General features: G+C 39.7%; 5 protein-coding genes and 1 long non-coding RNA gene across 6 annotated transcripts; 3 read left to right on the top strand and 3 right to left on the bottom strand.

Moving 5' to 3' along the window:
- The first annotated feature begins 91,012 nt into the window (after positions 1-91,012).
- On the top strand, positions 91,013-169,149 carry LOC131239472 (agamous-like MADS-box protein MADS4). The gene is made up of 8 exons (XM_058237190.1): positions 91,013-91,296; positions 116,741-116,819; positions 128,159-128,220; positions 146,573-146,672; positions 166,852-166,893; positions 166,990-167,031; positions 167,669-167,808; positions 168,713-169,149. Exons 1-8 carry the CDS (start codon positions 91,112-91,114, stop codon positions 168,789-168,791), a joined length of 729 nt encoding a protein of 242 aa, XP_058093173.1. The 5' UTR covers positions 91,013-91,111; the 3' UTR covers positions 168,792-169,149.
- Positions 169,150-171,984: 2,835 nt separating this feature from the next.
- On the bottom strand, positions 171,985-179,407 carry LOC131239471 (uncharacterized). The gene is made up of 4 exons (XR_009168239.1): positions 179,255-179,407; positions 175,750-175,866; positions 175,022-175,176; positions 171,985-172,899 (listed from the first exon to the last, which is right to left on the bottom strand). It is a non-coding gene; the product is annotated as an uncharacterized LOC131239471 (long non-coding RNA).
- A 16,407-nt stretch (positions 179,408-195,814) lies between these two features.
- Positions 195,815-203,048, top strand: LOC131239470 (uncharacterized). Its single transcript, XM_058237189.1, has 2 exons — positions 195,815-196,338; positions 202,168-203,048. The coding sequence occupies exons 1-2, from the start codon at positions 195,843-195,845 to the stop codon at positions 202,197-202,199; spliced, it is 528 nt and encodes a 175-aa protein (XP_058093172.1). The 5' UTR covers positions 195,815-195,842; the 3' UTR covers positions 202,200-203,048.
- Positions 203,049-212,657: 9,609 nt separating this feature from the next.
- On the bottom strand, positions 212,658-213,161 carry LOC131239469 (uncharacterized). The gene has a single exon (XM_058237187.1). It carries the CDS (start codon positions 213,052-213,054, stop codon positions 212,845-212,847), a length of 210 nt encoding a protein of 69 aa, XP_058093170.1. The 5' UTR covers positions 213,055-213,161; the 3' UTR covers positions 212,658-212,844.
- Positions 213,162-233,886: 20,725 nt separating this feature from the next.
- On the top strand, positions 233,887-234,467 carry LOC131241420 (uncharacterized). The gene has a single exon (XM_058240220.1). It carries the CDS (start codon positions 234,081-234,083, stop codon positions 234,291-234,293), a length of 213 nt encoding a protein of 70 aa, XP_058096203.1. The 5' UTR covers positions 233,887-234,080; the 3' UTR covers positions 234,294-234,467.
- A 39,867-nt stretch (positions 234,468-274,334) lies between these two features.
- Positions 274,335-287,416, bottom strand: LOC131238801 (uncharacterized). The gene is made up of 2 exons (XM_058236398.1): positions 287,190-287,416; positions 274,335-274,850 (listed from the first exon to the last, which is right to left on the bottom strand). Exons 1-2 carry the CDS (start codon positions 287,392-287,394, stop codon positions 274,459-274,461), a joined length of 597 nt encoding a protein of 198 aa, XP_058092381.1. The 5' UTR covers positions 287,395-287,416; the 3' UTR covers positions 274,335-274,458.
- Positions 287,417-288,358: the final 942 nt, after the last annotated feature.

Below are 288,358 nucleotides of genomic sequence, written 5' to 3'. Positions count from 1 at the left end.
AACATCCGTAGGATAGAACACGTGTACATATGAAGTTGGGACTTTTCGAGTCAGCTAAAATGATTTGAGCCCAGGCCCATCTGAGAAACTGATGAGGCGAACCTTGCCCGTTCCAAATGCATGGACTGGCTCATCTGATCAGTGTGATTTTTCACAGTGGCCCATGAATTTGTGCTCTGGACTTAATAGACAGTTCAGATCGATAGATTGGACTGTCCAAATGATCAGATGCAACTAGGAGCACAATAACAAAAAGTGCTCTCACAGCAGTAGAGTGATAGTGAGAGCACTATAAATTAGTGCTCCTAGTTGCATCTTGGACAGTCCAATCGTTCTGTACCCTCCATTAAGTTTAAATCACATTTCATAGGTCACTATGCAAAATCACACTGATCTGATGATCTAAACCGTCCATTTGGCATCAGTTTTCCAAGCCATGAATGGGGTGGTTGCTATTGCCTAATAAAAGGTGATTCGTTAGAGTGATAAGCAATCCATGATGGTCTCCAAGAAATAAAGATCAAATTGTCGTTTAGAACTATTTTTGTGTAAATAATCTTAACTGGTCGTCCATTTTTCGGGCAGTGATCAAATGATTAATATTTGTGGGATACGTGTGATGTTTTTAAGGTTGCCCATTAAATGCATGTTGGACTAAAGGTGTCATTTTGGAGAATGAATTGGAATATATCTTGAAAATTATCATGGGATTCATATCATGTGAATTGGAATCACTAATTGCATTCCACAGCATGCAATATCTACTGTAATCCTATCCAATAATTTAATTGGAATTAATAAATTGTGTTTGGCAGTTTGTATTTGGAGGAGAGATAGTGCAAGAGATGACTTTAACTTATAAATTGGTGTTAATTGAAATTCATGTGAAATGAAATTACATGATTTTGTTTTGATTTAAAAAGAAAAGAAAAAGAAAAAAAGTGCTGTTTAGTGCATTAATTAGAAGTGAATTGGATTCCAATTCAAATCAAATTCATTTTCATAAATGCACTGGGTGCTAAGCTAAGCCATAAGACTCTATTTACATACCATGCATGTGTCAAAGTGACACTTGTGTGCAATCTAATCCATTATCTCATGGACGATTGGGTACTGCCCATTTCATACTGAGATAGGCATAGTGTAAGATCCGACCCAAGTTCGCATATGTGCATGTGTGTGTGAGTATGCATTTCATTTCTTGTATTCCCGCGGTCCTACCGGTCGAATTCCGGTGACCCGCGACCTTCGGATTGTGTTTGCGGTAATTCTTGAGTCCGGTCATGTAGACCCGACTTGGATCGAGCCGAGACCTATGCCATCTTATCCGCTTCGTCGTTGCGGTTCCAATGCGGGGTCTTGTGCGTCCATCTGACGTATAGATCATAATATGTAGGCTTTTCATTTCTAGCCTTTGATTATAATCATGTGGCCCACCGATTGTGGAGGGCACGTTTTTCAAGATGGCCACCCACTTTTATGGAAATTCCAACACACACCACCCACACACTACTTAAACCCCATCCTCTACACCACCCACTACCTACACACTACCCATCCCTACCCCAAGCCTATGAGTCTATGAGCATTGTTTATATCACCCTAGTTTCATGATGGATTTGCCTATCCTAGGAGAGAGAACTCACGATGACTCTCTCTCTCTCTCTCTCTCTCTCTCTCTCTCTCTTCTAGCAATTTCTCTTCTCTCCCTCTCATTTCTCTGTACTTTCTTCTCTCTCTTCTCCTAGCAACACCTCCACATGTCCCCACATTCTCCTTCAATCCAAACCCTTTCCCTCTAATCCTCTCCCATCTAACCTTCAACAATCCATCTCACCCATTGAAACATGTTCCCTGGAGAATGAAGAGTAGATTGATGTAACTTTGGAGTAGGATCCATTAAGGTGGGTGCTTCTTCTTCTTCCCTTTCTCTCTTTTCTTTTGCTATATACATGGAAGCATATAGGACCCACCAATCCATAGTGGAGGTCTTACATGGCTCCTAGGATAGAGGCCATGGGCCTAGATCTTACTCATTTCTTCCATGGTGGGCTAATCTCCATGGACCCACTATAATATACTTTCTCTTCATTCTAGTATCTCATAAGCCATTTAGGTCTTTGCATGTATAGTAGGGAAAGGTGTCCCCACCCTCCAGTAACTTTTCTTGATGAATAATAGCTTGCATGTAACATATGTACATGTGGATGGCATGGATTGTAGTATGGAAGGTCCATTAATGGCGGGACCTTCCACCAATGGCCGGATCGTTCTCCTTCTCTCTCCCCTTCTCTCCTTTTTCTTCTATTTATTTCTGATGTGGTGTGGCCCACTAAGAAGGTCAGTAACATCTCAGATCCATCAGGGAGATGGGACATCCAAGCTCACCTTGTTGGACGTCGAGGCCCACCATGTATGCATGGGTTGTGTGGCCTCCAAACTTGAATTTTCATGGAGATTTTAATGCACTAATGTATCTGAAATTTTTCTAACCCATTAAGGTGGATCCCACTCAATGGATTAGGGTATTAAACCCTTGGATTTATTTATATGGGATGAAATATGGACAACATATGTTGCTGTCCATAATTTAGACCCAGTTGGAACATGACTATTGAGCTAATATTTGGATCTGTTTACATGCCCTTTTCTCCTAATTTTTCTTAGAAATTTTGCAGTGCATGGACCCCACTTTGATGTGGAATGGGGCCCACACCATTTCCCCATAATTGAGACCCATGGGATGGGCCAAAGTGGGCTAACTGTCCAGAAATTTCTAGACAGTTTGGCAACACTATAAGTTGGGAATGAGCATTTTTACCTGAGTTTCTAGAATAAGTGGGCCACCCTAGTAGACCCCACTTGTTGTCCAGATGTAGGACCACCTTTTTTCCAATTTTCCAAGGGTTTGGGTGGGTCCAGGTCCACCCCATGTGGTCCCAAACATAGGGACAGTCACATTTCCAGCAACATTTTTTTAACAATACATTTCTTCAGAAATACCTATCTATTCATAAAGTGCAGGAGTTAAATAAAATATTTTTATTATCCTAAAAATTCTAAAATTTTGCAGGGGGGTGTCCCACCCATGCTAGGACCTGCCTGCAAAATTTTAACACCAATGGACCCCATTTGGGCATCTAAAAGGGTGGGCCAACATACTAGACTGCTAGAAATTTCTGCTGTGCAGTCCAATAGTATAGTCCCATGAAAAACAAAGTTTTAAAAATACTTTATAAGAAGGTGGGCTATATTTCTGGGTCCTACCTTGTTGTAGGCTTGATGAGGGACCTTAGGTACAAATTTCAGGAATTTTGGAGGCCCAGAACCCACCCATTGGATGGCCCAATTCAACACAGTTATATTCCAAAAATATTCCACCCTAGACAGATTGTATTCTTTAAATTAATTAAAACACTTCTGGGTATCCTAAAATCATGAAAATTTACAGAAAGGTGGTACACCTATTATGAGACCCACATACCAATTTTTTAGGCTAGTGTATTCCTATGCACATCGTGGAAAGGGCCGGACTGGCCCACCATATTGGGATGTCCAGGTCTATCCGATTTTTTGGACAGACTGTCTTATTTAAATTAATTAAAATAATTCTATTTATCCAAAAATCATGACATTTTTTGTAAGTATGACCCACCTATGGAAGGACCACCCTGCAAATTTTCAGGGCCAACGGGCCCCTGTACTAACCGTGGTACGACCTGCAATTTATGTCAGTTTTGGGCCAAATACCCAGGCCCGTAGGACTAACCACCATGGGACGCCTCTACCTTGGGCTGTTGCTGGGCCTGTATTCTAGCAGCATGGCCCACTTCTAGTATGTGTTATGCTTTCCCCTCTCATCTGGTGGGACCAACAGTGACGTGTGTGGGTCATCAGAAAATAAATACTATAAATCAATTTATTGTTGGACTCCAACAAACCCAGAAATCAAGTGGGCTGGAAATTCAGCAATGGGCCCAATGTTGCCGCCCCATAAATGTCTGTTTTGGGGCAGTACGGCCCACTAAATTTGGAGAAGATTTAAGTCAGTTATCTTACAATTTTAATTTTATTTTTGGGCTTAATTAGTGCATGATTAAAGGCCCATTCCAATTGGATTCTTCTCGGGCTAGTCTTCTAGTTAATGGGCCTTATAGCCTTGGTTGGGCTGAAACTTTTGATAGGCCCATTGTCCCTTGGGTCCTATATTTACCTCGCCATTGTGATGAGTCTTATGGGCCAAATACTTAAGTAGTTGGGCCCTTGCTTGCCCATTATAATAAATCTATACTTGGGCCGAGATGTGAGGCCCAACTTACTTGTGTTAAATATAAGGATTTCCCATATGTTAGGAAAATGGGCTGTCCATTGGGCTCACCACAATGAGTGAACCCATGATCCTTATGGTTGGGCTCAAACTTTACTTGAGGGCTCACTTCATGGCTTATGATTTGGGCTTGAGGTATGGCTCACTAGACTATACATTGCTTAGACTTTAGATCTCTTATCATATGCGTAGCGGGCTACTTTTTTGAGACCCAATTGAGGTTAGATGTTCTCCTTGGTGGCCCTAATGTAGGCCCATAGGGCCTTTATAGGTGTTTAACGACCCAGCTTGGGTTGGTTAGGACCGTCCCTCTTTAGGGCCATAGCTCTCTCTTAGCATGTGGGCCATCCCAAATTAGTGGGCCCCCACTAGAGGATTTCTCTTCTTCTTAGAATACCTGTCTACGTGCCTAGACCTTGACCCTCCTTAGGATGGAGGATTCCATAATTTTCACAGGTAGCCCACTTACATTTCGTGACCCATATGCATCATCTGTATGAATTGATTGCATTGTGTGGTGGTCATTGAGGGATGGAGTTTATCCCCTCATGCACATTGTGTGCCTGCGGCTAGTACATGATTTGTGTGTGACTCATGCATTGCCATTGCATTTCATGATGATACCGCCCTTGCTTCATTAGGGCCTTGCCTTCACAGGGACGTTCGTGGATGGTCGTATGTGTGGACACCGAAAATATTATTTGAGCATACCGGGTGCACAGGATGCCCATGGGTGAAAATTTTAAAACTTCCATGGTACTAAGGATCTGCTTCAACGTCGTGACCAAGTTGAATATATGAGCACACGAGAGCCTTATACAGTTATACCACACTCCCACTTTCATGTAGTCAGTTGGATAGGGGTGTGGCCTTACCTGCTTGGTGTGAGGAGGCATTGCTAGGCTGAGTCCGACCAGCTTGTAAATGGGTCCGCTACCATCGGGCCTTGCTGGTGAATGGCTGTCCACAGACGGGTAGTGAGGTCTCTTACGCTCGTTTAACTGTGTGGGGTCTGTAGAGCGGCAGTCATTCAGTAGTGTATTGGACCTCAGTGATTTTCTTATGATTGGAAATGTACTTGATATGTGGTTTGGATATGAGCACTGGCATTACTTGCATCACATTAGAATTGGAAAACAAGTTTGATGTTTTATTTAAACCAACCTGATTTAAATGATTTTAAACCCGCAAGTATACGAATCAGATGTAGATATGGTACGTATTACGAGATCGTTCCCACGAGGACTGGTTGTCACAATTCAAAATTAAAGACTCTTCTTAACTAATCCAACAAATATTTGAGATAGTAATTGAGTAAACTAAACAAAAATCAATGGAAAAATAACTGAGAATAATGAGAAAATTTCAATCAAGGAGAAGACTAGGACTTTCGAATCCACCTCTAACTATCATAAACCTTGTTCTACCTGTTGATTCTCCCTAATTCAGATTGATATCAAAATAAATAAAGCGCACTCTATGTCCTTGGTCGGGCACACAGAATGTATAATTCCTTAAAGCATATGGATCATATCTTTCCATCCATGGTCGGCATGAAGAGATGTAGATTCCTGTTTCTTCCTCTATAGGAACCTGTTCATGGTCAGACACAAGCACCTAGAATAATATTTCAAATAACATCCATAACTAGACTTTGGTTGAGCTCTTAGAATGGAAGAGTACGAAAATTCCAATCAAGTACACTAGAGAAAGAAACAAATCAATCAAGTTAAGATTAAATCAACAAACAAGGATCATTCAAGTTGGAGGCTTCATCTCACCCTAGCTAAGAAATTTAGCTATCCATTGATGAAAGGAAAACATCCTTCTCTCTTTTCTTCTCTTTTTCTTCTCTTTTGTTCTCTTTTTCTTCTCTTTTCTTCTCTTTCTCTTCTCTGGATCTTTTCTCTTGGCTCTCCTCCCCTCTTGTCTACGTTTTTCATCTCTTTTAAAGGCGGAGTGGAACTGGAATGGAAAAAATCGGGTTTGGAAAGTCATTATATGCGCAATAAAGCCCTTTCGCAAAGAAACTGCACTGCATAAGTCCCTCATTCTTTGCACTTTATCAGTAAAATCAACGTCTCTTGGAAGTTTTTTGGCTGGCCCGGCCTACATGATGAACGGATCGGATCTTCCATCCGATCGACGAGGGTGGGCCACAACCGCCTGGAAGTTCGCGGACTTGCATAAGCCTTCGCACGTCCGGCGAGTGATGCTCGGTGGGCCCCACATAAATTTTCCAGGGATCCAAGCAATCCATTGGATGCAAGACGAAATTTCGGTTAGATATGGATGGTTTTGAACATCCATTGACGCGACCCATAGAAGGAATTACAATAAAATCAATTTTGAACGTCACAAGACAGTCCACTTGTGGCTCACACGTGTGCACGTATGGGCACAAAATGTAAACATGGTTTTGTAGTTATCGAATCCTTCCACACGATGAACGGCTTGGATCCGACGTACGTGCCATGGGTGGGCCCCACAGAGGTCCGCAAAAATGGACTGCGCCTGAAACGGAAGCTTCCGTTTTTGAAAAGAAGTAGCGGGTCAGCGCTGTTGACCGACGTGATTCGTTCGGTACACTTCGGGTCATGTGTATACTATGTACACACGATGTATATATGGGGTCCACTATGATGCTATCGAGAAATCCAATCCTTCGTCCATCCTATTTCTCATCTTATTTAAACCGTCTATAGTCAACTTTGAAGTATATCCAGTTGTAGGTGGGCCTAAAATTGGAGATTAATGGGCTGATGTGTCTGTTGGCCTACTTCTTGAGATATCCAATGGTTGAAATTTAATATGTATAGTTTATTTATGGCCTCTAGGTCATGTATGAAGTTTCGAGTCAATCGGATGGCGGAAACCATGTGATCTTGCATACAGACACTCTTTACCGTGAACGGCTTAATTTCCTCGGATCCTTGGCATGTGAATTCTTCATCTTAGTTCTCTGGAGTGCATCCCTACTTGAGTGTCAAATCCATGCTTGTAGTACTCTTTTTCCATCAACGCTCCCGATTTCATCCTGCAACATATAATTAAAATATTCAATTAAGCATTATCATGTACGTAAAATCATGCAATAATTAGGGTCCGATATGTAATATTCGACCCTTATCCCCTTCATGCATTGTCTTGGTATGACGTCTAGTACTCATTGCATAGTATTCATGATAAGCCTTGGTAAGACTAGTGATATTCTCATTGAGCATGTTCTTTCCTTGTATCTCCTGCTATTCTTCTGTGCACCATTGACACACACTTTCACCACCCTCTAAGCTTCTATAAGCTTATGCACGATTGATACGTGCAGGTGATCCTAGATAGGCGTCGTAGAGGCAGAGCGTGGGATAGAGTTGAGCTTGAGGACTCGAGTGTTGCTGATTTCTCTCTCTTTTCCTCTTATCTGATGTATGTCCTTTTGGGCCTGATGTAAACTTGTAAAAGTTCAAATTCTTAGTGAATTTTGTGATGTGTGCCCTTTGTTATTCTCAGATATACTTGCTGTGATCTTGGGTATGCTCGTATTGGAATGATTATACTGTTATGAGAATCCTCCTTGTAGGATCCCAGGATCGGAACCTGTCTCAGGAGCCGAGAATGGGGTACTATAGAGGCTGTTGCGGCCAGAACTGGCCATCGGGTTCCTTGTGAGTCTTGTTACCAAGTCTGGGGCGTGACACATAGGCATAACTTGGTGAGACTTGATTGAATGCCACACGGATGTGATGGCCCTATCTCTAACCATAGTCAATTGTCTAATCAAATCTCACCACATCATTCTTGTGCCAAGTTCTAATAGTAGTTTATTGTCCAATCAAATATCACTATATCATTCTTGTGCCAAGCTCAATAAAGGTAAGGGCAATGCCTAATTTGAGTCCTCATCTCATAAGTGCAATCATTTAAATACCCCTCTTTGAGAGAAGCAACTCATTACTTAGATTTATTGGTCGATTGGTACTTGAACTGATCCAGTACTGGTCCGGGTCCCTAGAAACAACAGGCCTGGTTAAGACATGTATGGGTAATATAAAACCCCACCCTTTGGCAGCCCAATCAACCCCTTATCCATCTGATAAATGGGCCCATAGTTTTAAGTCCAAATTCAGCCATTCAAATTATAAGCTCTCCCCAAAATAACATATTGGCCACAACCTTAAGGCCTAATCTATATACCCAAGCTCAACACCTATCTGAAAACTGATTTAAGGGTCGGGATCCTTGTGATATGGGCCACCTAGGTTTTGTATTGGGTTGGTTTTATTATTTTTTTATTATTATTATTTTAATTGTACGGTAAACATGAGAAGAATCACCTGATAAATGATTGGAATATCATATATGTTAGGGATTGCGCGGAAGCAAACTCAAATTCAGTCATACGAGACAAAATTAAACGCAAACAAAAGCACGCAGAGAACACATGAATTTTACTTGAAAAAACCGTCGTGGGAAAAAAAGCATAATATAAAGCGACAAGCGATCCACCATGAAATGATATTATAAGAGATGGATGGACTTACCAATTCGAGCAATCCTAAAATCCATTCTCAAAATCCTACCTTTGCTCTAGAACACTTTATGAACGTCTTAACATTCACTTAGTGTAACACCTTAAAAATCGGGGGTCGTGCATACGCTCGACTCCCGAGTTCCCGGGGTCACTTATAATCGGTTTTCATTAATATGCGATTAATAAAGGTTTAAAGGCTATTGAAGACCAGTCGATGACATTGAAGCCACCTTCGATGGTATCTTGTAGCAACTCCAAAATTATCTAACAAGTAACTAGGATTTTTATAGATTTTTTCAATGGCATTGAATGGTCTGTTGATGGCATCGACAAACCCTTGATCTCAGTCAAATTAAAGACATCAGATGACAATCTCCACTATAAAATTATTTATGATGCTCTATTGCTCTACCATGTCATCACCATCAGTATTTGCCTAGTTTCATTGTTGCTTCTTGTGGACACTCAATCTTCATTAAGCCTTCGTCAATCCTAGAGAAGTCGCACTAAATTTCAACTTCTCTGTAGGAACCACTTTCGTAAGCATGTTGGTCGGGTTTATGCTTGTATGAATATTTTCTAAAGTTACACCGCCTTTCTATAATATATGTCGATTAAAATAATGACGAATATCAATATGTTTAGTACATGAGTGATAAACAGAGTTCTTTACTAAATTGATTGCTTTTTAACTGTCACAATTAACTAGCACGACCTTATTTTGAAGCCCAAGTGATTTATCATCCCTCTTAACCAAACACCTTCTTTAAATGACTCCGTCACCGCCATATACACAACTTCGGTTGTGGAAAGAGTAAACACATACTAAAGCTTGGACATCCAACTGATCACCCCACCTACTAACACAAATGAGTAGCCGAAAGTTGACATTTTATTGTTCATATTTCTTGTATAATCGGCATCCACATGGGCTACTAATTTGTCCTCTGACTTTTTAAATGTCAAGATGTAGTTCATTGCACCTCGTATATACTGAAGTAATCATTTTATTACTTCCTAATGTTTTCTATCGAGGTTACTCATGTATCTACTCACAACACTCACAACATGTGAAATATCCGGTCTCATAGAAACGATAGCATACATCAAATTGCCAACGACGCTCGAATAAGGCACACAAGACATTGTCATCCATAGGATATAATTCAGAAGATAGCCTAAGGTGAGTAGCATGGGGTGTGCTAACCGATTTCGTCTTGTTTATAATGAACTCTATCAATACCTTCTCAATGTATTCTTCCTGCGATAAGCGTAGCCTGCTCCTTTGTCTGTCTTTATATGTATCTATGTCGAGAAGCTTCTTTGCAGCTCTCAGATTTTTCATTTAGAATGTCCATGACAACCGAGTCTTCAACGTATCAAGATCAGACATGCTATAAATGACAATAAGCATGTCATCTATGTACAATACTAGTACAATGAACTGTCCATCATTCAATGTCTTTTAATAGACATAATGATCATATTCACTTTTGCAAAATCGTTGACCTAACATGAAAGTATCAAGCCTTTTTGTACCATTAGTTAGGTGATTATTTCAGGTCGTATAACGACCTCCTCAACTTACAAACTTTATTTTCTATCCCTTTTACTTCGAACCATTTTGGTTACTTCATGTAAATCTTCTCCTCTAACTCCTCATGTAGGAAAGTAGTTTTTACATATATCTGTTCAAATTTTGGGTTGTATTGGGCAACCAACGCTAATATAAATTTGATAGACACCTGCTTGACAACGGGCGTGAAAATTTTGCTGAAGTTGAGACCCTTATTCTGCACATACCATTTCGTAACCAATCTTCCCTTATATATATAATTCTTCTTCTTGTAGATTCACATGCAATTGATCACTTTATGTTATATTGGAAGCTCCATCATCTCCCATGTCTCATTCATATATAGAGAGTCTAGCTTGTCATATATGATCGTTATCCACTTCTTAACATCTGGGTTATCCAGTGCTTCTTGGAAGGTTGATTGATCATCCTCATTCATGATGAGGGCAAATGCAACGTTTGAGTCATCTCTATAAATGGCCGGCAAGTTATGATCTATCGGTAGATTCCTTTTAAGAAGTGACTGCTCCACCTACCTTGTACCTATGCCTACGACTCAGGCTCACTTGTGTATCAACTTTTCAATGTCGACATCGATGACCACTGATTTATCCGATTTCTTGTGTTCTTCCTTTTGGAACACAATATCGGCATCAAACCTAACATCTCTGCTAATTATATTTTTTGAGTGACTTAATTATACAACTCGTATCCCTTCACTCCATCATTATAGTTAAAAAAAAGTGCACATCTTCACCCCTTTGGTTTATCTTATTTCTCCCAACTGATGGTACATGAGAGTAAGAATCGTAATTTTTTTTTTTTAAAAAAAAAACCCTGCAACTGTGAGTGAGTAGTCGACATCATGACCACTCCACACTTCTTTTTAAATCTTATAGTCTATCAGTATAAACGGGGATCGATTCACTACGTAACAAATCGTGTTAATGGCCTCAGTATATAGCCCTTTGCCCAATCTAGCAATACTCGACATTTTTTAGGCTCTCTTTAAGGGAGTTTGATTCATTCATTTAGCTACATCATTTTGTTCAGTGTATGTCTGACTGTATTGTGCCTTATAATACCCTCGTATTTGTGAAACTAATTAAATTTCTTTAAAGTGAATTCACATCCCTTATATGTTGTTAAAACCTTCAGTTTCTGCCATGTTTACTTCTCAACCATTGCCTTTTACACTTTGAATGTGGTGAATGCATCGAATTTATTTTTCTGGAAATAAACTCACACTTTCCTGGAGTAGTTATTTATGAATGAGATAAAAATGATGACCCCATATGTCTGAATGTGCATACTCTAGTATACCCTTAAAAGTATGCTTTTCAGTTTTAAAAGTTAGCCGCGATTGTTTACCATATATACAATTCTTACATATATAAAAATTAACACTTTTAAATATATCAATAAGAGAATGATCAGAAAGTTCCTTTATACTGTGTTCGCTCATGTGGCCTAGACATGCATTATTCTACAAACATGTCGATGTGGACTCCACTACAAACGTTGCATCTTCACCCGATATGGTATTCCTAATCAACTTGTAAAGGTTACCACTCCGTCAAGCTTTCATTACTACGAGTGTCCCTTTAGAAACTTCAAGGATCTAATCAAAACCTTTAAACTTACACCCAAATGCCTCCAATGCCCCAAGAGAGATCGGGTTCTTCCTGAGGTCCAAAACGTGTCTCACCTCTGGTAAGATACGTTCCCCCCATCGAACATTTTTGTCCACACCGAACCAACACTAACAACCTTACATGTAATGTTATTGTCCATAAACATGTGTCTATCATCACACTCGTTGTAATTGATGAACCAATCTCACTGAAAAGTCATGTGGTATGAGGCCCCTATGTCCAAAACCCACTCGTTGCTAAGATATCCAGATTTAGGTACGGTGAGAACATCACTACTATCAACTTCCTCGTTGGATTTCACGATGTTGGCTTCCTTCGGCGTATTATTAAACTTTTCTCCCTTATGTGCCTTAGGATTTTGATAATGCTTCTTCATATGCTTTGTCATTCCATAATTCCAACACTTCTTATTGTCATTTCCTTTTGATTTAGATTTATACAAAAAATTCTCATTATCTTGTTTAAAATTTCTTTCCCTAGCAACCAATACATTTGTAGAAGTATCCTCACCACTATATTTCCTTCTAAACTTCTTCTTATGAAGGGTTGGAATGATATTTTCAACATTGATGATATCCCTACCATGGATTAGTGTGTTTACGAGATTCTCGTAAAATACTGGAATCGAATTCAATACAATTAAGACTTAATCTTCTTTTTTGATCTTAACATCCGTATTCGTCAGTTTATACAGCAATTCACTAAATGTGCCCATGTGTTTAGTGATATCATATCCATCTGTCATTTTATGACTGTAGAACTGTTTCTTAATATATAGACGACCAAGCAGGGATTTCTTCATATACAAAATATCAAGTTTCGTCCATACCCCTACGATGGTCTTTTGATCTAAGACATTGTACAGAACGTTCTTTATTAGACACAATTGGATCGAGGTCGTAGACCTTTCATCAAGGTTACCCCACTCTTCATCACTCATAAATGTAGAACGCTTTTCCTTGCCAAGGATAGCTTATTGTAATTCTTATTAAATTAAAAGGTCACTTATCTTAACCTTATATAGTTCAAAGTTATTTTTACTAGTGAACTTCTTCGTTTCATATTTAATGTTAAACCCTTTCGTTGACTTGTTTCAAGTTAGAACTTGAAACTCCAACATTAGATCTAATACCACTTGTTGGGGATCGTGCGAAAGTAAACCCAAATTCAATCAAATGAGGCGAAATTAAATACAAACAAAAAGCATGCAGAGAACACATGAATTTTACGTAGTAAAACTCTCATGGGAAAAAATCATGGCATAAAGCGACAAGCAATCAAGTATGAAACAATATTATTAGAAATTGATGAATTTACTGATCCAAGGAACCTCAAAATCCCTTCTCAAAACCCTAACTTTGTTTTGGAACACATTATAAATATCTTAACATTCTCTTAAAATGCTTTAATCCTAATTACATTCGGTATATATACTATCACAACCGAAATTAGAAACAAATCGCACGCTTATGTAATTCCGCACGTGCCATCAATGGAACCTGCGATGACATCGAAAACCATCGAAAATCATCAAAAACCAATCAATGACATCAAAGTCACCTTTGATGGTATCATGTAGCAACTTCAAAACTACTCAATGAGCAATTTTTATTATTTTATTTTATTTTTTTTGAAATTTCTCATCGCGTGGACTATTAATAGCATCCTCGCATCCTTGATCTCAAATTGAGGACATTGGATAATAATACACATAACGCTCTAGATACGGCAGAGATCAGGTTGTACCATCGTCTGCGTACTACAGGTGCTGTAGAGGATTCCATGCCCTCTCTGCCCAACAGCAACCGGCCATGAAACTCAGCACGGCATGTTTATGATTATTGGTATGGTAGTCTGAGGGAGCAACTAAAACTGTCATCCATAATACCTCAACGGTACACTGGAGCGTACCGCTCATTGATCAAAACCATTCATTCAGATCACAGGTATATGGACGGCCTATACAGTGGAAATATCCACACCATTCATACAATCTAACCAGATAATTAATGGAAATCTGCCTCATTAGATATCCAACCGGTGGGATTCTTGGAACGGTGGGCCATCTACGATAAGTAGCAGAACGAACAGCTTAGATGAGGGCCACACGGGTTTTATGATCCGCGGACTATAATTGGGCACCTTGCAGTTACCCGTCCCTTTCCAAAGTAATGAGAGATATCCCATGCATTTACTGTGATGGTTACCAATAGCATAACTTCACCATCGGTGAACCTCTACCAAATAATTATTAAAAGTGGGCCCCACATGCTGGACATGGTGTGATAAAGAAGAAACTGTACGGTACAACACCATGCCCTTTCATAATATACAACAGTTTCCCATTTTGCCGAGTGGGCCCGAAGTTGGGTAATCTAGACCATTGGTCTTTTATGTCTCACCACAGATGGACCATGCTTCAGAAATTTCTTCAAGATTAAGACCATCTCAGCCTTTCAATTTATGGACTAAAAATAGATGGTTAAGAAGACACATACTGAAACTACACTCTTTCAAGTGAAAAAAACATTCCAATATCAGTCGATAGGATCTTTCAATCGAACCTTTAGGGGGCATGGTTTATCAATGGTATGACGCGACAGACCAATGGTATAGATTACGGACCCATGGGACCACTTGTGCGAATTTAAATACGTATATATTGTGAAAAGAGGCGTCCTACCATAGATGGTCCATTTCTCACCTAACATCTGATGAACATTGGCTGTTTCGCTAATATTGAATGGTCGCACGCATTCAAACAAACGAATGGTAGTAACTGCCATATGTCTGAGCTATTTGGGGCCCACCTATCTGTGTACGTTGAATCCAAAACATGGATCGTTGTGCTCACCGTACAACCCAAGAGTCATCCAGATCAAAAACTTAGGTGGGACACACCACAGGAAGCAATGTAGAATCTGGCCTAAAGCTTATATCTTCACATGGCATGGCCCACCTGAGTTTTGGTTCATCTTTCATACTGTACAGTCTCTGTCCTTGATTCTATTATGAGTGTCACCTACCCTAATGTCCTCATTATTTTCTTTGTCGTGGACCACCTCTTTTACGAATCATGGTACATGTAGTTGCATTTAATGGCTTATTTGGGAACTTGTATTTAGAATGAATTAGAATCCAAATCATAATTATCAAATAAAACCCTTGCCTTAATGACTTTTAATTAGAATTGAATGAAATATAAAAAAGTGTGAAGTTTTGAGGATATTTATAAAAAAATCTAAATTTGATTAAGTGAATTAGTTTTAATATCTTAAATATTAGACAAAACGGTTGAAATAAACTCATTGAAATATTTACTTTGATAAAAAAAATAATAATAATAACATTAAGGAAGTTTCAAGCCTCATGTGAGCTAGAAGTGACTCATCAGTGTTTTTTTAGATGCGGATGATTATTGTTTGGATAGTTTGGATCATTTTATTACTATGATTTTAATAATGTAAGCGATAATTAGATTGTTTTGAAGTATTATTAGCATATTACTGGACGGTAGATTAATAGCCTACAATACCTTTGCTGCTAGTGCGGCACTTCTGGCCACATTAATTTCACATTAAATCAATGAACACTGTGTGAAACAAATATTTCAAAACACACTAAAAATAGCTTTTTGCGTAAATGCTAACAAAATCAAAAGTACATTAATTTACACTCAACCTTTGCATACACCAAAATATAAGGGCCCGTTTGGCTGGTCGGATTGGAAGGGATTGGATGGTATTGGAAGGGATTGGAAGTCAAATCCCGGGATTGGCCTAGCGTGCCAAACAGAGTCGGTGATCCGACCTCAATCCCATATATCTCAAGACAATCCGCTGACAACACCATCATTACATTTAAATCCCATCAAATCCACCCTAATCCTTCAAATTTGCTTGGGACGTGTTTGGTTTGAGGGATTAGAAGGGATGAGAAGGTTTAATACCGGGATTAGCTGGGCGCGCCAAACAGACTGGATATAGCAATCCAGGGATATATCAATCCCATGGATCTCCAGACAATCCACCGACAACACCATAATTACCTAGAAATCCATGCCATCCACCCTAATACCATCCAATCCCTTCCAATCCACCCAGCCAAACGGGCCCTAAAGGACACCTGAAGAATGGGTTGAATGGGACTACACAAACGCAAGCCCAAGCCTTTCACAACCGTAATGTATGGTAATTATCATGTGTCGGAACATAAAGTCCTAGAAATAGGTGGTGCATGGGCGCGAATTGGGTACTACCCCCACCAGGACCTAGTTGGAGATGGATGCCCGTGGAGCCCGTGCTCTATGGGACCACCGCGGTGTATATGTTTTATCAATTTATGCTGTTGATCGCAGTATCCATTTTGAAATATCATTTTACGCCATGAACCAAAAAGTGAGGTAGACTCAAGGCTCAATAAGAGAAAAAAGCAAAAGTCGTCACCTTCTTGCGGCTAAAGAAGTTTTCGAACAAGATGATAATTATGTTTTCTCTTTGTGCATGTCTTCATGACCTTATAAATAAATTAGATGGAAAATAAACATTAGAAGTTTTCAACAGTATCCGTTTAATCCTCATTGCTTTCCATGTTGTGGTTCACTTGAGCCTTTGATCTCGCTCTTTTCGAGCTTATGCCCTAGAATAACAGGTTACAATAGATGGATGGTGTAGATAAAACATATACATAATGATGGGCCATAGAGCTGTTTCTAGTTAGGTTGGAAACGGATTGGCTACTCTCCCTGCCACCCGCCAATGGCTGGTGGTCGGTGCTCTGTGGCCCCACCATGATGTATGTTTTTTTAATCTATTTTTCTAGAGATCATTTTATAGTATGAGACCAAAAATGAAGTATATCTCAATCTCAAGTAGACCACATTACATTACAGGAAATAATGTTGAATGAGCGTCGACCATTACAAACCTTTTGGAGGCCATAAAAGTTTTTGATCAAGCTGATATTTGTTTTTTTGCCCTTCATCTTGGCCTGTATGATCTAATCAATAGATTAGATGTCAAATAAACAGTACATTGGGCATTAGGAGGATTTTAATGGTGGATATCCAATCACTATTGTTTTCCTGTGGTGTGGTCCACCTGATATTTATATCCACATCTTAAAATGACATGCAAAAATGTATAAACGGAGTGGATGAAACACATACATCATTGTGGAGCCCACATAGGACCACCACCCACCGGGCTGGTGGCATAGCCAATCCGTTTCCAGTTAGGTCCTGGTGGAGGCAGTACCCAATCACTACTGAAGTTGGCCCACTGCAATTACGTGAAAGCACGTGAGATGCAGATCCAACGCTCTTCAAATCGCTCTCAATGGCGGAGCTTGCTTTTCTACATCACGAATGTACACGCTTTTCATCCACCTGCCTCGGTGTTTTGGGAGGCTCCAGGCAGAGATCAGGTGGGTTCCATCACCTAGGCCTCAAAATCTATATGTAACTGTCAGATACCCTAGCTGTCTATATTGAATTCCGTCCGTTAATGAACTTCAAATAATCGTGTGTGGTTCGTTTACACGCCGGCCAAATTGTTTGAGACCATGATGATGAACGTCTTGGATCTTGCATACGTGTGACACGTATCCAAGTGTGAGACAAGACAACTCCGCACGCAACGGTCAAAAAATCACGTGGTGGACATGTTCTCCAACAAGCGCAGCGCTATGATCCCCGGATAAGCCAAAATTACGCGTGATACACGTTCCAGACCTTACAGCATTTGGTTAACCTTGATAAAATCTGGACACTTGTCATTTAATGTCCATTATGAGCCGTTCGAAATCCATTGGACGCGGAAAAGCCTTTTGGCTGAAAGTTCCCGCGCTGGGAACCAGGTATGTTTTTGAGAAATTATCCCCGTCCATTCATTTTTTTATTTTATTTTAGGACATGATGTCAAAAATGAACCGTATCCAATGCTCAAGTAAGCCGTAATAAAGGAAAAGATGGTTAGGAAAATTCCTACCATTGAAACTTTCCTAGGTTTTACAGTGATGTTTATACGTCATCTATACCGTTAATAACGTAATTACAACTGGATGAACTGAAAACAAAAATATTAGCATGATTCAAAACTTCCATGGCCCCATGAATATTTCAACTGTATATGTTCAATTATCACATTTTCAGTCCAGCATTGGATACTGTTTATTTTTGCATCATGTCCTAAAATGAAATCGATGGACTTTCTCACAAACATTGACATCCATTTGAAATGGACGCCGGTTTACTGCGAAAGCCTTTTGCAAGAAGTTAATGCGCTAGACATGGTAACGGATTGGCCACTCTCCCTGCCCCCAGCCATTGGCTGGTGGTTGGTGCTCCGTGGGCCCACCATGATTTATGTGTTTCGATCATTTTATAGCATGAAAGAAAAATGAGGTATATCTCAATCTCAAGTGGACCACATTACACAGTGTTGAATGAACGTTGACCATTAAAAACGTTTTGGGGACAATAAAAGTTTTGGATCAAGCCGATATTTATTATTTCCCTTCATCCGGTCTTTATGACCTAATCAGATTGGATGTCAAATAAACAGGAGCCTTATGAGGATTTTAATGGTGGATATCCAATCATAGTGGTGTGGTCCACCTAAGATTTGTGTATGTTATGAATCGGAATGGATGAAACACATACATCATGGTGGGCCCACAAAGGACCGGGGATGGTGGAAACCATCATGATGTTTGTGAGAAATCCATACCAGCCATCTGTTTTTTGAGCTCATTTTAGGGTATTAAACACAATTTGTGCAGGATCCAAGACTCAAGTGGGCTGTACTGAAGGAAAATGTAGTTACATGACATTCATACCGTTCATAAGGTCATTCCTATTGGGATGAACTAAAAACACAAATATTAGTATGATTCAAAACTTATGTGGTACCACGAATATTTCAACTGTGTAGGTTTAATCATCACGTTTTCGGCTCACTTGAGTACTGGATCTGGCCTATTTTTGTCATTATTCTAAAAATGATCTCACAAAACGGACAGACGGTGCGGATTTCTCAAAAACATCAAGGTTGCCCCACTAGGTTTCAAGTGCAAAAACTTGCTGCCAAAGGCTTTCCCAGTAAATCCGCGTACGATATTTATGAGATATAGATGTACTTTGTTGGGCCCACCTAATGAATTGTCTGGATTTTCCATAGGGTTCTTCCGACCCTCCATTGTACTTGACCAAGGACGGAAGATTCAACCGTCCATAAGGGACGCGGTTTTCCTGCTAAAGCCTTTCACACGAAGTTTATGCACTGGAGTGGGGCTACAGTGTTTGGGAGAAATCCACCCGTTCATTCGTTTTGCGTCTTATTATGGGACATGTGAATGAAAATGAGGCGAATACAAAACTCAAGTAAGCCATGTGAGAGGAAAAACTGGGAAAAGAGTTTCCTACCGTTGAAACCTTCAGGGCCTCATCAAACCATTTATGAGGTTATTTCCACGGGATGAAGTGAAATCATGAAAATCTTAGCCTGATATAAAACTTTTATGGCCGTAAAATTTATTTAACAGTAGACACTAAATCCTCACTATTTCCTCTCGTGCAGCCACTTGAGTTTTCAATCCACCGCATTTTAAGTCGCAAAACAGATGAACAGTGTGGGTTTCTCACGAACATCGCAATGGACTTTCATGGCAATTATATATATATATATATAGAGAGAGAGAGAGAGAGAGAGAGTCATGCTCACCAGCACACCTTTGCACACGTATCATGGGTGTCTAATCTGAACGGTCCATGTGATGTGGAATCCCATGAAACCTCATGTGACAAATTTTCATCCTGATTTAAAATTCTGATGGGCCATAGCCAAGAGAAATGCAAATCAAGGGAGGAAACTGTTTTCATTTTTTATGGCCCATCAAAGTTTTAGATCAAAGTAAAACTTGGCCCTGGGAGGTTTCACGAGGTGCTGCTTCACATGAACGGTTCAGATTTTGGATTGGATCCACATTAGGTATGGTAGGTTCTCAAAAAAGTTCGCACCAGTTCCCTACAAACTGGTGCGCAGGTGAGCATTTCCATATATATATATATATATATATATATATATATATATATATATATATATATATAACCCTACCCCCATAAGGAAGTGGATGCCAAGACTTAAGTGTTGAAACCAAGTATTTTCACTCAGTCTGCCGCTTGAGCAATAGATGAGGGTGTTCAGCAAGTAGTTACAAAGAAAGACCATGCAACCAAAAAGCTCTGTGGAGCCCACCGTGATGTGCCTGTGGATGCGGATTGTGCAGTGAGGAGCTCACCCCACGATAGCGCGTGGTGGATTCTATGTGGGGCCCACCGTGATGTATGCGTCTTATCTACATCATTCATCCATTTTTTTTTCCGGATCCGGTTATGAATCCAAAATTGACGCATATCCGAAGCTCAAGTTGAACAAATATAACTTCATTGAAAGTTCTGTGGCCCCAAGAAGTTTCCTGGTGTGTGGTCCAGATGAGCTTTGGATATGCTTAAATTTTGGTATCATACCTACAATGAGCTGGAAAAAATGGATGCATGGTGTGGATAATCCGTGAGCCCCACAGATTATCCACTTGGTGTGGTGCTCACTAAATAATCTTCGTCCTTAAAAATCATTTCCGCCGGTTTACTACAGGACGTGATTCGAAATAAGGTCGCATACAAAAATTAAGTGGGCCACACACAGAAAAAGTAGATGTGAGAACGCCTACCAGTGGAACCTTCTTGGGCCCACGGGCCCACGGAAGTTTCCAAGCAGGCAGACAATGGGGAAGCGGATCGCGTGGTGTGCCACACACCACCCACGTCGGTGGTGTGTTGACGTCATTAAGTTCCATGCGCCCCACCATGATGTATGCAGCGGTTACCCGTAAAGCAGCAGGGAAAATGATTGTCCACTATCATATTTATTTGCTATCCAGTTCATAAGGTTACACAGACATGGATGAGGATTAAAAACAAATATCGAATTGATCCAAAACTAATGTGACCCCCCGATAAGTTTTCAATGGTAGACATTCAATCACCACTGATTTTTGTGGTGTGGTCTATTCGAGATCTAGATCTGGTTCAATTTTGGGCTCAAGCTCTAAACCAATCTCTCCAAATGAACAGACAGTTTAGATATAACACATGCATCATAGTGGGGCCCACCGAACTTGGTCACGTCAACACACCATCAACCTCGGTCAATCCGCTTCCGACAATTGGTGGTGGAAATCATTTTATAAAAGGATTGGATGACATATATACATTACGGTTAGAGCTGGGCATCGAGATTCCCAGTCGGACCGAGTTAGGGCTGATCCGAATCGATCTGGTTTTGAAATAGGCTTGACCCGAATTCGAACCAACTTGATATCGGGTCCAGTATGCTTGACCCGATCTGAGTCCAGGTTTGGCTTGGACTAATCCGGACCAAGTCCAACCCAATCACAAGTATTGAGTCGGGTCGAGTCGACACCGAGTTGAGTCGGGTGCAGCGGATATTCACAGGCTGAAATCACTACTCAAAGCTTAAATTCACTTGCCAAAATTGCAACCTTTCCATTGGCTACACGGCATCTCAGATCTCGAGTCATGTTTTTGATCGAGTCGAGTTAGTACCGAGTTGGATTCCAGGTCGAGTTGAGTCGAGTTACTAGGTGACTCAAACTCGACTCGGTTTGACTCATCCACTCAGTTTGGATCAAGTTAGATCTAAACGAGTCGAACGAGTCTAGTCGTCCCATGCCCAGCTCTAATCATGGTAGTTGGCTCTGTAAGGTTTTGGTGGGCATCACATTCTCACTCTTACCTATGGTGTGGCCCACCTGAGTTTTGAAACGGCCTGAGTTTTAGGCTCACATTGTAACATCAGCTGTTGAAAATGATGAACGGAGTGGATGCCATACAGACTACACGGTGGGCCCAAAGAGCTTTCTTTTACACAGCCTCCCAAATCTGCATCAATGATACAGTAGAGTCGGAAGAACAGGACCGTGGTAAAGCCATCTCTTGGCAATTCATGTGGCAGGTTGATTTTGTGATCTGGTCCATCCGTATAGTTGGCTTGTAACGCCCCGGATTTCGTAACCCGAGTTTGGTACTTGTTTTCAGAAATCTCAAGTGTTAACTTTCAAGGATAGCTAGCCCACATTTCACGATAATAAATTTTTTTAAAAAAGTTTTCTTTTATAAGTGAGCAATTGACGCAGGGGAGGACGTGAGGTCGAGCACCGTCTTCTAAATAATTCTAAATAAATTCAAAATATTAACCGAATCCTGTTTTAGATTTCTAACTCAATTTTTATTTTATTTTTTTATTTTATTTAATTAACTAAATATTACTTAATAACCGGGGGTGGTACTCCCACGTAGGATTTGCTGCAGCACCGTTCGTTTAAACTACTCATGATTTGGTGCCATAACTAAATTAAGTAAAAAAGCAAAAATAGAAATAAATTTTACACTAATGCGGGCTAACCGCGATGGGAAGGTCAAAATTGAGAACATTGATGAATATTGGGCATTAAAACTTGCCGGATGAGTTCACAAATAAAACTGAAATGTAAGACATTTCAGCCGTTTTCTTCAAATATGAGGGTAATGTATTTTTCTACAACCCGCCTATAAAAATGGGAAAGAAATTAGAATCAAACTACAACTCAAACTCCCTTCATCTAGATTGGTGGGCTACTAGTTCCAAAAATATAGAATAATGTCTGTCTCATTGGGCTTAGTCCATCGCGGGAATCGGACTTGGGTACTATCCAGAACGGCTGTGAGAAATGCAAATACTCTAAAGGAAGGAGTTGGAACTAGTGAATTGAGTCGCACTCTTAGTAAAGTTGAGGATTCGGCCGTCGATTTGTAAAATTTACCCATGGAGTAAGGATTTCCTATCATATCCGTATAGTCGCGGCCCGATGACTATCGCTTCACCAAACCGTCGACACATCTTAATGGCCTATGTTCATACGTATCATCTAAGCTCTTTTCATGTTATCAATATATATACCCTATAGGGGCCCTAGATCTTGAAAAGATCCTCCCATAATAGCCCTGGGGCCATTTCCACCAAATCTGACATTATAAAAGGGCCTCATTTGGGCTCTCTCTCCCTATACGATTTTACCCTAGAGAAGGAAAGAGAGAAGAGAGAAAAATGAGAAGAGAAAGAGGAGAAAGGAGGAGAGAGAGAGAGAGAGGAAGAAGAGAGTGAAGGAGGGTGTTGTTGATGGTGGGGCCCAAGGAAGCCCAACCTTATAACTCCCTACCTCTTCTTCAAGGAAAAGCTCTCCACCACAACCACACCATTCATTCCATGATCGTCTAGGTAAGATCATTCATCTTTTCTTCTTGAAACCCTTGAGTGGAGAAGAGATTGGCATGGATTCTAACATACAAATGCTTGCTTTAGGGATTTCGGCCATTCAACCCCAAAAATCCATCTTCCTAGGTCGTCTTCCAAGCCTTCAACAATCCGGAGGTGCGGACTATTGATCTTAGGTGGCCTAGCACCAATTCTAGTATGAGATTAATGATTTTGATTGCTTGGATGCCATATTAGGAGAACTAGAGGAACCCTAGGAATTGTATGTTTGTTGCAATAATATGAAATTGTAGGTTAACTCTTATGATGATTGTTCTTGTCTCTCACATGATTTTGTGTATGGATTATTATATGTTCATGCCATGTTTGATTTTCCTATGTGTTGTTGCTTCATAGGATGTATGATTCATTACCCTTGTGCATGTGATTTCTTAAGTTGGAGGAAGTGTTAACTTCCTCACCAAACCACACCACACACATATTTTATGATGTTAATAGTTTGCTGAAGATTTGAATTGTATGTTGAGCAACATGAGAACATTGTGTTGAATATGCTTGATGTAGTTGGCATGCTATGAGTCTCTATTTCTATCCTTGGGTTGGTCAGAATTTGAGAAGTGACGGTAGTCCCATCGGTTGGATTAATGCGTTTGGGCGGGTGTGTGCGGGTGGCGTATGACTACATGTTTTTGTGCGGATCACTTCGTCGCGTCGACCAACCTTGGGCCTTTTTCACACTTGATAGAACCAACACCCTCAACCGTTGGCCATAAAACCCACTTGAAATTTGGTCCACAGCCTCGTCGTCGGCCTATGTTGGGGTACCGCGCCTCCCGATCGAGCGATCCCTTTCTCAATCGCAACGAAAGCCGCGGGAACCTCACGCATTGGGGGTCTTGGCCTCGTAACCCGTTTAGGGCGTCAGATTATCAAATCTGCTGGATGAATGGACCGAACTAATCACACGGCTAACATGATCATTGCATTGCAATAGTTAGGATGTGATCGTAAGATGGTGTCACACGAGGGAGCGTTGTGGTGATGGCATCATGTCATGTTGCATACATGTGCATTAATACGATCTTAGATGTTTGTGATTGTCTGCTTTTCATTAAGATCATGTTAAATTGATACTGTGAATGACTCACCCAATATACTCCCAAAATGGGACAGGACATAATAATGAAAGAAAACTATAATATGGAATCGTAAGAACATTTTGATCTCTTTTCATTTCAATAGACTAGTCTTGACTGTGATTCGTGTTCCTACGCATTTAAACTTGATTTAAGTGCATATTAACGAAACCGGTTATAAGGAGTCGAGTGTATGCACGACCCCGATTTTCAAGGTGTTATACATCATCTGAATATGGTTTGATAACATCAATAACTATCCCAGTGAGGTATACCTTGCAAGATTACCAAGCATCACAATAGTCAATAATGAAATTTAAATAAACTTCAGAGAATACAATAGCCAACGTAAACTTCATAAGTAAAATACAAGAATGAACAACTTATGTTTCATAAGTGACATATAGGAGGATACCACCTACAATTCAGAAGAAGGTACAAATTGTATTTTCAATTATAATTCAATGAAATATAATATCTAAATTACAATTCACCACTTACAAATATAATACCAACCAACACATCCAAATAACAATTTGGAGTATAACATAAAGAGATACAATTCACTCTTCATTAATATAACTCAAACCACCATAATATTCAATCGCCAATTTGATCTTGATTAATGCATGAATGTATGAATGTAATGAGCCCGGGGATGGATCCTTACTCTTGCTCGGGTGGTAGACTCTCAGGAGTTTCAACACTCGGTCAAGAGTTTGAGTATCCATTGGTGGTGAAATTTCACAACAGCGTGAGTGTGTGTGTGTGTGTGTGTGTGTGTGTGTGTGTGTTAAAAAAAGAAATCAGTCCGAGGATGCATATCCAGCTAAACAAATGAATGGACCTTTCAAACAGTTGGCTCATTCATACAAGATATCAGGTCTTTCAAATAGTCGACCCATTTCAAATGCAAAAAAGGTCGTTCGAATAGTACACTGATCTTTCAAACAGTCGACTAGGTACTCGATAACGCCCACTTGCCATGTATGCATGGTTAATCCAATCATTATTAGTCCAATTTACAAACGTCGTATCAAAGAAGCTCAAATGTCACTATTGGGGGGAGGGGGCAACCCAGCAAAAGCCGACAGCTCCGGCATACTGTCCTATGCTACCATTCCCGGCTCATGAGACTTAAACAAGTAAAATTATAAAATATTCAATTGATTAAAACAATATTGGTAAAATAAAGAATTCAAGGTATTCTTTTTATAAGCATCTTTACAACATGTAGACATTACCATCACCAATCCATATATACTTTCAATAAAGAGTTCTCCAAACAAGCCACATTGGCATTAAGTCTTTCAAGGACACTATCAAATAATACAGTCCATAAGCCATAAAAATACAAATAATCCATGAGATAGTATGTCTACAACCACATAACATTTAGTTCATTCATAATTGGCCACTAGCTCAAAAAACTCTAATATGCATATCCACTAACATATAACATTAAATTCCAATTACAACTTAACACAAGCAAGTGTTAGCCAAACTATAATTAATTCAATATACATCATCAAGTGTCAAACTAATATATAATCAATTCAATATACATCATCAAGCAAATACTCATATAAGTACTCATCGAACTAGACTAGAGCAAATAATTTTATAGTCAAATAAATCACAACTCCTAACAATACTATGGTTGAATAGCATGGTAAGTTCTTTTTTTTTTTTTTTTTGCTTTTTCATATCAACAATTAAAAGCTTCTAGTAAGTTCTCTTTTTAATTTTAATTTTAATTTTTTTAATTCCTTCTACTCATTGTAGGTATATTAAGATGAATAATCACTTGGTTGAATAGCATGCTTTTAGTCGCATTGTCGCCTGAAAGATATTAGCAGACCTTCTTACTAAGTTACTTTCATGTAATTCTTTGATGACTCCTAACAATACTATGGTGCCCTAGGTTTCAAGTTGTGGGTTATTTTTTAACTGCTTGGCCTACTTAGACTTGTTGGACATTTAGTACATTTTATTTATAATTATCAAATATTATGAGTGAGTATGTGTGGATGTGATTGTACCATAATCTTTTATTGCATGTGATGTCCCCACTATCAGTCCACACATCACTGTTAGCCACCCTTACTAGGGAATTGATACCAAGACCTCGGTGTTGAAATGAGGTATCTTTCACTCAGTCTACCACTTGAGCTATGGATTAGGGTGTCATTATTCTTGATTAGTTAATCTCATGGAAATGTTATCAATTATCATTGATATAAAAGTTGATCAAATTTTTAAAAGGAAATTCGTTTTATTGATAATTGTGCAAGTAATGATGTTATTGATTTGATTACTAAATAATAATTGGTAGAAGACAAGTTATTAGAGGTGCAATTACTGTATTGTCAATGGTTCACTCTAGATTTCGTGCATGTTATCTCCTAAGAAGGGTTGAAAGTTTTAGAGGTTGCCTTGTCTCGATGAAATGGATAGATGGATGGGTAAATAGATTTCTATATATTTAGAGTGGGGGAATTGATATATCTCATTATAATGGAAGAAATGAGTAATTCTCATGATAAGATTTTCTTATAAGATTTTATTTGGTTTTTCAATTACAACAGAACAGTTGTAAATGAGTAATGATTGTTCACTCTAATAATTATATGATGACATCACTTTCATTGGGCTACAATTATGATTTTACTATAATAAAGATGATAATTTTATAAATTGAAAATGTAATGATTACAATTTACTTTATTTATTTTATTTACAAGTATATTTGACTCTCGATTTATAACCTAAAATTTTTATTTGTTATTTGACTTTCGATTTAAGACAAAATTTTTGTTTTAACAAACACTTGCAAATAATAATGATGACTCATTTACTTTACATTTCACAGGAAATTAAAATATCAAACAAGCCCTAAATATAAGTATATTGGCTTATTTACCAATTAGACCAACAATCCTAACCTTATTTATCTTATTAGGGAAGAAAGAGAATTCCATCTCCTTCCTCTCCTATAATAGAAAGATCTGATCTGTTGATTTGAAAACCTAAGGGTGTGTCTAGTACTCTTTTACTGTGTTGAGTTTCAACACATTTAGTTGTCTTTCTTTCATCTCCTTGGTGATCTGACAGCGGATTACGAGATTTCTAGTCATGCACATGGGATAACATCTATTTAAATTTAATTTATGAATATCACTAATTTCACTTATGTTTTTGTCATTCCCTACATTTCATACGATCTTGGACTACAAAAAAGATCATGCATACATGAAATTTATGTATTCAGACCACTCGAAATCCAATATGAGTAGATTAATTTTCGCTTACATGGGAGAAAAATAATACACCTATTAAAGAAACCAATACATTTATGATAAATATTTAATATATTTTTTTATATAAATTATTAAAATTGATTTATTTCGAAAACCTTTTTAGAATCTAACAGCTCACGAAAATAGCCCGAGCACTCTTAATAAAGGACGGTATAAAACTTTGATACTCTGGCAGAGTGTGATGCATGATATACAAGCATTCTAAATTACTTAAGACTATAGGAAGAATGGACATGTATTGAGAGTTAAAAATGAAAAATATCTAACAGTCCTGTTTTAACAAAAAAAGCATCCATAAATCAAACGATAGAGTTATTCAGCCAAATTATTTTTGGGATTGGGATTAAGAACTGGTTCCAGAAGTGCCTGTAATGTATATAAATTTCTGACTGCCCTGCGTATGAAGTGTTGTGTTTGTCCAGAGTATCAAATAATTTCCTTAACTAGTAAATATAAAGAGAAATAAGAGGGGAAAGCAACAATCAATCATAAGCACCTGAGAGTTCTTTAATGCAATGCATGCACAGAGCTCACGATCGAAGACGGTTAGTGTACACGTTCTCCTTAGGCAACATGGTACACATCTGCAACAGATCTGGGCCACTCATCAAGTGGGGTCCACAATGAACGTGCCACGTGTCCAGTTATTATTTACATGGTGGCGACGGACAGGGATTGTCCCTAGCCCAACCCCCTGAGTCTTCACCCTGCCTCTGGCCCTAATCGGGCTGAAAAGGTGCGGACCCCATGAGGCTTGGTTGGGGTCGGTTGGCCCCGTAAGGAGAAGATCTAAATAATCAAAGGTTGAAAACTATCAAATTCCTCCACCTGCAACCAAAGCTTTTATATTAATGGTTTGGATCATTTCAACATGTACGGCGAGTATCTTTAAACCATTCATTCTTTTTTATAATGTAACGCACTAGATGATTGGACTGGGTCATTCATCATTAGCCCAGGCCTAAGAGCCACGTCATATTAAAAAAAAAAAGAAAAAGAAAAAGAAAAAACTCAGATAGGTCCCACCATAGACAATCGTGCCTAAAACCTTTAAATTCACATGGTGTGGTGGCCTGATATTTTGGATCTCCATTCATCCTGACCAAATAAATCTTCTCAATGGATTGGATTGCATATATAAAACATGGTGGGCTTCACAGACAACCTTGATGGTTTTAAATGGTGGGTCCCATTTCAATTGTTCCCTGAAAATTTCCAGAAAAAAAAAAAACCCAATTTGAAGTGATTATTGATTAGTTTTTATTTATTTATTTATTTTAATGTATTGAGTGTAAATAGAATGGAATACACAAAAGATGGTTTGAATCAAATCTCTAACGGGGAAACTAAAAAAGAATATAATAAAAAGTAAATCACTGTATTAGTACACACATGAGCTTTGGAACGGCATGATTTGGGATGCTAAGGAAAAAACATGAGCGGGTGCATGTACTCGAATTCGGTAGTGACGCCTCCAGCACCGAAGTTGGTATTATCCGGTGTTGGAAAAGCTCTGTGGGCTCCATCATGATGTATATGTCTTATCACACTACAAGAAATATATGTATCAGCGGCGCATGACCAGTGGCGGCCACAACAAACTGCCAGTGTACATGTAAAATCAGTGGCGTTTTTATGTGGCCGCCAGTGTATAGAAAAGCCACCGCCACTGAATTTTGAAATAAAAAAAAAGAGGGCATTTTTTCCCCCCACTTCCCCAAATCGCCCCATCCCCAAATCGATCGCGCGCGCCATTTCTCTCCCAAAACCCTTCTTCCCTCCTCTCCCAAATCGCGCCTCTTTTAGTCCACAATAACCGACTGAAAGTCTCTCTCTCTCTCTCCAACGTCTCTCAATCTCCCTCTTTTAGTCCACCAACCGACTGGAAGTCTCTCTCTCTCTCTCTCTCTCTCTCTCTCTCTCTCTCTCTCTCTCTCTCTCCAACGTCTCTCGATCTCCCTTTTCCACTCCGGTCTCTCTTGATATGGCTTCCATTTCCATTGCTTGTTGAAGATGCTTATCTCTCGGCCGTTTCCCGGTGAGAAGGCCTACAAGAGGAAGAAGCACCAGAAACAGCTGCAATAGTAGCTCCTCTTCTCCAACAGCCGTAGCCGTCCATCCATTTTGCGAGCTCATATTAAGGTATGAGCCAAAATATGAGATAGATCCAAATATTAAGTGGACCCACCACATGAAACAGTGGAGATTGAACGCCCACCGTGAAAAACTTCCTAAGGCCTATTGTAATGCATACTTTCCGTCTAACCCATTGATTAGGTCACACAGAACTAACCGGTGTTGGAAAAGCTCTGTTGGCCCACCACAATGTATGTGTCTTATCAATGCCGTCCATCCATTTTGCTAGCTCAGCCGAAAAAATGAGGCAGATCCAAATCTCAAGTGAACCCCACTACAGAAACAGTGGTGATTAAACACCGGCCATTAAAAACTTCCAAGGACCTATTGTAATGCGTGCTTTCCATCCAACCCATTGATTAGGTCATTCAGAACTAACAGGCGTTGGAAAAGCTCTGTGGACCCCACCATAACGAATGTGTCTTATTGATGCCATCCATCCATTTTGGAGCTCATATTAGTGCATGAGCCATCAAATGAGTCAGATCCAAATCTGGTGGACCAATTGAACACCTACCATTAAAAACTTCATAGGGCCCATTGTAATGCTTACTTTCCATCCAACCCATTGATTAGGTCACACAGTACTAAGTGAATGGAAAAATACAAATATCAGCTTCATCCAAAACTTTTATTGCCAGCTTTCAAAAAGTTTTTAATGGTAACCATTCAGTCACCATTGTTTCCTATGACGTGGTCCACCTGAGAGTTGGATCTACCTCACTTTCAGTATCATGCCCTAATATGATATCTAAAAATGGATGAATAGAATGAATAAAACACATCCATCATGGTGGGGCTCACAATGCTTTTTCCAACACCACCGACTACTACCGAGCTCAGTACTGAAGGGGTGACTACGGAATCCGAGTCCGGGGAGCACATGATGGATAGATATATGGATGTCATATAAACACATAACCGTGGGGCCCATAGCATTGTAGGATAAGCTTAACCGACAAAGCGTTGTAGTGGGTCTCCAACAAAAAAATCTCCGAGTATATAAGTGGTGGACAACATAAGAACCTGGTCAGTCCACTATAGATGAGCCACCTTACATCGATCAGGGCTAAACTAAGGAGTTAGCCATCCTGGTTCCTTGGCAAAGAGAACCAAGCAATGTGGCCACCTGAATGAACGGCTGGGAATCACTGAAAGTGGGAAGTTCTCCGAAAAGTCAAGTAAATGTCATGGTAATCGATGGTGCACCATAATAGGAAAGTCATCTTTGGGAGTATGCCATGTGATCTCTTAAAAGCACTCAGGAAACAAAATCCAGATTTTTTTGGGAAAGTGACTTTTATCTCCCACTTGCTCCTCCTTTAGTGGCTTATCTTATAATGGCATGAGGTTTGCATGATGAGATACGTTGGGACTCTAGCCATGGATTTGAGCCTTTTTCAATGATTCAAATTGTTTATTTGATAGGACTTTTATTGAATCTTGATGTGAAATAAAAATCTCATGTACAAAATATTTCAACTATTAATTGTATAAAGTTATATTTGTTGGGTCTCAAAGTTGAAAATAATATAGATTATAAAAAAAAAATTTAAAAATGAAAATAAAAGAATTAAAATATATGAAATCTTGGAAAATTAACTTTTAGAGTTTTGATCAACCTCCAGGATACAATGACTATAATCCAAGAACAACATAACTTTAAATAGCATTTCCCTTAAAATTACTAATGAGACAAGAATTTCATGGCTTAGTTTAGGATTTTGGTTTCCTTCACCAAAATCAATGCTTTCTATATATTAGTTATTCCATGTTGTTCCGATAATATATGATGCCTAATACTCAAGAACTTAGAAATTATACACTTGGTGTGTTGGGGACGCAACAAGCCATGGACTTCTTAGGTACGGAACCAACTTTAAACAAAATCAAACAATGTCATATAGGAAAAAAAATTTAAATTAACAATCACAGAGAACATATAAATTTTATATGGAAAAATCAATACAGGAAAAAATCATGGCACAAAGTGATGAACAATCTACTATTATCAGAAAGTTGCAAAAGATGGGATAACTTTTATATATATATATATATATATATATATATATATATATATATATATATATATATATATATATAATCTAGCTTTCTCCCTCTTAAAACCTTGGCTTAAGCTCTCACATTGTGCTATTTTACCTTAATAGTGTAATTAACATGGTATTTATACACCCCATAAACAATTAGAAACAAAACGCGCAATTACGCGAAAATTGCACAAACTATCGATTGAATCAATTGTAATCGACATTCCATTAATCAAATTGACACATTTGTCAATCGAATAAAAAAGATCCAAAAGTGATTAGAGAGTAAAATTAATTTTTTGATATTTTATCGATCGAATCGACAAGGGTATTGATCGAATTGAAATTTCTTTTTCAGTAATAGATTAAAGGCACTCGATCAACAATTTTCACCATGACTTTAATCTTCCAGCTCCACTACTCTAAGATGTTATCATTATCTCTAATCTCCTTCATAATACCACGATTATCATAGTTTTTCGTGCATACTCCGTCTTTATTCGTTCTCTACTAAGCCTAAAAAATCGAGCAAAACCTGAACTTGTCTGCAAGAACCACTTTCATAAGCATGTCTGCCGGATTCTGACTAGTGTGAATATTCTCAAGAGTAACATCGCCTTCCTCTAACATTTATTAGATAAAATGATGATGAACAATGTGTTGAGTCCGAACATGGTACACTGAGTTCTTAACAAAATTAATCACGCTTTAATTCTCAGAATACACAGGTACAAATTCCTGTTAAAGCCCCAACTCATTCATTATTCTTTTCAATTAAATAACTTCTTTAAATGCTTCTGTGACTGTCATATATTTTATTTCGATTTTGAAAAGAGCAACCACAAATTGAAGCTTCGACATCTAATTAATCGCTTCACCCGCTAACACAAACGAGTAATCAGAAGTCGACCTTTTGTTATCCACATTACCAGCATAATCTACATCCACATAGCCTACAAGTCTCTCCTTAAATTTTTCGAATGTCAAAACGTATTCCCTTATACATCGCATGTAATGAAGTAACCACTTTGCTGCCTCCCAGTGTTGCTTGCCAGGATTTAACTTGTATTTGCTCACAACTTCCACTACATGTGAAATATTCAGTCTATTACAGACCATGACGTACATAAGACTGTCAACCGTGCTTAAGTAGGGCACACAAGACATATACTACTTTTCTTTATCTAACATGAGACATTATTTCAAAGAAATCTAAAAATGAACAGTATAGAGGAGTGCTAACCAATTTTGCCTTTTCAAGTCAAAACTTGACTAAGACCTTCTCAAGATACTCTTCCTAAGACAATCATAGTCTGCTTATTTCCATGTCTCTGTGTAAATGCCTATAATCCTTTTTGCAGCCCATAGATCTTTTATCTTGAATATCTTGGATAACTAAGTCTTTAATATATTAATTTTAGATATTTTATGGCTGGCGATAAACATATCATTAATATATAATATTAGAATAATAAATTCACTATCACTCAGTGATCTGAAGTAGACACGAATAAACTTACTTATGATAAACTGCCGGCTCAACATGAAAGAATCAAACTTCTTGTACCACTACTTAGGCAACTATTTCAAGCCATACAACCTCTTTAACCTACAAATTTTGTTCTTTGTTCACTATACCTCAAACCTTTAAGGTTACTTCATGTAGATTTTCTCTTCTAGTTTTCCATGTAGAAATGTAGTTTTCACATCTAATTATTCTAGTTCCATATTATATCATACAACTAGCGTTAACACAAATATGATATATACTTGCTTAACCACAAGCATGAATATCTCATTGAAACCGACACCTTTCTAAGTGTAACCCTTGCCTATCAAGTTTCTTCTGAAAACTTCACTTACACCCAATCTCTTTCCTCAAAACGGTCAGCTCCACCAGCTCCCATGTTTCATTCTTATATAGAGAGTCTATCTCATTATGCATCATTGATATCCACTTTTCAACATTCATGTCTTTTAATGCTTTATGAAAGGTAGATGGATCATCCTCATCCGTAAGGAGGGCAAACGTAATATTTAAATCATTTCTATATCTCGACGGTACCTTATGATCTCTTGGTAGATTTTTCCTGACAAGTGGTGGCACCAATATCTTTTCCTGTATATCTGTTTGCGGCTTAGTTTCTTCAAGTGTTTCAACACCAATCATTAATTTTTTATGATTCATTGTGCTCATCCTTCTGGAATAAGAAACCTTCATCGAACTTGACTCTTAGCTAAATATGTTCTTATGTGAAATTTGGTCATACAATCTGTTTACTTTCACCCAATCATCATAACCAACAACAGTACACTTTTAACTCTTTAGTCTAACTCATCTCTCTCAACTAACAGTACATAAGAGTAAGTATCACAACAAAATATGAGCAGATCCGAGTAATTTACTTCTTAACTACTTCATACTTCTTCTAAAATTTTACAATTAATTGGTGTAGATAGAGATTGATTAATTAAATAGTAAGCTATGTTTATAGCTCCAGTTCATAACTCCTTGCCCAACCCAGCATTACTCAACAAACTTCGGGCTCTTTCCATAAGAGTCTGATTCATACATTTAATCTACCATTCTGCTATGGTAGATGCCTCACTGTATTGCACTTCACAATCCCTTTATCCTTGCAACACTGATTAAATCTTTAGAAGTAAATTTTCCATCATTGTCTATCTTCAGAATTTTTAACTTTTATCATATCTGTTTTTTAACGATTACCTTGAAAGTATCGAAAACAATAAATTTATATTTTATGAAATAAACCTACACATTTTTAGAGAAGTTGTCAATGAATATGTCAAAGAATAACAACTATTTTCTAGAAACAATCGGCAATAGCCCCTACACATCCAAATGCACATAGCCAAGTTGACCTTTAACAACATGTTTCTTAGTTTTTAAACTCAACCTTGATTATTTTCCATATATGCAATGCTCGCATATATTTAAATAAAAAAATTAAAACTAGAAATTAAACTATGATCAAGAAGTACATTCATACTACGCTTACTCATATGGCCCAAGCGCGCATGCCACACACATGCTGACGTGAAATCCACTATAAATGTTGCAACTCCACTTGAGATACTATTCCCGATTAACCTGTAAAAGTTTTGCACTCCTCTATGCCTTCATAACAATGAGTGACCCTTTAGAAACTTTCAGGACACCTCCGTAGTCAGTGAATTTATATTCGAGTGCCTTAAGAGCTCTCAATAATCAGATTCTTCTTCAAATTTAGAATGTGCCTCACATCTGTCAGATTACGCTATACCATTAAACATTCTAATGTGAACCAAATTAATTGCTATAATCTTACAAGCATGATTATTGCCCACAAGAACCAAGGCACCATTATTATCGATATATGTGGTGAACTAACTTTGAAGAGGACACGTGGTATGATGCTCCGGTATCCAGAATCCACTCGTTATACAAGTGATTGACCTTGGACACAAATAACACGTTACAACTACTCTTCCACTTACTAGATTCTGCTTAATTGGACTCCTTCGGTGAATAATCTGATTTCTCTTTCTTCTGGGTTTAGGGATGTGTATAGTCCTTCTTAATATGTTTCTTCTTGCCACAATTCCAATATTTCAACTTTCCTTTACCCTTCGACTTGGACCTAGATCGCGACTTCTCCTTCTCTCACTCAGACGATATTTCCCTAGCAAGTAGTGCAACCTTAAAAGTACATTCTCCCCAGCCATTCATTCTCAATTGCTTCGACTAAAAGGATGAGATAACGATATTAAGGTCCAAGGTACGTATCTACCATAGCACAAAATATCCACTAGATAATTATAGGAATACAAAGGAGATGTCAACAAAGTTAAGGCCTTGTCTTCTTCGTTGATCTTCACCTTTTAACTTGCCATTTTGGAAATCAGTTTGTTAAAGACATTGATGTGCTTAAAGAGATCTAAACCTTCCACCATCTTCAGATTATACATTTGTCTCTTTATATACATGTGATTGGAGAGCAATTTTGTCATGCACATGCTCTACAACTTCGCCCACAATCTTGCAGTGGTTGTCTCATCAATGATATTGTACAAGACTTCATCGGCCAATCATAATTGGATTGTGTTAATCGTCATCTGATTAAGTTACGCCAATCGCCTTCTTTCATTGATCCAGGATATTTTGCTTTTCGAATGAGTGTATGCTGCAACCCTTGTTGAATTAGTAAAGCTTTCATTTTCAATATTTATAATTCAAAATTATTTTTATCCATGAATTTCTCTGTCTTGAGTTTCAGATTCAATCCCCTCATGTCGTGTCTACATATTCAATTTAAAAACTCAACGTACACTTTGATGCCACTTATTGAGAACGCAATAAGCCCTAACACAACTTGTAAAGCGCGGAAGCAAGCTCAAATAGAATTAAACAATGCAATAGAGAAAGAAAATTCAAGCAACCACAGAGAACAAATAAATTTTATGAGAAAAAATCATTGTGGAAAGAAACCATGACACAAAGTGATGAATAATCACACCTAGATCCATAGCTCACCTGACAGACTGAGTGGAGATACCTCGTTTCAACACTTGAGGTCTTAGTATCGATCCCTAGCGGGGGTGGCTAACATGGATTGTGTGTACTGACATGGGTGTGTACTAACAACCTAACTCAAAAAAAAAATAATAATAATAATAATAAATAAATTGTGATGAATAATCCATTATTATCATAAAGTTACAGGAGATTGAACAACTTATAGATCGAAAACCCTAGCTTTCTCTCTCTCAAAGCTCTTGACTCTCAAGTTCTCACATTGTGCTTCTTAATCTCAATCGCGTAATTAACATGGTATTATTTATACACCTCATGCATAATTAGAAACAAAATGCGCACTTACACATAAATTGTGTGAATTGTCAATTGGATTGTCAACCGGATTGTCAAGGTTATCGATTGAATCGAAAATTCTATTTTAATAACATATTAAAGGCAATCGATCAACATAGTGTACATTAACTCAAATTGTACCAAGTAAATTGTGAACCATTGTCACTAATTCAAAAGTCCCGAAATCTGATTCGCTGAATGATTATAACCCCTCCAGGCATGGACTCCTTTTCATTGAAATAGGAGCATTGGATATTTTTATTTCTAACCATCTAATAAGTGTCCAAAAATCTCATAGGCGAATAATCAATTAAGTATAATTTTTTTATTCATGATACACCTTAATCGGGACCCATAATTTGAATTACTTGTATGCCACATGCAATTTTTAAATTGTTATGTATCATTCACCACACTCTGCAGAGGAACAAAGTTTTTCTAGTTAGTTTAACCTCCACCGTAATTTTAGCAAGTTGGCCCACTATGTTAAATATTCCTGATTTTGAAAATCTTGCCATGTTTTTGAGGAAAATTAATGAAATAATATTATTTTGAGAGATCTTCAAAATATTTAAAAACTTCACCAACTCATTGAGATTCTAGGGCCAAAAAAAAAAAAAAAAAGTACAATAATTCATTTTAAACCTATATATTTAACATTTTAAATTTATTTATTAATTTTTAACAAGAGAATGCTCCAGTGCTCTCACTGCACTATAACTTATAGTGCTCCCAGTTGCAATGGTTCACTTGGACAATTCAATCGATAGATCTAAACCGTCCATTAAGTTCAGAATATATTTCAAAGGCTATCAGACAAAAGATAGCATTAATGTGACGATCTCATCCATCTTTTATTTGGCCTTATTTCTACGGCCATCCTTTTGCAAGGCATTGTATGGGATGGTTACAATTGCATGCCTAAACAAAAGTGTAGTTCTTTATAATCTTAACCGTTGATTAGACGTATTTCGTGTAAGTGACCTTAACCGTCCATATAAATAGCATCGATCAAATGCTTGATGTTTTGTCAAATTGGTGTAATGTTTGCATAAAAACCCATGAAATGTTTGTTGGACCTAATGAACGGTCAAGATCAATTAATCAGACATGAAATGTGTGTTGAACCTAATGAACGGTCTAGATCAATAAATCAGACTAAGCGTCCCAATGCAACTAGGAGCACCATAATCTATAATTTATAGCCGAGAACGTTGTCTCACTATGGTTAGCCCTCAGATGAAATTGTTGTTGAATAACAAATTGCAGCACTCATCTGGACCGTCCATTACGTCAAGGGTACTTGTCATGGGCTACGGTGCAAAAATCACGCAAATAGGATGATCTAGTCCATCCATAAGTTGCCTTATTTTTATTTTTTTTTAGCCGTCAGTTTTCTAAGCCCATACAAGGGACAGGTAAGACTTACAAATATAAGTGATTTATCAAACAACAAACGATCTAAAGTAGGCCCGAACAAGTAGATGGCTTAAATTGTTGGTAAATCTTGTTTTTGTCTAAATGATCGTGACCATCCATTTTAGTGGATATCCACGATGGCTGTAATCCTAAGATCAGTGTTCTTTAGAAAAATAGCCCATTAGTTGTGTACAGAAACCATTTGACGGTTCAGATCAATCAATTGAACTGTCCAAGTGCCCTTACGTAATAAGGATACATCACAGGATCATGATGAAACTTCTAGCGTCCTTTCTGTCGCTCGTTTTGGTATAAACCAAAAGGTCTTTTACATGTGTGCTCGTTTGGACGCGGATTTCCTGCTTTTCTCGGGTTTGATGCCACGAGTTACCCCACTCTGGCAATACGAGTCGGTGAGTTCTGACTCAGTGGTGAACGAGTCTATCGAAGTGGCGGAGTCGGTGTGCCACGCACCACGGACATTCCTGGTGTGTTGACGTCACCGAGTTTTGTGGCCCCACCATGATGTATGTGCTATATCCAAACCTTCCATCCATTTTTCTAGATAAATTTAGGTATCGACCCAAAAATGAGGTACATCCAAAGTTCAAGTGGACCACTCTACATAAAGCATGGGGTATTACATGTCTATCATTGAAAACTTAGGAGTCGTTTGGCAGCATGAATTTGAGGGAATTTCAAATTATGTGGTTGTTTGGCGCCACGAAGTAATTGGGGTTTGAAATCCACTCAAAGAGGGGGTTTGAAATCCACGGTGAGATGTTGAATTACATCTAAATTAATTTCAAGAGTTGCATGTGTAGCATGTGTGTCATTTGACTATTAATCTATTGGACATGTGGCCTACTAATGATTACCCAAAATACTTAGATTATTAATTACATCACTATAATTATTTTAATATGATGATCAGTGCCGCCGTGCAAACATTGTCCATGTAAATCAAGGGTTAAAAATCATTGATTATGTGATTTTGTGCTTATGGCCATTCGAGACTTGGAAATTCATTATTTTCTGGTAAAGTATATATTTCAACAGGCTTATTGCAACCATTGTGTCAAACATTACATATTTTCACTAATTAGTAATATTAAAATTGATTTAGTAGCTAAATTTGAACCCTATGAATATACCGTGCACAACTACTTTTGGATTAGAGTTGATTTGGATCAAGTGTGCGAAACATGATATAAGGATTTTAAACCATGATTGAGGGCCAAAGAAGTTTTAGATCAAGCTAATATTTGTATTTTACCTTCATCAAGGTAGGTGAGACCTTATGAATAGGTTGGATGTCAAATAAACATTATGGTGGGTCTTAGGAATGCTCAACGGTGGGCATCATTGTTCCTGGTGCTTTTTGTAGTGTGGTCCACCTGAACTTTGGGGATGCCTCATTTTTGTACTCATATCCTAAAATGATCTCGCCAAGTGGATGAACGGTTTGGATATAACATATACTTATGGTGGGGCCCACAAAACTTGGCGACGTGAACACACCACCAACTTTGTGGCACACTAGGCAATCCGCTTCCATCATCAACAGGCGAAGAATCTTGGTAGATCCACCGAAGCGGGACCATATTCTTTTTCATGAAAAAATAAAAATAAAAAATTATTACTCTGGCGGAGTGTGATGGATGATACACAGGCACCTAGTGACTACTTAGAAATTGCTTACTTGGTATATAAGTAAATCAAATTAATCTGTCTAAATTATGTTTCCCAGTTTAGATGAATATGAACAAAATATTAAATTCAGTTGACTACCAAATTGATGGGCGTTTATGGACAGTTAAAAATGGAAAAATATCCAATGGTCATGTTCGAAAATCAGTGGCCAGGGCCGTTCCAACAATCAGATGTTGGGGCTGTGATTTGATTATAGTTTTTTTTTTTTTTTTTTTTAAATCCCACAGTTTAGTCGGTTTAACTCCATTAAATGTATGCCACGTGAACAATCGAGTGCCTGCATACGAAGCGTCATACACTGACTGAGTATCAAAAAAACCCCCGCCTATTTTACATCGTCGTCGCTTTCACCCTCACAGTGGGAACTGACTGTTTTGGGACATCGTACATGTGCTCGAACATGCCGTGTTAGATACAGTGCATCAGCACCTCATCTATGTACATGGCATTGAAGTTAGCTGAATCTGCGGCTGCAGACGCGCTGCGTTTTCGTAATATGTGTATTGATTTGAGTCGAGTATCTGCAACTCCCACCGTTGATTGGTCCGTGATTGAAAGAAAGGTTTTGATTAGACGTTCTCAGCCATCTAATAATGAGCCAGTTCTCACTAATTATGGTCCGCTCCTTCTAATTCATGACCGTCGAACCTCCTTGATATATTTTCTTTTGTTTATCCACGCCGTCCATCCATTTTTACAGCTCATTTTAGGCATGAGCCCAAGAATGATGTAGATCCAAGTCTCAGGTAGACCACACGCAGGAAACAGTGGTGATCCATTGAAAACTTCCTAAGGCCCACCATAATGTTTATTGGACATCCGTCCAGATAAAACACATATATCAACTTATGCAAAACCCTTCTCCCTGACAGAAGTTTTAAATGGTCAATCAGCACTTGTTCCTGTTGTATGGTCCACCTGAGATTTGGATATGCTTTACTTCTGGGGCATGCACTAAATTGATTTGGAAAAACGGATGGACGGTGTGGATATGTAATACATATATCAAGGTGGGACCCATGGTCATAGCCTAATTAAATCGGCTCCCCAATTGGAAGGCTAGGATTTTCCAAAAATTGTGGTTGCGGCATAAAGGGTCATGCATTATTTTAGCTACTAAAGCGACCCTCTTGATCTTGTTCTTGCATGCCGTGTGCATGGAAATGACTTCGTGGACCATCCTTGACTGTGGAACCCCCCGTGATGTACTTGCATTACATCGACACCGTCCATCTGTTTTGGCAGCTCATTTAGGGCATGATCCTAAAATTGAATCAGATCCAGATCTTAGGTGGGCCACACCACAGAAAATAGTGAGGATTGAGAATTAAAAACTTCTCGTGAACCATAAAAGTTTTTGATCAACCTGATATTTGTGTGGTCCGATCATCCAGGTACCTTGACCTTATCACCAGGTTGGATGGCAAATAAACATTTCAACAGCCTCTCAGAAGTTTTTCATTGTAGATATTCAATCTCCAAGGATTTCTTATGGTGTGGTCCACCTAAGATTTGAATTTGATTCATTTTTCGGGATCATGGCCTAAAATAAACTGCCAAAATGAATAGACGACATAGATGTAAGGCACCTACATCACCATGGGCCCCATAGTTAGAGATCCACCAACGTGCCCCCTCAAAGTTGGCATATTGCTTGAGACGGGTGGGAACCTAGGTGGGGCCACCATGATGTTAGGAAGAAATCAATCATGTCCATTTATCCATGACAGCGAAGAGTGAGGCGGATTCAAAATTAAAATGAGCTGAATCAAAGGAAACAGTAATTATTAAACATACACCATGAAGCATTTACGGGCCATAAAAGCTTTGGATTAAGCAAATATTTTTATCTTTTCAGTCTATCTTAGTGGGAATGAGCTTATAAAAGGTTTAGATGTCGTATAAACATTATGGTGGACCTAAAGGAGGTTTTAACTGTAAGTGTTTTTCTTCATTTAATTAGATGTGACCTTGTAAACAAGTTGAATGAAAAAAAAAAAGATGACAGCCCGGTTTATAAGAACGTTTTGAGATTGTAGTCCACTTAATCATTAACTCTGCTTTATTTTAACCGTGTGGATTAAACAAGTTGGTGAAATATATCAACACCGGGGATAGAAAAAATCACATACATGATGGTGAGCCCCACGTTTCCTGACGGAGATCAGTAGGAATCCGCTACCAAGACGAACATCCACGTGAATACGTACTTTCTTGTCCGCCACCACAATGCATGCATCCTGTAACCACTTGCAACGTGGCATTGAAAGGAAGGGCTGGGCGTCGGTGGTACAAACTCATTTTATAGCATGATCCAAAAATTTTATAATAATAAAGGCAGATACAAATATTTGGTGAACTACACCAAAAGAGCAGTCATTTAATATGCTCACCGTTGAAAGTTTTGTAGAATCCACCATGATGTTTATGAATAATGATTCTCTATTTGTGTCAAGCAAGAAAATTGTGGTTGTTGCAATCTAATTAAAATGATTGTGTAATGTATTAGATAATGCACGGCTAAGATGGACTAATCTCTATACAGCAAAGTAGAAAAAAAAACAGGAAAGTCGTTGTTTTGGCAAATAGAGGATCCAGACTCAATATTTATTTGCCAACACGGCTTCTCGGTGGATCCCTAGCTGTAAGGGTGGACGGTATGGATGTAAGGATCCATGGAATGGGTGCGATTAGGTGAGACCCTGATCTACGAAGGTGGGTGAGAATCCTAAATGTGGGGCTTACAGTGATGCATGTGCCTTAAATCCGCACCGTTCAACTGTTTTGAAAGCTCATTTTAAAGCATGATCCGAAAATGAAATAAATCCAAATCTTATGTGAGTGTAATGCCTTGAAATTTGGGGGTCGTGCAAACACTCAACCTCTAAGTTCCCGAGTGTCACTTATAATCCAATTTAAATGAGCAGAAATGGAATCGACTGGAATATAAACAACAAGCACCACTAATCTACTGAGATGAAGGCGACTAAGATATACAAGTCTACAAGAAAGATCAAACGGGTCACACAAGGCATCACCTGACAAAATACATATATAAAATGTCCAAAAAATAATGCGCTAAATCCCCTACTCAACGGCCCATAGTCAGCCTGCTCGGTCTACGGTGACCCGTCCATCAGCTGGAAGTAAGAAAGCTTCTCTTCCTTGTCTATACTTACCTTGCTTGGCTCGTAGAGCTCTGCATCACCTGCATCTAATGAAGCGTTTGATTGGTGTTTTAAAACATCATCCTAGAGTGAGAGTGAGTGATCAACTCAGTGGGTGTCATTAGCCATAAGTTACATCAAATATCAATTCTATGATGAATTTAATGAAAAACATACATTCACACATTCGTAACTAATCTTTGTTAATGCATATGCATGAATTATGGTATGATGCATGACCTCACAACAATACTCTCTCGAGCGACTTTGTCTAATGATTACGCATGACCAATACTCCCTCATTGTGACCTTAACTGCCGAGTCGCCAACCTAACTAATGCAATGCAATTGTGAACATATTAGCCAAGTTTTTTCGTTAAATCCGTTCATCCAGTAGGTTGGGAAAACTAGTACACTCTGACGATATCAATGCCCTCATTCGTTTGTGAGGCCATAACCCCTCAATGTAAGAGGCAAAGGCCCCGCGATCTTTGATCCTATCGGGTTCCTCACCCCCAACTGCAAGAATGTGAGGAGTGCTGGAAAGCGAAATTGCTCACGGATCACTACGGGGAGGCTCGTCACCCTAACGTATGCCTACAGCTCGGAGATAGTGTCTCATTCAATCATACTCAGCTCATAAGACTGTGGATCAGTTTCTAGCTGTTGTTAATGGGCGTCAATGGGTGAGGGGTACTCCAAGTTTCAAACAGGCGTGACCAAACATAATTGATAAGCATGGTTGATCAGTCGTTGGACTAGGTCGCCCAAATTCAGGCGAGCACGTAACGCACGACATCTGGTGCAAGCAACCCATGTATTTCCATTACTGTCGCCCATTAGCGTCCACCTAAACCAGTCATCCTAGTCACGGGATGGTCCAACCAATGGGACCACCTTCAAAAATCTCAGTTTACTAACCCAGAAAATGGGTTGTATTCTATATCATTTCAGCTAAGAATTCATCTTAGTACAGATGGAATTATGCCCATTATACATCCAACATAAAATTCAGGATATTACAATGAATGCATCCACTCTTAACAATATAGGTTAGATGTGTGTGCATGTGATGCCGGATTACCTAAGAGACAAGAGACAACACAACATCCATAATGTAGAAAATACAACAGTAAAAATATAATTAACAACATCCATAATACAAAAAATACAGCAGTAAAAATACAATTAACAACATCCATAATGCAAAAAATACAACAGTAAAAAAACAATAATGCACACTACAAGGATGAACATGCAAAGATCATAAGCAATGATGAACATGCAGCACCGATTCCATGCCCAAATAAATTGAAGACCAAACAAACAATAATTTATCAACGCATGCATGTTGGGTTGACTTATCATGTAGGTTCCTAGCTAGTTTTTTTCCTAAATTACTCATGCACATGAATCTAACATCCACAATTATTAAATATATCTTAAAATTGGTACTTGGCTACCTAAGGATAATGGTCCGCACCTATTATCATTTTGGGGGTCCTCGGAGTTGCTCTAGCATCGATGGGTTCCCAAACTCGACGAGCCGGGGCCATGCATTACATGGAGTAGGGGTAAGTTGCATGTTTGTTGCTAGAAACCGGATGAGGATGGATTGGAGCTCAATTTTACCTCAAATTGAACAGAGTTTTGCTCCAATGACAATTGGGTTGGCATTTTTCGGCCAATGGAAGGCGTAGGTGCGGAGGTTTCCAAATCTCAAGTACCACTGACCCACAATCACCTACCCTATCGCCTTTCTCTCTTCTCCCTTCTCTCTCTCTCTCTCAGTTGTTGGAGTTTATGGGAGTGAGAGAGAGGGCTGGATATAAATATCCAGAGATTTATTTCAATTGGCCTGCACTTTGGTAATTGCCTCCAATGGCCCTGTGGGGCCCATTCTGGTTATTGGGGCTACCCTGATGGCCCCCTAGCCATGAAATTTGTAGAATAGGTGCCTCATGGCCTGATGAAGGGCTGCACAAAGTTTGAAGGCAAATGGATGCGGGGTTTTATTGTACAAGTCCGACCTTCAAATGGCCTTGTGGGGTCCATTTCTGGCTGTTGGGGCTGCTCTAATGCCCCTCGGCCATAAAAATTATAGGATAGGTGCCCCATGGCTGGATGAAGGGTCGTGCAAAGTTTGAAGGCAAATGGATGCGGGGTTTTATTGTACGAGTTCGACCTTCAAATGGCCCTGTGAGGTCCATTTTTAGCTATTGGAGCTGCCCTGATGATCCCCTGGCCATCAAATTTATAGTATAGGTGTCCGATGGCCCGATGAAGGGTCATGTAAAGTTTGAAGGCAAACAGATGCAAAATTTTACCATAAGGGGTCGATTTGCGATCAATAGTTACCGTTCCACGATCGGGGTTCATATTTTTGTGGACGGGTGTAGAGAAATATTTTCGGCCTTCAATATAAATTTAAAAGAGATCCGACAGCTGAAATGCCTCATTTTTCTATTTCAAATAAGAGAGACATTGATTTAAAATTTTAATCATTGGGCCAAGGATGGGGTGAGTCGCGCTTAACAAGTGCCGACTGGGTAGTATGGATATTTTATTTCTAAGCGCCCTTTGGGTCCGTAATTCATGTTAAACCACAAGCCCAGCGAGGTTCATGGTCTCCCCAAGTTTTAAATTTTTCTGATCTTCCCTAACCATTGCACGGCCCGCACAAACAGTTGTCAAGTATAATCAGGTGAACCGACTTTACGGCTCGCACTCGGTCCAATTATAATCAAACTTGACCGCATTAATGGGATAACTCGGGTTAATTTGTTGGTGGTATCCCTCACACGAGCGGTCTAATCGAGCGGTCCTGCGGCAGTTCCCACGTGGACGCCTCAGGACACTATTCTGGTTGGGATGGGTGTTACAATGGACTATATATCATAAGAAAAAAAAAGTGATTGAATCTCTACCAATAAAAACTTAATGAGGCCCACTGGAATGTTTATTTCCTCCAACCTATTGATAAAGTCATAAAGATTTAGATGAAGAGACCATAGAAATGTTAGCTTGATCCAGAACTTTTGTGGCCCATGAAAAGTTTTTAATAGGGGTGCACATTGAACATGTAGAACCGTGGAATCGGAACGGAACCGACCAAATTGTCCGGTTTGATCCGGTTTTAGAGTGCATCGGTTCTGGTTCCAGTTCCAAAAATTAAAGAACTGTTTAGTTCGGTTCGGTTACGGTTTGGGGTATGTAGAACCGAACCGTGAAGCTAAACTTGGAACTGAACCATGAAACCGAACTTGGAACCGTGAGTTTACAATATATTTGACTCATAATTTATGGTTTACAATGCACCCTTTGATTGTTTTCATAAATGTATTTTTTCACGCCATATACAATATCTAAACCATTCATCAAATGGATCATAACACGAATGTACATGGACTAAATTATAAAATAAAACATGCAATTGGGCTAGATTATAAAAAGCCTAGAACTGTGGAACTGAATCAGTTTTCATGGTTCGATTCCGGTTCAATTCTAGGGTGCTAAGGGTCCGGTTCCGGTTCCAAAAATCCTAAAACCATAAGGAACAGTTCGGTTCCGATTTCACCCCCGAACTGGACCGGACCGAACCGAACCGTGTGCACCCCTGGTTTTTAATGATTGATTACCACTTTTTCCTAAATCATAGTCTATCTTAAATTTGAATATGCTTTATTTTTTAAATCATGCCTAGCTTTCAATATGGATGGACAACGTGAATGTAGTCATGTACATAACAATGGGCCTCACAGTCAAGGGTCCCACCTACCTTAGTGGATCTAGGGTCTCACCTAATCCGCTCCCCCATTCGAAGCCCGTGTCTAGAGAGAAATTGAAGGATTTATGAGTGATACCCACTAGTTAGGCTCAAAAAAGAACCTTTGACAGGATGCACCCTGAGCATTGGGACTCCAGCTTTTCAATTCGGGTAATCTTTTAGAATTCAGATCCCCTGCTTACCACAAATAATAAAATCTTGTTTGTTGCAATGTGACTGGATTACATCAGCACATACTACATTTAATGTAGTAGTGCCGAAAACTTCAATGATGATATGGACTAATCATAATGTAAAAAAATAAGATATTCCTACTTATGGCAAGCAAAGATCCAAATTCAATCTTCCAATGGTCCAAGCTTCTAATATAACAAACCTAGCTCACTTACAGTTGGAAGTCAACCAACAAAAACTCTAAATTAAATTATTTGAACCATTTGATAATCTTACTATTTTCCTTTGAACATGAAAGGTGACCACACCCTTTGTATTATCCTAGGGTATTAAATATTCAATAAGTAGACCACCATCCAACCTAAGTCCCATCAAATGAACGATTTACATGGCTGCACCATGACGGGCAAATAGGAACTTGTTAAGGAAAAAGCTTTGTGGGTCCCACTATAATGTATGTGTTTTATCTACACCGTTCATTACTTTGCCAGCTAATTTTAAGGTAAGAGCCCGACAATAAATAAGATTCAAATCTCAAGTATACCATATCATGGAAAATAATAAAGATTGAATGCTTATTAGGCCATTGTAATGTTTATCTGCTATCCAGCCTGTTCACAAAAACATAACATCTGACGAAGTAAAAGCACAAATATCAGCTTGATATAGTATTTCTGCGAACCCAGGAAAATTTCAATAGTAGGTGTTCAATCTTCACCCATTTCTATAGTGTGGTACACTTGAGATTTGAATACACCTCATTTTTAGGCTCATGCCCTAAAATAAGCTGGCAAAATGCATGGACAGCATGGATAAAACACATACATTATGATGAGGCCCACAGAGATTTTCCACCAGGTAGCTGGCTGGTGTAGGGGTCACCAGCCAATCAGCGTCCCAGGGACGTACGTGGGCAGCTTGAACAGACAAGCGTCCACTAGTCAGATATTTAGTTGATTAAAAATCAAACTAATTCAGGAATTGTGGTGTAACTACAACATCCTCAGGATTTTAGCCATTTATTTATTTTTTCAAGAATTCCACGTGTGCAATTTAGGTACGTGTACGTACCATCAGTCCATCACCAAGCCAGTGTAGAAAAAAAAATTTTGTTAATTAATTAAATGCAAGAGAGGATGACGGGACCCGCAAGGGACACGACTCCGGTACTAGCTCACCATCATTTCTAAAATTGGGTGAATCCTTCCTCACACGTGGCACACATATGCTGCTATCTAAACCATCCATATTGTGGGGAATATTTTGCATTGATCGCAGACCAAAAATCACATTGGTTGAACAATCCTTCTAACAATTCAATTGGTGGCTGTCAAATGGACGGTCGAAAAAAAGATAATGAGCATTCTGAATTCATCCTGCAAATTCGATCCGTTTGAATTTTAAATTATGGTAGATTAGCAGTTTTGGACGGTGTGGATTACCATACAGCGATGCGTATGAATTCACCACCATTTTAAAGATGGCGGTTAACCATCATAGATGTCAAGCTTTTCTGACCGGAGAGGCCATCAACGGCGAGCATTAGATGGACGTGACATCCTTAAATAGACGTACCAAACGAAGAATTCATGTCCACATGGCAGGCTCAGCTGACGTTGACGGTGTCTTGTCTTGAGAAGAAAAGGAAGCTAAGCCCACACGTGAGTGAAATCGTGGCCGTCCACACTCATTTACAGTCCAATATGGAGCACGTGTGGAAGAACCAAATTCTTTTGGCAGGTAGACCACATGTATCATGTGGCCGAGAGCTTCATTTGTCAGATAGGTCACAGCAAAGACAAATGGATGGCTAGAAAGATTTCCTTTTGTTTCTTATAAATTTCGGGTGAAAGTGACGTGGATTGATTAGTGCCACCAATCTCTGGCCCAATTCCATGATCTGAACCGTTGTTAGGGTTTCGTATCATCACTTGATAAACGGTCCTGATGCGGATGTAAAGAGGCCTGATTGGGCAGTGCGTGCAATTAGGGCTAATGGTTAGATGATCTAGATCCTTGGTTTGGTGCACCCCGTTGTGGACGGGATGCCTCGCAACATCTCTCAGCCTGGAAAATCCTAACCGTTCAACTAGATTCATCCAAGGAGCATTTGCCACCTGGTGACATGAACGATGTATGTGGTGATCCGGGCCGTCAAATCGTGGGCCTCCACGTGGATGGAACATAGCCCATCACGAGTTTGCGGATTGAGCATTCAATGAGATATGTGGGATCATCATCGGAATATCGCTGTGATTAGGCAATCCTAACCATCCAGTTTGGTAGCCATCAAATGGGCAGTTGAAAGATGTCATATTGTCATCAGATGCTTGAGATAATCCAATGGCTTTTGTAGAATGCTCCATTAACCCCATTACAGGAAGTTCTTGCGGTAGAAAGCTAGGTTGGGCCATCATGATGTTTATGAGAAATCCACACCCTCCATTAGTTTTGTTAATAAGAGACTAAAAATGAGTTAGATCCAAAATTAAAAATGAGTTTTGAGATAATCCAATGACTTTTGTAGAATGCTCCAAAAATGTTTGGATGGTAAGAATTCAATCCCAATTGCATTATAGAGTCATTTTTCTTAAGACATTATTTGCCCTTTACTACAAAATAAAGCCCAGTTGCTTGTTTGGGTTACCGGTGAATATTGAAGCCTAGTTTCTTTTTAATCGTTCCACAACGGGCGATGTTGGTGATGATCTCAAACACCTCTTCAACAAATCTGACAGAAAGAGCATATTGAAGTAGGCTTGTGCAATGATAAAGATACAATACAAAAATTAAAAAATATATGACTTGATGAGCAATATAATAATGAATTGTCAAGCAACCACTTTTTCTGAAAGCTTGAGTCATTACAGGACGGTGTATCATTGTATATTACATTAAGAGAGACTTTAACACTCCTCACGGGAATATATTGGGCACGGGTGGAGAGACACTTGTGACATAAATTGCTCACTAGAGCTGGGCATCGAGTCGAGTCGGACCGAGTTATGGTTGACCGGACTCGGTTCGGTTTTGAAATAGGCCTAACCCGAACTTGACTTGACTTGGTACTAAGTCTAGCATGCCTAACTTGATCCGAGTCCAGGTCTGGCCTGGACTAATCCAGACCAAGTCTGACCCAGTCACAAGTACTGAGTCGGGTCGAGTTGGCACCAAGTTGGGTCGGGTGCGGCGGGTATCTATAGGCTAAAATCACAATTCAAAACCTAGATTCACTTGTTAGAATTGCAATCTCTACATCAGCTACACGACATCTTAGATCTGAAATGTCATATATGAGTTTATATATATAAATATATATATATATATATATATATATATATATATATATATATATATATATATATATATATGCACTAGTCGAGTTTCGGATCGAGTCGAGTCAGTACCAAGTTGAATTTCGGGTTGAGTTGAGTTACTGGGTGACTCGAACTCGACTCGGTTTGACTTCAGATTGGATGAAGTCTACTCAATTCGAATCGACTCACCCACTCGATTCGTATTGAGTCAGATATGAACAAGTTGGATGAGTCGAGTTTGCCGAGTCAAGTCGTCTCATGCCCAGCTCTACTGCTCCCTATGGGAGAATATATCACGGAGGAAAATTTGTTGCTCCCAAAATTGGAATACTTGACTTTATGCTATAATCTCATGTCAAAACATCACTTTCTATAAAAGCTTGAGTTATTAGAGGATGGTGTATCAATGTATATAAAGGGAATAATAGATTTAATAAAACACAACCTTGACTCATAGAGACATGTAAGAGACCCTTAGGGAATGTTAGATTCTTTAAATTTCTTACAAATATCATTATTTCCTTTTATTTTGTTTGGTAAGACCTGGAGACCATCCAGTAGAAATAAATTTCTGGATCCATTGTGGTGTAAGTGACTCATCCGCACTGTCCATCCATCCATTTTACAAGAACGTTTTAAGACATGAGCTAAAAAATGGGGCAGATCTGAATCCTGATTGAACCACACCACATAGTAATTTTTTTACTTCTTAGGTTGGGTTTGCTCATAAATTAGTACCTCATTATAAGTTTTGAACCCATTTTGGAAATGATGGTACAGCTTTTGGCAAGAAATGCCATCAACAAACTGACATACTAGGTCCAGCTTTTGGTAAGAAAAATATTTTCAAAGGTTAAAATGGTTAAAATGACCGCTTTATAATATTCTTTTTAAAACTAAATATTAGAAAGATTTTTTTAATTAACTTTTTTAATAATATACTAAAAGAATAGTTTCTCAAATTTGAAAAATACACCCTCTTTTCTATAAATCACCTCAAAACATATTTTTATATGTGAAAATATCCATCACAACTTAAGCAGGCGGGCTACATCATGCATTTCAGATCGATGGCCGTTTCATTTATTTCAGTGGCGGGGCCGTCTTGATATGTCGATCAACTTTAATTTTTCGGAAGTGGATTGAGTAAACTTTGTAGGGCCCTGGTATGTTCTTATCCACACCGTCCATTTGTTTTATCAGTTCATTTTTAGGCACGAGCCCAAAATTGAAGCATGTTCGAAGCTCAAGTGGGCCACACTAAAGGAAACAATGTGAATTGAAAACCTCTTCAGAGCCACAGAAGCTTTGGATCAAGCTGATATTTGTGTTTCCCTTTACTGATGTCCGTGTGACTTTATGAACAAATTGTGTATTCCCTTTGCATATGTGGGTGTGACCTTATTAACAGATTCCATGGCAAATAAATATAATTGTGCCCTAGGAAGGTTTCAATGGTGGACGTCATTATCCCCACTGTGGTCCACATGGGAGTTGGATCTACTTCGATTTTTTTTGGTTCACACTTTAAATCAGCTATAAAAATGGATGGACAACGTGGATACAAGGCCCGTTGGCTCACAATTAGGGATCCATCGACCTCGATCCACGGAAGTTGCGATCCTGGGAGGACGTGTATTGCCAGTTGTCAAGTTCCTATGGTAGGATGGGTTCAGGTCCTTACCTCAGTGGTAGACTCTGAGGAGTTTTAACACGAGGTCTTGGGTTTGATACCCATAGGTGGTGAATTCCCGCTACGGCGTGCATGGGTGTGTGTTGGGTGCATGTGCAAAGAAAACAATATATATATATATATATATATTTGAAATAAGTTCCTATAGTTGGAAGCTAGGTGGGGCATATCATAATCTTTGTTAGAAATCCATACAGTCCATCCATCTTGCCAGATCATGTTAGGTTGAGCACAAAATTAAGGCGGATCCAAAACTTAAGTGGGCCACATGACAAGAAACAGTGGAGATTTAACACCCACTTTTGAAACATTGGTGGCCTATGCAAATTTGGTATCACATTTGTTTACATTCTTTTTTTGGCGCCCTGACATGGGTCAATCACAAGCCGCCATGTGTCAACATTATGCACCTGCAACTAGCGCAAAACATATTCCCACTCGAGAGTATTGTCATTCGCATTTTCTTCGGCGATACACATTTTGCGTTAAATGCGAAGGCACGAGCCCTTATGCTTGCCTTTTGAAGAGAAAATCATCATACGTCACGTATCCGTGATTATTGTACCCATTAATGAGGTAGCATGTCCACCATGTCTATAAAAGACCCGTTGAGAGAACAAATCTTATCATAAATCTGGAGATAATTCGCTTGGTGAGGCCTTCTTTCACAGTCCGTCTAAAATAGGAGATCGTCCTAGAGACATTTAGAAAGACTGTAGCATCCCAGAAGATTTTGAAGATCGGAATATCATACCTATGTCCAAATGAACCCAACTACGGCTTAGACCCAATCGAGAGAGATAGACACATCAGTTCGATTAAGTCTTTCTCCACATACCTTAATCAGAAATAAGAGAATGGGAGAACTATATACAAAATCTAATTTGACCATTCCACAGTCAATTTTGGGAGATCTTGATGTGATTCATCTTATTCCTTCCAACCCTCCAAGCCATCAAAGTGGCAGGATCATGTGGGTGAGTGACCCTGATTTCTTATAGGGGTTTCTTCCAGATCAGCCCATGAGGTTCCTAGAACCCGATTCTATGGCTTATATCCTGAGAAACTTTGGCAGTCCCAGGCCTAATCTTTAGTGAGCTGCAAAGATTTCTCCAAAGGATCATCTACGAGAAGAAGATCCGAAAAGTCAATGAGTCTGAATCTAATTCGAGTCTTTCTTTCCAATCCAAGTCGCTAATTCTAGAGCAATTAAAGGGATTCCCATATCCAAAACAATGACTTAAGCATTAAGGATCCAAAAGCAACTAGGAAACCCTAATGAGGGTTTCACTGCCTTGACAATTTAGAAAATGAACAATAAAAGAACTCATGGCCCTACATCAAACACATCAATTTATCTTTTATTTATGATTCCTTTATCTTTCCTTGCATAGCTTAGCTTAGTTTATAGCTATTGTCTAACAGCTCCCACTACAGTACTTTAAAAGTAGAGTTAGTTTTTCTACAATCTTAATTTGCAGATCATGATCATCGAAGTTACAATTTGGTTGATCACACCCAACTCAATTCGTCTGTTTCGATAGACATATTAGGAACTTATCTCTTTTCATTTTTTGTTTATTCATTTGGTTGTCTCGTAAGTTGTCAGTTGTAATAAACATCATTTCATAGTATTTAATGAAATCGACAACATTCTTCCTGATTTAATTTTGAATGTGTATCTTTGTTCATTTGAAGATTGTTTTGAACTTGAAGTGTTGGTGAAAGAATAAGTCTTTAAGTCGGTAGACTCAAACTAAATAGATCTCATTTGAAAGGATTAGCCTCCTTTCCTCTCTTTAATCGTTTGAACGAAGCGCAATATTAGTGGTCGAGAGGACTCTATATCTTTGATCTTAGTCTCCAATCCGTCCATCTCGGTGGACACTAATAATTCAATCAACCCTTGAGTTAGGTAGACTTTGGCATGCTCGCACATCTTACTCACATACACGTGTGCAAAATCTAGACCCTCGGTCACAGGAGTGGTCCAGTTTGATTGAATTGAGTACAATAATGTTAATATTTTTTATGTTTTGAGTTCATTATAGTGAAAATTGTTAGTGCATCAGTGTGTCAATGACGTGAACTAGGGAGTCTTGAGTTGGTTAAGCCCCCATTGCAAGACACTGAAGACCGTAGACTCGAAGACTTAAAGCATCAAGGCCTGAAGACAACGTGTAAATTGAGGTGCCTTGATAATCCTAGCCCTAAACTGTAATGCCCTGTCCAAAAAGGGAACAGTGTCCTGAGGCACTGACGTGTGAACTGACTCAGGACCGAACAATTCGATCGCACCTGTGGGCTTAAGATGGGTTAATTAACCCAAATTCACTATTTCGTACAATTTAAAATAAATTAAGATCGGGCCGAGCATAGCCTGTAAAGCCAGTCGGGCCGAGCCATATTTGGCGACTGTCCGTACGGGTCGTGTTTCACTCGAGGAAGATCTAAAAATTCCAAAACTTTGTCAGACCTTTGGGTTCGCTGGGCTTGTGGTCCCACGTGGACGCTAGGCCCCAAGGATGCCCAAAAATGGTCGAACAGGGTTGCCCTGTTGGCACTTGCAAACTGCAAGTCGCCTGGCCAAAAGTAATAAAGTTCTGAAATTTAACCAAATAACTGTGCTGCTTGAGTTTACAAATCGGAGCATTTCAGCCATCGGATCTCTTTTAAATTCACACTAAAGGTTGAAAATAATTTTAGGCCCGTGCGTACAAAATCTGTCCGTTGATCATGGAACGGTGACCGTTGATGGTGAATCGGGTCGCTGCAGTAAAATCCCACAACCGTTTACAATTAAACTTCGCCCAACCCTTCATCAGGTCATGAGGCACCTATCCCATGTATCAGATGGGCCAGGGGGCTATTAGGACAGCCCCAACAGCCAGATTTGGGTCCAAAAGGGCCATGGGAAGCATTTCTTAAAACTTAAGGTCAAGTGACATAATTCTGAGCATATATAAGTTCAGCCCTTCTCTCTCAGCCCAGTTTCCAGTAGCTGAGAGAGAGAGAGAGAGAGAGAGAGAGAGAGAGAGAGAGAATAGGAGAGAGAAAAGGGGGGCATTTCACTTGCATATGGCCGCGGTGCCCGGACTTTGTCAATTCCAGCATCCTCTCCCCTCTGCTAGAAATCCTGGTAAATCTCCACCGTTGGAAAAAGAAATTCCAACCCATCTAAGGTAATTTAGGATTTCTCACTCTATTTCCTTGATTTCTACAACATGCATGTAATTCTTGTCCATCCAATGCAATACAGGGCTCCAGCACCTAGAGCTTGCGGACCCGACGTCGCTAGGATCTTCTCAGCAACCTCTGGTTAAGTTTAGGTGAGGACTATTACCTTTAGGTGGCCGGTTATCGTGCTCAGAATAGGTTTAATGAACGTGTTTGATAGTTGTTAGTGCATGTGGCTGAATTTTCCTTTTTATGGTATAACTAGGGTAATGGATAAGGAAATTACTGAAATTATGGGAAGGCATTAAGCCCCAAAACCCCAAATAATCAATTAGTCTAATTTTCATGCCATTGTGAATCTTAACTTGTGGATTTCCCCAAATTGTTGCTAGTTAATTGGGTTTTTTCTTAATTTGGTGTTAATCATGACTAACAGGATTACATGAAGTACTATAAGATGTTATTTGATGCTGATTCTCTGATTTTCTGAAATTTATGATAAACTATGCTTGAATGAGTGCATGGAATGTCTTGGATTGGCTGAATTATGTGATGCATGTAAGCTTGTGGAAGTTATGATAGTACATTATTATATGGCTGCCCACACAATTGCAATAGGTTGGGATATGGTATGTAGAGCATGTAAAATTAAATAGTACTTTGTGTGTGCGGCTGCCCATGTACTGATTTTACTAGGGTTGTGTCTACACATATGAATCATATCCCTGGAATCCATGTTTTGATGTGAACTGCTGCATATTTCCCTATGGATAGGCCAATTACCTGGAATTACCTGGGCGGTCTTTGTTAGACCTATCCTTAAGTGAATCTGGCCCGAATAGTTGAACCGTAAGTTATTGGCCGTACTTGGACTGTACGAGACCATGTTCTTAAGCCAATTAGTTATGGTTCAGCCCGTCGGGTCACATTGACTATTACTTGACTATCCTTGTACGTTAACCTTGTTTGATCATGCCTGTATGAATCTGAAGTGCCCTAAGACCATTGCACCCATTATTAACTATGATTTATAGCCTACAAAGTCTCATGAACCGGGAATGGTGGTATGGGACACTATGCCTGTGCTGTTGGCCTACACTGGGGTAACGAGCCTCCCCATAGTGTCCGTTGAACATTTGGACTTGTGAGTCGGGAATGGTGGTATGGGACAATGTACCCTGCTGTCAACCTGTGTTGGGGTGACGACCTCCCTATAGTGACCGCGAGTGGGACATCTAAGTTTCAAATTTTGATTTCGTCTATGTTATATTTTGTTTAGGATTGACGACCTCAATATAGGGTTAAGGATCGCAAGAGCCACATGGCCACGGCCCTTGAGCCACACGATCGGGTTAGGGCAATAACATCACTAAGGGTATTTTGGTTTCCCCAACCTGCTGGATGAACGAACTTAACTAATCAACTAGACTAACATGTCCCATGGCATTGCATTTATATTGTTGGCGATTATACAGTCGAGGTCACTTTTGAGGAAGTGTTGTTGTTTCATTGCGAAAGTCATATGTTGTCGCTTGAGGGAGTGCTGGTTTTGATAAGGAACATGCATCATATCATAATCATACATTTACATTAAGAACAGTGTTTAGGATTTTATGATGTTTGCCGTTCATTAAATGTATTCTATGCATGATAATTCGATGCCTATTGCTAATGGTACCACTGAGTTGATTACTCACTCCCACTCTAGGACAGTGTTCTAAACACCAACTAGAACCCGATATAAATGCAGGTACCTTGGAGCAGCACGCATTGGATGATGTTGGTGCCGCCGACGACGATGAGAGGGCGTACTACTAGGAGTTTGGCAGGGCATATTAGCGAGATGGATGTCGGTAGAATTGGGCCATAGCCCAGGTCATTTTAGGGATTGATGAGTGTTTGAGGTTAAATCCATAAATAATTGTTAAACTAAATTTATTAAGTTGATACGGTGGATGGAAACTTTTTATGAAACTTTAATTGGTTAGCAGCACTTGGATCTTAATTACCTGATTAGAAATTGAATATGCTTAGATTAATTCATCATTGTTTATTAATACCTGTTAAATGCATGCATTAATGAATCATCGTTGCATACGTGGCACTCGGGAATTCAGGAGTCGAGTTGTTACTTGGCCCTTAAATTTTGGGGCGTTATATAAACCCCTTTAGTCCCGAAACGACCTACCTCTAGATGACCAATTCTTCCATAGAAAAATCTTAGTTTGATCATCCCAATCCTTAGCCTTAAAATGAACATTATAAGTTAGGCTCTTAAATGTTGAGAACGTCTAGAAATTAGAAGAACACAAACAATAGATTTTTGGAGACTGTTGATCGAACGAAGAGATCAATTGATCGATCAAAGGTTCCAATACAAAACGACTGAAATTGCCCAGCAAGCAATTTAGACATTTTTATGAAACTTCGATCGATCGAACTAGTTGTTTTCTGCTCGTTTTATGGTCGTTGCAAATTTGTTTTATATAAAAATGGCATTTGGACCTCATTGCAAATGATTTTTTTATTTTTATTATTATTATTTCTTTTTGTAATGATTTAAAAGCCCTAGTACTGTATTCCACTCCTTCCCATTACTTCTAGGCTCTATCACAATCAGATTCATATCATCTTTGTAGTAATTCATCACTTTAATGGGCATTCTAAGCTCCATCTCAAGAAGAATATGGTATTTTATATTTTCTAAAGACTAGACACCAACTTTTTATGTAAACCCTTTATCTATCATCCTCTAGAATGCCCATCTAATTGAATGCCTAAATTGGAACCAACTAGACTATTAGTTGTAGGAGATTCAACCAACCCACTCTTTCCCATTATCTTCGCACTTCATATGTATATCCTCAAGGTAGCCGATAATTTTAAGCCAAATAAGATCGACATCAAAGTTTGGGGGAGCAAAAGAGAAGCTGATTCAAGTATAGAGAAACATTGATCAAATATCTCAAGAAGGCACATCAATGGGGCTCAATCCAACTAGTAAGAGTTTATATTTGAGTTCATCATATACTATTTGTGTATGATTTAGTATAGAGTTTGAAACTCAAACTCGATTAGGTTCTTGTGTAGGACCATCACCAACACGGGTGTATACGTATTTCACCAACATGGATGTGTACGTGTAAGTTCTTGTGTGGGACCGCATAGGTTATTGGTGTGCCTATAGAAAACCAATTAAGTCTTTGAGGGAGCCACTAATATGAGTGTATGTGTGTTCCACTAACATAGGTTGTACATGTAAGTCTTTGTGTCGGACCGCCAGCGACAAGGGTGCGTACATGTAGGTTTGTGGTGAACCTGTTAAAAACCATAGTAAAGGTTTTTGGTGAACCTATGGAAAATCAATTGAGGTAGTGAAATATGGTACACTTGAGGTTGAGTGCGTCTACCGGGAGTGGAGTAGCCAATAAGTCGAACTACTGTATATCCTTGTGTTTGCGATTTATAAGTGTATGGTATTCTAATTATGCTTGTGAATTAAATTGTTGTATATGAATGCATGATTAAATTGTATGCTAGGAGCTTAACTCATTGCACTCTCACACACTAGATATCTATCTCACCCACATAAACTATTGTGCTCATATAGTTGTATCTTATTTAGTCTATGATTTATGACACATTTAATTGAATTAATTTTTATATAATTTTAGGACATAGCTGTAATTCTTAGCTCTACAAGCTTCCACATGGTATTGTGTTAGATAATCCACATAATTTAAGGAATGACCTTATGAACCAGTTGAATGGCACAACAACGTTAAGGTGGACCCGAGAATGTTTAATTAGTAGGCATTTTCCTCCCAACTTTTTTTTGTCATATGACTCACTTAAGTTTTGGACCATCTTATTATTAGGCTCATATTCTAACATAAGCTAGCAAAATGGATGGATGGGTGGATTTCTCATAAAGATCATGGTGGCCCCACCTAGCTTCTGACCACAGTAATACAACACTATGGTTGGTACTTTGTTGACATGGCAAAGTTATGTGGGCCTCACTCTAATTTATGTGTTATATCCACACCGTGCGTCCATTTTCTCATATCATTTTAAGGCATGAGCCTAGAAATGAGGTGGATCCAAAGCTCAAGTGGAACACATCACCAAAGTAGCTAGTGGGAACAATGGTGGCCACTGTTGAAATCTTCCTAGGTTGTGGGATTGATCCAGAACTTCTATGGCCCACAAGAAGTTTTCAATGGTAAGTGTTTAATCCCCACTATTTCATATGGTGTAGTCCACTTGAGCTATGGATTTGCCACATTTTTTGTGGCTTATATCCTTAAATGATCTAGCAAAATAGATGGTTGTGGATATAAGACATACATCATGGTGAGGATAGAGCTTTGCCACATCAACACAGTACTGACCACAGTATTGTGTTCTACACTACATATCGAGAATGTGGTAGAGCCTGAAAGAATCAAAACGTGGTAGAGATCTATGACTTACTTGTGACCTAGATCTAGTTATGTGGGTGCCTCTTGTGACCTAGATCTAGTTATGTAGGTGGCACCCTGGAGCACGACTTGGCTAGGATCCCAGAATCAGTGATGTGGGTGGGACCCTGACAGTAGGGCCCACCTCAATTTATGCTTTCTATATCCACAGTGTCATCTATTTTTCCAATTTAATTTATGTCCGGTCCCAAAAGTAATAAAGCACATATAAATTTCAAGTAGAACACGCCATAGGAACAAGTGGTTATTGACCATTAAACACTTTTGTGAGCCACAAAAGTTTTTTCAGGTCATTTTAGGGCATTATCCTAATTAAAATGAAGCATATCCAATTATCGGATGGACCTACCATAAGAAACAGTGGTTATTGACCATCCTACCATTAAAAACTTCTTAGGTCATACTTTAATGTTTTGGAAGTTTTTTGTTACCATCCAATCTGTTGCTAAGGTCACATAAGCCTGGATGAGGGGAAAAAACAAATATAAGCTGGATCCAAAACTCTTATTGCCTATTAATGGTCAATCAATACTATTTCCTATGGTATGGTCCACCTGATAATTGGATATGTTTCACTTTTTTCTGATAATGTCATAAAATGATCTGTAAAAACTTATGGACAGTGTGGATACATAATAAATACATCAAGGTGGGCCCCATGGTAACCTAACAATGAGGGCCTCACCGTCTTTGGAGAGGCCATGGTCTCACCTAGGGGTGTACATCGAGTCGAACCCAGTTGAGCTGGCCTTAGCTCGACTCGGCTTGAACACTGGCTGACCTTATCTTGAGCTCGGCTCGGCTTGATCCTCAAGCCTGACTGGCCAGTGCTGCTCAGTTCGGTCAGCAGCTCGGGCCAGCTCGAGCCGAGTTTGAGCCAAATTGAGCCGAATTCGCTATTGAGGCATTTCCACAAACACCTGAACTGCAACTTCAAAAACCCATTGTTTTACAAACAGAGGCAATGGTTTTACAGGTGTTTTATCAAACACCTTTTAAGTAACATAAAAACTAAAAACGAAAAAGGAGAAAAAAGGTATTTGTTTAATGTACATACCTTGCTTGCCACCGGCCAAACCTTCCTTGCCACCAGCCACATTTCATTAAGTCATTTCATCAAACAGTTGGTGAGCAACATCAATGGCAAAGTAACCGAGTCACCAAACTGGTTCGATCTGAGTTCGATTCGAGCTGAATTCGAGCTGGATCCGATCCGAGTCGAGTTAAGCTGGGGCCTGCTCGAACGCATTTTCGAGCTCAAAAAACAGCTCGACTCGACTCAAACTCAGCTTCGAACAGAGTCGAATCGAGCTTTTTCGAGTTGAGTCGAGCGAGCTAATCAAGCTAGCTCGGTTCATGTACACCCCTAGTCTCACCTAATCCACTCTCCGCTCTCCTCAGACAATTGCCTGAAGCAGACATAGATTGAGTCCTAAACCCGCCCATCTCCAGTTGGGAACGGTGAGTGGCCACTGTGATTTATCCATACTGTCCATCCATTTTTTCCATATCATTTTAGGTAGAAGGCCCAAAAATGAGGCAGATCCAAGTATCAAGTGGATCACACCACAGGAAGCAGCGGTGATAATGATTCTCACCATTGAAATTTTTCTAGGGCCCACATTGATGTTTATTTTCCATCCAACCTATCACCCATTTACATAGACGTGGATGAAGATAAGTCACAAATATCAGCTTCATCCCAAACTTCTGTGGCCCACAAGAAGTTTTCAATGGTAAGAGCTTAATACCCATTGTGTAGTCCACTTGACCCCTGAATCTGCCTCATTTTTGGGCTTACAGTCTAAAATGATACAAAAAAATGGATGGACGGTGTGGATAAGACCCATACATAACGGTGGTCACTTAAAGATCCTGGCCGTTCCCGGCTAGAGACAGGCGGGGTAGGACGCAATCCACTTCCGCCGAAAGTGGGAACAGGATTGGCTACTCCCCCTAACACCAGCCTCGTGGCTGGTGGTCGGTGCTTTGTGGGCCCCACCATGATGTATGTGTTTCATCCATTTTTACGGATCATTTTATTGCTTGATCCCAAAAATGAGAGGGATATAAATCTTAGGTGGACCACATCACATGAAAACAATAGTGATTGGATATCAACCATTAAAATCCTCCTAAGGCCCACTATACTGTTTATTTGACATCCAATCTGTTGATTAAGTCATACAGGCACAGATGAAGAAAAAAAACAAAGATCGGCTTGATCCAAAACTTTTATGGCCCCCAAAATGTTTTTAATGGTCGACCCTCATTCAACACTGTTTCCTGTAATGTGGTCTACTTGAGATTTGGATATACCTCATTTTTGGAGTCATGCCGTAAAATGATATGTAAAAATAGATGGATGGCATGGATGAAATACATACATCATGGTGGGGCCCACATAGCACCGATCACGAGCCATTGGCTACTGTCGGGGGAGTAGCCAATCTGTTTCACCTAAAGCGACACAAGATTGGAAACGGATTGGCTACTCCCTCTGCCACCCACCATTGGCTGGTGGTCGGTGCTCTGTGGGCCCTACCATGATGTTTGTGTTTCATCCATGTCGTCCATCTATTTTTATTGATCATTTTATGGTATAAAAGAAAAAAAATGAGGTATATCTAAATCTCAAGTGGACCACATTATAGGAAACAATGTTGAATGAACGTTGACCATTAAAAACATTTTGGGGGCCTTAAAAGTTCTGTATCAAGCTAATAATTATTTTTTCCCCTTCATCTGGCTCTTTACAATGTAATCAACATATTGGATGTCAAATAAACAATATAGTGAGCCTTAGGAGGATTTTAATGGTGGGTGTCCAATCATTATTGTTTCTCTCTTGTGTCATCCACGTAAGATTTATATCCCCATCGTTTTTTGTATCAATCCCTAAAATAATATGTAAAAATGGATGAACGGAATGGATGAAACACATACATCATAGTGGGGCCCACAGAGCACTGACCACCAGCTAGGGCCTGGTGTCAGGGGGAGTAGCCAATCCGTCTCCCACAAGATGGACGCCAGCTGGAAGCGGATTGGCTGGTGTACCCACGTCAGCTATATAGCTGTTGTATCAACGTCAACAAGTTATGTGGGTCTAAACATGCGGTATGTCATATATCCAAACCGTCCATCGATTTGGCGAGCTTGGCATAAGGCTTGAGATGAAAAATAAGATAGATCTAACTACCAAGTGGACCACACTGCAAAAATCAATGGGGGATTGAACATCTACCATTGAAACCCTTTGGGGTCACAGAAGTTTTGGATCCATGTGAAATTTGTTTTTATTCTTCATTTAGGTCTTTGTGACCTTATGAACAGATTGGATGGAAAATAAGCTTTATGTTGGGCCCTACGAATTGTTTAATGGTGAAAATCATTATCTCTGCTGCTATTTATGGTGTGGTCCAGATGATCTTTGGATATGATTCATTTTTTTGGATAATGCTCTAAAATGATCTCTAAAAATAGATGAACGGTGTAGATATAATAAATACTTCACTGTGGGCCATGTAACTTTGATTTCCTTTGAACCGTTCGTACAACTCGGAGCTCGAGGAGCGTCAGTGCTAATCCTCGCACGACACGTACCTACAGCAGCTATATAGCGGGTGTGTGGTACACCAGCCAATCCGCTTCCCATGGCAGCTCACTTCATCGTTTGACACGTAGCAATTTCATTCAATGGTCAAACTCTCATTCGTGAAAACCGGTTTATGTCAGCCGCGTTGGTTTTTATCATGCTGTCCATCACCTACTAATAATGACATTATTAAGTTAAGAAGCAAATCTATGCCGTCCATTTACTTGAATCTGTTATTAGATTACTTCATGAAAGGTACACAGACAACCATCATATTCTTTATGGCATCTTCCAGAAGTTCGTTAGAATCTCATTGTCTTTTTGGCCTGAATCTATCATCTAGCTTGATAACCAACTTTGTGGGGAGAATAGTCCTGATGAACGGTCTCTATTTATCGATCTCGAGATTCGTGATAGATGATAGACGACAAACACTTTTCCTTCTCCATCCAGCTTACGGCAGCCTGATGCATACACAAAACTGACGTGAAGCCATACGACAGGAAAAAAGTGCCGCGGGAAATGCCTACTGTCCTAACCTCACGGGACCACCGATGAAGTTATATGCCATCCAATCCATTCGTAAGGTCACTAAGATATGTGCAAAAAAAAGTTAGGCAGGTACAGGTCTTATGTGGACCACAAAGTGGGGATTGAGTGTCCACCATTAAAAACTACTTCAGAGCCAGAGAAGTTTCGGATCAAGCTGATATTTGTGTTTTCCCTTTATCCATGCATACATGACCTTTTGAATAATTTGGATGGTAAAAAAAAAAAAAAAAAACATCAGGTTAGCCCTTAAAAAGGTTTCAACGGTGGATGCATGTCATTATCACTGCAGCTTCCTTTGGTATTGTCCACTGGAGATGTTTACCTGCTTCATTTTTAGTATCATACCTTCAAATGTTCTGATAAAAGCAATGAACGGCATGGATAAAACACTTACATTACAGTGGGCCCCACGTATCATTACCCGTACCGATTACCGTCCGGGCAGGGTTGGATGCTATCCGCGTCATCTGTTACTTGGGCAAGCGGATTGGCTGGTGTAACTCACACCAGCTGTATAGTTGCTGTATTGATGTCACCAGGGTTTGACAATGAGGTATATGTTATATCCAAACCGTCCATCCATTTGACAAGGTCGTCTTAAGGATTTAAATGAAAAATAAGATATATTTAAAGATTATAATGCAGTGGGGAATTAAATGTCTACCATTGAAACCCTTTTAGGAGACGCAGAAGTCGTGGATCAATATGGTTTTTAATTTTTTTTCCTTTCTGCTATTTGTGGTGGGGTCCAATGATCTTGGATATGATTCATTTTTTTGGATAACGCTCGGAAATGATCTCTAAAAATAGATGAACGGTTTAGATATAATAAATACATCACTTTGGGAACATGTAACTTTGATCCCCTTTGAACCGTTCGTACAACTCTGAGCTCGAGGAGCGTCAGTGCTCATCCTTGCACGACACGTACCTGCAGCTATATGGCTACACCAGCCAATCAACGTCCTAGCATATTGGCTGGTGTGATTCGTGGGTCTAATCATGAGGTATGTGTTATATCTAAACCATCCATTCATTTAGCCAGCTTGTCTTAAGGTTTGGCACGAGAAATATGACAGATATAACTATCAATTGGACTACACTGCAAAGAGCAGTGGGGGATTAAACGTCTACCATTGAAACCCTTTTTGGGGCCATGGAAGTTTTGGACCAATAATAAATCTGTTTTTCCTCTTCATTCAGGTCTTTGTGACCTTATGAATAGATTGGATGGAAAATAGACGTTATGGTGGGCCCTACGAATTGTTTAACGGTGAAAATCATTATATCTGCTGCTATTTGTGGTGTGTTCTAGATGATCTTTCGATATAATTCATTTTTTGTATAATGCTTTAAAATGTTCTCTAAAAACAGATGAACGGTGTAGATATGATAAATACATCACTGTGGGGCCATGTAACATTGATCTCCTTTAAACCGTTCGTACCACTCGGAGCTCGAGAAGCGTTAGTGCTCGTCTTCACAGACACGTACCTGCAGCACCTATATAGCTGGTGTTCCGTACACCAGCCAATCCACTTCCGTTACCTGGGTAACGGGTAAGAGCTAATCTGCTCGCCGTGCGTACGTAAGTTTCTGTAGTCGGAAACTAGGTGGGCCCACCGAGTGTACATATGTTTATCTAGTTGAGAACTAGACGGGGCCTCCGCTTGTATTTGTGAGATATCTTTGTAGATTTCTCGCGAACACCTAGCTTTTAACCGCAGGAACTTCCGAGGTGAATTTGTCGTAATCATCACGGTGGGCCCCACCTAGTTTCCCACTGCAGCCAGGGGATAGCAGGCAATTGGCTTCTTCCTCTCCCGCCAATTTTCTGCATGTATCCTCTCCGGAGTAATGCAGAATTTTAATTAATTGATACGTTCGCAGATACTGTCTTCCACTTGAAACCATCCATTGTGGCGGGCTGACAATGTTTGGCCCATTTTATAAGAACCTGATTGAATAATACCAGCCGTTCAATCACTGCATTGGATAACACATTTATGCAATTTTGTTATGTGGACAATCATTAGCTGGACCGCAAGCAGTATGCAAAAGGAATAAATTTGCTAGATCCAAATGTGAGGCTGTCTTATAAAGGCTCGTTCATGAGCTTGTATGTTGAATGCATTAGAATCTAAATCACAATTACACTAGAATTAAAATAATTTTGATTTTTCAGTGATGTTTAACAGTTTTGTAATTGGAATGCACCGGGATCCAAATCTTATTTGTGGGAGCTTTGTATATGGAATGCATGGGAGTTCTTTAAAACATTTGGAGGACATGAATTTGATTAACTAAATCAACTTTAACATAGCAAATTGATATACATATGTGATATTTAATAGATTAATTGTAATAACTCCATTGAAATATATACTTCGGCAAAAAGTTATTGATCGAGTGTCTTTAATCTGATGCAGGTGCAGTTGGGTCAACCGAGAAATTCATGAGTCGACCGAAGCACACTATGATGTTCTCAGTCGATCGAGGTTTGTTTTGTTTGACTGATAGTCCCAATTAATATATTGGTTAACTGAAAGCTCAGTTGGGTCAACCAACAGAATGTATAAGTGTGTGGAAGTTCTGCATAAGTGTGGGTTTTGTTTCTAATTACGTATGAAAGTCTATATGAGCCTTTGTAATACGGGATTAGGGTTAAAAAACGAGTGCTTAATGCAGAAAGATGATTTTGAATAAAGATCTAGGGTTTCGAATCTCTAAATTTTTCCATCTCTTATAACTTTCTAATCATAATGGATTGTTTGTCGCTTTGTATCATGGTTTTTTTTTTTCCCGTAAGGGTTTTTCCATGTAAAATTCATGTGTTCTCTGTTGTTGCTTGAATTTTCTTTCTCTTTCACATTGTTTGATTCAATCTGAGGTTGCTTCCGTGCCCAGGAAGTCGTGTTAGGGCTTATTGCATTCCCAACAAGTTGTATCAGAGAGAATGTTGGGTTTTCATATTGAATCTGAGACATGACATTGAGGGGGTCGAATGTGAAGTTCAAGACAGAGTAGTTTATGAGTAAAAATAATTTTAAATTATGGAGGTTAAAGATAAAAGCTTTTGAGTTCAGCAAGGGTTGTAATATGCACTCATTGGCAAAGCGAAACAACCTATATCGATGAAGGAAGATGATTGGAATGAACTTAATCAAAGGGTGATAACACAATCCAATTGTGCTTGGTTGATGAAATCCTTTACAATGTCAATAATGAGATGACCACAACATTCCTATGGGCGAAGTTGGAGAGCATTTACATGACAAAGTCGTTTTTAAATTGCTTATATATGAAGAAACAACTTTACAATTTAAAGATGACGGAAGAGTCAGATCTCTCTGAGCACATTAACGTCTTCAACAAACTGGTTTGTAAGATCGACGAAGAAGAAAAAGCCCTAATTTTGTTGATATCTTTTCCGGAGTCCTACGAGTATCAAGTTGATACTCTTTGCTTTTGTAGGGATACCTTGAACATCGATACCATTATCTTAGCCCTTTAGTCGAAGTGGTTGAGAAGGAATAACAAAGGCGAAGGTACCTCTGAGTGAGAGAAGAAGTCATAATTTAGGTCCGAGTCGAAGGACAAAGGCTAGTTGAAGTGGTGGAATTGTGGCAAGATGGGATATATGAAGAATGACTATACAAAACACAAAACCTAGAAGGATGAGAAATAAGATGATTCACCAAAGGAAGCCAATTTAACATAATCCAGTGAAGGGACAAGTGATTGTGACGTGTTATTGGTGTCTAAAGTCAGCCACTTGTATAATGAGTGAATTTTGGATATGGGGAAATTTTACCACATGTGTCCTCACTGGAGTTGGTTTACCATATATAGCGAGTATGATGATGTCTTGGTTCTTATGGCAATAACCATGCCTCTAAGATGATAGGAATTAGTTTAGTTTGCATTAGAATGTTTGGTGGGGGTGGAGTGTAATCTGACTGATGCGAGACACGTTCTAGGCCAGAGTAAGGTTAGTTCGACTAAAACTATCAGGGCAGGGTTACTTCGACCGAAACTGTTAGGACAGTCATTTCTAAAAACTATAGATTCGAGTTTAAGTCAGACCGAAGTTGGCTTTTTTCGCACCAAAGGACTCTCAGGCTGGAGTTGAATGATATGAATTTCAATACTTTTCTTTCTATCCAATTTTAAGCACCTTCGGTGGGATCGAAAGTTGTCTAAAATTGCTATAAACCTAAAAGAAAATGTTCAAATGAATTCTTAAGGCTTTGGATTATCAAACAAGATTTTCCTATTAGGAATGAATCATCTAGAGGTATGTCGTTTTTACCTAAAGGGGTCTAAGGTTAGGATACACCAAGGTACCTCATGTTTATCTATTTCTTCACTCTTTGATGCTCCATGTCTTCATGTCTTCGGTGTTCATTGTCTTCTAATGGAGATTCAACCGACTCACTAACATATATACCCACATAATTGATAAACAAGGTCAACAAATAAGTGCACTAATAATCTCTCCCTTTATCAATTATGTGATTTTATTTATATATATATATATATATATATAAGAAAAGACTAACATAGACCTTGTCACGGTCCATAACAATGACAAACCAAAATAATTCAAATATTATATGTTAATTGAAAATTTTACAACTAAAATATAATAAGACATGTGAACTTGCAATGCTCTCCTATACTTGCTCCCCCTATCCTTATCAATCATTGCATAGAACAAACAAATCCTGTAAAATAAAATTCATTGTTTTAGTGGGACTTGATCTTTCACTAACTTTTTATTAATATTTGATAAAGCACTAATTCCAATAGATATTCTAATAAAAAATATAGCATAAAACAATTCTATAAGTCATAAATTTACCAATAAGGCACATACTAACAGGAGATTAAACAGTGCATATAATCATTATGTAGCATACTTATTATGGTCATTCAAAAGATATATGAATCAAATTAGGAGTGACCAATGATACTCTAAGCTAAAAAGATGTGATATCAAAAGTCAACAACTTTAAAGCTTAAAATATCAATATAAATGAGGTTATAATTTTTGAATTTACCAATTAAGTATAAGATGAGGCTACATCCTTTGATTTTTTTTCCCATGGCTCACCATGAGGCTAGAATCCTCAAATTTTCAATTAGGCTCATAATTGATGCTGAAATCCTCATATTTATCAATTAAGCCCAAAGAGACCTTCTAAGGTAATCTTCTCAAGGAGGTATGATCTCCCAAATCTCTATAGATAGATACTGGTGTAGTCCGTTAAGACATGTGAGTAACTAAACTATTCAACACTTGAGGAGTCTTCTGAAGTAGATTCAGACTCATTCGTATCATCTCATGTTGCCACCATAGCTTTTCTTTTAGATCTTGTTTTCCTTTGGTAATTAAGGGTAAGATGTACAACCCTCACAGTTGTAACATTAGACTAGTTTAGGTTGTTTAGTAGATTTTCCATTTCGTTTCTCAATCGTCTTGTCTCTCTTGTCACAACTCTCCTCTCTACTCAATTAGAGAAATTTTTTAAAATTTCTTTCGAAATCCTTATCATCACTATTACTTTCATATTTAACTATCTTGAGCCTATGTGAATGCCTATGAGATGTTTTGAGGACGACAAGTTTCTTTGCTCTCGAGGGAGTCTTAAGGCATAATTCATATGTTTATAGGGAACTTAAGAGTTCTTATACTTTTTTCTCATCTATATTTTTACACTCTTGTATTGAAGTTATCTTGGTAGTGAATATATCCGGTAGGGATCTAAGTATTTTTCTACATGTACGTTTTTCCAAAATCCTTTATTTAAAACCTCACATGGAGTTATAAATATCATTTAACTTTAAATAAAACTCTATAAAGCATTTAGACTTATCCATTCTAATATTTTTCTAATTAGGTCATTAAGAGCTGAAGCTTTGATCTTTTTACTTTGCTAATTCCCTTGTGGGAGACTTCCAATATGCCACGTGCTTCCTTCCCCATTTCACATGTGCATACACGTTTAGATTCGTCAGAAAAATTACACAGTAAATAACATTGAGAGCTTTGCATCATAGGTATACCGCGCTCTCTCATTGACATTACATTTGAATCTATCTTTAGGAGCGCAAATGGTTCTACCATCAACCATGACTTGTTCCATGGGCGTCATCCATCCTTGTTCAATAATAACAAAAACCATGTGGTCAAGGGATCATAAAAAGGCCCTCTTCCAATCCTTCCAATAGGCGTAGTTAGACCCATCAAACTATGACGGTCGTGTGACAACACACCCCGCTTGGGTAGACATCATTCTTAAGTCCTTTGGGTCAACTCAAGACGGTTAATCCCTTTAAGAGCTACTCACTCTGATACCAATTGAAATTAAACATAGTGGTTTGTCACGGTTTATGCAAGGAAGCTTGGTGGAGCTAAGGAATGAAGGATATGTTCTAGAGGGGGTGATTAGGACTAAATAAAATTTTCACATTCTAAACACAATTATCTACTTAAATTAATATGCAAATTAAAATAAGTAAGACAATTAACTCTAAGGCTTTCAAGACAATAGATGGTCTAATCACATAAACTACAAAAGATATGCTAATGAATCAACTAGTCTATAAATGATAGTGTACATGTATATGTGGAATGTGCTACTTATCAACTCCTGGCATTCATCTAGTCATGCATACATATAATTAAACATTTAATCACATAAACATAATTAAATAAGTGCTCAAAAGAATCTCAGACACAAGTATGTATAGTTATTCGGTTTCCCTACTCTGGTCCTAACGGACATACTCAACCCATAAGTGTATCGAATTTTGAAATTATGTAGAATAGGATACTACAACTATGTGCGAAAGTTTGGTGGAGCTAAGGAATGATAGTTATGTCCTAGTGGGGGTGATTAGGACCAAATAAAAATTATGTCTTTTAAAATATAATTTCTTAATTTAAACTAAAATGCAAATTAACCTAAATAAAGTAATTTAACACTAAGGCTTCTAAGGATGTGGTAATTAAGCAACTAGTATATAAAGATGATAGTGTACATGTGTGTATGAGCTGTATTAACTATTCTAATCCTAACATTCATCTAATCATGCATATATATAATACTAATTAATCACATATGCATAATTAAACATTTCTCAAATGACAATTTCAAACACAAGTATGTACAGTGGTTTGGTTTCCATACTCCACTTCCGGTGGATGCACTCTCTCCTAGAGTGTACCGGTATTCACTATCTTAGAAGTTTTAAATTAAGTTTACCTCCAACATTTATATCCTACACAAGAACTGGCTCCCACAAGAGACTCTATGTGGGTTTTTATATGCTCTCCATGAACCTCGGTCCTACACAAGAACCTACTGATGTACACTCCTGTCAGAGTCTCCTACAAAAGACTTGAGTTAGTTTTGTATAGGCTAACCAACAACTTCGGCCCTAATTCAAGAACATACGTTTAGTCCTACAGGAGGCTCCCATAGAGACTGACATGTATGCACCCGTGTCCGGTGAATTCTGCCCTTGTAACGCTCCGAAAATTGACACCTGAGTACAAAGACTTCGATCCCGAGTTCCCGGGTGTTAACCCAATGAGAATGCACATGTAACCTTATTCAGATTTACATTCATTCCACACATAGATAATCAGAATAATGCAATTCACTTAGCGAATGCAAAGCATGATAGAGACAACAAAAGATTAAGAATAGCAGAGTTAGCAATCAAAAATATAATTTTAATGGTGGTGATCGCCCAAAATGATGATTATATAAGCCACAATATACATTCATAAGATGGTTAAAGTGTAAAGCTTTCAGTTTTCACCCAATTCTCCAAAATATAATAGCGTTGGCACAACCCGATATAAGCCTACCTGTCTGAGGTCTTACTAGTACCTACATCAATGATATGTCTGGTTGGTGTTTTAAAACACCGTCCTAGGTAGGATTGAGTAGCTAACTCAGTGGTTCCATTAGTTCTAAGTTACACATGTTATCGACACAATCAACGTAGTTAATGATAAACAAAAAATCAAACAATTCCTAAATACTCTTGTTAAATGAGCATATGAAGATATGACATGATACATGCCCTTTCCAAACAACACTCCATCACATGCGACTCCGACCACATGGTTTATAAATGACAACACTTCCTCAACATGCAACTTCAATGCATGTTTCGCTACATTCTAATCTAATGCGATGCGATGAATGATTATGTTAGCCGAGTAATTATTAAGTTTAATTTATCCAGCATATTGGTGAAACTAAGATACCGATATTATATTACAAGTCCTTATTCGAATCACGTGGCTCGTTATCGCACGTAGTGACTCCTTACCAGTATCCCTTGATCTAAATTTAGGTGTCACCCATTTATCTTACAAATCAATAATTCCAAAGGTACAGTATGATATATAAATGTATGAGGATCAACTCAGTATGTGTCGTCACCTAAACCGAGTATGATCACTCAGTTTCGAGGTGTGGGCTTATCACATATAACCAAAAATACATAAAAGAAAGGGCTCATTACCCAATTTCATTCACGCCTGAGTCGTTCAAACAGTACTCTGGCATAGAATTATCGGCCGGGTAATTTGACGAGTGTCGTTCGAATAATGATTTATCACCTCCATTAGCGTTCACTGGTCACTATGGGGAGGCTCGTCATCCCAGCATAGGCCGACAACTTAAACACGGTGTCCCATACCACCATGCCTGGTTCATCAGTCTTAGTTGCTCATTGGTCACTACGGGGAGGCTCGTCACCCCAGCATAGGCCGACAACTCAGACACGGTGTCCTATACCATTATACCTGGCTCTTGAGTCTTAGTGGAATTGTATCGCACTAACGGTTATGAATGGACACATCCATTGGGAACGGGGTATCATAGATTCCATTTAGTCGTATTATAGATTATGAACATACATAATCAGTTGGTAGTGAATTAATTTGATTGACCTAAGAGAATCATGACACAACCGGCATTGGGTGCAAGTAACCGGTGTAGTCCAGCTACTGTCAATTGTTCGTGTTCAATCCGGGTCGATCGAACAAGCCTAGGGTGGCCACCCTAACTCGGGCCACCCCTTTGTTTGAGCGATTTACTAACTGACCCAACATTGTAAGCAATCTAAGCATCATTACAAACTTAGCAATTCGTCATGTCGTCAACGTAAATTCAACGACACGACCACATAGGCATTTCATCGAACATGTAAGCATACATAAGATACTACATTCACAAAGGTATTAAGTCAAACATGTAAGCATGCATAAAGTAATACAATCACTTAAGTATTAAATCAAACATATAAGCATCGAAAAAGTAATACATTCCACCATTCAAGCATTTAATCAAACACATGAGCATCCATATCCAACAAATAGCATATATTATAAACAAATCAAATTATTTACATATTAACATGTATAATTTCATCTACAAGCATTTAATCATTAACTAAAGCACTCAAGGGTCGATAAATGATAACCTAGAGATAATAGTCCGCACCTTTAAGAAGGAATCTTCGATTTTAAGCTCCTAGGGTTATGGATTTGGAAAAAATCATAAATTCCTATACACATACCTGTGAGATTCATACAATTCATCATAGAAAAATCTAGTTGAAAAGTAGGATTTGTTTCTTACCTCCCAATCGCGAGTGGGGTGGATTTAACAGAGGAAAACGATCGATGTTAGGGCTTTGATTGGAAGAAACCAATGAAGGGAAGCACCAAAAACTCCCAACTCCTACTCTCACTCTTCTTCTCTTCTTCTTTCTCTTTCTCTCTTTCTCTCCCTTAAAAAATGTAAATTCGTATGGAGAGATGGGATGCCCAAATGAGGCCCTTATATAGTTTCAGAAGTTGTGCAAATAGCCCCAAGGGCTAAGTTTTCATTATATTAGCCATATGAGAAAGTGTTTCTAACCTTTAGGGCCCACTATGGGGTTTACATGTCGATATACCTGAGGATAGTAAGCCCTAATGATGATCTACGTATGGATATGATTGACCCACCATTTAGATGCGTTGATCGACATTTATGATCAGAAATCTATTCAATGGTCACCGATAGTCGATCGGGGCGCGGCTATACGAATATGTATAGGGAAATATCTTTAGTTGGTACCCCAACTTTGGCCATGAATTGACGGTCTGAGAGTTACAACATTGTGAAAGAACAAAGTAACTAGTTTCACTTAAGTTCCAGATTTTAACCTAGGGGATTCACGCGTTTGAAGCACTTAAATTTCAACCCAAGTTGAGTAATTCTGGGCACTATCTTGGTTTACCACCCGCGATGGGCATCAAGCCCAGTGAGACAGACATTATTTTATAGTTCCGGGTTTAACGGGCCACTAACGAGCGGTCTAGAGCTTGTTTGGATAATCAAGGCATTTCTGGAATGAATTGGGTATTTAGATTTTTTGTGTGCAATGATTAGGGTTTGGATTAGATAAGTTTATAGTGTGGCCTATTCGCAATTAGCGAAAATGGTGATCTAATTAAAGTTAGTTTAAGTCGTTAGTTCTTAAGCTGAAGGAGTAACTAGATTGATTTGGTTTGTTAATTAAGATCTAACCACTACTTATCTCAAATTTTAGTAGGTCTTTATTTAGTTGTAATTGTCATGACTAATTAACAATAGGTTGGCTAGATTTAGGATCTGTGTAAGCAAATTATGTGGCTAAACTCGGGGTTTAAGTGATCAGCTGGATTCGTTGGCTTCCTATAGTGATTAATTGAATTTGTGTGGTTCTTTACTGGTACCACTCGTGTATAAATTAACATTGAGTGTTAATGGTCAGTAAGTGATAATATAAATTATTTATATAAAAAAATTCAAGGTTTTTTTGGAAATTCAAAAAAGTGAAAATTCAGGACATTACAGCCCTACACAAGAACCTATTCGAGTTTAGGTCATAAACTCTTACACTTAATACTACACAAGAAAGGATGTATATAGACTTTAACAATTAATAACTTATTTATTAGATTAAGTTCTCTTGCAGCGCCTTCTTAGGTTGCTTGGTCGATGTTTTTCCATGCTTCAATCAGCTCTTTTTTTGCTTCCTCAATCATGATGTCGATGCTTTGCAAAGGCTTCTGCTCTAAGATCAAATCCCTTACTTGTCATGCTCCTTTGAGGTAACCAATGTAATTGGAGTTGGGTGAATCTCTTACAAGTGATGATAGGATTGGATTCCTAATAGGGATTCACATATATGACCATTTTATAGGTTGTTTATATAAATGATATGCCTATTGTGATTAGTTTAAACTCTAGAGAATATGAGATGACAAGTCTTTTAACAAATGGAGCATTTGAATGCTCATAGATTGATAAGCCACTTAGAAGAGGGTATAAATCTCAATGGGTGAGAGACTAGAAGGATTTGGAACTATTAGGACACTCTAGGGTCTGTTTCTCACTCAAAATCATTACTTCCACAAAGATTTGATTGATAGATTTATAGAAAAAAGGTTTCAATGGATCTATAACGGTTAGTCTTCGGTCGAACCGAAAATAGGGTTGTTCCAACCGAAACTGGTAGGGTAGGGTCAGTTCGACTAAAACTATCAAGACATGGTCATTTCTGAAAACTGTAGGTTCGATATTAGATCAGATTGAAGGATTCTCCAGCTGGAGCCGAATTACATGAATTTCAACACTTTTCTTGCAGTCCTTTTTTGAGTACCTTCGATGGGATCGAAGGGGGGCTTCAGTGGGATTGAAAGTTGCTTCAAATTGTTTAAAGCCAAGAAAAACATGTTCAAATGAATTTATAAGGCTTTTGGGATATCAGCAAGAAGCGGTGCCTGTGTATTGTGACGGGGAAAGCACGATCAAGTTGGCAAAGAACTCGGTATACCATTCCTGGACTAAACACATTAATATTTGTCATCATTTTATCTGATAGATTCTAGAGGAATGTGGTGTTACTCTTCAGATATTCACACCCATGAGAATCTAGCATATATGCTTACGATGGTTGTTCTTATAGAGAAGCTCGGGTTTTGCTCGACTTATTTTGGCTTGACAAAGAAGGAATGAAGACGAATTATACATTAGAAGCGACGATGATGATACTACTATGAAGGAGAGTAGAGTTGATGATAGCAACTTGGAGCAATTAGAGGATAAAGCCACGGTGGAAATTGTTGATTGGGCGCCTTTAATTTAGTGCAAGAGCAATTGAGTGAAGACAGAAATTTATGTGTCGACCAAAGCACACTGTGATATTCCCAGTGGACCGAGGTGTTTTCAGTTGACCGATAGTCCCTGTTGATATCTCGGTCGATCGAAAGACCAGTTGGGTCGACCAACAGAATGCGTAAGTGCGGGTTTTGTTTCTAATTACATACAAAAGTCTATACAAGCCTCTGTTATATGGAATTAGGGTTAAGAAACGAGTGCTTAACGCAAAGAGAAGATTTTGAAGGGGGATCTAAGGTTTCAAATATGTAATTTATTCAATCTCTTATAAATTTTTTATTATAGTGGATTATTCGTCGTTTTATGCCACGGTTTTTTCTTGCAAGAGTTTTTTTTACGTAAAATTCATGTGTTCTCTATGGTTGTTTGAATTGTTTTTCTCTTTTATATTGTTTGATTTTGTCTGAGGTTGTTCCCATGCCCGACAAGTTGTATTAGGGCTTATTGCGTTCCCAACAAAAATAGAATGTTCCAAGCCTTGAATAGGTCATAGAAGCAAGGATCACACACAAGCAACTCGTGTGCATTTTAAACTGTCCATTCTTTAGGGGCTGCTGGCCGATTGTTGCCTTTGACATTCACAAGCCACCGTTTATCTGTTTGAAGGGGGAGACTGTTGAGACTCAAATATTGCATAATTTTTCCATTTATATCTTGGTTTTATGAACATAAATCAACTTAATATTCTATTTTACTCATGTATGTGTTGCAAGGTGAATTTAAGAGCTTGGATTGAAAAATGGTGCTAAAAAGTAAGAATTTGATGCTCAAAAATCACTAAGGCAAGGGATGGATCTTAGGAGATCAAGATTGAAGAATTCACATGCCAAAGATCCAAGAAAACTAAACGAGGAATGAAGATAATCGAAGATTTGAAGTGAAGAATCCTGAAATTATTCTGAAAAAGTGTATTATGAAGCTGTGAAGTTTATTTTAGAAAATTGCACAGCAGGAAGTCTGTTTTAAATGAACTATGCTGCGAGAAGTCTATTTTGAGAAAATACGTATATTTGAGGCATTTTCTAGGGTTTTCAACTTTGTACGAAAATTGGAGTTCCCTACTTATAAATAGGGCCTCCTAGGGCATTCTTAAACATCATTCAAAGCATTCAAGAGCAATATTTAGGGTTTTTAAAGAGTTTTTAGTTTTATTAAAGCTTTATAAGTTATTTTTTTTTATCTTAGATCTTTTCTATTTACATTTTTTTTCTTCTTTCTTTTTTGTTGCTTTTTATTTATGCAATTTAATTATGTATTTCTAAGTTTCCTCTAGCCCAAGCTAGAAGGGAAGCACATGGGCTTATTATTTCTTTAAGATTATGATGATTGATTGTTTTAATGATGAGAAGAATGGTGTATGCATGTTATCTATTATTTAGGTTTTGTTTTTTATCCTCTTTTAAGATCCATATGTTTCCATCATATGAGATCCACATTGATGGATAGGCTTACCCTAGATTAATCAGATTTCCTAGATAGGAGATGTTCTCAACCTGTTATATTTCTTTGATATTCATTATCCTATAGATATTGAATACTTAAAATCACTGGCGCTTGAGAATATATGTCAATGGTGCAAATTCATTATTTTTTAATCTTTTATATCATTTATTAAAATATTTAAAGTGTTTTATTTTCCGATTAGGCTAACCATAGTGCTCAGATCCTAGTTGTGTTATCCAAGTCATCATGATTTTGGAACATTAACCTATGTGTGGAACTTTGAAGCTTGGGTGTTTTTTATTCAGTTGAATTACATCTATTCAAAAATCCCAAAATCAAATCATCAGATTAATTTTTATTACTTAGTTTGTTTTGCATTTGATTTTTTTTTTCTTCTCGCAATTCATCTCCCTGTGGGATCGACCCTGTATTCATAGGATATTACTTATGAACCTCTGCACTTGAAGGCAAGCAATCAAAGACATCCAGAGAGCTTTTACATCCACTCTAATTTGTCTCATCCCCAAGTCAGCTGCTCCTGCGTCCTTCGATCACTTTAGGCCAATTAGTCTCTGCAGTTGCATCTACAAAATTTTCTCTAAGGTCATCACATCCAGGTTAGCTACAGTCCTTCCCAAGCTTATCTCCGCAGAACAGGGTGCATTCATCCGAGGCCGGAACATTGCGGAAAATGTTGCTTTAGCCCAGGAGGTCTTCAGGGATCTAAATAGGATGGTACGTGGTGGAAATATTGCCATCAAACTTGACATAGAGAAAGCTTATGACAGGGTCAATTGGTCCATCCTCAAATAGGTTCTTGTTCGTTTTGGTTTCAGTAGGAGATGGGTTGACCTGTTGGAGAAATGTTAGAATAACTGTTGGTTCTTAGTTCTTGTCAACGGGGAGGCAAAAGGGTATTTCAAATCTTTCCGCGGCCTTAGGCAAGGAGACCCGCTGTCCCCGAGCCTATTCATCTTAGCGGCGGAACTTTTTAGCCGGGGTATTAAATCATTATACATTTAGGGCCTCTGTCAGCCCTTCAAACTCAAATCTGGTTGTCCTCTCATCACCCATCTGCTTTATGCGGATGACTCTTTACTATTCAGCAACGGTAGTGCAACTTCCCTTGCTGCTATTAATCACTTCATCCACACGTACCAACAAATTTCTAGCTAGAAAATCAATCTTGCGAAGAGCCAGTTCTTCTGCTCCCCTTAGCTTCCTCCTGGCAGAGTCCGTCAAATTGCAAGTAGGCTGAATATGTCTCAAGCTCCACCTAGAGCTCTCTACCTGGGTGTCCCTATGTCGATTGGCAGACCAGCCAAGGGTGTGTTTAAACCGCGCATTGAGAGAATTGTTGCAAGAGTCAACGGCTGGAATGCCAGAATGTTATCGCAGGCTGGTCACATGGCGCTCATCAAGCACGTTTTAAGGAGTATCCGGTCCACACGATGGCGGCCACACCCATCCCTCTTAAGTATTTGTCAGAGATGGAGAAGTGCTTCGCTGATTTTTTTTGGGCCTGGGCAAATGGCAAAAAGAAGCTCCAGTAGATCCACTGGAGGAGGATTGTCGCCCCAACTAATGAGGGAGGGCTAGGGATAAGACGGCTTCGGGATATGATGATGGCCCTGAGCCTAAAGATGGCTTGGGCTGTCTCCTTTGGTAAAAGCAAGAGTCTCTGGGCGAAATTTCGAGATCCGCTAGCTTCGGACTTTCGGCCTTGGACCATGCCTGCCTCTTCCATGTCCTCCCCGATTTGGAGGAGTATTTAGTCCCTGCTACCCCTCCTAGCTGAGAATGTTAGGTGCCTTATTGGAAGAGGGGACTGTAACATTTGGGATGTCGATTGGATAGGGATGGGTCCCCTACTTGATAGAGACCCTGCCCAGATCCCAGCCCAAGTCCACAACATGAAGGTGGGTGATTTTCTGGGCAGACAAGGCCCGCTGCCTCCCTCCATGCTCTCCTTCTTGCCTCAGGATGTTCTTCTCCACATCTTATAGAGCGGCTTGTGCACAACAGATGTTGAGGAAGTGTGGTTTTGGCTGCTGACCTCCTTAGGGATTTTCTCTGTTAAGTCGGCTTGGGACACAATCCGCATGTGTGGGCTGAGACGGTGCTGGTCGAGGTGGGTGTGGCACCCTCAAATTCCTCCTAAGCTGTCCATTTTTATGTGGAGATTGTTGGCAGGCGCGATTCCAGTCAATGGCAGAGTCCAGAAAAAAGGTGTTTCTTTAGTATCTTGCTGTGAGTGTTGCCCCAGGAATACCATGCGGCCACAATCAGAATCCCTTACCCACCTCTTCATTTCGGGCCAACTAGCTATGGTTGTTTGGGGTCATTTTAGCACCATTTTTGGGATCAGATTGGCCGATCATATCTCCCCGTTAGAAAGGCTGACCCAAAGGTGGGGAACGACCATTGGTGCATCCTTACTGCAAGTTCAGGCCTTAGCTCCTCTATTCCTTTGTTGGGAGAAAGAGAGAGATTATCGTAGAAATTTTGTATTTTAATGTGTATGGTATTGGAGGAAGAACACCCTCTTTATAGTATGATTACAACCTATTGATAGTAAATATGCATAGTTGTAAGAAAGATCTTAGGTGCTAAATATAGGATATTACATAGCTAGAGAGAATATTACATAGCTGGAGATTTACAATCTAATATAACAAGATCACACAATCTTGTAACAGCTCAGATCACTAGCCTTAACTGTAAGGGCTCTTTTCGCTTCACTCACACCCTTAGAGAAGGCAATGGTCCGGCTGATGGCCTTGGTCGGCTAGGGAGCAGTTCTCAAGAAAACAGGTAAATTTATTTTGAAAGTGGTTTAAGGATGACTCATTTGTCCTCGCCAGTTAAGCTGAACAAGTATTTTACCTTGCTGACACCAAGTTAGGCGGCTCTTGGCACGTGCTGTAGAAAATAAAGCCTAGGAACATATTTGACGTTCCCGTACCAGAAGTCAAAGATATCGAGGATGGGGGAAATGAAACGTCTAGGGTTGAACAAGCATATCAAGAAGACGTGTCATCTAGGGATATAGGGACTGATCTAAATGTTGATATTGATGTGGTGCAATTGGAAAGAGATGATGTGCCACCTGATCATGTTGATGCTTCAATAATATATGACATTGTTAGAAATGATAGCGGTTTCATTGATGACGACATTGCAGATAATGAAGAGGAAATACTGATCAGTGATAGTGATGGTGATGAAGAAATAATCCTAAGCGATAGTGATACAGACGACGATTATTAAATGTACACATAATTTACATGTCATTTTTTAATTCAAATCATTTGTGTATTACATGTATACGTGAAAATAAAAAGTCATGATTTATTCCTTTAATTGACTTATTTATAATCCACATTTGCAGTTGAGTCAATTTCAAATCATTTCCTTCTCAAACCGGAGCGTAGCGGAAGCACGCAGCATACTTCATCAGCTGTTACGGATGGACTTTTCGGCCCTATCTTCTTTTGGTAGGGCCAAAGAGATACCCGGTCTGGTCGATGAGTGTAGGGAGGAATATATCGACGCTGACTCAGATGACAAATTAAACAATCTCAGAGAAATTGTGGAGCTGACAAAGGAATATAACCATGAAAAACTTTGTATGGAAGATGTAGTTATGTCACCTGTACATCTGAATGGAGTCCCGAGAGACCAAATTTCTCCTATTGTGACTGACATGTTGGCTGTAATAATGTCAAGTGCTTCACACAACTTGACATACAATTCTGCAGCGTACGATAACTTACCAGGGAGTACTTCGGATAGTTCACCTCAGAGTTGTTTCGTAGTACAATGAAATATGTGTATTTAATATAGAATGACAATGTGTAATGAAATTTTTAAAGGTTATAGATTAATATTTACAATTTTATTATATTCTGCGTGCATTATAGTGTAATGGTCTAATCATATTTTAATCATCTCTCTAAGCATAGGCACAAATGGATTCTACCATCAACACTACTTGTATAATATTTTAGTATATTCCACTTGTATTGACATTGTATAAATTTATAAGTTCATACCTCACACATATCCAGTGATGGCACCAGGTGGGAGATGTCGTTCGCGCACTAGATCTACCCCTTCTACCGGTAATGCGGCGGAGACAACATCACTGTCATATGTTGCATCACAGGCGTCTGATCCCTCAATCGTTCATACACCGAACACTATATGTAAGTCTAGACATATATTTCTTTTAAAGACTTCTGTTGATACAGTAGACTTACATATTTCTTTTGCGACAGAATCGTCGACCAGCAGACGAGGATGTGGACCCACGCGTGGGTTAGTTTTACAGAAACTTACGCGTGAGGGTAGGGTGATAGTAGAGTTCCCACGGGACTGCCTTAGACCTGTTAGGGATAATGCTAGGTTGTTTACATCAGAGATCGGTGTCTTATGTTGATCTCTGATCCCTACCACCACTCCCCGTTAGGCAGACGTGACAGATGATGTGCGGCAGCACATCCGTCAGCGCCTTACGGTAAAATTTAATAAATTAAATTTTGTTTTGTAAAAGTTCATTTACGATTAAGTTATTTTCTTAATAAGTTTATTACCTTAATCCATTATTTACAAAATTACAGGATAAATTTGTCTTGGATTTGAGTATTCCGTACATTTCTCATGCTGTCGACGACATGATCAAGGAGCGGTTTAAGGAGTACCGCAGTGATTTACACCAGCGGTACAAGCGATGCAGGAGCCTCGAGGAGGCCATACTGACCGCACCGCCGCACGTGACCATTGACGATTGGTGGATACTCTGTGAGAGATTTTCGTCTGAGTCTTTTCAGGTAATATTTACATATTTACGATATCTTAAGGTAACAATTAAATTCGCAATTAATAATAATGTATTATGAATAATGTGTTCAGAAGAGGAGCAAAATAAATTCTGCGAACAGGAAAAAGTTGGAAGTGAACCACATAACTGGTTCAAAGTCATTTGTACAACTTCGTCGCGACATGGTAAGAAGTTACTGGTTATTATTATGTTGGTATATTTTTTCATGCATTTATATTAGCTCTATTGTCATTTTGATTGTGCAGCGAAATTCCGTCACTGGCCAGGAGCCCGAACCAGAAGACTTCTATAGAGAGACTCATTGTCGGCAGGCGACGGAATCTTGGGTACATCCTACAGTTAGTGAGAATTGGGTAAAAATCATTACATTGTAAAATTTAATTACGTTGAATTATAATAATGTTATTTGTTATGAAAATTCATATTTTCATTGCAGGCGGCGATGGACGCCATATGCAGTCAGTCCACTCCCGATGGTACTCAGTGGAGTGAGCTAGAGATCCTGAGCGAGGTGCTTGGCACCCATTCTAGATATGTGCGTGGGCTTGGCCATGGTGCCAAGCTCATGACACCCGCTAGAGTTGCATCCAGCCGATCCGTCACTAGCGAGAGCGCCATACGCCGAGCTAATATCGCAGAGAAAAAGGTTCAACATCTACGGGGCGTCGTCGACGAGATCAAAGACTAGCTAGCGAGGCAGAGGGAGGAGCATGAGAGGCAGAAGAAGGAGCATGAGAGGCAGAGGGAGGAGCGGGAGAGGAGGATGAAGGATATGTAGGTGGAGCATAAGCGACGGATGCAGGAGATATTACAGGTTCTCACTGCACGCTTACCCATCGATGCCCCACCACCTCCGCCTTCATCTTTGTGATTTGTCGTAATTTATTTATGATTTATTTTATATACGAATGTTAAACTTATATGTATTTGTGCGTGGATGAATGTAATGTGGATAAGACTATTTGTGTATGTATGGATGTGATTTGTGTTTGGATGGATGTAGTTTGTGTTTGTTTGGAAAAATGGAAATATGAATATAATGAAATATATTGTAACAGGTGTATAACAGGAATTTTTGCAAAAAAAAAAAAAAGAGAGAGAGAGAGAGAGAGACTTTTACCTACGAAAATTTTTGTAGGTAAAAGTTTCATTGACATTTTTACCTACGAATTTTTTCGCAGGTAAAAGGTTTATTCACATTTTATTACCTACGAATCATTTCGTAGGTAAAAGTTTCATCAACAGTTTTACCTACGTCAAATTTCGTAGGTAAAAAATCTTAACACAGCTTGTTCCTATGAAACCTTTCGTAGGTAAAAGTCTTAACACCGTTTGTACCTATGTAAAATTTTGTAGGTAAAAGTATTAACACAATTATTAGCTATGAAAACATTCGTAGGTAAAAGTTTTAACACAGTTTGTACCTACGAAACATGTCGTAGGAAAAGCTTTCCCCATACGCAAACGTTTGTAGGAAAAAGTCTTAACACCGTTTGTACCTACGAATAAATTCGTAGGTAAAAGTTTTAACAAAGTTTATAGCTACGGAAACGTTTGTAGGTAAAGGTCTTAATACAGTTTGTAACTACAAAACATGTCGTAGGTAAAAGTTTTAATAAAGTTTGTAGCTACGAAAATGTTTGTAGGTAAAAGTCTTAACACCGTTTGTACCTACGAAAAAATTCGAAGGTAAAAGTTTTAACAAAGGTTTTAGCTATGAAAACGTTCGTAGGTAAAAGTCTTAACATTTCGTAGGTAAAAGTCTTAACAAAGTTTTTAATTTCGTTGGTAAAAGTCTTACCATTGCCGACGATGACATTTTTTGTCGGTAAAAGTCTTTAGCCACGGCTTTTTACCAATGAATTTACTGACGAAATATTTCGTAGGTAAAACTCTTTGCCTAAGAAATAATATCATTTACCTATGAAAGTTTTCGTAGGTAAAAGTAAAATTTCTTATAGTGAATGTTTACGTTCTGCTCGACCATTCTGTTGAGAAGTGTATAGACAACAATGATGAGAAACTGTTCCATTTTGTTGTAAAAGGGTAAGAAAATATTTATCTTTGTATTCCATAGCATTATCTGAACAAAAAGTTTTAATGGTACAAGAAAATTGAGTATGTACCATTTTGTAAAAATTATGGTAAACATTTGTGAGTTCAAACCGATTTCGTAAAAGATAAATCCAAGTATAACGACTGTAATCATCTATAAAGATAACAAAATACCGAGATCCCCCCTCAATCGGAATCGGGGCGGGACCCCACATATCAGAATGCACTAAGTCAAAAGGTGCAGAAGAAAAAGATTCACTTTTATTAAAGGACAAATGTGTCTGTTTTCCAAGATGACATGAAACACAATCAAATGACTGAAAATTAACTGATCTTAAATGACCCTAAGAGGCCAAGAACTGGACACGTGGAAGTGAGGCATGACCCAATCGGGCATGCCATAAATTGAAAGTGATGGTGACAACAGCCATGGAAGTGGTTATTAAAGAAGAAAGCTGTAGATATGAGAGCTTGAAAAGACTTCCAACTTTACGGGTTGTCCCAAGTAGTTGACCCGTCTGTGAATCCTGTACATCAACACCCTTGTTAGAGAATTTCAGTTCAAGACCTAACTCACATAATTGTCCAACGGAAAGAAGGTTTAAAGAAAACTTAGGAACAAGGTAAGTATCACTAATAGATAAATTAGAGGTAGAAATAGACCCTATATGACTAACAGACATATGAGAACCATTGGCAGTATATATGATAGGATTGGGAGAGATAGTTGTTTTATGGGAGAAGATGGTGAAATCAGATGTCATGTGATTACAACAGGCAGAGTCTATAAACCACTGGGATTTACCTAGGGTGACGGACGTGGCAGTTGAGGATTGGGACAAAACCTGGTGAATTAAGTCCTTCACGTCAGCTGCAGTAAGAGAAGTGGACTAAGGTGGAGTCTCAAGTATAGGAGGATCAGATAAGGCAATCGCAGCTGTCTGTTGGGAAGCTCTTTTCTTCTTAAAATACTGGAACTTGCGGCATTCATCGATGGTATGACCAGTTCGTTTACACCACTTGCAAAAACCAGGCTTGGAGGTGGATTGAGAGGAAGAACGTCCAATAGAAGACTGAGAAGCACCATGAGAAGCAGTGGCCATAACCATGTCAGAAGATTGCATCTGCATAGTGGAACGTCGAGTTTCTTCAGAGATGAGTTCAGCAACTGCAACATCCAATGTTGGAAGTGGCTGACGGTGAAGAAAAGAAGCTCGAGTAGATTCAAAATCATCTTAAAGAGCCATCATAAAGTGCATAAACTTCCTTCGATCAAGCCAAGTGGCAAACGTTTGAATGTCTTTAGAACATTCCAACTTAGGGTCTGCGGTAGATAATTGTTCCCAAAGATGATTAGTTTGAGAATAAAAATCAGCAATAGACTGCCTCGGTCTTGACACATCTGATAAAGTTTAGCTTCCAGTTGAAACTCCAATGAAGCATCATAGGTGCAGTTGTATCTTTTTACTAGAAAGTCTCAAGCAACTTTAGCATTCCCAAGTCGTGGAAGAAGACTATTGATAGATGGAACGGAAGTGTCGATGAACCAAGACAGAATTTTGTAGTGAATACTGTCTCACTCTTCCAGACAAGATGCAAAGGCATCGTCTTTCTCACCGTCTCCCGGCGTAGGTTGAGGGACTGCTGCAGTCATATAACGCCATAGCCGACGTCCTTTTAAAAAGACTTCCATATTCTGAGCCCACAGACTATAATTGGATCCATCTAATATAAGATCAATAGGATGGACAATTGACTCCAGACTTGAGGCAGATAGAGACATTGAAGATAGCGAAAAAAGAACTCCAAACAACTGCTATATATATATCTAAAATTTATAGGCCACAAGAGTGTGGCTCTGATACCATGAAGAAATAAAGAGAAAGAGAGAGATTGTCATAGAAATTCTGTATTTCAATGTGTATTGTATTGGAGGAAGAACACCCTCTTTATAGTATGATTACAACCTATTAATAGTAAATATGCATAGTTGTAAGAAAGATCTTAGGTGCTAAATATAGGATATTACATAGCTAGAGAGAATATTACATATTTGGAGATTTACAATCTAATATAACAAGATCACACAAAGTATGGTAACAAGATCACACAATATTCTAATAGCCCGGATCACTAGCCGTAACTGTAAGGGCTCTTTTCGCTTCACTCACACCCTTAGAGAAGGCAACAGTTCGGCTGATGGGCTTGCTCGGCTAGGGAGCAGTTCTCAAGAAAACAGGTTCTTCCACTCTTCAAGGGATCTTCCTTGTGATATCAGAGGAAGGGCGGTGTTAGATAGAGTAGGGTTGGGCGCCGTCAAGGTGACGGATCATGTATAGTGTTTCTTATACTCTCTCGTCGGGTAGCCCTAATCCCCCCTTTTTGTGCTATTGGGGTGGCCGTTATACATGTACAATCCCCTTTTTGCAATGAATCTTTCCTTTTCTTTTTTCTTTTTTCTTTTTTCTTTTAAAAAAAACAACAAAAAAAAAATGTCTATTTAGATGGCAAATGGACAATTTTGATCATTCTATTAATGTGATTTTAATGTTGGAGCCGATATTTAGATTGTTCTGGCGTATCATAAGCGTGTCATGTTTATAGTGGATTAGTAGCCCAACAACGCCTAGCTTTCTTGCCTTTAAAAATGTAACTAAAAAGGCATTTTCACTTATATTATGTGCTAATCATAGTAAAAACCTGAGATTTCAAAATGCATCAAAAGTGTGTATTTCAAATGTGTTTAATTAATTTACCTCCAAATACACAACACCAAAACGATGGATTTAGAGAATGCCTCTAAATCCTCCCGAATCCCCTCAAATACAACGTGTGAAACTAGTCCCCCCCCCCCCCCCCCCCCCCCTTTTTTTTTTTTTTTTTTAAATGAAGGCGCTAGGCCGAGGGATTTCATTGATGAACTAAACGTACAACCTTTTGGGTAGGCCCAACAAAAAGGATGGTGGCCTCACCTATCATGTGACATAAATTGGACAAGAGGGTTAAAATAACCCTCAAATAAGCGAAAAAACTCTCCAAAAATTTGAGGTGACGGAACGGATATTAGCCCCCAATCACTAACATCTAAGAGCACCAATCCCTGCGTTATCTAAAAGTAAAGCTCTTCTGACTAACCTTGGAACTGGTCCTAATGTAACAAATGTGAGATCTAAGCTTCACATTAAATGACCATAGTTTTAAATCTCATCGCACGAAAATCAGGGCATTTCACCTTAGTGAGCTCGTGCATGTCAAGATAGATGAATGGCTAGAAAAAAAGAAAGAAAGAAAAAGAAATATGCATAATAAGATGTAATCTTTGTTTCGAAACTTATGAAAAGCTCGAATCTCACAAAGGGATTCAATATTTGCATGTGTGCTCCATCATATGTGTATGCTCCACATGCATGTGAAATTAGCACGCCATCAAAGAATGGGGTCCTAATCAGATACGCCACAGGAAGAATGAGGTCTACATGATCAGCTATGTACGTTCTGGTAGGGGATGGATTACGTAGGGATTTCAATAGTCCTGATGATTTATCTAAGGGGTTGTTTGGGAAGTGTGTATTCATATGCATGAAATTTATTGACAATTATCATAAAATCCTGTAAATTAAAATTCTTCAATTGTATTTGGTAGTCTGCAACTGAAATAATTTGAAATCTAACAATTCAACGATTAAAGTCACCAAATTGTTTGACTGCCTTTATTTAAAGGAGAAAGTGAGTGAGAGAGTTGACTTTGATTTGCAAATCCATGGTAAGAGGATTTCATGTGGAATGAAATCATATGATTTCCTGGGACTTCAAAAAAGCGCTTTTTAATGTATTTCACATTTTTTCAAAAGTGTGAAAAAAAAAAGAGTGAAATACATTTTAAAAAAATAAAATTGTATTTCACATTACATACACTCTTCCCAAACATCCTAATTATCATCCATTCACATTCTCAGATTATTTCCTTTTAGACTAGCGACATTAAATGGTATGGAATTACATTAAATGGAATTAACATTATTATTGCACAATTATTATATGTCTAGAAATACTATGGTATTTTCACCATCCAATCTTACATTCGGGATCAAATTCTTCCTTTACGAAATATACCATATTATATAAAGCTTGCAGTTGGTGGGCCATGGAATTGTACTCGACTAACCATATTTTATAGTTGATGCCGGTCACCTGTCGGCATATACAACTTGAATGTCATGAGTAAAGGACACAAATGAATGGATGGCCTGGATAAAACACACCCATCAACATGGGCCCATATATGTAATGGATTTCGAAATTAATACAATCCTTCAGCACCCAAATGGAGTTTGGGTATGCAATTCCATACCATCTAAGCCCATCTAATGCGAATCACCAAACTGCCCCTAATGGGATTAAGCATGCTCTTTATATGTCCAAGATTTGTATATCCTGACCGCTCGATATCTAGCCTTTTCTATGTTCAATAAGAACCGTTGCTGCACTATTACTCTGAACAGTCTATTCGTGGGCCACTATATCCAATGGTTGGAATGTTTCGATCTGCAAGATTTACATAGCATGTGCCATCATCGGTTGGCATATTAGATAAACGTTTGGAATTTCAGATCACAAATGTATTTGATGAGGCCCATGGATGGATGATCTAAACCGCTGATATATGGATCTCACCATGGATGAACGATGTTCCACAGTTTTGCAGATCATGTCTTCGACATTTGGGCTTTTATTCTGTGAATGGGAACCATTGCTCTCTCTCTCTCTCTCTCTCTCTCTCTCTCTCTCTCTCTCTCAACCATGGTAGGTTGCAATATCATATTTCACATGCCTCCCCATACACGATGAGGCCCATCAGTTGAACGATCTGGATCATCGAACCGTGGGCCTTACATACAAGAAATCTTATCTGTCGGGCAACTACACATTCCCGAGTGAGCAGACCCGGAATTCTTCTTAATTCCTCTTGAGTTGCGACAAATCAAAGAGATTAATCGCGTTGAAGTATAATCGTGCCTTGGTTTTAGTATTTATTAATGTCTCTGACAATGATTGATTGTGTCTGAAAACCACACTCACACACGCGGGAGGAGTCAAGCCCATCCACACGGAGGCACACGTACAAAATCATAACTTTCCATTAGGTGGGCCACACCGTTTTGATATTTGGACCTTAAAGTAAAGGTGTTTCACTCCCCCACGTTGATCATAATTAATGTACGAAAAATGGACGGATAGAAATGTTTTTCCCGTCCGTTTGATCTGTAAGCAGTGGGCCATCTGAGTCGTAAAACTGCAGGGTTTTCACAGCGAACAATCTTCACAGCGCGGCCCAGGTGATTGAAAGATCTGATATATCTCACGTGCGATGTAGTAGAATGTGCGCGGAGGTAGTGGATTAGCTGCAGTGGCCCTGACCGTGGGGCCCATCTTAATGATGTATTGTATATCCACTCTGTCAGATCATTTCAGGGCACGATCCCAGAAATGACGCAGATCCAAATATCAGGTGGACCACACAACAGTTAACACTGGTGAATGATCATTAAAAACTTCTCGTGGATCACAAAAGTTTTGGATCAAGCTGATATTTCTTTTTCCTTTTTTCTCTCTTCATCCAGGTCTGTACGACTTAGCAACAGTTTGGATGGTAAATAAACACTACAGTGGGCCGTAAGAAGTTTTTAATGGTGGGCGTTCAATCACCACTGTTTCCTATGGTGTGGTCCACCTGAGTTTTGGATCCGTTTCATTTTTGGTATCATATGCTAAAATGAGCTGAAAAAACGGATGGACGACGTGGATGTACAATACATATATCAATATGGGCCCAACGTTCAGGGCCCCACAGTGTTGGTGAGGCCGGGGCCACGCCTAATGCGATCCCGTGTGAGGATTGCATGGCACCGTACGCGTGCGAGCTTGGAAAACCTCTCGTAAGAAAGTAAGGGTAAAAAAATGGACATCTGGACGAGTGTACGGGTTGATACACAGTCACTGAACAAATGTAGAAGCCAAAATTAGCTAGCTTAAATCAGACCATTAAAATGATGGGACCCGATTTAGATGCGCATTAATATTAAAAATAAAATAAAATTACACTGATTTGAATTATTAGGTGGATGATTGATGTATATGCAATCAACGGTCAAAATTAAATCAATCATCGGTCGAAATTCATCAAAACAAATTTCCACTGATAAGAAGTTAGGATCGTCCATTCAATACAAATTCCGACTATAACCTATATACACAAGGTCTCAAGATTTGGAGAGTTTATTTGAGTTACTGTATTCCACGTGCAGAATTTCTCGGCGCACGCGTATTACGTATCTCACTCCGTCAGAGTATCGACTAAATCCTCGAAAGAACAAGACATTAGGGCGTAAAAGGTGGAGGTTTCAGTTCCTTATAGTTTCAGACCATCTCTCCTTTCTCTTCACTATAAATACGGTCCCAAGCTGTCAAAATCCAACTGTCTCTCTCTCTCTCTCTCGTATCCGATCAACTGTTGAAAAATGGGGAGAGGAAGGGTAGAACTGAAGCGGATCGAGAACAAAATCAACAGGCAAGTAACCTTCGCCAAACGCAGAAACGGGCTTCTCAAGAAAGCCTACGAGCTCTCTGTTCTCTGCGATGCTGAGGTTGCTCTCATCATCTTCTCCAACAGAGGCAAGCTGTACGAGTTCTGCAGCACCTCCAGGTATAGAAAAAATCATTTGAACAAAGATAGAGATGTTTTTTTTTTTTTTTTTTTTCAATTTTCTCATACGCTCTAAAAGCAGAAACAGAAACGATTTCAATCCGTTCTCTGGATTTAGATCTCAAGCTAAGAAGGAAAGAAATATCGGATCCGTGTAGAGATGGATTTCCTGCCGTATTTATTGCTGGATGTATTATTTTGTATGATTTGACGGCTGCAAAATGGCTTGATTTGAAGAAAGCCGTCGATTTGAAATTTCCTAGGTGTTTTATTTTATTAGATGGAGGACGATCGGATCTTGACATGTCTTGTTTTGCGGGCGATTGAAAACGTCTTAGAAAACGTCTTTCTCATCTGTACAAAAAATCATCATTTCCTTTTGGTTATTAACGAGAGTTAGGGTTTCGAATGATGTCGGCACGGTTTTAGACAAGTTTTTAGGGGATTTCCGGGTATCTTAAGCGGATTTGATTTTATCCAGACGTTGACTTGGATTATGCAAGGAATGACACCGTTTCGCTGGATTTTCAACAGTAACCTGATAGTGCAGCGTTTTGAATCTCTCTCTCTCTCTCTCTCTCTCTCTCTCTCTCTCTCTCTCTCTCTCCATACATTTCTAGGTTTGTTTAGGGTTGAGTCTTTTTTTGCCACTGGTTGCGATTTCATAGATCCCGAAAATTTTCAAGCTGCACACAGTAACTTCGTTTTCTATTCTCTCTCTCTCTCTCTCTCTCTCTCTCTCTCTCTCTCCACGTATATCCATGTGTATGTTGATACGTATACGGATGTATATTGGGTTCGTGACTTTGCTTTTTCGGTTTTTTTTTTTTTTCAAATACAAGTTCGGTAGAAACATGAATCTTAGGGCTTCAGACAGTTTTTCCTACACTTTTTTTTTTTTCAGTTCTTGAATCTAAGGCCTATCCTGTGGAGATCTTATCAACCGTCTGGGAGATTCCTGGAACGGAAATTGTGGAGTGATTGGGGCCATTTGCTACGTGGGATGTGCTAAACTGTTAAATGAGTGTCCCCTTTAAACTGTGCTTGGACGGTTTAGATCGCCATCCCCAGGGTTCCCAAACAGTCTCTCAGCTCTCCAGGATCGTTCAAGTTGTGTGTGTTTTTTTTTTTTTTTTTTTTTTTTTTTTGTTTTTTGTTCAGATCCTAATTAGAATTGTCTATGCTCTATTTTGTTTGGTAGTTTAAATTTCTTGTTTGAGGCGCCAGTCCGTGTTGTTTACTGTATGCAGTTCTTAATGTTCTTCGGCTTCTACATTACGTAGAAAATGTACCAATTCGTTAATAAAACACTTGTACGTACGAACTTTTTGCTTGAACTTCATTATAAAATTTACCATTTGATGCTTAGAGCATACAAAGAAGTTGCTTTTATTTCTTCTACATTAAACTAATGAGGTTTGCTAATTCCACACGTGTTGAGCCACCCATGCTTATGTGCCAATACGTAATATGGGTGCTTGATCAGACATTCCCAGTAGGTGTGGTACACTTGTTTAGATCTTCTGGCAAAAAAGTAGGCCATTTTAGACCTCGGGAGGGCCATAGCACAAACAAAATTGATGGCTAGAAAATGTTTGTTTTAGCTGTCAGTTTACTGTGTAGATTGTGGTTCACCTGATGAGTGAAACTGACTGTATTTCGAGACAGAAGATCCATCCATTATTTCCAACTATACGGAAAGCTCAGATCTCATACATTTCTTCCATATTGGCACATATGTTGATGGCCAGGGCTCCCACCCGTGTCTGGAATTGATAATATTTTGAAAATATATGCTATTTTCTCTTGCTTTCATGTGTCGCCACTTTCATCATATTCCCGAAATGCGGGGTTTGTTCATAGCTTGCTAGTTGCTAAGAACAGTACTTATATTTTTTTATGTTGCACCTGTACTCTCACTCTCTCTCTATCTCCAAATATTTAGCATGGTTTTTATTATAGGTTCATTTGATTCAGGGAAAATGAAGTTTATTAGTATTAATGAGTCCTCGTAATGCCCATAAATGACGTTGCATAATTCATACATTTAAAATGCAATGCTATCAAAATGTTACCCTTTTTTTTTTGTGGAAATTAAATTGTCTTTATAACTGAGATGGAAAAAAAAAAAAAGCTATTAAAAATATATGGTTAAAAGGGGCTTTACTCCTATGTTAGCTGCGCACAATTTAAAAAATGTTGGCAACTAGTACTCCTCTCAGATGCCATTGATGTACAACTATCCACACCATCCAATGTGTTGGTACCAGTGTGGAGGGAGCATATCTCTAAAATCCAACTCATCAAGCAATCTTAGATGTCCAACTAATGGCTACCAAATGGATGGTTAAAGTTAAAATAGTGAGTTGACCAAACTCAACGGAAGAAAAGTAATTAGGAGGGAGAAAATCCCTTTCTCACTCTATTACTATTAGCTTATGAAAAAAGACAATATGATGTCATGTAGGACCACCTAATGTAATAGGTCTTTCATCTAAAACCCAAATTCCACATGCCCAACCCAATATATACGAACACTCGCCCTCGAAATATATCAAACAAGCCACAACCACCTTGTAAATGATATCCACAAAGAAACAACAACTTTTGGTAAGAAAATCGATGAGTTGGTCTTCTAATGAAACGTGAGGCATAGAGATTAGCCTTGAAGGGAGCTTGTTACGAAAAAAATGATAATGTACTTTAATGTGCTTAGTTCACTCATGAAATACTAGATTAGAGGCCATATGAATTGCTACTTGATTATCACAATGTAATAAAATTGGATGATAGACAACAATCACATGATCACTAAGAAGAGAGCGAAGCTAGACAATCTCACAAGTAGCATCTCTCGTAGGATAATATTCAACTTTAGTAGATGAATGCGTGGTGACAACTTTAGTAGATGAATGCAGGAGAAGTAGAAATCTTATGACTCTAATACCACGTGATTTTCAGAGAAAACAATTAATGGGAGAAAAACCCTCTGTAACCCTAATATAGTATTAACTTAAGAAGGAAAAACACAATGTGGTGACATGCAGGAGCACCTAAATGCAATAAATCTTACATCTAAAACACAAGGCCCACAGGCTGAACCTAATACACCAACATTATTCTACTAGATTAATTATTTATTGAAAAATCATTGTGTGATGTTATACAACCCTTGACCCTTGTAAAAGAAAATAAGCTTGATATGCATGTTAGCTTCTAGTCATATTGTTTTTAGGTAATTTTAAAATATTTTCTAATATTTCTTAATAAAAGATTAAAGACCATGAATACATGGTGTAACGGGTGAATTATATTGGGCACTCAAAGAATCGGCTTTAAGCAGTGAAATTGGTGGAAGTTGTGTAATTAAATGTCTTTGAGATATTATTTTATGACTTGCTCTAATGAATTACACAACACTCGAATCTGAATTCACACATAATCAATGGCTAGTTATAAGAAAAGATGGAAAGAACTCACAACTCTATTCGTTCCCATGTCATATGCACCACCATGCATATGATGCAACTAAAGATAATTGATTCCACCTACTTACATATATCACTCAAAGGATCCTAACAATAACAAATTTTAACAAAACAGGTCCTAATTTTCACTTATGTTAGAAGCATAAATGGCAACTCCTCTACTTCTTAAAATAATAATAATAATAAGTAGCAACACCTCATATATGTTAGAATAGAAAGTAGCAACTCCCCACGCCAATATTTACTAAGTTTTTCTATGTACCCACGTTTTCAAATTGTTGTACAAACTACCGAAATTCCAATTTATATATAAACTTCCAACATCCTTTCTTAAATTGGTTTTCTCATACTTGTGTAGAGCCCTTACATGGTCCAAGAATCTCCACGCATCTATAAAGGGCTACAAAATGGGGTTTTTAAAACACATACCTTGATTGGCCATTGATGCCAACTGACAAAGTCGCTGGAGAGATAGCTTGTGCTGACACTTAGGCTTCCTCTCCTCTCCACGAGTGGATCAATGGGGCTTTCTTTTCTTCTTTACCCAAGTGGAAAGAGAGGAGATCAGAGCTTCACTTTACAGAATGTGAGAGGCAGTGGGAAGGGAGGGGACCGGATTCTTCTCCACCACCAATCCCCTTTCATGCCACGCATCTCTCAACAGAGAAAGGAAACCCATCCCGCAAATCACTCTAACCCTTAGAGTTGTTTTGGTACTCCAGTGGTCCATATAGGGCTATACACAACCCATTATTATGGCCCCACCTGATGAGTGTCTGATGATCCAAACTGTTCATGGCATACCCACATTGCTAATGCCACGTGTGACCCACTAATATCTTCTTCTTCTTCTTTTTCGAAAAGAAATTTCCATTGACAGAACGGGAGAATATACAATGGCACACACAATTCGGGCAGGCCTAGGGAAAAAAAACCTGGCCTGCCTATCATATACCAAAACCAACACAAAGCACCAAAGCAGACCTAGCCCCGGTCCGCCCCCTCTCTAATGGACCTTAACCCATCCTTGTCGACTACTTCATGTACCACTTATTAGATATTAGTGGCCTGCTAATATGTAATAACTTATTCATGTACAACTTTTTTTTCTTTATTTTTTTTTTACACACGCACACACACCCCACACACTCACACTAGTAGAATTTCACCACCTATGGATACTCGAACCCTTGACCGGGCATTGAAACTCCTGAGAGTCTACCACCGTAAGGATCCAGTATTCCTGTACAACTTGTTCTTTAACTTATTGGATGTGCTGGACTTCAAAAACTTTGTGAAAATGTCAGTAACTTGGATCTTCTTTCCTGTAGTACTTAAAGGTTGATGTCTTCATTCTTCACTGGCTCACCACTGAAGAGATAATAATAGCGATGTCCATGCTACTTCTAGGAATCATAAGATTCTTCATTAGAGATATCACTGATCTATTATCACAAAAAATCATTACGGGACCATTTGAGGATGGTGATCTTCCTCAAGCATTCTCCGTAACCAAATAGTTTTGCTTGCTAGTGATGTCGCTGCAATGAACTTAGATTTTGCCATAGAGAAGGTGGCCACAATTTGCTTATTTGAAGATAGTGTGAATATACTGCTTTCAAAATAGCAGATGTAGCCCGATGCACTCAATCATCAATAACATTGGCCCAAGCATGATCTATGAACCCAAAGACTCTAAATTCTATAGCACATAAATAAACAATATAATAATCAAGTGTACCTTTTAAGTTAAAAAGAAACATTTTCTCTACATGAAGATGAATTTGACTCGAAGACTCTATCTAGTGACTAAGTATACTACACCATCTAGTAGTAGTCGAGTATTGAAGGTTTCTAGTCAACCATTTAAAGAGTATAGGATTTAGCAAATTGCCTTTTGTCCTTAATTTCAACCATTAAAGTGTATAGGATTTAACAAATTGCCTTTTGTCCTTAATTTCAACCTTAATTTCAACCCATGTACATGGGTGTGGACACTAGCTTAAAATTTTCATATTGAACCTTTCTAAAATTTTAGACCATACTTTTTCATCATATAAAAATTCCAACAAATAGGGACCATTTCATCCAATATTGAGATAATACGCTATGATACCCTTGTTTGTCATTTCAAATTCTTGAATCTTAGGCTTTTTTTTATCTCCTCAATCATAATATTTTCAATATATAGATTAGATAGCTAACATACAATGTTATCAATAATATATTATCACAATAATTGTGCGTGATATAGAGAGCATGCTCATGGAGACATTTTTGAAACCCACTATTATGAAGATCCAAGTTGATACAAGCGTACGATGCCCTTGGAGCTTGCATTAGGCCTTAAAGTGTCCTCTTAACTCGGTACACTAAGTGATCATGTCCCTTCTTTATGTATCTGATGGGTAAACCTCTTCTTTGGGGATTATGTTTTAAAATGTCAATTTAGATCTATCTAATAGTTTTTCACTGATTGTATGTGTTAGAGCAATCAACAATATAATGGATTCAATTCAAGCAATGAGAGTAAATACTTTATCATAGTTGTTAGGTTTTCTTGAAGAAATGTGGGAGCACACCACCTATAATTTTATTAATGATAGCAAAATTATATGCAGCAAGGAAGGGAAAAAGGTCAAACCCCTGACACATCACTATACAAAAGATAGGAGCCTCTATATAAAAAAATAGCAGAGGCTCCACAGATGACAAACCAACAAGCATACCTTAATCACATTCTATACATTAGTTTCCTAATTTTTATGAAGAAAAAAATTCCTTCAGATATATGAGATTCTATAAAATTAAATAGCCATAATATAACAAGGTTGTTAGTTAATTCCAATTCAAAGTAGTTAGGATCACCTTCTTCCAGGACTGGAAATTTTCCATTGACTTACCCAAGCTTCCCTTTACCACTAAGAAAGAATTTGGATGAGTATGACCTAAAAAGAAAATTATTCATAATAAACTTAAATGGGGTTAATCTAGGTACTGGGATTTTCTTGAGGCAGAACAATAGCTCATATTTTATTTTATTTTTTATCTTTTAATGATTCAACCATAAGTTATATAGATGATTTGGGCCATTGAATGGTTGTAGATTAACTTGGAATGAAGCCTGAATGAGAAGTAGTCTTCTCTTTGAAATTAGAGATCTTCCTTCGATGTTTGAACTAACCATGATTGTTAGCGTTGTTGGCTTTAATTATTTTTTTTTTTACTTGCTTTTCACTTGCTGCACTGTTGCTGCACACACTTGTTGTGATCGGATACATAGTGTGCCTTTTATAGGCTTTTGCACCTACCGTGAAATACCTAATATGCCCTCATTAACTACATTTAATTAGGTTCTAACATATGGAATTCCACCAGCCACAACACGTGGAAATTGTGGAAATAGCCATAACGTGTGGCTGTTTCAAACACGTGAAAATTGCAGAAATTGCTGGAATATCTCAACCGTCCATTCGGTTTGGACGTTACAACACTCCCCTACAACCAAAACAGGCTTCATTCCAAGCATTGACCTTAGTCGTCTGAATGTATTAGTTGGCAATGCCTTGGTGAATATGTCTGCGACCTGTTCAGTGGTGTGATAGTACTCCAATTTCACCACTTTCTGCTTCACTTGATCTCTGAGAAAATGGTATCGAGTATCGATATGCTTGCTCCTTCCATGTTGCACTGGATTTTTTGAGAGCTCAATTGCTGACTTGTTATCCACATATATAACTATGGATCCTTCCTGCGGATGCTTCAGCTCCTTTAGCAAGTTTCTCAACCATATTGCTTCACAGACTGTAGACGATGCTGCCACATACTCTGCTTCACATGTGAACAAAGCAACCACATTTTGCTTCTTTGAGTTCCATGTGAAGGCAGTTGACCCGAGATCGAATACATATCCAGTGGTGCTTTTCCTTTCATCTTGGTCACCTCCCCAATCACTATCAGAGTATCCATACAGAATTGCCTCATCATCGTATGGATAACAGAGACTAAATTCCATGGTTCCTTTGACATACCTGAGGATTCTTTTTGCAGCTAGCCAGTGTGATTCTTTTGGCGCTTCCATATACCGGCTTAGAAGTCCAACACTGTAGACGATATCTGGCCTTGTGATTGTGAGATACCTTAAGCTTCCAATCAAACTTTTAAATAGAGTCGAGTCCACGCTTCTTCTTTCTCCTTCTTTTGTCAGCTTCAAGCCCGTTGCTACAGGCGTGTTCACGGCATTACAGTCTGCCATCTTGAACTTTTTAAGCAACTCCTTAGCATACTTTTTCTATGATATATAAATGCCGCCGACTTGTTGTTTTACTTCGATGCCCAAGAAGAAGGACATTAATCTACCATTAGTCATCTCGAATTCATTGAACATATTATGCTTGAATTCTTCAAACATCGCCTGACTGTTTCCTGTGAATAGCAGATCATCAAAATATAGGCATGCTATGAGGATGTCGCCATGAGCATTTTTCTTAATGTAGACTGTATGCTCAACTCCTTGGCATATTTTTTCTTTTAATATATATAAATGCCACCGACTTATTGTTTTACTTCGATACCCAAGAAGAAGGACATCAATCCACCATCAGTCATCTTGAATTCATTGAACATAGCATGCTTGAATTCTTCAAACATCGCCTGACTGTTTCCTGTGAACAACAAATCATCAACATATAGGCATGTTATGAGGATGTCGCCATGAGCATTTTTCTTGATGTAGACTGCATGCTCATATGGACATTGGGCGAAGCCATTCTCTTGAAGATAGTTGTCGATGCGTGCATTCCATGCACGAGGAGTCTGCTTCAACCCATAAAGGGCTTTCTTTAGTCGATACACTTTGTGTTCTTCCCCTTAAATAACAAAACCTTCAGGCTGGTAAACATAAACCTCTTCTTCCAGAATTCCATTCAGGAATACAGATTTCCTGGAATACAGATTTTACATCTAGTTGGTATATCATCCAACTGTGATGGGCTGCAAGGGAGATAATCATCCTTATAGTGTCAAGGCGAGCAAAAGGGCGAAGACTTCTTCATAATCCACCTCGTATTTCTGTTTGTAACCCTTTACTACGAGCCTTGCCTTGTAGTGATATATTTCACCATCAGCATTTCACTTGATCTTGTACACCCATTTGACGCCAATAGTTCTTTGGCCTTGAGGAAGTAAAGTCAGATCACATGTATTGTTCTTCTCAATGGCATGGATCTCTTCTTCCATAGCCGTCCGCCAACATTCTTCTTCTACAGCCTCCTCAAATGTAAGAGGCTCGTGGTCCGCATACAAGCAAAACAAATTTACTTCCTTAGTTTCAGCGTAGATATAGTTTAGGCTCCTTATTTTGATAGGAGCCAAGGGTAAAGGAGAACTAGATGAAGACGTGCTGACTGAATTTTAATTTGATGGAATACTTCTATATAAGATGGAATGTATCACTGGACTTCTGCGTGCAGACGTTTTGGCGGAAGAGGATGTTGCAGGTGTTTGCTCCTGGTTCTCATGTTTCTCTTCTTTATGTTCTTCAACCATGACTTGATTTTCTTTGGCTGAATCTTCTTCGTTCCATTTCCAGGCATCTTCCTTGTAGAAAACTACATCTCTACTCACCACCACTTTATTGGTTAGTGGGTTGTAGAGCTTGTACGCCTTTGATACTTCACTGTAGCCGATGAAGATGCACTTCTTGCCATGATCATCAAGTTTTTTCCTTCTCTCTTCTGGAACTTGAGCATAGGCGACACATGCAAAGATCCTTAGGTGCTTCATGCTCAATTTATAACCACTCCATGCCTCCTGAGGTGTCATGTTTCTTACGCTCTTGGTTGGACACCGATTGAGCAAGTAGGCAGTACATGCAACTGCCTCTGCCCAGAAGCTTTTTGGCATGCCTTTCTCTTTGAGCATGGTTCTTGTCATGTCGAGGATGGTGTGGTTCTTTCGTTCCGCAATGCCATTCTGCTATGGCATGTAGGTTGTAGTGTGTTGCTGCTTGATGCCTTGTTCCTTACAATACTCTAGAAAGGCATTTGAGGTGTATTCTCCACCTCTGTTAGATCTGAGTACTTTAATTTTGTGATCGCTTTCAACTTCAACATGAGCTTTAAAATTTATAAAAATAGTAAAAGCAGCAGACTTTTCTTTGATTACATACACTCACAATTTTCTACTGAAATCGTCAATGAAGGTAATAAAGTATTTATTACCTCTAAGAGAGATTGGCTCTAATGGTCCACAAATGTCAGTGTGAACCAACTGCAATGGTTCTCTTGCTCTGCGAGATACTCCACTCGGAAAGGAGTTCCTTTGTTGCTTGCCGAGTGTGCACGCCTCACACATATGTTCTGGACCTTCAATAGCAGGCAAGTCATCCACCATACTTGATGAGGATAAGAGTTTAAGGCCACTGAAATGGAGATGCCCAAAGCGAAAATGTCATCTTTATGAATCATTCTTCACAAGTCGATAAAGACACTTCTCAGCCTTTGTGTTAATATGGAGCGGAAACATGCGATTCTTTGCCATATGGACTTGAGCCACAAGTCTCCCGTGTGCATCTCTTATAGAGAGAGAATGGTTTTCCATGTGTATGACATACCCCTTCTCAAGGAGTTGGCCGATACTGAGGATGTTACTTTTCATGTTTGGTACGTAATACACATTGGAGATAAAATTCGGCACACCATTCTTCTGATATATTTTAACTTTTCTTTTACCTTTTACAGGAACTTTTGATGAGTCTCTTAAACTCACATTGCCACGAGCATCTTCTGCCAGTTCCACGAATAGCTCCTTTCCACACATGTGATTACTCGCACCAGAGTCGAGATACCACACGTCATGTTGATCATATGCTTCTTCTTGTGCAAGAAGAAGTGTGGAGTCTTCTTTTTCATGATTTGATGCTTCTGCATAATTAGAATGCTCATCTTGATCTACTGGTTTGCTCCAACAGTCTGAAGCATAATGGTCGAACTTGTTGTAATTATAAAATTAAATATTTTTTGTATTTCCATGACCACACATGGAATGACCTCTACCATTTTCTCTTCCACGGAAATTGATAGTCTTTTGTTGATTTTGTAATTGGCTTGGATAATATCCACGCCCTCTGCCTCTTGCATGATTGCTAGTGCCACGGCCCCCTTATTGTGTATGACCATTCTTTTGTTCATTTAGAGTCAACTTAGACTCTAAGGCATGTTCAAGCATTGAACCCGCATTCTTTTGCATTCGTTGCTCATGTACTTGCAACCAGCCCATCAATTCTTCTATGGTCAGATTTTCTAAGTCCTTTGATTCTTCTATGCTAACAACCACATGCTCAAATTTAGTTATGAGGGATCGAAGTACTTTTTCAACAACCCGTACATCTTCGATCTTTTCACCATTTCTTTTCAAGTTGTTAACAATAATAAGTAACCTTGAAAAAAAATCAGAAATGGTCTCACCTTCCTTCATGTGTGAGGTCTCGAATTCAGCTCTAAACGTTTGGAGACGAACCTTCTTCACACGATCAACTCCTTTGAAGATTGTGCTAAGAATCTCCTATGCTTGTTTGCATGTTGTCGCTTCAGCAATCCGTTCAAAGGTGGACTCATCCAACCCTTGATAGACAAGAAACAGAACCTTCTTGTCCTTCTTTCTTTGATCTTTGAGGATCGTCCTTTGATCAGCGGTGTAGAGAGCTTCTTTTTTCGTTGTGGGTTCTACATACCCATCACTGACGATATCCCATAGATCTTAGGATCTGAACAAAGCCTTCATCTGGATGCACCAGTTTTCATAGTTATCCTTAGATAACTTTGGAATCTGTGGCTGGATCGAGGACGCCATCACTTCTTCACACCACGGATCAACAACGCCTTTTTCTTGACATAGCAGTGGCAACACCTTGATCACACGATCTGAACCTTCAAACTATAACTTGTCCCACGGGATCGTCTCACTCTGATACCAGTTTGTTGGCTTTAATTATTTTTTTTACTTGCTTTTCACTTGCTGCACTGTTGCTGCACACACTTGCTGTGATCGGATACATAGTGTGCCTTTTATAGGCTTTTGCACCTACTGTGAAATACCTAATATGCCCTCATTAACTACATTTAATTAGGTTCTAACGTATGGAATTCCACCAACCACAACACGTGGAAATTATGGAAATAGCCATAACGTGTGGCTGTTTCAAACACGTGAAAATTGCAGAGATTGCTGGAATATCTCAACCGTCCATTTGGTTTGGACGTTACAACAAGCGTGAGGTTGAGTGTGTACCAAACATGTGCTCTTTTGAAGTACTAAACTAAAAGAAACCCTTTTTTCCTCCTGTATCCCATCATTCGTGAGACCCTACTTCCTCTCCTTAGGGTCGTCGGAGGTGTAGCTGAAGCTCCATCATGGTAACAATGCGGTCGAGCAACTATGGTGAAAACAATGATAGAATTCCGACAATGATTGTCATAAGGACGAGCCCTTCTCGCTATCTCGGCATCGATGGGGGAACCTGACCATTATACGGAGATGGTGGTTGAAGAAGAGAAGAGAGGGCATTGATGTTATTTTGATAAATGTGTGCTCCACCTGCATTGTATTTCTATAGAGAGGTGATGCGTTTGACGTCAGAGGATATGAGGTTTTCCTCTTCTAATGATTTGCAGAACACTGGGCGTGATTCAAAGAAGCAGGTGGCAACCGTCAAGGGTTATGTGTCTTCTTGGCAGACACCAATAGCTAGGGTTTTGGGGGTTTTCGTGTTGTAACGTCCAAACCAAATGGACGGTTCAGATATTCCAGCAATCTCTGCAATTTTCACGTGTTTGAAACAGCCACACGTTATGGCTATTTCCACAATTTCCACCTGTTGTCGCTGGTGGAATTCCATACGTTAGAACCTAATTAAATGTGGTTAATGAGGGCATATTAGGTATTTCACAGTAGGTGCAAAAGCCTATAAAAGGCACACTATGTATCCGATCACAGCAAGTGTGTGCAGCAACAGTGCAGCAAGTGAAAAGCAAGTAAAAAATAATAATTAAATAAAAAAGGTTTTTATTTTTATAGCTTTGTGGTGTGTACAGTTATAAGGCTTTGTAAAGCCAACAAATTGGTATCAGAGCGAGACGATCCGGTGGGACCAGTTATAGTTTGAAGGTTCAGATCGTGTGATCAAGGTGTTGCCACTGCTACATCAAGAAAAAAGCGTTATTGATCCGTGGTGTGAAAAAGTGATGGCGTCCTCGATCCAGCCACAGATTCCAAAGTTATCCAAGGATAACTATGAAAACTGGTGCATCCAGATGAAGCTCTCTACACCGCTGATCAAACGGCTGTCCTCAAAGATCAAAGAAAGAAGGACAAGAAGGCTTTATTTCTTGTCTATCAAAGGTTGGATGAGTCCACCTTTGAACGGATCACTGAAGCGACAACATGCAAGCAAGCATGGGAGATTCTTAGCACAATCTTCAAAGGAGTTGATCATGTGAAGAAGGTTCATCTCCAAACTTTTAGAGCTGAATTCGAGACCTCACACATGAAGGAAGGTGAGACCATTTCTGATTTTTTTTTCAAGGTTACTTATTATTGTTAACAACTTGAAAAGAAATGGTGAAAAGATCGAAGATGTACGGGTTGTTGAAAAAGTACTTCGATCCCTCACAACCAAATTTGAACATGTGGTTGTTGTCATAGAAGACTCAAAGGACTTAGAAAATCTGTCCATTGAAGAATTGATGGGCTCGTTGCAAGTACGTGAACAACGAATGCAAAAGAATGCGGGTTCAATGCTTGAACATGCCTTAGAGTCTAGGTTGACTTTAAATGAACAAAAGAATGGTCATACACAACGAGGGGGTCGTGGCACTAGCAATCATACAAAAGGTAGAGGGCGTGGATATTATCCAAGCCAATCACAAAATCAACAAAAGACTATCAACTTCCGTGGAAGAGGAAATGGTAGAGGTCGTTCCATGCGTGGTCGTGGAAATATAAAAAATATTCAATGTTACAATTGCAACAAGTTCGGTCATTATGCTTCAGACTGTTGAAGCAAACTAGTAGATCAAGATGAACATTCTAATTATGCAGAAGCATCAAATCATGAAAAAGAAGACTCCACACTTCTTCTTGCATAAGAAGAAGCAGATGATCAACATGACGTGCGGTATCTCAACTCTGGTGCGAGTAATCACATGTGTGGAAAGGAGCTATTCGTGGAACTGGCAGAAGATGCTCGTGGCAATGTGAGTCTTAGAGACTCATCAAAAGTTCTTGTGAAAGGTAAAGGAAAAGTTAAAATATATTAGAAGAATGGTGTGCCGAATTTTATCTCCAATGTGTATTACGTATCAAACATGAAAAGTAACATCTTCAGTATCAGCCAACTCCTTGAGAAGGGGTATGTCATACACATGGAAAACCATTCTCTCTCTATAAGAGATGCACACGGGAGACTTGTGGCTCAAGTCCATATGGCAAAGAATCGCATGTTTCTGCTCCATATTAACACAAAGGTTGAGAAGTGTCTCTATAGACTCGTGAAAAATGATTCATGGAGATGTCATCTTCGCTTTGGGCATCTCCATTTCAGTGGTCTTAAACTCTTATCCTCATCAAGTATGGTGCATAGCTTGCCGACTATTGAAGCTCCAGAACATGTGTGAGGCATGCACACTCGGTAAGCAACAAAGGAACTCCTTTCCGAGTGGAGTATCCTGAAGAGCAAGAGAACCATCGCAGTTGGTTCACACTAACATCTGTGGACCATTGGAGTTAATCTCTCTTGGAGATAATAAATACTTTATTACCTTCATTGACGATTTCAGTAGAAAATTGTGGGTGTATGTAATTAAAGAAAAGTCTGCTACTTTTACTATTTTTATAAATTTTAAAGCTTATGTTGAAGTTGAAAGTAGTCACAAAATTAAAGTACTCAGATCTGACAGAGGTGGAGAATACACCTCAAATGCCTTTCGAGAGTATTGCAGGGAACAAGGCATCAAGCAGCAACACACTGCAGCCTATCCGCCACAGAAGAATGGCATTGCAGAATGAAAGAACCGCACCATCCTCGACATGACAAGAACCATGCTCAAAGAGAAAGGCATGCCAAAAAGCTTCTGGGCAGAGGCGGTTGCATGTACTGCCTACTTGTTCAATCGGTGTCCAACCAAGAGTGTAATTAACATGATACCTCAGGAGGCATGGAGTGGCTATAAACCGAGCATAGAGCACCTAAGGATCTTTGCATGTGTCGCCTATGCTCAAGTTCCAGAAGAGAGAAGGAAAAAACTTGATGATCATGGCGAGAAGTGCATCTTCATCAGATACAATGAAGTATCGAAGGCGTACAAGCTCTACAACCCACTAACCAATAAAGTGGTGGTGATTAGAGATGTAGTATTCTACGAGGAAGATGCTTGGAAATAGAACGAGGAAGATTCAGCCAAAGAAAATTAAGTCGCGGTTGAAGAACATGAAGAAGAGAAACATGAGAACCAGGAGCAGACACCTGTAACACCCTCTTCCGCCGAAACGTTTGCACGCAGAAGTCCAGCGATATGTTCCATCTCATTTGAAAGTATTCCATCAAATCAAAATTCAGCCAGCACATCATCATCCAGTTCTCCTTCACCCTTGACTCCTATCAAAATGAGGAGCCTAAACGATATCTATGCCGAAACTGAGGAAGTAAATTTGTTTTACTTATATGCGGACCACGAGCCTCTTACATTTGAGGAGGCCATAGAAGAAGAATGCTTGAGGACGGCTATGAAAGAGGAGATCCAGGCCATTGATAAGAACAATATATGAGATCTGACTTTACTTCCTCAAGGCCAAAAAACTATTGGCGTCAAATGGGTGTACAAGATCAAGTGAAATGCTGATGGTAAAATAGATCGCTATAAGGCAAGGCTCATAGCAAAGGGTTACAAATAGAAATACGGGGTGGATTATGAAGAGTCTTCACTCCCGTTGCTCGCCTTGACACTGTAAGAATGATTATATCCCTTGCAGTCCATCATAGTTGGATGATCTACCAACTAGATGTGAAATCTGCATTCCTGAATGGAATTCTGGAAGAAGAGGTCTATGTTAACCAGTCTAAAGGTTTTGTTGTTCAAGGGGAGGAACACAAAGTGTATCGACTGAAGAAAGCCCTTTATGGGATGAAGCAGGTTCTTCGTGCCTGGAATGCACGCATCGACAACTATCTTCAAGAGAACAACTTCGCCCAATGTCCATATGAGCATACAGTTTACATTAAGAAAAATGCTCATGGCGACATCCTCATAACATGCCCATATATTGATGATCTGCTATTCACAGGAAACAGTCAGGCGATGTTTGAAGAATTCAAGCATAATATGTTCAATGAATTCGAGATGACTAATGGTAGATTGATGTCCTTCTTCTTGGGCATCGAAGTAAAACAACAAGTCGGCGGCATTTATATATCATAGAAAAAATATGCTAAGGAGTTGCTTAAAAAGTTCAAGATGACAGACTGTAATGCCGTGAACACGCCTGTAGCAACGGGCTTGAAGCTGACAAAAGAAGGAGAAAGAAGAAGCATGGACTCGACTCTATTTAAAAGTTTGATTGGAAGCTTAAGGTATCTCACAATCACAAGGCCAGATATTGTCTACATTGTTGGACTTCTAAGCAGGTATATGGAAGCGCCAAAAGAATCACACTGGCTAGCTGCAAAAAGAATCCTCAGGTATGTCAAAGGAACCATGGAATTTAGTCTCTGTTATCCATACGATGATGAGGCAATTCTGTATGGATACTCCGATAGTGATTGGGGAGGTGACCAAGATGAAAGGAAAAGCACCACTGGATATGTATTCGATCTCGGGTCAACTGCCTTCACATGGAACTCAAAGAAGCAAAATGTGGTTGCTTTGTCCACATGTGAAGCAGAGTATGTGGTAGCATCGTCCATGGTCTGTGAAGCAATATGGTTGAAGAACATGCTAAAAGAGCTGAAGCATCCGCAGGAAGGATCCACAGTTATATATGTGGATACCAAGTTGGCAATTGAGCTCTCAAAAAATCTGGTGCAACATGGAAGGAGCAAGCATATCGATACTCGATACCATTTTCTCAAAGATCAAGTGAAGCAGAAAGTGGTGAAATTAGAGTACTGTCACACCACTGAACAGGTCGCAGACATATTCACCAAGGCATTACCAACTAATACATTCAGACGACTAAGGTCAATGCTTGGAATGAAGTCTGTTTTGGTTTGAAGGGGAGTGTTGTAACGTCCAAACCAAATGGACGGTTCAGATATTCCAGCAATCTCTGCAATTTTCACGTGTTTGAAACAGCCACACGTTATGGCTATTTCCACAATTTCCACGTGTTGTGGCTGGTAGAATTCCATACGTTAGAACCTAATTAAATGTAGTTAATGAGGGCATATTAGGTATTTCACAGCAGGTGCAAAAGCCTATAAAAGGCACACTATGGATCCGATCACAGCAAGTGTGTACAGCAACAGTGCAGCAAGTGAAAAGCAAGTTTTAAAAAAAAAAAAATTTAATAAAAAAGGTTTTTATTTTTATAGCTTTGTGTGGTATGTACGGTTCTAAGGCTTTGTAAAGCCAACATTTCGATTGAAAGACAAAGGCATGGTGGTGACCGCAAAGGGCTATGCGTAGGCATCATGCCGCTCCAGGGTGGAGTTGAGTGATTGTGCAGATAGTGAAGATGATTTAGATGTTGGAGAGTGTTGGAATAGATGCTACTCATGGTGGAAGTGGAAAATATTGTGCACACCTACAAACTTGCCAAAATGTTGTCGATAGTAGAACTAGGTGGAATCGACAACTATGTTTGCCGATAAGGTTTTGATGGTCGAGATTATGGAGAATGGGTTTGGAGATCGTCTGTGGATCTGGAGATGAGATGCAATGGCTAGATGCCAATTCGGTGTTGCTATAAGGGTTGCTATGCATGTTCGAAAACCCTAAAAAAAAAAAATATGCACGCTTTGAAACCATGTGAATGATATTAGGGAGAAAGAGATGGGAAAATAATTCTGAATTTTTCATATTAATTTCCTTGAGTGTGGGGGAGATTCATACACGTTGAAAGGAGAGGTGTGTAGCAAAACCACATTACAAAAGAGATGGAAAGGTTGTGTCTACCACAACTATTTATGTGTGTGAGAGAGAGAGAGAGAGAGAGAGAGAGAGAGAGAGAGAGAGAGAGAGGTCCTGACAAATTCAATCATTGCATAGAGAGGAGAATCCTAATCAATCTTCAACGATAGACTTTCCAAGGCCCATGCAGCGAAGATCATGTTTGCTTCCTATCATGCTTATTACAGGGCTTCAAATATGGTTGTGGAGACTCAGGCCTTGCCAGATGGAATGAATATTAATAATAGTATGGGCCTTCGTAATATAATAGTCTAATCTGATTCCAAAGTGATTATGGATGCTAATGCTAATCCCGATTCTTCCATCCCTTGGAAAATCTGGTGTTTGGTGGGGAGCTCTAACATAAGCTATCCAATCTCAATTTTACTCTCTCATATTTTATGTGAGAGTAATATAGTGGCAAATAATGGAGCTTGTCTTGGGAGTAGTGGATTGGAAGGGAGAGTTTTAAGAAGGGAGGATCTTCTTAGAGAGGTCTGGGGATTGATAGTCATTGATAACTAGGGCATAGGGGAGGAAGGGAAAGCTTGTCCAAGGGCCCCTGTGTAGTGTTTGTCCTATTTTTCCAGTGTATTGTTGGTTTGGGAACTTGGGTTAACTATTATGGTCCATATCTCTTTGGGTTGTATGGTATATTCTATCAATGAAATAGAATTACAAGTGGTCTGCTCCCACTTTTTCTTTTTTCTTTTTTTTTTCATGTGTAGCATTTGTCCTATTTTTTCTTGTGTATTATTGGTTTGAGAACTTGGGCTAATTATTGTGGTCCATCTCTTTGGATTGTCTCGTATTTTTTGTCAGTGAAATAGAATTACAGGTGGTCTGCTCCCACTTTGTTTTTTTTCTTGTGTAGTGTCTATTCTATTTTTTCTTATGTATTTGGTTTGGAAACTTGAGCCAATTATTGTGGTCCATTTCTTTGGGTTTTATAGGATATATTTTCGTCAATGAAATAGAATTACAGGCAGTCTGCTCCCACTTTTTTTTTTTCCTGTGTAGCATTTGTCCTCTTTCTTTTTCTTGTGTATTATTGGTTTGGGAACTTGGGCTAACTATTGTGGTCCATCTCTTTGGATTGTATCGTATATTCTATCAATGAAATAGAATTATTGGTGGTCCACTCCCACTTTTTTTCCTGTGTAGAGTTTGTCTTATTTTTTTCTTATGTATTATTGGTTTGGGAACTTGGGCTAACTATTGTGGTCCATCTCTTTGGGTTCTATCGTATATTTTGTTAATGAAATAGAATTACAGGCAGTTTGCTCCCACTTTATGGCCAGATTAGGTTTTATCCCTACTTGTCCTAAGCTTGGAACATGCTTGGGCTATGAGGGGATCACAATGATTTATGGGTCCATTGCCATATCATTTTAGGATACAAGTCTAAAAATGAGGTAGATCCTAAGCTCAAGTGGACCACACCATAGAAAGCAATGGAGTTAAAACCTTCTTAGGGTCTACTGTGGTGTTTATTTGCCATCTAACCTATTCAAAAAGTCACATATACCTGGATGAAGTAAAACATAAATATCAACTTCATCAAAAACTTCTGTACCTCCGAAAATTTTTTCATGGTGAGCATTTAATCCCAAATGTGTCCTACTTGATCCTTGGATCTGCCTTTTTTTTTTTGTGCCATAACATAGTGTCAAATTTAGTTCTCACCAATTCTTTGGCTTTAGAATTTCTTTGGGGACTGAAATTTTGAGGTTTTATCCGGACATTATTGAAATTTAAAAAAAAAAAAAAAAATCTTTTGAAAAATAAAATATTAAAAAGTGTTGATTATATGGTAATAAATACTTCTAAAGTTTAAAATAATATCTTTATAAATGAATAACAAAACTTCACAAAAAACATGATAATGTCACGGAATCATGATAAAATCGCAAGAATTTAAAATGTGTAGATTTTCTAAATCTCGTGTATTAAATAATCATGTTTGGTTGATATTTCGTGAAAATATCACGAGATGTTAACAATCATGGGTATATCTGTCACATTGCTCGATAAGGTTTGTATGTCTGTGTTGGAGCTTGGTAAGGATTACTGGCATGAGGCAATCCGTATTGAAGAGGTTTGTAATCCACGTGTATTTGTGGTGACCACATGCTGCTTTGCAATCAACATGTGACAGATAGGTTCCAAGTATAAGAAAATTTGAAAACTTGAGCAAATCCTCTTGAAAAGTGTACATGCAACTAATTGAGGACAAAACATCCCTTGCAAAGGAGAAAAGACAAAAGAAAAGGTGTGTGTGTGTGTGTGTGTGTGTGTGAGAGAGAGAGAGAGAGAGAGAGAGAGAGAGAGAGAGAGGCCTGTTTGTTAAATTCCTTTGATTTGGATGTGGTGTCATTTTACACATGAGCTGAGGCAGTTTTAAGGGATGTCTTTATAAGTATATCCTTATGGAAGAATATCTATTGGCTAAAACTATTGAAGGAGATTCTATTTGGACGAAGGTACTTATTTTATTTCAGAGTGTTTCATTTGCATGAAAAGATAGTATCAAGAGTTGTCTCGATTGCACCCCAAAAATGGCGGTTCTTTGCTAAGTCTAAGTTGGCTTGTGCAGACATCTAATTAATGGTTTATGGGTAAGTTGGAAAAATACCTTTTGTCCAAAATCGGAAGGCGGGTTGGGAGTTAGAAGTTTGATCAATGTTATGAAGACATTCATGATGAAAATGGTGTGGGTTTTCAAGAGGAGGGGGAAAGATAGTTGCTGGGCAACGTTTATGAAGGGAAAATATTCGGCGAACATCCATTCAGAAGGTCGTGCGACCATAACAGCCTAGGCCTCGTCTCTATGGAAGTAGATTCGTAAATCTTTTGCGGCAGTTGCAGCACGCTCTCACTGGATCATAGGTAGCGGCCTTTGCAGATTCTAGGAAGATGACCAATCCGGTTTAGGGCCCCTCTCAGACTGAAAATTTCTATTAGCCCCCCAGCAGTAACACCATGTCAAAGACTTCATTGGACCCAACGGTTGGTGGGACCCAGCAGTGGCTAGGCTACTCCTTCCTCAAGTCATTCTAGACCTTGTAGCTGACGGTTTGGGGATCTGCACATCAGCGAAGGAGGATAAGCAGGTTTGGGTCATCTCTTCCTCAGGCGATTTCAGGGTCGGTTCGGCTTAGCTATCTTTAAGACCCCCTGGGATCAAGAAAGCGTGGTCCAGTTGGGTTTGCACTCAAAAATACCCTCAAAATTATCGCTTCTCACTTGGAAAATCATCCACAGCCATTCCAGTCGATGTTAGAACCCAAACCAAAGGGGTCCACATGGCATCCAAATGTGTATGTTGTCGTGCCCCTTAGCCAAACCTGATGGAAACCATTGACCACATTTTTTCCTCGGGTCAACTGGTGTCGAAAGTGTGGAACCATTTCCAGCCTCTGTTCATGGTTCACACGATAGACCAACCAAATGGTGGACCTCCGTTGTGCCATCTGAACGTCTGCACACCTTAAGGGGCCTTGTTCCCACGCCGATATTCTGGGAGATATGGATGTCCAGAAATGCAGCTCACTTCGATGACTCCCTGACCTGTGCTACCAAAGTGATCGCCCGCGTCCATCATTGGATCTACCGCCTTGGCCCAACTCTCCCACTCCCTAGAGTTGTCAAGCGCGTATCTATTAGCCTTAGCCAAGTTAGGAATTGATGGTGCAGCGACATCTAGAAGGTTGGTCCAGGTGATCAGATGGACTAAACCCAAGCCGGGCTGGGTCAAAATCAAAGTAGATGGATCGTCACTAGGGAACTTGGGCCCCTCAGTCAAATAGATCATCGCTAGAAATTGTGCGGGTGATTTTCTTTTCGCATTCTCATCCGGTTATGGATTTGGTTTTAACTCTCGAGCAGAAATCAAGACAATCTGGGAAAGCATATCCCATTGTGTGGAGCTGGGCTTCTTTAAGGTGGAGGTGGAGAGTGATTACAAGGCAGCCATAGGAATCCTCACAAGGAACTCCTCTCCCTCATAAACCATGTACTACTGGTGGGCCAGGATCAAGAGACTCATGGTTCATTTGGAGGTTTCCATCACTCATTCCCCTAGGGAAGCAAACATGGTGGCTGACGACCTAGCTCGAAGGGGCAGCGATGGCCAGTCTCGTTTATTTTTCCACTCCATGGTGGATCTCCGCCATATCACCAGAGGACTTTCTTTTCTAGATAAGGTGGGGCTGAAAAATCTAAGGGAGGGTTAATTTTGTCTCTGGGTTTTCTTTTTGGTTTTCTCACGATAGGCGGACCTATTCCCCTTTTTTATGTTAAGTCCGCCCGAAGAACTTTTGTAAAGCTTTCTCCCATAGAATGAATAAATGTACAACAAGTTTCCCCTTAAAAAAAGACATAAAATGATGGTTTGGTGGGCAACATAGCCTATGGCTGATGAGTTAGAAAATCTTAATCATGCATGAGATGACTATTGTGAGAATGACAAATGTGTATATATATATATATATATATATATATATATATATATATATATATATATATATATATATATAATAACAAGGAAAAGGAAGGTTAATTTAGAACTTTCCTAGGTGAGGCTGGAATCTTTTTGTGGTGCTCCCCTGAAGAATGTATATTTCTTCGCAGTATCAACAAAGTTTCAGGTGGTGTGCTCCCACCTTTCTCCAAATAAATAATAAATAAGATATTGCCTATATTTATCGAACTCGTCAAGTGAGACAATAGATCTATATTATGCAGGACTAGTTGGGTTATCACAAACTCATCGTAATGATGAACTGAGAAGAGGGTTTGTCAAAGAGTTGTCTCGTTTACACCGTTGTGGTGTGATATAGAGTTGGGTTCCCTCACAACACACTTCCCAGCAATTTCTCACTTATTTGATACAGAGTAGCTGACTTTTTAATCCTCTACGAATCTTCCAAGATGACCTGTGAAACATTAAAACCTTTTAGGAAATGAGCAACTAAATTTCGTCGATATTCAGAGGTGGTCCGATGACCCATCTTCTCAATACCAGTACAAATGATCTATAGTGCAAAACTCGCACTTCATTGTTCTGCATTCACCCAGCAAAACCGACTTGATTCGCCCAAGTTGCCAAACCCTGGTCAGAACTTAGAATCAACCATTCAACCTAAGTTTCTATTAGAGCCCATTGGGCACTAGTCAAGGTGCTGTCAGCATGATACCATGGATATTTGCATGGTTGATTTTGTGTTTGGTGCTTCAATACACTACACGCATAGCCTAGTTATCAAAATAGTAGCATTTAGTGCCTCTTGTCTCTAGTGCTAATTCCTGCATTCTGACGACAGCGGTTTTTAGAGAGAAGATGGAATCCAGCTGTTAACGCACTCATGTAGCCGTATGGAGTAACATGCATGGATCCATCCATACTGTCCAAGTGCGCATCTCATTTTACCCTTCGAGACCAAAAATCAAGTCATCCAAAAGACAAGTGGGCCCCACCAGAAGGAACGACTTGGATGCTCATGCCTGTTATTAGTTGAGTGTGGGGCCACTGTGGTGTTTTTATGCCATCTAATTCGATGATTTGATGCTTCCCGCTGGAATAAAGGGTCACTAAGAAAGGACATTCCAAAACTAAAGTTGGTTCCAGCACGTGAGCTGAGATATGCATGATTTAACATTGTTCTATCTGGTTTGGACCATATTAGCTTTGGATGGGGCTGACCTTTTGGACCAGCGCCAAACTTGGTCGTTCATCTGATAGATGGTGTGGATCTAATGTACATCAATCATTATACCCGCAGTAATGAGTGCACTCCCTAAGCCTGCCCCCTTCGGCCTAGGCAAGTCTTGGTTTATAGTCTCACGCTGTGAGTTTTGATTTTGGAAGGTGAGGGAACACAATGGAGTATGATGGCTGACGTGCATGCGCTCAAAATATTATACACACAGTATGATTATAAGACAAACTAAAATCTCCAAATCGGTAAATCAATTATGGAGGGCCATGACCAAAAATTTCGCTTTGATTCCCCCACACATGATCATTTGAGAAAGTCTATCGTATTACGTGCTTTAACCATCCACCGAGGGGGTTGTGCGCTTATGCAATCGCATTATCGGGAATGTGATGGCACAACTCCCAAACAACTTTTTTAAATCAAGGAAAATTTTAAAATTTATGAAAAAAGATTACATGTACATATAATTATTTTTACAACTTTATTAGACTATTAGACTATAACAAGTCAACTAACAATTACTCAAATAAACACAGTTCCAAAAACTATGAAAAAATAACATACAAATTTTATGGATGTCATTTTAAGAGACAATGAGTGTGATAATGTCATTTTAAGAAACAATGAGAGTAATAGAATATGAGAAAGAGTAAAAGAGTAGGTGAATTAAGAGACTAGAAAGATGGAAAGATGAGAGTATGCGAGAAGGAGAGAAAGTAATTGAGTTTGTAAAAATGTGGGGCGGGGAATGCCTATCAATAGGCAAAAAATGAAATAAAACCTCAACAGTAAGAAATCTAACTGTTGGAATGTTACGCTCTTGCATAAGAAATCTAACTGTTGGAATGTTACGCTATTGCATAATATATACACGATGACATAACCGCATAACTATGACTTATGCAGTCGCAAATTTATCCGTGCCAGATCATGTAAGCAGTAAATGACACAATAACTGCATGCCACCAAGGGATATGTGAATCACTGGTGCAAAATGACATATACAATGGCATAAGTACTTATGCAATCACATATGATAACTTTGTTGTCCACGCACACTTATGTAAATTAATAGGATCATTACCAAATACCATATATCCATTCCCATTGTCTTTAATCGTTATAAAATAACTTATTTGGAGAACAGTATCCATACATTCTACAATTAATGCACGCCAAGCAGAACCTTAAGAGTAGCATTTAGAAGATGAACTGTTCCTTCATCAAACCATCTCAATGTAGTCCCCAATGGGGTGATAGATTTGGATGATTCTGAGTCGCCACATGGTAAGTTATGGTCATATCATTATTCTGTTTGTTGTTTCACTTAATTTCTAATAGGGAGTTATATGGCTTTGAAATTCCCAGCTGGGTGGTGATCTATTTAGGTAGAGGATACTATGCTTAATGTTGATAGTCATGCACCCAAAAATTCAAGATGTGGCGTACATCAAGTTAAACTGACTAAACTGTGTAATCAACTGCCGCTAATTTATAAACCCAAAATCAGATTAGTTGGACAATCATAACCTCTGATTTGTTGAAGCATATTTTGGGCATTTTAATTAGTCTTATGCCATTCACAAGTGTGGCAATGGGTGAGTTTGGACCAGGCTAGGATAGGCCTGTGCCTAACCAGAACCAGACATCGCCTAGCATAGAAGACCCAGACCTGACCCAATCCGATCTGAAAATTGATAAAAATCACTTGATTTTTCCTATCAGTTTAACAAGTTTGGCATAAATGCAAAAGATAAAACATTTTAGAGGAAGGAAATCAATGGTCCGCATTCAAGATAGATGGTTTCCTAACTCAGGATTAGAATGGCATATTTGTACGATACAATACATCTACATAAAAGGTCAGGTTGGGTTCGGTCAGATTGGTGTAAAGCGACTTGAGCCCAAACCTAACCCAAAAATTGCTCAGGCCATGCATGCGAGGGCCAAGCTAGTAGGTGTTAGGTAATTTCCAATTGTTAGCGTATCATCAACCACTCTCTGCCAGAGTATCAAAGTTTTTCCCATTCTAATATTGCAATTCTTCTTTTGCTTTTTGGGGAATGATACGTAGCATGTTCAAGACACTAGAGCGATATCAGAAATGCAACTATGGAGCACCAGAGGCAGCTGTGACAACAAGAGAGATTCAGGTATGCATCCCTTCTAGTAAGTACTCATCTAGCTATTAGATAGTTCAAACGTATTCCTATAGTGTGATACCTTGTGTGTTATGAAGATGATTAGGATCATAAGCTTATCAAAATGAGATAAATGCTAGACGGACTGCGGTTATGCAGAGAGACGGTTATCAATAGCATTCACATTGATTGTAGCTCGAATTGTCTTATCAATGGGGAGGTCCCACCTTGAAGTATCCGTTACTCATGAGTAGAAATAAAGGAGATTCTATCCGGATGTGCTGCAAATTATTATTTCATGTTTTTCCAGAATACAACTCGGGGCGGAATGTCTGGGTCGTAATATAGAACATTTGGGACGTCGGAAGAGCTTCCTGTAGAAGTGAGAAGACGCATGATTGTGGATCGGTCAGGGTTGCTGTTAAGTCTACACTTTTTATTTCATTAATAATTTAAGAGACAATGTTGCACAAACGCTTATATTTTAGTTGAATTCTAAAAATTAACAAGCATACTTTTAAATTATTTTTTTAAATTCACCTAAAAGTTATAAATATGGTCAAAAAGCCACATAACCTGACCTTGACTCCCGGCTCTTATAAAACTCCATTTGTTGCCTTTTACAGAGACAATAAAACTCTTTTGACCTTTTTTTTTTTAGGGAGCCTTTCGGATTCTACTCATTTGACAGGAAGTTGGTGAGCAAGGAAGGTTGGTGAGCCCACTGTGATGTTTGTGAGAAATACATCTCATTCATCCGTTTTTCAAATTCATTTTAGAATATGCGACAAATTGGATCTACAAAAAGGAAAAAAAAAAAGAAAAAAAAAAAGGGATCTACAAATGATGTGGGCCACACAAGGAAATAGTGAGATTGGACAACCACCATGGAAATATTTGTACGACGTTGTTTTGTATCAGGACTAGTGTTTTGTGTTTTCAATTCACTCAGTGGGAATGATGTTATAAACAGTTTGGATGGCATATAAACATCAAAATGGAGTTTAAGAAGGTTTCAATGGTAGGTATTTTATTTCTCAGTTTTTCCTCCTACATGGCCTACTTGAGTTTTGGATCTGACTCATTTCTGTTAGCATGTCCTAGATTGAACTGGCAAAACAAATGGACATGTTGGATAACTCACAGCCATCACAGCGTGCCCCACCTAACTTCCAATTGCAACTTTTCGCAAAAGGCTTCCGCAGGAAATACGGAGGAACGAACCAGCAATGTGGGCGGAAGCGGATTGCTTGGTGTGCCCCACTCCAGTTAGCAACACGTGGCAAACTACTGTAGCCCCACCATAATGTTATAATGTATGTGTTACATCCACACCGTCCATCCATTGTTTGAGATCATTTTAGAGCATGAGACAAAAAATAAGGCAGAAACAGATCATAGGTGGACCACACCACATAAAGCACTATGACAATGAAGCACTGTGACATATGTAGGAAGGAAGACGGCGAGCTAGTGAGTTGGTCTTTGCATTCTCGCATGGTTACGATTTAGGTACCAACAACAAGGCGGAGTTCTTGGCGGTTTACGAGTGCCTCTCCATCCATGCTAGCAAGGGCCTTTGGAATGTTATTGTTGAGTCTGACTCCAAATTGGTGGTGGATATGCTCAAGAGAGTTTCTCAGATGGGTTGGAAGTGGTATCATTGGGTAACTCGTATCACTTCCCTCGATTCGAGGGGTTCTTTCCGCTACACCCACACAGTCAGAGAGGGGAACGGGCTGGCCCGGCTAGATAGCAAGACCCAGAGTAATAGGATGTTCTACGCCATAAAGGACCTCCCTCGTGAGATCCACCGTTTGGTGTTGTTAGATAAGGTAGGGTTGGGTGTCATCAGGGTGGCGGATCATGTATAGTTTTCCTTTTTTACGATAGGTTGCCCCGAGGGTTATATTTTGGTGCCCTTGGGGCATCCCGAAGTACAGTCCATGTAATTTCTCACAGATGAAAATGAAGTTCTCCTTAACCTACTGTTGAAAACTTCTTGGGGAGCCGAGAAGCTTTAGATCAAGTTGATGTTTGTATTTTCCCTTCATCCTTGTCTATGACACTTCGTGATGGCAAAAAAAAACATCATGGTGAGCCCTAGGAAGTTTCAATAGTGGGTGTCATTGTTCTCACTACCCTGTGTGGTGTGGTCCACTTGAGCTTTGAATCTGACTCATGTTTAAGTTCAAACCTTAAAATGATCTCGTAAAATGGATGGGTAGTGTGGATATAACAAATTCAACATGTTGGGCCTACAATAGTTTGATGTTAATCCTTGGTGATGTGTGGCACACCATGCAATCCAGGACGCGGATTTCCTAACAAAGCCTTCCGCATGAAGTTCCTACGCCTAGTATGCTACGTGGGGCCATCCTAATGGTTGTGAAAAATACACACTGTTCATCCATTTTTCAGATCATTTTTAGGCAATGAGACAAAAAATAAAGTGGATCCAAAACTCAAGGTAGCCACGCCAAAGGGAAAAACAGTGAAAGAGTTTCGCATTGTTAAAACCTTCGTGGGATCTACCTAATGTTTATATGCCATTCAAACAGTTTATTGTGAGATAATATGGATGCGGAAATCCCGAAGATCTACCTTTACATAGGACATGGAGATCAAGGATTCGGATGGCTTACATAACTGAGACACCATAGATATCAAATTAGAATACCAGAAAACCAATGCTTTAATCTTCTTCTCCTTCACACCCGTATGTAGAATTATAGATGGGACTTAGGCTTCTGTTGTTGTGTAGGATCGGGGACCCAGCTCTCTCTTATATAGAATCTGTGGAGATGAGAGTTTGAAACCCATCACAACTCTCTCTCCTACTACTCCACATTGTTGTATCCTAGTTCATCTCAAGCAACCCTGCATATCAGGCTTTAGCACTCCACCACTAATGCACCTCTCTGCAGATATATCATGCGAATCACACTACAGTGAGGCCCACTGGTTTACCCAATCACACAGTCCAACTATAGGACAATCCAGACCATTTGATCAATGAGGCCCACCTTATAAAGTTCTTACATTTATAACTCACTCCCACTGGGATGAAGTGAAAACATCAAAATCTTAGCCTGATGTGATAAGTGGGACCATACAAATGTTTCACATGGTGGTCACTAAATCCACATTGTTTCCTCTCATGTAGCACACGTTAGCTTTGTATCACCTAATTTTTGGTCACATGTCTTAAAACGATATGGAAAAATGGATGTGCATGGGATATATCACAAACATCATCAGGCCCACCTAGCATCCGGGCACAAGGAACTTCCTACTAAATGCTTTTGCAGGAAATCCGTGTCCGATGTGAGTGGGGGTCTAGAACCAGCGACTTGATCCATAAGCCCCACCTTGATGTCTTGTAGGCCCCACCTGACGCTAGGATTTAAGCAATGATGGGTGATTGTGTGGCCCTCAGGGTTGTGAACGGTGGTGTCATTATCACCACTTTCTTTAAGTGATAGAAAGATTCCGACAAACATTGTCCCACCTCATCACGTTATCTCTAGCTCCCCTCCCCATCACTTTGGATGAGCTCCAGGGCCCAACCATTTGTCCCACCTCAAACATCTTCCCTGTCCAAGTCACGCCTCCCAGTGTTCCAACCCAGGAGGCCCAGTTACTGTCGCCAGATCGCCACTCCAAGGAAAATACGTTCAGGCTTGATCAGAATAGAGACAGAGTTGTGGAACTAAACCATGTTCCTTTTCTTTCCAGATCAGTGGGAGACTCTCCTCTCAACCTCTGGAAGAGAGGGAGACCCCCTAGATTAGTCAATCGAGAGCAACATCAGCCAGTTTTACCCCCTCAGACGCCTCAAGGATTACAAGTCTTCAACTCCTGCGAAAATAGACTATCCAAGATGCTCGAGGGGTAGGGGTGGCCCAGCAAAGGGTCCTTGACGATATTAATGTAGACTCTTCTGGAGTGGATGAGCATCTGAAGTTGTCTGAATGTCAACACAAGCTTATCCAGATCGAACAGGATAGTGAGGACCGGAACTCGGATCTTGAATCCGACCCCTCTCTAGCTCAGGCAACTACACAGTTCCAGCTGATGCAAAAATTCAAGAGTCTTCCAGACTCATGGCAGGCCCCTATTAAAGGCAGAAAAGGATGGGAGGAAGAAGAGCAGCTACAATCAAGTCTTTAGTAACTACGGTAGAATGGAAGAGCAGACTTACAAGGCTCAAACGAAAAGCGATCACCTCCGGAAATGTGTCAGATGGATAAAGCCAACATTTGGAACGTGAGGGGCGTGGCCAACACTGCGACTCCGAGGTCAGCCATCAGACTTATCCGAACCCATAATCCATGGTGGGTGGCTTTCCTGGAACCGATGGCCAGGGAAGAGAGAAGAGTGAATATGGGATTGAAGCTAGGATTCCATTCTTCCTTCTCCAACGTGGAGGCTAAGGGTAAAATCTGGTTCTTTTATAGATCCTTTTTAAAAGTCTCAGTTCTCCATATATCCTCCCAGATGATTTCATTTGTTGTGAAAGTTAACAACACCCCCATTCATTTCTATCTCTCCATAGCTTACGCTAAATGTTCTAAGTTGCAGAGAAGAACACTTTGGGTAGATATCTCATTTTTATCTAACACTTTCTCAGGTCCTTGGGTTGTTAGAGGAGACTTCAATGTGGTCCTTTCAGTCTCAGAAAGAAGAGGTAACAGATCTTTTGACCACAGAAGCTCTCTTGAATTCTCTGAAGCCATAGAAAACATGGCCCTCCTAGATCCAAGTTTCAATGGCAATAGATTTACTTGGAGCAACAACCAAGTAGGTAACTCCCAGGTTTGGGCTAGGTTGGACAGAGTTTTCTGTAATGGTGACTGGGTTTCCAGCTTCCCTCGATTTCAGGTGGAGCATCTTCCCCAAAGTAACTCAGATCATGCTCCCTTACTACTGAATTTTCCTAAGACAAATCCTTATTTTGCAAAGTCATTTCGCTTTCAACGAATGTGGTTACTTCACCAAGGATACAACTAGCTGATAGCTGACGCTTGGACTGAGAACTTCACGGACCAACCTATGATCAACCTCCTGCTTAAGCTCGGTAAACTGAAAGGTCGGTTGAAGGAGTGGAACAAGACCATGTTCGGGAATGTGTTCCAGAACCTCAAAGCTGCAGAGGAAAACCTGTTGAGGATGGAAAATCAAGCTCAACTTGGGTCGGTCGAGGTCCGTCAGGCCTCACTCACTGATGCTAGGTTCCATCTGGCGCAAATGGAGTTAGCGGAGGAAGTCTTCTGGAAGCAAAAAGCTAGAAAGAACTGGTTACTTGAAGGTGACCATAACACTAAGTTATTCCATCTCTCAGCCACTAAGTGATCCAGGTGGGCAGAAATTAGGGAGATTCAGCTGGATTCTGGCTCCTCCATTACAGAGGTAGCTCAGATCAAAGAAGCAGGAGTTAAGTTTTTCTCCAAGCTTTTTCAAGCGGGAAGTCAGGCCCATCCTGACGATCTCTTGGCGTCCATTCCTTATCTAATTTCTGCTGAAGATAATCTTGCTCTGATGAATGCACCCTCCCTGGAGGAAGTTAAGGAAGCAATATTCGTTATGCCTAAGGATGGGGCCCCGAGCCCGGATGGTTTCTGGGGGGCTTTCTTCGCAAGCAGCTGGGAGATTGTTGGAGCTGACATTCTCAGGGTCGTAACTCACCTTTTCCAGGGAGCACGATTCCAAGAGCATTTACCACCACGCTGGTCAGTCTGATTCCAAAAGTGGCTGCCCCCAAAAAATTCTCTGAATTTAGGCCCGTCAGCCTCTGTAACTGCATGTACAAGATCTTCACTAAAGTAATCGCGTCCAGGCTTGCTCGTCTTCTCCCAAAATTGATCTCTTTAGAGCAAGGGGCTTTCGTGAAAGGTAGATCCATCACCGAGAGTTTTGCACTGGGCCAAGAGATTTTCAGGGATGTCAACCGTAAGGTTCGGGGAGGAAACATTATCCTCAAAATTAACATGGAAAAGGCATATGATAGAATCGATTGGGGTTTCCTAACGCAGATATTACATCGTTTTGGCTTCAATTTGTCCTGGGTTGGAATGGTAGAAAAATGCTAGAACAACAATTGGTTTACTGTCTTGATTAACAATGAAGGGGCTGGTTTTTTCAAATCTTATCGAGGGCTACGCCAGGGGGATCCTTTATCCCCGAGCTTATTCATTTTAGCTACAGAAGTCCTTAGTAGAGGTTTCTCAGGTCTAGTATCTAGCAGGTGTTGCTCCCCCTACAAGCTGAGACAGGGTTGTAAACCAGTCTCTCATCTTCTGTACGCGGACGACACGGTCCTGTTCCTCAACGGAGATCAACGCTCTATCTCTGCTGTGGTGGAGTTCCCATCCTGTTATCAAGCCGTTTCAGGTCAGAAGACAAATCACTTAAAGAGCAGCTTCTATCACTCGTCCTCTCTGTCCATTAGCCGAACTAGAACAATAGAAGGAATTCTAGGCATCCCCAGCTCTGCGTCATCGTTCACTTACCTTGGGGTTCCTCTCATTAGAGGCAGAGCCAGGAATGCTATTTTCCATCCGTTGATTGAAAAAATAGAAGCAAGGATCCTCAGTTGGAAGGCCAGGTATTTATCCCAGGTGGATAGGCGCACTCTCATAAATCATGTGCTCTGTGGAATCCCAATTCACTCAATGGCGACAGCTATGATCCCATCTCAGGTCTTGGCGGCGACAGAATCAAAAATGGCTAATTTTTTCTGGGGGTGGCATGAAGGCAGGAAGAAACTGCACTGGTTGTCTTGGAACAAGATAGCGTTGCATAGGGGGGAAGGTGGGCTAGATATCAGAAGGCCGAAGGACGTGTTGAAAGCCCTTAGGCTGAAGTTGGCGTGGTCAGTGTTGATCCGAGACGGCTCTAGTCTATGGGCTGATTTTATGGTCTCTAAATGCGGCCCTGCTCGGGTTGATACAACAAGTAACGTTTAGCCAGGGTGCACTTCCCCTCTCTGGAAACAGATAGTGAAGCTTCATCCGATTATTGTTAGCAACGCCCAATGGCACGTAGGGCTAGGGGGCATGAATTTCTGGCAGTGTAACTGGACCGGTATCGGTCCTTTAGCAGAATGTGTCTCTTTCCTGATCCCTCCTGATATCTTTCGTCTCAAAGTTCAAGAAGTGCTTCATAGTGATGGTTTGGATCTGGCGTCCCCAGCAATCGGCTTCCTCCCCTCTGAGTTAATCGAGCATATTAGAGTAGGTGGCTTCTGCACGTCGTCCCAGCCTGACTAGCTGTTCTAGCCTCTCGATCGGACAGGCAATTTTTTAGTCAAGTCCGCTTGGAGTCTTTGTAGATCGAGAGGGCTAGATGCTCCTTGGGCGATCAAAATATGGAAGGAGTTCTTTCCCCCAAAAAATTTCGGTGTTCATTTGGCGTTTGGTTCATGGGGCTATCCCTGTCAATGATAGGATCCAGAGTAAGGGCGTCAGCATAGCGTCTAAGTGCGTCTGTTGTGATATAGATAATTCCTTTCTCCCCCAAACGGAATCCATCTCGCACCTCTTCATCAACGGCGCTTTAGCGGAGAAGGGTTGGGCTATCTTCAAAGGCATCTTTAATCTTCATATTCCCCACCAGGGATCCATAATCGAGAGGCTTCATCCTTGGTGGAATATTCAGCTTCCATATGGCGGGTCTTCTTACCTCCGGCGTCTAACTCCCTGTGTAATTCTTTGAGAGATATGGCGGGCCAGGAACACTGTAAGACACGATGGATTAAGTCCATCTGTGGACAGGGTGGTGGGCCGTATCAGATGGTGGCTATCGAATTTGGGGAGCGTGTTCCCTGGCCCAAGGCCCAATAGCCGTTCTGAGAGCGCGTTGTTCCTCTGCCTGGGCATTCCAACTCGGCCTATCAGATCAAATTCGGTGGAGATTGTTTATTGGTCCAGACCACGCATTGGGTGGGTGAAAGTGAACGTGGACGGCTCTGCTTTGGGCAATCCAGGTCCATCGGGAGGGGGAGGGATTTGCAGAGATGATTCGGGCTCGCTTCTCTTTGCGTTCTCCTCTGGTTATGGGCCTGGCTCTAACAACAGAGCTGAGTTGCGGGCGTTGAATGAAGCTATGTCGCTTTGTGTGGATCAAGGATATGCTCAGGTCCAGCTGGAATCCGATTCTAGATGTGTGGTGGATGCATTCAATGGGAAGTCCTCCCCTGCTTGGAAATGGAGATATTGGTGGTCTAGAATCTCCCTCTTGAGAACCAGGGCTAGTTTCACCATTTCTTTCATCCCGAGAGAAGGGAACAGCCTCGTTGATGGCCTAGCGAAAATCAGAGCAGAGAGTCAAGGTAATACGCGGTTTCACTCTGTGAGGGACCTTCCGCCGGGAGTCAGAGGTATGTATACTTTAGACAAGATGGGTATGGGAGCCATTAGAGGATCTGTCAACAATTCTTAGCAGGGATTTTTTTTCTTCTTTTGGGTTGGTGGGATACGATAGGCTCTCCGGGGTGGTTTTGTTCCTTGGTTGGCCCGAATCACTGTACAAAATAGATAGTTCAGTCCTTGTAGTCCTCTTCTCAGGAAATGAATTCTCAGTTTAAAAAAATAAAAATAAAAAATAAAAAAAAAGATTCCGACAAGGTAATTTCAGATGTGGGAGAGAGAGCCTTTGGGGGAAATCATGAGAGAGAGAGAGAGAGAGAGAGAGAGAGAGAGAGAGGGGGGGGGGGGGGGGGTGGGCTGCAACGCTTGACCGTTGAGGAGAGTTGGAAAGGTGTTTTGAGGGTTTTCTTCGAGGATGGTATTGCTTTCTTCGAGGTTTTAATATATATATATATATATATATGATATTTAATATGTTATATATATATATATATATATATATATATATATATATATATATGATATTTAATATGTTATAGTGTGAGACGGCGAGCATATTTTTGGCTAATGTTTGCAAATTTAGATAAATCTTAGAAAACTGTTTAAAAGAAAGCTTGTTTTTCGAATTCAATCCAAATATAAACATCTGCATGACATTGTCTTATAATTTAAAGGTGGCCTGTTCTGGCCATTTCATGAAAAATAAAAGCTGTTCATCTGGGCCACACTATCAACTTTACCTTTCTGAAAAATCCGGTTTGCCCACTCAGCCACGTGCGTGGGAAATGTGGACCTTGGGAAAGTTTATACAAGGTGCATGTAGGTGTAGCCCATGTAGAGAACGCGTCGTCCTGACTTATGCATCAGGTTGCATTTGATGGCGGTGCCTTCCTATGATCGTTCACGGATGTGGGGCTTCTGGCTTCACAGACTCCAATGTAATCGCTGGTGCGCTGTGATATAGGATCTCCATGGAATGGTAAAAATATCATTAGTGCGTTTTAATTGGAAAAAAAAAAAAAGGCACACATGAATGCCTCCACCAAGACCTTTGTTTTTTTTTAAGGGAAGAAAAGGTTAGCTAAAATTGCAATTTTCAAGTTATGTTAGATTCCTGTAGTTCGAAAAAGTGTCAAGAGTGGAGGCAAGTGAGTTGAGGTAAGTGTCCATTTCAAAATATTATCAAATAGTTAGGAAGTGGGAGTGAGAGCTTTAGTCTCATAGTTGGCAAAGCATCAAGAGAAGCGGCAAACATAAACAAATAGTAACTGCCATTTTTTTTAATGAATTTGAATGATGAATTTTACTAAAATAGTAAAATTCGAATGGTGAATTGGTCCAGTATCTCTGAAATTATTTGTATCACTGCTATGAGTCATTCAGGATCGAATTTAATCACCATTAATCTATTATTATTATACCATTTTGATGGACATTGATAATATGGTATCGAACCTAAGTTTGTAGTTGTTAACCATAGAATCTCGCCTACCACAATGATGGGAATGTGAGCATCGTAAAGATATATACATGGTACACACATAGAACAAACTGAAGCTTGTTTGGCAATGAATCAATACAAGAAGAAAGGTAGTGGAAGCATGGATAGTCCACGCAACGATCCGGGGTGATATCTTCCTCGATAAGGTGGGGATGGGGAATATTGTTGGCTGAATAAGCCAGATATTCTCTTTGCTTCAAGATAACAAATTTTTTTTTTGGCTTTACAAAGCCTCTGCACAACTTAGAAAATCTGATTTTTAGGATGAAGAAAGAGAGGAAAGAAACCAGACAAGAATTTTAAAAAATAAAATAAAAAATAAAAATAAAACTGATTTCTTTTACTGTTGTTGCTGCTGCACACTTGCTTTTCACTTGCTGTTTTTCTTGCTTCACTTGTTTTTTTTTTGTTGCTTCACTTGCTTGCTACTACCGGATACAAGGTGCCTATTTATAGGCTTTTGAATGTATGTTGAAAAGACAAAACTGCCCCTACTAGGAGCTTCTAACACTTAAATGTTCTTAGAAAATACACAAGCATTTTCATCTTCCAAGAGCATCTCCATGGGAAGTGTTGCTGTGCTTTGGAAGATAAACAGTCACAACAAATGTTGGGCTATGGTTTGCAATTCCATCACTCCCCTTCAAACCAAAACCGGCTTCATTCCGAGCATCGTTCTTAGTCATTTGAATGCATCTTCGGTAGTGCCTTTGTGAAAATATCCGCCACCTATTCAGTAAACGAAATCAGTTTTTTTTTTTTTTTTTTTTTAAAAAAAATTTCTTGTCTGGTTTCTTTTCTCTCTTTCTTCCTCCTAAAAATCAGATTTTCTAAGTTGTGCAGAGGTTTTGTAAAGCTAAGAAAATTTTGTTATCTTGAAGCAAAGAGAAAATCTGGCTTATTCAGCCAACAAATATCAGGAAATCATAACTGTCCGGATTTCTGCCTTTTGTTTTTCCGTCTTTTGAGTTTCTATGTTAGCGGGGGTATATGATAGGTGTGGGGAGCTTTTGTGCCTCCCCCACCCGAAAAAAATGTCTCTTGTACAGCGTTGATCCAGTGTGAATAAAATCACACACACACACACACACACACACACACACACACACACACACACACACACACACATATCCTTTAAAAAAAAAATTTAATGAGGAAATTGCACGTGATCGAGACATGAGAAGAAAGAAGAGTGAGAGGGTTTCAGCAGGGAAAATGGCTAGGGCTTAGTTGCACTATCCTTTAATCAGGCCATCGTCTCAATTCGGGTGGTGCTCTTGCTCCCACTGCTTGTCTACTAATCTAATATTTTGAAAATATATGCAGCATTGTTCCTCTTTACTACATTTTTTTCTTATTTTAATTTGTAAATATGCTCCTTCAATGGCAGCTAAATGCTTTTCTTCTGTGTATATGAATTGGAAGTTATCTTTGATGTTTACTAAGAAAATATCATTTTCCATTCGGTTTCGCTTGAGCAGAGCAGTCATCAGGAGTATTTGAAACTTAAAGCACGCGTAGAGGCCCTGCAACGTTCACAAAGGTGAGTAATCTCGCTGACATCCGGAAATCTAATCATGTTGTTGTGTGTGTTTGTACTTGGGTGATACATAGGGCATTACTTTTACTCTAAGTTGGAATTTCCCATGTATAATGAGGTGTTCGCCATCCTACCTGAGGTATGCTGGATACATCCGGACGTTTTCCAATGTAATACATTCGAACTTAAGAATTGGGAGCCAACTTGCATTGGATAGGTGATAACAAAAAAGAAAAGAAAAAAGGAAAAAATCAAAAAAGGTCCATAGATTGGAGTATTGCAGCCCTTTTGATCATGTAACTATTTTCCTTTGAATATAGTCAGTCTTTTTAAGCTTTTGAATGATCGAAGAGTTCAAATATTACAATCTGGGAGTATTTTTTAGTATCCTCCATCCACGATCGGCCCATAAGATAAAAGGACCTCGATCCAACCACTATAAGTCACAACATGTCCTAATGCAATAGGTGTGTTGAATTCTATCAAACCATGTACTTCTTTGGAAGGTATTTTTAGCTGCACAAATATTTTTATCCGATAATTATAGTAACCCAATTTTCTTCCAGCTACAGCACAAGTATTTTAACATATACTTCTATACACCTATTTAATTAGTGGATAAAATGTGTTTTGAACTTGTATTGACTGTGCAGATCAATTGACAGGGCTGTCCAAGTTATAGATGAAACTATCATAAGTCATTTCACTTTATAGGTCATTTGATAGCATTTCCATAATCCAATCCTTCAATATAGCATGCCACAAAAGAGGCGATTTGAGGAGATAAAATCTTTGCATGTCATTGTCTTTCTCAGACAATATGTAAATGATATGGTATGTTACAATGCGTTACAATGCCCAATACTCCGTATTAGGATTTGCTTAGTAGTTAATAATAATCTCTATGTACGAGAGATCCCTAAAAATTGGGTCCAAAGTAAATCAGCAGACTTGTTAGATAAGAGTCCTATATAGATCAGCATTGTTTTAGATAAGTCCAATCTATGACGGTTGTTTTAATACGTAGATGGATAGTTGTAGATAGAAATTAACTCTTAGCATGCCCTATCATTTTGGTATCAAAGCCTCCTCACCCTGGGCCATGTTTTCTTCTAAAGGATACAACATCCAAGTTAATAATGACATTGATAATATTCGGAGTAATCTTGTTGCAACCCATGACAGTGTCACCATTTACATGCTCGAGTCAACGAGCTAACCGAAGTTGTATTGAAGATTCAAAAGACTGGCTACAAGGCTACAAGTTCCACCACCTACTCCTGATTGACGCCTGCCATTACCTACTCCTAGTCGCGGCATGCCAGTACTTGCTCTTGATTGAAGTGTGCCACTACCTGCTCCTGATGAAGACCCTCCCCATCGTCCACGTCCCAATAACTGCCCCCCATTGCCCCTGCTCAATTTTTGAGTTTTTAAGGGCGTCTGATCCGCTTTGATTTTCCTACTTTCAACGGCACTGATCCTACCAGGTGGATTTTTCATGCCTAACAATTTCAGCACTCTAATGGCATACATGAGTATCACTTGATCAATGTCCTCACCTCTTACTACTAGAAGCAAGTGAAAGTTAGGAACCATAGCCTGGTTTGGAGGACCGTAATACTCCCATAATAGAAATTTGTCTAAACACCATTATTGGTACTTAAAATTCCGACACAATGCGGCTTTCCAAACATAATAAGAAACAACCAATGATAATACTAATTGACTCCAGTGCCACACATAATTTCTTGCATCCGACCATAGTAAAGCAATGCAGATTCCTAGTAAGCCGTGTTGATCCCATTAAGGTTACTATCACTAATGGTAGTGTCATACACAATTTGGGACGTTATCACAATATTACCTTGTCCGGCAGGGTGGACGTTCATCTCATCAAAAGAGAGGGCAACGCCCAGCTGATGGCCTAGCCTGAGAGGCAAGCTTGAGTTAGGTCCCTTCCTTTTCTCGCAGCGAGCAAGACCTCCCTAAGCTCATTCGGGGCAGTATGTTCTTAGATAAAGTGGGGCTCGGTTCTATTAGAATCGTCCAATAAGGTTCTGTAGAGGGGTTGGCTTTTTTGTTTCCTTCTTTCTTTTGTCAGTTCTGTTGCATAGGGGTGGCCCTGATGGTGATAGGACCCCCTGGGACATCGTCTTCAATGTTGTGGCTCTCGATGAGTTGAGAGAGTGAATGGGAGAGCGAGAGCGCCCATGGGATCAGGTATCCTCAAGGAGAGTGCGACGCTCTTCCTCCCCATTTTCTCTATTTGCGGCCAACCTCACCTATGACACCTCTGCGGACGATCTTCACCGTATTTTCGGGCGATTCGGTAAACTGGCAGACATGTATGTTCCATGGAATCGAAACCTAAATCGCTCGCAGGGTTTTGCTTTCATTCGGTTCATCTACAAACAGGATGCCCTCAATGCACTCCAATGTCTGAACGACGAAAGAATAGATGGAAGAATTGTTTTCATTGCCTGGGCACGACAACAAAAGGGCACCTCCACTCCAAAGAAGCAATCCAAACCGATTACTCAAGGAGATTCAAATAGCCACAGACCCTATCTGGAGGCAGTTCTTCAACAACAACTAACAGGAAAGGGAGCTGCTCAATGCCCTAGAGAATCCACTCAAGTTGAGACAGAGAAACTGAAACCGCTCACGGTTAATACTGACAGTAGAGTCATGGATCAACTCAAAGTCGCTTTGTCCTCTACCCTTTCTGCAACTGCAGAAAATGACTCCGTTTCAATCCTCCATCTCATAGACGCCTTCAGCAAAACGTCCCTCACGAAGCTACAGGTAGATTTCACCAGGACTAGCCCTACTCAATTCCTCCTAAAATTCAAATCCAGGGAGGAGATGAGAACATTTGCGATGGATCTCCCTCTACACAAGAAAATGGGGCTTTCGGGAGTGGCGACCTAGTCGCCAAACTCGGCTGGTCTCAAGCAAGGCATCTAGATCCGTCTATTTGGCATTCCCCCTCATGCTTGGTACCCGAAGGCAATCGAAAACTTAGCCAAAAGTTATGGAGAAGTGTAGGAAATTGATAGCATCGCTTCCCTAGGTATATTTCAAGTGTTTGCCAGAATTTGGATCAAGCTATCCTCCAAACCTCATATTCACGACACGAGAAATCTGATGGTAAATGGTATTTCATACCCCATTGTTGGTGTTCTTAAAGATCAGAGGTTCTTAGTCAGCACTGGTGCTCCCCACCAAGTAGCATCAGTCCCTGTATCAACTAAAGAATGGGTCTTACATACCTTTCCCTCACCCAAATACCCCATTCCTCCTTGCTCACCACCTGTTCGAGAAAATACCTCCTTGAACCTTGCTCCCTCCAACCGGTCTACTATAATCCCCTGTCCTACCATGCCCCTATCTATCCCAACACAGAGACTGGCACATCTCCTGTCCTGGCACCTAACCCTCCTTCACATAACGCTCTCCCCAGGCCCACCCTTCTTTTAGAATACCCAGTACCTAGCCCCATCCTATCTTATGTTGGACCCCCTCCTCCACTCCATGACCCTCTTATTAAAATGCCTCAACCCAAGACCGTTCAACAGCCTCATCCTATAACTTCCCCACCCTCACCATCTCAGCAGTGCCGGCCTAACCCTGCAATCCCTGTAGACCCCTTGACCCAAAACCTCACCTCTGATACCTCATCAGCCTCTCAGTCTGTCCCTCCCACCCCCATTGTTACAGTCCCTTGCTCCCCTCCAAAACCCGCCCTATTTGGGAGGGACCGCAACCCCATCAGTTCCAGGATCATCCTCAGGCTTAGGCGAGCGAGATCAGTGGGCTGTTCACCCCTCTACCCCCAGCAGGACCCACAGGAGCGGCCCCTACCCAGAGTGTTGGCTGAGAATATGGAAGGTAGAAAGCAATCTAGATGGAAAAGTAAGGATCCAAACTCTGAAATGGTAGATAACATTGGGAAAATTGCAGTGGACTTATCACCATACTTCAATCAGGAATTCCAGAATACAACTCCACAGGCCACGCCAAATGCCACTGAGAAGGCAGCTCAGTCAATGCAAGCTTCAGACAGTCCTCCAACAGCGCTAAATGTTCAAAAAGTTGCAAGTAAGAAAGGCAGGAAAAAGTTAATCAAAGATACCTTAGGTATTCAGTTAGTAGGTGAATGGTACAACAAGCTTCGTAGATTGAAGCAAAGGGCAATGAACATGGGTTGTGTGACTGATGGATAATGCCCTTATCTGGAATGCGCGCGGGTTGGGAAATGCACACTCGATTAAAGCTCTCAAGAAAATGATCAGGAAATTTAACCCGAGTTTAGTGGCTATTTTAAAACCTATGTTAAGGGAAGAGAAAAGGGTTGCCATAGGCCTTAAAATTGGTTTCCACTCCTCCCTCTCCAACAGCGACTCAGGGGGGAAAATCTGGATATTTTATCAATCTTAGTTGAATGTCTCTATTCTCTCCTCCTCTAATCAAATGGTATCGCTGATTCTGTCCTTACAACCCCATAGCGACCTGTTAATCCTCTCCATTGTGTATGCACATTGCTGCAGAGTGCAGAGAAGGACCCTTAGGAGTGAAATGTCCAGTCTCAGCAGGACAGTTCAAGGATCTTGGGCTGTCAGAGGAGATTTCAACGCGGTGGTTGAGATAGAGGAAAGACGGGGGGACCCGAGATCCAGATAGGTCCAGCATGACAGATTTTGCTAATGCGATCCATAACTCTGGTCTCCTAGATGCTGGATTTGTTGGAAATCGATTCACTTGGTGAAATAATAGCGAGGGGAACGTGCGCGTGTGTGCCAGGCTCGATAGAGTTCTCCTCAATAACAGATGGGCCGCTGATTTTCCGCTGTTTAGAGTGGAACACCTTCCCCATATCAGGTCTGACCATGCTCCTCTTCGGTTGCTCTTCCCTACCAATACCCAACCCAAGGTCAGGCCTTTTAGATTCCTCAGGACGTGGACGTTACATGACTTTTTCCAGCAACTGATCAGAAAAGCCTAGGAAGGAGAATGTGCAGCGCAGCCGATGCTCAATGTCCATCTCAAGCTGAAGAAAACTAAGCAACTGCTGAAAGTATGGAACAAAGAGGTCTTCGGCAACATTTTCTATCAGATTCATAGGGCTAAGGAAGAGCCAGAAATAATAGATAGCATAATGCAAAGTTCAGACAACAATGAACTACTCCAAGAGAGTTTGGCAATTAAGCAAAGGTTGGATCAATTGGAGCTCATGGAAGAGGTATTTTGGAAACAAAAATCAAGAAACTCCTAGTTACAAGAAGGAGACAGAAACACCAAGTTCTTCCACTCAACGGCAAACAAAAAAATCAGAAGAGCAGCCATCACAGTCATCAAGACAGAAACAGGTGACATAATTACAAACTAAGTCTAGATTAAAAACAGCAGTAAAGTATTTTGAAGACCTTTTCCAGGCAGAGCCCGTCGCTTCGCAAGCGGAATTCATCCAGGTTATTCCTCAGATTCTCAACCAACAAGATAATGATGCTCTCCTGCTCCCTCCTATAATCGAGGAAGTCCACTCTGCAATCCTCTTCATCCCTAAAGATAGGGCTGCTGGTCCTGATGGATTCTCGGCAGCCTTCTTTGCTGATTGTTGGAACACTGTGGCCAACGATATTCATAGTGCTGCAGTGGAATTTCTTGCAGGGGGTGCCCTCCCGAGAGCATATACAACGATGCTAATTTGCATGATCCCCAAATCCCCCGCAGCCGCCTCTTTCTCTGACTTCCTACCCATTAGCCTTTATAACATTGTTTATGAAATTCTCACAAAAATTCTGCCTAACAGATTAAGTTCTATCCTTCCTAAACCGATTTCTCAAGAACAAGGTGCTTTTGTTCAAGGAAGATCAATTGCGGAACACATTGCGTTGGCGCAGAAGGTGACGCAAGAGCTCGACTGAAAAGTCCGAGGTGGCAACTTCATCCTTAAGCTCGACCTAGAGAAAACATACGACAGGGTGAATTGGAATCTCCTGAAACAAGTCCTTCTCAAATTCAGATTCAATGAAAGCTGGGTTGCACTTACGAAAGCCTGTTGGGATAACAATTGGTTTTCAATCCTCATCAACGGGGAAGTGGAAGCATTCTTCAACTCGTAACAATTGGTTTTCAATCCTCATCAACGGGGAAGTGGCAGTGTTCTTCAAATCGTCTAGAGGTTTACGACAGGGCAACCCTCTTTCTCCTGCCCTGTTTATCATCGCGATGGGAGCCTTCTCTGTTAATCTGAAGCAATTGGTCGCTGGAGGCAGCTACCATCCTTTCAAGCTTCCTCTTGGTAGCCCGATCATCTCACATCTTTTATACGCAGATGATATGTTAGTCTTTCTTAACGGTGCTCAATCTTCTCTCGAAGCTGTCAAAAGTTTTCTGCAACTATTTCAATCAGCAACGGGACTAAAGATCAACAACAGGAAAAGCTACTTTCTATGTTCTAAACACATTCGGATGAGCAGAATCAAATCCTCATAACGCTTTATGGGCTTTAGCAGAGCAAGAAATGGCATTTAGTACCTGGGGGCCCCTCTCTCTAAAGCTAGGATTAAAGTTGCTAACTTTCAGTTTATCATTGACAAGGTGAACAGGAAAGTTAACGGCTAGTCAGCTAGACAGGTATCCCAAGCTGGCAAAGCAACTCTTATTCGCCATGTTTTGGAAAGTTTCCCAATTCATGTCATGGCAGCAATGCACATTCCTCGCCAGGTGCTTGATTGTCTTGAAAGCCGCTTCGCTACTTTCTTTTGGGGCTGGACTGATGGAAAACGGAAATTACATTGGATAGCATGGAAGAAAATTGCGAGGCCGGTTGATGAAGGAGTGCTGGGAATTAGAAGTTTAAAAGAGGTTATGGGGGTCCTGCGCCTGAAGTTGACATGGGCTATTAAATTTGGAGATAACATTGGGCTGTGGGCATCCCTCATGAGGGCCAAACACCACAGGGATCTCACTACGGAAGCCCCTGCTTCAGCGCAGCAAAATGCATAGCCTTTGTGGAAAAAAAAATTAGAAAATTTCTCCCGATTTTGATATAAAATGTTCAGTGGCAGGTAGGTTGGGGTGAGCTTAATCTTTGGGCACATAATTGGACGAGAATGGGCCCCCTGCAATAACTCGCAAACGGGTCAATCCCTGAGGCCCTAAGAGATCTCCAAGTGCGGGATTTCCTGGGAAATGCTAGGCCACTCCCTCCATCAGCGGTGTATGCTTTCCTCCCCCAAGATATTATTAACAAAATTTTCCAGCGTGGTTTTGCTATTTCGGATGGAGAGGAAGAATGCTTTTGGCCTCACGATCCTATTGGCGTCTTCACCATTAAATCAGCTTGGAAGTTACAAAGAGGATCCCACCCAACTGTGCAATGGGCTAACTGGCTTTGGGATAACACCCTTCCCCCCAAAATCTCAGTTTTCATGTGGCAATTGTTACAGGGAGCGATCCCTGTTGACGACAGAATCCAGGCTAAGGGAGTGGCGTTGGCTTCCAAATGCCATTGCTGTCACAGCGAGGGCCAATCAAGTCAGCAAACAGAGTCCATTAACCACCTCTTCCTCGATGGACATCAGGCGGTTTACATCTGGAACCACTTTGGCACCCTTTTCAGCGTGTCCTCACGTCCACAGCATTCGGTACGCAATAGACTCCTCCAATGGCGAAGTGCTTCATCTCTGGGTTGTGCTCCAGCCCCTATCAGAGATAAGCTTCCAATTCTGATCCTCTGGGAGCTTTGGCGAGGTAGGAACTTATCGAAGTACGAGAATAAACCGATGTACGTCAGGGTTTCTATCACCCGGATCAAATGGTGGGCTATCCAAGTGATTGGAGAGGATAGTGCCTTCATCTCAAACATCAGCATTCAGAGATTCAGCCCTAGGCCAAGGGTCGTTGACAATCATAAATGCAGAGCTGTGGTTGTCAAATGGGGAACCTGAAGGTGTGCAGTTGGCTTGTATAGTTTCATCTTCTCTTATATGAAAAAAAAAATTAAAAAATTAAAATTTAAAAATTTAAAAAAAAAATTACCTTGTCTGTACAAGGCTACAAATTCACCAGTAACTTTTTCTCTTACCCATTCACAGCTATGATATACTTCGGAGGGCCAAATGGCTCAAGTCACTCAGACCTATTAATTGAAATTTTAGAGATCTAAAAATGCAATTTCACTTGGAAAATGAATCAATCCAATTAACTAGCGTCACTTCCGTTTTCAATATGTCAACGACACAGGTGAATTCCATCAGTGTTTTTTTTCTCTACAATGTCAATGCATTTTTGTGTACTTGTTACGATCTAAAGTGAACCTTGATACTCTATGAATCTACTATTGTTTTCTTACTTCAAGAGCTTGATAATATATTTACTGAACCGTGAGGCCTTCCGCTGTCTAGAAGTCATGATCATTGATTCCAGTTCTCCCAGGCAGCGCACCTACAAATGTTAAACGATACTACTATCCTCATTTTTTTAAAATAAAAAATAAAAATTCAAGAAGTTAGTATGAAAAATGTGTGATTTAGGAATTATCCGGCCTAGTACCAGTCCACTTTCCTCTCATGTCTTACATGTGTATAGACTATTGCACCCTTAACAAAATTAAGGTCAAGGGTCGTTACCTATTTCAGTTACAGATGAACTAATAGACGAGCTACATGAGGCCACTATTTTTTCTGAACTTGATTTACGTTTAAGTTACTATCAAATTTAGGTGGCTGAATTCGACATACCAAATACGGCTTTTGGAACACATGAGGGCCACTATGAGTCCTCGTTATGCCCTTTGCCTTGTCAAATCCCCCGGAAACTTTCAAAGCCCTATTAAGGAAATATTTCGGCCCTTTCTGCGATGCTTTGTTTTGGGTTTTTTTTTTTTTATAATGATATTCTTGTCTATAGCTCTAGTTTTACAGATCATCTGGATCACCTCACGTCCAATTTTGAACTCCTTCACTCAAATAAGCTTTTTATTAAGCGCAACAAATGTACGTTCGGCCAGATATCAGTTGAGTATCTTGGCCATGTTATTTCTGATGATGGTGGTCAAGTTGACCCCTCAAAGATCGAAAGAATGCAATTGTAGCCGAAACTCACCTCTTTCAAAACACTTCGTAAGAATTAATTTCAATGGTCACTTGAGACTGACACTACTTACGAAACTCTCGAAAAAGCACTTACCACCATCACATCTTTAGTGTGATGCCTCATGATCTAGCATCAGGATTGTCCTTATGCAAAATGTTTATCCTCTTACTTACCTCCGTAAAGCCTTATCAGCTCCCCATCCCGCCTCATCTGTTTATGATAAAGAGATCATGGCTATCATATTTGCCATTTTCAAGTGGAGGGCATACTCATTGGGGCGCCTCATTTCAAATCCTTAGGGCGTGTTTGGGGCATGGCATTGGGATGGGATTCAAAAAACTAATACGGTGGTATAGTGAATGGATATACCCATCATCATTTGAAACTATTGAGAATAACACATGTGTTATATCTAAACCGTTCATTTGTTTTGTAACCTCATTTTATGGCATAGGCTAAAAAATGATATAGATCCAAAACTTATGTGGCCCCAAAGAAGTCTTCAACAGTGAATATTCAATCCCCGTTGCTTTCTATTGTGGGGTTCACTTGAGCTTTAGATCTGCCTGATTTTTTTGCCCATGCTCTAAAATGATCTCGAAAAACAGGTGGACTGTGGATATAGCCCGAACATCTTGGTGGGACCTACAAAACTTGCTAACATTGAGTAAAATTGACATGGAACCCAATGCAATTCCGTCTAATGCTGAGCTTTTCCATTCTTCCCAAACCTCAGGTGGAATTGGCACACGACCAGATGCAATTCCATCCCACCTACGCCCATCTAATACCATGCGCCAAACACGCCTGTGATTGGGCGGTGTGATTAGAAGGGATTAGGTTGGATTCAAAAAACATAATTATTACCCATGGCAGGAATTGTCCCTGTTGCCATGGGATAAGATTAATGCTATGCTTTGTTGGTAATACAATGGTACATTGAATGAACATACCCACCTTCATTTGAAATTACCGAGAATAACACACATGTATTATATTTTGTAACCTCATTTTATGGCATGGACCTAAAAATAAGGTAGATCCAAAACTTATGTGGCCATAAAGATGTTTTCAATGGTAAGTATTCAATCCCCATTGCTTTCTATGGTGGGGTCCACTTGAGCTTTAGATTTACCTGATTTTTTGGCCCATGCTCTAAAATAATCTTGAAAAATGGGTGGACGGTGTGGATATAGCCCACACATCATGGTGGGACCTACACAACTTGCTAACATTGAGTGAAATTGGCACGGGACCACCATCTAATCTAATTCCAAGCTTTTCCATTCTTCCCAAACATCCGGTCGAATTGGCACAGGACCAGATGAATCCCATCCCACCTAATCCCAAACACGCCCACTGTCATTGGACTCTCAAGTATTTCATAGAGCAACTATTAATAACCTCGAAGTTGCAGACGGCCTCTATTAAAATCCTTACCAAGCAACAGTTGACAACCCGAAGCCTGAAGTGACTTATCAAATTGATTGGTTACAAGTATAAAATAGTCTACCGTCACAGTAAGAAAAATACTATAGGTGATGCTCTCTCCCTCGTCAAAGTGAATATGTTAAATTTTACATTGTGTCACGAACTATACTGTAAAATCTTTCAGATATTGTAGCCGATTATTCCTAATACTTTTTTTTAAAAGAAAAGGTCAAATTGAAGATGGATTGGATAAACTAATCAATCAATGTGATTTTTCCATCAAGTGGTCCTCATGACAAACCAACCTTTTTCTTTTTTTTTTTGTGGAATTTCTCTTCTTCTTTTTCTCTCTCTCTCTCTCTCTCTCTCTCTCTCTCTCTCTCTCTATTTTTTTTTTTTTTTTGTGGAAGTATAAGTAATTCAGGTAGGCCTCACAAAAAGGGGCGAAGACCTCACTTATCTGATCGAAACTAATCCACAAATACCTACAAAGAAAGAAAGACCGAAGAACTACTAACCACCTCGACTCAATCTAATAGCACCAATTCCCACCCTATCTAGAAAATAAGAACCCCAAGCAAGGGGCGGGAGATCAGCTAAGGTTTGGAACTCTGTCCGACCTAGGACAACACTTCTAAATTTGGCCAGACCATCCGCCACACCATTTTCCTCTCTCGGCATGAAGGAAATCATGAGGGTGACCTGATTCTAAAGGCGGGAGATTTTTGCCCATAGATACCAATGAGCCGAGCCTGGGGTTCCGTCGTTGTTCAGCAGGTCCACTAGGCTCCGAGAGTCACTTGCTACACCGATGTGAGAGAAGCCCTTTGATATTGCCAGGGCTAGCCCGTCAACGAGTGATTTGGTTTCGGCCATGAAATTTGTTCCAATACCATAGTTCGAGGCAAAAGCAAAAACGAAATCCCCATTGCTGCCTTTACAAATCCCTCCACCACAGGATTGACCCGGATTACCCCTGGCCGACCCATCCACATTGATTTTTACCCAGCCCACATCTGGCTTGGACCATTTAACAACTTCTGGATTGCTGGTAAACCCGGGGACACACTTGATTCCAAGCTACTGTAACATGTGCTAACGATAGGGATTGACTTTGAGGGGGTTAGGAAGAGAATGGCTGATTAATTGCATCCAACAGGTCACCTAGCTGATAGTGCGAGGCCCACTAACCGGTCTATCTTTAAATTTGGAGCAATTCCTGGCCAGCCATAACTCCCAAAAAATAATGCATGGGAGGAGGCCGCGAAGCGAATGGAATGCATTAGATGATCTAACCCTACTCCACCAATGAGTCACTCTGGTTGCTATGGACTGGATAGGCAAAATGGGGATGTTAAAATGAGTACCAAAGAAGGACCAAACCTCCATGGCAAGGCCCCCGGTATCTAGGAGGTGGTCCTACGTTTCCTCTATGAGCTGGAGGTTAGATTTGGGGAGGCAACAGTCACAGCGGGATGCCAAACTAATTCCTTTGCCTTTAATGCGAACCTCCACAGGAATCGCTCCATGGAGAGCCCTCCAAACGAAAAGGAAGATTTTTCAGGTAATTTAGAGTGTCATACCCATTTGGCCCAAGAGTTTCTACTGAAACCATTCTTACATAAGTCCCAGGCCGCCTTGACTTCAAACTTCCCTAAAGGCAACGCAGCCCACATGCACCTGTCAGTCCCTTCCGACGAATAGAAGCCTACATTGGTAATATGATTCTACACTTGCAAAGGCAATAGGCCCTGGATTGGATTGAGAGCCTTAATTCCCTCCATCCCCAATATGTCTTGCACTCTCAAGCCCAAGAAATCTGATGGAATTAACCCCAAGACAAGCTCCTTTAAAGGATCAAGCCCAGTTCAATCACGCAGCCAGAAACTGGAGTCCCCCTAACTAATAAGCCACCTCGAATTGTTGTCAATGACAGGAAGAAGGCACCTGATTTTCTTCCAGAAATGCGAGGAGGTGGGGGACGCGTGAGGCAACGAAGAGGGGCCCAAATGGGCAGCATACTTTACTCTGATTAGGTTATCCCACAAGCTCTCAGGGTCGTTGGACCTTATCGCCCAAGCCAGCTTCAATTTAAGGCTCTTGAAAACCTCCTTGATCTTCTTGCAGCCTAAGCCCCCTTCCAGCTTTGGCACTGATAGCTAGTTCCATGATACACAGTGTAATTTCTTGCAACCATCGTCCTTACCCCAAAGAAAATCTGAGCAAAGTTTCTCCAACTCGTTCAACAAAGTGGCTGAGACATCAACAGATGCTAATGTGTGGATCGGGATACTCATAAGGACGTGATTGACCAGAGTGAGCCTTCTAGCTTGGAATAGATACTTGGCAGTCCAACCTTAAAGGCGCTACTGAATTTTCGCCGTGAGGGGCTGGAAAATAGGCTATCTTGTAGCGACCAAAGAATAGCGGCACTCTAAGGTAGATCAGTGGGGTGTGAGATGCTTGGATACCGAGAATTCTTTCCATTCTTCTTAATTTGATGTTTGACGTGGCGGTGGAAACGATCATCTTGCTTTTTTCTTATTTTATCTTTTGGCCTGTCCTTATTTCGAAGGCTCTCAAGAATTCATTGACAATCTTAAGAGAGCTAATAAAACCATTCAGGAAAAGTAGCATGTCATCCGCATATAAAATGTAGGAAATAAGAGGACAATTACATCTCAGTTGGAAGGGCTTGCAAAAGGCTCTCTCGATCAATCTCCGAAAACTATGGCCGAATACTTCAGATAGGAGGATGAACAAACTTGGCGAAATAGGGTCCCCTTAACGCATGCCGCGGGTCAATTTGAAGAAGCTGCAGCTTTCTCCGTTAATTAAAACCGAGAACCAGCAATTAATCCAACATTTCTCAATCAACTGTATCCACTGATCACTAAAGCCAAATCTTCTCAACATGTCAATGAGGAAGCTCCACTCGACTCGATCATACACTTTCTCCAGATCCAGCTTGAGAACCACGTTTTCCCCTCTAACCTTCTTACCAATGTCCTTGAACACTTCCTGGGCCAGCACTATGCTTTCTGAAATGGAACGACCTCGAATAAAAGCCCCTTGTTCAGGCAAGATGAGCTTGGGAAGAAGGGAGTTTAACCTATTGGCAATGACTTTGGAGAATATTTTATAAACAAAATTACACAAACTTATAGGCTAAAAATCAGAAAACTTATCTGCATTTGTGGATTTCGGAATGAGGCAGATGAGGGATATAGTGAAGGCTCTTGGCATGTTTCGTCCATTGAAGACAGACACCATGGCTTGATGAAGGTCCTAACCAACAATCTCCCAGCAAGCTGAGAAAAATGTAGTTGAGAAGCCATCTGGGCCTGGAGCACCATCGATAGGCATGGAGTGAAGAACAACCCTTACCTTATCGATTGAAGGGGCCTGCATTAAAGCTACATTATCTTCATCCTGAACTAAGTGTGGAATGTTGTCCGATAGATCCCCACTTGATTCCACTGTCTCAGCCGAAAGGATATTGGAGAAGAATATAACTGCTTCCAACTTGATTAGAGTCTGATCAGTTGTCCTACCTTTTGCCCCCAAATTAATTTCAGAAATACATGCTTTCCTAGCTCTTACCGATGCCATCTGGTGAAAGCATTTTGTGTTGCGGTCACCCTCCGTCAGCCATGTGTTCCTGGCTTTCTGTTTCCAATATACTTCCTCAAGAAGCTCTAGATGTCGGAGATGGTCGGCCGCTTCCTTCTCCTTATTTCTGGCTTGAGTGCCCCCATCAAGAAGAGCCTCCCTCTCAGTCAGGCATAAATCTTCCTCTGCCTTCTAAATTTTTCAGAAGATGTTCTCAAACACATCCCTGTTCCACACTTTCAACGCATTTTTCACATTTTTCAGCTTGTTGAGGAGGACAAACAGAGGCTACCCCTCAATGTTGGAAACCCATGATGTGTGAATGAGATCCATAAAGGATTCATGCTAAACCCACATCCATTGGAATCTGAAAGGCTTTGGCCCCCCTTGAGACATGGCTGGGAAATGAAGAAGGAGGGGTGCATGATTTGAATTAGTTTTGGCAAGGTGTTGAATCTGGAAGGTTGGAAAACGGTAGAGCCATTCTAAATTGCAGAGGACTCTATCAAGCCTCTCCCACATAGAGATATGCCCATGTGGTTGTTACTCCAAGTAAACTTGTTCCCTGAAAATCCAGCATCAATCAGTCTCGCTTGATTTATGGCTTTTACGAATTCTGAGGATGTTCTAGTATCGGGCTGTCAGCCTCTCGATCTTTTAGAAGGATCGGTTATGGCATTGAAATCTCCCCCCACTACCCGTGGACCTTGGAAGTTGGTTGCAATGTCACTCAAATGAAGCTAACGCGACCTGCTAAGAACCATAAAGCATTTGGCGTAGACAACTGAGACAAGGCCTTTCTGGTTTGGTTACCAGTTGAAACTCTATCCACATGCAAAGGTGCATTGTAGAGGACCCAAAATTTTCCTCCCTCTACAAAATTAAAGGAGGAATGAAAGTCTAATCTCAGCCCTATTCTAATTCTTCTGTTCTCCCCTAATATCGGTTTGAGAAGAGCAACGATGCTTGGTTTGTGATTCGCTATATGCCTTTTAGCTGACCTGATAGTCTCTGCGTTCCCGGCACCACAAACGTTCCATATTAAAATATTATCCATCAGATATGCATCCTGAGTTGACGGCCCTATGCTTAAGTATTCTCTGTCTAGAGCTTCTCCTAGGAGGGGAGAATTAGGAATGGGGGCAAACCTATTTAGATTTGCTTCTTCTAGCATATGGAATTAACTGGGTCTGTAGCTGGTTTTGAGGACTAACAGTTAGGACTGGATGGATGGGTTCTTTTATTATTAGATTTCTGCTTGCAAGTTTGTGGTATCCTTAGCTATTGGAGTATTGAACAATGGCATTCGATCCATCTTCTGTCATATTGCTGTCCCATAGTTTTTTCCTTGCACTGCTACATGTTCTACCCTGAAGATCTATGTGGTTGAGGAGAGAGATTTCTGTTACATCTCCTGATACTTCCTCTAGATGAGACCTTTCTTTGAAGCCCTGCGTTAGAGGTGCTGTTAGCCCAATGTTGTCTAGCCTTTATTGGAGAGGAGTGACTACAGTAAATATCTCACTTGGAAATTCACGATTGAAATATGGGGATAGATCTATCAAAATGCGAGGCTGGGCTAGTAAAACACCTTGGGAAATGGGGATCTTTGGTTAAGGAGGAATGTTGAAATTGTTCCTGATTGGAGTTGGCTCTTGGGATAGCGAAGAGATCTGTTCTTCTGAAGTCGCTGGACTGTGCCCTGCCGATAAAGAGGCAGTTGTTTTACTGCCCCAATAAAATCTGGCCAAGGAAGTGATATCAACTCTTCATTGTTCCACAATCTCTTTGTGATCCTGCTGCTATGGAATGAACTCCTACATTGTGAGTCGAGTGGAGAGGTTCCCCGAAGGCTGGAGCCACAGGCGAAGGAGAGGTCTGATGTGGTGCAGGAGTAGGATTATCTCCCCGCCGCAAAGAAGAGTGGTCCTGGTTGGGATACTGCTGAAAATCATATTGGGTGCCTAGTGGAGGCACTAATGTGATGAGATCTGGTACTGATGTACTAAGCCAGCCCACAGTTGAAGAATTTGTCATATCCTCCCTAGGGTCCCCTGTGGGATATTTTGGATGAGGAGATCGACTAAACAGGCCCTCGGGAGCACGGGATATCACTGTTGGCTGAGAGGCATTATCAAATGCATATGGGGGGTTGGGCTGATTAGGCATTAAGAAGGTTGGGGTGGCCTCTTGATGAAGCTAGGGGATAAAAGTTTCTGAAATCACCTTGGGCTGGGGCTCCGACTCAATCCCACTATGCATTGTAGGACCGGGATTGGGGGCTTTGGTGAGACTAATAGGATAGTGGATTGTGGGAACATTTCCTCAAACATGTTGGGTGTGAGGCAGAAGAGCCTAGGCAGAAGCAGAGAATGTGGGAACTTGTGGGGCATTATCACAAACTATTGGGGGGCTGAGAATGGGAGGTTCTCTGGTCGCATTGAAGGTCCTGTTAACCCAATCTTTAGTCGATTCTATCGTCTTATCTGCTTGCAGAGGAATGGGAAGGCGGAGATCTGTCATTCCTAAGTTCTCTAGAATCCCAAGTACTAGGAGGGATTTCCCATTCACAATAAGGTTCCGCAAGCTGTGTATATCCGAACCGGGATTGAGTTTAATTCAAACTCTGGCAAAAACTTGGAAGATACCTAGGGTAGCCACATTATCGATCTCCACAACTTCTCCAAATGTTCTAGCTAGCTTCTCTATGGCAGCTGGATACCATGAGTGTGTTGGAATCCCAAATAATCGGATCCAAATGCCCTTGCTAAAGATGGAAGAATCTGAAAACCATGTCGCTACTTCTATCAAACCCATTTGATGATGAAGTTGTAAATCTGCAACGAAAGCAAACATCTCCTGTCTAGATTGGAATTTAAGAAGGAATTGAATCTTTTCACCATCCATGATAAATTACGGTGTCTTTGCACCATCCGTGATGAATTACATCTTAACCATACGGTTGTTCTTCATAATTCTCTGCATAACGACATTTTATGTTATAAGGGTCAAATTGTTGTTCTTATAATTTCGGTTGGTACGGTAAAAAAATTTTACAAATTCCATGATTCCTCAATAGTGGGTCACTCCAGATTCTTGCCAACTTACAAACAGATATTAATCAATTTTTATTGAAAATATATTAACTGAGCCATTCGAAAATACGTGGCCGAATGTGACACTTTTCAGCATATAAAATATGGACTTCATCAACAGGATTCTCCTTTCTGAAGGTAAAACGTCCATAATAGTTGTGGTAGGCCATTTCAGGAAGTACACTTAATTTCTCAGCACTCGCTCACCTGTACAATGCTTCTATAGTTGCAAGTGTTTTTTTTCTTTGTTACAGATCCTAGAAGATTTTAACTGGATATGAACCTGTACTCTTACCATGGTCATAGCAAGACCCTAGCTTAAACGCTGTTGTGCAGTGCACACGGTCATTTTCTTTTTCTATCCTTGGTCATTCAAAATATTCATGCGTGTTGGGAACAGATTCAGGACATGTGTGGCATACCATTCCAGACCAGCCAAATGTTGAGCTGCATTTTGAAAGGACCAAAGCTCAAAAATCACATTGATTAGATGATTTTAACCATCTGTTTTTTCCATGTTAAATTTGAATAGCTGTCCATTTTATTTTCAGTAATCTATTTGGAATCCACTCATTCAATTAGGATCATCTGATAAGTTGCATTTCAAAAAAAAAAAATCATTGCTTCCTCAGTAAGAGGTGCACATATGGACACCCTTGGTGGATGAGTTAAATTGTGGCAAATGCAAACGCGGAACAAGTATTATCAAAGCATTTAACATTTCAATAGGAATGCTAATTCCTGCACCAATGTATCACATGTACGCATGATCTGGGATATTGACAGGGTGGTCACAAACCCAGCTGTCTCATTTATCAAGTGGGCCATTCCATCCCAAGGAAATATTTGGTTGGAAAAATGACAACAATTGACAGGATGGTCATGCGTTTGTCCTCCCTTGATAAGTGCCCCAGCTTGATTTTTAGGATAGTAAACATGGATAGTGGGACTATTTGAGGAACATCAATTCCACTAGTATATTTGGCATGCATTTTTTTTTAATTTTTAATGAACACCCGGGCCTCCAATTCAGCATTCCTCTCAGGCAACTGATACATTGTTGTAGGGACAACTAATAGTTATGTAATCATGAACTGACGTTTTGCAATTAGGAATCTTCTGGGCGAGGACTTGGGCCCGTTGAGCGGCAAGGAGCTTGACACACTTGAAAGGCAGCTCGACGTGTCACTGAAACAAATAAGATCCACTCGGGTACTTCCTCTCTATCACTGAAACAAATAAGTTCCATTCATGTCATATTTTTTGCCTTAATCATACATACAGATGCACATGTATTGCCACTATCATCTTTTTAGACGCATTATCAGATCCAATTTCAGCTATCAGCTACCATTCACATCCAAGCTACCACCTCCAGGTTGCAATTGCATTACTTTCGAGTTGGCTTATGGATATATAGTGGAAACGATGGGTTGCCTTGTTTATCATCGCCTGTACCTTAGCTCTCATATATCCCAACTAGTGGGACCCACTGTAAATTTGTTATATCCTAAATAGTGAGTGGACCGTCCATTGTATGTCCACCAGTTTGCAGTTAGGGTCATACTTTCAAGTTTTGATATACATCCATAATAGATCCCCTATTTTGTGGTGGCCCAAAAGTACATATACTTTTCTAGCTTTTACATGTTGATGATGGTATAATATACCATTATTTTGTAAGAGATATCCATATATTTAAAATATTAAAATTTTTTTAATGAGAAAATTCCACAAGTATTTTTTTCTGGTTTGAACGTGTTTATGAAAATAAAGAGAAGACAATTGGTTTTCTTATATTTGAGACAACCCTAAAAGGTTGAATATATAGAGATCTACAGTCATCTATACAAGGTAAATGATAATAATAGAATCATCTATCTATGGAAATTAGCTATATATCATTTATCTATGGAAAGTAACTAAACGAGGCATGCACCACCTCTCCCCTCCTCTGCCGATGCCCTAACTGAGTACGCCCCTCCGATTATGGCGGCTCCCCTCAGGGAGAGAAATCGAGAAGGCACTTACCATCCCTTCATTCCCCATTCCCGGTGCATTCGAACAAGGGGTTTACGCTATTCGTTGCAAACCTCCCCTTTGACTGTAGCCATGAAGACACTTACAAGATCTTCCAAAGATACGGCAAGGTGACGGATCTCCACATTCCCCGTTTTCCCAACTCGCCAAAACCTAGAGATTTCGCCTTCGTCAGATTCCTATATGAAGACGAAGGTAGAGCAGCCATGAGTGTTCTGGATGGACGCAAAATCGACGGCCGAATAGTACAGGTAAAAGTGGATAGACCCAAACCAATCATTCTTCCTAAACCCCAACCTCATCTAACCCCACATCCCCATCGTCCCCCTTTCTTCACAACCAGAGCCCAACAGACCCCATCAATCGTCAGGTTCCACTTAGATTTCGCCAAGGCCATCGATCTTATAGAGAGACCATCAAACAGAACCACCCCTCGCCCTTTCCAAAGCCTTCTTTAAATACGCCTCAACAAGCTACAGAGGTAATTTCTACCACTGCAAACACTGACGTGGTCTAAGCAAAGAACCAACTTCGCCTAGCGATGGTTGGAATCGCTTTCTCCACCTCGATGTCAATCATTCATCTCATCCAACAACTCAGAATCTCTAAATTCAATGCTTCCGCAGTCAATGTAGTCCAAATATCCCTGGTAAGCTTCCTCATTACTTTCAAGTCCAATGACGAACTCCAGCAGTTCATGGGAGATCAGGAAATGCATAAGATGATGAAACTGATTGACATCCGACCTTGGATGCCTACACAATCGGTGGGTGATGAAGGGAGATGGTTGAGATTATTCGGTATACCGGCTCACGCATGGTTAGAATCAGTTATAGTTGACCTGGGGAATTATTATGGACAGATCATATCCATAGATACGAAAAGTAGTTTTGGTTTGTTTCAAATGTTTGTCAGGGTTAAAATTCGTCTAAAACCGGGTATCAATTTGCATCAAGTCTTCAGATTAGTAGTGGAGGATCAGGTATACCCTGTCTTTGCAATCCTAGAATCTCTATCTATGTCCTTGAAGCTTATAAGCACGGCTATTTCGCAGGAATTGTCCCTAAGCCATGTGGAAACCACCCGTGAGTGGGTTGACAGATGTTTTAGGAATCAGCAGCAATACAATATTGAATGCAGTTTAGGTGGTTGTCATAAGGCTGGGTGTAATGAGTCCCCCAGTCCGCTAAACTATCTTCTAATCGTTCCTTATCTCGGCAAGAAGCATAGGGACCAACCTCCTCAATGATCCCCAGCCCTCCTTAGGTCCCCTCAACAATAATTCTGGCCCAAACCAAAGGAACATGGAGCAAATTGAGATCCCCACCCCTAATAAAGCGTAGGCCATCCCAGCAACTGAGAGTTCGCAACACTTGCTTATGAGCCTTCAGGTCTCTTCGCCTAAGCGGCCAGATAGTCTCCTCCATCCTTTTTCCAGAGAGGCCCCCATGGACGATAATTCAGCTTTCCCAGAAAGCACCTCCCCTATTTCAGATATTTCCCCTCTCAAAAGGGCTAGAGACTCTAACTATGACCCTCATGACAATCAGAAATTAGTAACTGTTCGATAGAAGTTTTCCACGATCCGCCGAGCCTTAAATTATAAAAGAATCCTAGAAGAACAACTGGAAGTGCGAGCCTGGTCGGCTAATCAGTTTCAATGTCAAGATTGTCAGAGATTACTTGCTACCAATCAACAGACTCCAACCCAAAAGGATCGCAATTCTCATCCGTCCTAACATCAATCTCAGGATCAAGTGAGCGGCTGGAAGAGTAGTGGTACAGACCATCACAGCAACTCAATCATAGCTCTGTTTGAAGGTAACTCCCCTCTCAGGGATCTTCCTGACCCAGGGAAGCAAGGAGAAATTAATGAGCTGCCTCCTGATATGCAATCCCTTTTGTCCTCACAAGAATTCAAGCATCCAACCATAAGCCAATACCACTCAACACAATTACAGCTTTCTAGCCCTCAACACCATAGAAGGCTAGAAATTGATCTTTCTCCATACTTCCCTCCAACTCAATTAGCCTCAGGAGCAGAAGTCTCTACCCATGAACACCCAGAGAGAATTGAATCTCTCTCAACAGCCAGCCCAAAGAAGAATGAAAACAGAGAAACCTAAAAAGACAACACTCCATGTATACAGAATGAACGGGAGGAGGAGCAGACAGATCACAGTCAGGAAATTGTTGGAACAAGAAAACCACCTTGATCCATCAAAAGTAAGACCCGACCTACTAGGGGAAGATAGAGAATTTAGTATCCAAGAGGTTCATAGGAATCTAGACTGAGGAGATTGAAAAGGAGGGCCGTTAACACGGGATGTGTGACTGATGGATAAAATCCTAGTGTGGAATGCCCGAGGGATAGGAAATGTTCGTACCATCCGTACTACTAGAAGACTCGTTAAGAAGTTCATTCCATGTATTCTTGCTATGCTCGAACCGATGCTAGGTAACTCCAGAAGAGCTGGAACGGGCCTTGCGCTCGGTTTTCACTCGTCCATTTCCAATGCGACTGAGGGTGGAAAAATATGGATCTTCTTCAAAGACCATATATCTATCTCTGTTTTAAATTGCTCTAACCAAGATCTCTCTTTTGCAGTTTCATCTCCTATTATTAACAGCACAATTTTCCTGACAATTGTTTATGCCGGTTGTGATTCAAGCCGAAGAAGGAAACTTTGGAATACTTTGGCTGCTTTTTCTGCTATCACTAATGGGTCGTGGGCTTCTTGTGGGGATTTTAACGCTACAACATCTTTAGTGGAAAGGAGAAGCAGACAAGAAGTAAACAGAAACAGCTCCAAGGAGTTTGTGGATGCCATCAACGCTGCTGGCTTGATTGATGCAGGTTTCTCGGGTAGCCGTTTCACATGGTGCAACAACCAAGGAGGCAACGCTCGTGTCTGGGCCCGTCTTGATAGAGTCCTAATCAACTCTCAGTGGGCAACCCAATTTCCCTCCTTCCAGGTTCAACATCTCCCCCGTCTTAATTCTGACCATGCCCCTCTGTTGCTGGATTTTCCTCCACAGGCTGCGGCTAGCCCGAAACCCTTTCGGTTCCAAAATATGTAGCTTTTCCACGATTCCTTTCAACAAGTGGTGAATAGTGCTTGGAACTCTAAAGCGGCTGAACACCCCTTTTTCAACGTGCTGATTAAGTCACGATGTGTCAAGAAGGCTCTCAAGGAGTGGAATAAAACAGTTTTTGGAAATATTTTCGACCAAGTAAAATGCGCTGAAGAGGACATGGCCAATATAGAATCAAGAATGTAGAATAGCCCCTTGGCAGATGATCTATCCGATAATCTCCAACAGGAATTCAACTCAGCATCCTCTAAACTTTGTCAATTAGAGCTTATGGAAGAAGTGTTTTAGAAATAGAAATCCAGGGTCGACTGGCTTCAAGCAGGTGAAAAAAAACACAGCCTTTTTCCACGCCACTGCTTCGATAAAACAAAGGAGAGCAGAAATCACCAGTATCAAGCTAGACTCAGGGATCACAACCGATGGCCCTATGCTGATCAAGCAAGCAGCAATTGTACATTTCTCCAGCCAGTTTAACTCATCAGTCACCACGCCTGAGAACAATATGCTTGGCGTGATACCTCAGCTTGTCACATAGTAGCATAATGATTATCTGATGTCAGCGCCATCAGTAAAGGAGGTTCATCAGGTGATCCAGGACATCCCGAAGGACAGGGCTACTGGCCCGAACAAGTTCTCTGCTGCATTCTACCTGGGATGCTGGGAGACTATTGTGAAGGATATCCATAGAGTAGCAGTGTATTTATTTTAATGGGGCATTTTCGCGAGAGCGATGAACGCATCCCTAAGCTGTCTTATTCCAAAAACTACTTCGCTTTCAACTTTCTCTAAATTCAAACCGATAAGTCTATGCAATTGCTTTTACAAAATTCTGGCAAAAATCATTGCCACCAAGGTAGCTACCATTCTTCCCACCATTATCTCCCGAGAACAAGGAGCTTTCATCCAGGGGCGGCCTATAACTGAAAATATCGCTCTTACTAACGAGTTATTCAGAGATACAAACAAGAAATCCAGAAGAGGGAATATGGTGCTTAAGGTGGACATGGAAAAGGCATATGATTGAGTAGAATGGAATTTTCTAAAATAAGTGCTGAGGCGATTCGGTTTCAAACAAGATTGGATAAGCATGGTTGAGAAGTGTTGGTCATCGGTTTGGTTCTCAGTCCTCATAAATGTGGAGGCTAACGGATTCTTTAAAGCTTTAAGGGGCTTGCGCCAGGGAGACCCCCTCTCCCCTTCTCTCTTTATAATTACTACAGAAGTGCTTAGTTGGGGTCTGAAAAATCTTATGGAAAAGGATACGGCAATCCCTTTCAGATTACAAAGAAGCTACCCCCAAATTTCACACCTTCTCTGCGCTGATGATATGCTGATCTTCCTAAATGGTGGGCTTAAATCGGTCAAGGCGATGAAGATCTTTCTTGACTCCTATCAAAAAGCGTCGAGCTAAGCTAATAATTAATGAAAAAGTTCATTCATTTGTGCTTCCAACAAATCGACGGGGAGAGTTAGGGTTGTTGAAAACCCACTTGGGATTAGGAGAGCATCAGGCACTTTCAACTACCCAGGGGTCCCTCTTGCTATCGGGTGACAAATTGTTTCAATGTATCAACCGCTTATGGAGAAAATAAAAGCTAGAATTGCGGGTTGGAAGGCTAAGCTCCTTTCCCAAGCTGGGAGAATAGTTCTGATTCAACACGTTCTTGGCAGTATTTTGATCCATATACTTGCAGCTGCTCACGTCCCGATGCAAGTGATTTCTAGACTGAAAAATCGTTTTGCTCGTTTCTTCTAGGGCTGGTCAAAGGGAAAAAGAAAACTTCATTGGAGAAGTTGGACCGTGATTTTTCGGCCTAGAGAGGAAGGAGGTCTCAGAATTATGAGACTTTTCGGCATCATGAAAGCATTTAGGATGAAGATGGTATGGGAGATCACAAACCAGGAAAACTCCAGCCTTTAGAATACTTTCATGAGGGTTAAATATATTCCAGATGCCAACCATCTTCAGCCCATCAACATCCCAGCACACGCCTCACCGATGTGGAAGAATATCCTCCAGCTCATCCTCCAAATTGAAGCATCCGCTCAGATATAGGTTGGAAATGGAGAAAGCAATCTTTGGTCTTCCAATTGGACGGGACTGGGTCCGCTTCACTCAATCGATGGTTGCCACATTCCTGAACATCTTCAACACCTCCAAATCAAAGAGTTGTTGAACTCTTCAGGCCCATGCCCCCCTTCAGTGAAGCTTTGGATCTAGATGTTACTGCTGTGATATTACTCCTCCTTCAAACCATCCAGGACTTGACTCAAAAACTTTAATGCATCTGTTTATTGAGGGGGACCTTGCCACAGCGATTTGGAACCACTTTGCTATATATGTACCTGGGTTTCCATCTGCAGTGTGCCTTGTCGGTGGAACAGAGACTACAGCAATGGTGGGCGTGCCCTGTGGCTAGGAGGGAAGATTCCAAGATTCAAAAATTCCTCCCTTGCTTCATCTTGTGGGAGATTTGGATCGCTAGAAACAGGGCTAAGTATGATGGTACACGTCCTATCCTTCACAAAATATTGTCTACAATTTGCCAGAAAGCTAATCTTTTTGCCAGATTATTTCCTCAGCCATTGCATAGATCAAATACATCTCAGCCTCCTTCTATTTAGAATGCGGCAACGATTATTGGAGCGTCCCAGCATCCTTCTCCTTGTGGATACCCGAACAATAGGCAGAACACTCCTCCTACTGAGATAGTGAGATGGATCAGACCACCGCCTAGCTGGGTTAAAATTAATGTAGATGGATCTGCTCTGGGGAACCCGGGCTTATCGGGTGGCGGGGGAATTTGCAGAGGCAAGAGAGGTAATTTTATCTTTGCTTTTGCTGCTGGGTATGGCCATGGATCCAATGTTCATGGGGAACTTCGGGCTCTATACGATGGCCTCTATTTTTTTCTGTCCAGAGGCATGAATAAGGTGGTAGTTGAATCGGATTCTTAGCTGGTGATTAACCTCATTTCGGGTGAGGCTAGCCCGGGATGGAAATACTTTGTCCTTTCATGAAAAATAGGATTAGAGGCAATCTGAATGGCACTGAGATTATCTACATGGAGTAGAGTAAGATTCTGTAGATGAACGCCCAAGTTGGAAAGAAGTCCATGTAACCAGACAAGCTCACTACAAGCAGCTGACATCGCTCAATACTCTACTTCCGTGCTTGATTTGGAAATAATGGCCTGCTTCTTACACTTTCAAGATATGAGAGAAATGCTGAGAAAAATACAGTAATAGTGGTAGATATTCGTGTGAGAGTGCAACCGACCCAGTCAGCATCTGAATAAGCACGAAGGTCCAGAGATGTCGTGGATGAGAAGAACATTGATCGATCCAGAGTTTCATGTAGGTATCATAGGATGCGCAATACCGCAGTCATATGAAGAGTCCGAGGAGCATATATAAACTGGTTGACTACTTGGACAGTGTAGGCAATATCAGGGCGAGTCATTGATAAGTAAACTAGACACCCAACCAAATGGTTGTATAATGTGGACTGTGCAAGGAGATCACCTTTGTCACGACCATATTGAATGTTAAGTTCTAAAGGAGTCTAAACTGTCTTCCGATCCATCAATGAGGCTAAGGTGAGAAGGTGTTTAATATATTTACTCTGGCTGACCAGGATCCCACGTATAGAACGTGAAAATTCAAGTCTAAGAAAGTATGTCAGATGGCCAAGGTCTTTCATCTTAAAAGATGATTTCATAACTTCCTTTAATGCCGAAATGCCAGTAACATCGCTACCATTTAGAAGTAGGTCATCAACATATATAAGAACAATGATAATTCTGTGATCAGTGGTATGCAAAAATAAGGATGGATCATGACCACTTTAAGTAAATTCAATACCTTTAACAACATTGTGAAAGTGTTGGAACCATGCCCAATGGGCCTATTTGAGGTCGTATAGAGCTTTATTTAGGTGACAGACCATATTGGCAGGGATTCAAGAGCCAGGAAGAGATTTCAAATGTACTGTTTCTTAGATGTCTCCATGAAGGAAAGCATTTTTCACATCCATTTGAGCGAGTGGCCAAGAAAGAACGGATGATATTGCCAGAAGAGTATGAACAGTTTTCATCTTGGCCACAGGAGCGAATGTCTCATCACAATCAATTTCGTTTTCCTGTTTGTATCCCTGAGCGACAAGTCAAGCCTTGTATCGATCCAATGATCCGTCAGACTTGAGCTTTACAGAATAAATCCATTTACTACCAATTAATGGTTGGTCAGTGGGTTGAGTGACAATGTCCCATGTATGATTATCATCCAATACTTCAAGTTCTTTTGTCATAGCCTTCTTTCAACAATCATGAGTGGCTGCCTGATGGTATGAAGTAGGAATAAATATAGTATCTAGAGTAGTATTCATGGCAGACATAGAGTATATCAAGCGATCAAGTTGTCGATGTACACGAACGGAATAACATATCAAGACAGGTTCTGGATTGGCAACAAGTATAGTAGGGAGAGTAATAGGTGGTGGATCTGTATGTGGTCATCGTGAGTAAACTTGCAATGGATAAGGGAGTGTACTCGAGGCAAAACGAATGTCAGAAAAAGCGGTAAGACCAGGAGAGTTTGGTGCGGGCGGAGGAAAAATGAGTGAAAGGCAATATGCTTAAGAAAAACAACATGTCGTGACACCTGAACACAACGAGAGATCAGATCATAGCATCAAAAACTCTTCTGAGTTTCTCCAAATCTCAAGTACATACATTTGACTGATTTTGGGGAGAGTTTGTTACGTTCACGTGATGCTAGGTGAACATAACATATACAACTAAAAACACAAAATGTAGAATATGTAGGAAGTGAACCGGTGAGAACAAAGTAGGGAGACTTATTGTTCAGCACTTTGGTTGGCATCCGGTTAATCAAGTAGACCGAATGCAACATAGTTTTCACCCAAAAAGAACGAGGAACACTCATAGCTATCATCAGGATATTGGTAGTTTCAACAATAAGGCAATTTTTTCATTCAGCCACCCCGTTCTGTTGTGGAGTATCAGAATAGATGATCTGATGAATAATCCCATGACCCTGAAGATATGTATGAAAATTTGTAGAGTAATACTCTCCCTCTGAGTCAAAGAAAATTCTGGATCCATCATAGCCATCTCTGTCCAAATTGCAACAATTATAGAGTAGAAGGTTTGAATACTTTTGTCACCTTGAGTAAAGTGAACTAGATCTTATTCCAGATGGTATAACTGAGCCGCATTACTCTATTGATAAATTGTTTAAAGATGCTCGCACATTGACTTAGCAGTGCGATGTGGCGTGAGACCAACAGCAATTGACCGATCGACTGAATCGAGAATCCAGATAATAATCCGTCTATTTTTTATTTTCCACTCAACTATTTTATTAGCATCTGTGGAAGTGGGGACAGTAATAGATCCATCAATTAGTCCACACAAACCACGACCCTTGAGGAAGCTCTGAAAGTAAATGGGCAATAGATTATAGTTAGTACCATCGAAACTACATCGTGGGGCCTCTATATGGGAGGAGTCCTTGTCCATAGATCTAAATTGATGTAAACCACGCCAAGGAAGATCTGGATGTACCTTGTAGCAGAAGAGTCGCAGCAGAAGGATATACCCAAGGGCTGGATTTGGTCGAATATCTGGATCTGGATCCGGTCGCAGCAACAGTAACAGGAAAGGCGTGCGATGGGCTGGGGGTGTCGGAGGTGGCGTGCGGATGGGCTAAAGGTGGGCGGAGGTGCGTGCGAAAGGGCTAGGGTTGGTCAAACACAGTAGGGGTGGTCGGAGGTAGCAGCAGGGGTGGTCGGACGAGGTTGTGTGACTAGGTAGGGGTGGTCGAATCTGTCAAGAGGTGATGGCGCAGGGTTTTGCTGATGCGGGAAAGGCCGAATCTGTCAGGAAGTGGTGCCGGTGACGAAGGAGGTGCCGGATTAAGATCAATATGGCTTTGATACCAGGAAAACAAAGAGAAGACAATTGGTTTTCTTGTATTTGAGACAACCTTAAAGGGTTAAATATATAGAGATCTACAGTCATTTATACAAGGTAAATGATAAAAATGGAATCATCTATCTAGGGAAATTAGTTATACATCATCTATTTATGGAAAGTTGCTATACAAGGCATGCAGCCTATCTAATAGTTTAATTATGATGGTGTAACATATCATTATTTGGTTAAGAATGTTGATTCGTGCAATTACATACTTAATATAGCCAATTACATATTTATATATGGCAATTAAATATTAATGTATATGTAACTTATAAGTCATAAGTGATATAGTGATGTTAAACATTAATACAAAAGCATTACTCACCATGTCACCACTAAAAAGAAAACTTGTTGTTTGCAACTGCTCAACCTTAGCATTGCTATCATCTAACTTTGAAACAAGTGTTGCATATGCATAATGACCAGAAAAGAAAATCATGTCAATGAAAACTAAGAATGACTAATCATAATCATCTCTACCATTCGAAATCAACAATATCAAACTCAAATAATAATAATCGGCATAGAGGTAGATTCATATTTATAGTCATAGCCATAACTCATACTAATATTACTTGTACTTTTGAATCAACTACTACAATAAATTAATCAGACCTGGATCTAAATATCTATCCCTTATTTCCTATTACATAGGGAACATATCCAAAACTAGTCCAACAAAAAAGTTACCCCATGAGCCTTCCAAAACTTGTCCCATTGGTACCTCATGTCCCATAGTTTCACTCATATTAGTCACCTAAGCATCCCTCAAGCCGCTAGATATACAACCACGCCCATGGTCAAGCTATTTCTGAAAATGAAAGGTTAAAGTTGGCCTTGAGAGTTCGAAATTCCCAGGTTTTTGGGAATGTCTTTCAAAATGTTAAGAAGGCGGAAGACGGAGTTACTTTTGCCGAAGCTCAACTCCTCCATTCTAGTTCGGAGGATGACAGGATCAATCTCAATCAAGCCTAAGCGTCCCTCAAGCAAGCCCTCCGCCTGGAAGAGATTTTCTGAAAACAAATATCTAGAATCTCTTCGCTTAAGGAGGAAGATCAGAACACACAGTTCTTCCACAAATCCATACTCAATAGGAGAAGGAGGTCAGCTATCAAATCCATCCAACTTCCCTCTGACTCCATCTCCTTAGACAATGAGATAGGTGATGAAATAGTCAGATTCTATGCAGATCTCTTCAAGTCCAGGGTCATCGACCCTCCTCTCGACCTTCTTAAAAGCATCCCCACCCTTGTTTCCCACCATATGAATGAGATCCTCCTGCGCCCACCTAGCCTAGACGAAGTAAAGGAGGTTGTCTTCGCAATACCAGCCAACAGTGCGCCTAGCCCGGACGGCTTCACGGGCTCTTTCTTCTCCTCTTGTTGAGATATTGTCCATGGCAACATCTTTCATGCTACCATGGAATTCTTCCAGGGAGGCACCATACCGAGGTCCTTTTGTTGTTCGTCCTTATTCCTCATCCCAAAAAAAAAATGCTTCCACTTTCATAGATTATCGACCCATTAGTTTGTGCAACTGCATCCATAAAATCCTATCGAAAATATTAGCAACCAGGTTGTCCAAGATCCTCCCTTCCATCATATCCGAAGAACAAAGCACCTTCGTCAAAAATCGATCCATTGTGGAAAACATTTCTATAGCTTCGGAAATGGCTAGCGACATCGACCGTAGAGCTCATGGTGGTAACATCATTATTAAGCTGGACATGGAAAAAGCCTATGATAGGATAGAGTTGCCCTTCATCTGCATCGTCCTCTTTAAATTTGGCTTTCATCCGTCTTGGGTCCAACTGGCCAGGCAATGTTGAGAAAGGTGCTTGTTCTCCATCATCATCAATAGAAAGCTGCATGGTTTCTTCCCATCATCGAGGGGCCTCCATCAAGGAGATCCACTCTCCCCGACCATTTTCATTATTGCGACGGAGGTCCTCAGTCGAGGCCTTAACTCCCTCTTTCAGTCGGGAGATGCCTCCCCTATAGCCTACCAAGAAGCTGCCCGATCATATCTCATCTTCTTTTTGCTGATGACACCATTATATTCTTGAATGGCAGGCTTTCATCAGTCCGCTCACTACTAGCATTCATCAAATCCTATGAAAATGCGTCAGTGCAGAAAGTCAACTCTTCCAAGAGCAACTTCATCCTTCCTAAGAGAGCTCCTCCCAATAAAGCCAGGCAGATAGAGAGAATATCTGGTTTTCAGCTATCATCCATCCCCATCACATATCTTGGCATCCCTATACTCAAAGGGAGGATCCGATATCGCCACATGCTGCCCCTAATTCAAAAGATCGAATATAGAATCGCCGGTTGGAAGGCAAAACTCCCCAATCATATTGCTAAGATAGTTTTTATTCAGCATGTTCTTGCCAGTATTCCCATGCATATCCTCTCCTCAGTCAACATCCCAATAAGAGCCACCGAGCACATAGAGAAGTCCGTTGCTGCTTTCTTCTAGGGATCTTCAAAGGGAACTAAACATTGCCACTGGGTCAGCTATAAATCGATCTGCTACCCAACATCAGAGGGTGGTTTAGGGATTCGTCGAATGCGTGATGCCATGCAAGCATTCCGTTGCAACATGGCTTGGTATCTCATTCAGGGGAACTCCCTATGGGCCAGGCTTATTTCAGCAAAGTACCTTCATATGCCCATCCTCTCATTCCGCCCTAGCAGGATCGTGGTTCCAGCCTATGGAAAGACATCCGCAACAATTTGCATCTCTGTATCCTTAACTCCATATGGCTAATTGGCAATGGGAATGTTAAGTTCCAGCTTCCAAATTGGACAGCTAAGGGCCTTCTCTTTGGTGCGGCCACCTCTCCTCCACAACCTCTGCTTAGAAATATGCTAGTCTCCGATTTCTAGGATCCCGCTGGCAACTGGAACTTGACCCAAGTAGCAAACATCCTGCCCTCTCAGGCCATCCAATCCATCATGGAATGTAGCATGGTGAAATCTGACAGAATGGACAAGCTTAGCTGGAATGTCTCCCTGGATGGCAAATTCTCTCTCAAATCAACTTGGTCAATCTTTGCTCATCAAGGCCTAAGCAAAGATGGGCCATCTGGGCCTGGAACAAGTACATTCCTCTCAAGATTGCCATTTTTTGCTAGAAGGTAATGCATATGGCAGTTCCAGTTGATGTTGTTGTTCAGCGCGTTAGGATCAGCCTCGCATCCAAATGCGTTTGCTGTGATCATCTTAATTCTCCCTACGTCGATCCCTCCTCCCGAGTTCCTTACCGAAAGGCTTCGATCATCAGCTTGCAACCCAATATTCCAAATGCTCTGGCCTCTATATCACACCCCCAGCAAACCCCTCCTCTCTCTTCTCAAAGTGCAGAAACTGAATCTTCTCCCAGCATCCTTCCTGCTCAGCAAGCTGCTACTAATCTGCAGCAGCCCTCCCATCTCACTCCCTAAATTTACGGCCCAAACCCTCCTCTCCGCCTATCTATACAACAAGCTATACCAAGCAGCCATGTAGGCCTCTTCTACCATCCTCATCTAGTCGGCATCTTCCCAACATCAGCCACCCATCCGGCATTAGTAGTTCCTCTCACGCATCAGCTCCTGTGCTGCAGAAACCTCATCCAGCCCTTCTCCATGGTCAAAACCTCCTTCAGTCTCCAACATCTAGCTTTCCTAGCAGCAACTACCCCCATCAGGCCCACCCATCTAGACCCACCCTACCCAACCCTCAGCCCATCTTACCAGACTTTCCCTCCAACCCAACCACACTCTCTCTTTCAGTCTCAATCTCCCTTCCCCCATCAGCAACACTTCCCACACCCCTAACCCTCATGTTGAAGACCTTCACCACCTCTTTTCCCACAGCAAGACTGCTTCTGCGGTTTGGACCCACTTCGCCTCCCATTTCCAAATGTCACTCACTCAAAGCCAATCTATAGGCTTGGTTTCGTCCTTTATAATCTGAGAAATCTGGATTGGCAGGAACGGGGCTAGATTTGATAACAGGAACTTCAACGTTGATGCCACCATCGTCAGAATATCCAATCGACTCATTGAGATAGGTATGCTCCTTCCTGACATCGATTGCTCAAGATGGCAAGAATTAGTCCTTAGAGGCTTTCGAGCGGCCCTCCTATTCCTTCTTCTTCCATGGTGGCTATTATTATCAAATGGATCAGACCTCCTGAGAATTGGATTAAACTGAACGTTGATGGATCTGCCTAGAGCAACCCTAGTGCAAGAGGAGGGGGAGGCGTTTGTCGTAACTACCGGGGTAATATGATTTTCGTCTTCCATAATCAGTTCGGTCAAGTTTCCAATATGGTCGCAGAAGCCCGTGTAATGGTTGATGGCATCCATTTGTGTAAAGACATGGGGTTGTCCTCCATCATTGTTGAAACGAACTCCCATACTCTATTCCACGCGGCCTCTACCTCTTCCTCTTTATGCGGCTGGAACCTCTAGTATCACCTAGGGTACATACACCAGCTATCTCGGCCCCTGGACCTTCATTTCTCTCATAAACTCCATGAAGAAAATTCTTTGGTAGATAGGCTTACCAACTTGGCCAGCAGTGGCACTCCCGACAAATTGTATCTCAGCCCCTCTAACCTTCCCCGTCTCATTAGAGGGAACCTCGTTCTGGACAAAGCAAGTATGGGCCGAATCAGACATCGAAAAATCAAGAAATGAGTTGGGTTACTCGTCCCCTCCCATCCACCCTGTCCCTCGCTCCCATCTTCATCAATCGAACCCACTGGATAGGCTGCCCCCCTCCAGTCTCTCCGTCCCTACCGCAGCCTCTTTCTTTCTTTCTAGCTTTGTTATTGTTTTCAATATCTGATAGTGGGGGCCCGATCGTGTTTTTGTTATTCGTGGCCCCGTCCGAATGGATGTACATTGTCTCATCAATACAAAAGGAGTTTATTAAAAAAATTAAAAATTAAAAAGTCACCCAATGATGCTCTTACATGAATTCTGAACTTGCGCTAGAGGACAGCGTATCAATTGTATATCAAGGGACTGTAACACTCCCCCATACATGTGGGGCAAAATTTTACACGGAAATATACTGGGCAAAGGTGGAGGGACGCTCATACCATAAAGAGGTCGAGCTTGATTTCCCAGTCCCTAGGCCAAACTTATTCAAACACTTGACCTCTGATACTATGTCAAATAACCATTTGCTCTAAAAGCTCGAGCTACTAGAGGATAGCATATTAAGGGACTTTAACAAATTTAAACTTCACACATATTATAAAAAAAAAAAAAACCAAAAAAAAAAAAATTTCTAAAAATTATATAAAAATGAGCAAAAAAAAAAAAAACTTTATATTAATATAGACAAATTGAACACAAATGTTGTAAGATTTTGTCCATTTGGTAATGTATAACATTGAATACACATAAAGCAAGAAAAATAAAAATAAATAAACTTTTACTTATTTTATCAATCTTTTTCAACATCAGATTTGGATCCTTTTTTTTTTTGTTAGCTTGTTAGTACACCCCACTGTCAATTCACACTTCACTGCTGGCCACCCCCACTAGGGATCGATACCAAGACCTCAGTGTTGACATGAGGTATCTTTCACTCATCTACCGCTTGAGCTATGGATCAGGGTGTGGATTTAGATCTTCGATTCTTTACAAAATGGCTTAAATTTTGTATTTTAATCTTCGAAAATTGCACAAATTTAATTTAAAAAATTACTTTAAATAATCTCAAGACACAAAATTGTCAAAAATAAGGAAAACGGGGGGAAATGAAAAACAAGCCCCATCTAGAACTAATATATGTATAATGGCCATGGGCCATTATGTGTACATCATGATGGATTTTTATACGTCGTTGTCCAAAGATTTCGAAACCGGCCGTTACAGTCTTATAGCAAGTAATTGTTGAAAATATAATTTGAAAATAAAAGATATTTTAGAAATATCTAGAATGTTTCTAGAAAGTGTCTAGAAAGTATCTAGAATGTGTCTAAGAAAAATCTAGAAAGTGCCTTTTGAGTTTCCTAGGTAATTAATGCTTACTATAGAAAGTAGTAGTGCATTTACTCTTGTGTGTGTAGATTATTCCTCAAGAGTCTATAAAAATGAACGTGATGTACATGGAACAACAACAAAAACAAGTAGGAATATCCCCCGGCCCCTTCCAACAATCCAAAGCATTGTAATATCCACTTTCATTATCCAAAATATTCAAAGCATTCTACTTGCAATACTCCAAGTCCAGAAAATCACTTCTTCCTCTCCTCTTCTCCAACAAATTTAGTATCAAAGCAAGGTTCAAGAGACATATATGGCAGCAATTTCTAGCAACACCATCTTTAACTATTCACAAAATATGGTGCCCATATTCGAAGGAGAAAGCTACGACTATTGGAGCATTCAAAAGAAGACTCTCTTCATCTCACAAGACTTGTGGGAGTTGGTAGAAGATGGCTATGAAGTACCAGAAAATGCACCAGCATTAGCAACATGGACAAATGCAAGACAACAAGCATTTAAGGAGAATAAAAAGAAGGATGCCAAAGCTGTACTTTACATCCAACAAGGAGTAAGCAAAAGTATATTTCCCAGACTCTTGTTTGCAACAACCTCAAAAGAAGTATGGGAAATTTTGAAGAAAAAATTTCAATGATCAGAAAAGGTGATCACTATCATACTTCAATATCTTTGGAGAGATTTCGATAATTTACAGATGAAGGAAGGTGAGTCAATTCAAACTTAGTTCTGTCATGTTTCTGGCATCATTAATCAAATTAGAAGTTATGGAGATACAATCCAAGATTTTTTCTATTTTTTTATTTTTTAAATCATGGAAAAGATTTTAAGAACTCTTCTAATAAAATCTAATCATGTAGTAGCTGCTATAAAAAAATCTAAAGATTTATCTAAGTTAAGTTTACATGAGCTGATGGGTTCTCTTCAAGCATAGTGTTGAACAAGCTTTTCGGTCCAAAATAAATATATTGGAAAAGAAGAATATGGAAGTAGACAAGAGAAGTCAAGAGGAATATTCAAATCAAATATGTCAATCTGGAAGAGGTCGCGGGAGGACAAACTTTAACTATGACCGTGGAAGAGGCAGAGGAATGTCTGATTTCAATAATCAAAGAAATCCAAGAGGTAACAAGCAAAATGATTCTCAATGCTCTATTTCTAAAAAGTCTAATCATATTAACAAGGATTATTTGTACAACAAATACAACATGTGCAAAAATCGGGCCACATAGATAAATATTGTTAGTATAAGACAAAGAATGAAGCAAATTTTTCTTAAAAGAAGAATCAAATGATATTTGGTATTTGGATAGCGGTTGCAGTAACCATATGACAGGAAATCGGAGTTGTTTTATTGATTTGAATGAAGGGTACATTCTCAAGTAAACCTTGTAGATGGAAAGCTTCAAAATATTGAAGGAAAGGGAGTTGTAGCAGTGCAAACAAAGGAAGGTAATTCTAAACTTATCCATAATGTTCTTTATATTCCTGGCTTGGCTTAAAATTTTCTAAGTCTTGGACAATTAATTTAGAAAGGATATTCGGTCAATTTTGATAAAGATGAATGCATGATCTTGGATAAGAATAATAAGCAAATAGTGGCAAAAATAAAAATGACACCAAACAAGGTTTTTCCTCTCAACATGCCGCTAAAAAGAAATTTTGCATTAAAATCTAAAGATGTTGATGAAACTTGGCTATGGCATTTGAGATATGGGCATTTAAATTTCAAAGGCCTGAAATTGCTAAAGCAGAAGAATATAGTGATTGGTCTACCTTTTATTAACAAAGAAGATAAAGTTTGTTAAGGTTGCATCTATGGTAAATTTCATAGGGTTCCATTTACGAGCAAGTCATGGAGAGTAAAAGCTCCTCTTGAACTTGTACATGCTGATATTTGTGGTCCTACGCAGACACCATCTCTTAACAAGAAGAGATATTTCCTACTCTTCATTGATGATTATAGTAGGATGATGTGGATATATTTTCTTCAACAAAAATTAGAGGCTTTCACCATTTTTTTTCAATTCAAAGCATTTGCAAAAAAACGAAGCGGCCAATTCTTAAAGGTTCTAAGGACAAATCGTGGTGGAGAATTCACATCAAAAGAATTTTAGAATTTCTGTAAGTCAAATGGCATCAAAAGAGAGTTGATAGCCAGATACACTCCTCAACAAAATGGTGTGGCGGAAAAAAAGAACCAGACAATTGTAGAAATGGCTTGGAGAATGCTAGAAGGCAAAGCGCTTCCAAATGATTACTGAGCGGAAGCTATACACACAACAGTTTAGATCCTCAATAGATCTCCAACAAAAGCAATAAGGAACATGACTCCATATGAAGCATGGCATCAGACGAAAAAACCATCGGTAACATTCCATCACAAAAAGTGAAAGAAAAGTTCGATGAAAAGGGAGAAAAATGCATATTTATAGGCTAGAGTGAAGACTTCAAAGCCTACCGCCTTTATAATCCCACTTCTGGTAAATTGGTGATTTCTAGAGATGTAGTATTTGATGAAATGATATGATGGAAATGGGATGAGAAACAAACCCATGTTTTAAAGACATTAAAAGAGCCTGAAATTATACCAAAAGGTAACTACAGCTCCATGTTCTTCTCCACAAAGCCCCCCACTACAACAAATTCAACCTCAAGCAATTCTTCAAGTCCATCAAGCAGCTCTTCATCAGATTTTGATTCACCTCCAAGGAAGGTACGATCTCGAAGATAAATTTATGATAAATATGATGTTGCCTACTTTGCATGGGAGCCGCAGATATTTGAAAAAGCAGTAAAACAAGAAACTTGGATTAAGGCAATGAATGAAGAAATTACACTTATTGAGAATAATCGCACATGGGAGCTAGTAGATCTACCTAAAGGAAAAGACGTTATAAGCTGGAAATGGATTTACAAGACTACGTATAATGAAGATAACTCGATCCAGAAGCATAAAGCTCGATTGGTGGCAAAAGGTTATTCTCAACAACAAGGTATAGACTTTAATGAAACTTTTGCTTCTGTCACTCGTATGGAAACCATAAGGATTGTTTTGGTGCTTGCGGCTCAATTAAAACTAATAAGTCTTTCATTTTGATGTTAAATCAGCTTTCTCAATGGAGAAATCGAAGAAGAAGTATATGTTAAGCAACCATAAGAATTTGTGGTGAAAGGAAAAGAAGAAAAGGTATATCAACTCAAGAAAGCACTATATTGGTTAAAGCAAGCACCAAGACCATGGAATAGAAAGATTGACAAGTACTTTCATTAAAACAGCTTCAAAAGAAGTCCAAGTACGCCATCCTTATATGTAAAGAATGAATGATATTTATTCTGTATGAGATCAAAGGTTATCTCATGGACATCAAAGAAGCAGAAGACAATTGCGTTATCATCCGCAAAAACTAAATATATTTCAACTACTAGAGCAGCATGTGAAGCAATTTCGATTAAAGGATTTTACGTGATTTACAAATGAACAAAAATCGCCTACTACTATTTTCTATGACAACATGTCGGCAATTACCATAACAAAGATTCCAGTCGAACAAAGCACATCGAGCTTCGCCATCACTTCATCAGGGAATTAGTTGAAGAAGGACAAATTGAGCTGAAGTTTTGCAAGTTAGAAGATCAACTTGTAGATATTTCCATCACTATAGAAAAGTTTATCAAATTTAGAAAAATGATGGGAGTGCAAAATTTTCAAATTAAGAGAGAGTGTTGAAAATATAATTTGAAAATAAAATATATTTTAGAAATATCTAAAATGTTTCTAGAAAGTGTCTACAAAGTATCTAAAATGTGTCTAAGAAAAATCTAGAAAGTATCTTTTGAGTTTCCTAGGTAATTAATGCTTATTGTAGAAAGTAGTAGTGCATTTACTCTTGTGTGTAGATTACTCCTCAAGAGTCTATAAAAAGGAACCTGACGTACATGGAACAACAACAAAAACAAGTAGGTATATCCCCTCTTCCAACAATTCAAAGCATTGTAATATCCACTTTCATAATCCAAAATATTCAAAGTATTCTACCTGCAATACTCCAAGTCCAGAAAATCTCTTCTTCCTCTCCTCTTCTCCAACCGTAATGGCCATTGCCGTTATTGTTACGTATTGGCCATTATAACCGTTATGCAAAGTCAATTACATTTCCATTTTCATTACCATGTTGCTCAGCTTGCTCTGATCATTTGAAGTGCATTTCTAACCTTTGATTTTATTTTTTCCCATCTTTTACAGACCCAGTACATGCTTGACCAGCTCACAGATCTTCAAAGAAGGGTATGATGAGTAAGGAGAAGCTGCCTTTATTTGCCCCTTTCTTGTAGTAATAGATATGCATTTTCTTCCCCTCTCACCATTGTCCTATTAGTGCAGGAACAAATGCTTAGTGAAGCTAACAAGGCCCTCAAAAGAAGGGTATGTAAACCAGCCAATCACTCAGCTACCTCCAATGTGGACCATTGATCCTTTACTTTTAATCCCATTGGACGGTCACAGTTGCTAGTCAGTTAGGATTTTCCAAGTCACCCATCCGTCGTAGATGGCATATGACAAATGATCCAAGTTACCCAACCATGCAGTTAACGGGACACTAACGTGGATGGGCTGATCATCCTAAAACCATAATCTAGTTTTGGATGCTGTCATCACCGACCGATCAAGATTAAACGGAAGTAATCTTAACTTGATCGAACGGTGATGTGGACACAACAACCAGTGGTGATAAAGCTCTCTCCATAGGTGAACTAAAGCAGGCCCCACTTGCTGGCATCAAATATAGATAATACGCTGATGACTGATGAGGTTAACCGACACCGGGGGTTCCAATCCTTGCCCGAGCGGTAGACTCTGAGGAGTTTCAACACGACCTCTTGGGTTCGAAACTCATAGGTGGTGAAATCCCACTCTGGTGTGCTTGGGTGTGCGGCGGGGTTCGAATTCTAGCTACATTGCCACTTCTCACGCTGTAGTTATCAGAGTTTTGCCCGAAATTTCCATGTCATGACTAACCTGTTTTTCCATTATTTTTCTCCTTACTTTTTCGGTATGTCAGCTGGATGAAGGAATGCAGGCAAATACACACCAAGCATGGAATCACAATCCACATGCAATGGAGTACATCCGGCAACAGGGCCCACCGCAGGGCGACGGATTTTTTCATCCACTAGACTGTGAACCCACGCTCCAAATCGGGTAACTACTTTCTCCTCCCACTCTTATATATACCTACTGACGCAGGTATGTACGCGGTGATGAGGTCAATTACCATCTTCCCCAGGATAACTACTCTGAATCCAGTGAGTTTTTCTGGACTCCTCACTGAGATTCCTCCAATCTAGGAGAAGAAATAGAAAATAATTTCTAATACTTTGAAATAAATTGATTGATAATTATCTAACGTGTATACATCTGAGTTACACTATTAATAAAGAAAAAAAAAACGAAATAAATTCGTAATTACCAAAAATAAGAAAATTCTAACTCTAATAAAAATCATAATTCTAATAAAACTCTTTTAAATCTTAATTTCTAAAAATAAAAATTCTAAATAAACTTTTACTATAAGGGTTCTTAAAAAATAATAATAAAATAAAATGAAATATAAAGTAAAATAAAACTTTAAAACTATTAAAATATTTTAAAAAAAATAGAAATTACTAAAAATAATATTTTTTTTAATTAAAATTTTATTTTTAAGCTGAAAGCGCGCATTTTCTAACGAAACAAACATACGCAACCCACTTTGTGGGTCGGTTCACCTCGGATGGTCCGTTACAGTAAAAATTGATAGGTTGTGCACTCTGTAATGACACCCGTATCAAAAGTTATGGCTAAATTCTGGTTCACCTTCTTTTGGTCCAAGCATGTAAGGAGTGTATCCATACCACGTCTTACAACTATGCCAGGAATGTATCTGTGCCATGTCCTACATCACCTGACCGATGTAGCGGTCATCCATTCTTACAATGTGGCTGCATTAGCCTTTATCAGCTTGTAATAGCCCTATAGGGGTGATATTAGTGGCCAAGGATATGATGTGCTAGAACTAATTTTTAAACCGTTCTCACAACGGTGCACTTGGTTTTGTGGCTTGCAGGTACCAGACCGATCAAATAACGATGAGCACTGCTCCTGGGCCCAGTTTGAATAACTACATGCCGGGGTGGCTCGCATGACTTGGACCACTTTTGCCATGGTGTCTATGTCAGATTAGCCATGGTACATTGACAAACAAGCCCCGGATGGGCCTCTTATGCATCTTCTTTATGTTGTAAGTTGACAAACAAACCCCTGTTGGGTCACCTATGCCAGTTCTTTATGTTGTATGTTGACAAACAAACCCCTAATGGGTCATCTGTGCCAGTTCTCTGTTGTATGTTCTCAAACAAACTCCTGATGGGCCACCTGTGGTAGTTCTTATTTTGATCAGTGGGTTCATTTCCACCGAGATAGATATCAAACTCCTCTTCAAATGTAAGTACGTCTCTTGTAGTTTTATTGGAACTTTTACTTGAAATGTTGTAAAGATTTTTCTTTCTCTTTTTTAGGGAAATCATTTAGTAGAGTATGTTACTATCCCAAACAACCTACCATCCACCTTGAGTGTGGGCCAAGACATCTAACGGCAAGTTTCAAGTGGGCCAGCCTACTGAAGACTATTTCGGTGCGTCGTCGCTATCACCTAAAACGTTATTTAAAATAGAGAAATCTCAGGTCCAACCAGCTTAGAAACTAGGGTTAATTGGCGTTAATAAATGTACCCCCAGTGGCGTTATTTCACCTGGGCACGGCTCCTGTGGATCACGAAATGTAGCCCACCGTGATGTATGTACCTTACATCCACACTGTCCATCTGTTTTGACAGTTTATTTTATAGCAAGATCACAAAAATAAAGCAGATTCAAATGTCAGGTGGACCACACCACAGGAAACAGTAGTGATTGACCATTAAAAACTTGTTGGCCACAAGTTTTCGATCAAGCTGATATTCGTGTCTTCCCTTCATCCAGTTCTTTATGAACTTATCAACAGGTTGGATGGTAAATGAACAATCCGGCAGCCTCAAAGAAGTTTTTAATGGTGAGTATTTAATCACTACTATTTATGTGGTGTGGTCTACCTAAGATTTGTATCTGCTTCATTTTTGGTATCATACCATATAATAAGGTGTCAAAACGAATGGCATGGATTTAAGGAATATACCCCAAGATGGGCTCCATAGGGATCAACGGAAGCCACCCTCATTTCACCTTCACTTTGGAAAAGGGACGCGGATTGAGTCATACCCCCGCCCGTCTCTAGTCATGAACGGGCAGTTCTGTGGGCGGGCCCACCGATATGCATCTGTTTATCCAAGCCGTCCGTCACTTTTCTCAGATCATTTTAAGGCGGGAACACAAAAATGAGGCAGATCAAACGCTCAAATGGAACACACCACAGATGACTCTAGCATTTAATGTAACCAATCTTATTATTTGGTGTGGTCTACTTGAGCGTTGGATCTGTCTCATTTTTTGGTTCAAGCCTTAAAATGATCTGAGAAAAGGGATGGACGGCTTGGATAAACAGATAAATAACGGTGGCCCCGCCTACAGAACTGCCCGTTTGGGGCTAGAGACAGGCGCGGGTAGGACTCAATCCCGTCCTTGGAAAACGGTGACAGTTTGGCTGGGCCCTACCGTGGTGTTGAGTTGATGTGAAATCTATCCCAACCATAGGTACCACGCCCCATTTTAAGGCCCAGGGCCTAAAAATAAGCCCCTCCCGTGGTTAAGGTGGACGATATGATTGGAACAATATAACTCACCGTCCAAACTGTTTTCCTTTGTTCGTGGCCCACCTGAATCACTGAATGATTCCCTTGTTGTGGCCCACCTGAATCATAGGTCAGCCTGATTTTGTGACTCGTCCATCATGAAATAACACATCTATAGGTCAAAGTAGATCTCACGTACACACGACGGAGAGCCTTGTCAAAAATCAAGAGCAGGCCTCACTAAAAATCACGTTTTTAAAATGGTCTCAAGTACAACCGGATGGACTATAGGTTTAAGTCCAACCAAGAACTTTCAATCTTTCAATATCCCATGTCTAATATGTTGACCCTAACATGATCATTACTTTTTGAAAAACTCTATAACAGCATCTCATTGAGTGGACCACATTTGTGTTTCGTTATATAGCAATGTATAGGTATTGTTTATATGTGGCCTTGCCCAATTTATGTATAGATAAGAATGACCATTGCGCTTGACAATTCTCCTGATGGGGCCAACCTGTTGGAAGGGCTTGATTTCACATGCATTCAATACTTTGGAAGTTACTATATGGGTGAACTACAGTTCATGGTACAAGAGGATGGACTGACGAACGCCTTTTGGAGAATAAAGGCTGTGTTTTGGGAACAGGCGCCGTAGGGATGCCGACCCTTGATATTTGAAGGGGTCCCCTGTGATGTGTCTTCAAGCTCCCTCATAACTATTAGATGTGTGATCCTATGGTAGGCCCAAATCCAAAAGATCAGGCTAATTTATAATTCAGTTTGACCACAACAATGAAAATAAATGAGAGAATGGACTCATTATAATAATCACGGTGAACCCTTTAAGACGTCTCTCTCAATTGTTTCTGTTGCTGTGGCCCACCTCAATTACATATCAGTTTAATCTTTAGACCTGGGCCTAGTATAGAATTACAAATCTAATGGTTGGATCGGATCTCACATACATCACTCTAGGCCCCTTCAAAAAGGCGAGCGCCTATATCAGACGCACTTATTCCCAAAAAAAAAAAAAAAGCGAGTCCAACATGTACCACCAGTTTTACTCCACGCGGATTAGCCACTGACAGGTTGAGCGAGATACTAAAGTGACGTCACCAAGTTCTGTGGGCCCACCATGATATATGCGTTGTATCCACACCATTTATCTATCTGAAGAGATCATTTTAAGGCATGAGACAAATAATGAGGCAAATCCAAAGCTGGAGTAGAGCGCGCTACAGAAAAGTGAGGAGAGTGACATCCACCGTTGAAACCTTCCTAAGGTCCATCATAATGCTAATTTGAGATCCAACCTGTTCATAAGTTAACATAGACATGAAAGAACCGAAAACACAAATATCAACCTGATCAAAAACTTTTGTGGCCCTTTATGGTTTTTAATGGTGGGCGTCATTCTCCCCACTGTTTTCTGTGGTGGGATCTAAGCTTTGGATCTAACTCATTCTTTGGCTCATGCCCTGAAATGATCTCTCCAAATGGATGGATAGTGTGAATACAAAACATACATCATGGTGGGGCCCACATGAAATTTTGGTTCTCAAATGATTCTTAGTTTTAAAGAAAAAACCACAAACAAAGCTAAGAAGTTTGAAAATTAAAATTCTTACCCGCCCTTGTGTCAAATCCTTGCCCAAAAATAAAAATAATTGGAATTTATGTGGATTGGGAAGGGTAATTGTGAATTTTTAAACTCCTTACCTTCATATAAAAAATCCCTCTATTTAATAAAACCCTATTATCTTCATTACCATCTTTAGCACTTTCTCAACTTCTCACCCTAACCCAGTCTTCCTTGAGTGACTTAGGCTTGATTGATCTCTTCCCTCCCTATGTATATCCACCTTAGCAACCCTCCTCTTTTCAAGACCTCCCTTCTTATCATGTGAAGCATTGGCATCCCCAAAGCTTGTAGGCCAACTGTTCCACAAGGATGCTGCTAGATGGAAGCATTAAATGCATTCTCTCAAAGTTGATATTTCTAATTTCACAGGAAGATCCAGTTTCATTCAGATGAGGATATTTGAAGCTCCTATCTTTCAAAGAAGGAAACTCAAAGAGTTGAGTAAAATGCTTAGCTTGGACAACCTCTACAACAAGAAAAGAAAATCTAAGCTAGCTAATAAACTGTAGATACAGATTACTTGTAATGCTTTTCTACATGCTTACCAGAATATAGGTTTTATGTCCACGAGTTCCATATCACTGTTTTACAGGCACAAGAAGTTCATAGTAAGCCTGAATCAAGATGTTAGATGTGATAAACAATGAATATGCATGTAGAAGGTCAAAAAGAACTACTGAACAGCTGCTTGTATGTCTTCAAGTCCTGAGCTTGGCATCTCATATGGCTGTCACAGCTTCACTCACAAATTTGCTTAGTTTGACACTTTTTAATTCTTCCATCATCCCTTCTCACTGCTCTTCATTTATTTGTTTAAGCTGTTTAATAACTTCCATGTTGCACTTAATGCTTGGATCCAATGTCCTGAGAAAACCTGAATCTGGAAACCAAATTTCACTCTAATCAGATTTCCACATTATATGATAAGCAATCTGCTCATCGGCAGAAAGGCTTCATTGCTCAATTGCTCAATCTGGTCCTAAAGCAATTATATCTGCCTTTAAATAGAAATAGTAGGAGGATACAACAGAAAGCAGTTCTATCTGCCATATCTTTCTTTAGATCAAAGCATTGGATTACTGCTATTGTATCAGCAAAGATGTTCAACACCTATAACTTCAAGTAACAACTAGCTCCTACACATAATAAAATTGATTTTTTTTTTTTTATTGCACTTAAATGCAACATGAAACCAGCAGATAAGCCACTATAATATTTATATATTAAATTTAAAATTTATTAAAAAAAAAAAACAGCAGACAATGGAGCTACAGCTGTGCAGTATAAAACTACTTGCAAGTGGATCACTGATCACATCTTGCAGCTGAATGATAATTACACAGTTTGTATCAAACAAATATAAGGATCTCATTGCTGCTGCTGGAATGAATCCATACAATCGAGTAGGCTACTTTGGTTCACTTCCGGATTGTTGGGTCAGTAAGAGGGTCAACCAATTTGCACTAATAAACCAATATGATATTCTTCATATACATTTTTTCTTGCTGGTATAGAAATAAATTTTATAGTAAAAATCAGATGGTTGATGTTTTGCCATTGTTTCTTGAAAAGACATATCAAGTGGTGTCATGCCACCTGGACTCCCATTGAGAGGACCTATTATAAACTTACTTTGGATTTCACCTTAAAAATTCAACCAATGGAAACAGCAAGAAAACAACAAGCAAAAGGAAAACAAAAACCAAACAAACCTCCAAAAACAAAAGCTACAAATACAACAAAGCCAAAGCAAACCGCTGGGGAAGAACTCAGGCACCCCAATCATCAAAATACATCAAGACCCTTTGATTTCTAAAGCAACCTATCAGCTAATGGAAACAAGTTTCAATCTATCATCATCATATCCTAGCTATTTGGAGTCAGCTTCCCTGATTTGTTCAGCAGAAGTTTGACAACCAGCTGCCCTCCTGACATGAGCCTTCTTTAATCAAGCTTGGGACTGACCAGCATGTACAATAAGGCAATACTTAAAGAAAAAATAAAGAAACAAGGAAAAGAAATAAAATTTCCGCCTTTCTTTGAAAATCCTCCTACAAATAAGGAACAAATGTCAAGAGGGCAATAAGAGAGACGATTTCAGATTTCGCACATCTTTTGAGCTCAACAGGCTTTGATATAAAATAATCACCTGAAAGCCTTCGATATGTGCTTTACTTGGAAAATAACGTTAAAAATCAAAATACCAACAAGGGAAAAGGCCATGCATATACTGAGAGTTAGTGTGCCAAAGTGGGGGGAAATCTCAACATGTACTAGCATAGGAGACTTCAAATCATCCTGAAAAATGCATAGGAAACCTGCCCATCTTCAGATGTGAGGAGATAGGGGCAAAAGAAGCACTTGAAGTCTCTCCTATACTTTCTGCTTCAAATATTAAGAAATGCTGAGCTGCTTCGCAAAAGGACCCTCCCTCCCTCGTACTGAAGGAGGGATTTACAGATAGGGTTGCATCTGGCGCCAGCTGAGCATGTCCATGTCCAGTCTATGAGATAATAACCTTAGCCCAGACCCAGCACAGCCATGGGCTAAGGAATCAGGCACAGGCTGGGCCACTGATCAAAAGCACACCAATCTTAAATAAGTCAGTACAAATCAAGCCGACTTGTTGTGGTCAGATGCAACGCAGGTCCACTGCAATTGGTTGTTGGCCTGGCCCTAAACTCAGGCCAAGGTCCAACCCACAGGCCTTGGAATCTGGCTCAGCCCACATCCAACCTAGACCAGACTGGACTCGGGGCATGCCACGACAGCATGGTTGCCACTATATTCAGACCATACTTTCCCTTGTGGCCTCACTCATGAACATGCCCTGGCCCAAAAGTCGAGAATATCTGCCTCACACACACATCATTGCTTTTAGCAATCAACAGCATGACATGAAAAACAATAGACTAGATGACAATAGCTAACATTATGATAAAGAACCATTATTGCAAACACTATCCAATTTGCCATATCCACACGAATGGGCTACCACCCACATTAATTCCTCTGCACAATAAGAAAACGTCATAACCATTTGCACAACTTGTTCCTCTATTTACTAAACAGCCCTTTCAGGATTCACATTACTTCAGTGTAAAGCAATCTCTGTACCAATTGACTTTTTGAACTTGTTGAGACGAGCAACATTTTCCTGAAACACAGAATGATCAGCATATTAACACCAGTGGCTGTTATGCATGAAGATGATAGGTTTTAACTCTCAAGTAGGTGCCAAAAGGCAAAAAGGAAACAGAGCAACAGCTACAAAAGCAGGCGCACGACAAATGAACAATTATCCAACTCTGACAAAGAACAGATACTCCAAAAAAAACAGCATGAGTAATCGAGAAAATGTCAGACCACATGTACGTTAATGTGGACTTATGGTATGTTTTTTTAACTCCGGTTTTTCATTACTAGGTAGCCTGCCAAATGATTTGACCAACCAGATTTTTGTTGTTTAAATGGTGGAGCTCACTTTATGCTCAGTGCAAATGTCCCATAGACATTCCACATTGGCACATGTGCCTATATAGAAGTGTGTGGAGAGACACGTGTGGAACAGCCAACTCTTGAAAACGTACAATGCCTCTAGAGACAATAACGCCAAGAATGAGAGTATACTAAAACATTGTGAATTATGTTGAAAGACAGGTAAAATCAAACTTAACAGTGCACTCCGAATGGATAGGTCATAATGACATGTCAAAGAAATTAAGCTTACCTCATTCGCTTTAACATGTTCTCCAACTACAGAACACTCATCTTCTAGTTGTTCCATTTCTCTCATCTTTGTACTTGATCACATGTGGACTTGCATATAAACATTTGAGCGTTCCCACTGACCAAAATTGAGAAAAAGCAAAAAAATAATAATAATAATAATAATAATAAATGAATAACTTGAGTGGGGGATTACATGAGTCCGTGACTAGTCAAGATGTGATTGGATGCACAAGCGAACTGAATTGAGAACCATCAGTTTAAACATGAAATAACAATCAAACTGTAATGATGACTCGTAGCATTTGAGATGAGAAATAGCTCTCAAATGTACATGTTATTCACACCCAACTTCATTGCAATTTGGAGCCTGATATTGATGTTAATACTAATGAAGGTGGTTACAATTTTGTTATTTCCACTTTAATAGGTAAAAATCAAAGTTCAGTGCAACAGCGTGTTACGGCACCCAAACATGCCATATACCCATTTATCAGGAGACCACGGCCTTTAGGGTAGGGGTGCAACTCGGGCAGGTCGGTTTGAGTTGAGGTTCAACCCAACCCCAAGAGGAGTCAGCCCAAGGCCCAACCCCAAGTATTGAATACGCAACCCTAACGCAATTCAGGTTGGGTCGGGTTAGATTGGGTTGGGTCAGTTAACATCTGCAACTAGTAAAGTAACACATAAATCAAACATCTAACTATAAAATTACACTGCTAGACTACCGACTCATAAACAAATAATATTAACAAAACAGATTAAAAAAATTCACTAATATTTTAGAAGTAAAGACACCATTCAATGCATAAATGATTCCAATCATGAATGCTACATAGCATGGAGTCCACAGCATAGACAGTTCCAATCATAAGCCCTATTTTTCATGCGGGCCATATGTATATGTACTGCATATGAGGTTGCGTTCAGGTTGGGTCAGATTGCCCAAGGCCTCAAACCAATCCCAGCCAAACCCAACCCGACCTAAAGTTCGGGTTGAGCCCAACTCAATTTGCACCCATACTTTAGGGTGCGTTTGGATGCAATGACGAATTGAATACCTTCTTTTTTTTTTCTTTATTTAAGGCCAAATTGAATACCAGTTATTTCCCTAATAAACTGAAGATGCCAAATTGCAATTTCTTTCATTGTAATCCATACTCAAAATCCGGGATCCAAATTGCACTAATGTATCTTCCAACATAGAATAGAAAGAAACATGACTGTGATTTAAGGGACGTGGATTAGCTACTGAACCCAACAGTAGCGGGTTCAGTAGCGAGTCTCACTACTGAAGTGACGTGACCACGTTCTTCAGCCCCACCATGATGTATGTGTTGTATCCACACCATCCATCCATTTGGAGAGATCATTTTAGGCATGAGCCAAAGAACGAAGCAGATCCAAAGTTCAAGTGGACCCTACCACAGAAAAGAGTGGGGACAGTGACTCCCACCGTTGAAACCTTCCTAGGGCCCACCATGATGTTTATTTGAGATCCAACCTGTTTACAAGATATTACAGACATGGAATAAGAGAAAGCATAAATATTAGCTTGATCGAAAACTTCTATGGCCCAAAGAAGTTTTTAATGGTAAGCATTCAATCCCCACTGTTTTCTGTAGTGGGGTCCACTTGAGCTTTCGATCTGCCTCATTCTTTGGCTCATCAGTGTGGATACAACACATACATCATGGCGGGGCCCACAGAACCTGGTGACGTCACTTCAATAGCGAGACTGCTACTGTAACGTTAAGTAGCTAATCCGCGTCCGTGGTTTAAGGGCCTGTTTGGATGCCTGTAACTTTTTTAAGTTGTAAGTAAGTTACAGGTGTAAGTAAGTTACAGGTAATCCTGTTTGGATGTAAGTTGTAACTTACTTACAGGTAACTTTGTTTTTGTGTTTGGATAACCTGTAACTTTGTTACAGGTAATAAGTTGGATATTCACGCTAGATAGAGTTTGAAATATAGAATCGTTGAAAAATCAGATTGACACGTTAAAAACATTGGGATAAAATTATTCCATTTTATTAAGCCCATGTAAATGAATAGTTTGGCCGATTCTTAGGCTAAACTAATCAATAGGTGGACCATAAAAGTGGGCCCATGTTTTCAAAATGCTAGTAATGTGAACAAAAAACTTGAAGTAACATATTCAATCAAAAATTTTCAATCCTTATCAAAATCTCTAGAAAATAATTTGGGTTAACTACTGGGGTATGTCTCCCGTGAGAAGTGCTTCAGCTGAATGGTTGCATACACCATCACAAATGACTGTTAATGCTTTAGCACTTCCCATGTGCTTATATGTGCTGTGATAAAATGATCCATTGAAGAGACATTTCACAGCACATGTGCCAACATGTCATGGAGACAATTTACATGAAACCCAGTGGCAGATCGGGACTAAAATGGTTTCCGTGGGGCCCCTCCCTCAAAACACTCTCTACCAGATCATGGACTAAATGTGTTAAGGTGGCCCACTATGATGTATTTGTTTCATCCACACCATCTATCCATTTTTCCAGAAAATTTTAAGTCATCAGCCCAAAAATAAGGTACATCAAAATTTCGGGTGGACCACATCACTGGAAACAATGTTGATTGAACAGCCACCATTAAAAACTTTTGGTGGGCCACCAATGTTTTCGATCAAACTGATATTTGTTTTTTTCCCTTCATCCAGGTCTTTATGACCTAATCAACGGCTTGGATGTCAAACAAACAGTACAGTGGGCCCTGCTAGTTTTTTAATGGTGGACTTTTAATCGTTATTGTTTTCGGTGGTGTGGTCCACCTGAGATTTAGATATCCCTCGTTTTTGGAATCAAACCTAAAACGATTCAAAAGAATGGATTGGACGGCATGGAAACAAATACAATATGGTGGGCCCCACAGATCATCTGCATTTTCCACGCCACCTCACCATACTACCTCCATCAATGCAAAAGGAAAAAATAATAATAATAATAATGGAAAGAAAGGAAAACGCAAAAGAGAGGAAGGGGTTTCGTACCTAGCAGAAGCTCGATGGGAGAGGGAGAAGTAGACTGAGAGAGGGAAACGGAGGCGAGAGGGAGATGAAGACTGCGATTCTTCCCAACGATTTTCATTTCAAAAATTTCAACCGTTACCTGTAACTTAGTTACAGGTAACTTGAAAAAGGACTCCAGCGCCTGTAAGATTTTTGGCTCTTTCTCCTGTAACTTAGTTACAGGTTGAGAGAAAGTCACCTGTAACTTTCCTCCCCCAAACGCCAACTGTAACTAAGTCACCTGTAACTTACTTACATTTTAGAAAAGTTACAGGCATCCAAACGACCCCTAAGGTTGTGTTTGGATGCGCAATAGAACTGCATATCATTACAAAGATGTGATTTTTTCACTTCTGGTTGAAGAAATCATTGGGGTTTTTCGTCATTTCCTCCTGATCAACCTAAGAGTTCGCGATTCAATTAATGCGTACTGTAAGATTAGAGATACAAGAGTGTATTTTCGAGCATACCTAAATCAGATGCTACAAGAGGGATTTCGATCTGCAATGGAGAGAGATTCCACCGAAAAATGCAGAGAGAGAGAGGGTCCATCTAGGAAACCCTAGGTTATTCGGCGTTGCAGGGCAGAAAGGCTTCTGTAACAAGAAATGCTCGAGCGTGGAAGCGGATCGCGTACTGAGTAGACTGTGGGGCCCACAGTGATCTATGTATTTTATCCACTCCGGCCGTCCATTTTTTTTCCAGATAATTTTATGGTTTCGGATAAAAAATGAAGCATATCCAAAGCTCAAGGGGACCACACCACAGGAAACAGTGTAAATTGAACGTCTACCGTTGAAAATTTCTCAGGGGCCACATAAGTATTAGATCAAGCTGATATTTGTATTTCCCTTCATTCATTCCCGTCTGTGCCATCTTATGAACAGGTTGGATGACAAATGAGGGCCTTACGAAGTTTTCAATGGTGGAGATCTTTATCCCACTGTTTCCTGTGGTATGGTCCACTTGAGCTTTGGATATACTTCAGTTTTGGGCTCAACCCCAAAAATTAGATGGAAAAACGGATGGAAGGCATGGATATACCACGTACATTCACGTTGACCCCACAAAGTCTACTCATTACAATAAAATCACACGGAGTTACTTGGGTCGTTTGGAGCCGTAGTTTGGAGGGGACTGGAGGGGGTTTTAAGTCCCCTGGTTGCTTGGCAGCCTAAAGTAACCGGATGTTTCAAATCTAGGGGATTTGTAATCCACTTGGTGTTTGGATTACACTTAAAATCATTTCAATAATTGTATGTGTAACATATGTGTCACTATACACTATTATTCTATTGGGCACATGGCCCAGTAATGATGATTCACACTGTCCAAATATTGTCCACGTAAATCAACGATTAAAAATTGTTAGTTAGTCGCTCGGGCATAATCTTGTGCTTGTGCCCATCCAAGACATGGAATTTCATTATTTTCAGGCAAAACATATATTTCAACAGGCTTATCACAACAATTGTGTCAAAAATTACATATCTCACTAATTCGATATATTAAAATTGATTTAATAATTAAATTCAAACCCTTATAAATATATCATGAATGGATACTTTTGAATTAAAGTTGATTCACACTTTAGGGTGCCAAACACTGAAACACACCAGAGGATTGCAAATCCAGGGGCTCCGAATCCCGGGGTTTCCAAATCCACGCTCCCAAACAGGCCTGCAAGCGGTTTCCTCGAGGGATTGATTGAGAAGACGCCGAAGAGGTGAATCGCATCACACGTGAGAACTGAGCTCGCGTGACAGAGATCTGGACCATGTACGAGGTGAGGTTTATGTGCACATGCCCGAGCCCATGTGCACAAGACGGTGTGGCCCTTACCGTGGGCCCCACGTTGATATTCTACATCCCTAATACGGTGTAGATGCCTTATTTTAACTCGTGGGACCACAAAAGTTTTGGATCAAAGCTATATTTGTGTTTTCCCTTCGTTCAGGGCAGTGTGACCTCATGAATAGGTTGGATGGGTTGGCCCTATAAAGGTTTCAATGGTGGGTGTTACTGTCACCACAGTACTTCCTTTTGGTGTGGTCCACTTGAGCCTTGGATCTGCCTGTTTTTTAGTATATGGCTAAATTAATGAACGGTGTTGAAAAAACCCATACATCACAGTAGCCCCACTGAGCCCCTTTCCTTTCCTAGCTTGAGAAAGGATTGTAACTAATCCGCGTCCAGCAAGACACACACATGTGGATGGTACATATGAGTTGGGCAGGCCCACTAGCGGTTTTCCTCAGATCACACAGAGCGCCTTATTGTTGATCCGAACCCTTCATTCATTAATTCAACTAGGAGCAAGCCATGTTGCAAGAATCAAGCCAATCTGATAATCCTAGTCTTATAAATAGCGTCAATTTGTTATAACCATCCACTAGGTAGGAGCCATAAATCACATAGTTATAATCATTTGATTAAAGTGTTACTTTAGAATCTAAAAAGATATAAAGTGAGATCTATCTTAGTGGATGTTTCAAGTGAATTATTGGACTTATTTTATTTATTTAGTTAATGTTAACTGCCCATTTTCGTGCTATTGATGGAAATTAGCTTAAGATCACTTAATTAGCATGATTTTCCACCATAGCTTGATTCTATTTATATGAATGAATGAACGGCTTGGATAGATAATAAGTCATCCCTTGTACCATTTAAACTACTAGGGATCCATCTGATCGTAGATAAAATCAGTTGAAATAGGACCATTGGATGTGTTGTAAATCCAAGTGACTAGGGCTGATCCGTCCAACATATGTTAAATGACACCGTTGAAAGCTCTAACTTGTCCATTAGGTGGACTAACAATTAAATGAGTAATTATTATTGTTTATGATTATTTTTATAGTTAAAAAAGACAGTCATGACTTATAATCGACTTATAATCAACGGAAAGTGGTAAAATAAAGAAAACATTCAAATGCCGAAATATAACTCTAACTTATTTAGTCATGTATATCTAAATAATTCATAAAAAATAGTAGCTCTTTTTAGAAATTCATTTTTTAATAGATGGAAAGGTTTTCATTAACAAGCATGCACAAGAAAACATTGAGAAGAATCGTTACAATATTCTTGGGTGGCATATATAGACACCTTTGAATACACTGGGAAAATAATTGAATATATGTGTCGCATGGCAAGCCGCATATTGTCACTACAGATCAAAACAAAGCCAACCACCACACTCTCCATTGGGGTGTGCGGATCCAAGAAATCAAGGCAGGCTTTAAGAATACCAAACCAATATTCCTATATGTGCACTTTTGCAGGATTCACATATACTAACCTGATTCAATAAATAGAGTTTCACTTGTCCTTTGGCGACATAGATTCTAAGAGATTTGTGGGGATTTAAGTTTTTTAAAAATGACTTCGATGGATTTGGATTTTCATTCCTCCAAAATCATTCTAAAGAATGATACGGGATAATTAACTCAAGCACCATATCGCATGGGTTTAGACATCAGTTTAACCCCCCTTATTGGTCCTATTTCGCATGGGTATTGTATTTTAAATTATTTTAAAATAATTTAGTGTTTCAAAATATCCGTTGGGACGGACCATGGCTGTGGCCATAGGTGTGCATGTACCCTACGGATGTGTCTTTTCACTGAAAGGTTATATCCTTTCAATTTTTGTTTTGAAAAGTTGTGTCTTTTGAAGCCTAAGGGTCGCACCACTTGGGTTTAAACCCAATAGTCACAACCCTTTGTGAAAGGGTGTCTTCACAAAATCTATAAATAGATTTTCTCTCATCTGTTTTTTTAAAAATATATATATAAGAAAAAGTTTGTTTTACATTAAATGTACGGTTTAAGTGCTTTCTAGTTCGGGTTAAGACTACAAAGTGGTTCGAGCCCGTGTACAGCGAGTGCACTGCTGGGACCGGGTCATAGTCGTTGTATCCTGAAGGTCGATTGCTCTAGAAACCTATTGCACTTTGGACGCTGTCCAAGGGGAGCAAATTCAATTTCAAGCCGAGTGACTCATGTCACGCCTCGACTTCTATAAACCGATAAGTTTTCTCTTTTTCTCAATTTAAATTTATTTATTTAAATAGTTTTTCAAACTCCATATCCTAACAATCTTGAAATCGAATATGTTTGAAAAACTATTTAAAAATTATGGTAACATCTATTTGGTTAGAATAGCCCAAAATGAAATCACACCAACCCAATTTGTGGGCCATGACTCATATAATCTTGAGTTGTATCTCACATAATGGTCAAGATCTTGTAGATACTTCTTATGTAAGTTCTTTGGACCACATGTACAAAAGTGAACATATGCACCGACTGAAAATGGTTAGGGTACTTTAGATCTTGATATCTATAAATGAGAATGATTGGACTATGATCAAAAATATAATCTAGAACCCTCATATACTATCTAATGGTTAGAATCTTACATATATTTGTTGTACGTATTCTCTAGACCACCTATGTAAATCATCTAAAAGACTTAAAGTTATGCACTGGTGCTATAGCCTATTGATTGTTTTTATGTTTATGTCACTGACAATGTCAATCTATCACATACAACAAGATCAAGTCATATGTAGTGTCACACCAAGTAGGTATCCACTAATATTCACCATTTGTGAACAATGAGGATTGATCCTGGATTTATTTAAAACTAGGATATCAGGGTAGGACACAAGTATGAGGAACTTTTTCAACCACCATACATGTATAAATAAAGGAGAGCCACTTTTACAGATAATCTTTAAAACATAAATGATGGGAACCATGTGAACCAATGATGGTATTGTACATACGAACACTATCTTCATCAAGTGCAACATACAAAGAAAAAATCTGACTGATCAAATATCTTCAGCATGCACAACTTTCATGTGAAATTGCATTTGAAAGTTCTTTTCAGCCTATAGTTTTTAGCTCTTTTATGGCATATTGTGATTTACGGTATCATAAATATTGATATGTCTTGTTTATGATGGGAATTATTAGATGAATGTTTTGGATAATCATGTTGTAGTATGGAAGTTGTTGAATATGATTTACAAGATCTTAATCTGTTGCCTCATTTGCAATTATCTGTTATTTTGATCACAACGTTTTTTGTCAATCCTATGATCCTCCAAAAGTTCTATACATGGTATGATCCAATGTTCGAGTCAAGTTGTGACCAATATATTACATCTCCAATTATGAATTCATTTCAATTTCTAATAATAATGGTGGATGTGGCACAAAGAGGACAATGGAAAGATGAAAAAGATATTTGTGTGTTATTTTTTAAAAAATATCGGTTAGAATCATCTATTCTAATTACTGCACATGGGTTTATTCTGTTGTGAGTTTGCTCTCGTAGGTAACATTTTACTACTTTAGCAGAGCACCGTCATTCATACACATACAATTTATAATTCTATATGATATATGTCATTGGATAATCTAATTCGGGCCTAATTTTGATGATCAAGACTATTCAACTAATGTGTTAGACTATGTATAATGTCTGTCACCAAAATATTCTTCCATTGAACAATCTTACATGTCCAACTTATAGACTGCAAGTGGATGGTTTACTGTTTACTTTATGATAGAAAATTTTGGGAAGATATTTGATGGCGACTGATGATGGGTAGCACAAGAGTGCATGGTCTGAATTGTGAAAAAATGGGGCCTACTATATCAATGGTGTTAGAACAAATATAACATATCATTTTGATCAAGTGCATGTTAAGGAGTTGATTTTTGTGCATAAAATGAATAGTTATATTAATGTTGATCTTTAGAAATGCAATAGAATGCACGGTTACATACTAAGGCGTCATTGCACACATGTTTGTAACATGATTAGTTCATTAGTAAGTCCTTCTTTGTATCTATAGTGACTTAAAAATTAAGTTGTAACATGGACCAACTATTAGTATAAATAACCTTTATAATAATGAGTGCACATAAGGAATAAACGAGTATACTATATTGAACTTAATCAAATCAATGGCCAAGTCTATCAAACCATGGGCCCACTTATCACTGTGTATCTATAGATAACGCACATTATTCCTTTTGTATCATTGCATATATCTTGCGGACTTTGATCCATCCTATGTGGATTTATGATTGATATGTTCAAGTCTTATATTCTTGTGTTACATGTACAAAATATATTGTTTCCATTATAATATGAAACATTAAACAATGTATGACTCTTGATACATATATACTCAGATATTGTACATATGTGGAAAAGATCTCATTTATAAAGATTTTAAATTGTGGGGGTTATGTACTTAGATGCATTACAAGGGTCCAAAATTATAAATCCATACAAATATTATATTTGCCCATGTGGGATGATTGGGCTGGTGTATTTTTAAAATATTACCTTTTGCATACCCAATAGATAAAAGGTCTAAATCTTGCATGTGTATTACTTTTATGAATATTAAATACTTGAAACTCATATTAACTGAATGATTGTCTTTCTTGAGTTTCACTTACCATGAAGCAAATGGTGACTTGAGTTTCTCAAGTGGACTAGTAGTAAATATGCATTAATTCAATGTTAATTACATCCTATCATGTGTTAATCTAAGACATATGTTAGTCAATTCATATGATGGTTCCTACGAAAAATTTTTCTTAATAAATTTATCAAGTGGACCATAGATATATCTATCAAGGCTAAATCTGAAATTGTGGGGGTGCACTCGGATGCATAAACCATTTAACAAATGGAATCCAAGTTTAGTCAATATATATTTGATAAATGGGTTGACATAAAATTGAAGATTTGCACTAAGAAAAATATATGCTGAATGTTATGGATCAATATACACATGTTTTACGTTGATGTGTATGTCTTTGAGACAAGGTGTCTGGAATTAAACATATTGAATGTTTTAATGATCAAATTGGTAGCCATTAAATGAATGGTAGAAAGAAAATTATTAGTGGTTTGAATTTAAAGATGATTGTTGGATCAATGAGATTTTTTATATTCTATTCTCATTGGAGGCTAGATTTGGACATTTGATATTGGTATTCATATGAGACTATAAGTTTATGTAATGAACTGTATTGTTTTACCATCAACAAATATATCTAATGGCCAAACTTATACACATATTGAGCCCATTGTTCAATCCATTAATTAAGATACTTGATAATGAACTTGAACATTTCTCCTCCATATTCAGTTGTCAAATATCCATTGATTGTATTAAATTTTAATCACTAATTGATAAATTGGTCAACCTTTCATGTGTTAGGGAACATATGATAACATGATAATGTTGCGATATGATTACATGAAAGTTATACTCTATTTTAGTTGTCATATGTCTATGCATGACAGATTACTCCAGCCTCTTTGTATTGCAGATATAATAAAGTCAATTGACTTTACCACTAGTTAGTTGAATGGTGGGCTAGTGAAGTTGCTTGAATTGTAAGAGTACATTCAAGGCTACGAAAGTTGGTTGTATTCAGAGCCGGTGATACAACAACTATCATAATAAAAGTGATGCTCAGTATCTATTAATTGATGAAATCATAATTGTTGACTCTGTGAGGATAGAAATGAGTTCAATATGCTTTGGCTTAAGATATAAATAATCCAAGAGGCTGCAACTGACTGTCAAAGACTTAATTGAGGAGGAAAATGAGGAATCAGCCTTGACAGAGACTCATTTATGAGTAGCTAGTTGGTGAGGCAATAACTTGCCAATACGATGATCCGTAGCTGATTTGAAAGGATGATTAACCACAATGAGATTAAGACATGGCTAAACTATATGAGAAGAAAGCCTGATAGAGCAATGACGGGTGGAGGTAAAAGACCTACGGGTCATAAATCCTCTGACCAAGTAACTATCTAAAAGATTAGTCAATGATACATCGAAGGGAATGGGGCTGAGCCTAATATATGAGCTACCAGTGTTAGCAACCCAACCTATACGAGTAGAGATCCTATTAGATAGGTTCAATGGTAAACAACAAGACACGAGGTAGACGATTGCACTGATGTAAATGAGCCCCTTCTATGGTGTACAGTGCGAGCAGCAATGTAGAATGATGAGTTTTTAGAACTCTTAATGAATCCATAGCCATATATTTGGTGGTGTATACAGTTGCTGCATAAACTTGATGGAATTCACCTATATGGGTGTGGAGGTGGAGGCCACTTCCTATGAGAATCTAGGCGAATTCTCTAGAGCACTCATGAAATCCAAGTAATGGTGCATGGCCAAAATGCACCGAACCGCAGAATCACTTGTAGCGGAAAAGTTGTGTAAGTGGCATGTACTTGCGATATACATCAAAAGGAATTAGGTTCAAAACTATGGTGTCACCTGATTTCTGTAGACCTGTCATGTTTACTGTAATGTCGGTTCAAGTCTATGGTGACACCGGTACCATTGCACAACTCTTCCATCTTAACCTGAAATATCAAAAATTTTAAAACATGTGGGGGATTATTGTATTTTAAATTATTTTAAAATAATTTAAGTGTTTCAAAATATCCGTTGGGACGGACCATGACTGTGGCCATAGGTACGCATGTGCCCTATGGATGTGTCTTTTCACTGAAAGGTTATATCCTTTCAATTTTTGTTTTGAAAAGTTCTGTCTTTTGAAGCCTAAGGGTCGCACCACTTGGGTTTAAACCTAATAGTCACAACCCTTTGTGAAAGGGTGTCTTCACAAAGTCTATAAATAGACTTTCTCTCATCTGTTTTTTTTTTTTTTTTAAATATATATAAGAAAAAGTTTGTTTTACATTAAATGTACGGTTTAAGTGTTTTCTAGTTCGGGTTAAGACTACAAAGTGGTTCGAGCCCGTGTACAATGAGTGCACCGCTGGGACCGAGTCATAGTCGTTGTATCCTGGAGGTCGATTGCTCTAGAAACCTGTTGCACTTGGGACGCTGTCCAAGGGGAGCAAATTCGATTTCAAGCCAAGTGACTCATGTCACGCCTCGACTCAAGTTTTCTCTTTTTCTCAATTTAAATTTATTTTATTTAAATAGTTTTTCAAACTCCATATCCCAACATTCCACTTCACATGAGCCACCCACTTCACATGGATGAGGCCTGTGGCCCGCCTCACATAGGCCGCCCACTCCAAGTGTGACCCTGCATCCCACAAGCAACCCCACTTGAGCTTGGTCTGAAAATGCCCCTACATTAAAGAGCCTTTTTCGCATTCCTACGTCAAAGCTAATTTGCAAAATCTTTCCTATTGGATTCTAAAAGATTTTAAATCCACGCTGCCACACAACCACTTATATTTAGAGCTGGATTATTTAAGTTTAGCAATGCTGCAGAATTCCTCAATATCACATCTATTGAGTAAAGTCGTTTGTTCCATTGATATATTTCATAACCTAGCTACTTCATTGAGCACAGCCAGATAAGCCATAATGTGCATTGAGAAGTTGCACTCTACATGAATTGCAGGTGCCCTTTTCAGACCCTGTGTTGTGCCATGAACAAATGTTTCACTGGTTATGTTTTAAAGTGAACCACCCACTTGAAAGAGTCTTTATCAATTCCTCCAAATGGATGAAACAAATGAATAGCAAAGGAAAAGATGGTTATTTGTTGTAGTTGAAATGCTACATTGCAAGCAGTTTGGCTACATTAAGGATTTTATCTCTTAGTCAATTTGTCACACGGTTAAGGCCTTTAAGTAGATTTTAGGGAATTTGACTGTACTAGCCTCAGATGTATGGTCAAATCCCTTAAGAGATTCAACCTTTCAAACATTTCAAGGGTGGCTTTCTGACAAGCTTCTGAAAATTACTTGAACCAAAATGTCATTGTCCTTGGTTCGGTAGTTATACGGTTTTTCAGTGAATAAGAAGTTACGTCGTATTTAATGTCAATAAAGTGATGTGTACGAAACCCTTTTTTTCTGCGTGGGCAAGGCCTAACTCATGGGGCCTACACTAATGTATGGGTATAATCCATGCCGCCCATCCTTCTTGCCCTATCATTTTGGGGCTAGGGCCCAAATATCAGTTTGATCTAGAGCTAGTGTGGGCTACATAATAGAAAACAATGGTGATAGTGTCACCCAATATTGATACTTTCTAGGCTCACTGTGATGTTTGTTAGAAGTGAACACTGCACAATGCGGGACTTTTTAGACCTACGGAAAGCTGGCCGACAAGGTGGATGGAACAGATCACCCTATTGTGGGCCTTAAGCTATTGTCCTAATGACTATCCTTTCATTTGGTAGTAAAGAAAGTGAACATGTAACAACCGCGACCCATATAACATGACAACCACGACTATGACGCTTGCCATATTACAACCACAACTCATATAACATGACAACCACGATCCATATAACATGACAACTAAGACCCATGACAACCAGGACTTCGTATGACACAACAATCATGACCGATATAACATGACAACCACCACCTCTACCCTTTTTCCATTACAACCACAACCTTAATCTGTATCTTTTGATCCATTTTTGGTAGTGTAGGCAGTGAGCAAGTAACAATTCGTCCATTGGATTTAGAATTTAATTTAACTTCATGGGCTAAAAAAAGAATTATATCTAAAAAATTTATGGCCCCCAAAAGGTTTTCAATGGTAGGTTTTCAATTTATATGGGTCAGGGTTGTCGTGGTTGTGATGTGTTAAGGGTCAGGGTTGTGATGTGTTAAGGGAGGAATTGTTACTTGTTCACTGCTTACATGACCAAAAATAGATCAAAGGCTACAGATTAAGGTTGTAGTTATAATGGAGTATGGTTCAAGGTCGTGGTTGTGATGTTAAATAGGTCGGGGTTGTCATGTTATATAGGTCATGGTTGTAATGTGGCAAGGGTCGAAGATGTCATGTTATATGAGTCGTGGTTGTCATGGTTTGTAGTTGTCATGTTATATGTGTTGTAGTTGTCATGGGTTGTAGTTGTTATGGTTCACATTTGTCATGTTATATGGATCGTGGTTGTAATGTTATATGGGTCGTGGTTGTTACATGTTCACTTTTTTTACTACCAAATGAAAGGATACTCATTGATACTATAGCCTAAGGCCTACAATGGGGTGATCCGTTCCATACACCTCCTCGGCCAGCTCGTCATGGGCCCAAAAAGTCCTGACTTGGGTAGTTTCCACTTCTAACAAACATCACAGTATGGAAAGTTTCTACAGTGAGTGCCACTGTCCCCATTATTTTCTATAATGTGGCCCACACGAGCTATGGATCAGGTTAATATTTGGGCTCTAGCCCTAAAATGACATGGGTAAAAGGATGGGCAGCGTGGATTATACACATGCATCAATGTGGGCCCCACACGATCAATGCCCAACCCATGAGGCCCACATTAATGTATGTGTATAATCCACACTGCCCATCCTTTTTGCTATGTTATTTTAGGGCCAGGGCCCAAATATCAGCCTGATCTAGAGGTCATGTGGACCACATAATAGAAAATAATGGTGACAATGACACCCAATATTGAAAATTTTCAACCTCATTATGATGTTTGTTGTAAGTGGATACTACCTAAGTCAAAACTTTTTGAGCCCACAGTGAGCTCGACGATAAGGTGGACGGAACGGATCACCCCTTTGTGGGCCTTAGGCTATTGTACTAATGGCTTTCCTTTCATTTGGTAGTAAAGGAAGTGAACATGTAATAACCACAACCCATATAACATGCCAACCACGAACTATATAACGTGACAACTACAACCCATGACAACCACGAACCATATAACATGACAACTACGACTCATGACAACCACGACCCATGTAACATGTCAACCACGAACCATGACAACTACGGGCCATATAACATGACAACCACGATCCTTACCACATTACAACCACGACTCATATAACATGATAACCACGACTCATATAACATGACAACCACCACCTCGACCCTTACTTCATTACAACCACGACTATAATCTGTAGCCTTTGATCCATTTTTGGTAGTGTAGGCAGTGAACAAGTAATAATCCGTCCATTGGATTTAGAATTTAATTTAACTTCATGGGCCAAAAAAGAGTTATATTAAAAAAATTTATGACCTGAAAAGGTTTTTAATGGTAGGTTTTCAATTTATATGAGTCTATCGTGGTTGTCATGTATTAAGGGTCGGGGTTGTGATGTGTCAAGGGATGAATTGTTTCTTGTTCACTGCCTACACTACAAAAAAGTGGATTAAATGTTACAAATTAAGGTCATGGTTATAATGGATTAAGGGTCGAGGTCATGATTGTCATATTACATGGGTCGTGGTTCTAATGTGGCAAGGGTCGTGGTTGTCATGGTTCGTAGTTGTCATGCATCGTAGTTGTCATGCTATATGAGTCGTGGTTGTCATGGGTCGTAGTTGTCATGTTATATGAGTAGTGATTGTTATGTTATATGGGTCGTTGTTGTTACATGTTTACTTCCTTTACTACCAAATGAAAGGATGACCATTGGTATAATAGCCTAAGGCCCACAATGGGGTGATCCGTTCCGTCCACCTTGTTAGCTAACTCATCGTGAGCTTAAAAAGTCTCACCTTGTGTAGTGTCCACTTCTAACAAACATCACAATGAGCCTAGAAAGTATCAACAGTGGGTGACACTATCAACACTGTTTTTTATTATGTGACACACACTAGCTTTGGATCAGGCTAATATTTGGGCCTTAGACTTAAAATGACATGGCAAGAAAGATGGGCGGCATGGATTATATACATACATCAGTGTGGGCCCCATGAGTTGGGCCTTGCCCATGCCAAGAAAAAAGGGCTGCATACACATCACTTTCTTGACATTAATACGACATAACTTCTTATTTACTAAAAAATGGTACAATTACTGAACCAAAGACAAGGGCATTTTGGTCCAATTAACTTTCAAAAGATTGTCGAAAGGCCACCCTCGAAATATTTGAAAGGTTTAATCTCTTTAGGGAATTTGACCATACATTGAGGCCAGTACAGTCAAATTCCTTAGATTTTACCAAGAAGTTCCTGATGTACTAGGATAAGGAATCCTTTCATCATCTCTCTTTTATCTCTCTATCTCTCCATTTCTATCATTCATCTATGCATGTAAATGATCATGCTTCAGTTCAAGCTTTAATTCACAAGTAGACAACCTATATTCCATCGGATTGAGGTGTGTGATTCAGATCCGACTTACCTCAGAAAAGAAAAAATGTGCAGCCAACATTGTCTTTACTTGATAAATAAGCGGAAATGATTTGGTGGGCTCATTTCACAGAAATCTTCTCACATACCTAATTGCATTTGAAATTAGTTTTTTTTTTTTTTTTTAATTATTTAATTTAATTTTTTTAATTTTTTCCTTGAACTTAGTTGATATCCAGGCCACCCATGTTCCCCATGGTGCATTAGATCTACTACACCCTCCTATTATCATGCAAAATCATTAATAAAAAATGGATGAACCTCATAAATGATCGTTAACCTTTATAATTAGACCTATTTTTCGAAGTGAAATTACCATAATGCCCACCATATGCCTTATTTCTTGAAAAGTGTTAAAATAAAAAAATTATAAAACCAACGTGATATTTTTATAATATCCAATTAGTTCACTAGATGAAACCTATTATCATATTTAGAAAAATTAAAATTTTGGTCAACCTAAAGGCAAGATAAGCCACACCTTTAAAAATATACCCCACTTAAAAACATCAAATGCACGTGCCATGTGATGATTTCATCAAAAGATTTTTGGTTAGTGTCACTATCATGATTGACACACATGTTTGGCAGTGTTGAATGTCATTTAAATACCATGTGAAATCTTACATGGGTGTGCGTGCATGTGTGTGCCTGTGTAAAAAGTAAATAATAATAATAGTAATACCATGTGAGTTCTAAAAATTTCTAACTGCATTACTTTTTAAAGAAAAGTGGTACATGGGAGCAATTAGCTGACCAAAATTTATATAGGATTAATTCAAGTGGACCACATATCATGTAAGGAGTGGGATTGGAAATCTTCTTGGCCTACCATATATTTATAGGCCATTTTGCCTTTGATTCTCACTAAAATGAGGGGAAAACACAAATACTGGCTTGCTTTTGGGCTCCCCGTGCAGGTTCCATCCCTATTATTTCTTTTGTTAGGGCCTAAGTTTTTTAGTGCCTCATTTTGGAAAGCAGATTGCATGTGTGCCATGGTATGACTGATGTTGCCAAGTACTACGGGCCCACCTTGATGTATGTGTAATAATCACATGGTTCATCCATTTATCAAAATCATTTCAGGGAAGCCGATTGCTTAATGAGTAATTCGTTATGCTTAAACTGAGTGAACCTTGTGAGGCCCACCATGGATGTATGTGTCTTTTACACGCTGTTCATATTTTTTTTAAAGATAATTTTACAGCATGAGCTCAAAATTGAAGCATATCCAAAGCTAAAGTGGATCATACCAATGAAAACAACGGGAATAATGATTTTTATAGTTGAAACCTTCTTAGGGCCCACAGTGATATTTATTTGTCATCTAACTTCATCATATGGATGGAAGAAAAACACAAATATCAACTTGATCCAAATCCTTTGGATCCTTACTCTTCCTCCAGTTGAAGACTCTCAGGAGTTTTGACACCCGGGTGAAGGATCGAGTGTTCATAGGTGGTGAAATCCCACTACGGCGGGCGCGAGTGTGTGGGGGTGTGTGTGCATGTGTAAAAAAAAATTATATATATATATATATATATATATATATAGATCCAAAACTTTTGTAACCCTTGATAGTTGTCAATGGTGTGGTCCACTTGAGCTTTGTACATGCTTCAAATTTAAGCTTATGCCCAAAAGTTATCCGGTAAAAGAAAGGGAAACATGCACAAATGATATAAATTATAGTGGCTTCAAGAATTTCCACGGAACCCTTGAGTTACTGTATCCACTTTCCATTTTAAGACATGAGCCTAAAATATAAGCTAGATACAAACTTAAGGTGGACCACATCATAAAGTGCAGCAGGGCAATGACGTCCACCGTTCATGACTTCCCAAGTTCCACCATGATGTTTATTTACCATCCAACTTGATGGTATGGTTACACACACATGGACGAAGGGACAACACAAATACCAACTTGATCTAAAACTTATGTGACCCCAAAAATATTCCAAGGGTATGCATTCAATTCCTAATGTTTTTTGTGATATTGCCCACTTGAGTTTTGATTCTAACTGAGTTTTGGGCTAATGACCTAAAATCATTTCAAAAAAATGAATGAAAATTTTACATATAACACATACATCATGGTAGGACTACGTCAATGCACCACGGAGGTCAGTTGTGTGGGGGTACAAATGGCTACCTGCCTGCCTCATCTTAGGCTCACATACAGGCTCACCTTTTCTGAGCTCGGGACATGTGGAGGCTCCTAGGCGCCACCATTATGTATGAATTTTATCCACACAGTTCATCTATATATATATATATATATATATATATATATAAAATTTTAAATTATTAGCCTAAAAATAGGGCTGATCGAAGGCTCAAACAGACCACACCACTTGAAGCAACAGTGCCAAGGACGCCTACCATTGATACCATCTTAAGGCCACCTTATTGTTTATTTGCCATCCAACATCTTTATATTGTCATATATTCGTGGATGAAGGGAACAAAACAAATATAATCTTGATCTAAAACTTTTCAAATACCCACTGTGGTCCGCTGGAGCCTTGGGTATTTCTTCTTTTTTGGCTCATAATCTAAAATGATAAAAAAAAACAAATGAATCGACAGTGTAATCAATACAAAACGGCAGCCCTTGAAAGCCTGGCCTGTCCCGAGATCCGAACAGCGGGGTAGTGCCTAATCCACGCCCCCAGGCATGGGAAACAGATTGGCTACTACCCTGACACCAGCCAATGGCTGGTGGTCGATGCTCTGTGGGCCCTATTATGATGTATTTGTTTCATCCATGCCATCCATCTATTTTTCACGTCATTTTATGATATGAAATAAAAAAATGAGGTATACAAAAATCTCAATGGACCACATTACAGGAAAAAGTGTTGAATGAGTGTCGACCATTAAAAACTTTCTGGGGGCCGTAAAAGTTTTGGAGCAGGCTGATCTTTGTTTTTATCCTTCATCCCGCCCTGTATGACCTAATCAACGGATTGGATGTCAGATAAACAGTACACTGGGCCTTAGGACAATTTTAATGGTGGATGTCCAATTACTATTGTTTTCCTGCGGTGTGGTCCACCTGGGATTTATATCCCTCTCGTTTTTGGGATCAAGCCTAAAAAATGATCATTAAAAATGGATAAAACACATACATCATGGTGGGGCCCACATATCATCTGCCATTAGCCACGGGGCCGGTGGCAGGGGGAGTAGCCAATCCGTTTCCCAGGCATGGGCTTGCCAAAAGGATTGGGAGCGGATTGGCTACTCCCCCTGACACTAGCCCTGGGGCTAGTGGTCGGTGTGCTGTGGACCCACTATGATGTATGTGTTTCATCCATTCTGTTAATTCAATTTTAAAGATCATTTTAGGGCTTCATCCTAAAAATGAGAGGTATATACATCTCAGGTGGACCACACCACATGAAAACAATAGAGATTGGATATCCACCATTAAAATCCTCCTAAAGCCTACTGTACTGTTTATTTGACATCCAATTTGTTGATTAGGTTATACAGGCCCAGATGAAGGGAAAAAACAAAAATCAGCTTGATCCAAAACTTTTATGGCCCCCAAAATATTTTTAATGGTCAGCACTCATTCAACACGGTTTCCTGTCATGTGGTCCAATTGAGATTGGGATATAACTCATTTTTGATCTACTACAGTAAAATTATCTCTAAAAATAGATGGACGGAATGGATGAAGCACATACATCATGGAGGGCCCCACTGAGCACTGACCACCAGCCATTGGCCGGTGTCAGGGGGAGTAGCCAATCCGTTTCCAAAAGGATTAGACAGACTGGATGTCACACGTACAATCCAGTGGCAATGCAGAGGATTTTGGTAACACGGGCCCTGCATCTTTGATATTCACACGTGTACGTCTATCACATGCGTGCTATTAGCAAACCTATATCAGGAACGGTTCTTCCCTCTCCCCTCTCCGACTATCAAAACCAGTACCCCCGTCTTCAAAAACTAGAAAGAAAAAGGAAAAAAGAAAAGAGAGAGAAAGAGAGAGAAATGAGAGGAGGCGAAGAAGAAGATCATCAATCAAGAGACTTTTACGAGCTCTGCGCTCTTCTTTTTACAATCCTCCGCCATCCTCCTCTTCCTTCTTCTCTTCTCCGTGCATCTCCTCGTCGGATGGACATTTCTCCAGCTGGATTCGCTTCTCTACTGCTGGGAATCTCCCTTGCCCTAATGCTCTGTGGATCTATCACATTCTTCGTCGGATTCATTCTGATGCCTTGGGTTTTCGGATTCGTGATGGTTTTCTATCTGGTGGGGTTGGTCTCAAATCTGTCGGTGCTTGGTCGGGCGATTATGGTGCGTAATTTGGCCGTAGTGGGGCCCGGTGGATTGACGGGGAGGATGGACATGCCTGGTGAGGAATTTTCATTTTTGGATTGATTTTTCTTTTAGTTATTTAATAATTAGATGGTGTGGATTTGATTTGATTATTTATTTATTTTATTGTTTAATTATGAGCGATTTTCTTTTTCTTTTTTAATTCTTGGGTGTCTCTGGGCTGATTGATTTTATATCATGAGTTGGCGGTGAGATTCTGTTTATTTTGCTTTAATGATCTTTTAGGTTCTTGTATTTTGGGTGTATTGATTTCGTGGCATTGCTTTGATAGATAGATGGATAGTTTGGTTGATTTTGTTATCTATCTTGGCGAGATTGTTTTGATCGGATTATTTGGATTTTGTATTGATCTTTATTGTATTAAATATTTTGATTTGATTTGATTTTTTTTTTTTTTTTTGGTTTATATATATATTGGGTTGATTACTGGGATTTTTACCATAAAATGCCTCAGCCATTCGGATTTTACCAAATAGTGCCTCCCAGAGCCTGCATTCATGGGCAGTGCTTTTTCAAAGTGGCAGTTACATTACTGCCCTCATTTTGTTTTTCCTTTACAAAGAGGAGATCTAGAATTGGTCCCATGGGGTATGTGCTTGACTTCCAATCCATCCAAGAGTTGCATACCAGCATGATTATTAGACAAACCAAAAATATTGGGGATCCAATCACAAAGCGGGTCAATCCAATTCACACACACACACGTCACACCACTCAAAATATCCTAATTCAAGTGTAGCCCATCTGATGATTTGATTGGCCTGTTTTTTGGTTCATATGATCACCATGGTGGGGTGCATATGTTGGATGGCTTGGATGTTATACATATACCACGTGGGCACAAGTCTCCACTTTCACTGATTTTTAAAGAAAAAAAATCGGATGCATTTTTGAAATTTCCTTCCTCAAAAAGCACCTCCCTGTAATGTTTAGTTGGGCAGGCGTTATTTGGTAAAATGCTAATTCCTTCAGAAATTTGCAGTAAAATCCCCCTGATTATTCGGTGATTTAGTTGTGGTTATTTTTTTTTAGTGCCAGGCTATTCTGCTGTCAGTTCAACGGCTAGGAAAATGGACGGTTCATATTGATTATAATACAGAAAGTTCATTCTATCAATGGCTAGGACTGTACATAAATTGCGTTGCCCACCTTAGTTACTTCTCTCTCTTAGAAGTCACTTTGATAGGATGATCCTGGCCATTTGATCTATGGCTATGACAAAAGGCGGTCCCATATTGATCATTATAGAGAAGGCCCAATATCATGTTGGGCCTACTTTTGATTGACCACCCAATGTTTGAAGTGAAATTACAAACTATTGACTTGGAAAATGCTGGTTAAATTGTAATTTTTGTGTTGCCCAAGGGCCCCCTAAGTTTTGTTTTTGGAAATATGATGAATACTGTAAATTGCATGAATGTTTATTCAATATGCTTCCATATGGGGAGTGGATTTCGTCTCCAAAGGCATGACATTTTTGTGCCTCCAGATGGTATACCATGCACACTACGCAAGTTTATAATGATTTGAACTAGGCATCCTGCTCTTTTGCGCCCTGGTTTTTATTGGATTACCTCAACCATCAAACAAATGGACCTGTTCTCACTGAAAAGGAGCCAGTGCTGATTTTTGTATTTTATTGTTCGTTTGTATGCCACCAATTAAAAGGTTAGGATCGATCAAACAAATGAACCTGTTCTCACTGAATGGGGAGCCACTGCTGATTTTTTGTATTTTACTGTTCATTTATATGACACCAATTAAAAGGTCAGGATCGTCCAAATTGGGACCATCCAAACATTGTGATTTTTGGACCAAGGCCCATTCACTACTAGAAATATCAATGTTTCAACCTCGTTCATATTGACATGGAGGCAAAAAAAGGTGACACTGAATCCATTCCCTTCTAATATGTTCTCAAAGATGTTCTTTCGTAGAGTGCTAAAGATTTTTCCTTGTTTAGAAGGGTATTTTCTTGATCTTCAAAAAAAAAAAAAAAAAAAAGGAAAAAGAAAGAAATAAAGAAAGAAAGAAAAAGAAGGGTGTTTTCTTGTTAAAGAGATCATTCTTCTTCTCATGGGAATCATCAATTAAAAGTATTGTTATTGGAGCATGCAATGGCCAACGCTTATTGTCCGATCTGATTTTGAGTTTTTGGTTGATATTAATTTTGATAAAAATTTGGCAAGGGAGGAATAATGTATGGAAATAGCAAGAAATAACATACATAATGCTCATAACATAAATATGACATGCATATGCATATATTTTTCTATATAAGATATGTTAGGGGATAACGGCTGGTATACTTTTTGTTATCTTACCCATCCATAATCTTAATGCGTTCCATCAAAGAAATACACGGGGTGCCTACTAATTTCCAATAATTTAGTTCACTCTTAGTTAATTTAACAGTGTCAGTTTGCCAAGTTCACTGTTGATTATTAGATTTGTGGCATTGATTCACCTTTTTGCCAAGGCGCCTCTATCATTCTTGTAGGTCTTTTATTTGTATCTTTTCAATCAAGAGAACACAAGAGAGTGAATGGGAAAGCTTGTATTGCACTAATGACGAATGCTTACAATTTTGAGGAGTTGAGACCAAAATAAGGACTCCCCTCTATATGAGCTTCGGAACCTTCTAGTACACCCATTCTTTGGATTGACTTGGCACTCATACAGTGGTCTAGAATGCTATGTAATCTTTCTAGGCTCTTCCACTCATGCATGGTTATCAAAGCTTACTAGAGTAAACAACTCCATAGAATTCTCTACACTATACTACAAGACTCTAGTATATTCTAAATCTATCTACAATCTACATACTGTGTGCAAGCCTCTTATGTACAAATTGTGCTAGAAATGACCTACGTAAGCTCCCATGCTTGTGACATGTAGCTCTATGAAGAGGGCTTGTTTGGATTCGTGGAAATAAAAATGGATGAAACAATATTTTCCAGGAAACACCATTTTAAAGAAACCGTGGGAAAGGGAAAAGTGGTTTCCTCTAGTTGTTTTTCAACAAGATCTTCATGGAAAAATTTTCTCCATTTCCAAATCTTTGATGAAATGGAATCTTTCATGAAAAATTTACTTGAAGATGGAAGGTGGCATATGTGTGGCACTAAAGATGGTTTGTGGCACCCGCCATGTTGTCACATGCATCACATTGACACATATGAGGCACTTGAAGATGGATGGTGGTGCATGTTACATGTGGCATAGCATGTTTGGTACGTGGGTCACTTGAAGATGAATGGTGGGACATGTTACATGTTGTCACATATGGGACACTTGAAGATGGCTGGTGGCACATGTGGAGTTCTTGAAGATGGACAATATCACTTGTGGCATATGTTGCACATTTGGGGTGCTTGAAGATGATGGTGGCAGCACATTGTGGCACATTGATGGATGGGGCACTTGAAGATGTGTGAAGACAAGTGTTGTGCAAGTGGCACATTCGCACGTGTGACATTTTAAGATGGACAGTGGCACATGATGCATATATGGGACATTGGCACATATGGGGCACTTGAAGATGTTCATGGCACATGTGATTAACATGTGGGGAACTTTGTAATCGTTAGTTTCTTCTCCTTTACCTCAATTTCTTGGAAATTACATTCCTTAGATATGGGCAAGGAGATGAGGTGTTTCCTTTACATTTTGATGAATCCAAACAGGTGAGTACAAATGCCTGTAAAAGAAACACATCAAAAATCAGAGAAGGTGACAATGCTCATTGACATGACTAGATGCCTTGAGTGCTTGAAGGCTTTTACATCTTCAATGGCTACGGAGTACACCTCTGACTTCCGCTCAAGTACTAAGTTGATGATCCTTCAAACTAGGTGCCAGTTCCACTTGAATAGCACTTCAGACTCCTCTCTCCGGGAGAAGAATAAGAAGACAGGACCCTGCACAGGAATTCGAACCTAATCTAAATCAGAGCTTCACAAGGACAATACAATACATTGGAACTCCTCTCCTTTTCTCGTTGTTTGCTTGTTACAATTCTCGTGACTGCAGCTTTCTAGGTAGGGAAAGTTACTTAACACCCTCCTTCCCGTCACCGAGGTTCTTATTGGATCTCTAGTTCGTAGACCAAATCAGAGTCAAATTGTCAGTGAATTTTGGGTTTCTAGCCAACCTTGACTAGTTTGCTCGAAATAAGCTAGTGGCGACTCCTTCTATTACCATTTTCGTCATATCTGCCATCATCTCGTAGTTCGTTCTACCCGTAACTGCACCCTCCTCGTGTGAACTGTGAACTTCTAGTTTTCTAATGCTTTCTTTGCTTACATGGTAGAACTAGTACAACTAGTTGCTCCCTTGCTAGGATTTTTTGAGCTTCCATGTATTTCTTCTTCTATCTGTTCCGTACTTGTGCCCAACCTCATACATGAGAATCATAGCTGACATTCTAAACTATTGAACCATATTTCATCAAGGTTGAACTAACTTCAAATTTAGAATCTGATGAATACAAACCTGTGGTGTGAACTTTTGACATAGATAACCTGCCATAGACGTCTAAAGAATGTCTTATGACTAAATGCATTTTGTAGAATTAGCATAGTATGCAATCACAACACGGTGGCCCACCTGATTACTGGGCCAGGACACATTTTAGTTGGTACCCACCTGGGAGACAACTTGGATCTTACGTGTATGTCATGTTGATTCATTGGATGGATGGTGGCTGGAGGGGCATAATAAATGGCAATGTTCTAGATGGGTCATCTTAGAGAGGTCTTGTAATATTTCTTTGATAAAGAAGAGCATGCATAAACTTCAGGCAAGTGACGATTCTTTCCTGAAGGCATACACAAACAGCATAAGGTTTGAATCTCTTGCTGTGAGGTTCACTGGCAGGTTTTAGGGCTGTATCTAGGAAGAAATTCATGGAAGAAATGATATTGTTTAGAGTAAAAAGTAAGATGAATGTGATGAGGTCTTCTTAAATCAGATGATTGAGGAATTATCAACTGTATGGTCTTACCGCTGTCTGTGATATATGTAGTATATATGCACTTGTCTCATATATTTCTTAACATTAAATGAAAAATGCAAAATATCATTTTTGTGTCATATCAATGTGTGCTGACTGATATCATTGTTACATTTTTTACAATGCTTGATAGCTTTCATCCTTTTGTTTTTCTAGGGAAGATCCATTAGAAAATACAAAAAATTTATATATATATATATATATATATATATATATATATATATATATATATATATATATATATATATATATATATATATAAAAATCCGAAAAGAATACGATGTAAGCTGATTTATTATGTATATTTAAAAAATGTTTTAACTCAATAATCAGAATTTAATAGCAAAAAAATGGTGAAAATTGAATGCCAAAATACATTCCAGTTCTCTATGCATTTGATCCTCTGTATATGTTACCATCTATCGTTACAATTTCAACATTTTGTGTGCTGACTATGACTGAAAAACCAATAACAGACCAGTAAAACCATTTCAATATGTTTGACATACTTGAATGGGCAAACGCGAAGCTGCTACCGGTTCTTTGAATTGATTCTATTGGTTAGTCTATCTAAACATGGAGAGATGATGTGTCAGAGCTGGTAGAACTGTAATAAGCTAGAGCCATCGATCCACCTTACATGTCTCAAGGTATCATTCTGATTGATACCGTCTATCTAGTCGGAGTTCTCATGGATGAGCATGTTTCAAAATACACTGATTGGGTGATGCAAAGTCATATATATATATATATATATAAAGCAATTATTAGCAGTTCTTTTGATTTGCTACAACAAAGAATTATTTAACATTTGACCCATGTGTATGGCAGGCCCATTTTTCTCCAAATTCCCAATTCTTTAGATGGGAGAAGCGGCAAGTGGTGAATGCATCAGGCTTCCGTGGGGACTGTCACTCGATATCTCGCTCCATTAATAGCTCCTTTCCGAAAATGGTCAGCTTATTCCAATCCGACTCAACTATTTTCTTAGAAGCAATGATGCAATATTCTTCAAATGGTTAGAAGAGTTAAGATGCATTTGCCTAGCTAAAGCCCATAATCTGTAAGGGAACTGGATCCACTACAAAGCTCCCTTAAGATGCATTATTCTCTATAGGCTACATTCACTACAAAGCTCTTGGGTTAAGCTTAACATAGAATAAAATGTGTGGGGCCTACTGTGATTTATGCATGAAAACCAATCCATCCATCATGTGCGCTGCCTCAAATTCTCCTTGGCGTCCTAAAATCAGGCTGACCCAAAACTCAAGTGGGCCATGCCATGTAAAATCATGCCTAAAACCTCTAAAATGATGAGGACTGCCTGTGCTTTTGGAACGGACTGCTTTTTGGGTTGTCCATCCATCCTGGCGGGCCGCATCTTCTGAATGGACTGGATGGCATAGGGAAAACACTATAGACCCACACACAATCTGGAGGGTCTTAATGGTGAGCATTCCCATCCCAGCTGCTACCTGTGGCATGACCCACCTGAGTTTTGGATTGGCCTGATTTTTTGTGCGAAGAAGAACATGAGGGGGCCGCACATAATGAACTGATTGGATGTCATGCACATATTATGCTGGGCCTATTCATTGCATTGTAGATTAAGATTAACATACAAAGTGTTGTAGTGGATCCGGCCTCTTTTTTAAATGTATTTTACATTTTTTTTAAAGAAAATAAATTTTATGTTTGAAGCTTTCCTCATATGTTGGCACAACCTGTGATCTTTCCAGTCTAAGAATTCAGACTCATAGGGTGGACCTTAAAGCATCTTGTTAATTGGTGAAGTCGCATTGTTAATTGTGATTGCTAAGTGCTAGAATAAATCCTGCTCTCCCTGCAGGTGACAATGTGGCATGCGTCTGAGCTATCCAGGCCATTCATCAGGTGGGTGGCTGTTGTTCTTTTTATTTTTGTTGTTCTTTTTGGGATTTTGACATGTAAACCCCTATCTTTTGGTCCATTGCCACGAAAAACCCTCATTACTATTCTCAAATAAACAGTCTTTTATAGGGTAAAAAACACCCCCATTTTGACTCGGCCTTATGGAAAGTGACGGAAATGACTGTTAGGGATGGAAATTACTCTTTTCCCTTGTGGAAAAGACTGTTATGGCATGGAACTGACATGGGCCACTATGATGTCTGCATGACATGTACTCTGTCCATACGATGAGCCCAAAAATCCAGAAAATTCAAAACTTAAACCCATGGGGCGACCATAGGTCTGAGAAGACACAACTTTCCAAAATAAAAATTTTGAAAGGTTGTTACATTTTGGACTTGTGTGAAAAGACACATCTGCGGGCCTACACACATCTATAGCTACAGCCAAAGGCCTCACCCAATGGAAATTTTGAAACACTAATTTATTTTTAAAACAACTTTAAAATATAACAATTCTCCACATGTTTCAAAATTTTGACAATTCGGATTAAGAAGGAAGAGTTGTGTAAGTGTCGATGTTTATCGAATTTTAATTGAAATTTAGAGTAAGCAAGACATCTTTACAGGAATTAGGTGACTACCATTCTTTAACCTGACCCTTGAAGCATAAATAATTATATATGTCACTTACACAACTTTTCCGCTACAGCTGGTTTTGCCATTTAATGCCTTTTGGTCATGCACCTTTATCTGGATTTTCACGAGTGCTATAGAGAAACGGCATATATATTCTCATAGGAAGCGGCCTCACTTCCAAACTCATATAGGTGAATTCTATCAAGTGTACATAATAACTAGATACACCACCACATATGGTTATGGATTCATTAATAGTTCAAAACTCATTCTCGTTCATGTTACTGCTTGCACTGCCTATACTATTGGAATAGGCAAGTTCTCTGTAGTGCTTCCCAGTCTCATTGTGTCTTGTTGTTTACTCATTGAACCTATCGTATGGGATCTCCACTTGTATAGGCTGGGTTGCCGATACTAGTAGCTCAATTCGGTTAGGCTAAGCTCCATCCCCTTTAGTGTTTCCACAACTAATTCTTTATATAGTCCATTAGTTATAGTCTCACTAACTAGCTACTTACAAAAGAGCCTCTGCTCGGGTAGATTCCTCTCTTTTTTAACCTCACAGAGTCAACAACTATGACTCCATGCAACGAATATTTCATTGTTGTTACTGTCCATCACTTTTATTTTGATAGCTGCTATATCACTAGTCATGAATACAATCTTATCATTCATCTAACTTCATCAGCCCTGAGTACATTCTTACCATTGAACCAACTAACGACAAAGCCTGGTGGGCATATTGTATCCACAACACAAAGAAGATAGATTATTTTGTCATGATTAAACATATGAAAACTAAAATGGGAACCTTCATGTAATTGTATTCACCATACTTCAACGTCAAATCATTGCTACATGTTTCCTAACACATGCACCGTTGATTTATATATATGTTAGGGGTTGTCTTAATAGGAAGATACAAATATACGATCAATGGAATTTTATCAATTGAATATGGAGGAGAAATGTCCAAATCCTGAACGGTTATGAAATCTTAATTTGGGAAGATTATGAGGCATTCTCAATTCATGATTAAGCATCTTAACCGACGATTTGTTCATCAAATAATGAATCCCATAGGTGCAGAAGTCTACGAATCAGAAAATTGAGCAAGATATCATAGTTCATCAGGTGCAATTATAACCGCACACATGAACACCAATCCCAAATATCCAAAACTAGCCTCCATTGAGAATGGAGCATAGGTTGAAAATTCCATTGATCGAACAATCATCTATTGCATTCAGACAACTAACTATTTTCTTTCTGGCCATTCATTTGATGGCCAACGATTAGACCACTAAAACAAACAATCAATTTGATTTTCAATTACATTAGCCTCGCCACCTCATGGCATTGCTATTTTGAGACACCTTGTCTCCAAGCCCCACACATCATCGTAGCACTTGTGCATTTGATTCCCTTAGCACAAACCTTTGATTTTTTTTATGTCACCCATTTATCAAATGCATATATATATATATATATATATATATATATATATATATATATATATATATGCATTTGATAAATGGTTGACATAAATATATCCATTTATCAAATGCATATTGACTAAACTTGAACTCCATGGATTAAAGTGGTTTATTTAAGTGCATCCAAGATCTTTGCCGCGATAAAGCTCATAAACCTATCAACCAAACTTTTAGGCTAAGAAAAATAAATTATGGAAACCATCATAAGAATCGATTGGATCTAACACACATGTTCAAAGCTAGCACATGACTACATGAAACAATAAGCTCTTGTTATTGTGCCCACAATTATAGGTACAAAAGATATAATGTGAGCAGTCTATAAAGAAACAATGATAGGTGGGCCCATGGTTTGATAGACTTGGCCATCGATCGATCAAGTTCGATATAGCATACCTCCTATATTCCTTATGCGCACTCGTTATCATAAAGGTTAGCCACATCCATGACCGGTCCACCTTATAACTTAATTTTTAGGTCACTGTAAATACAAAGAACGACCCACTAATGAACTACTTATACTAAAAACATGTGTGGAGTGACACCTTAGTGTGCAACCGTGCATCCTACTGCATTTCTAAAGATCAACATCAATATAGTTATTCATTTTATGCACATTAATCACACAAAAGTCTTAACTCCATAACATGCACGTAAACAAAATGACATGTTTTGTTTAACTCCTAACAATATGGTGGGCCTCATATTTTCATAATCTAGAACATGCACTCTTGTACGACCCACTACTATTAGTGGCTGTCAGGTATCTTTCCAAAATCCTCCATCCGAATTTCTTAGAGAAAGTGGACAATAAACCATCCACTTGCAAGTCATAAGTTGGACATGTAAGATTGTCCGATAAGGGAATACTTTGGTAACACACATTATACATGGTCTGGCACATTAGCTTAATAGTCTTGATCATCAAAAGTTGGGCTTGAATTAGATTGTCCAAAAACCTATAACATATAGAATTATAGAGTGCATGCTTATAAACCATGGTGCGCTGCTAAAGTAGTAAAAGGTTGCCTGAGATAACAAATTTGAACAAACCTACTAGCGGTTAGGATAAATGATTCCAACCGTCCATTTTATTCCCATTGATCAAGTGGTCAGATCGTCCATTCACTATTAGTTCTTCCCATTTACACGACAGTGAGACCTATATTCAATGGTTGAATTGAAATAAGCAAATACATGCGAACACGCTTAAGAGATGGACGCCTGCCAAAGAATGGTGAATCGCATGCATACATGTGAACACGTCGATTCCTCCCAAAGCCAACAATGGGCCACTTATAATTTTTCCTTTTTTAATTTTTTATTTTCAAGGCTGGGAACCAACCGTCATTTGAGGGTCACTCTTCGCCATACTCATCCTGTATGGGTTACAATCATTTGTAGTCTTAACCCAAACGATAAAAATACTTAATCATACTTTGAAAGTAAAATTAGACTTTTCTAATATATATATATATATATATATATATATATATATATATATATATATTCACTTAAAAATCAGACAAAAATAAGTCTATTTATAAACATTGTGAAGACACCTTGAAAGGTGTAGGGAAAAGCTTTCAAAAAAAAGCAGTGACTATTCAGTGTAAACTCAATTGATGCGACATTGAGTATGAGATAAAAGAAGACTCCCCTTTCCAAAATAAAAATATAAAAGGATGACCTTTCAAACTTGTGTGAAAAGACACGTAAATGTAAATTTTGAAATATCAATTTATTTTGAAAATAACTTAAAAATACAACAATTGGAAACCAAACCTGCGTATCTATTTTTCGGCTGATAAGTATGTTATTCACCAGCCACACTTATCTGATTAATAAGTAGAAACCAAAGATAAGTTACTTAAGAGGCATAAGTAGTTTATCTTACGTAACTTAGAATCCAAACGGGCCTAAATGTCAACCAATCTGCTAGTGAGAGAATAAAATAAGCTTAATCTTATTATTAAACAACTGTTACACAGATTTACGGGGTTTATTTTTAATTAATTTATGTCAGGTATCCAGTTTTAAGTATTCTTTTCTAGTGCCTGCGAATCGTTAGTCACTTAGGCAGAGTATGAGAGCTTTTTTTTTTTTTCTAAAACTCGAGTCGGGAAAGCATTATAATATGGCGGACGCGTACTAGAAGACGTGCTGACAGCTGTCTTCACGTAAAAGAGAGGAACGAGGCTTCCATGTACGGCTGTTATCCAAGCCCCATCCATTTTTCCAGCTTATTTGGGCATGAACAAAACCCGAGGCAGGTCCAAGTTTCTGGTGGACCGCACCAAAAGGAAACAGTGGTTATTGCCCGCCCACCACTTAAAACTTCTTGATTTATGTCATCCATAACTCGGTCTTACCTGTGATTGACCGTCCCTTCTGAGGAATGGATGGTCCATATTGATGGCACTAGAATAGTTGGATTATTAATCTAAATCATCTATCACGTGGGTCCTACTTTTGGTCGAACAACTTGGATCATGAGGTGTCACGATCTTTTGTTAGTCAATCGCTGGGTCCACTTAATGAGTGGTTTAGATGTAATCCATGTATCTAACCGAGTGGAAAAGCTTGTTGAATAAATGATAAGAGCTGAGGGGGACAATAAATGATGGGAACTAAGGACCACATTGGGACAGAATTTTCTGCAACTAGAGCTATCCCTGATTGAACGCGCCCAATGAGCGGTTCCGATCACCAAAAGCTGGGCCCATGTGAATCAGTTTTCCTCGCGGGCTACGATTTGAGTGCTCTCGAGGAATACCAAACTTCTCGCCATGTTTGTTGACCAACAGGGGCTGGCCGGTTTCATCTTTTCTCTCCAACGATGGGGACAGGTTCCTTGCTTAGAAAAGCTGCCAAGAGCCGAAAGCTCGATATGATTCTCCCTACACCTGTCGCACGTGTACAAGATCCGGTCCGTTGTGAAGTGATCAGATTCAACAGCTCAGAAAGCTGCAATACATCCCGATGAACAATTTCTGCACTACACGTGGCAGCTTTATTCGGATTAGGTGATACCCAGGCCACACGCAAGGCGGTGTGCAGTCCTTACCGTGGGGCCCACCTTGATGTATCTATTCTGTTTACAATGCGGCCATCCGTTTTTCCATACCGTTTTAGGAAGAAATCCAAATCTCAGGTGGATCGAAACAGTGGTGACTGAACGCCCCACCGTTAAAAAACTTCTTAGGGCGCACCTTAATGTTTACTTAGTGATTATTTGCCATCCAATCTGTAGATAAGCTCACGTAAGCCTGGATGAAGGGAAAAAACAAATATCAGTTTAATCCAAAGCTTTTGTGGCCCATTAATGGTCAATCAATTTGATAAGATGGATGGACGGTACCATACCGAAAGGACTTTGAAAGGTTTACAAAATGAATATAGAATTTCTAACCCTACAGGCCATCTACATTAGTACATGTACAAGGTGACAGTTACAGTTCATATGTAAAAATCAAAATTAATCAATCCCCGAATGTGGAAGAGAGAAAATTAAGAGATCGCAGAGATTTGAGCTTGGAGTGGCTGTACTATGAAGTGATTTTTGTTTACACGCTTCCAAGGGTTAGATGGAAATCCGGCTTCTGAACATTGAAGCTTGTCTTATGAAAGACGAAACCGAGCATTGCTAAATCCTCTGGTAAAGTGTCAGGATGATCTCATGGGAACTTTCCATGAGGTCGAGCTGTGTGGGGCCTACCTTGATGTGTATCAAACATCTACCCCATCAGTTAGATGCAACATCTACCCCATGGCCAAGGGCTTAAAAATCAAGTCAATCCATGACTTGGGTAGGCCACACCATATACAACAGTTGAGAGGAGTTACTCTCTCATTAAAAAATTTATAATCATTTGTTGGGCCCACAAAGATGTGGTTCACAAATCCAGCCCATCCATTGTGTGTACCCCACTTGGATGAGGGATCAGACCAAGTTTCAGCCGCATCCAAAGCACAAGTGGTCCCCGCCAAGTGCTTTATATATATAGGGAAATAGTTCCATGCCGTTGAGCTCATGGGAACTTCTTACAAAAGTTGACAGGAAACATTCATAATTATGTTTTGGGCCCACCAAGATGTCTTTCACAAATCCAGCCCATCCATTATATGTGTCCTACTTGGATGAATGGTTAGACCAAGTTTCATATGCATCCAAATTTCAAGTGGGCCCCACCAAGTGCTTTTATATGTTTTAGGCATGTCTTCGTATGATTTTAGATGGTATGGCCCACCTGAGTTCCGTGTACGGATGATTTTTGGGATACCCTATAAGTTAAAGGTAACCCATTAAATGCACAATGTTGATGTTCAACCTGGATCATGGTGGGGCCCACACAACTTGACCTCATGGGACATTCCCATGAGCTGGTCTGCACATAACCACTCCGCACAGAACCATTTCCCATATATATATATATATATATAGAGAGAGAGAGAGAGAAAGGGGGAGAGAGAGAGATGCTCACACACAATTAGCTGGACACTACATTCTTGTGCAACTAGCTAGGCATTTAATGATGAGAGAGAGGCCGCTTGCTTCACCTTATCTTTTTAAGGTGTAATGGAAAATCCACCTTGACTATCATGTATGTCTAACCCATGTTAGACTTAGGAATCAAAAATCAACTCAATTCATGGTTCAAGTGAACCGTACAATTGAAAATAGTGTGTGAAAAAAGCTTATCTTTTAAATTAATTCCTTTAATGAGGTACACTTAAATCAAGTATGACTCTAATTTTTGAGTTCTATGTCTAACCTTTGGTGTGGCATTTAATGATAGGAGTTGATTTAATTTACTCATAATTGTGAGTATTATAAAAATCATAGGTTGACATTTCTCCTTCTATTATTCTATTGGTGTGGCCTACCAGAATCAAAAGTCAGTTTGATATTCTGTACCAAGACGTATAATGAGATGACACATTTAACTATCAGACTAGATGTCACATGTACATCACAATGAACCCAAAAAAAATAAGGTTATACATTTTTTTTCAGCTGTTAAGTTTCTTTAGCTCCATTACAAGAAAAAAGTGCTTATTATATTTTTTGAAAGAACAAAAAAGAAAAAAAAAGAAAAAGAAAAGAATAAAAGTGGATTAAGTGCGGCCCCTTCCTCATGCATCACAGTTCGTCCCTGATCATGCAGCCCACATTGATGTAGGTATTGTATATCCACGCCGTCCATTGATTTTTTTAGCTCATTTTAGAACATTAATCTAAAAAATGAATCAGTTACAAATCTCAAGTGGTACACACCATAGGAAATAGTGGATAATGAACCCTTACCATTAAAATTTTCCTAAGGCTCACCATAATTTTTTACTTGCCAACTAACACAAAGATCTTGATGAAATAAATTAAAAATAAAAAACAAATTTCAGCTTGATTCAAAACTTTTGGCCTACAAAAACTTTTTAATGGCTAATCACCACAGTTTCTATGGTGTGGTCCATTTTTTGAATCATGTCCTATCATGGGCTGAAAATATGGATGTAGGGCATGGATTTACAATACCTATATCAAGGTTGGCCCCAAGGTTAGGGATGCACAGTACTACTTGAGGACAAGCTACACCTTATCCACTCCCACTTTTTTTCGAAGTACGCACCTTTTCTCTTGGAATTTGAAGAAGTTTAACAAATGGAGAAAAGGCTTACCTTGATTCTTGATATGGCCCACCGAATCATATATATAAGATCTACTCTGACCATCAGATGTGCAATCTCATTGTAGGTCCAGAGCCGAAATATAAAGCAGACTTGCAATCTCATTGTTAGTCTAGAGCCGAAATATAAAGCAAACTTGTAATTCAAGTGAGCCACACCAATGGAACATCCACCTTTGATTTTTACAAGACCCCAATTATAAATATGTAAAATCCATTCTAACCATTAGATGAGACAGAAAATTCTAGGTGTGAGACCAAAAAATAAGATCCTCAGGTGATTCAAGTGGGCCTCATCAAATAAATTATTTTTGAGGGTGAGATATTTTAGCACATTGTTTCCAACTATGCGGTACACCTGAACCACCAATGGGGTTGATTTTCAGTCCATAAGTCTAACATCGGGTGACACACATGATGGTCATGTGGATTTTACATTAACACCACAAAAAGGCCCACCCAAGCCATTAACCATTTTGTAACCATATTGAAAGAGCTGTTTAAATTAATCGAACTAATTGGACGGTCCAACTAGTTGTGTGTGAGCATCTCTCTCACTCTCTCTCTCTCTCCTGCGGATAAAACACAGACATCAGGGTAGGCCCACAAAACCTTTCCAGAACCGACCAGTATCCGAATCCATACCGGAGGTCACTACCGAATCCGACTCCGGTATAACACATACATCATGGTTGGTCCCACAGCTTTTCTTGCACCGACCAGCACCAACATCGATGCCGGGGGTCCCTAACGAATGCGGGTCCGGTCATGCTGTCCATTTCATAATAAACCAACCGTATTTATTACGTTGCGTAATGCAACCATACAAATCTGCTACGTCGTATAACCAAAAGCAGAAACTAAAAAAAAAAGAGTGTCGATATCAACCCCCTATAATTTCTCAATGTACCACCACACACACCAGAGGTTTGTTGATGTCCACACGCGTGGAACATGTGCCAAGATATAACACGAGTGCGGTATCTCAACCTTTCATCTGGCTGGAAACAATGCTTAATCTTGACCGCTTCACTCATTTAGTGGGCCAAAATCTTCAACTACCGGTTAAAATTTTTCCTAACCGTCCGTTTATTTGGATGCTGTGAATGGCCTGTTTTAAGCCAGATGGCACAACACCTGCCGTCAACAGTCGACACCGGACCGAATTGTGGGACCCAACGTGTAGGGTGCCCGTCACACCAAAAAAAAAAAACAGACCGATCTACATCTCCAGTGTGCCATACAACACAGGGAACAATGGAGAGAGTACGCTCACCGTATGATTGTATGTGTGGCCCACCGTATCTGCATATTCCATCCAATCCGTTCATCCGACGTGCCTCACCAGGATAAAAGGGATACTAAAAAATCAGCATCACCCAAAAACTCAGGCAGGCTCCATCGAGTGAACCCAAGAGGTCCAAGGCGTTATTTTACACTATTCCCTATGGTGTGGCCCATCTGAGCTCTTAATCGGGATGATGCTTGAGCCTTACGACGAAAATGAGGGAGGCGCACCTGATGGATGGATTGGATGTCAAATAAACAATACGGTGGGCTAAAACTGTACTGTTGTATTACCAAAACCAGAAAGAAAGGGGTGCGATAACAAAAAAAAGTGGGTCTATATATCAACAAACGTAAACTATTCCAACCATCCAACCGCGAGTTTCATCAAAACAACATAGCCCAAAACCCCCCAAAGAAAACCATATCACAAGGGAAAAAAATCAAATAACAAAAACATGAAGAGAGAGATAGAGAGAGCCGTTGGATTTTAAGATGGGTGCTTGTAATCTAGCCAGTGTAGATGTGGACACCGATAGCGATGAGGAAGATGGTGATGAGGCCGAAGAAGATGATCGTATGGACGAGGATCGATATCCCACTTGTTTGAAAGCCTCCAAACTCCACTATCCGATTCCTTCCTGGCAGCTGAAAGAGAAGGCCTGGTGACAGCAGCACGAACAGTACTACAGCTATCACAACAGGACCCCAATCTGCCATATCTCTCTGCTTTTCGTCTGTGGGTGAAGTTGAAGACGAGAAGGAGACGAGAAGGAGATTATTGTAGATGGGTTTTTGGAATGGAGGGAATAAAGAAAGGGGGAGAGATGGGAGAAGGTATCGAGAATAGAGTACTCTCGAAAAAGCTTTCATGAGCAGGAAGCATCTAGGGGAACGCGTTCTCCTTAGTACACGTGGCAGCATCTGGGGAGCGCGTTCTCCTTAGTAAACGTGGCTGATGTGTACTAAGGAGCATGTGAACTGATACGATATAGATGGTAGGACCGCGACGTTTGTGTGCTCATCAAGGGAGCGCGTGTAGAAGGGCGCCCTACCATGATGTAAGTGTGTGACATCCAATCCGTTCGTCGTTTGAGCCGAATCAAATGAGAGTGTGAACCGTCCATCCATGTCATGATACTGTGCATGTCACTAGCCATGTAGCTTTAACCCATTTCACGCGGGAAACCGATTGCGTAGTGAGTAAACTCTGTGGAGGCCATTGTGTATGTATTTGTCTTATCCACGCCGTCCATCCGTTTTTCCCGCTTATTTTTGTGCATGATTCCAAAATTAAAGCACATCCAATGCTCAAGTGTGCCACACGATAAGAAATAACAGGATAATGACGTACACGTTGAATCTGCTTCATTTTTTAAATGATGCCTTATAATGAACCGGCAAAACTGATGGACGGCAAGGATATATAAGAAATAATATAGTGAGAAGAAAATACACATGAATTTACGTGTTTCAACCGCCAATGTAGCGATCCTACGTGCACGGGAGAAGAGGATGAAAGATATTCTTACTCATGGTGACAATAGAGATTACATCCATAATTTATAATGACAATGGATATAGGATGCTAATAATGGAGCAAACCTATTTTAACAAAAATATAACTACAGGTAATCAAATTAATCCATAAATAGAAAAAAATCCACCATAAATCTCTCTTCTCCATCAACACTCTCCCTCAAGTTGGTGCGAAAATATCGATAGAGTCCAACTTGGACAGTATCTCTTGAAACTTGGTAGCAGGTAGTCCCTTAGGGAAAATATCCGCTAACTGTTGGTCGCTACGAACAAAAGAGGACGAATAACATTGGCTTGTACATTTTCTCAAACGAAGTGACAATCCACCTTAATATGTTTAGTCCGCTCGTGATAAACTGGATTTGAAGCAATGTGCATTGCAGCTTGATTGTCACAGAACATTTTTGTTAGTTGGGATGAACCAAAACCCAAATCCTACAATAAGGTCCGGAGCCAAATAACTTCACTAGTGGTTAAAGCCATTACTCGATATTCTACTTCTACTCTTGATCGCGCAACAACATTCTGTTTCTTACTCTTCCATGTTACCAGATTACCTCCAACAAATGTACAATAACCTGTTGTAGATCTTCGATCAACTGGACACCCAGCCCAATCAGCATCAGTATAAGCAGTAATGGAACTGTCCATTTTTACGCATCCATATACCTCTTCCTGAAGAACCCTTCAAATACTGCAAAATTCTGTTAACAGCATTCATATGATTAACTATTGGTGCATGCATAAATCTACTGACTAAACTAACTACATATGAGATATCTGGCTGAGTAATAGTTAAATAAATTAGTCTACCAACTAATCTTTGAAATTGACCAATATCAGAAAATAATTCACCATCATCACCAAGCTTACCGCCACTGTCAGTAGGAGTGTCTGACGGTCTTACTCTTAGTTTTTCAGTTTCTTGTAATAGGTCCAACACATATTTTCGTTGATTAAGAAATATGCCCTTTTTTGAGTAGCCACTTTCTAATCCAAGAAAATACTTTAAAACTCCCAAGTCTTTGATAGCAAATTGCTTATGTAAGAGAGTCTTGAGCTTTGATATTTCATCTTGATTATCGCCTGTAATCACTATATCATCAACATACACCAGAACAACCTGAAATACCATTTTTAACAAATAGAGAAGGAACTGCAGCACTCCTTTGTAGGCCATTAATCATGAGGACAGAACTGAGCTTAGCATACTAAGCTCGTGGTGACTGTTTAAGCCCATATATAGCCTTTTTTAGTTTGCACATTAAACCAAGTTTAGATTTTTATGGATGACCAGGTGGTACACTCATATAATTTCTTCTTCTATGTCACCATGCAGGAATGCATTTTTGTACATCCATTTGGAATAATTTCTAATCTTGAATAACTACCAGGGATATAAGAACTCGAAATGTGTTCATCTTCGCAACGGGTGCAAATGTCTCTTTATAATCTTCTCCATAAGTTTGAGTAAATCTTTTAGCAACCAGTCTCACCTTATATCATTCCACGGTTCCATCGCTCTTATATATCCAACGACACCCAACTGTTTTCTTTCCTAGAGGCAATTTAACAATGTCTTATGTTTTATTCTCATCAAGTGCATGTAATTCTTCTTTCATAGCATTTTTCCAAATTGGATTGGAATTAGCTTCTCGAAAAGTCTTTGGTTCTTGATCACTAGATACTGCACTCAAGAAAGCAATGAGATTGAGTAACATTATCATATATCAAATAAGCCTGCATAGGATAAGAGACAACATGGTAAGTAAAAAATTTTTTTATTCTTTTTGGAGGATGAGTCTCTTTACTTGATCTTCTTTGAGTTGGAGGTGCTGCTATTTGAGGTACTGTTGTTTCAACTGTAGGAGTTGCTTTATTTTCTGGACGTATAGCTTGGGCAATGACATCATCAGTTACTGTTGGAAGCGGTACCAAATCATACAAGTACTCCCCCTGGGACCGATTCCTGTAATCACTTTGTGCTTGGAAATAAGATTCAGATTCAACAAAGCGTACATCATGAGAAATAAAAATATTTGTAGATGCCAAGTCGTAACATATGTACCCTTTCTTTGTGGAAGAATACCCAAAAAATGCACACCGATTTGATTGAGCATCCAACTTATCACGATGGATAGCTTGTTGGTATACATAACAGACACAACCAAATACTCGCAAATGAGATATGTTAGGCTTCCGATTCTTCAAGACTTCCAATGGTGACTGAAAATTGATTACTCAACTAGGAAGTCGATTAATCAAATATGTTGCAGTCAAAACTCCATGGGACCAATATCTTTTTGGAACATTCATTTGAAACATGAGAGCTCTTGCGGTCTCTAAAATGTGCCGGTTTTTCTCTCTGCCACCCCATTTTGTTGTGGTGCTCCCACACAACTAGTTTGGTGAATAATACCTTGGCTGCGAATATATTCAAAGAAAGGTCCTTTGGTATAATTTGTACCATTGTCAGACCTAAAAACCTTAACTTTGGCATTGAATTGAGTAATCACCATATTATGAAAATCTTTAAAAACAGATAACACCTTAGTTTTTAATTTTAGCAAGTATAACCATATAGCACGAATCGATAATCAATAAATAACACAAAATATTTATATCCATCATATGAATCAATTGGAGCAGGACCCCATAAATCAGAATGAATCAGTTCAAAAGACTCAACAGACGTAGACAAATAACTAACGAATGGAAAATGATTTTGTCTAGAAAATTGACAGACATCACACACCCTAGATTCAATCGAAATAGAAGGGAAAAGTCTCGCCAAGACATGATTGGAAGGATGTCCAAGTCATTTATGTAAGATGTGACTTTCCACTAGGCCGTTGGTATAACATGTCTTATCAGTGTGATTTAGCAAGTACAATCCATGTGAATAAGTTCTGTCATGCCCCAAACTCGAAAATCGGATCCACAGGAATCCTGATCGCCGAACCCGGTGCCGACAGCCTCTGTAGTATCCCATTCTCGGCCCCTTGCGTACATACACCAGGTCCCGATCCTGGGATCCTACAAGGAGGATTTTTCAACGTACATTTGTCTCATGAGAAGCATAACCACAAGTATACCCAAATCGTAAAGGCAACATCATCATCACATATCCACTAATATAATCATTTGAATACGATACTGAAAGGAAAATACATATATCGAAATCAAAGCTCCAGAGGACAGCTGCATGCTCTAAGCTCAAAGCTGCTGCAACCTAACGCCACCTGCACGTATCTATCGTGCATAAGCTTATAAAAAGCTTAGGGGGTGGTGAAAGTGTGTGCACAAGGTAAATGCCAAGTAAGCAATATCAGAGTAATCAGAGTAAGCGAAAATATATTGGTAAGTCCATGAGTGCTATTAGCTGTACCAAGGCTATGCGATGCAAGGCATGAATGCTAACAGCCATATCAAGGCTATGCAATGTAAAAACATAATAAGACAATAACAGATGTTGAGGATGCAATGGAATATACAAATCCTGCCAAGTCTGTCTAAGCTATATAAGTGCAAAAATATAGTAACCCAAAATGCTAAGTATTGCGGATGCAATGTAATATGCGGTGTGAATGAAATGACTATGCTGGAATGTGAAGTCGGGATGATAGTACATAGTATCGCAGGCTATGGGGTCTACCACAAGGGACTTCTATCTAAACCAGTCCCATACCTAAATTTGGATAGTTAGACTCAATGTGGTAAACTCCTGATCTAAGGTTAGTCAGGCGCCCAACCAAAATCCTGATCATAGGAAGGTACACGTAACAAATAGTTACGCACCACTAGCCCGAGTGAATAGTGAATGAATGTATATGCAATTCCTGCTCAATAAGTCCATATATCAGTACGGTTGCTCTCTAAAAAATCACCGGGGTCTATTACACTCCACACAGATTGCCGCCTCCCTAACCGCACAGCCCAGGGAGTGGAAGAGACCTCACTATCTACCTAGCCAGTAGTTTGCCAATACCTACTTAGCTCGTCGATAGCGGACCCATTTACGAGCTGGTCATACTCAGCCTAGCTTATAACCCCCTCACTCGGGGGGATAAGGCCACACCCCCTCCCAACCGACCACGATATAGTGGGAGACACGGCCTACTGGTATTCGGCACTCGGGCGTTCATGTTCCACTCGGTCTAAACGTTGGGGCACTTCCTGGCCTCAGAGATTCTGAGATTTTCACCCAAGGACATCCTAAGTGCCCACAGTGCTAGAACCAAGTATTTTCGGTGTCCCTTTTAGCCATCCACGATGTGCCTGTGGAGACCACGGCCCTGATGTCGCTAGGGCGTATAATGATCAAGTCATATATATGCGAGATGCATGAGCCACACTATCTAGTCATGCAGTAATCCTGCACGTACTATGCGATAATGTGGGCACTCTATCTCATAAGGAGTCCTGTAAATGGTCTGCCTAATGGTGTATGCTATGATCAAACATTCCTCATATCAGGCATACATATGATGCGTATGGGCATGAATCATGGAGTTTTACTAAGCAATTTATATGGTGATAAACTATCCTCACAACGAAGATGGGCCTTGATGACCTACACACAACAAGTATGGGCCTATCAATGGGCCCTAGGGAGAGTTATAATGCGGACATTTAACCAACATTATTCTTACAATATAGACGTCAAACCAACATTGTACCCAAAGCACGGCCTGCCATAACATCATTACTCGCATTATAATGAAATCACATATTACATCAGGTGCACATTCCTTGCATTGAGCCACATATACACCACATTGGGCCTAGCCATGTGGGCCACAAATACATCAAGATGGGCCTCATCACATGGGCTGAAAATATATCACAATGGGCCTCAACCCACGGGCCCTAATACATCACAATGGACTTCAACCCATGGGCCCCAAATACATCACAATGGGCCTCAACCCATGGGCCCTAATACCTTATAATGGGCCTTAACCCATGGGCTCCAAATACATCACAATGGGCTTTACCAAATGGGTCGGAAATACATCACAATGAGCCTTAACCTACGGGCCCTAATACATCACAATGGGCCTCAACCCATGGGCCCCAAATACAACACAATGGGCCTCATACTTGAGCCACAAATACACAACAGGTAGGCCCTGCATATGGGCCTAATATACATAACAGGTGGGCCCCGCACCTGGGCCTACACCTTCCAAATGGGTCCACTAAATGAACGACATGGATGAACAACACATAACTCATGGTATGGCCCACTGTCTAGATCATGGTGGACCACGTCAAATGGATGGACGGAGGAGATACAACATGTACATCACGTGGGGTCCACATCCCAACCAGGGATGGACGACCAGGATATAAATCACATACATCACAGTATGCACCACCGTCCAGCCATCTGGATGGTGGATGCAAAATAGATGGATGACATTGATAAACACATGCATTATGTGGAGTCCACACGTGCGTGGATCCCACAGTTGCTATGCAGCATGAACAAAACACATACATCACATCTGCCCACTGTCCATGCCTCTGGATGGTGGGATATAACCCATACATCACTGTGGAGTCTACACTGGTGGATGGTGTGGAGTACAACACATACCTCAGTGGGGCCCACCATAATTTTTATTTCCACCCAATCTGTTGGCGAGGTCAGACAGACCTGGATGAGAGGAAAAATAATTTTCATATTGATTCAAAACTTCTGCAACCCAAAAAGGGTTTCAAGGGTAGACGTTCAATCCCACTGTTCTCTATGACGTGGGCCACCTGAGTCTTGTATATGGCTGATATTTGGGGTGGCCCATTTCCCTAAAGGGGCCTAACAGATGCATGGTGTGGATATGCAATACACATCATGGTGGGGCCCACGACTGGGACCATTAGTCCTTGCTGTCCGTCCGCCAAAATGCAGCAGCAGGCGCTGCCTACTTATATATATAAGTATATAATTTTTTTTTTGAAAAATTATTTTTTTCACGGTTTTTCGTACGTGGGGCCTGCATTAGGGAAATTCGACCCAACCATTGGTTTTCATGGCCCAAGATAGACCCATCAAGCCCAATATTCGACATATTTTGGGGTATAAAAATATTAGGGTGTATTTCAACGGTAAAAACGCTGTTTGCTATGCTATGGCCCACCAGAAAATTGGATCAGCTTCATTTTTCGGCTCAACGCCTAAAATGATTTGCGAAATAGAATGGACAGTGTGGATTAGTCCCATACATCAAGGTGGGACCTGTAGGAGTGGTCCTTCTCAAAAGCTTTGAATCCAAAGCTAATATTTGTGTTTTTAGTAAATGTCCAGCATCTAGGGACGCTAGACATTTGGGTTATAAGGTGGTTCCTGCTCAGGTGGGCCACCAAATGGTGGATGGTGTGAATACAACACATATATAAAGTGGGCCTCACATACAGATGGCTTGGATAAAATACATGCTTCATGGTGGGGTCCATCCGAGTGGGCCACATGGCCATATCATCACATACAATAGAAAAAAAGTGAACGAGAGAGGGTGAGAGAGAGTGAAATAGAGAGGGACACGTGTGATGGAGGGCTTTGCCACTATGAGCCCTCCCTTGCATTCAATCATACATCAAGTGGGTCCTAATACATGTGAGCCCACCAAATCAAAGATCAACGATGGAGATTCCTTCTCCACCTAAAATGGACAGTCTAGATGACCTCTTTTCATACAAGGAAAATAAACATCATGATGGGGTCCATGGAGAATGGCCCCATCATGAAATGATCATGAGAATCAAGGTGGGCCATCGGCCACATCTAGGGTCCAAAGTGAGATCCATACTATGAATCGGTAGGCCTCACTTGGCCCATCATCAAAATATGAAAAATCTAGCCTATAGAAGCACTCATCGTTCGATATTCTTGGTCCGATGGAATGTCGGTCTCCTTGTGCTTCACTTTGATGGTAGAAGATGAGAAATAAATGGCTAGCATGAAGGTTTTTGGGGTGGGAAGTGGGCCACACAAAACACCTTTTTCTCTCTTAGAAATGTTGGATGTCCACTCTCTTGTTAGCTTGGAATGTGTGTTGAGAAATGAGAGAGAGAGGGTTGTAAGGAGAGAGAGTGATGGGTGCTGGATGTAAGGTGAGTGATGGATGTGAAGTGAGTGATGGGTGAGGTGAGAGATTGGTTGACTTGGTCGTTGCTTGACTTGTGGAGAAAGAAAGTATGGGTGCTCTTGTACTTGACATGAGGTGATTGATTGATTGATTGATGGGACATGTTGTAGAGATTCTCTTGGCATTGCAAATACGCGGTGTTTTTCTCGAACAGAATGCGGGTCCACATCTCCCTGCCAGGGTATCGGATCGGTGCGTAATATACGTTGTCGGAACCGCGGCGACGGCGCGGTCGCAATGGTACACGTCTCAGATTAAGCCTACTCAAATCTACATGATATGACTTAGGGTTGCGTGCAAACGTCGATCATAGGTTTTGGGATGCCGAAATTTGACGAGAAGGATCGCGAGAGTCGACGGAACAGTACGAGCTAGGATACGGGTCTCACAAGTTCCTTCACCAATCATCTTCTTCGACACTTGATCTTGAAAGATGACAGAAGTAGGAGAGAAAATAGCATCACAGTTCAAAGAATTAGTAATTTTCCCAATAGAAAGGAGTTGGATTGGAAAAGACGGAACAACAAGGGCATCAGAAGTGGTACTGTTTGAAAAGAAGTCAATTTTTCCACTCCCTAATATAGGAACTGTAATCCCATTAGCAACGGAAACATCATTCTTATCAGACTTAGGAATAAAATTATGCACAGATGAAGGACTATTGGCCATATGATCAGTGGCTCCATAATCAATAATCCAAGAATTAATTTTGGAAAATGAAGTGAGGTAAGCTTGCAAATTACCTGAAGTATGAGTAGAGGCAGAATGACCTTGTTCAGAAGACATGGACTTATTGATTTGTTGAAGAAGATGACTTAACTGATTCATTAAGATCGATGTATCGGCTTTTGCAACATGATCCTTCTTATTCTTGTAAAGGTTCAATTTGAGGTGGGGATATAATTCCCAACATCGATCCTTGGTGTGCCCATTTTTACCACAATGATCACAATGGTAAGGCTCTTTTCTACCCTTATTTTGATAAATATTTTTTCTTTTTTCACTACCAGAAGGTTTTTTTCTATCTTCTTTCTTAGCCAAGAGAGCATTCGATTCAACATTCTCAGATGAAGATTTTTACTCAGAATTCAGTCTTCTTCCGAGTTTCTTCACGTTGAATAATAGCACAAACACTGGAAAAAGAAGGAAGCGTAGCATCCATAAGAATATTACTCCTGATATTTTCATATTCAGGCTTTAGGCTACTGAGCAATGAGAAAATTTTATCTTCTTCATCTCTTTTCAGAAGATTTTTCACATCAGTAGTATGTGGGCGATACATGTTCAATTCGTCCCACATCCTTTTCAGATTCCCAAGATGTTCGCTGAACATTTTTTTGCCTTATTGTGCTCTAGCAATCTCAAGTTTAAGTTCAAACATACGAGCGGCATTATTTTGACTGTTATATAAATCTGTTATTGAATCCCACAACTCTTTTGCAGATTCAAAGAAGGTAAAAATTCTACCAATATGGGGTTCCATCGAATTAAGAATCCAAGATCTGACAAGTTGATCAGTAGAGATCCAATCTTCATATCCTGTATCAGTAGATGCAGGACAAACTTTCATTCCATTGATGAAACCTAACTTTTTCTTGCCACCAAGGTACATAGTTAATACCATTCAAGAGGATTGATGAAAGCTTCCAACCAGAATTTACATCCGATTCATCCATCGATAAAGGAGAAAGGATCAGAACAAAAAATAAAGAGATAAAATGTGTAAAAATATTATGCAGAAAATGAAAAAAGGAGGTAGCACGTTTCTTTTTTTCTTAATGATGAATTAGATCACAATTGCACAAGATCTTCCGCTTTGATACCATATAGTAAAGAAGAAATAATATAGCAAGAAGAAAATACACACAGATTTACGTACTTCGGCCGCCAGTCTAGCGATCCTACGTGCACAGGAGAAGAGGATGGGAGATATTCTTATTCATAGTGACAATGGAGATTACAGCCACAATTTATAATGACAATGGATATAGGATGCTAATAATAGAGCAACCTATTTTAGCAAAAATATAACGACAGATAATCAAATTAACCCATAAATATAAAAAAAATCCACCATTAATCTCTCTTCTCCATCAACAATACACGACACGGACATCACTAGCCCGAATCCACCAAATCCGCGTACACACGCACAAACGGATGCAAGCAGTTTACACTGTTGGGATGGTCTAGTGACATCGATACCATGGTAGATTACGTGTGGCCCATCTATCAAGCTTTGTAATTACATAGTAATAAATTCTCCCACCATGCATTGGAATGGCCCACACATGCATCAGACATTGTACACGTAACATAGGGTAACTATTACTAAATCGTGGGACCCACTGTAGCGATCCTATTGTTCAAAGCTCGGGACATCTGTTCGATGAGCCGTTCAAAACTCCGAATATTTGTTTCATTAATCTGGACCATTTATTTATTTCATTTAATCATCCATTGGTTACTGAAAGTCCAACACTCGACCAATTAGGACATTTGGTCGGTCTACTTTTTTAGGATTTGGACGCATATAAGGTAGGACCCACTGTTTCTTTACATTCCATCTAAAGTGGTCTCCAGTGTGCACCAAATCCGGAACGGTTTGTACTTTGTACACGTGCCAAAGATGACAAACAACCCTCTTGACTGGAAATGGGCACGGATTAAGTGAGTCCCTGTCCGTGGGTCCACCTTGATGTATGTGTTGTATATCCACACCGTCCATCCTTTTTCCAAGGTCATTTTAGGACATGGTCTCCAAAAAATGTAGGTACAAATCTCCGGTGGACCATATCACAGGAAGCGGGGGTCATTGAACGCCAGCCGTTGAAAACTTCTTATGGTACACCGTAATGTTTATTTGCCATCCCACCTATTAACTAGGTGAACAGTACTACGCCCTCATGAAGTTTTCAATAGTCAATCACCACTATTTCTGGTGTGTGGTCCACTTGAGATATGTATCTATTTCATTTTACTGGATTATGCGCAAAACGGATGGACGGCGTGGCGAGGTGGGCCCCACGGTAATTGACTAACCCACTAAGTTGTTACCCCGGACTCACCAAATCCGCGCCCACTGGAAATAGGAACAATACGTGTAGATGGATGGAGCTGGCAGCACACGCCAACCTTTCACACCTCCTACGAAATCCAGCCGTTCATCAAGCGGGGTGCTCTATGAGCACTCCTGGCCCAAAACTCAAATAGTGGTCCAGCCATCAGAAGAGCCATAGTTCATTACATGAGAAAAATGGACGGTATGAGAAAAAAGGACCTGAGTATCCATATTGAACATAAGTGGATCATCTTAATTTTTGGCCGTGATCGTGTTCAAAGCTTACTCCTACCTGCTGAATGACTGACGTATAGAGGTCGAGCATGGTCTTCCTTGAAAGATAACTACTCCAAATCCACCCCTTTTTTTCTGTGCACTCGTCAAAGAAATACCTCAATTGATGATGAAAAATGAGTTTATAACTCTTTACATAAAACTATAAATCCCGGTGAAAAGGTTCAAAATCATGTTACAACTAAAAATCCTAAAAATAATGACTTATTATAAATAGTAAATAGTCTATCATAATTCCTAACTATTCTTATCACTTTTCATGTTGGACGCAGCTCCTATAGTCCTACGGGGAAGTCGACCGTGTGTGCAACCTGACATAGCGGGCTCATCCTATCTCAAAATCATATATGATACATTCGAAATGTCATTTCGATCTGTGAGATATGTATATTTTAAGTTTCAATCGAGTCCGCCACCCGCTCTACATCAGTGCGCCAGTGGGCCGTCTTTGGCGTCTTGCAAATGGGACAACAGCGTGCAGACGGAATAAGTGAAATCATATGAGTGTAACAAACAGAAGAACCATCCTTCTACCTTTGTCTCTGTCGCACGTGTCACCAGACGCTTACACGACTCTGGCCCATGAGACACGTGTAAGAGATCCATGGCATTGCAGAGTGGGACTGGACATGAAGACACATCGAAGGCGAGTGTGGTCCACCAGGAAATGTTCATAACGGCCCGTGATCGGACCACGTAAACACTGGCACGTGTTCTCTGGCAGTCTGACTCAACTCTTAAATGTCCTCGAGGTAATCGAGAAGGCATCTGAAAGCCACGTGACACGGATGGAAATGGGTGGCCCACATCTTAGTACGGTACGCGCGTTGTTCTGAAAAGTGGGTCCATGTGATAACCGTTTATCCGTTCATTCCGGCTGAATAACGGAGCATGCCCAAAAAGTCTAGCAGTTGGGAGATCCCAGCCATTCCTTTCATGATCATTTATGTGGGCAAGAATCGAAGGGTTTAGATAAGCGCTTAGATGTTGATGAAGAAGAAAAATCGAAAGGTTTACGTTACATTGTCGAGAAAATTTTGAGACGTATGACCATCCACTGCGGGACACCGTAGACTAACGGTTCAGATTACCGAACCATTGGGCCTGATTATTAGAACTGAAGACCATTGCTCACCGTGCGAAGATGAGGCCCATTGTATTTTATGTCCGGTCGTTAGTGGACGCGGTTTGGCTAGGGACGCTGCTACCAGCCAGGTGGCTAGTGGTCGGTGCTATGTGGACCCCACTATGATGTATGTGTTTTATCTGCGCCGTCCATCCATTTTGAAAGATAATTTTAGGGCTTGATCCAAAAAATGAGGTAGATATAAATATCAGATGGACCACACCATGGGAAAACAGTTGTGATTGAATGTCCACCATTAAAAACCTCCTAGTGCCCACTGTAATGGTTATTTTGACATATAACCTGTTGATTAGGCCTTACAGACTTAGATGAAGGGAAAAAATATATATACATCAGCTTGATCCAAAAATTTTGTGGCCTCTGAGAAGTTTTTAATGGTGGGCGTTCAGTCCACTGAGATTTGGAACAACCTCGATTTTGGGCTCATACCATAAAATGATCTGTAAGAGTGGGTGGACGGCATGGATGAAATACACACATGGCGGGCCCACAGAGCACCGACCACTAGCCATTGGCTAGTGACAGGGTGAGTAGCCGGTAAACGGATTGGCTACTCCCCCTGCCACCAGCCCGGTGGCTGGTGGTCGGTGCTCTGTGGGCCCTACCATAATGTATATGTTTCATCCTGTCCATTCGTCTATTTTTAAAGATCATTTTAGTACTTTATACCAAAAATTATAGGTATATATATCTCAGGTGGTCCACACCACATGAAAACAATAGTGATTGGATATCCACCATTAAAATCCTCCTAAGGTCCACTGTATTGTTTATTTGACATCCAATCTGTTTATTTGGTCATACAGGCCCCAGGTGAAGGGAAAAAAACAAAAATCAGCTTGATAAAAAACTTTTATGGCCACCAAATTTTTTTAATGGTCGACGCTCATTCAATACTGTTTCCTCTAATGTGGTCCACTTGAGAATGAGGTATATCTCATTTTTGGTCTTATACCATAAAATTTTCTTTAAAAATAGATGGACGGCATGGATGAAACACATACATCATAGTAGGGCCCACAGAGCACCAACTACCAGCCATTGGCTGGTGTAAGGGGAGTAGCCAATCCGTTCCCGAGTAGCCGATCCGCTTCCGTCGTTATTGGAGTCTCACGACGATGCAGAGGCTTTGTAGCGGACGCGGTTTGGCTCGTGATCCCAACACCAGCCAGCTAACTGGTGTCAAAGCTATGTGGGCCACACTATGATGCGTGTGTTTTATCCATGCCATCCATCCATTTTTTCAGCCCATTTTAGGGCATGAGAAAAAAAAGAATGAGGCACATCTAAATCTTAAGTGGATCACATCACAGGAAAACATTAATGTTAATTGAACGTCCACCATTTAAAACTTCCTAGGAATACTTTAATGTTAATTTACCATCCAACCTATTGATAAGGTCACGTAGACCTGGATGAAGGGAAACCACAAATATCAGCTTAATCCAAAACTTCCGTGGCCACCAAAAACTTTTCAACGGTAATCATTCAACCCTCACTGTTTCCCGTGGTGTGGTGTGGTCCACCTAAGATTTGGATCTGCCTCAATTTTGGTTAATGCCTTAAAATGATCTGACAAAATGGATGGACGGCGTGGATAAAACACATACGTCTGTCAATTTTCATGAGTGGGTCCCCCCTGCGCAACTATAGAAACCGGTTATATCATGGGCCCACTGTAAATTACACAAAAATAGCCCACTTCGAATAATTTTGTTTTATAACTCGTCGTTAGTGGAATCTTACTATTCAATGCTCGTGCTGATGGGCTGCCACTTTTCGTAAGTGGACCCCACTGCACAATGATAGATACCGGTTATATCATGGGCCCCACAGTAAATTACACAAAAATGGACGACTTACGAACGAGTCTAATTTTTTCAACTGGTGTGCAAATCCAGGGAACTTTGGTCGATGGGCCAGCTCGACCCTTTAGGGGCAGGGCTGGGGCACCTAAACCTCGACCAAGGTCAGGCCCAATCTAATCATTATGTGGACCACCATCACGCAAAAAGATCGTAGGGTTTAAAGACAGCCGTGAGTGGCTCCCATTCACTGCACGTGTATAATTTAAAGACATTGGTTATAAGGGCTAAGTTCCAAATTGCAATTTCTTTATTTTCAAGCAAAACCCAAAAGAAATGAACTATAACTTAGAGCCAATATATCCTCTTCAGAGCACTGGAAAATATCATTACATTTTAATAGTTTTTGCTTAATGAACCTAATATTGGCATTCAATTCAATTGTGCATCCAAACACAGACCAGCTTTTGACAAGTTGACTGCTCTAAGCAATGTTCCTATATATATATATATATATATATATATATATATATATATATATATATATATATATATATATTCCAGTGCCAACAGCTTCTTCCTATTGTTTTTTTTTTTTTTGTCCCATTTCAATGTGCCCATCCCCATCAACTTTGTTTTGTTTTCTGATTGGCCAAGCCAAAGTTAAAAAGGCATCTCTTTAATATTTGGATAAACCAAACACACTGTTTCATTTTCAAGAGATTTGCTCGAATACATCTTGATGTATGACAATTTGATATGGCTAGCTGGACTTTAGCCTTTGAATCTGGATCATCTTCCAATGATCTAAACTGTTTGTACACTGAATCTCAACCTATATGGTGGATAGACAACAAATAAAGGCTCTCAATAATTTGAAATTTGGCACTTTTACTTTGAAATTGGATATTGATCACCATGACCTTATTTTTATCGAAGGGTTGGAATACTCAATCTGAGAAACTTTTCAAGCACCCCCCATCCAAGGAGAGTCCTATCATATAATGACAAATTCTAATGGATAAAGTCCCAACGTTTCATATTGCAATATATGAAGTGTATTTTAGCAAACCTTTTCAAACAAAGGAGCATAATCAATGTAAGAAATTTGCATGAATGGCACGCATGTTAAGTATCTGTGGGTTTCACTATAAACATAACATGGTATATTTTGCGGAAAATCCTCACATACAATTAATGCAAGCAAAGCAAAATAAAAAAAGAAGAGAGAATAATAGCAGGAATAAGAGGCAGGTGGATTTATGTAAGTTGGCAATTTATTTAATAAATAGTAGTAAGTTTTTTTCTTCACCGAAACAAGTGAAATCAGGCAATACAAGATTCGCATTTCTCTTACTTTCCCGGCATACACAAAGATCTCTTATCAAGGAAGTTAGCATAGAGGGAATTTGGCCTTGTTATTTCTCAACGGGTGTTTGTCTTTTTATAATTAAGACATTTCACGATAAAGCATTTAGTCTCAAAAGCCTAAAAAATCAGGCTTCAAAGGTGTGTGTGTGTGTATATATATATATATATATATATATATATATATATGTAGACACACACAAGAGGAGAATATCAATTTATTGGGCATGGGTTGCTTTCACTACTTCAAAGCAAAGTAAGGTGTGGGGACATGTGACGTCTCTCACAGCAACCGCCAATCAATCATCCTACTTTGGGAGTACTTCCCATGGAAGTAAAGTCTCAAACTTACAATCAAGGTTCAAAGTATCATTTGGGTGTATTATTTTTATATTACCGTATGAGTTTATTGCAGTGCATTCCAATTACATTCCTATATTATCAGATATGTAATAGTGATTTTTATTTAAATAATTTGGGAGCAATAATGCATCTTAATGACCTATGCTTGCGTCAAAATCTTAGGAAAAAGATCTTTTAGATTAGATCTCTTCCCCCCCCCCCCCCCCTTCTATTAAATTTTATTTTAAACAATTCCCTAATATCGTACATCTTTCTTGCTCCTACTCTAGATCATATATACCATATTTGTATATATCATCCCTGGTAAACTAGATCAATGTACGGGGTACTGAAGAATGGCCACGATGGTATTAGATCCTCTTGATGAACGCACGGATGGTGTTTATCATTCATAGCGAGCACAAAAATGAAAAACAAAATGTAAAGATTATGGATGATTATGTACAGTAGGTGACTTCAATGGGAGGAGTAACCATCGGTGTAATTCGTCTACATGCATGCATCAGGCTACGTTTGGCTGCACAAGTGAAATAAAATGCAATTGCAATTCGAAGCTTACACACTCAATGTGAGTGGAGGATAATAAAAAGATTGTGATTTGATTATTTACACTTTATTAGACAATTGATACATTCAAATGAACTTTTATGAGGACCACCACAGCTTAAAGTATAGATCAATATCAGATTGTGGTGAAAAATCTGTTTCAAGAAAAGCCAAACCTCCCAAGATGTGGAAAGTCCTGGTTGGCTCCTTATCTTCTAAGACAGTGGTGGGCCACAATGATTAGGACTTTGATCCAACTGTGGTAATTTATACCAGGCACTGACGATCTGTTGGTAATGCCATGCCTATTGATGTGAGGGCCCACTGGCCTGGTCTCTTTTGTTTGCAAATAATGTGTGATGGAAAACAGGAGGAAGAGATCACAATCTTGGTCTCGTTTGTTTGCAAAGATCTGGACCCTTGCTGGCATGGATAGTGTGTGGTGGAAAAGAGAAGGAAGAGATCATCACAATCTTCTTCTCCTCAATAAAGCTCAAATCCACTTGGGACCTGTTGGAGTGCTGGTCGAGGCTCTCTCATGCGATGTTTTCTGTATAAAGGAGATGAGAAGTATAAAGATATATTCCATTCATTCATCTTTTGAATTATATTTCGGTAAAAAGTTTTTATATATATATATATATATATATATATATATATATATATATATATATATATATATATATATATATATATATATATATATATATATATATATATATATATATATATATATATATATATATATAACACCCTGATCCATAGCTCAAGTGGTAGATTGAGTGAAGATACCTCGTTTCAACATTGAGGTCTTGGTGTCGATTCCCTAGTGGGGGTGGCTAACAGTGGAGTGTACTAACAAGTTATCCCAAAAACAAAAAAAAAAATAAAAAAACCTGTGTTCTTGTCATGTGGAGTAGACATATTACACATGACAAGTTTTCCCCAAAAAACTGTTTTTTTTTTTTTCCCTTTGTCTTTAATATTTGTTTGGCTTTTTTTTTTTTCTACATTGAACATATGTAGGTGTTTCTCCATAACAGAATCTTAAATTCATTAAAGTATTAAATCTTCTAAAAGAGAAAATGTTACTAAGAATGATGAATGTTTGGCCCCTTTTTTTATGATGGCTAAACATTGTCAATATAATTCCATTTGCAAAGTAATTAACATTACTTATATAAACCCTAAACCCTAAATTTGGTGCTTTTATGAAATAGTAAACTTTCTATGAATAATAAATGAGTTCTAAATTGGTTTTAACTCTTTCACAGGACTACAATAATAACTTATGCAATTTCATGATTTTCCAAACTCTAAAACATAATAAAGATAACCCAAACTACAACTTACTAAAACATAATAAATTTTGATTAAAATTAACCTCTAAAACAACATTATTCTTGGAAAGCCACTTAGCCTATCATGTAGAGCTCATCCATTACCTTTTAATAGCATATTGTATGCACGAAATGGATAACTTTGTTCCCATAAGTATGGTTCATTAATGATTTTGATTGAGCTGATTTATTTTTTTCTTTTTCTTTTTTAATATGCAGTTTCAATAAAAGTTCTCATCTGATGGATATAGTAAATTTAAATATAAAACATAGTAGCCAACATAGGTTGAGAATAGGGCTGTACACGATCCAAGTTAGCTCGAAAAGCTCGCTTGGCTCAGCTCGATCTAGCTTGACTTGACTCGGCTCGAACGACAACTTAAGGCGACCTAAGCTTCAAATGACCCAGCTCGTTTTGAAAACAAGCTGAGTTCGATCATAATGGATCTTGACTCGACTCGACTCGAACTTGGCTTGGCCTGAAGCTTGCGCTCGGCTCGACTCGAATATATATTATATTATATATAATATATTGTATTTAAAAATAAAAAATTAAATATTTTATATATATTATTAATTGAATATTTGATTTGGGAGTTGGATCGGTGTGGGTTTGGTCAATTGGGTTGGGTGGCTAGATTGAGTCGTGTGCCAATTGGGTTAGGTTGCTAGGTTGAGTCGGGTGCAAGTTGGGTCGGGTTGGGATCAAGCTCGACTCAACTCGAGTTAAACTCGCCTCGACTCGATCCACTAGCTCGCCTTGAGCTTGACTCGAAATTTTTAAAAAATAAGCCCAGCTCCAATGGTAAGCTTGAACTCTAGGAGAGAATGGATGAGTCAAGCCAAGCTTGGCCCACCTCGACTCGACTCGGCTCGATGTACAACCCTAGTTGAAAATTTGTAGAGGATTTCAGCAAGCTTGTTGGGCCTTGTTATCAGGCCCAAAGGCCTATTGCTGAATGGGCTAGGCTTCTCTCTCTCTCTCTTTCTCTCTCTCCCCCACTAAAAATGTAGGACCATTCAAAGCCTTGTATAACCAGGACCAACCCAACCCATTGCCACCTTATAGAAGATGGAAATGATCACATACATTGGAAATATGGTAATTACCATAAGATTGTGCTTTGTATTACATTAAGAATGCGATAATTCAACGATAAAATCACAAGACATTAAAAACTCAACAAAATTTGAAAATCTCATAATATTATCAGGATAATATCATTTGATCAATTTTTTGCGAACATCAAAATATTTTCAAAATCTCAGCAATATTTGTTACAGTGGTACGGAACATGACAAGATGCACCAGATTCACTGTTTGGATAGCAAGTACACATCATGGGTGGGCCTCAAACAACTTGAAAACATGCTAATTACAATACGAATATTGGACGGATACCATCATTCTAAATACAAGATCAGGCTTACATACTATAAATTTGAGCTTGCATGACCCACCATATTCTTTTCTTAGTGGTGTCCTTTGATATTCCTTACTATATATATTTTTTCTTTCTAACAAAAGGTAAACCCCATGAGGAAGCATCCCAAAAGTTCCAAAACCCACCTAGCCTTGCTTCTTCAGCTTTTCCACAAACCCAAGTATTCTTCACAATCCCACTCAAAAAGCTATCTTTGCTTTTCTCTCTCTCTCTTTTCTTCTTCTTTGTCCTGTCATGGCTTTGAGCTTGCATAGGCAGGGAATACACCTGGCATTTGTGAAAAGCACCACCCCGTATTCTATATTTTTCATTGTCTAATAATGCAAGAAAAGGTGAAGTGCCTCTACAACGTTCGAAAAATAAGCTTAGTCTATAAGGTTGCGATGTTTGCAAGTCATCCAATCCGTCCATCATCCCAAAATCAGGCCGATCCAAAAACACGTGCACCACACCACGTAAAGTCATGCATGACACCTGACTCTAAAATCACGTGGTGTGTGTCCCACCTGAAATTTTTAATAGCTTGATTTTTGAGGTGTCCATTCATCTCGGTGGGGCGCATGTTTTGAATGGAATGGATTGGATGTCATATACATCACATGGTGGGCCCCACACTCAGGCTGGAAGGTTTAAATGGTCCATCACAACTCCGCGTTGTAGAATAAGCTTATTCTACAAACGGTGTAGAATAACTGTCCTCAGAAAGAGATTACAAAGCGGACGATGATTAAATAAAGGATCGATAATTACACCTGTTTGAGTGCACTTTGAAAGTGCATCTTGCCTCACACGTGTAAATGAGGCACACATGCGATAGATCTGATCCGTTCGTCAGTTAATCCAAACACTGTCTAAGGCATATGTAGAAAACATGTCTATATGATCATGACGTGGGACACATATGTACAAAACAAATGAACGGTTGGTTGAAATTGAGATTCAAATTCTGTCTACACGTGTGGCCTACGCAATGATTAAAATTTGCCTGATTTTACATGGATGGAATGTACACGGTGAGAACTGCCTTCGAGTTGGTCTGATTCTGCACACGTGTGATTTATTTCAATGGGAAATGCAAATGGCATGGGTATAACATGCTACATGCTTATATTGGCTAACGTGATAGTTTGCCACCATTTATAAGATGGTGGTGACACATCCACAATCTAAATCCTCCACATTGTGGGCGTCACAGTGGATGGTGATCACATTCATCAAATGATTGAATTTGGACGACTGACCATTTATAATAAACGAACCATTTGATATCAACGGTTTGGATGGTCAAGATCCTTCGATCAATGCAATTTTCAGGCTATGATCAATCCAAAGTGGACCCCATTATTTTGAAACTCTTGATTAGCATGTGGACGTGGCACATGTAAGGCTGATAATTCATCAACATTTTAAAGGTGGTAATCAACCATCAACGTATCTTTTGCACCCAAACAAAAAGCAACCACCCCATAACATATCTCCTTTTCTTTTTAAGACCTTTGTCTTCCTCTTTCTTAAGTTTGGAATCCTCCCACCATCAAAACAACCCAAAACTCCAATCTCCCATCAACGCTACAAAACAATTACAAACCTTATGTTATTCCATATAAGCCTTTGATACATATATACGGAGAGAGAGAGAGAGAGAGAGAGAGAGAGAGAGAGAGAGAGAGAGAGAGAGAGAGAGATCATGACCACTGATTGGGGTCCCATCATCGTAGCCGTTGTTCTCTTCGTTCTCTTGTCACCAGGGCTCTTAGTACAGATTCCGGCACGGACGAGGGCGGTCGAGTTCGGAAACATGTGCACTAGTGGGATTTCTATTCTAGTTCACTCCATCATTTTCTGTGGTATACTTACAATCGTAGTCATTGCCATTGGCATTCATGTACGCACTGGTTGATTTAAACACAAGGGACCTTCTTTTAATTTGGGTCTTACCCAAGAGTTTCATGCCGTAGCTTCTTAAGTTTTTTTTTTCCCTTTTCTTGTTGTAGAATAAATGATTTCTTAAATGGGCCTTTTGTTTGATTTGTAAGAGTATGTTTGGATGTGCAATTTATTTTTACCGCAATAATTTAAATTGACACAAAGTTGAAGTGGATGGTCAGAATATTTTTCCAGTTAGAAATGTTGGTTATCTCAATATTATTGCAATTGTTTTGTTATATATCCCAATGCTCCACTGTGCACCGAAAATCTGAACGGTCCACGTGAAGAAGTATCTCATGAAACCCGCTGGCCCATTTTTATTTTTATTTTTTTACTTTGATCTGTGTGTGGTGAGGGGAGATGGGGGATGATATTATAAGGTCGACTTCATGGGAACTTCCCATGAGGTTGAGCTGTGTGGACCCACCGTGATGTGTAGTGAACATCTACTCCATTAGTCAGATGCACCATTCCATGGTGGGCAATGGGCTTAAAAAATCAAGTCAATCCATAACTTGGTGGGCGACACCACATACAACAGCAGAGAGGGGTTACCCTCCCATTAAAACATTCATAATCATTTATTAGATTATTGAGCCCACCAAGAAGCAGTTCACGAATCCAAACCATCCATGGTGTGTGTTACACTTGGACGAGGGATCGGACCAAGGTTGGGAAGCATCCAAAACTCAGGTGGGAGCCACAAAGTACTTATATATAAAAATTTTGGTATATCCCATAACCTTAAGGCGACCCATCAAATGCACGGTGTTGATGTTCGACACACATAACGGTGGGCCCCACACAGCTCGACATCATGGGAAGTTCATCCATGATATTCTCTAAAAATCACCCATCCAATGTCATTTCCTTCGGATCAGCGGTCAAGATGATGGATCAGGATCCTATAATTCCTCTTAGATCATCAATGGGAGTGGATTTAGTGAGGTATACCTTGGAGCCCACTTTGATGTATATGTTGTATATCCGCACCGTCTGTCCGTTTTTCTCGCTCATTTAAGCACATGGTTTGAAAACTGAAGCCGATCCAAACCTCAAGTGGACAACACCACAGGAAACAGGTTGTGATTGACCATTAAAAACTTCTTGTGGGCTACGGAAGTGTTGGATGAAGCTGCCTTTTATCCGTGTCTCTTTGAGCTTACCAACAGGTTGGATGGCAAATAAACAGTACGGTGGGCCCTAGGAAGTTCTTAATGGTAGGCGTTCAGTTATCATTGTTTAGTGTGGTGTGGTCCACTGAGATTTGGATCTACTTAATTTTTAATTCCACGCCCTAAAATGAGCTGGAAAAACTGATGGACGGTGTGGATATACAAAAAATATATCAATGTATGCCCCACCATCAAGGCCTGACCAGTGTTCGAAATATCGGTATCGCGCTATGTATCACACCCTTGGGATACATATATGTATCGGTTATAGCATGGGATATATCGTTTGTATCGCATAATTTATCGCACTTTTTGGGAAACATGGGGAAACATTGGGAAAATGGTTGAATTTTTCAATGAAACTTCATGGATTGTTAAAAAGGACCTTAATACACACTTTTAAATCATAACATCTCAAAAAAAAAGTGCACATAATAAATTTCCTTTGTAAATGGTCCTAAGTTATGCGATGTTTAACTCAACTAATACAACTATATTTAAATTGAATGCTTGGCATTTATAAATGTATCAAAGACATATATGAAAACACAACAAATTCATTGAAAAAAAAAAAATAAAAAAAAAATTGAGAAATATACATACCAATGATAGAGACTGGTTGAGGATTGAACGTACATAATTGAAATATTCGTGGGGTCACAAAAGTTTTGAATCGGATAATATTTGTCTTCTCAGTTCATCTCAGTAGGAATGATGTAATGAACATTATGGATGGTATTTAAGCATCACTGTTGACCCAGGGAGGTTTTAACGGTAGGAATTTCCCTACCCACCTTTTCCTTTAGTGCGGCCCGCGTCTTGGAACCTGCTCACTTTTGGTCCCAAGTCCTAAAATGAGCTCACAAAACGGATGGACGGAGTAGATTTCTCACAAACATTATGGTGGGCCCCACCTACGTTTCTAGCGCAGGAACTTCCTACCAAAGGCTTTCCAGGAAATCCGCGGAAGTGGATTAGCTGGTGTACCACACACCACCAATATGGTTGTGTTGACGTCAACAAGTTATGTGGGTCCTCATGAGGTATGTTTTATATCCAAACCGCCCATCAATTTGGCAAGCTAGTTGTAATGCTTGAGCCGAAAAATAAGGCAAATCCAATTATTAAGTGGACCACACTGCAAAATGTAATGGAGGATTGAACGTCTACCATTGAAACCATTTTGGGGTCACATAAGCTTTGGATCAATATGATATTTGTTTTTTTTTCTCTTCATCCAGGTATGTGTGACCTTATGAACAGAATGGATGGAAAATAAATGTTATGGTGGGCCTTACAAATGTTTTAATGGAGAGAATCATTGTCCCACTACTATTTGTGGTGTGGTCCACTTGAGCTTTGGATATGACTTAGTTTTGGGCTCATGATCTAAAATGATCTCGCAAAATTGATGAACGGGGTGGATATAATAAATACATCATTGTGTGGCCCATGTAACTTTGATCTCCTTTGAACCATTGGTACAACTTGGAGCGTCAACGCTCGTCTTCGCACCACACAACCTATGTGGTACAACAGCCGGACTTGTCGCAGGATCTGTGGAGTCCAACTTGCTGTATATATTTTATCTAGGCCGTCCATTTATTTTTTCATATAGTTTAAGCATATTAATCCAAAAATTAAGTAGATCCAAATCTTGGGCAGACCGCACTAGAAAAATTAAGCAAATCCATATCATTTAATGGTAAGTTTTCATTAATCATTGTTTAATGTGGTGTGGTCCACCTGATAATTTGAATATGTTTGATTTTTGGGATTACATCATAAAATGGGCTATAAAAACGAATGGATGGATTGGATCTACAACATATCATCAACGTTGGCCCTACAACAAGCGTAACACCAACTAAGTTGTTACTCATGTAGCATCAATCCACCCACGAGTTACAGGTGCATTTTATTTTGTGTACTTAGTAAACTCTGTGGTGTCCACCGTGATTTATATATTTTATCCACTCCTTCAATCCATTTTAATAGGTAATTTTAGGACTTGATCCCAAAATTAAAGCATATTTAAAGCTCCAATGGACCGCACCACGGTAAACAACCTGAATTGAACATATACCATTGAAAAATTCTTGATGGCCACGGAAGTTTTGGATCAAGCTTATATTTATGTTTTCCCTTCATCCCTGTTTCTGTGATCTTATGAACAGGTTGGATGACAAATAAACATCATTGTGGGCCTGGCAAGGTTTCAACGGTTGTAATCATTATTCCCATTGTTTCATATGGTATGGTCCACTTGAGCTTTGGATATGCTTCAATTTTGGGATCAACCCCTTATATGAGCTGGAAAAACAGTTGGACGGTGTGGATAAACCACATACATTCACGGTGGGCCCATGGAGTTTTATCGGTACGATAAAGCGTACGAGTAACTCAGTACGCAATGGGATATCTAAGGGATTCAGCAAAGCTGTGTTTTGAAAGAGGGAAGAGGGTTCCGGAGCTTCCGGAACCCAAAAAAATCTCAAATCTTCACCTCAATAGGCCCGATTTCTCGCCGAAATCTCAGTTGGAGAAATCCCTTCGCCGAAATCTCCATTGCGTTGTGATGCATCTCCATTGGATTCAACGGAAAAAAGAAAGAGGGAAATCGAAACCCACCAAATTCGACCTCCAATCACGGTACTGAAATCCTCCCTCCAGTTTTTCCTCTCTTTACAAAAAAAGAAGCTCGAACTGTTAGATCGAGGTGGGTTGTATTGGTGATATCAACGATGTATCGTATGATATTGACAATATATCGCACGATATCGATGATAACATCGTACGATATCTGAAGTTTTGGATTTTTGGTATCTTTCGAGGGTTATCGGAGGAGTTTCGTCTCGCAGTGGTGCGATACCGATAATATCGGCCGATATATCGGCCGATAGTATCGATATTTCGAACACTGGGCCTGACCGAACATGGTCGGTCCCTAACTTGACTGAATCCGCTCTCCATTGCTGGATGGATCAATGAATGCTTGTGGTCAGGAAGGGCATTTTTGTGGGAAACGGATTGGCTACTCACGCTGCCACCATCCTGGTGGCCGTGGTCGGTGCTCTGTGGGCCCCACCATGATGTATGTGTTTCATCCATTCCGTTCATCCATTTTTACAGATCATTTTAGGGCTTCATTCCAAAAACGAGAGGGATGTAAATCTCAGGTGGACCACACCACAGGAAAACAATAGTGATTGGATATCGATCATTAAAATCCTCCTAAGGTCCACTGTACTGTTTATTTTACATCCAATCTGTTGATTAGGTCATACAGGCCCAGATGAAGGGAGAAAACAAAGATCAGCTTGATACAAAACTTTTATGTCCCCCAAAAGGTTTTTAATGGTCGAGGCTCATTCAACACTGTTTCCTGTAATGTGGTCCACTTGAAATTGGGATATACCTCATTTTTGGTCTCATACAATAAAATGATCTGGAAAAATAGATGGACGGCATTGATGAAACACATACATCATGGTGGGGCCCACGGACCAGGCAGGGGAGTAGCCAATCCGTTTCCATTTTTGTGCGGGATAGCCTTCTTTATATATGGGCCCACCATTCAGTGATCCAGGCCCTTCAAACTGGTGGTCCCATAGTTGATGCACGGTATTGCTGGAAAAAAAAAAAAAAAACCACCAAAAAATGTGAGATCGTTGTCCCGAAAATAAAAGGTTGATAGTAAAAATAGCCAACCACATGCAACAAGACAGATCCACCGACCGCATTGCTGAGATCTTGTGATTTAAGATAATTGAATGGTTAGGATTATCGTATCAAGGAGAAAGTTTTGGGGCGTGGTCCATCCATTCTGGGTCTCAGCAGATCAACGGTGCAAATAAAAACTGAAAACCTGTGTTACTGTGTAGTGGAAGTGTAGATCGGGACCATCCACATGCCGAGTCTGCCTCACAAGTTCCAGGTTTAAAAGCCACACTAATAGGACAATCCCAGCCGTCCTTTATTTCACATTTTGTCCACAAATTTCAACGGTTACATTCGTTTTGGATAATTCAACCATGGACCACCCGTAGTTAGGTCCCAAGCCACCGTTCCACGCTCGAGCAATGGGATTGGAGACAGCTCCAAAGAATCTGGGCCCACCCCAGGGTCTGGCAACTGTCTCTATTGGTCCTAGAACGCCCACCATTGATATTGGACATTTATGGGCCTATTTCATGCCTAAGAAGAAATTGGGAATGATGACATTATCTCGAGCTGTATGGGACCCACCAGTGATGTTTAAGTAGAATCCAAACTGTTCATCTGATGGGCCTTCTCATGTTCATTCATGCCTAAAACCTATATATTCATATGGTGTGGCCCAACCGAGTTTTGGAATGGTGTGAGTTTTGGTATGTCCCCTCATCATGGTGGGACATAACTGATTAATGGTTTGGATGATATATACCCAACACACACTACGCCAAAACTGCAAAAAAAAGGACGGTCCAAAACCGTCTCAAATGACCAAAAAGGACGGTCATGGACCGTCGCAAGGGCCGTCAAATTTTGACGTGTCGTATTACTTAAAGGACGGTCGAAAACCGTCATTTTTATTGACGAAAAAAGGACGGTCTCGGACAGTCTCTTATGAGCCTTTAAAGGACGGCCATCGACCGTCCTTAAAAAAGACTATTGTAGACCGTCTCTGATGAGCCTTTAAAGGACTGTCATGGTCCGTCTCTTATGGGCCTTCAAAGGACGGCCACAGACCGTCCTTTAAAAGGACGGTCATGGACCGTCCTTAAAAAGGATTGTCATGGACCGTCCTACAAAACGACTGTCATGGACCGTCCCTTATAAGAGGGTCAATATACACCTGTTACATCATCATATTCTTCCTGATATACACCTGTTATATAATATATTTCATCATATTCACATTCACATTCATCTAAACCTAAACTACGTAAATCCAACATAAACTACATTCATCCAAACATAAACTACATTCATCTAAACCCAAACTACGTAAATCCAACATAAATTACATTCATCCAAACACAAGCAATCTTATCCACATTACATTCATCCACACATAAATATATATAAGTTTAACATCATAACTAAAAAAAGAAAAAAAATCAGCAACAATTTTCTTTTTGTGTCTTTCACCTGAAAAAAAAATATTAAACCAACAAAACATTATAATTTAGAATCATGAAGAATTGCATAAACTTCTTCCAAAAAAGTGAGCACTTTTTAAAAATAAAACTGATCATTAAAATAGGTTCAGGTTTAGGTTTTAAGTTTTAGGTGTTAGGTTTTAGGTTTAGGTTCAGGATTAGGTTTTAGGTTATAGGTTATAAGTTTAGGTTATAGGTTATAGGTTATAGGTTAAGGTTTAGGTTATAGGTTTTGGTTTAGGTTAAGGTTTAGGCTTAGATTATAGGTTTATGTTTTAGTTATAGGTTATAGTATATAGGTTATAGCTTTAGGGAATTAAGAATAGGTTAAGGTTTAGGTTTAGGAAATCGGGTCCGAGTTCGGGATCGGGTTTAGGTTTGGGTTATCAAGTTTAAGTTTAAGTTTAGGGAGTTGAGATTATGATTAGGTGTAGGTTTAGGTTCAAGGATTTGAAAATACATTTCGATTTTAAGTTTAGGTTTAGGTTTTAGGCTTATGTTTAGGTTATAAGTGCAGGTAATAGGTTTAGGTTTATGTTAGGTTATAGGTTAACGTTTATGTTTAGGAAATCGAGTTCGGGTTCGGGATCGGGTTTAGGTTTGGATTAGGGAGTTGAGATTAGGATTATGTGTAGGTTTGGGTTTAGAGATTTGAGAATACATTTAGGTTTAGGTTTAGGTTTAGCTTATAAGCAATAGGTTTTAGGTTTAGGTTTAAGTTATAGGTTACAGGTTTAGGTATAGCTTTAGGCTTAGGTTTAGGTTACAGGTTTAGGTATAGCTTTAGGCTTAGGTTTAAGTTACAAGATAAAAGTTTAGGGAATTGAGAATAGGTTAAGGTTTAGGTTTAGGAAATCGGGTTCAGGTTCGAGATCGGGTTTAGGTTTGGGTTTTCAAGTTTAGGTTTAGGTTAGGAGGTTGAGATTAGGATTAGGTGTAGGTTTAGGTTTAGGGATTCGAGAATACATTTAGGTTTTAGGTTTAGGTTAAGGTTTAGGTTTAGGTTTAGGTTTAGGAAATTGAGAATAGGTTAAGGTTTAGGTTTAGGAAATCGGGTTCGGGTTCGGGATCGGGTTTAGGTTTTGGTTTTCAAGTTTAGGTTTAGGTTTAGGTTAGGGAGTTAAGATTAGGATTAGGTGTAGATTTAGGTTTAGGGATTTGAGAATACATTAAGGTTTAGGTTTAGAAAATCGGGTTCGGATTCGGGATCGGGTTTAGGTTTGAGTTTTCAAGTTTAGGTTTAGGTTTAGGTTAGGGAGTTGAGATTAGGATTAGGTGTAAGTTTAGGTTTAGGGATTTGAGAATACACTTAGGTTATAGGTTTATGTTTAGGTTATAGGTTATAAGTTTAGGTTAAGGTATAGGTTTAGGTTTCGGTTTAGGTTATAAGCAATGAGTTTAGGGAATTGAGAATAGGTTAAGGTTTACGTTGAGGAAATCGGATTCGGGTTCGGGATCGGGTTTAGGTTTGAGTTTTCAAGTTTAGGTTTAGGTTTAGGTTAGGGAGTTGAGATTAGGATTAGGTGTAGGTTTAGGTTTAGGGATTTGAGAATACATTTAGGTTTTAGGTTTATATTTAGGTTATAGGTTACAGGTTTAGGTTAAGGCTATAGGTAATAGGTTTAGGTTAAGGTTTAGATTAAGGTTTAGATTTAGGTTTAAGGATTTGAGAATACATTTAGGTTTTGGGTTTAGGTTTAGGTTATAGGTTACAGGTTTAGGTTTAGGTTATAGGTTACAGGTTTAGGTTTAGGTTTAGGTTTATGCTATAGGTTTAGGTTACGGTTTAGGTTTAAGTTTAGGTTATAAGCTATAGGTTTAGGGAATTAAGAATAGGTTAAGGTTTAGGTTTAGAAAATCAGGTTCGGGTTTTGGTTTAGGTTTGAGTTTTCAAGTTTAGGTTTAGGTTTAGGTTAGGGAGTTGAGATTAGGATTAGGTGTCGGTTTAGGTTTAGGGATTTGAGAATACATTTAGGTTTTAGGTTTATGTTTAGGTTATAGGTTATAGGTTTAGGTTAAGGTATAAGTTTAGGTTTCGGTTTATGTTATAAGCAATTGGTATAAGGAATTGAGAATAGGTTAAGGTTTAGGTTTAGGAAATCGGGTTCGGGTTCGGGATCGGGTTTAGGTTTTGGTTTTCAAGTTTAGGTTTAGGTTTAGGTTTGGGAGTTGAGATTAGGATTAGGTGTAGGTTTAGGTTTAGAGATTTGAGAATACATTTAGGTTTTAGGTTTATATTTAGGTTATATGTTATAGGTTTAGGTTAAGGCTATAGGTTATAGGTTTAGGTTAAGGTTTAGGTTTAGGTTTAAGGATTTGAGAATACATTTAGGTTTTAGGTTTAGGTTTAGGTTATAGGTTACAGGTTTAGGTTTAGGTTTATGCTATAGGTTATAGGTTTAGGTTAAGGTTTAGGTTAAGGTTTAGTTTAAGTTTAGGTTATAAGCTATAGGTTTAGGGAATTGAGAATAGGTTAAGGTTTAGGTTTAGGAAATCGAGTTCGGGTTCGGGATCGGGTTTAGGTTTAGGTTAGGGAGTCGAGATTAGGATTAGGTGTATGTTTAGGTTTAGGGATTTGAGAATACATTTAGATTTTAGGTTATGTTTAGGTTATAGGTATAGGTTTAGGTTAAGGTATAAGTTTAGCTTTCGGTTTAGGTTATAAGCAATTGGTTTAGAGAATTGAGAATAGGTTAAGGTTTAGGTTTACGAAATCGGGTTCGGATTCGGGATCGGGTTTAGGTTTTGGTTTTCAAGTTTAGGTTTAGGTTTAGGTGAGGGAGTTGAGATTAAGATTAGGTATAGGTTTAGGTTTAGGGATTTGAGAATACATTTAGGTTTTAGGTTTAGGTTAAGGCTACAGGTTACAGGTTTAGATTAAGGCTATAGGTTATAGGTTTAGGTTAAGGTTTAGGTTAAGGTTTAGATTTAGGTTTAAGGATTTGAGAATACATTTAGGTTTTAGGTTTATGTTCAGGTTATAGGTTATAGGTTTAGGTTTAAGTTTAGGTTAAGGTATAGGTTTCGGTTTCGGTTTAGGTTATAAGCAATAGGTTTAGGGAATTGAGAATAGGTTGAGGTTTAGGTTTAGGAAATCGGGTTTGGGTTCAGGATCGGGTTTAGGTTTAGGTTATCAAGTTTAGGTTTAGGTTTAAGTTAGGGAGTTTAGATTAGGATTAGGTGTAGGTTTAGGTTTAAGGATTTGAGAATACATTAGGTTTTAAGTTTAGGTTTAGGTTATAGGTTATAGGTTTAGGTTTAGGTTTAGGTTTGGTTTTGGTTTTGATTTAGGTTATATATTATAGGTTTAGGTTAAGGTTTAGGGAAAGGTGGTTTTGATTTAGGTTATAGGTTATAGGTTTAGGTTAAGGTATAAGTTTAGCTTTCGGTTTAGGTTATAAGCAATTAGTTTAGGAAATTGAGAATAGGTTAAGGTTTAGGTTTAGGAAATCGGGTTCGGGTTCGGGATTAGGTTTAGGTTTTGGTTTTCAAGTTTAGGTTTAGGTTTAGGTGAGGGAGTTGATATTAGGATTAGGTGTAGGTTTAGGTTTAGGGATTTGAGAATACATTTAGGTTTTAGGTTTAGGTTAAGGCTATAGGTTACAGGTTTAGGTTAAGGCTATAGGTTATAGGTCTAGGTTAAGGTTTAGGTTCAGGTTCAGATTTAGGTTTAATGATTTGAGAATACATTTAGGTTTTAGGTTTATGTTTAGGCTATAGGTTATAGGTTTAGGTTTAGGTTTAGGTTTAGGTATAGGTTTTGGTTTCGGTTTAGGTTATAAGCAATAGGTTTAGGGAATTGAGAATAGGTTAAGGTTTAGGTTTAGGAAATCGGGTTTGGGTTCAGGATCGGGTTTAGGTTTGGGTTATCAAGTTTAGGTTTAGGTTTAGGTTAGGGAGTTTAGATTAGGATTAGGTGTAGGTTTAGGTTTGGGGATTTGGGAATACATTAGGTTTTAGGTTTAGGTTTAGGTTATAGGTTATAGGTTTAGGTTTAGGTTTAGGTTTGGTTTTGGTTTTGATTTAAGTTATAGGTTTTAGGTTTAGGTTTAGGTTTAGGGAAAGGTGGTTTTGATTTAGGTTATAGGTTATAGATTTAGGTTAAGGTATAAGTTTAGCTTTCGGTTTAGGTTATAAGCAATTGGTTTAGGGAATTGAGAATAGGCTAAGGTTTAGGTTTAGGAAATCGGGTTCGGGTTCGAGATCGGGTTTAGGTTTTGGTTTTCAAGTTTAGGTTTAGGTTTAGGTGAGGGAGTTGAGATTAGGATTAGGTGTAGGTTTAGGTTTAGGGATTTGAGAATACATTTAGGTTTTAGGTTTAGGTTAAGGCTATAGGTTACAGGTTTAGGTTAAGGCTATAGGTTATAGGTCTAGGTTAAGGTTTAGGTTCAGGTTCAGGTTCAGATTTAGGTTTAATGATTTGAGAATACATTTAGGTTTTAAGTTTATGTTTAGGCTATAGGTTATAGGTTTAGGTTTAGGTTTAGGTTTAGGTATAGGTTTTGGTTTCGGTTTAGGTTATAAGCAATAGGTTTAGGGAATTGAGAATAGTTTAAGGTTTAGGTTTAGGTTTAGGAAATCGGGTTTGGGTTCAGGATCGGGTTTAGGTTTGGGTTATCAAGTTTAGGTTTAGGTTTAGGTTAGGGAGTTTAGATTAGGATTAGGTGTAGGTTTAGGTTTGGGGATTTGGGAATACATTAGGTTTTAGGTTTAGGTTTAGGTTATAGGTTATAGGTTTAGGTTTAAGTTTAGGTTTGGTTTTGGTTTTGATTTAAGTTATAGGTTATAGGTTTAGGCTTAGGTTTAGGGAAACGTGGTTTTGATTTAGGTTATAGGTTATAAGTTTAGGTTAAGGTATAAGTTTATCTTTCGGTTTAGGTTATAAGCAATTGGTTTAGGGAATTGAGAATAGGTTAAGGTTTAGGTTTAGGAAATCGGGTTCGGGTTCGGGATCGGGTTTAGGTTTTGGTTTTCAAGTTTAGGTTTAGGTTTAGGTGAGGGAGTTGAGATTAGGATTAGGTGTAGGTTTAGGTTTAGGGATTTGAGAATACATTTAGGTTTTAGGTGTAGGTTAAGGCTATAAGTTATAGGTCTAGGTTTAGGTTTAGGTTTAAGTTAAGGTTGAGGTTTAGGTTATAGGTTAAGGTTTTAGGTCATAGGTTTTGGTTTAGGTTAAGGGTATGGTCCCTGCAAATACAGATATAAACACGGCCATCCGACACAAATTGCCAGGCCCTTCCAATGCTGTCCATAAAAAATGGACAGCTTCATCATGGTCATAATAGCGGTTCCCTCTTTCCAGGGAACCCCGCTCTTCCAGATAGCTCCGACGCACATCCAGGTCTGCTCCATCAATTTTGAGTTAATACATAAACATGGCCTGTCTAAATGGTCAGGCCACTCCAATGCTGTCCATAAAAAATGGACAGCTTCATCATGGTCATAACAACGGTTCCCACCTTCCAGGGACCCCCGCTCAACATCCGGATAGCTCCGACGCACATCCGGGTCTGCTCGATCAATTTGTATTAAATACATAAACATGGCCTGTTCAAATGGCCAAGCCACTCCAATGCTGTCCATAGGAAATGGACAGCTTCATCATGGTCATAACAGCGGTTCCCACCTTCTAGGGACCCCCGCTAAACATTCGGATAGCTCCGACACACATCCGGGTCTACTCCATCAATTTCGAGCTAATACATTTAAAAACAACATAATTATATCTAAAAGCATCTGGATACCTGGAGAAGGCCTCCCATATTCGTATTGTTGGTTACTCATCCCTTTGTCTATAAGCCACAATCGACCAACACTTTCTATTGCTACCTGTACTCTGAAACCAACACAAATATAACTAGGAAACAATATAAGGAATAAGAAAAAATCAAGAAAACATTTACTAAATAAAAATTTTCCAATTTATCAACAAGGTTCAATTTATTAGTCAGATACATCCAGCTAGACCAAATACTGCTTCTTTTTTTTTAGATTGAAACAGGGTAGATAGTTGATGATCTCTTCATATATAACCAATGTGACATATGGAGAGATGGACTCACAATTATGCCATGTGCCTCACTCAGACATCTCCTAACAAATTTTCTTTCTAATACAACAAAAAAGCTCATCACTTGTCCATCCTGTATTCATGAAACAAAATGAAGGTTCTTCTTGAAACAATGTTGGGTTTCAAAATCAATTTGGAAACACTATATATAAGCGTGTTTTGCATAAATGATAAAAGCCATATATATAAGATCTTGATGTCACCAAAGAATATATTAAAATCAATTTGAAGGCATTGTGGATAAGTGCATTTTGCAGATAAGTATGATAAAAGGGTATGAAATACCTACAGAGACTGTCTAGACATCACACGAACATATCATACTGCTATTCATAACGAATATAACAAGATCTGGCTTCTACAACATCAAGGAACTTAAATGTGATATAGATAGCATGTTGGCAACCAACATAAATGAATAAGAGTGATAAACCTTTAGAATAAGAAAATGAATACCATTGCTTCAGACACGGTGCATTTCTTCAAACAGAGCCGCTTCCTATTTGTGGTGTCCACTTGTGTCTACAATTATCAAATCACAATTTTCCTTCTTAAACCGTTCTACACCTTCTGCTGCAATTTTTACAGGGTCTGACTCCATGTAGCTGTGGATACAGCACAAATGATTTTTTATGTGAAAATGTTAGGGAAAGCACAAAATGAAACAAACTGTGTTATGTAGACATAAACATATTTTATCTGACCAAAAGACGAGCAGCACTGGCAGCATTAACAAATTTGGAACTAATATACAAATTTGGAACTCGTTCAGATATTCCAGGACCTAAATCGGGTTTCACTGTGATGACCCATTCTCCATGGTTGCTTTTGAACTCATACCTATGATTCAAAAATTTTGAGGCATCAGCACCGAAAAAAAAAAATCACATTCAATTTTTATAAGGGAGTCATGATAATAAATAATAATACCACACTGCCACTGCTGTGTATATTTCATGAAACAAAATAGATACACCTAGATAGGGGATGGCCCTAACTAACCCCTCAATACAAAGTTATATAATGAAAAAAAACAGACCTCTATGCACAACCGCAACACTTGGATCCCTAAAAAATCAAACATCAAAGGATCAAGAGAATTGTAGCTTCACATGTACAACATGCAAGCACAGTAGCTCTCAAAGATCCCCATAACTTTCCAGCTATTTTTCTTGGGATCCAGGCCGGGTTAAACATTTCATTTAAAGCAAACAAGGGCCTTTTTTGTTCAGGTCCTAACAGTGTTCCAGACAGAATGTACAGCAAAGCTAAAGAACTTGAAAATAAAGACACTTGACCAGGATCTCCATGAACCAATCGAATTCAGATCAGTTTGATGAAGGAAGAAAAAGTCACACTGTGATGTCAAGAAAAATCCTGCAACTGTTGATTACATCACATTTGTATGTATCCAGAAAATAGCATCTTGAACAGGACAACCATGCAATTTTTTTTCTTGTATTTACAGAGCACTTTGTAAGAATGCAGATAGCCATGCAATTTTTCTTATATTTACAGAGCTTTGCGAAGGCAATGCACAGTCACATGTCTATGTCATCTGAGAAAACCATCAGGGGTGCCTGATGTTTGGTGATCAAGTGGGTCAAATCATCAGGTAGAGTGATAAAGCAATTGATGGTGTCAAAAATTGCCCAGTCCACATTAAATGAACATGTACACTGATGAGTTTGGTGACTGTTTTATACTAAAATCTACCCAATGCCTCTGAAAAGCAAAGAGATCTCAGGTCCATTTAGACATTTGACTAAACATTCGATAATTCCAAGGGTCCGAGGAAATGAGATCCTCTTTCCCATTCTTTTCAGTATTGTGGTGGAAGGTTGTATTGTAAACAATGCTATGACTGGTCATGTTTGATCCATTTCTGCTGTCCTATCAGTTGCCTCAATGGATAGGTACCTCATTTTTCTTTTTCTTTTTGAGAAATGAAATTTTCATTGCCGATTAGAAAAAAGAGAAGAAGAAGAAGAAGAGCTAACTCAAGATTCTACAGCAGTTCTTCATGGGGACAAAAACAACTCAAATCTCCTTGCTTGCAACAAAATCCAATCATATCTGGGAAAACATGAATAACCAACAAGAAAAACAGCGTATTAAGAGAAGCACAGTTCATTTTTTAACCAAAATCAATCAAGATATTAACACAAGTGAAACCAATCAGCAAAATCTGTACTCATTTCCTTAACCAAGGCAATAGAATGAGCAAGGAACGAGTATACAACAGCAGAAAATCAATATCATTTGCAAATCCTCATTTCCTACAACAAAATCCTTGGAAACAGTGGTAAAGAAAAAGCAATGTAGGAAGTACATGCTAATGTGGCATGCTACATCAGTTGCATCACTGGTCCAATGCGCCTTGTTTTTCTCTTTGCACCCAATAAGATTTTATATGTATTTTTATTTCGTTCTTAAGGGATGAATAACAAAACAAACATTGTACGGTTCTCAAAATGTCTGATTGGTTAAGACCTAGTACACTAAATCTGTGTATGCTTCTTGTTACAGTGTTTTGCAATTGCATTGAAACAATGTCGCGAAACTCACTGCCACTTCTGCTTCAATGAATTTCCAGCAAATAGTATACCCTGTTCGTCATGTATGATTTCAATGTATTGCTCCCAGCATTGCCAAGAACAAGCAGGAGGAATACAATCTTGGAACAACTCAAAGATACTATGCATGAGCACATATCAGACAAATTTCTGCAGAAGTGCTTGTACAAGTTCTGCATCTCTATTAATGTCAGATCCGAAATGTGAATTACATAAACTGAATTTTAGAGTGTAATCCAAGTTCATGTAATTATAAGATATGAATTAGAGATCGACTAAAAAGATATGAATTCATTTTAAAGTGGAACCCAAACAGGTCCTTAGAATTTACATTCAAAAAATCCTCCAGTCTTTTTCCTATTGTGAAGGAGAACCATCTATGCACATAAAATTGCTGGCAACTATTTTTTTTTTTTTTTGGTGTATTAAAATCCTCTCACCCCAAACAGGTGACTTTCCTCCCCCAAACGCCAACTGTAACTACGTCACCTGTAACTTACTTACATTTTAGAAAAGTTATAGGCATCCAAACAGGCCCTTAGTTGCATTCTGCTTCAACTGATCAAAAGCACCAGCTCTAATTTTTGGGATGAAGCCCTAAAATGATCTGTAAAAATGGATGAATGGCATGGATAAAATATATACATCATGGTGGGGCCATAGATCATGGTGGTGCTGCAGACGAAATCGGATTGCATACTGAGTTACTCAGTACGCTCTTATTGTACTGAGTAAACTCAGTAGGGCCCACCTTAATCCCAAAATCCCAAAATCCCCATATCCCAAAATCCCTAAGGGCCCGTTTGGCCGGTCGGATTGGAAGGGATTGGATGGTATTGGAAAGGATTAGAAGTTAAATCCCGGGATTGGCCTGGCGTGCCAAACAGAGTCGTGATCTAATCCCAATCCCATGGGTCTTAAGACAATCCACTGACAAAACCATTATTACCTTTAAATCCCATCCAATCCACCCTAATCCGTTCAAATTTTCCAGGGACATGTTTGGCTCCAGGGATTGGAAGGGATGGGAAGGTTTAATCCCGGGATTGGCCGGGCGTGCCAAACAGACTGGATATAGCAATCCAGTGATATAGCAATCCCATGGATCTCAAGACAATCCACTGACAACACCATCATTACCATGCCATCCACCCTAATACCATTCAATCCCTTCTAATCCACCCAACCAAACGGGCCCTAAATCCCCAATCCCCAAATCCCTAAATCACCAAATCGTTTCAATCGGTCTTGAGATTGAGAGAGAGAGAGAGAGAGAGAGAGAGAGAGAGAGATACCTCATGTGGATGTACGAGAGAGAGAGCACCGAGAGAGACAGAAACAGAGAGAGGGCGCGGTGGAGAGCGGACCGAGAGAGAGAGAGGGCGCGGTGGAGAGCGGACCGAGAGAGAGAGAGGATGCGCGTGAGTGAGAGAGGGCGGCGAGGGAGAGAGAGAGAGAGAGCCCTCGCCGAGGGAGGGCAGGGGTGAGAGAGAGACAGAGACAGAGACAGAGAGATGAGGGAATGTGGGCGCGTGCGGCTCTTTTGAGCGCGCGCCCAAATTTGGGCGAGATTGGACGGTGCTCTGTGGGCCCCACCATGATGTATGATTTTCATCCATGCCGTCCATCCAATTTTACAAATCATATTAGGCTCTATGCCTAAAACTAAAGGGAAATAAATCTCAGGTGGTCCACACCACATGAGAACAATAGTAATTGGATATCCACCATTAAAATCCTCCTAAGGCCCACTGTACTGTTTATTTGACATCAAATCTGTTGATTTGGTCATCCAGGACCAGATGAAGGGAAAAAACAAAAATAAGCTTGATCCAAAACTTTTATGCCTATTGATCATATTTTTAATGGTCGACGCTCATTCAACACGTTTCCTGTAATGTGGTCCACTTGAGATTTGCATATATCTCATTTTTGGTCTCATAATGTAAAATTATCTGTAAAAATATATGGACAGCATGGATGAAACACATACATCATGGTGGGAGCCATAGAGCACTGAACACTAGTCATTGGTTAGTGTCAAGGGAGTAGTCAATCCGTTCTCAAGCGTACAGAGTAAATCCTATGGGGGCCACCATAATTTATTTATTTTATCCACTCCATTTATCCATTTTAACATATAATTTTATTACATAAGTTCAAAAATGAAGCCTATAAAAATCTGAAGTGGACCACATCATCGGAAATAGTATAAACTGAACATCTACCATTAAAATAATTTGTAAGGCCACCGAAGTTTTGGATCAAGTTGATACTTTAGTTTTCCCTTCATCCATGTATTTGTGATCTATTGAACAGGTTGGATGACAAATAAAAATCATTGTAGGCCATAGGAAGATTTCAACGGTGGAAATCATTATTCCTAATGTGTTCCCGTGGTATGGTCCATTATGTCCACGTCATCCATCTGAGAGAGAGAGAGAGAGTGTGTGTGTGGGAGAGGACAGAGAGTGAGTCTCTCTTACGAGCGGTCATAGGTCACATGGTCTGTGCTCTGTGGGCCCCACCATGATGTATGTGCATGTTTCATCCTTGTCATCCATCTATTTTTCATTTTATTTTATGATATGAGACAAAAAATGAGGTATATCCCAATCTCAACTGGACCACATTATAAGAAACAGTGTTGAATGAGCGTCGACCATTAAAAACCTTTTAGGGGCCGTATAAAGTTATGGATCAATCTGATATTTTTTTTCCCTTCATCTGGGCCTGTATGACCTAATCAACAGATAGGATGTCAAATAAAAGGTACAGTGGGCCTTAGGAGGGTTTTAATGGTGGATATCCAATCACTATTGTTTTCATTTGGTGTGGTCCACCTGAGATTTATATCCCTTTCATTTTTAGTATTTTGCCCTAATATGATTTTTAAAAATGGATGGACAGCATGGATGAAACACATACATCATGTTGGGACCCATAGAGCACCGACCAACATCCAAAAACGGTTACTCGCCTCGAACATATTTCGTATGAGAAAGATATTGGGCAAACAAGATTGATTAACAATTTGAGTGAATTTTGATTTAAACATCTGAAGTTATTTACTTTTCATGTTTGGACTGATCAGATTGTCCAAAAACAGTTAAAGGTTGTTCATAATATCAAAAATATATAAATGAATAGAAAACACAAACATCAGCTTGATCCAAAACTTCTATAGCCACCAAGAAATTTTAAATGGTAGAGGTTCAATCACAATATTTCCTGTGGTGTGGTCCACTTGAGCTTTGGATATGCTTCATGTTTGTTCTTTAGACCTCAAATTATCTGTTAACATGGATGAATGGAGTAGATAAAATAAATAAATAACGGTGAACCCCACAGAGTTTACTCTGATAAAGGTAACGAGTAATTCACTTAAATGTAGTGGAGAAAGGTTTCCTTAAAACATTCATAATCATATATTGGGCCTGCCTAAATGTGATTCACATATCCAACCCACTCATTATGTGTGTCCCACTTGGATGAGGGGTCAGACCAAGTTTCAACCGCATCCAAAACTCATGTGGGCCCCACCAAGTGCTTTTATATTTTTTAGGATGTCTTCACATAGTTTTAAATGGTATGGCCCACTCGAGTTTCGTTTACCGATGATTTTTGAGATATCTCATAACTATAAATGGGACACATCAAATCCACGATGTTGATGTTCGACACACATCATGATGAGGCCCACAAAACTTACTAACATCAATTCTTAGGTTCTCACAAGGTCAATTATAAGTTGGGTCACAATTTTAACTAATATTTGGCCCATTTCACATGTCTAGTTCATTCACTCTATTTTACTAATTAATTCTCAATTTGACTAGTTACTCGCCTCAATCAAAGGCTACATATATATGAGAAAGATATTGGGCATACAAGATTGACCAACAATTTCGGTGAAATTTGATTTAAACATCTCTGAAGTTATTTACTCTTCAATTTGAACTGATTATATTGTCTAAAAATGATTAAAGGTTCAATTAGTGGATGTGCCTAATAATTTAGTAATTTTATTTTTCACAAATAAATTTAACATTTTTTTCAAAATGTATATATTTTTCTCTTTTAACTAAATATCATTTTTATTATAAATAAATTTAACATTTTTTTACAAAATTTAGTTTTCTTTTTTAAAAAATATATATTTTTTACAATTTGTCAATTTTTTCACAAATTTGTTTAATTTTTTAAAATTTATTTTTCAAAATATCATTTTTTAAATCTCACTTTTGTTATAACTTTTAAATTTTTCTTGTCAAAATACAAGATCTGATTAGTGGACTTGGTATGATTTGATGGATGTCAGTCATCTTCTTTTTTTTTCTTTTTCTTTTTAGATTCCATTTGGCTTAAACTATATTCCAATTCCTTTTTAATTAACAAGCAGCTTAAACTATATCTAAGCTGTGCAAGTTTACATCTCATTGCTTAGGAGACGAGTTAATAGCCGAAAAATGATAACATGAGAATGGCCTATACTAATGTATGCATTTGGTACCAATTCTTAATGTTGGCAACACCTGACATACCTGTACCTCTCCAAAGGTCACACTGATTGAATGATCTTAACTGTCTGAAATTGCCGTTGGATTAATTTGGACCATTTTCTTTTTGACTATCCTGAAGAACATTGACTTGTATTATTCTTTTTAAACATCTATATGCTTCAATCTCCTTTGGTCTGCACATGTGTTGAAGGGCACATCTATTATGTTGGGTAGAACACTTATTTTAATATCACAATGACTGGATAATCTCAACCATCTGATATTACCGTTGAATTTAGACCATTTTCTTTTTTACCAAGGTATTGAGGAACTTTGATTTGCACTCCTCTTTCTTAAACGTGTATATTTTTTTTAAACCTCGAGTTAACACTCTTCTTCTTCTTCTTTTTCTTTTTTCTTTTCACGTTTACATGTTTTTAATCCCACCTTGTGTATTGTAGGCCACATCCATTTAATTTGGTATAGATCCTTTTTTTTATTCAATTTTTCTTGTCAAAATACAAAATCTAGTTTTCTTTTTTAAAAAATATTTTTTTTTACATTTTTTCAATTTTTTCACAATTTTGTTTAATTTCTTTTTTTTTTTTTTTTTTCAAAATATCATTTTTTTAATCTTACTTTTGTTATATAACTTTTTAATTTTTGTTGTCAAAATACAAAATCTAGTTTTCTTTTTAAAAAAAATATATATATATATATATATATATATATATATATATATATATATATATATATATATATATACAATTTGTCAATTTTTTCACAATTTCATTTAATTTTTTAAATTTTCTTTTTCAAAATATCATTTTTTTATCGAAATCTTGTTATATAACTTTTTAATTTTTCTTTTCAAAATACAAAATATAGTTTTCTTTTTTAATATATATATATATATATATATATATATATATATATATATATATATATTTTACAATTTGTCAATTTTTTCACAATTTTGTTTAATTTTTTAAATTTTCTTTTTCAAAATATCATTTTTTCAATATCACTTTTGTTATATAACTTTTTAATTTTTCTTGTCAAAATACAAAATCTAGTTTTCTTTTTTAAAATATATATTTTTTTACAATTTGTCAATTTTTTCACAATTTTGTTTAATTTTTTAAATTTTCCTCTCCAAATTAACATCTATAAAATACCATTGTTGTTATATAACTTTTTAATTTTTCTTTTCAAAATACAAAATCTAGTTTTCTTTTTAAAAATATATATTTCTTTTACAATTTGTCAATTTGTTCACAATTTTGTTTAATTTTTAAAATTTTCTTTTTCAGAATATCATTTTTTAAATATCACTTTTGTTATACAACTTTTTAAATTTTCTTTTCAAAATACAAAATCTAGTTTTCTTTTTTAAAAAATATATTTTTTTACAATTTGACAATTTTTTTACAATTTTGTTTAATTTTTAAAATTTTCTTTTTCAAAATATCATTTTCTTATCGAAATTTTTTTTTTCAAAATTATCAACTTTATTAAAAGTTCTTAATTTTTATTTCAAAATCTAAATTTTTTTCTTAAACATTGTTAGTTATTTTTCTAAGCTTTTTAATGTTTTTTTTTTTTTTTCGAAATTCATAAATTTTTTTTTTGTTTTTAATGTTTGAGTTGAGCATTAGTCTAATGTAGACGGTCTTTGGCGGTTTCAAATAACCACAATAAGACGGCTAAGGACCGTCTCTAATAGAGATGGTCATTGACAGTCTCAAATAGGGACTGCTAAGGACCGTCCCTAATGCAGGTTCTTTTTCCCTACCTTGCAAAAGCAATAAAAGACGGCCGTTGACCGTCTATAATTGAGACGGTCCATGACAGTCTCAGATTACCAATACAAGATGGTCAATGACTGTCTCTAATAGAGACAGCTAAGAACCGTCCCTAATACAGACTATTTTTTACAGTCCTAAATTACAGGAAAAGACGGCCAACGACCGTCTCTAATTGAGACGGTCCTTGACAGTCTCAAATTACCAGAAAGAGACGGCCAATGACCGTCTCTAATAGGGACGGTCTTTGACCGTCTCAAATTCCAGCATATAAGACGGTTAGGGACCGTCTCTTATTCCAGACGGTCAATGGCCATCTTTTATCTGCAGTTAACGACGGTTTTCGACTGTCTCAAATGATTTGTGGACGTTCAAATTTTCAAGACAATAATAAGGATGGTCAAGGGCCGTCTAAAAGTTTAGGGACGGTTTACGGCCGTCTCTAAAGTGTCTTTAAACCAAGCAATTTTAGAGACGGTCCAAAACCGTCTCTAAATCCGTCATTTTTTTCATTTTTCACGTAGTGACAATGGACCCCACAGTCAATCTGCACGTTTCTAAAGTCCCCACTGTTCCTTTTTGGTGGCCGACCTGAAATATGGATCACAGAAAACTGTATATGATCACTTCTATATAGGCCCCAACTGGTTTCTCATAATGTAGATCTAAATCGTCCCAACCCACCATCAAGACGAGTATTTCATGTGGCAGGCCTTTGCACTCGGGCCACAAATTGTACGGTAAATTGATGATTAAAACATTTTTTAACATTTTTTTTTCCTAGCTGTCCATTTGTTTTTAATGTTGGGCCTACCTCAATTGTGAAATGACCTAATTTTTAGGCTGGAAGATGGTGCAATCCACCTGATCGAATGCTAAAATCTCCCATGCTTGTTCTATATTTGAACATGTGGTTGTGTGTGGATTAGCAAACTAACATTTATTAGAATTGGCAAACTAACATTTATTAGAATACATCTCAGTCATTTATTTATGGACCTTGCCGGGTATGAGGATTACTAAGAAAAACTTTTACAATTCAAATATTTCAGCTCTTTGATTATTTAGAGGCCAGGAAGACTATCCACTTTGGAAATAAAATGATTCATATAATGAAAGGATAAAAATATTTCAATCCAAGAGATTTTATCCCTCATTCAAGGGGAAGCCCATCATAATAAACAGTATGGATCATCTAAAGATGACCCATAAGTAGGAAGTGGATTGCCAAGTGATTGAGTCACAAGGACATCACTGACTCAACATGGCTGGATTTTTTTGGGCCAGGTTCCACTAGGTCGCACATAAAGCATGTTTGAAAGTTTAGTCAAATAAAATTCAATGAGCTCCATGTCCGATAGTGGTATGTAGCCCAATCAAACCCCTCTATATTAAGTTGCTACAATCCAAATTCCCCTGATGGACACTGCGAAATTTGTGACGGATTTTTACGATGGATCGGTCTGTCGCAACAAAGGCTTAGTTTAACGGCGGAGTTAGTCCGTCGCGCCCAAAATTTCTCCGGAAATTGTGGCGGTTGGTGGATTTAGCGACAGCCCAACATCTGTCGCTAAAATGAATTTGCAACGAATTCGGACAGTCGCAAATTTAGATTTTGCGACGGATTTTGGACCGTCGCAAAGTACCGCCCTCGCTACGTATTTTATTAGCTTTTGCGACGGATGGAAGTCCGTCGTAAATTGACAATCCACCTGCATTTTTTGCGACGGATTTTGGACCGTCGCAAAGTACCGACCCTAACGACGGATCTTTTTTCTTTTGCGACGGATCAATGTCCGTCGTAAATTGACATGAACCTGGAAGTCGAAAATCAACGACGGATTTGAGGTCCGTCACTTTCTATAAGATCAGCGACGGATCTTATCCATCACAAAAGTTTATAATGATGAAATGGATTTTGCTGTAGTTTAGGGACGGATTTTTAATCTTTGTGACGTATAGGAGCCGTCGTAATATGCGACGGACTAAATCCGTCCCAAATTTGCGACGGATCCCATCGATCGCTAATTTTTGTGATGCGGCAAACAACGACGGACCAAATTCGTCGTTAATTTGGATTTGCCGTCGCAAATTTGTGATTTTGGGGTTGTTGGAAGGTTTTGAAATCTCAATTAAGGGCGTGTTTGGACAGGCCCATCCCACGGGATTAGATTGTAATAGGGTGGATTGCATTCAATGATGGCTGTCTCAGTGGATTGCAGGCAATCCCATGGGATTGCTAAATCCAGGGAATCTACCACCAAGTATGTTTGGCCCGCCTGGTCAATCCCGGGATTATGCCCAGCCAATCCCTTCCAATTTGTTCATCCAAACATGTCCCAGGCAAAAATCATGGGATTAGGTGGGATTAGGAGGGATTGGGTGGATTTCAGGGTAATGATGGTGATGTCAGTGGATTGCTGGTAATCCCATGGGATTGCTCCAATCCAGGCAAAATTTCATCGTGCTTGTTTGGCACGCCCGGCCAATCCCGGGATTACTCCTTCCAATCCCTACTAATACAATCTAATCCAATCCAACCTGCCCGGCCAAACAGGCCCTAAAGCTCATGATTGAAACTCAAGATGGCAAGGTATCTCTCTCCATTTCAATTCCGCAAGAAAGCATCGAACAAATACATTGCAATGTCAACCATCGTCTCCGGCAAGAAAGGAGCACGATTAGCCAATGGATTCCCCTGTGTTCCTGCTTCTGCTGTGGGCCAGTTGCAACGTTGGTATGTAATAAAAGCTGTGGGGCCTACTATTGTGTCAATGTTATATCCAGGTTGTCCATCTGTTTCTACAACTGCTTGTAGGGAAGGAGCAAACAAGGTGAAGCTCATGTGGACCACACAAGATGTAGTGAGCCCATGACACCAACGGTTGAAACCTTTCGAGGGCCCATAACAATGCTTATTTTCCATCCAAGCTGTTCATAAAGTTAAGCTGACTTGGATGAAGGGAAGCCACACATATTAGCTCGATTCATGTTGTGTGGTCCACTTGAGCAGCAGTTTGTCCCACTTTCAGACTCATGCTCTAGAATAAGCCAGCAAAACAAATGGATGGCATAGACACCAATTTCCTTGTGGTGATCCCACTAAGTTTTTTTTTTTTCCTTTTCGTTTGGTCTTTGTCATTCTTTCTTCAAAACATATATTTTTCTGATTTTATTATATTAATTATCTATATTGTAATACATGTTAATTACTTAAGACTATTGTAGATGATTTACTCTATTTTTTAGATTTCTATGACTACATAATTGAAATGAGTCTGGATCCTCTGCTTGCTACAAGTAGGTCTTGCTTGTTGCAATGTGATTGTGCTACATTATCATTGACTGCATTCAGTGTAGCAGTGCTGAAAATGTCAGTAACGCAGACCAATCATGTTGCAACAAGCAGAAATCTCAGGAAACGGATCGGCTACTGACCCTGCCACTGGCTAATGGCTAGTGGTCGGTGCTCTGTGGGCCCCACCATGATGTATGTGTTTCATCCATTCCGTCCACCCATTCTTCCATATCATTTTATGGTATGAGCCCAAAATTGAGGTTTATCCAAATCTCAAGTGTACCACACAATGTTGATTGAACGCCCACCATTAAAAACTACTTGGGGCCACAAAAGTTTTGGACCAAGCTGATATATATATTTTCCTTTCATCCAAGTCTGTATGACCTAATCAGCAAGTTAGATGTCAAATAACCATTATAGTGGGCCCTAGGAGGTTTTTAATGGTGGACATTCAATCACTACTATTTTCTCATGGTGTTGTCCATCTGAGATTTATATCTACCTCATTTTTGGGATCAAGCTTTAAAATTATCTTTAAAAATAGATGAACGACGTGGAAAAAAAACATACATCATGTTGGGGTCCACATAGCACCCACCACTAGCCACCTAGCTGGTGGCAGCGTTACTAGCCAAACAGCGTACAAATCCCAGCCTGTGGCAGGCAGAGGATCTAGATTCAATTGAAATGTATTCCCAAATAAAAATTTTGAATTCCTACACGCACTTCTCAAGTAGTTCCTTCATCCAACGGTCTGCATACCATCAATCATGTGTGGACCTCATAATAAGCCAACTCCCTGGTTCGTGTGTATGGTCATCTTCATGATAGGATACACAATGAACCGCTTAGCTTTCTCACACGCTTGCGCCATTGTGGTGGTCAAAAATAAAAAGAAAAGAAACTCAGGTGCCCGTGGAGAATAAGCTTATACCTGTTGGAGATTATACAGATTAATATATTTTTGTATAATGTAGAAACCAAAAAATTGCAAAATAATATGAAATCAGGACAGGCTGAAGCACGTCTGAAACGTTGTCCTTAAAGCGTTATTTGCCCCTACTCAAGTGAATTGAGTATGCTGATAGGTTCTAAGCAAATCGCTTCTAGGATACGACGAGCCTGGTGTGGGTCTGCGTTCAGCAAACACGAAGGCCCACCAAATGGAACTCTTATACACTCTATCTGACAGAATTACAATATAGAAAAAGTCTCAAAAGAGAAAGAAAGAGAAGAAATTTCTTTTGATTTAGACCACTGCACTAGTCAGTTCTTCAGCCTTCAGCCACTGGTTCAGATAACCGTTCTAGACCACACCGTTGGTCTGTTCTTCTAGCAAAGGTTCAACCCTTGCTATCTTGTTGGAACCACTAGAGTATTAGAGAGAAGTAGTGAGCTGTGTCTTAATTCGTATGGGTCTATTGGAGTGGGTTGAGAGATGGTTTGGAAATCCATCTAGACCCTCCTTTTATAGACTATGATGGCTGGGGGTTATGGTCCAGGGAATTAAATCTCATGACCGTTTTCTAATTGTTGAAGAAAACTAGCCGTTTTATGACCGTTTTCTAACTGTTGTGCATGGGCCATTAAGCTGCTGCATGCTGACCGTTGTGAGACAGCAGCTAGCCGTTTTCTAGCTATTGGGCTAGCTATGCAGCAGTTACAGCGAGATCCTGCACTAACTGCACAGCTGTTATAGATCTGCTGCAACAGCTCTATTTTTCAGCCCTCTATATATTCTGGAGGATTCTCATTCAGTCCTCTAGTCTCCCCTTCATCCAGTTATCCGCCTTAGTCACTTAGTTGCACCACGACCTGCACACGTCTCGCTCCGGTTTGCTCAAGGTCGCGAAGGAGCAACCTTCTGCGATATGATGCGGACGTGCGAAGTGCAAAGTGCGCCACTAGCGCCTCACATGCCCACGCCTTCGCACCGAACCCGTGCCCGTGACTGAGACTGTCACGCCCCAAACTTGGAGACCGGGCTCACAAAATTTTCGATCACCGAATCCAGTGCTGACAGCCTCCGTAGTGCCTCATTCTCGGCTCCCAGCGCATATACGCTAGATTCCGATCCTGGGATCCTACAAGAAGGATTTTTCAATGTACATTTATCTCGTAATGAGCATAACCACAAGATTACCCAAATCACAAAGGCAACATCATCATCACATATCCACTAATATAATCGTTTGAGTACAATACTGAAAAGGAAATACATATATAAAATAAATCAAAGCTCTAGAAGACCGCTGAACGCTCCAGGCTCAATGCTGCTGCAACCTAACATCACCTGCACGCATCTATCGTGCATGAGCTTATAGAAAACTTAGTGGGTAGTGAAAGTGTGTGCATAAGGTAAGTGCCAAGTAAACAATATCAGAGTAATCAGAGTAATACGAAAACATACTGATAGGCCCATAAATATCATCAGTCTTATCCAGGCTATGCGACGTAGAAATATAATAAAAATAATATCATATACTGATGAAGTAATGTAGATCAACTATGTAATGCGGAGACAACAAGCAAAATATCAGATGTCGCTGATGCAATGCAATATACAAATCCTGATGAGTCTACGAATACCATCAGTCGTATCTAGGCCATATAATGCAGAAACATAGTAACCTAAAATGCTAAGTACTGCGGATGCAATGTAATATACGATGCGAATGTAATGACCATACTGGAGTGTGAAGTCGGGATGATAGTACGTAGTATCGCAGACTACGGGATCCACCACAAAGGACTTCTATCCAAATCAGTCCCATACCTAAATTTGGATAGTCAGACTCAATGTGGTAAACTCCTAATCTCAGGTTAATCGCGCGCCTAACCGAAATTCTGGTCATGCGAAGGTACACGTAACAAATAGTTACGCACCACCAGCCCGAGTGGATAGTGAAGGAATAGTGAATGAATATGCAATTCCTGTTCAATAAGTCCACATATCAGTACAGTTACTCTCTGAGAAATCACCGGGGTCTATTTCACTCCAAACCAAATTGCCGCCCCATCGCGCGCAACAAGGTGAGTGGAAGAGACCTCACTATCTGCCTGCCAATATCGGGCCCGGCTCATCGATAGCGGACCCATTCCTCGAGCTGGTCAGACTCAGCCTAGCATTGCCCCCTTCTCCTGGGTAGGTAAGGCCGCACCCCCTTCCAACCGACCACGAAACAGTGGGAGACGCGGCCTAACGGTATACGGCCCTCATGCGCTCATGCATCCACTCGGTCTAGACGTTGGAGCAACCTCTGGAACCAAGAGGGTTTAGGGACTTTCACCCAGGGATATCTATAGCACCCCATGTAGAACAGATTTCCGGTGTCCCATCTGGCCATCCACAAAATACCTGTGGAGGCTACGACCCTGATGTCGCTAGGGCATATAGTGATCATAATGTGAGATGCATGAGTCATAAAATCCAGTCATGCATCAATCCTGCGCATACCGTGTGCTCAAGTGAGATAACCTCCACCTATCAGGGAGTCTCATAACAACATGTTCAATGACATATGCAATGGTCAATCACATCTCATAACAAGCATGCAGATGATGCGTATGGGCATATATCATGATGTTATGCTGTCATATGCTCATAATCGGTATCGAAAATCAGAATCAATTGATAATCGGAATTGGAAAATCGATCATGACAATCGGATCGATTGATAATCAAAATCGGAAAATCGGTCACGTCAATCGGATCGATCGATAATCAGAATCGGCAAATCGGTCACGTCAATCGGATCGATCGATAATCAGAATCGGCAAATCGGTCACGACAATCGGATCGATCGATAATCAGAATCGGCAAATCGGTCACGACAATCGGATCGATTGATAATCAGAATCGGCAAATCGGTCACGACAATCGGATCGATCGATAATCAGAATCGGCAAATCGGTCACGTCAATCGAAATCGGCAATCGGCCATAACAATTGGGATTGATCGATAATTAGAATTGGCAAATCGGTCACGACAATCGGATCGATTGATAATCAGAATCGACAAATCGGTCACGACAATCGGATCGATCGATAATCAGAATCGGCAAATCGGTCACGACAATCGGATCGATCGATAATCAGAATCGGTAAATCGGTCACAATAATCATCATATAAATAAGGCGGGGTCCATAGGTGAACAACAATCGGATCGATCGATAATCGACCTCAAATCGGCCACGATAATCGGATCGATCGATAATCGACCTCAAATCATGACGATCGGATCGATCGATAATCAGAATCGGCAAATCGGTCACGACAATCGGATCGATTGATAATCAGAATCGGTAAATCGGTCACGTCAATCGGATCGATCGATAATCAGAATCGGCAAATTGGTCACGACAATCGGATCGATCGATAATCAGAATCGGCAAATCGGTCATGACAATCGGATCGATTGATAATCAGAATCGGTAAATCGATCACGTCAATCGGGATTGACCTCGATGCCTCGATGATCGGCCGATCAAGGCTTAACGGAAGGTAACAATGTGGACATTAAACCATCATTGCCCATCAATGTGGACATTCGACCAACATGCTCCCAAGGAGTGGCCCACATGGAGCCAAAGATATAGTGAGCTCGCGGCCTCACACCAGTGCCTAGTATACATCACACTAAATCATCACATCGGGCCTCATCATATGGGCCGGGTATACATCACAATGGGCCTCGGCACGTGGGCCATAATTACACAACAGGCGAGCCCTGCACATGGGCCTCATATGCATCAAATGGGCCACGTCCCATGGGCTGGAATACGTCACAATGGGCCCTAACCCATGGGCCTCAAACATACCATAACGGGCCTCATATACATCAAGTCAGCCGCATAATGGGCCTCGTATACATCAAGTGAGCCACCTCACATGGGCCGCACCGACGGGCCTCATACATCAAGTCAGCCACATAATGGGCCTCATATACATTAAGTGAGCCACACCTATGGGCCACTCAAAGGGGCTTCTTATACATCTCAATAGGTTGGGCCTTGCTTATTCCAAATGGGCCCATCAATGGACAACTTGGATAAAACACGTACATCACATGGGGGCCACGTGAATGGCCGGTGTGAATACAAAATACAAACATCATGCGGGCCCAACACTGTCCCACGCTGACGGTGTGGACCGCACACACATCACAGTAGGCCCACCATTAACCATGCAAGTCAACACCGTCTAAACATTGTTCATGGTCAAGCCCACACAGATGGACGGTGTGGATCAAAACCTACATAATGGTGGTCCACAACATCGTCCATCCATTTCCAGCACGATCAGCAACTATCCAAGCATTGGACAGTGTGGATGAAATACATAATTCACGGTGGTTCTCACACGTGCAGCAAGTGGGGGTTCCACCGCTGGACGAAGTGGATATAGGATAAATACATCAAGGTGTGGCCCTGTACGCTGTAGGTGGGCTTACAGATAAACGGTCTGCATGAATGAAATACAAATATCATGGTGGCGTCCCACACCGTCTAGATGGACGGTGTGGACCAAACAGATACATCAAAGATGCGCCCCACATAACTTGTTGACGTCGATAGGCAACGGTAATGACTGCTGGCCCACCGTCCAGATGGACGGTATGGATTAACACATGCCACGGTGGGGCCCTCTGAACTTGTTGTTGTCAGTATAGCCACTAAGAAGATGGTGGGGTCCACATAGATGGACGGTTTGGATATAACCCAAACATCATACGGGACCAACAGTCTTGCTGAGGTAGTAGCAGCAGCTGCTGCGTGTGGGGCCATGATGGTGGCATGGGTTGAACAATACATCAAGGTGGGGCAGATGAGTGGACGGCTTAAATGTGATGCACCCATCAATGTTAGGCCCCATATGCCACCGTCTAGATGGACGATGGATAAAACATATACATTTACGGTGGATCCCAATCATCCAGTGTGCTGGACGGTTGATGGCACCTCACAAAAACAGTGGGGTCCACCACTCGCTGACGTGAATCCGTTGTTGTGTGAGGTTCACCAGCCAATCCACTTGCCAGGTGGGTCCCACGCACGTGGCCCACCCTACTATCCTACTCTCATCATACATATATAAATATTATATATATCATAATATTTATAATGTAATATAATATAATATAATATAATATAATATGATATACTATGATAAGATATATAATAATATAATATAATTATAGATAATGCCCACCGTCCAGAGACTCTCTGGACGTTATGGACGGTGGGGACCTAGTGTATAAAACATGGTGGGTCCACACGTGTGGCCACCACAATATATGAAATGTGTTTATATATTAAAATATTGATATTATTAGCAGCAGCTGCTGCTGGAGGTCCTACACCTTGGACGGTCAGGATTAGGTGGGCTCAAGATCTGGCCAGAATGGACAGCAAAGATAAATAAATAAGTAAATAAAATAATGCAAGCACCATGATCAAGGCCATGGATGGACGATGTGTGCAACACATCATGGTGAGCCCCACATTCCTTAGATCAGAGGGTAAATAACATCGGTGGCCAGGATAGACAGACGCATTATCACAACAGATGGTCTGCTGCTGTCGGACGATCCTGCTCTGCTGGATCTGTCCAGCTCTGAGGTCCTGAGATGATCAGGAAAACTGGGTGGACAGTGTGGTACACACGTGCAGCAAGGTGGGGTCCTTGTGAGGAACCCACCAACTACAACATCAAGCTGCTATTTGTGTTTTCCTTTTTTTTTTTTTTAATCCCGACAGTCAGCAGGTGAATCTGCTGCTACCATGGTGCATCGGGTCAAATCTGGGCCGTGTAGCTGGACAGCTGAGGATATATATATAACACATATATTAAGGTGGGGTCCACGTTAGTGTGGCCCACCCATTTTGAAACAAACTGATATTTGTAATTTCCCTTCACCAAGATCTGTTCCAAAACAGTCCAGGCAGCAACGCTGCTGGACGTCAACAAAATGGGTCCCATAATGGGATAGCATGGATACAACGCATTCATCAAAGTGGGGTCCACATAGGTGGCCCACCCAGCTTAGAATCAAGCTACTATTTATGGCTTCCCTTTAACCAGGGCTTGCCCCAAAAGGGGCAACAATGGTGCTGTCGGACGGTCAGCAAGGTGAGCCCTGTTTGATGGACGGCAAGGTTGTCCCACTTCCGGGCAGCGTGGATAAACTCGCACATCAGGTGGGCCATAAATAGGGGAGAGAGAGAGAGAGAGAGAGAGAGAGAGAGAGAGAGAGCACCCACCTTCCTTATTCCTCCTTGATGCTCCAAAGCTCCAATGGGGCTCCTTCAATGGTGGAGATGAGCTTTTTGATGGCAGGATATGGGGGATCTAAGGTGGGAAAGGGCTAGGAATTTGGAGAGCTTGGGACGTCCAAGGTCTTGCTTCCATGGTGGAAAAATGGAGAATGAAAAAGGGAAGAGAGAGATGAAGGAGAGAGAGTAATGATGATAGCTCTCTCTCTCTCTTAGCTAGGTAATAAATGTTTTGGGGAAAAGGTAGAAAGTATGGGCTAGGGTCATTATTGCTTTGACTAGAATTTATGGATGGCTTAGGGTGATGTCACCCTAGCCTTGGGAAAAGTACCAATGTGATAGGTGGGCCCCACCAAAATACAATCAATGGTCCAAATAGAGCGCAACCTATATCCTTTGATGTACAACTCGGATTGCCGTATGGGACGCGGCGTTGGAACCGCAGCGACGATGCGGTCGCAATGACATAGGTCTTAGGTAAAGCCGACTAGAAATTACAGGATGACAGTTAAGGTTACGCGCAAATACTGGTTAAGGGTCGAAGGTTGCCGAAATTCGACCGAAAAAATCGCGGAAGTCTACGGAATGGTACGGGTTGGGATACGGGTCTTACAGAGACCGAGACCGAGTCCGAGTCCGAGACCGAGCTTGAGCCCGAGCCCGTGCCTGAGCCCGAGCGCCAGCGTGGGTATGCACTGGAATACGCAAGGTCCATAGTCCATGGACTAGGTGAGTAAATATTATAATACTCCACTATTTTCATTTAAACCATTTTTTCTTCTCTTCCCTTTCTCATGTGGGACTATTCCTAAAAACCCACAAAACGGTATTTTTCAAAACATTATTATTAAAATATATTTTATTAAAATCAATATTTTTTGCAACAATCCCCCACTTGATTTTTTTATAACATATATTTTTTTTCGGTTAAATAATTCTACCAGAATAATTAGTTTATATGCATAAAGAAAGATATCTTTCAATTTTAATCTTTCATTAGTGTAAATATCTTAAAAATCTGTCAAAATGACTGGTAGCCGTAGCGTTGAACCAGTTATTCTTAGATAATAGAGTCGGAGAAACCACACACATATTCGCTATATGTTTGTTAGAGTTCCCACAATCTTGCTCAGCATAATTAATGGCCATGTGCTTGTCCTAATTCGTGAACGATCTAGAGGAAAAAGCTCTTAACTCTTATGAGAGACGACATCATCTCTACGTTCATATAAGTGAAATCCTTCCAGTGTCTCCCTTACTATAAGACACTTGTCCTTATAGACTGGATTTCATTAAGAGTTCTAAGACTCAACCCTCTTTCGTAACGCTTAGCACTTATCTATTATGGATGAGGTTATATAATTTAGTGCTGAAAACTTTCCACATATTAGTGACTTGTTCTTACCCATTAAACCCAAAATTAGAGATTTTCTTACTTTAGGTTGGGTTACCATCACTGTGGAACTTTGGTTGAGGAGTTTCAACCCCATCCCTCTAGATGTAGCCTTTATTGCCTCTCTTGGTAGAGGTTTAGTGAAAGGATCTGTCAGGTTATTGCTTGATTTCATATAAGAAATAACAATAATTTTATCTCGAATCAATTGTCTGACATAATATGTCGAAGACTGATATGTCTATACTTACCATTATAAGTGCCGCTATAGGCTCTAGCTAATGTGGTTTCACTATCACAATGTAGTGACACAGCCGATATAGGTTTTACACATAAAGGAATTTCTAATAGAAGATCTCTTAGCCACTCAGCCTCTTTGCCTGTTGCAGCCAGGGTTATAAATTCAGACTCCATAGTCGAATGCGTTATGCAAGTCTGTTTCTTGGATCCCCAAGATACAGCTGCACCTCTTAGGGTGAATACCCACCCTATAGTAGACTTGTTATCCCCTGCACTCGATATCCAGCTCGCATCGGTATATCCTTTCAATACGACAAGAAACTCTGAATAAAATAGTCATAAGTCTTTGGTTGCTCTTAAGTAACCAAGGACTCTACTGATTGCATTCCAGTGTTCAGTACTAGGGTTACTAGTAAACCTACGAAGTTTACTCACAATATATGTGATAACAGGTCTAGTGCATTGCATAGCATACATAAGACTCCCTATCGCACTCGCATATTTTAATTGTGCAACTGTTCTTCCAGTATTTTCTTTTCGCTTGATACTTGGATCAAATGGGGTCTTTGCTTCTTTTATATTTAGATGATTAAACTTGTTTAGTATCTTCTCAATATAATGAGATTGACACAAAGCATAACCCCCACAATATTTTTTTAACTTTGATACCTAGAATGGTATCAACTTGTCTAAGATCCTTCATTTTAAATACGGAAGATAGAAATCTCTTTGTTTCAGTCACACCTTTAATTTCATTACTTATTATTAACATGTCATCAACATACAGACAAATAATAACGATATAACTACCATCTACTTTAGAATATATGCATTTGTCAACTATATTATGCATGAAACCATGAGATAGTATTTTAGAATCAAACTTCTCATGCCACTGTTTTGGTGCTTGTTTTAATCCATACAAAGATTTGACTAATCTATATACTTTATTTTCATTTCCTGGTAGAACGAAACCTTCAAGTTGTTTCATGTATACCTCCTCATTGAGGTCACCATTCAGGAATGCGGTCTTTACATCCATTTGGTGGATGTGAAGATGATGTATAGAAGCTAGTGCAAATAATATCATAATGGATGTTATCCTAGCTACAGGTGAGTATGTGTCAAAGTAATCTATCTCTTGTTTTTGTCTAAAATCCTTAACTACTAGTCAAGCTTTAAAGGTTTGGATAGTCCCATCAGTGTAATATTTCTTCCTAAATACCCACTTACAACCTATGGGTTTAGAACCTGGAGGTAAGTTTACTAGTTCCCATGTTTGGTTTGATAATATGGATTCCATTTCATCATTTATAGCTTCTTTCAAGAAAGTTGAGTCTCTAGAGGATACAACATCTTTATATGTTTTAGGATCATCTTCTATAGTCATCACTATAGGTATTTTTCTTATAACATTTTCTCTATCTCCTTCTACAAGATGGAAAATGACGCGTTATGAGTCTATGTAGTCATCTCCTAGACTCTTCTCTATTCTTGTCCTTTGACTCTTACGAGGTTCAACAGGAGCTTCCACTATCTGTGGAGCTGTGCTATATGATTCTCTATTAGGAGTTTGGATTTCATTATCTTTTGATTCAAAGGATAGTGAGTTCTCAAAGAACTCAACATCTCTTGATTCTATTATTGTATTAGACTTTATGTCTAGAAGTCTATAAGCTTTACTATTTTGTGCATACCCTTCGAAGGTGTACTTAATAGCTCTTGGTCCTAACTTAGTTCTTTTTGGATTAGGGGTTTTGCAATATCCAAGACACCCCCACACTTTTAGATATCCTAGGTTAGGTTTTCTACCTCTCCATGTTTCATATGGAGATATTTTATACTTTTTAGACGGAATTCTATTTATTATATGGAATGCTGCAAGCAGTGCCTCTCCCCATAGACTTAGTGGCAACTTTGCTCTTATCAGTATTGAGTTGACCATTTTTACTAATGTTCTATTTTTTCTTTCAGCTATTCCATTTTGTTGAGGTGTGTATGGCGTTGTACATTGATGTATCAGTCCATGTTCTTCACAGAAGTTATCGAATTCATTGGAGAAGTATTCTCCTCCTCTATCGCTACGGAGAATTTTTATCTTCTTATTCAGTTGATTCTCTACTTCTGCTTTATATATTTTAAACATATTTAACGCTTCATCTTTGCTCTTTAACAGATAAACATACACATCTAGAACAATCATCTATAAAGGTTATGAAGTACCATTTACGTCAACGAGTAAGAATGCCCGTTTAACTCATAGATATCACTGTGCACAAGATCCAATACTTGAGATGATCTTTCAACATTTGGAAAAGATTTCTTCGTCATTTTGGATCTTATGCACACTTCACATTTATCGGTTTCATTATCTATGTATGAGATTAAACCATTCTTAGCCATGAATCTCAAGGTACTATACCCTATATGGGCTAGCCTATCATGCCACACTCTAGCAGATTTAACCATATACGCAGAAGTGCTACTTTCATTCAGAGAAAACTTAATCATCCCATTACAAGCATATCCCTTTCTGACAAAATTTTCATTCTTGGACAGAATCAGTTTACCTGACTCATACACCACCCGTATGCCTGGTTTTCCCAGAAGATCCCCAGAAACTAAGCTTCACCTCATGTCTGGGACGTGCAGTACATTAGTTAGAATCACTTTCTTTTCAGAGGTGAATATCAGTTCGACAGTTTCTTTGCCGACAACCTTTGATCGGACTTCATTACCCATTTGGACTTCTTGACCATCGGTCAATTCCTCATAGGTTTTGAAGGCTGATTTGTCGTAGCACACATGTATAGTAGTGGCAGTATCATACCACCACCCTGGAACTTTGCCTTGGATGGTATTCACCTCAGTGATCATATCTATGATATCGCCTTCTTCTACTGCACTTGCCTCTTTTTTAGATTTGCGATAGTGGCATACTCGAGTATAGTGCCCGGTTTTTCCACAGACATGGCATGGGCCCTTGAACTTTCCGTTCTTCTTTTGGGTGTTCTTCTTAAATTTTTCTTTATTAGGTTTCAGGGAATCGTCCTTCTCGGGATATTTATTATTAGTGTTTTCTACAGCATGTACCTTGGACGAGGTATTCCCGTTATCATTTTTTCTATTGTGGTTACGGGATTCTTCCTTAATCCGGAGGTATTTTTAGATTTGTTCCAGTGTGTAATCCTTGATTTTATGCAGCAACTTTTTTCTATAGTCTTTCCACATTGGTGGCAATTTGGCGATTATAGCCTCGACTTGGAATGATTCAGGAAGATCGATTTTTATCGCTTTGATTTTGTTTACTATTAGCTACAGTTCTTGGATTTGGGGCAGCAGCGGTTTATTATCTATCATGCTGAAGTCAAAATACCTGACGATGAGAAACTTGTTGGTACTTTCTTCTTCAGCCTTATATTTGAATTTCAGGGTAGCCCAGATCTCCTTTGCTAATGACGTTTGTTGGTACAGATCATATACACGGTCGAAGAGAGCGTTCAAAATGTGTCCTCGACACAAGAGTTCATCTTCGGCTCGTTTGGTGCGGGCAGCCACCTGTTCAGGTCTGTCTTTATCGGATGCTTCAGGTAGCGCTTGTAGATTTGGATCTAATATGTAATAGATCTTTAGCGCTGTCAGGAGAAATTTCAGCTTGTCATGCCATCTTGTAAAATTGGTTCCATCGAATCGATCAAGACATATTAAGTCCTGATTTATCAACTTGATGGATGAAACCAAAAAATTGTCGGACAACATTACAGAATAACGCTTTAAGATTGTTGGAGATTATACAGATTAATATATTTCTGTATAATGTGGAAACCAAAAAATTACAAAATAATCTGAAATCAGGACAGGCTGAAGCACGTCTGAAACGCTGTCCTTAAAGCATTATTTGCCCCTACTCTAGTAAATTGAGTATGCTGATAGGTTACAGGCAAACCGCTTCTAGGATACGACGAGCCTGGTGTGGGTCTGCATTCAGCAAACACGAAGGCCCACCAAATGGAACTCTTATACACTCTATCTAGCAGAATTACAATATAGAAAAAGTCTCCAAAGAGAAAGAAAGAGAAGAAATTTCTTTTGATTTAGACCACTACACTGGTCAGTTCTTCAGCCTTCAGCCACTGGTTCAGATGAACCGTTATAGACCACACCGTTGGTCTGTTTTTTTAGCAAAGGTTCAACCCTTGCTGTCTTGCTGGAACCACTGGACTATTAGAGAGAAGTAGTGAGCTGTGTCTCAATTCGTATGGGTTTGCTAGAGTGGGTTAAGAGATGGTTTGGAAACCCATTCAGACCCTCTTTTTATAAGATATGATGGTTGGGGGTTATGGTCCAGGGAATTAAATCCCATGACCGTTTTTTAGCTGTTGGAGAAAACTAGCCATTTTATGGCCATTTTCTGACTGTTATGCATGGGCCATTAAGCTGCTGCATGCTGACTGTTGTGAGACAGCAGCTAGTCGTTTTCTAGCTGTTGCACTAGCCATGTAGCAGTTACAGCTGGATCCTACACTAACTACACAGCTGTTACAGATCTGCTGCAATAGCTCTATTTTCCAGCCCTCTATATATTTTGGAGGATTCTCATTCAATCCTCTAGTCTCCCCTTCATCCAGCCATTTGCCTTAGTCACTTAGTCGCACCACAACTCGCACACGTCTCACTTCGGTTCACTCAAGGTCGCGAAGGAGCGACCCTCTGCGACACGATGTAGACGTGCGAAGTGCGCCACTAGCGCCTCTACAGCCACACTGCCTCACATGCCCACGCCTTCGCACCGAGCCCGTGACCGAGACTGAAACCGAGTCCGAGCCCGAGTCCGTGCCCGAGCGCGAGCGCAGGTGTTCCAGTGCATCCATAGTCCATGGACTAGGTGAGTAAATATTATAATACTCCACTGTTTTCATTTAAACCATTTTTTCTTCTCTTCCCTTTCCCATGTGGGACTATTCCTAAAAACCCACAAAACGGTATTTTTCAAAACAAAAAATAATATATCATATATTATTTTTTATTATTAAAATATATTTTATTAAAATCAATATTTTTTGCAACAATACCCACCGTGCATGACATCCAATCCGTCCATCAGCCCCCACATTTTCCCCTTAGATCACAAAGATCAAGCTGATTCAAAACTCAGGTGGATCACACTTGAAGCCTATAAAAATATGTTGTATGGCCCACCTGATCTTTAGAATCCCCTGAGGAGCTGTACATGAGTCAAGTTAGCTCAGTCAGCTTGCTCGACTCGACTTGGAAAAGCTTGACTTGCCTTGGCTCGAGGATTTGGATGAGTCAAGCTGGCTTTTGGAGCTTGAAAAAATTCCAAGCCGAGTTCGAGCTTCCCCGTGCTTGAATCGAACCTCAAGTCAAATCAACTCGGATCGAATCAGCTTAGTGACTTGCTTATTTTGATATTGATGTTGCTCACTAAGGGCCTGTTTTGCCAGTTGCATTAGGTGGGATTAAGGTGGATGAAATTGTAAAAGTTACAATAAATGCATGAGTAAGGTATTGTCCCTAGATGAATGCATGCATTAAAAATAAATTTGAGGATTTACTTTCAAATTACACTTGAATTGAAACTGGATGAAGCAAAAATCCATCATCCATAGGATTAGTAATCCCATCTCACACTTTCTAACACAAGGCTCATTTTCCATAGCATACAAAGTTAATTTTAATCCCATCTCACACTCCTTCCAAACATGTCATTCCCAATTTCAAAGTGGGATTAGTAATATGATCCCATTTAATACAACTTAATACCATTGTCCAAACAGGCCCTAAGTGTTTGATGAAATGACTTAACGAAGTATTGTTTCGGGTGTGTACATTCTCTGCAGATCAACTGGTGGCGAGGAAGGAATGGATACGAAACCAATCACTAAAAAAAATGCACATTATAAAACTTTCCTCATATCTTGATTTTGATGTTGCTCGCTGAGTGTTTAATAAAATATCTGTAAGGCGTTGTTACTATTTTGCATTATGTGAGAAATTTGAGATGCATTCTATGTTTGAGAAAATACCGGCTCGAACGGCCCGAACTGCTGACCAAACCAAGCCGAGCCGAGTTCGATCTGGGATTAGCTACTGGTTAAGCCGAGCCGAGTTCGATCTGGGATTAGCTACTGGTTAAGCCAAGCCGAGCTGTGCCAAGCTCGACTCGGTTTCGACTCGTTTAAAGCTCTCACGTGCCTATTCAATATTCATCCTGTTTGGGCACATCTTTCGAATGAATTGGACTCGAATATGAAAAACAGGTGAGCCCGACAGTCGGGCCGGAAGGCTTTACCATGGCCATTCCCATCTCAAAATTTCTCCATTGTGTGAACCACTTGTTTCTCGGCTCGTAACGATCTTTTGCATACAGGATGAAGTTGATGGGCCTGTCCTTATGGACGGATTGGATGTGGCCCCTACATAACGGTGGGCCCCACACACTGCATTGTAAAATAAGCTCATCCCATAAACATTGCAGAGGAACCAGACTCAAATTAACAAAAGATACATTAGAAAAATCATTCATTCCATTAATTTCACAACAACGACAAAAATAACAACCATAGCAAGACTACACAACCACAACCAATGAAGGCGAGAGAAGGGAAATGTGTGTATGTGTTTATTACCGGATCAACCGGTATAAATGTGGATGCCGACAGCTAAAATGAGGATAGTAAAAACGGCAAAGAAGATAAGAGTGTGGACAGCAATGGCCTTGCCGTTGGTGTGGAAGCTCCCAAACTCCACGTGTCGGTTGTTACCCGGTAGCTGGAAGAGGAGGCCCGGTGAGAGTAGTATAAACAGTACCACGCCGATTACAACGGGAGCCCAGTCCCCCATCGCCGACGATCTTATCAAAAAACACAGACGGCGAGTTTTTGAAGGAAGAGCAGATCGAGTGGCTGAAGGCGGAAGGAACGAACAATAATCGGCGTTAGCACGTTTGGAATCGATTCTCGAATTATAAAGAAAAAATTGCTGGATCTTACTCGCGCGAGTAAATAAAGGACCCGGATTAGGTGCTATCCGGGTAACACGTCGGAGTTACCCTTACCGTGGGGCCCACCTTAATGATGGTTTATATATCCACGCCGTCCATCCGTTTCTTCATTCGACTTTAGGTAGTGATACTAAAAATTAGGTAGATCCAAATATCAGGTGGACCATACTACAGGAAGGAAACAGTGGTAATTAAACGTCCACCATTAAAAACTTCCTAGGGTCCACATTAATAGCTACTGTAACGTTTCCTTTCCATCCAACCCCTTGATAAGGTCAAAAAGATCTGTATGAAGGGAAAATATACAGATAATCTTGATCCAAAACGTGTGGCCTATAAGAAGCTTTTAATGATCATTCACCATTGTTTTCGGTTGTGTGGTCCACCTAAGACTTGGATCCGTTTAATTTTTGCTATGACTTCTTAAAATAATATGTGAAAACGGATGGACGGCGTTGATATATATAAAAAAACCATCAACTTGGGACCCACATGGTGAGGGCAACACCCACTTAGGTGTTATCGGAGGCATCCGGGTTCTGAGGGGCCACCATGATGTAAGGGTTTTATCCACTCCGTCTATCCATTTTTTCATATCATTCTAAGGCTATAAGCCTGTATTAGAGGTAGATCCAAGGCTAAGTGGATCACACCGTTGGAATTAAATTCTTGCCGTTGAAAGCTTCTTGAGGGCCACAGAAGTTTTGAATCAATCTGATACTTTTTTTTTTCTTATCCTTCATTGAGGTTTATATGACCTTATGAACAGTTTGGATGGAAAATAAACATCACAGTGGGACGTAGGAAAGTTTCAATGGTGGACGTCATCATCACTGCTGCTTCCTGTAGTGTGGTCCACTTGAACTTTGGATGTATCTCATTTTTTTTGTTTGCGGCCCAAAATGATGTAGGAAAATGGATGGACGGTGTGGATAAAACCCATATATCACAGTGGACCCCTCACAGGCCCTGTCTTTGCCGGGACAAATGGGGTAGTACCCAATCCGTGTCACAGCTGAAGTGTGGAATGGACTGTATTTTTTTTCATAAAAATTCTAAACAGTGTATTATATCAGATCTGATGGAAGGATCTCTCACACGTATTCCATAGTAGCACGTACGTTCTTCGTGCGTATGGCAGGCTCACACGCGTGTGGATCAAAGATGTTTGGTAGAATGCATGCGGGCGTATTGTTACAAGATACGCCTGGACTTTTAATCTTAGGATATGAGGTCATCTTTCAATGATCCAAACCATTTATAATTAAGGTCACATGGGAAATAGGAAAGAAAATAATAATTTTTAGATTTTTACAACCTTCCACTAACCTCTGAATATTTCAATGGGCCTAGATCTCTTACACGGACACCATCCAATGGTGGAAACCAGGCACCGGATGGTAACTGGGGGAGGGCCCAGGGCCTGCATTTCATGAAAACCACATGAGCGGCATTGTTTGGATCTCACTCATTCATTCGCACACAATAAGAGGGGGTTTGGATCGTTACTTAAGATAAGCTGCTTATGCCTCAAGTGTCTTATCTTAATTTCTACTTAATAACTTAAAGTGATTGAGCAACTTTAAGTATAAAAATTACTTATAATTGGTTTAAAATCTCAAATAAGTTGCTAATCTACTGATGTAAGTAGAAAAACTAACTTATTTGGTGGTATCCAAAAGGGCTTATTTGGATACTACCAAATAAGTTACCTTTTCTACTTATAGCAATAGATAAGTAAATTATTTGAGAAAAGTTTGGATCATGATCCATTATAAGTAATTTTTTATTTAAAGTTATTTAATTACTTTAATTTAATAAGTAGAAACTAAGATAAGCTATTTGAGGCATAAATAACTTTATAAGTTACAGTCCAAACACCCCCTAATAGCTCCACCACAGGGAAATATGGGGTTCAGCGGGCCACCAATGAAATCTTCATGGGGCTAACTAAAGGTTTTGATTAGGCTAATAGTCAACTATTATTTCTTAACCCTAAGGTTGATGTTATATAAATATTACGGAGCTCCCAAGAGGTGTATTAAAAATGTTAAAAATAAAATTCTTAAATTTCTCTAATCATTTTTATCTTATCTTCTATTTATATCAATCACAACCTACGAAATCTTAATCATTTTATTTTAAGATTTCTATCTTTCAAGTCACATTAAAGTCTTGTCACCTTGATTTGCTTTAAGGTATCTACATTGGTAGACTGAGTGAAGGATACCTCGCTTCGGTTTCAACATTGAGGTCTTGGTATTGGTATCGATTCCCAAGTGGGGGTGGCTAACAATTAAGTGTGAACTGACAATTAGGGGTATACTAACAAGCTAAAAAAAAAAAGTATCTACATCAGCGGTGTTTGCTATTGTAATATCTTGGATTTTCACTGTTTTGGATTTCCAAAAATCCATCAATTTTTTAATTTTATTTTTTATTTTATTAACCTAAATATTACTTAATAACCATTAGCACTCAATGTTAGTGTATACAGGGGTGGTACCAGTAAAGAACCGCACTGGTCTGATTAATCAGCCGTAGGAAGCCAATGAATCCGCTCGATCACTTGAACATCAGGTGTAGTGTAATGTCCCGCCTAACCAGAATAGTATCCTAGGGCGTCCACGTAGGATTTGCCACAGGACCATTCGTTTAAGCCACTCGTAGTGAGGTATCACAAATAAATTAGACCAAGATTAGCCTAATTGAATAGACCATGCGGGTCTTGATAGAACCTGGTATGGGCCTCTAAGCCAGATGGCCGTTTACACCTAGCGACAGCCTGTGCAGGCTATACCGGGACATGGGAAGGTCAGAAAATCATAAAAATTTAGGGGAGCATAGATCTCACTGGGCTTGGGGACCATCGCGGACTACGGACCCAGTAGACACCCAGAAGTAGAATTTGACACTTGCCAGATGCGCCCCACCAATTCCAGAATTAAAATCTGACACGTGTAAATAAAACTGAGATATAAGACATTTCAGCCATCGAATTTCTTTATAATTTACGATGAGGGTCTAATGTATTTTTCTACTCCCGTCCACAAACTCTGGGAGCCGATCGTGGAACGGTGACCGTTGATCGCAAATCGGACTCCTGTGACCAAACCTTATATCCGATCGTTCCCAAATTTTACATGGCACTTCATTGGGCCATGGAGCACCTATCTTATAAGTTTCGTGGCCAGAGGGCCACCAGAACTACTCCAATCACCGGAATGGACCCCATAGGGCCATTTGAAGATCAGAACCGTTTACTCAAACCCCATATCCGTTTATCCGTTTGCTCCAAATTTTATATGGCCCCTCACTAGGCCATAAAGCACCTACACACCAAATTTGGTGGCCAAGGAGGTTTTGGGTCCGCCCCAAAGCCAATGAGGAGTCCTAGAGGGCCATTGTAGGAATTCATTGAAACTTAAGGCCAGATGACCCAAATCTAACCGACCCTTTACTAACTAATCAAAGCAAGCATGACTAAATTAAAGATCTGACTAGAGCAGAGTCAGATAAGGCCCGGATCTTGAATAATAGATCAAATCAACCCCCATATCTGTTGATCGGCGCATCCAAATGGCGGGCCGATCATATCCATACGTGGATCATCATTAGGGCTAACTATCCTATGGTGTAAATCATTCTGTACACCCCATAGTGGGCCCTAGAGCTTAGAAAGACCCTCCCATAAGTCTAGTATAGTAAAAACCTAGCTCTTGGGGCCATTTACGCCAAATCTGGCATTATAAAAGGGCCTCATTTGGGCACCCCCTCTCCCCATACGATTTTGCCCTAGAGGAAAGGAAGAGAGAAGAGAGAAAAGGGAGAAAGAAGAAAAGAAGAAGAGAGGAAAAGAGTGAAGGTGACAAGGTAGACCCTAGATCGAGGTGGGGCCCAAGAAAATCAAACCCCACAACTCCCTACCTCGTCTCCAAGAGGAAACCTTCCTCCGCGACTGCCATTTCATTCCGTTGATCGCCTAGGTAAGATCCATCACCCATTTTTCTTGAAAACCTTATGATGAGGAGGGGTTTACATGGGATTCTAACATGCAATGTTTTGCTTTAGGGATTCCGGCCAATTGACCCAAAATCCACACTCCTAGGTCGTTTCCAAGTCTTCAATGATCCATAGGTGCGGACTATTATCCTTAGGTGGCCTAGCACCGCTTATAATAGGAGTTTAATGATTTTGTTCGTTTGGTATGATGTATTGAAGAATCTAGAGGAAACCTAGGGATGGTATGTTGTTGGAATTGTATGATTTGCATGGTTAGTTCGCATTTGATGTTGACTTTGCCTCTCACATGAATTAGTATATGAATAACTACATGCTCACGTTTGATCAATTTCTTCTCATATGTGTTGTTTTATGTTTGCTTAACTCATCACTCTTGTGTATTTGATCCTTTGCGGTGTAGGAAGTGTGTAACTTCCTCCCTAATCTACATCACTCACATGCACCTTGTTCATATTGTTGTAGCATGCGTGTTAGGAATAATCGAACCATATATTGTGATGTTGGTAAATATGATATCATTATGCTAGTTGGTAATCTTAATTGTTGGCATGTTAAGAGTCATTATAAAATCTTTGGATTGGATAGGAAACTTGAGGAGAGACGGTAGCCCCATTGGTAGGGCTACCCAAAGCTAAACCCATGAATTTGGGCGGGTACGTGTGGGCGACAGTAATTCGACTACATGGGCCTCTTGTGCTTGATGTCTTCCGTCACGTGCTCGCCTGACTCGTGCGGTCTAGCCTATCGACTGTTCAACCCTGTTTGTTAACCATGTTTGCTCACTTATGTATGCAATCTGAAACACCCTACCACCGTTGTAGCCCATCGATACCGAATGAAATATTGATCCACAGTTTCGTGAGTCGGGTATGGTGGATGGGACACTATGTCCGAGATGTCCGCCTACGCTGGGGTGACACGCCTCCCCGTAGTGACCGCGAGCGATCCCTTTCTCTCAGCACTCCCCGTGTGCTTGAAGTCGGGGACGGGGAACCCGACGGGATCAAGGATCATGGGGTCTTGGCCTCATACGTTGGGGGGTCTTGGCCTCGCAACTAGTTCAGGGCATTTTGATATGTGGGGTGTATCAGATTTTCAAATCTACTGGATGAATGGACTTAACTAAAACGCGGTTAACATCATCATTGCACGACATTAGCTAGGTTGGCGACTCGGCAGTCGAGGCCGCTCTGAGAAAGTGTTGACATACGCAATCGTTAGACGGAGTCGCTCGAGGGAGAGTTGTGGCGAGGGCATACATCATATCATCCACCATGCATGTGCATTACTAAGATTAGTTAGGTGTTTGTAAATGATTGTTTTTCATTAAATTCTTACTATAACTGATGCTTGTTACAACTTAAGACTAATAACACCCACGGAGTTGATCACTCACTCCCACTCTGGGATGGTGTTTTAAAACACCAACCAGACTCGCCCGTAGATGCAGGTGATATAGGGTATATGGAGCAGGGTGAGATGAGCCTTAAAGAGGATGAGTTCTCCTACTTCCAGCTGATGAGCAGGACCTCATCGGATCAGGAGGCGGGACGTTGGATTTCTGAGTAGCAGACTTAGTCCTATTCCTTTGGACATGATATTTTTGTGATTTTGGTTGGCCAACGCCTTAGGTGACCCATCTGTATTATTTTGAACCTGTATATATGTATATCTCTTTCATTTCAGTAGACTAGTTGTGGTTGTGTTCATGCTTCAAGTAATTCCAAGTTGCGCAACTAAATTTGATTAACCGCAAAACTATAAAATTTATGATAAGTGACACTTGGGAACTCGAGAGTCGAGTGTATGCACGACCCCCGATTTTCAGGGCGTTACAGCTATATGGCTCGGACTCGAGTCTTCCTGTAACACCCTGAAAATTGGGGGTCGTGCATACGCTCGACTCCCGAGTTCCCAGGGTCACTTATAATCGGTTTTCATTAATATGCGATTAATCCAAGTTTAAAGGCGCAGCATGGAATTACTTGAAACATGAAGCACGATCACAACTAGTCTGCTGAAATGAAAAGAGATTATTATATACATGTCCAAAATGATATAAAAAGGGTCGCATCAGGCGTTGCCCAACAAAATCACAAAAGGAATATCATGCCCAAAAGAATAGGGCTGAGTCCACAACTCAGCGATCCAAATCCTGTCTATTAGGCCGACGAGGAAATATCCATCAGCTGAAAGTAAGAGAACTCGTCCTCCTCCTCGAGGCTCGCATCGCCAGGCTCCACGAAATCCGCATTACCTGCATCTATGAACGGGTCTGGTTGGTGTTTTAAAACACCGTCCCAGAGTGGGAGTGAGTGATCAACTCAGTGGGTGCTATTAGTCTTAAGTTGCAACAAGCATCAATTATAATAAGAATTTAATGAAAAACAATCAATCATAAACATATATCTAGTCTTGTTAATGTGCATGCATGCAGGATGATATGATGTATGCCCTCACCACAACGCTCCCTCGTGCGACAACATCTAACGATCGCCAATGCTAACACTCCCTCAGTGCGACCTCGACTGCCGAGTCGCCAACCTAGCTAATGTCATGCAATGATGATGTTAACCGATTTTTTAGTTAAGTCCATTCATCCAGTAGATTTGGGAACCTGATACACCCCATGTATCAAATGCCCTGTACTAGTTGCGAGGCCAAGACCCCCCAATGTGTGAGGCCGAGACCCCGCGATCCTTGACCCCGTCGAGTTTCCCCCATCCCCGACTTCAAGCACATGGGGGGTGCTGAATGTGGGGTCGCTCGTGGTCACTATGGGGAGGCGCGTCACCCCAGCGTAGGCCGACAGCTCGGACACCGTGTCCTATTCCACCATGCCCGGCTCACGAGACTATGGATCAATATTCCATCCGGTATCGATGGGCTACAACGGTGGTGGGGTGTTCCAGTTTCCATACATATGTGAGCAAACAAGGTTAACAAACTAGGTGGGTCAGCCAGTGGACTAAACCGCATGAGCCCAGGCAAGTATGTGGCAGAACGATATCGGGTACAAGCGACCCATGTAGCCTGACTACTGCCGCCCACACTTACTCGTCCAAACCCATGAGTTTAGCCTTAAGGTGGTCCTACCAACGGAACCACCTTCACTTTCCTCATGTTCCTAACCAACCCAATGGTAGGAATAGTGACTCATAGCATGCCAACTACTAATGTAACATCAAACATATTCAACACCATGTTCTCATGTTGTTCAACATACAATTCAAATTTCCCTACAAGCAAATCATTAATATTATAAATAAAGTGTATGTGTGTGGTGTGGGTTAATGAGGAAGTTAAAACTTCCTCCATGTTGAGAAATCATATGTACATGAGTAATGAAATCATACGAAATATGAAGCAACAACGTATAAAAATCAACACGGCATGAGCATATGATCATCCATACATCAAATCATGTGAGAAACATAAACGACATCATGAGAGAGAGAGAGTCAAACATATAAATCCATACCATTTCAACCAACATACAATTCTTATGATTTCCTAGGCTTTTAAAAATAACATCCAAGCAATCAAAATCATTAATCTCGTATTAAAATTGGTGCTAGGTCACCTAAGAGTAATAGTCGGCACCTATGGATCGTTGAGATCTTGGAAAACGACCAAGAAGCACCAAACTCAATGTTGATCGGCCGAAATCCTAAGACAATGCACTTGCATGTTAGGATTTCATACATTTCTTAACTCAAACCCAAAGATTACCAAAAATGATAGGTGCTTACCTCCCCATTCGGATAGAAGTGGCTTGTAGTTGTGCATATGGGAAAGGAAAGATATTTCTCTAAGGCCCCAAGCTTCCTTGGGCCTTACCTCCTACCACACACCCCTTTCCTTTCTTCTTCCTCTCTTTCTCCTCCTTTCTCCTCTTCCTCTTCTCCCTTTCTCTCTTTTCTCTCTTCTCTCTTTCCTTTCTCTAGGGCAAATTCGTATGGGGAGAGGGGTGCCCCAAATGAGGCCTTTATATAGTGTCAGGTTTGGTGTAAATGGCCCTATGGGATGGGTTTTCACTATACTAGACCTATGAGAGGGTCTTTCTAGCCTCTAGGGCCCACTATGGGGTGTACAAGTCAATATACACCGTAGGATAGTTAGCCCTAATGAGGATCTACGTATGGATATGATCGGCTCGCCATTTGGATGCGCCGATCGACAAATATGATAAGAAGTCTGTTCAACGGTCACCAATAGTCGAGCAAGGCCGCAACTATACGGATATGAGTAGGGAAATATCCTTACTCCATGGGTAAAGTTTGGTCGCAAACCGACGGTTCGAAATCCTCAACTTTGCATAAGAATGGACGACTCAATTCACTTAAGTTCCAACTCCTTCCTTTAAGGTATTTGCACTTCTCATGCACTCGTCCTTCAGCTCAAGTTGACCGGCTCTGGACCGTACCCAGGTCTGATTCCCGCGATGGACGTCAAGCCCAATGAGACGGACATCATTCTATAGTTTTGGAACTAGTGGTCCACCAACGAGCGATATAGAGCTTGTTTGGATAACCGGGGTAGTTCTGGTGGCCCTCTGACCATGAAACTTATAGGATAGGTGCTCCATGGCCCGATGAAGGGCCATACAAAATTTGAGAATGATCAGATATGGAGTTTGGTCGCACGGGTCTGATTCGGGATCAACGGTCATCGCGCCATGATCGGGACCCAGATTTTTGTGGACGGGTGTAGAAAAATACATTAGACCCTCATCATAAATTATGAAGAAATCTGATGGCTGAAATGTCCTACATTTCAGTTTTATTTACACGTGTCAGATTTCAATTTTGGCATTGGTGGTGCGCATCTGGCAAGTGACAGATTACACTTCTGGGTGTCCACTGGGTCCGTGGTCCGCGATGGTCCCCAAGCCCAGTGAGATCTACGCTCCCCTCAATTTTTATAATTTTCTAACCTTCCCATGTCGCGGTATAGCCTGCACGGGCTGCTGCCAAGTGTAAATGGCCATTTGGCTTGACGGCCCGCACTTGGCCCAATCACAACCCGACTGGTCTACTCTAATGGGCTAATCCTAACTTAATTTAGTTATGGCACCAAACCATGAGTAGTTTAAACGAACGGTCCTGCGGCAAATCCTACGAGGACGCCTCAGTACACTGTTCTGGTTGGACGGGACGTTACATGATTAACCGGACTTGTGCGGTTCTTCACTGGTACACCCTGTATAAACTGACATTAAGTGCTAATGGTCATTAAGTAATATTTAGGTTAATTAAATAAAATAAAAATAAAAATTGATGGATTTTTTGAAATCCAAAACAGTAAAAATCAAGGATGTTACACTTCCATCTCCCTATTTTTTAGGTTAACATCTTAACATGAGTTTGCACAGCTAATTCACATAGTGGATTTCATACAAATATCACAATGGACCTTTTAAATCTTTTTGTTGTATAGGCTTTTCCTACAACTAGAATACTAGTAAGAAATTTACGTCCAAAAACATAACATCTTATCTTCAAAAGGGCACTTGAAGTCTCAAAGTATTTTAAATTGAATTTTAATTTGCATTGTGTGTTTAGATGGAATTTCAAAAATCTTATTTGTTTACTTAGCAAAATATACACTAAAAGGCTTACTCAACTAAATAAGCCCCAACGTGAGTCTTGGCATCGATTCCCTATTCGGGGTGGCTAACAGTGATGTGTGAACTGACAGTGGAGTGTACTAAAAAGCTAACAAAAAAAAAAAAGAAGAAGAAGAAGAAGAAGAAGAAGAAGCCCCAACGCGAGTCACTAAGAGGGTTGTAGCTAGGCTAGGCTAAGCAAGGCCAAGTGGGTCCATGTCTAACTAACAAAGTTAGGACCTGATTCTAAACCCAGCCTAACTCAAATTAGATATAGGTTATGGCTGGATTAGGCCAGACCATCAAACCCAGCCTCAACCTACAAGCTTAAGCTTGACCTAGATTAATAATAATAATAATAATAATAAAAGGAGTCACAGACTTGAGTTGGGCCAGACCATCAAAATTAAAATCACAGCCATCAGTTTTGCAACTAGGACCGGACATACCAAAACTCGTCCTTGCTCATTCCATGAGATGGGACCCAAGTCCAAGCCCAGCCCGAACCGGCATGAGCCAGGTAGATTGCTTTTCACCAGAGATTGAACCCAGGATTACTCACACACCACACTATCTCTACCAGCTTATATAAGTAGCGAGTGACAGTTTGGGGCATTTGTTTGAATGGTGTAGATTTCCATCTGTATCTCTACACCGTAATCATTCTAGATTTAAATACAGTCAACGGTCCCGATCCCATCAGGCCAGGGCTTGGGCCCTAAAATTGGCCCAAAGGCTGGGACTGGTCTTGAAATTCAGGCCTGATGCCTATCCATTAATGAGTGGCCCACCCTGCTGTAGATGAGGGCGTGGCCAATTCATATTGCACACAAGTGTGAAATCCAATCAATTCATCCCAAAGGTCCCACCATGTGGATGGCTTGGCTCGAAAGGCCGGTGGGCTCAAAAGAGGGGCTACATTAATAGAAACAACTGATCAAGAACTTGGTCATTTTTTTTCTTAGAAATCACTTATTTTGTAAATTTTGGCCCACTTAATTTGTGTGTGTGTGTGTGTAGGGCAAGGTTCAGGGGACGAGCCCACTAGATTCGACATCCACAAATGGCCCACTACATGGGTGAAGTACGTTGGTCCTTACATTGCCCTGTGCTTCAAACCATATGCCATAATGCCACCGTGTACTAATATGCACGTATGAGTGGAAATGCATGTTAATCATCTAACCATTTGATATATGGTCTTGACTTTAAAACTCTGGCAACAAGGGCCAATCTGGATTAAACCTTCAATGCAATACATGTTGTTGAATGTCTTAAATATGTCGACAGACAACTTCATCCATTCGAGCATATGTGGTGGATGCCGATTCCATCGACAAATTAGAAAAAAAAAAATTTATTTGATTGTTCGATAGTTTTAGAAGTTGCTACTATTTGATGTCATTGACGGGACTTTGATGTCGGTCGATGCTATCGAAGGTTCCATTAAGTGCGCGTGTAGAGTTGTGTAAGTGCGGAATTTAATTTTTATTCAAATTGAGTAATATAAGTACCATATTGACCAAGATTAGGGCAAGAAATGAGGGAATTAGTACTTTCTAACTTGTTCAAAATCTTCAAGGGTATAAATAGGGTTTTAAAAGAGACTTGATGGTTGTTTGAATAAGTAAGATCTACCATTTCTTGTAAATTTGTTTTTATAATACATTACTCATCCGTTTGTGTCATGATTTTTTCACCTAAAATTTGTATTGTCTTCTTATTAGGTTTGTTTTGTGTGAGTGTGATTACTTTGCTTGATTCTACTCTCTACATTTCCATGAGTCCCCACGATATGTGTACCGGCATACACAACATAAACATGAACTCATGGCTCATCGATCAGACGGTCTGGATTAATCACATATATGCTAATTTTACGGTGAAAGTGCGTTTGATGGACGCTGGAATTGTATTCGAGATAACAAATACCATAAAAATGTTTTATTATTACGTTATCAAAAGAAACACTGATAAAAGGGATCCAGTACAAAGTGAGTTCAGCACAACTCATGAGATAATAACAGCTCATGAACATTCACGAGACAGATGTGCACGCATTTTTAAGCAATCCTAATAATGGAACCCATTGTAGATGGAGAATAACCCAAAATTCACACTGATCGAAACTTCATACACATCCTATCAGTGTCCATGAAATGGATGGTTTGGATTAGGAAAATGGTTAGTTATCCAATTCTGACTTCAAGGACAGACGGTTGAGATCATCCAACAAGCGCGTATCTTAGCCTATTCTCCATTAGAAGTGGGGCCATGGCTTAGAGACTTTGGGCCAACTTGGTAACCAGTGGCAACCTCACATTATATATGGCGACGGAAAGAAGGAAAGAATAATAATTTAAAAAAAAAAAAAAACCAAAAAAATATCTGATGCTCGATCGCACGCTTGAAGGGCATACTCCGGCTTTCACTCCTGATAATTGAGGCCCGTTATTCTCTAATCCAGACCGTTGGTATTTTGTTAAATTCCATGGATGGACAACAACAAGAAATATAACATATAACAGATGGGAAAATCCTAATCATTCAATGTGACCCACAATGCTAAAAATAGAATAAAGCAACGGTCCAAATTTAAATTAAAATATCCCCAAGATCAGTGTCCATGATCTTCCATCCATATTCAATAAAACATACCAATGGTGTGGATTACCAAAACATAGGCCCCCATTGGTCAGACCCAAAAACCGGAGTACACTATTCAAGAGCCGATGTACATGTGAACACGAACGGCTAATAGGAAGATGCAAATAAAGGCGAAGTAGATGATGGAGTGCAGGAAAATCGATGCTCCGCTGGTTTGGAAGTTCCCGAAGTTCACGAACCGGGTGTGGCCTGGTAGCTGAAATATCAGACCGGGCGAAAGGAGTATGAAGAGCACCACGGAGATGAAAACCGGACCCCAATCTGACATTTTCGCCAAGTAATTTCTCTGTTTCTCTCTCTTTATCTGATGGTTGGGATTGAGAAGGGAGAGAGAGCGGTTTTAATGGTTGGATTTTGAAGGAAGTTTGAGAATCAAGTAACTGTCCGCACAGATTCATGTGCACCTTCGGTATATTTTATTTTTTAATATTTGAGAAATGATCCAGTGTTCTTAGAGAACTTGGAAGTTATAGTGCACCTAGTTGCATCTGGATAATTCAACTACCCAAGGAATGATCTGAGCTGTTCATTAATACCAGAAGGCATTTAAATGGTGACATGCTAAAAATCACCATGTGACAATTATCCTGTCCATAAACAATTTGAAAATATTTTGTAGCCGTTTTTCTTCCATATATGGATCCACAACAGAAATATTTCTTTAGGATCAGAAGCAATCCATACTGAGGCCCAACAAATAGGCGGTTCAGATTGTTGTTTGGACTATTTTTGTGCAAACGATATCGACAATATCTATGATAGAGGCGATGGTTAGGATCATCAGATTGGTGTGATTTTCACATGAGGGACAATTAAATATGTGTTGGATCTAATGGACCGTCTAGATCGATTGATTGGACTGTCGGATCATCCCAATGCAACTAACACCTGTTTAGTGCTCCTCTCTTTGTATTTTATTTAATTTAAAGTTCTTTACTTCTATCTGGATGCAACTTCCCATTACTGGGTGTCGGAAGCATCTCTAACCGTCCACTTTTCCGGTTCTAGGCCCAATCTACTACAAAGCTATGTCTATTAAGCTTCAACCTACAACACGATGTGTGGGGCCCATTGTGATGTATGCATGAAATCTAATCCACCCATCATGTGAGCCCCCTCAGCTTCACCATGGATCCTAAAAATCAGGCTAATCTAAAACTTAAGTAGGCCACACCACAGGTAACAGCTGCAATGGGACACCCACCATTAAAAACCTTCTAGATTGTCTGTGG

This window comes from Magnolia sinica, chromosome 3 (genome assembly GCF_029962835.1).
Source record: "Magnolia sinica isolate HGM2019 chromosome 3, MsV1, whole genome shotgun sequence".
In the NCBI taxonomy this organism is placed as follows: Eukaryota; Viridiplantae; Streptophyta; class Magnoliopsida; order Magnoliales; family Magnoliaceae; genus Magnolia; species Magnolia sinica.
Note: the sequence above shows the minus strand (reverse complement) of the source record. Positions and strands in the feature narration are given on the sequence as shown.

Excerpts from the sequence above, each read along its gene's own strand:
- LOC131239472 (XM_058237190.1), top strand. The coding sequence starts at position 91,112 with ATGGGGAGAGGAAGGGTAGAACTGAAGCGGATCGAGAACAAAATCAAC. Across the intron at positions 166,894-166,989 it reads TCACAGATCTTCAAAGAAGG|GAACAAATGCTTAGTGAAGC; the intron begins GTATGATGAGTA and ends CTATTAGTGCAG. Across the intron at positions 167,809-168,712 it reads GAACCCACGCTCCAAATCGG|GTACCAGACCGATCAAATAA; the intron begins GTAACTACTTTC and ends TGTGGCTTGCAG.
- LOC131239470 (XM_058237189.1), top strand. The coding sequence starts at position 195,843 with ATGCGTGCTATTAGCAAACCTATATCAGGAACGGTTCTTCCCTCTCCC. Across the intron at positions 196,339-202,167 it reads GGGGAGGATGGACATGCCTG|GCCCATTTTTCTCCAAATTC; the intron begins GTGAGGAATTTT and ends TGTGTATGGCAG.
- LOC131239469 (XM_058237187.1), bottom strand. The coding sequence starts at position 213,054 with ATGGCAGATTGGGGTCCTGTTGTGATAGCTGTAGTACTGTTCGTGCTG.
- LOC131241420 (XM_058240220.1), top strand. The coding sequence starts at position 234,081 with ATGACCACTGATTGGGGTCCCATCATCGTAGCCGTTGTTCTCTTCGTT.
- LOC131238801 (XM_058236398.1), bottom strand. The coding sequence starts at position 287,394 with ATGTCAGATTGGGGTCCGGTTTTCATCTCCGTGGTGCTCTTCATACTC. Across the intron at positions 274,851-287,189 it reads TCGTGTTCACATGTACATCG|CACCTAATCCGGGTCCTTTA; the intron begins GCTCTTGAATAG and ends TTACCCGGATAG.